The 287,592-nt window shown below is 41.2% G+C and overlaps 13 protein-coding genes and 2 long non-coding RNA genes across 22 annotated transcripts; 9 read left to right on the top strand and 6 right to left on the bottom strand.

The window, feature by feature from the left end:
- Positions 1 to 10,516: 10,516 nt before the first annotated feature.
- On the top strand, positions 10,517 to 21,329 carry LOC100711536 (regulator of G-protein signaling 20). The gene is made up of 5 exons (XM_003439239.5): positions 10,517 to 11,148; positions 12,153 to 12,313; positions 17,076 to 17,159; positions 17,251 to 17,485; positions 19,326 to 21,329. Exons 2-5 carry the CDS (start codon positions 12,156 to 12,158, stop codon positions 19,518 to 19,520), a joined length of 672 nt encoding a protein of 223 aa, XP_003439287.1. The 5' UTR covers positions 10,517 to 11,148; positions 12,153 to 12,155; the 3' UTR covers positions 19,521 to 21,329.
- Positions 21,330 to 21,332: 3 nt separating this feature from the next.
- Positions 21,333 to 25,288, bottom strand: lypla1 (lysophospholipase 1). Its single transcript, XM_003439240.5, has 9 exons — positions 24,926 to 25,288; positions 24,775 to 24,806; positions 24,602 to 24,667; positions 24,376 to 24,423; positions 24,214 to 24,284; positions 24,055 to 24,128; positions 22,242 to 22,343; positions 21,724 to 21,900; positions 21,333 to 21,619 (listed from the first exon to the last, which is right to left on the bottom strand). Exons 1-9 carry the CDS (start codon positions 24,992 to 24,994, stop codon positions 21,560 to 21,562), a joined length of 699 nt encoding a protein of 232 aa, XP_003439288.1. The 5' UTR covers positions 24,995 to 25,288; the 3' UTR covers positions 21,333 to 21,559.
- Positions 25,289 to 26,940: 1,652 nt separating this feature from the next.
- Positions 26,941 to 29,733, top strand: mrpl15 (mitochondrial ribosomal protein L15). The gene is made up of 5 exons (XM_003439241.5): positions 26,941 to 27,123; positions 27,267 to 27,424; positions 28,233 to 28,398; positions 29,050 to 29,173; positions 29,279 to 29,733. The coding sequence occupies exons 1-5, from the start codon at positions 27,019 to 27,021 to the stop codon at positions 29,614 to 29,616; spliced, it is 891 nt and encodes a 296-aa protein (XP_003439289.1). The 5' UTR covers positions 26,941 to 27,018; the 3' UTR covers positions 29,617 to 29,733.
- A 123-nt stretch (positions 29,734 to 29,856) lies between these two features.
- On the top strand, positions 29,857 to 36,832 carry sox32 (SRY-box transcription factor 32). Its single transcript, XM_003439361.5, has 3 exons — positions 29,857 to 29,893; positions 35,666 to 36,007; positions 36,156 to 36,832. The coding sequence occupies exons 2-3, from the start codon at positions 35,701 to 35,703 to the stop codon at positions 36,830 to 36,832; spliced, it is 984 nt and encodes a 327-aa protein (XP_003439409.1). The 5' UTR covers positions 29,857 to 29,893; positions 35,666 to 35,700.
- A 1,410-nt stretch (positions 36,833 to 38,242) lies between these two features.
- On the bottom strand, positions 38,243 to 41,754 carry LOC106098872 (uncharacterized). Its single transcript, XR_003221567.1, has 3 exons — positions 41,416 to 41,754; positions 41,071 to 41,341; positions 38,243 to 40,609 (listed from the first exon to the last, which is right to left on the bottom strand). It is a non-coding gene; the product is annotated as an uncharacterized LOC106098872 (long non-coding RNA).
- A 20,377-nt stretch (positions 41,755 to 62,131) lies between these two features.
- sox17 (SRY-box transcription factor 17) lies at positions 62,132 to 64,224 on the top strand. Its single transcript, XM_003439242.5, has 2 exons — positions 62,132 to 62,669; positions 62,994 to 64,224. The coding sequence occupies exons 1-2, from the start codon at positions 62,372 to 62,374 to the stop codon at positions 63,887 to 63,889; spliced, it is 1,194 nt and encodes a 397-aa protein (XP_003439290.1). The 5' UTR covers positions 62,132 to 62,371; the 3' UTR covers positions 63,890 to 64,224.
- Positions 64,225 to 80,834: 16,610 nt separating this feature from the next.
- Positions 80,835 to 84,378, top strand: LOC100698816 (oxygen-regulated protein 1). The gene is made up of 3 exons (XM_013276577.2): positions 80,835 to 80,894; positions 83,049 to 83,703; positions 84,106 to 84,378. Exons 2-3 carry the CDS (start codon positions 83,059 to 83,061, stop codon positions 84,280 to 84,282), a joined length of 822 nt encoding a protein of 273 aa, XP_013132031.2. The 5' UTR covers positions 80,835 to 80,894; positions 83,049 to 83,058; the 3' UTR covers positions 84,283 to 84,378.
- Positions 84,379 to 93,477: 9,099 nt separating this feature from the next.
- Positions 93,478 to 108,997, bottom strand: LOC100699090 (uncharacterized). 3 transcript variants are annotated; one of them, XM_003439363.5, is made up of 11 exons: positions 108,878 to 108,997; positions 100,673 to 108,249; positions 100,305 to 100,420; positions 100,159 to 100,225; positions 98,929 to 98,986; positions 98,728 to 98,836; positions 98,432 to 98,563; positions 97,784 to 97,873; positions 95,540 to 95,683; positions 95,067 to 95,251; positions 93,478 to 94,959 (listed from the first exon to the last, which is right to left on the bottom strand). In XM_003439363.5, the coding sequence occupies exons 2-11, from the start codon at positions 108,246 to 108,248 to the stop codon at positions 94,791 to 94,793; spliced, it is 8,646 nt and encodes a 2,881-aa protein (XP_003439411.1). In that variant the 5' UTR covers position 108,249; positions 108,878 to 108,997; the 3' UTR covers positions 93,478 to 94,790. The 3 variants fall into 3 exon arrangements, with proteins under 3 accessions (XP_003439411.1, XP_005449030.1, XP_005449031.1); XM_005448973.4 differs by having other exon boundaries at positions 100,305 to 108,249; XM_005448974.4 differs by lacking the exon at positions 108,878 to 108,997 and adding an exon at positions 108,440 to 108,749 and having other exon boundaries at positions 100,305 to 108,249.
- A 1,639-nt stretch (positions 108,998 to 110,636) lies between these two features.
- vps41 (VPS41 subunit of HOPS complex) lies at positions 110,637 to 133,108 on the bottom strand. Its single transcript, XM_003439364.5, has 28 exons — positions 132,917 to 133,108; positions 132,592 to 132,630; positions 126,968 to 127,075; positions 125,427 to 125,504; positions 122,354 to 122,428; positions 121,293 to 121,355; positions 121,138 to 121,203; positions 119,457 to 119,576; positions 119,225 to 119,371; positions 119,071 to 119,137; positions 117,793 to 117,890; positions 116,343 to 116,472; positions 116,092 to 116,207; positions 115,872 to 115,990; positions 115,429 to 115,510; positions 115,206 to 115,298; positions 114,995 to 115,122; positions 114,485 to 114,629; positions 114,345 to 114,386; positions 114,205 to 114,255; positions 113,983 to 114,120; positions 113,850 to 113,904; positions 113,629 to 113,769; positions 113,393 to 113,529; positions 111,346 to 111,445; positions 111,213 to 111,257; positions 111,040 to 111,119; positions 110,637 to 110,928 (listed from the first exon to the last, which is right to left on the bottom strand). The coding sequence occupies exons 1-28, from the start codon at positions 132,935 to 132,937 to the stop codon at positions 110,848 to 110,850; spliced, it is 2,565 nt and encodes an 854-aa protein (XP_003439412.1). The 5' UTR covers positions 132,938 to 133,108; the 3' UTR covers positions 110,637 to 110,847.
- Positions 133,109 to 133,134: 26 nt separating this feature from the next.
- pou6f2 (POU class 6 homeobox 2) lies at positions 133,135 to 211,930 on the top strand. 3 transcript variants are annotated; one of them, XM_025910126.1, is made up of 11 exons: positions 133,135 to 133,232; positions 135,040 to 135,137; positions 140,699 to 140,886; positions 157,580 to 157,677; positions 162,863 to 163,082; positions 179,400 to 179,743; positions 192,543 to 192,680; positions 197,551 to 197,760; positions 199,524 to 199,677; positions 203,860 to 204,028; positions 208,446 to 211,930. In XM_025910126.1, the coding sequence occupies exons 1-11, from the start codon at positions 133,185 to 133,187 to the stop codon at positions 208,951 to 208,953; spliced, it is 2,175 nt and encodes a 724-aa protein (XP_025765911.1). In that variant the 5' UTR covers positions 133,135 to 133,184; the 3' UTR covers positions 208,954 to 211,930. The 3 variants fall into 3 exon arrangements, with proteins under 3 accessions (XP_025765911.1, XP_025765912.1, XP_025765913.1); XM_025910127.1 differs by lacking the exons at positions 133,135 to 133,232; positions 135,040 to 135,137 and adding an exon at positions 139,720 to 139,872; XM_025910128.1 differs by lacking the exons at positions 133,135 to 133,232; positions 135,040 to 135,137; positions 140,699 to 140,886 and having other exon boundaries at positions 157,581 to 157,677; positions 162,693 to 163,082.
- A 15,629-nt stretch (positions 211,931 to 227,559) lies between these two features.
- otulina (OTU deubiquitinase with linear linkage specificity a) lies at positions 227,560 to 230,125 on the top strand. Its single transcript, XM_003439243.5, has 3 exons — positions 227,560 to 227,780; positions 227,915 to 228,036; positions 229,552 to 230,125. Exons 1-3 carry the CDS (start codon positions 227,667 to 227,669, stop codon positions 229,952 to 229,954), a joined length of 639 nt encoding a protein of 212 aa, XP_003439291.1. The 5' UTR covers positions 227,560 to 227,666; the 3' UTR covers positions 229,955 to 230,125.
- A 1,007-nt stretch (positions 230,126 to 231,132) lies between these two features.
- On the top strand, positions 231,133 to 251,631 carry LOC100699893 (uncharacterized). Of its 2 annotated transcripts, none has more exons than XM_005448986.3 (10): positions 231,133 to 231,479; positions 235,076 to 235,642; positions 238,813 to 239,031; positions 239,268 to 239,576; positions 239,977 to 240,056; positions 240,189 to 240,295; positions 240,411 to 240,554; positions 244,095 to 244,226; positions 248,699 to 248,968; positions 249,432 to 251,631. In XM_005448986.3, exons 2-10 carry the CDS (start codon positions 235,092 to 235,094, stop codon positions 249,639 to 249,641), a joined length of 2,022 nt encoding a protein of 673 aa, XP_005449043.1. In that variant the 5' UTR covers positions 231,133 to 231,479; positions 235,076 to 235,091; the 3' UTR covers positions 249,642 to 251,631. The 2 variants fall into 2 exon arrangements, with proteins under 2 accessions (XP_005449043.1, XP_013132178.1); XM_013276724.3 differs by lacking the exon at positions 231,133 to 231,479 and adding an exon at positions 234,210 to 234,394.
- Positions 233,921 to 238,928, bottom strand: LOC109203558 (uncharacterized). 2 transcript variants are annotated; one of them, XR_002063310.2, is made up of 2 exons: positions 238,790 to 238,928; positions 233,921 to 234,372 (listed from the first exon to the last, which is right to left on the bottom strand). It is a non-coding gene; the product is annotated as an uncharacterized LOC109203558 (long non-coding RNA). The 2 variants fall into 2 exon arrangements; XR_003221543.1 differs by having other exon boundaries at positions 234,073 to 234,403.
- Positions 251,632 to 253,681: 2,050 nt separating the features above from the next.
- On the bottom strand, positions 253,682 to 266,468 carry ankha (ANKH inorganic pyrophosphate transport regulator a). The gene is made up of 12 exons (XM_019363062.2): positions 265,807 to 266,468; positions 264,555 to 264,771; positions 264,225 to 264,343; positions 263,994 to 264,077; positions 263,739 to 263,909; positions 263,508 to 263,642; positions 262,821 to 262,913; positions 262,642 to 262,734; positions 257,166 to 257,295; positions 256,930 to 257,053; positions 256,642 to 256,741; positions 253,682 to 254,582 (listed from the first exon to the last, which is right to left on the bottom strand). Exons 1-12 carry the CDS (start codon positions 265,900 to 265,902, stop codon positions 254,454 to 254,456), a joined length of 1,491 nt encoding a protein of 496 aa, XP_019218607.1. The 5' UTR covers positions 265,903 to 266,468; the 3' UTR covers positions 253,682 to 254,453.
- A 15,672-nt stretch (positions 266,469 to 282,140) lies between these two features.
- On the top strand, positions 282,141 to 285,829 carry myca (MYC proto-oncogene, bHLH transcription factor a). 2 transcript variants are annotated; one of them, XM_003439244.5, is made up of 3 exons: positions 282,141 to 282,278; positions 283,695 to 284,403; positions 284,767 to 285,829. In XM_003439244.5, the coding sequence occupies exons 2-3, from the start codon at positions 283,728 to 283,730 to the stop codon at positions 285,390 to 285,392; spliced, it is 1,302 nt and encodes a 433-aa protein (XP_003439292.1). In that variant the 5' UTR covers positions 282,141 to 282,278; positions 283,695 to 283,727; the 3' UTR covers positions 285,393 to 285,829. The 2 variants fall into 2 exon arrangements, with proteins under 2 accessions (XP_003439292.1, XP_005449040.1); XM_005448983.4 differs by lacking the exon at positions 282,141 to 282,278 and adding an exon at positions 282,977 to 283,311.
- Positions 285,830 to 287,592: the final 1,763 nt, after the last annotated feature.

Here is a 287,592-nt window from a genome sequence, read left to right as displayed (position 1 = left end):
GATTTAGGGAAGGCAATGCATGACTGAGAGGGTTTTCAAGTAAAGAAATTTTGATTCAACTAAAGGAAGTGTAATAAATGATGTGTTTTTGCAACAGGTGGAGGAGGTAGCAGAGGCTGATTGGCCCAAAGAAGGCAAGCAACAAGATGACTGGACAGTATTAAGATTGTGGGTGATGTAAGGAACAAGAAACAGCCTAACACCCAGGAAAGCAGGCAGATGAGTGATTATAGATCTTCCTTATTGAACTTACACACAAACGTAATTTGTCTGTTACGTGTAGAAACAGTGTTGACTCATCCCTTAAATCAGGTGACTGAATGACTCATAGATGAATGTTAAGTGACTTAAAAACTTGGTCTGGATCTTTGGAAGAAAAATATAAATGGTAAAGGTACTGGTTCTGTTGCTTTTCTGATCTACTTGAGCATTCAAAGCCCTTTATGTAAATACCACATTCACCCGTTCACACCCATTCATTCAAGCACTGTTTTCTGCACCTATCTATCTAACAGTCTCACAAATTCATACACTGATGAATGCAATGGAGAGCGACTTGAAGTGTAGTATCTTGCCTAAAAACACGTAGGCATGCAGACTGGACACTGGAGCAGCCAGGGATCCAACCACCAATCTCCTGGTTGGTAGATGACCTGCTCTGCCCCCTGAGCTACAGCCATCCCAAAATAAAGAAATAAGCGGTGGCTCAAGACTTTTCCACAGCATTGTATTGAAGTAAATAAATATATATAAAAAGAAATATTTTTTAAAAATTCTGTTCATTTCCATATTCATGTTCATCTCGTTTCTTTGTCAAAGCCACAGGGGTCCACAGTGGAGATGGGCAAAAGAGCCACAGGTTCAAGACCCCTGAGGCAGACAATCATTTGCACCACCACACCTTCCCAACATTTGAACGTAGTGTCCAATATTGCCACAGCATGTGTATGGCAGCACCAAAGCAGCTCCGAGATGCCAGTGACTGTGACAAACCAGCATATTTGACAAGCTGGGAGAGAGAACAGCTGGCTTTTAGTGGAGAAGACGAGGCTTAAAGAGGCACGGACTAAAAAGGCTTTTTTCAGACGGATGATGAACCGAGGGGCTTTTTTGCCATGAATAAAATTACAAAGCTCTTGTGGAGTCCTGGAATATAAATAAAGGGTAGAATTGAGCATAATGAGCCCCCCCTTAAGTTAACAACTGCTGCCAGGTTTTTTTTTGGTACCTACTGATTTCCTCTTGCATTTTATGTAGATTGTGTAGAAGTGCCTTGCAATTCTAGGCAAAAAGCTTTCAGGGAATCATTTCTGTGACCCGAAATGCACAAAAAATGAACATAGTCAAATTTTACATTAGAAAGTTTAAAGTCTTGCCTGAAAAACTTCACTTTAGTATTGCATCACTGCTTTCATTTGCAATGACTTTCAGGGGGTAAAGCCAATCATCCTGCTGCATCAGAAATAAGAGTCATACTTGACATGTTTCTGGAGCCTGTTTTAAATGTACAGTACTATATGTAATACATCTATATCGTACTGTGTATATATATTTTTTTTCATGAGAACAAATACGATGGATCCTCGACAAATCCTACCAACCAAAAGGGTGGAAGCCGAGTCGCTGACTTTATTTTTTTCTATGTCAGTGCAGCATTATATCAGCAAGCCATCACTTTCTCAGTCCAATTATTTTGGAGGAACATATTCCATTTCTCCCGACCTTCATTTTAACTGAGAGGGATCCCTAATTAGTTGCCATATTTTTCAAGTCGCTGTCCGCAGCAGATGAGGTGAGCCTTGTAATAGAGTAATAGCTGTGGCAGAACATTAAACCTTAACAGGCTTCCAGAAAGATGTTAAAAACAGTCCGAGTCCACCTGACTGCCTGACTTTGAAGAAAACACCAAGATGTATGGTGTCACTACAGTCCTCTGCACAAGATGTGTGAGCACCGGGAGACAGAGAGGAGGAGGAGAAGGATGGGGGGTGGAGAGGAAGGAGGAGGTACACACTCAGTTTATAATGGAAGCCAGATTAGAAATCAAAGAATGATGCAGTGAATCATTTTAGTTTGCAGAGAAAAAATACACAAAAACACACCAAGGAATCAGCACCAAACGCAAAAGGGGGTGGGGGGGGGGTCTGCTGTTGCCTTTTCATGTGTTTGCCTTCCTCCACCTTCTGCTGGAAACTGTTCCTCTTTGGCAGCGAATGAGGCGTGAATATGAAGTACCTTGGTACTTGTCACTCCATTACCTGCTCTCTGTGCTTCTCATTACAACTCCTTCCCCTGGGAATGCATTCTCACTACAGGGCGAGTGTATTCAAAAGCTTTATGTTATGCTAGGTGTTCCTGTTGTTCTTTGCCTATGAGTGTATATGTAAGCAACAAGCACTTTTAAGGGAAAAAAGAAGCACAAAACAGAGCATTTACAACTATATTATATTATGTATATTTAACACTGTGGCTGTATTGTGTCATTAGAGGACTAAGGAAAGTGTATTTGTTGGTTTAAGTGCTCAAAAATGTCGAATTCTGTTTGTAATTGTAACTAGATTTGCAAGAAGCAGTGGCAAAAATACAAATGCAATGGTGTGAAAAAGTGTTTCCCCCTAAACCTAATAACTGGTTGGGCCACCCTTATCAGCAACAGATGCAATCAAGTGTTTGCAATGACTGGCAGTGAGAAATTTCGAACCACTCATCTTTGCAGAATTGTTGTAATTCAGCCGCATTGGAGGGTTTTCGAGCATGAACCACCTTTTTAAGGTCATGCTGCAGCATCTCAATCAGATTCAAGTCAGGAGTTTGACTGAACTACTCCAAAGTCTTCAAGAATCTGTATACTGGGACATTTATACTGGTTTTATTCAAACTGTGAAGCACTTCGTCACTGTATGTTTTAAAAAGTAAAGTCAGAGTAGCCTTGTGCTGCACAAGTTGAACAACAGGGTATAACGAGTGAAGTGTCTTATTGAAATTAGAGTTTTTTCTAATTAAAACAAGAAGAAAATCTCTTTTTCATTCGGCACCTTTATTGTTAATAACAAGGCAGTTTCCCTGATTTATATGTGATCATCGTATTTTAACCAGTGGACATTTCCACCAGCCCAGAACTGGTTCTATTCTGGTTTAACAGCTGAAATCTTGTTTCATGGAGAGTCACTCTACTGTAGCTCTGAGAGGTCAAATGCACTGCACCTTAAGAAATCACCAGCAAATAGAAAAATGCTGCAAAATTAATGGAAGCCAAATAAAACATAGCAGAAATGGAAAAACAATGCAAAAGTAAAATGAAAAAATTATTGTCACGTTACTGGACGCGAGAAAATGACAAAACAGCGACAGAAGTGACAAAGTAACTGTAAATGGCTCATAACAAGTATTATATAATTCATGAAATTAAAACTCACATGCATCTTCTTCTTCTTCACAACACGAGTTAATCTGCCGCTTCCTTTAAATGTGTCTCAGTGCAATCATTCGTTTTGGTTTCTGTCACTGCTGTTCCATCACCTTGTTGTTTCCCCAAAAAACATTGTGTTTTGTGAGATTTTCATATTTCTATTTCCACTGTGCTTTATTCCACTTTCTGTTGTGTTTTGCATGCTTTCGCAGCGTTTTTCTATTTCCTGGTATTGTCTTAAGTTGTAGTGTGTTTGACCTCTCAGGGCCACCGTACAGTACAAAGCTTTGACAGAAGTTACTTAAAAGGAAAGAACAAGACATTTTAAGTATCTGCAATATCAGTTCAAACTAAAGGATATATACCAGAAACTTGCAGTCAAACGATACAAACTACCACCTTGCTTGGTTTTCAGTGTTTGCTGTAAAAACAAAAGTCTCTTATCACGTCAGCACGATGGCTCTGCTACAGCTTGGTGGTAATGAGGTGACACCCTGGTTCACTAACTCCAGAAAAGAAAACTTTTTTCTTTAAGTCTCAACTCTGATAGTAAGCCAGTCCTTATCTCTGAACATCAGTGTCCAGCATCACTAATGCCGGCTAACAGAGCAAATCCCTGCAGCCAAGGTTTCAAAATCTTCTGCAAAGCCTTCACAGAAGAGTGGAGGCTTTTAGAGGAGCAGATCTATGCCCGTGGCTTTAATGCGAGATTTTTATAACTCTCATTTGTGTTTAGTTTTAGTATTCACATATACTTGTCACCACAGTGCTATAGGTGTCATCAGATGTGTCAAAACAAGTCAAGCAAGTCATAATGTCACACAGATACAGGAGGAATATAGCACAGTCTTCCACACGGGGATCTGGAAGGTGGATGAAGCATTAATCAGCATGCCTGCACTGTCAGTAAACATACATTTTTAATTCAGGTCCTGAATAAAAAATAAAAGTGTTACGCTCTACTGCAAGCCCTCCAAAGGTAATATTCATCATTATGATTCCACCTCCCTGCTGCAAAGAGTCATATAGCGGATGTTCATTGTGAGCATCTGTCACAGGGTATTGCTTTCCGCAACAACAAAGAAAATGACAGCGGCAACCAAAACTTTAAATATCTACGAAGGGCTCGGAGGGAAAACAAATTAAGACACTTCTGAAGTTTTCATTTCATCGAAATGAAAGTGTCTGCCGACTGATGACGCCCCTCCTTTAAGCTGTATGCAGTCGGAGGTCTTCTGCTCCCTCTGTTCTTCTGATCCCTATAGTTGCCTGTGGCTGGTTAACATTGTGGCAAACCAATTTCCTCCAGTAAGAACAGTTTGCCGGAAACCAGCTGCAGTTCTCTGACAGAGGGAAATGTGTTTCTATAAATGCACTGAAGTTCAAAGAAGAGAGGAAAAACTTTCACTCATCTATTAGTGGACTATTTTGTACACTAAAGACCAGATTTATAATGCAGCAGATGTGATGTTAGCCTTGATGTGAATGGTCAGTTTTTAATGTCCCCAAGTGGCCAAAACATCAGTGTCGTCGTATCTTATCCGGCTCACAGTTCAGCACAATTCACAGGTTACTGTAACATGTGAAGTACTGAGAAGTCAAGGAGCTCACAAGCAGTCACACCCTTAAATGAAAGTGTTTGAGAGATATGATGTAATATGAGTAGTGACCTTGGCCGTAAAAGACATAAAAATCTGCTAAAACATCACCATATCATGGCATTGACAATAGTTATTGATGTCAGTGTAAGGCTCAAGGCACACAGGCCTAGAGACTGGTTAGCGCCCAACCGGTAACCACCAGTCACTGTGGACAAATTAATACTGTGAGCGGTTGTTAAATGTTGCTGGCAGTTCCTGTAAAATTGATTGCTCGAGCCCCAGTTACACAAACCTAGAGATCTCGAGATGTTTAAACATGTCGGTTTCAACTGTAAAAAGGTGCAACTTTTACTTTAAAGTCTGATGTTCTTCATTTGCAGTTTGCACTCTTTCAAGTTTCACTATGATTTGTTGGATAGTTAACAAGTGTCAGTCAGTATCTTCCACGCAATCTGTGGGTGACTCTGGCAATGTGGTGGCAACCAAAGACAGTAAGACAGCCACAAAAGATCTCACTTGTACTCAGGTGTACTTTGCAGTACTTCAGTTTAGTATTTCTTGTATTTTTCTTTATTCTATGTCACTATAACACCACACAAAATATTTGGCAATGTTAGTCCTTGGTTACTTATAGTTTAATAATACAAATATTAACAATCAATCCATTCGTTTTCTTCTAATTATCCATGTCAGGGTCACAGGGATGCTGGAGCTGTCACAGAGTGAGAGGTGGAGTAACCGATAGCAGCCTGTCCTAGAACTAATGCAGACGCAGAAATTCACACCCATGACCAATTTAAAATCACCAACTAACTTAGCATGTGCATCTTTGGACTGTGGAAGGAAGCTGGAGCACCCGGAGGAAGCCCACATGGGGCCTGAAGAACATGCAAACTACACACAAAGGCCCCTGCTGGCTGGTGGATTCAAACCCAGGAACCTCCTTGCTGTGAGGAAACGGCGCTAACCGGCATTTCCCTATGTTGCCGAAAGGATTAAATACATGTTTATTATAGATTAAGATGGGGCATTCCTGATCCCAGGGGGAAAATTAATGCGCGATAAAGTTAATCAAATTTGCTCAACCTTTAGCAGCTGCAACATTAAAGTTATATATGAGATAATCCACAAGTAATTCCCATCCAGTAATATATGAGCAAGGCTTTCACGTGTTACTAAGTACTCTGCTTCTGCATTTCTACTTTCACTTAAAGTCCCAGGATTAAGCCACATCCCTCAGCTGTGTGGATGTGATTCACCCGAGGACACATTCAGGTATATCCTCCAAAAGAACATACTGTGCAGCAGTGCCCTGCAGGGGCCTTCGGGATATTTCTGGCTCCCACTCACTCAGATATGCAACAGCCCAACATGGCCAGTCAAGCTGCAGAGCTGATAATAAAAAAAAGGAAGTGGAGTCATTATAGTGGAAACTTCTGCAACTCTGAGATAAAGTCTGGCGAGGAGTTCGCAGTGTGTAACTCTATTTTAAATCACTGAGCAAAAAATGAGTGAAAAACAATTACTTTTGAGCCTCAACTCATTTAAAGATTTTTTACTCACTGCCAAAGAAGGAGTAATGACTTTTAATGAAGATGGTGAAATGAGAGACATAATAACCGGAGCGAGTGTAGCTGCACATTTCGTGCGTTCCACTCTGCTGGAAACTGCCTCGACAGACAGCTGGGTGGGTGATTTACTGAATGTCTTTTGGAAGGCTGGATCATTTTGTACAGGGCTACAAGCTTTGAGACTGATACCATACTGAATTGAAAATGATACCCATATCGGAGAGCCCTATTGGCTGTCAGGGTACGGGCGCTTGCATCCATGTGATAAGATTAAAAGATTCACACATGTGCTTATAACTGCATGTTCCAGCTGTAGATCACAGTAACAGTTATCTCACCGGAGAGCTGGCGGCATTAAAGAGGCAATTCCTCTTAAAGATTACTAGAGCGACGAGATGTTTGATTTATTGCGAACCTTAGAGGGAGAGACTTTGTGTGTGTTGAATATGTTTTATAGCTGCGTCACACATACAAAGTGGAAAGGCATGGGCATTCCCCCTCTGCTGTCAGCCAACCAGCTAGCATATTTCCACTGCTGCATATGCCAGTTCAGCTGAAGTGCATAATCTCATTTCACAAAATATGCAGCACAGTGAAAAAATCAACATATTCAGGGTGATTAGTTTTCCTCCCCTATGTGTGTATGGAAGGCGCACGAGGTCGCACATTGGTCAGAAAAATTGAGAAGCCTCAAAGTTAGCATCTTAGCTGTTGTCATGTTGTCTTTTGTGGTTTGGGGCTTTTTTAGGGCAGCACAAGTGATTGTATTTCTGATTATAGATTTTAGTATTAAATTATCAGGTAACGCTTGCAAGCTTGGTTAGCAAACTGCAACCCTATACGCAAAGACAAGACAAAGAATAAGATTTCACCCACTAAAACTGGTGCAACGTTTTCTTGGACTAACTCATATAGTGTAACTGTATTTCTCCAAAGGGTTTCTCACAATAATAAGAAGTCCAGTTTAGTGAACTGAATTACCTGAGGTGAGGCCTACCAGACAGTTTGTGTAAAACTTTACTGTTTATCAGATTGGCCACATCCTTAACTTTAAGCCTCGATTTGGTTTAAATGGGTGAGTTATAAGCAAAAATAACCCCCATGTAGTTGTGCCTACTTGTACCAGGGCATAAACATGGTTGACTCTCATCTACAGTCAGGTATTTTAACATGGCAATCTATGGAAATTGACTGCCAGCCTCAAGTGGCCATTCAGGGGACAGCATTTTTTTGCACTTGTGGTTTGGCTTCATTTTTGCAGCCTGCGAGGTCACTGCAGGATGGGACTCTGCTGCAGGAAAACATTCTCTTTTGGTTAGATTATGCAACACTTCAGAATAATACAGCATGAAAAGCTGCTGTCTCCAGAATAGATTTAATCTTTTAAATTGGTGTCCACAAGTTCAAAGACTACAACTGTAGACAACAAAACTGTGTTTTCTATATTACCTTTTGCAGTCTGCAAATAAACACAAAATATTATTTAAGGTTTACTTTGAAATCATTTTTGAACTCTGTATTTAAACCTTTGATTGCAGTGTTGAAGGAGCTACTTAGACCCTTCACATTTATAAACACAGCATTTTATTGCTGTAGGAGTTGGAGCTGATTTTAACTGTATGCAGTTTGGTCATCTCACCCACAACTTGAGGGCAATACTCATACAAATGGTCACCATGAGATGATAAATGTGGCAGGAAACGCTATTTCTGAAGTTTGTATTTACCTGTGAAGCTTTAGCTCCAAAATAGTTAATTGCATGTTTGCTCTGCATGCAATAGATCATGCAAAAGAAGACACAACCCCAGCCTCACATGGTCATAAGCCAGCGTACTACTAGAGTCGGTCCAGACCCTGGATAAATGTGACAGCTGTGTTAAGAAAGACATCCAAACTCCAAAATACCAAATACAGACCCACTCACTAAGGCGACTCCACTGGGAAATAGGGATGAGCTAAAAATACCTTTACAATGTGAACTTTTAGCTTATCTGTTATTTGTTTTTCTTTAAATGATATGTCTTGTAGTGATAATTAATTCAGGTATCTTAGTCCAGATTGGTGATGCTCCGCTTATGAAAAAATTAGTCCCTGCTCTAGAATAAATGTCTCTATTTGCTGAAACTACTGATAAATAACACACATTTACAGTCCTGATTTTTTCCTGCATATTTTCTACATACAGATAAAACCGTACCAAGAAGTCAGACATGGTGGTGGTGGTGTGGTGGTCTGGAGCTGCTTTCAGGATATGGGTGATTTGTTGTAATTAATGGAACCATGAATTCTGCTCTCTACCAGAAACTCTACCTGAAGGCAAAAGTCCAGCCATCATTTTGTGTCACGGTCCCTGGGTCTCATGCCCTTGGTTTAGTGTTTTCTGTTAGTTCATTTTTCCTCAAGAGATTTGAGAAATAATTGATGTTCATGTTCTCTGTTATTTTATACTTCTTTGTTAATGGTGTTATTTTGTATTTTCTTGTGTTAGTTATAGATGACTTCATTTACTAGTTCCCTTTAGCGTTCCCATTCTGTTCTTTCAGTCTTGTGTTTGGTTAGTTTTCTGCAGATGTGCACCTGTTTTCTCTTCCTTCATTACCTTCTGTGTATTTTGTCTCAGTCTCCATGTGTCCTTTGTCAAGTCATCCCTCTAAGCTGGGGGTTTCCTAGTCCCATATTTATATGTTTAATGATTTCTGGAAACCTTGGATTCCCGGGCTTGCTTTGTTTATTACTAACACAGCATAACATGACAGTTTGGCCCCGAAGCTCAAGCACACTTAGGTTATGCAGAAAGGTAATGATCGATTATACGCCAGCAAGTCCACCTCTGAAAGGCTAAAAAAAAACAGAAATGAAGGTTTTAGAGTGTAATTAAGTCCGAGTCCAGACTTAAACCAGATTGAGATGCTTTGGCGTGACCTCAATAAGGTCATTCATGCTCAAAAACCCTCCAATGTGGCTGAATTCAAACAATTCTGCAAAGAAGACTATGACAAAATTCCTCCACGGTGACGTGAAAGACTCGTTGCCAGCTACCAAAAAGGCATAATTGCAGTTCTTGCTGCTGAGCGTGGCAGAACCAGTTATTAGATTTAGGGGGCAATTACTTTTTCACACGGGGCCATGTAGGTTTGGATAACTAAAAAAAATCCTGAATACATGAAATCATCCTTTAAAAGCTGCATTTTGGATTTACTCTGGTTATTTTTGTCTAATTTTCTAATTTGTTTGATAATCTGAAATATTTAAATGTGAGAAATATGCAAAAAAATCAAATACTTTTTACAACACTGTAAAATATGATTTGAGATATTCTATATTCTGTAGCAATTTATAATCATGTCACACTATTAAGCATTAGTGAGGTGATGTCATTTAGAAGTCCACCTATGTTTACCCATCTGTTACTGTAACACCATGTAGACCTATCACTGCAGTACATGGTGTTACAACCCGACTCAGAAGCTGCAACATAAGTATGGAGACTGACGCCAGAGTTTCAAAAGAAATAGGTTTGATTTTAAATGATTTTAAATTACATAGGTTTACATGGATTGACGTACAATAAAAAGTAGGATTCATCTAAAAAACTCCAGCACATTTTCTTAACTGCAGCATTATATTTGACTCTATATTAACTCTCAGCACAACAGCCTATTGCATATTCAGAAAAGACAAATAACTGAGTGGTTACATGAACTGTGTAAAATAAATGATTAATAAAAGCCAGAGGTTTTTAGAGCTAAGAACTGATCTAAAATCCTGGCTTCCACCCAGCATGAGGACAGATGGGTTTATGCAGCCTGCTCTCTACATAAAACAGAATCTTGTCATGGCTGAAGAAGTGCAGGGATTGCTTTTTATAATTCAGATTCAGTTTGGTTAACAGTCACTTAATCAAATTATACTTCTCCTGATTTGCCCTCCATTGGGTTCAGCATCCCCTGGGGGTCTGCTGCCAGGCCCTGGAGTTTTTAAATAGAGCGCCGCTGCCCTCTGGTGGATTCAAGTGGTGCTGACCACACTGGGAGCACACTAGGTGCAGATGCTGATTTGGATCTTCCAGATGTTTGATTAAATTAGTCAGGGCTGTGACGTCTACAGCGTGTTAATATCTGCCACCACTGACTCCAGAATCCAAAAATGAACCCTGCAAAATAAATGCATTACCAACCAGCTTATGAGTGATACAGGCAACGACTTAAGAATATTTCTTCGTAATTTAATTGAATAGAAATTGACCCAGAAACTTTATTGATTATATACCAGGAGGATTTCAGTACCCCCCAAAACAAAACCCCGCATGAATAATAATTAACAAGAATCCCTGTTTATTATCTGTGCCACGCAATAGACTTCCTGCCCCATCTGTCAAGAAGAAGCCATTGCTGTAACAGACAGCGCACATTGTGTTCTGGCAGTTAATGCACGGACGCAGAAAAATCTTTTCACACTTGCAGGAAACGCATGCGCATAGAGGAAACCAACTGGTTTGTGTCAAGCCGAGGCAGACGGACGTGATCGAGCCAAAAATCACCTGTATTCTGGCATTCATGGTGACACAGTGAGTACACATTTATATTTTTGTAACAGTGAGAGCCTCTTAAAAACGACTGAAAGCACGACTGTTTGTGCAGTTTTCTTCTTCTTTTCTTTTTTGGAAAATAAGGCTGGTAGTTACAGGGTCCAGTGAGGCTGAAGCATTCTTATCTGGATGTTCCTCCAGCAACCAGGAATATTAGAATTAATTTCTGGACAATTCGTGCACACTGTCATCCGTGCTAAAATAAAATCATCGATCATTAAACGACCCTAGATATTAGCAGATCTGCTGCTTCTTTTTGCCTCTAAAGGGAGAGAGAATAATGTGAGTAGACGCGAAATTATCAGTATTTCTGATCATAATGATTGCATTATGTTCCTATAAATGGCTGCTTGCTGTAGGGAGACTGTTTTCCTTGTATCGTGTATCCTCCCGAGGATGCGATTGCTGCGGTCCAGGAGTAACGCCTTGTCGCTATCATTACTGCTCATCCCTCACAGACGGAGAGGGGAGATGAGGGAGAGAGAGGAAAGGAGAGGGGGGGCAGGGGTTGTTGCTCATCACATTGGGTTTTGTTACATTCAGCATAATCCAGCAAACCCTTGATAAAAAAAATTCCACTGGCTTCTCGAGCTGTTTGCATTCATATATATATTTATATATTTCATGTCGATTGCTGTTGCATTGTGCAGAAGTTTACCTCTCGCATCCAGATCGTGAAGTGTTCGCGCATTCCGCAAGACACGTTTATTCACCTCAGGTAGTTTCAATTTAGCAAGCACGGATTTCAGCACGAGATTTCCATATCATTTAGGCTTGAGTCGCTTTTTTCCTCCCCTCAATCCTCCTTAGAGCTGCGCGCCGACTGTCAGATCTCTAATCTCTTGCGATTTCTTGGACTGTGATGTTTTGCGTATGATGCTTCCGCTTAATGCGGTAATGATCTTCCATTGAAACCTCTCCTACCACCATCACCACCACCCTGCTTTCCGCGCAGCTCTCTCACTGTGGTCTTCTGCTTTCAGTCCATGGGCTCAGAGCGGGAGGAGATGCGTAAGAGACAGATGCAGGTTCATCAAGAAGCAGCTGCCAGTGTCCTCCAAGCGCGCCACAGAATGGGAAACACCCCCACCAACGCCTCAAATGCCTGCTGCTTCTGCTGGTGCTGCTGCTGTAGCTGTTCCTGGTAAGGAGAAATGCTCCACTGAATCCCACACAGCAGGGCTGGAGCTAGGAAAGATGTGGACCAAGGCACACATATTGAGTGGGGAGTGTGGGGGACATCCACACACAGATTTATACACTGATGACTCTCATTAATTACATTTCCTTAAATTTCACGGGTTCATGAGTTTTGCATGAGTTGCCAGCTGTTGTTATGTGGCTGAGATGATCCAGCAGGACTGATTGGTGTCGGCCGTGGCTAATTTCACAGCTAATAAGACTGTGGGACTTAAGCAAGCAGCGGGCATATGGCATGCGTGTGTACAAGGAGCAAGATGTTAAATGGTGTGGCTACGTACAATTCAGGAAGGAGGGTGTCGTTTGCAGCTGGTTGGGGGCTACATGCAGTGAAAGCAGATAGCAAATGGGAGGCTAGTTACCTTCGTTAGCTAGTGTAGGGCTGGGCATAGGGATGCAAAGTGCTGTTGTTGCTCCTGAGTGAGCTGCTGCTTTGAATACCATTGTCTTCACGCATTATTCTATGTCTCTGCCACAGCTCCACTCAAGTGGACCCAGAGGGACATCTTGTTTTTGAGCAATATTAGTATCTCTGTTTTGCTTTCAGGTCTCCCACTGATCACCAATTGTTATTTTTACTTCCAAAACACGTGTTTAAGGATCCACAAATCACTTTAGTTTCCACAGAAAGGAGTGCGCCACACTCGCAAACTGCTGAACAACCCTGCCCAGTGAACTGCGCTAAAGCGTAGCCAGAACCCACGGTGTTGTATATTATCTACACCTGAGTAAAACTAAAGTAGAAAAAAATCCAATTAGAAATCTAAAACAGAATGCAAGCACAACTATAGCAATGCATAATAGATAAATGCTTACTGGCTTGAGCAATCAGACTAAAAGGACAGTTCTTTTAAAAGCAATGAAATATGCACAGGAAATGAAACCGATCTTAAAAAGAAATAAAAATATGCAGCAGTTTCCTTGAATTTCCTGTTCAAGTTAAAAACAAGAATATGTCAAACGAAAATAAAGCACTCATGCTCTATAATAAGATGGCGAGTATGACAAAATGTTTTACATATAGCCTGTCAAGAGGCATGAGGGAAGGAAGAGGTTCAGCTGATAAGCACCTGATGGAAAAAAAACGCCCAAACGTTAAAGTGTTCTGGTTTCGTGACTTCACTATGCTAATGTTTATAGTTTTTGACAATTCTGTCAAACAGATTTCACAGACTATAATAGCATTTTTGTCATTTATGATAGATTAAACTGAAAAATCAACTGATGTAACACTGAGTTTATTGATTGCTGAGTAAGTGGACCAGGAAAACAACCAATCATCACATTAATCCAGTGTTTTCACAACTCATTTCCCCACAGAGCTGCAGGATTCTCAAAATGCAATTCAGGATCCCTAGAGCTCTGCAACCAATAAGATTCTTGTATTACTAAAATGGGTATATCTACAGATAGGGACAGTACTGTGCAAAGTCTTGAGCCACCCTCATGTCTGTATATTTTCCTCAGAAAATGGAAATCGGGCGCATGTGTTATTGAAATATGTGCAAACATACATGGAAACACAGTATATAAGACAAAAACAGAGTTTGTACAATTTTGATGAGCTTGACAGTTATTATTTGGTATGAACACCTTTATTCTTCAACACAGCCTGAACTATTTAGACAAGCTTCCTTGTAATTTCTTTAAGTAGTCTTAAGAATAGTTCTCCAGGCTTCTTGAAGGACATTCAAAGCTCTTCTTTGGATGTTAGCTGCCTTTTGCTGTGTTTTCTGTAAAGATGACCCCACCCTGCTTCAGTAATGTTGTGGTCCAAGCTACTGGGAGGCCAATCCATGACTCACAGACAACCACTCTATGCTTTTACTGCATTATGAGTGTGTTTGTGATCATTTTAATACTGAAAAATCAAGCCATTGCCATTCAAATGTGATTCAGATGGTATCGCATAGTGGATCAAATCAGATGGTAATTTTCGGCATTCATATTTCCATCAACCTTGATGCCAACACCTCTGGCTGATGTTCTAAACCAGGACTTTTGTGCAGTAGCATGAGCTTAATGTTTTTACTTTTGAAGCTATGGAAATTCTCATATGATTTTGAGTCATCACATCACATGTCTGGTGTATTTTGCTTGAAAAGTTTTAGAATGCAAATAGTGCTGAGCACAAGAGTACAAATGGTAGTGAATGTGTATATTCAGCTTGTTATTAGGAGTATTTTGTCCTCTGTAAGTGGTCCCTGCTCCCAAATGCTTCCAAAAACAGCAAATCATGAAGAAAGTGGTCATTACAAGTTCCCAGAGCAAAAGTTTATGCCGCCAACTGTCTTGGTTTGTCCAAAAAATGATATTTAATTTGCAGAGACATAAACCAGATAACGTTAAATCAAATAAAAATCTAATAGTTTCCGCATTAGTCTGGAATAAAATGAGACGTATGTTGTAGTAACAGCTCAACAACAGATGCACCTCCCTTTTGACTCCAACCTCTCATTCATTTACCAGCAGCACCATCCACACACCATCCCAGAAAAACAGAAACTCAGTGGTCCCGTGACCGACGCCGGCTCTCGTCGGATGGAGGCCTCAGGGGGTTTAAACCTGTTTTGGAATTATCAACTATTTGCTTTTGCTTCCTCTGAGGACAGCCGACCTGTTGTGTGCAGAACATGGTTGCGATGATTCACTCCGCTGGGGATGAGTAATACATTTTTTACTCTACATCTGTATGACTTCAATTTAATTGTTGCGCGGCTTCAAACACCACATTCCCAGGTGGGATGGTTCACAATGGACTCTCACCTGAACCAATTAGCCGACAGCCAGCTGCTACTTCAGGCAGAGGGAACGTTTTAATTCCACGCAGGTGAGACTCACAGGATGAGCTGGACAGTTGACACACTATACTATTTACGCAAACGGTCCCAGTGGATCAGCCTGAACGTGCTGTAAATGTTCTCTCATTTCAAATGAGGAAGAAACTATAGAATGCATAGTGCTCCTGCTGCACTATACTGTAGGAAATCAGTGTTTGCAATAGATTTTTTGACTGCAGATTGCATGAAATTAAAAGTATTTCTGGGTTTTGATATTATCTCAGACTAGTGTCTACATATAGGGTATGTAGACACTAGCCCATTTTTAATGTGTACCATTTGGGATTGGCCTCTTAGTTTTATTTAAGGGAAGTCATGAGGCTAGACTGTATAATATTAGACCAGTGGTTCCTCACGTTTTTGATTGTTTGCTGCTGGAGAAATTTTAAAGTCCATTTATTGCATTTGGGGTATTTCACTTTCCCTGTGAATGTCAAGAGTTAGCAGACTTATAATGCTATATATAAAGGAGTTATATATTGCCATAGAAAACACTGCTCCTGAACGCACACCATAAAAACATGGCCATAACAACCATCACATTGCTTTTAGCCTCTGCATTTTGAGGTTAGTGTATTGGTCACCACCATGGTGGCTTTTTGGGAGCCAGAAGTAACTGTATCTAGACAAGAGGGTGGAGTGTTAAGTGATCAGCTAGTTCTACCAAGCCTGGTTAGCAGGCTCTAGCTATATGTGAAAAAGAAGATTTTCACAGGACTACATAGAGTCCTGTTTTATTTGCTCTTGTGCTTGGGATCGTTGTCCTGTTGGATGAACCAAACTTGGGCCAAGCTAGCTGCTCGACAGATGGCCTCACATTTGACTCTAGAATACTTTTGGTATGCCGGGGAGATTGCGGTCAAACCAATGACTGCACGTTGCATAGAGTCGTGTGAAAAGTCTGGATCTACTAATGAGTCCAAAGTAAAAGGGAAAAAATACTACAGTTTCATTCGGCAAAGATGAAGCACAAACATCTTGGAGGGCTATACCTCACAGCAAGTCATGACGTTAGTCAGATAATCTATTTTTCCAAAAGTACAACCGCAGATCCATACATTGACTCCCGGACAGCTGTGAAGCCGCACAGCTGTGCTGCTAATGCCAGTATCCTGAACAATGAGTTTTACATATTAAAAATACCAGATTATAAACGTTGTTTTTCATGCTCTAAATTTGGGCATTTTAACACTGAAGTCTGTGGGTATTGACTCGATTATGGAGCCAGCCTCAAGTGGCCACTAGAGGAAATGCAGTTTTCGGCTCCAGAGGTTGCTACTTGCATCATCATGTAACATACTTACACAATGTCTGCGTTGAGGCTAGCTGGTACACCTGCAAACAAATTATGAGCAGTCGGCCGTTATTTCTAAATTGTTTAGCCACAAGCAAAATGTTTCAAATGTTCTTTTATTGGCTGTAAGGACAAATACAGTCGTAATGCAGGTCACAGCAACTGAGGAACAAATGCATTACTTTTAATTCTGATGGCAATGTCAGCACACTGCATGGCTAATGTAGCTAAGGATCCCATTAGTTCTGATCATAGGCCCACAGCCCTGAGCTAGATGTGTTTTATGTAATGTTGAGTTTACAGCCTTAAGATCAGTGTGACACAAACACAAACAACAGCTGGTTGTGGGTTATCATGTTTTCATGTCTCCTTAAGGGCCTCCACACGTATTTGGCCATGCATTGAATTATAAATACTGTCTTATAACAAATGGTCACATTAGAAGATTCTTATTTCCAATTTTGAATGTCTAGCTCAAGCTGCAGGGTGAAAAACTGAAAACTGGGTGACAAACTGCTTTAAAAACATTCACGATCAAAGCGTCAAAGCTCTCTGTGTTACTTGTCTTTCAGTTTGACTGTTAGAAACGAAGATGAAACAATACAAAGGTCCACGTTTGAGAGCAGGACGGACAAAACCACTAATTGCGAAGAAAGGTGAGAAAACAGTTCAGCGATACAGAATCTGTGACATTGCTGTGGAAATTCGGTGACATACCAACGCATCCATTATTCTTTTATTTTCCAGCCCGAAGCCTACTCTGGAAGACACTCGCTCCTGGGCGATGTCATTTGAAAAGGTGATGAAAAGTGCAGCCGGGCGAAGCTGCTTCAGGCAGTTCCTGAGAACAGAGTTCAGCGAGGAGAACATGATGTTCTGGCTCGCCTGCGAGGAGCTCAAAAAGGAGACGAACAAGACTGTGGTCGAGGAGAAAGTCCGCCAGATCTATGAGGACTTCATCTCCATCCTTTCCCCTAAAGAGGTGAGTAAATAACACTTGGAATGATAATATCTAAGTTTATCAACAGAAAATCCTAAATGTGTTCTCTAGCTTTGCTCTTCTCAGATATGTTATGATAAATTATCATTTTTAAAATATCAAAACATTTTTCATAATCTGAAAATTAACTTATTGTAAATAAATTTTGTATGAAAGAATAATCAGCTCAGTTTCTTTGTCCCAAGTAGGAACCATATTATCACATATGTTTTACTACAGTTCAAATACTGACACTCAACACGTTCTCACTCCCGAGGCGTAATATTGCAGATTGCTTTTGCTGTTTGGCAGGCAGATTTTATACTGCTTTTTTAGCTTTAAGATCAACTTCACCAAAAGTCTCAAAGGGGCTCTTTTAGGGTGGGTGTAGAGTGTATATAGAGTCAGGGTGTCAAAGTATAACAGCAATGACAACAAGTGGAGTACTATAAATATCATGTTAATGACAGGCTGCAAGAACAGTATTGTTAATAACCCACCAACAGTAAGTGTAGCTACCAGTAACATAAACCAGCCATAAAAAAGGAAAAAAGACTAGCTAGAGACAACTGAACAACATATAAAAGGCATCTGAACTGACAGGTTGAAGTCGCCTTACTAATTTATGGATTATGTCAAAAGAAGGCATGTAAGTAGATATTTTTGAGTCAAAGGTGGTTAAAGCAGTAATTTTACATTTTCAAGGTGGTAGCAGGAAGCCTCGTTGAGATACACTCACTGACTACTTAGTTACATGTAGCTAGTTCCAGGCTGGACTCCTTATGCCTTCAGAACTGCCATCATTCATCATAGCACAGATTCAACAAGGTGCCAGAATCATTCCTCTGAGATTTTGTTCCATAATGACACAACAGCATCAAACAGTTGCTGTATTGTATCAAGATCTGGTCACCTTGGAATCTATTGCCGTGTTCAAAAGACCAGTTTCTGATGATTTGAACACTGTGGTCATGAAGAGATGGGCGTGGTCAGCATCAGTACTCAGGTAGGCTGTGGTTTACACAACGCTCAGTCAGTACTAAGAGACTGAAAGTATGCCAAGAAAATATCCCACACATTATTAAACCAGAAGCCTGAACCGCTGATAGAAGGCAACAGAAAAATCAAAAAATCTAAATCTTTTTTTATCCAGTCTTGGTGAGCCTGTGTGAACTGTAGTATCAGTTTCCTGTTCTTAGCTGACATCAGATCACTCGGTGTGTCTTCAGCTGGTATAGGCCATCTGCTTCAAGATTCAGCATGTTGTTTATTCACTCTTCTGTATATCTTTCTTATAACAAGCAGTTATTTGAGCTACTGTCGCCTTCCTGCCAGCTTGAAGCAGGCTGACCGTTCTCCTCTGAGCTCTGAAAAAGAGAAAATATCTGTGAGCCTCAGTTCTCTGGGTGAAAAAGCCTTGTTGATACCAGACCACTCTGCTTAAACTCTAGAGGTGGTTGTGTGGAGAAATCTCAGTAGATCTGCAGTTTCTAAAATATTCAGACCAGTCCATCTGGCACATTTACTTAAATCACCTTTCTTCTCTATTCTGATGCTCAGTTTTAACTTCAGCAGGTCATCTCGACCACGTCGACATGCCTAAATCTACTGAGTTGGTGCCGTGTGATTGGCTAATAATGCATTTGCAGTAACGAGCAGTTAAACAAGCATCTCAAAGTGTCACGCAGAGTATAGAATCCTTGTGTGGAAGTTGTTTTGTCTTTTTATATGTACATTTTTTTTAATCCATCATCCGTGCTATTGAACACTAGGATGTGCATGACTCTTGTGATTGTTTCAGGTGTAATGCCATCTCATTCTTCTGTCTCCTCGTCCTCTCCAGGTCAGTTTGGATTCACGCGTCCGAGAAGTGATAAACCGCAATATGCTTGAGCCGACCTCGCACACGTTCGACGACGCTCAGCAGCAGATCTACACGCTGATGCAGAGAGACTCGTACCCCCGCTTTATAAACTCATCTGCGTACACAGATCTGCTGAAGAGCCTGGAGGAGTCTCAGTCTCCCTCTGAGCCATAGACTCTCCACTGCCACACAATGCTTTCTAGCGCATGCGTCCCACCCGAAGGAGTTTCGTGTTCATGTTGGAGTCCTGCTATTTAAAGAAAGACAGACGTGAAAATGAACACTACTTATCCAGCTGTAACTGCTGTTTATTTACCCACGATTAGCTTACCAAAACCTTTGGAGCAAACAAGAACAAATGCTCGGTTCAGCATCAGTTACTTGTCTAAAACATATCTATATTTTTATATACTCCCTAGCGCTTGACATTGCACTTTTCTACTACCTTGTTTAATGAGGGAACGCATGTATCTGTGAGCACTGCATTTGTATTTAGGTATATTGTGAGCCTTAATGCATATCCAGTTCTTGTAGAAACTAGTAGTTTTTATTTAATGGTAAAATTAAGAAGAAGGAAAGTGCCTTGGAATAAGATCTTCTACACTAGCACCTTTGGTCTAAAACGAATGGTGCGACAATGACTTCACACGTTGGTGCTTTTAGCTCTTCTCAAAGATCAAAGTTTTTACAACTTGACGAGCTGATACCCAGATATAGATCTTGTCTTTGTGTTTCAATACTGTGATACTAGTCTATATTTAATTTAAGCAAAACAGGGAAAAACAAACTAAATACATGACCATGACCACTGATATATTTGTGTATTTAAAAAGGAATTTGTGTGAAATAACTATATGAGTTCTCACATAAATAAAGCACAATCATATGTTGCTTCTTGTGTCATGAACATTCACAGTGGAGTCTATGCTTTCACCTGATTATGTATTGCACATGTAGTACTGTAGTTTTTGCAGTGTGTTAAGAACAGTTTTCAGAAACAATTTACACTTTAGGACAGCCAATAACATATTGGCTGTCCTACTTAATCAGGTAAGAAGGCTGATGAAATCCCAGGTGCAAATACTGTATCTACAATTATGTAAACCCAAATGCAGGAGAAGAGGAATGAAAGAAAGCAGAAGAGAAACTACATGTGTTTAAATGGGATGGGGGCAGATGGAAAAGTGAAGGGGGATGATTTTAAATGCCTGGGATCAACCATCCAAAGCAATGACAAGTGCACAAGAGAATTGAAAGAGAGTAAAGGCAGGGTGGAACGGGTGGAGATCACAGTTAGGGGTGAAAGATGGCTAGAGATAAGAGTCAAAGGGAAGGTTTATAATATGCTAGTGCTATGATGGTTTGGAGATTGTGGCTCTGATAAAAAGACAGGAGGTCGAGCTAAGATTTTCACTGGGAGTGGCCAGAATGGACAGGAGTAGAAATAAGTATATCGGAGGGAGTTTGGAGACAAAGTCTGAGAGGCAATGCTGAGATGGTTTGGTCATGTGCAGAGGAAGGATAGTGGATATGCTTGACCAAGTATGCTGAATATGGAGCTGCTGGACAGGAGGAAAAGAGGAAGACCCCAGAGAAGATTCATGGATGAGGGGAAAGAGGACATGCAGTGGGTTGGTGTGACAGAGGACGCTGGGATCGGGGGAGATGGAGGCAGATGATTCGCTGTGGTGACCCCTAAAGGGAGGAGCTGAAAAAAGAAGAAATCTGAGAAGCTGGCAGCAATAAATATTTGGCCTTTTAGCTTGGCGATGTGCCTTAATTAATAATTCATCACCAGACAAGAGCTACATTAATGAAAAAGAAAAACATTTAACAACAGGCCATTTATTGTGAGAGAGTAGGTATTAAACCATGAAATGTAGCCCTAGTTGTTATAATACATACAATTCCTGCAAGAAATGGCTCGTCTCAATGAAAAGTAGCTTCACAATCAAGCAACTACTGTTAGTTACTCTACTGTAACACTGAGGGTCGTGTGTGGCTCCAGGTCAGGATGCAGCATCAGTACAGTCATGCCTCTCGCAGGCTGACAGCCCCGTTCTTATCTATGAGTAGCAGCAGGTTTCTTTTTTTTTTCTTTTCTTTTTTTTAATTATCAAGTAAGTCAGTGGTCCTCGAGTCCATGTAGTCTCACTGGAGTCATGCTCAAAGGACTCTGTTGATATTGATCAGGTGAGCGGACACACTCATGTTCATTCGTCGCTGATAGGAGGAAGCTGCTTTTCTATGAATCGCTTGACATCCACCATTTCCTGTAAATACACAAAAAGATGCAAAAAGCATTTCAGATGGAGCCGACACAGAAAGCTCCGCGGTCAAATGTGCCTTTTGGGGTTTTTTAAATTCCCACCCTCACCTCTGGACACGCGCTGTGAGGTAGACCCCGGTATGACTTGAAGGTAATGTTGGCAGGACTGATGAGAGCTTTCATCTTCTCTGCTGTCTGGATGCCGAATGCGTAGGGAACCAGGGGATCGGCATCCCCGTGGCACTGCAGGACATGCATGTCCTTGTTAGCACTGTTGGCAGCCGCCTGAGAATAGAACAGATTAGGATTATTTTTATTATCTGATTATGACTGAATGTGAGCTGGCTGTGGGATATCCCAGTAGTGTAATCCAATTAAAGGAGTAGTTTGTTAAAAAAAGAAATAAAACATTTGAAGCATTACATGTATATATACAGTGCTTACCAAATTTATTAGACATCAACCCAAAGTAAAAAGAAGCACTCATATATGTGCTTATTTTTAACCGGTCCAAAAGAAAATACTTGACAACTTTATGAAGTGTCAATTATCAAAAATTTTAAGAACTACAAATTTCAGGTGTAACTGTCTAAAAGTGTAGGTTGCACCCTCAGAAATGTTTCTACCTGAGGGAAGGATTTGTGGAGAGGAAGCCAGCAGCTGAGAGCGACCACACCGGCAAGTTTCTGTTGAGTCGTCAGAGCCGTGTAGAGAGACAATGCTCCACCCTGGGGAAAAACAAAAACAAAAAACACAGTCGTTCTCACAAAGATACTAAGCCTAACACTAACAGATTACAACTACACATCAACACAACCTCAGCTTGAGGACAGCACTTGATTAATCCACACTTGATTGGTTCAAACAGTCCACTTTTTATAGCAAAACCTAAGTGTGTGTCAGTTTTCATTGGATAAACGTCTGAACAGGATTTTAAATCTATGGGATAATCCACGGGTGGGAACTAACTGCCACATACCCAACTAAATAAAGATTAAACAACTCCCAGTGTAAGTATGACAGCTCCAAGAAAACACAAAAATAAAGTAACTCCTCTGAGTCAGAACATTTGTACACTACAGGCCTCTCTTATTGTTAAAGGTTAAAAATACAAAGAATACGGGTGTAGAGGAAACATGACAAATACACTTCTTCATTAATACACATTTGTCAGTCAAATAAAGTGAATTCACATTTATATACAGGGCTCATTTAGCGGTGTCAAACCATGAGTATGTTTGCATGACTAAAGGCTCTAGTGCTTTTTTGTTCTTTCAAAATAATTTACTTTGAAATAAATTATTTGTATTTTAAGTGCCTAAAGTGCATGAAAACAGCGCCTAGTTGTTTTTTCTGTGCTTTTCTTGCTTAAATTTAAGATGTGCCTGCACACAAAATACATCCATAATTTAAATCAAATAATCTCTCCAGTTATCGTGCTGTTTGATATCAACTGAAAGAAACAGATCAGAGGGTTTCATGTTGCCCAGAAGCAAAAAAAACAGTCCTGCACATAAGCATAAGAACAAATTGTTCAATTTTCAGTTCGTTTTTGTATAGATTAAACAAACAATTATTAAGCTTTAGATACAGTACATCTGTTTAACCCATTTTCAGTCTATGTTTGCTGGCTGCCATTGTATTAACTGCTTACAGCATAATAATAAACTATATAATAAGTGCCTTCTACTATGGCTCCATGGCTGAGTTATGTACACATTCAACTAAAAGGAGACACAAATCCCTTTGGGGTTGCATCAGGAAGGGCATCCGGTGTAAAATATCTGCCAAATCAAACATAAGGAGTGACCCAATATGGCGACCTTGTGAATGAGGGAGCAGCCAAAAGTAGCTTTAATAATTCCTTGATAAGTGCTTACTATAAGTGCTTACGTGGTTTGTATGATTATACTCACCTTCCTCACTGCACATTTGCAGTTGCAAGAAAACATCACCTAGCATCAAGTGTTTTTTCAAGATTAAAGTTGTACGCAGCGACCGGTGCTGTTAGTCCAGGTCGAAGGAGTACATATTTTATTAGAACTGAGTGTAGCTTTTTGTCTGCCTGAATAAATATGACTGAAAAGGAAGTGCTGTTCATATTCTTTTAGTGTTTCTCATGGCTGTGAATTTCTTTCCAACTTAACTTTAAAAATCCGTAAATGTCTTGTCTTTGAAACAAAAAAAATAAATGCACAACCTTTCCAAGTTTTTTCTCATTAATTTGACACATTTCTCTGGTAAATCTGCTGTTTTCTTCCTATAAAATCACCGAACTTTAAAAAAATAATTTTCCATAAGATATTATCATCCCTCACTCAGTTTTTTTTTTTTTTTAACTTTCAGTGGCAGTAATGCGCCATCATAACACTGCCTGTAAATCACACACACAAAAAACAAGGTTATATAACATATCATTCCTGCACATCCCACACTTACCTGCGAAAATCCGCCCAGGATAATCCTGTGAGAAGGTATCCCATTCTTCACTTCTTGGTCTATCAAAGCTTTAACTGAAATGAATTTAAGGAAACCCCTTATGTTTGAATGTGACTGAAGAAAAGGCTTAAAAGGATCAAAATCCTTCTATCAACATACTGTTCTCTGACGCTCTCTTAATTCCAGCCTCGTCTTCATTTGCATTCGCGCTCAGCCCATAGATATCGAACCTGTAGAAAGGGAGCACATACATGTGAGGCTCAACCGACATGCAACAGCCACACTCTCAATTGAAAAATCCTCCTTAACTGCCAGGCTTACCAAGAAGGCATGTTCATCCTCATGTTCAAAGTAACAGGCATGGTGGGACTGTAACCAGTGGAAAAGAGTAACATTATGGCTTGCCCTAACTGCCCTAAATGTGTCAACAGGTTTATACATCTTCACAGCCTTTAATATGGCATTCAAGTCTACATAAGCTTCTTACAGACTTTCTAAAACTTTCCCAAAACCTGCTTTTCCTGTTATAACTGCTCTATATACTTACGCATGTGGACAGATGTATTTCACATGTGGTATCCTGATGCCTGCGAAAGCTTCTGCCCAGCCATGTCTGTCATTTTGGACACAATTAAATCAGTTAAAGCGAAAGGAAAAGTGTCTTGGGTACTAAGGAACACCAATATTACATACAAGAAGTAAACAAATCTCTCTACATACCCAGTGTCGCCAAGGCCATGCAGAAATATAACCTGTCAAAACAAACAACACCTATTCGCACATGCGGGTACAAACTAGGCTCTTTATTGTCTAATAACAGCTGCTTTTTTTCACTAACATGTGAATGACCTGTGTCGCCTTGTTAACTCACCGCTGCGGTGGCTTTACGGGCAGCAGGCACAATGGCAGGTAAGGGCGCTGACATGTTATTGCCGCACATGCAGCGCTGAGGCAGCTGTTATGTCGGGAGAAGTTAGCTGTTCTTAGCTAATAACGGTGCCCCCCCTTTGTTGTCAATCCGTGTCGAGATTTGTCCAACTCTGCCGTTCAATTATAAAACAGCTGAAGGACAAAATACCGACCGACCATGGAGGTCAAAGTATCGCTGCCCCCTGTCCCCGCTGGCAGTCGTGAATTTCTTCTTTGAAGTTGAAATGTGATGTTAAAAACAACCACACCAACACCAACGGCTAGGGTTCTACTCGCTAAAGACAGGCACGCTTCGTAGTCCCGCCCCCTCCGCTTTTTGATTGGATGTCGTTAGCGGCCCGATTACAAATGCACATCAGCCATTGGGTGAGTGAAATGTCGATGAGCGCCTCTTTGAGGGCTGTTAAATCCTCCACACCACACTTCTGTACTTGAATATTACAGACAATGTGACTTGCACAGCTCAAGAAACACAATTCAAAATTTTATAAAAAATAATAATAAAAAAGAAGAACCTTTACATATTTAGCATTCAAATTTTAAACATAAGCCATGCTATACTGTTTATAGCATAAGTGGGGAGATTGCTTTGTTACGATAAGTTAAACAAATGTATAGCAAAATAGCTTAAATAAGTAGACCAGTGCATATATAGAATATATTATATATATTTTATATCTAAGGAGGAAGCAAAGGCTATGAAGAGGATCAAGAGTGTAAAAGCAGCTGGTCAAGATTATATATCTGTGGAGGTATGGAGACGTCCAAGAGAGAGGACAGTGGATGTTTTTTTTTACCAGATTGTTAAACGTGATCTTGGAGAGTGAGGAAATGCCTGATGAATGGAGAATTGTATTGGTACAGACTTCCAAGAACAATGATGATCTGCAGAGCTGTGGTAACTAGATTGTTCCAGAAAACATCTAAAAGAGCCAATACTGATCTGAAAAAAATGTTTTTTGAGCGATGAAACCGAGGTGAATTTGTACCAGGATGATCACAACCCAAAGTGTACCACATTATCTGTCAAGCATGGTGGAGGCAGTGTTATGGTATGGATGGATGCCAACGGAAATGGATCACTAGTGTTTATTGATGATGTAACTGCTGATAGAACCAGCAGGATGAATTATGAAGTGTACAAATACTCTCTTCGCAGATTCAGCCAAATGCCGCAAAAGTGATTACTGATAACCCAAAGCAAACTACAAAGGCAACTCAAGAGTTTTTGTTTCATTTAGGTTTGGTTTGTAAGCAAAGAATACTCTTCGATAGTCAAGACAGTCAACTGATCTCAACCCAACAGAGCATGCTTTTTGGTTATGAAATGGAAAAACTGGATGCAGAAACATCCACAAACAAGCAGCAACTGAAAGTGGCTGAAGTAAAGGTCAAGCAGAGGGTCGCAAAGGAGAAAAGACAGCATTTGGTGACGTTGATGAGTTCCAGACTTCAGGCAATCATTGATTGCAAAGGATTTTTATCTAAGTATTAAAATTAATATGCTACTTTCAGCTGATCCCTTATTCACGTGGTCTTACCACAGCAGGTAGCTTTACATGTTTTGACTTGGAGGATTTTTTTTCACACTGGATGCTATTCCTGATGCAACCCCAAGGTAATTTTTGCCTCCTCCCCAGGTCATTTTTCACTTGTTAGTCGTTGCACATACTGATTGTTTGATTTAAAATCCACAGTGGTGGTGTGCAGAGGCAAAACTACAAAAAAGTCGTAAAAAATAATAATGGTGTAATAATGTTGAATATTAGTAATAATTCTAGCAACGTTTGGCTTTTGCTTGGGACATTTTCAAGATATGTTAATTAATGTTATCGTGAGCCAGACCATTTTGGCTGTTTTCTAAATAATAAAAATTGCATATTGACACAGATTATTTTGGAAAACAGGAGCGCCAAACCCCTTTCTTTTATTTTGAAACGTAACAGCGTCGACGAGAAATACTTCCGCTGCCCTCTTTGTCACGTGACCTCTATGTCCTTGGTTTGCTAGCTTTGACATGTGAGCGTCCGAAAGATGTCTTTCCCTAAGAAACCAGGCGGTAAAGCACTAGATGTTTTGCAGAACCTCCCGCGGATAACCTTAGCGAACCTACGGCCTGAACCAGGAGCCCGGCAAACGGTAAGTTTTAATCTCTCGTAAATTTTGTAGCTATCTGTGGCTAACGCAGCTAGTGTGTGCTAAAGTAATCCAGCGGAGATAGTTGTTCTCATGAAGTTATGTGCAAGCTAGAGGAGATGGTCCTAAATGTTCCTGTGTCGCAGGACAAACGCCGGGGCAGAGGGCAGCATGGTGGCAACAGGAGTGGCAGAGGACACAAAGGAGAGCGGCAGAGAGGGAACCGACCTCGGCTGGGCTTCGAGGGGGGGCAGACCCCCTTTTACCTGGCCATACCAAAATACGGATTCAATGAAGGGCACAGGTAAAAACGTCAAATGGCTTCTATCTGTGAAGCTAACCGATGAATGCTTGCTTGAGTAAGAGGTACGCCGAATTTGCATAAATGACAGATGCACTTGGTTGCCACCAAGCTCGGATCAGAAAACATAAAGCTTTATTTATAACCTGTTTTAGCTGTCAGTCAGTACACCTTATCTACACAGCACTACCTACACTGATCTCTTAATACCAGCATTAGAGTCATGCTGTGTAGCTGGACTGGCATTTGTGAGTGCACACCTGGAGTGACAGGTCTGCCACTGGAACCTTGTTCTGTTCATAGATGGGAGCACAGACTCCACTGAAGAACATCAGGCCCTCATGCCACATTCATGGAGTCTGACAGCCAGAAATGTGCCTGAGCACCCTGCAGGAGGTCCTTTTGTAGAGTATGGGCAATGCTGCTCCTCTCCTTCTTGCACAAAAGATCAAATACTGCCCCATGTAATGTCCCATCCCCTTGTATGTCCTCCACAATTTTGAAGGGAGGAGATTGTGGTGGGTGGCAGAGGAAACCTTGCGATGGCACTTGCATATCTGTCATCTTGGAAGAGCTGGACTACCTGTGCAGCCTGAATGCACTGCAGTTACCATCTCATGCTGCCAGTAGCAGTAAACAAAAGTCAGTCATGAGATGCACCTCGAATGAATTCACAGTGGTTTCCGCTTCCTGACTGGACAGATATATATCCCTGAAGTTTAACTCAGTTTGTGTTAGGCTGCTATGATCGAGCGTTCCCTTCATTTTGCTGAGCAGTGGATATTGATTTGTACTTCTTCTTCCTCCTCAGTCGCCGTCCGCAGTACCACCCTCTGACGTTAAAACGGCTGCAGTACCTGATCGACCTGGGAAGAGTGGACCCGACTCAGCCTATAGACCTGACCCAGCTCGTCAACGCCAGAGGAGTCACAATCCAGCCCCTGAAGCGCGACTATGGAGTCCAGCTTGTTGACGAGGTTTTTGATCTGTTCATCTGTTTCATAGAGATCAAATTAGGCAAAATTAGGCAGCTTGATTTCTCATCACAGCTGATTTTAAAATCATTTAACAATCGTCTGAGGACAAACAGCTACTTCCTGGCGTATTTAGTGTCATCACAGAAACAAGATTTAAGAGATGTGATTATTGAGGTCAAATAAATTATGAATGCAATGCTACAAACACCAGAGGATCTCCTTTCCATGGAAATTGAAAGTAAAAGGTTTCTTAATGGATAACCTGTTCATTTCCTTTATCTGTTTTATGAGCAGAACATCTTAAATATGTACGAGGAAAACACACAAATGTATTTTCTCTGTCATCAGTAGAGCCTGTGAGCTGAAGACTTTATGCATAGCTGCTGCAAGACAAAGAAAACAATTTGAACAGCTTATAGTTTGACCAGCAAAGGTTTTATTCTGTAAGAATGGCTTTAAAATCACTGTGAAGTTATCTAATTGGTTAGAACTGAAGAATTTCAGTACACATACCAGTAGGTGGCACCACATGACAGTGATGTCACTGTGACAGTAACAGATTAAGATGCTGGTCTTGACTCCTCAGTATTTTTATTTAGTTATTATTTTTAGCCAGTTCGGACTAAAGCTCATGTTTTTGTCCTGTTCCAGGGTGCTGACATTTTTGCTGCAAAAATCAACATTGAGGTTCAGAGAGCGACTGAAGGAGCCATAGCTGCTATTGAAAGGAACGGAGGGGTCATCACAACCAGTTTCTACGATCCCATAAGTCTTGGTAACTCATTAATGACTGATCTTATCCACTTGCCCAAGTTGATGTATTTTTTTTTTTTTTTTTTTTAAGATAAAAAGCCTGAAAATGTGCTCTCACTTTTTGCAGATATCCTCATCAAGCCCGTCCCGTTTTTTGTCCGTGGGCAGCCGATTCCAAAGCGAATGTTGCCCGGGGAGGATATGCTCCCTTATTACACAAGTGCTGACAACCGGGGTTACTTGGCAGACCCGGACAAAATCCAGCAGGCCCGGCTAGCACTGGCACAGAAGTATGGTTACATTCTGCCAGATATTTCAAAGGATGAACTGTATCACATGCTGGCCATGAGGAAGGATATACGACAGATCTTCTTTGGCCTTTCTCCAGGCTGGGTTGTTAACATGCCCGAGAAGAAGATCCTGAAACCAACTGATGAAAAACTGCTGAAATATTACAGATCGTAGGTGTTAGGAGAAAAATACTGTTTATGTATAGGGAGCTGGGGGTGTTGAAAGCGTTTTCATTTTGTATGGAAAACTGTAGTCTGTGTGTTGCCATTAAACTTTATGTTGAAAAATACATTTTTCACTGTATTGCCTTTTATTAATACAGTTAAATTTAGTCGATTTTATGCCACAAACAGTATGATGAGTACTACTCGGTGACTAACATCTGACGGCCTCGTGTCCAAGCACAACTGTGGCCCGTGCTGCATGATGGAAGGAACGTGAACTGTAACAGGTGAGGGGGAAATAAGGAAAATAAGATAACTCAAAGAATGAAAACAGGAAACAGATGCCTGGTGATGTGTGTTACTTGTGAAATGGGTTGCCTAGGCCCTAGAAGGGGAGTTTGAAATTAGTCACAGGCAGCTGTATCCTGGTGTGGACGTTCAAAAGATCCCTCCCCCTCCCCCCATTTTGGAACACAATCACAGGCAAAAAACATACATACAACCTTGCCTCTGTATGCTTTGGAGACATGAAAGCCAAATCAAGACATCATTCATATCTAATAAAACTCAATGCATCCTGATGAGATTTTTATTTTGCCCCCTGTTCGCACTCTATAAATTAAGCCTGTGCCAATCTCACTGGTTGCGGCTTCATCGCATCTCTCGTGAGCTCACTATTACGCTCGTGTTTATTTTTTTGGAGTTGAAATGGCACACTCCCTATAAATAACTTGGTATTTTGCACAGATATTGTCTTGAGGGAGGCTGCCATAGAATTTGTGCTGTTATAAAAACACTTTATCAAAGGAAGCATATGCCTGTGCGTGTGTGCACCACCACGAGCTTTGTGTTTGTCTTAAACCCACCCCCCACCCCCACTGCCACCTTAGTAAATGCAGGCAGATCTCAATTATGCAAGAATAGTAAAAAGGAGTGATGCAAAGTTTTCGTTAAGCAGTTAAAAAAAAGATCATTTTTAAGGTGAGCTTCAGTTAAATAGTAAATTTTCACCCCGCGAGCCAAAGGTTTCACTTTGATGACTTTCCTTGTGGTTCCCTGAGTGTTTTCCTGAATCCTCAAGTATCCAATACGGCCGGTGGATACATACACAGCCGGCCCTGCCAGGAAAACCTGCCCAAATCCTTAAAGCATAATACTTTAAATAAATCACGCCACAGGAAAGAAACAGCACAATCATTGTTTATGGCAGAACTACAGCTCTTATCTTCAAAGCAGCAGATCCTTTTGAATTTGTATCAGGTCTCAGACGAGCAACAGAGAGAAAAGGAGCGAGCTAAACAATTTTTTTTTTGTTATGTGCAAAGAGGCACAAACATCAGCCCTGTGAGCATGTGGCTGCCTGAAGGTTTGCACAGAAGAATGACAAAGTGGAATCAAGTATTTTCCTCAATCAGCTGGCTAAAAAGATTTGTTTCAGACTGGCGCTTTGTCTCTGGTTTCTGCTCCAAATAATCTAATGTCTGAGTCTAACCAGTTCACACTGTTTAATTAAACATTCAGACATTGTTGTCGGTGCTGAGCACGGCACATCGATTTGATTATCTGCTGCCTTGAATGAGCCGTTTAAGACAGACGCTGTGCATGGCTGTGTCTCGCAAGTCTCAGGCCAGTTTCAGATAATAATCAGGGCTAATTACAGTTAAATGCACGACGACTCCTCTGTGTGCCAGGCACAGGTGTGAGGCGGAGGTCTGGGATCAAGTTTGGTTTCCAACTGTGGGACACAGTACATCCAACATCCAGAGCTCAGCTCTCTGGAAAGTAAAAGATGTCAACTCAGTTGTGCAGATTAGGCTCTTATCAGTGTAGGATACAATTCCTAATTTACAAAGAATGGAGCTGCTTCTGCAGCGAGATCGTAGCTTCGCCTCATTAGCCAGTCTCAGTCTGAGCAGCTCTGAATGACAGACAAATGAAATGAAGTTAGAAAGCAGTTTAAGGAGGAAGGAGCTAGACAGAGGAATTGGAGGCTGTGATTTAATACTGTGAACACAAGAGCACTGTTTAATTTACTCATCAGTGATTTTTGCTTACATTAATTAGTCACTTAGTGCACAAAATAAAATAAGATCCAAAAATGCCACACACACACACACACACACACACACACAAGTCAACTGACAAGCAGAAGGCCTTTAAAAAGGCTTCCTCTAAAACATTAAATAATTTCCTCCTTCACACTTTTTACAAGACAGTTTGTCCCATAAAAAATTATATTACTGGATTTTTATTCATGCTATTTGTGCTTTTGCTGTACTCTCAGTTACACGGTGAAGTGCATGTCCTCTTCCATTAAAATCTTCACATTTCCAGATGCTGAAATGGCACTTTTTCTCCCTTTTTTGGCACACTTGGGCGATAAAGTCTGCAGTTGCTACTTAGTAGTGCAGAAGTGCTTGTACTTCCGTGGCCTCGCCTGGACACTCTGAACCAAACGGGCTCCTGAGTTTGTCTGAGCTCTGCTTGTTATCTCTGCTCAGAGGTGGGGGCATCATTGTGCTCTGTTAATGAGGCCACATTAAGCCTGTCTACACCAGGGGGCATGTAATCCTCTCAGCTGGCTTGACGTTGGGCCGGCCGGGCAGGGCGCTGTTTACACGGGGAGTGTGGAGGCTGACGCTCGGGACCCTGCAGGCCTCATCTGCTGTTGAATTTGCTCAAACATGCGATTGAGAAGTGAACCTGGAGGCGGGGGAACCAGACCACTGCATAGAATGGTGTCTGAGACTTGACAGAGTATATCTCAAGCTGGCCTGCTGTGCCCATACAATACTTCAACAATGCAATACAGCCTCTCGCCGTGAAGATCACGGTCACCTGAGACAACACTATCATATCCTCTTCACACCTTCCAGCTATGAAACAATGCAGCTCTTTATGAATGAGGCACTGTAAGGAAAGTCAATGGGATGACAGTGAAGCCGAGGCAGAATACAGTGCTGCAGTGTCAGAGGTCAAGACACGGGCCTCCTGCATTGCACCTCTGTGGCTTTGATCAGATTTCTCCTTTGGACAGAAGCCTGAAGAAAGCGTCTCCATGTCAGCAAACTTAAATGACTTTATATCCATAGTACAAGAAGAGCATGGGTGTTGGGGCACCATCAAAGCAGAAAACCACAAAAACAAAACCAAATGGGTGCATGCTCCACACCTAGTAAATATCCAGCCAAGGCATCATCCAGCGTTTCCAAGATCCTGCTGACCTGTCCCTTCACAAGGTAGCCCTCTGGTATTCCTACAGGTCCTGACTGCACAGCTCTACCTGTGCCAGCCTGGTCATCACTGATCCAAAGTGGAGAAGGAGAGGAGTGGCCCATATATGAGTTCTGTCCAATACAATGGCACATTGTGATCAGAAAGCCACAGAGAACAATCCCTATTCAGAAAGCATAGTGCCCATTCAGTGGCAGCTCTCTGCTTGTTTGGCTATGAAACAATGCACTGATAACCTACTGTCACCTCATAGATTAGGATTCATTAATAAGGTCAAACATAAAGGACTTTTAACACGTTTTCAAACATTGTTCAGCAAAAGAAAGCCCTGCTGGTTTGGAGTGGGTTATACAATAAAAGGAATATAGAATGTGTTCACCTTAAACTCTCACACACACACTCGTTTTCGTATCTTAGTGAGGTCATCTCACTGACATAATGCTTTCCCTAGCCGCTTACCCTAACCCTAAACATGAAACATGAATGCATAATCCTAACCCTCAGCCTAAACCTAACCATAACCTAATTGTAACCCTGACACTAAAACCCCATTTTGAGCCTCAAGAAATGCCTTCAAACTCGTGGGGACGAGCACTTTGTCCCCATAAGTAACTGTTGGACCCCACAAGTATAGTAGCATGTCTTAACATCCACACACACACACACAGAGGTTGTCTAATATTTAGCCCTCTCAGTTCGCGCTGATAGTCAGCCGAAACTAACATTATTGTATTCACGCTGCGCCATTCAAGGTAATTGATTAAATCCATTAGCGCAATTCACAGCGCGTTGGAGCATGCGTCCCGCTCTACCCCGCGGATGTGGATTCAACCCTGACAAGCTGTGAAACAAGGACACCCCCACCGCCCCCACCACTGACGAGTAATTTGACTTTAAATCTGACATATAACCTCCACATTTGTCTTGGTTTTTTAAAGTTGTTTTTTTTATTGGTTTCTCTACCAAAGCTACATACCAGCTTCTCAGTTTCGAGTTTTATATTTGGTCGCCAATAGTGGGAACACTGTTTAAACAACTCACCTTAATCACGTCTCTTATTGAGTTTGCCTGCATGACACATTATTGATTTTCTTAAAGACTCCATTTCACCTGATTAACTGCGACGCTAAAACAAAGTCCAAAACAAAAGCAAAGAAAAAAATTCCTATCACGGGCTCATTTCGAGGCTCACTGTAAAGCCCTTTAAAGTGGGGACTTGTGTTTTCTCCAATATGTGTATTCTAGCAGAACTCGCCTTAAGATCAGTGCAAACCCTTGTGTATTAACCCTCTGTACTTTAAACAGCACCGCAGAACATTTACACTTTAAAGTTGCGCGTAAGTGACTCTGCTGAAGAGATAATGCAGAGCAGGTGCAGGTCTCACGGATGCACAGTATATTGCAGACTCAAAGTTGCAACTGTCTGCCTAATGCACCTATTGTTTGTCTAATGTATGCCGCCAGTTGCAAGGACAGACATTCATGGAAACCGTACAGGGGAAGCCAGCACCTGTAATGGCATGCAATTGCATTACAGCGGGAGCGCGAGCCTCCCGGGTTTCTGGGCTGGTCATTTCTATTCATTTAAAGTCACTTTTATCCCAATGTGCTTGTAAACGACTGCTGTTATCACTATAATGTCATTGCGTGGACTTAATTGGTGACTTTTTCCTTTTTTGTGTGTTATTGTAAAGACACTGCAGTCCTGACAGTTTGTCTTCGTATACAAACTGTATAAAATGTGAAGGAAAGCCTTAATATTCGCAGCAAACTAAATAAAATCTGTAAGTGTGTGTACTGGCATTAAAGTAGGATAAAACTTTGTGAAGAAGGTGGCACAGACAGTTTAAGCTGGAATTGGAGAGCGATGCGCCAACTGCAGTTTCTGTGCGTCTGAATGTCTGAGGATTTCAATCCACTTTTTTCGGGGAGCCAGTCAGCCTTATCCACTATTTATTTCATCTTTTCGCTGAGACTGATAAGGTCAGGCTATTTCTCCTTCTTGATGTCCCACATAATGGCTCATCATGCGTCTTTGTGTGGGCCTATCAACGCTTTTGTCTATGTGCGTGTTCGCAAACATTTGCGAGCAGTAATCGCGTTATAAACGCGCCGTGATCACGTTTCTTTCAGTCGTGTAAAATGAACTTTGATAAAGACAGTGGATGGCCGATAAGAGCTGAAAGACACAGTGTAATTAGTAACCAGCCTTGCCTGATGAGAACTTTTGATGTGGGCTCATCAACTCCTTCCCTGGCCCCCAGGCACTGTTGATCAAAAGGCGTCATTTGGTTTTACTAACGCGTGTTTAATAGGTGGGTCAGAGGGAAAAAACAACGAGGCTTGTGTGTGTGTGTGTGTGTGTGTGTGTGTGTGTGTGTGTGTGTGTGTGTGTGTGTTTTGTCCAGTTAAAGAGCGCAAAGCTCATGGGTTTTTAACAAGCCTAAAGCACGTTTTAGATTATGTAGAAGATATAAGTGTGTCACATTTTCACCTCACAAACATAAATCCTGTCCCATTGCAGAACCCCTCTTGTTCCATCTACACATGGAAAAAGACACAAATCTTATCACGTTGACTTTGAATTTATTCCGTTTAATTTCGGGGGGTGAAACTTTATTTTTCTAATTAGATATATATATAAAAAAACAACAACTGCGGGGTTTAGACAGACTCTACACGGACCCCAATCTGCAGTTTCGTAAAATCGTTGATTGGGTCGCCAGGTCACAGACCTGAGAACACACCTGGAATTCACACCTTAAATCCACTCCTCCTGGCCTCCCATTGGAGGAGGACCCACATATATCACTCTTCATCATCAGGAGGATGACAGCCGGCAACAGAGCCATCTGCAAACATGTACTTCGGTCAGGACCCCGCAGATTTCCAGTTCTGCACGAACACCTCCGTTTTCAAAAGCGAAGAGTTGCCAATCGCGGACGGAGACCAGATGAACCAGGTGTGTTCCCCGAGTTCAGGGCCTTCCAGCCCGCTGTCGGTGAACTCGGACTCCAGCTGCACCAGCCCCGAACCCAAATCTGCTGCGGCACAGCAGAGGGTCAGGAGGCCCCTGAACGCCTTCATTATCTGGACCAAAGAGGAGCGCCGGCGGCTGGCACAGCTCAACCCAGACCTGGAAAACACCGACCTGAGCAAAATACTAGGTAAGATAATAATCTGTGTCTTTTGTTTTTTAAGTAACACAAACTGTTTCAGATATGGCCTCAAACTGGGATTTTATTTTATTAGTCAACGGTCAGTTTTATCAAGCTAGTCAATGTATAGAGCTCTTACTGCTGTGTTATTCTGCAGGGAAAACCTGGAAAGCCATGTCCTTGGCTGAAAAACGTCCCTACATGCAGGAGGCTGAGCGTCTAAGAGTGCAGCACACCATTGACTATCCTAACTACAAGTACAGGCCCCGCAGGAGGAAGCAGCTGAAGAAAAGCCCCAAGACTCCAGAAGCATCTCCACCTTCATTATGCAGCTCAGGCTTCCGACCCCCCTACAACCTCACCTACCTGCTCCAGAATCACCAGCAGCCTTTCCAAAATGCACACGCCTTCCCAAACTCCTCAGCAAACTACACCCCTTGTCACAGCAGCTGTGCAAACACCCCTGACTTCCCAGATCAAGCAAAAGAAGCCACAGCCCCAAATAATCCTGTCTTTTACTCAAACCCTCCTGCGTACGCTGCAGAGGCTCAAGTGTATTTTGACACTCAGCAGGGCCACATGCAGGAAGGTTTCTCCAGTCCCGCAGCTCCCATTGGGAATCAGAGGGAGTTCAGGGTCTATGGAGGCCCCCAGTGCCTTCCTGGGCCACCCCTGGAGTTCTACTTAGAACGGGTTAAGGCAGACATGCTGTGCGATCTGGATCGCAGCGAGTTTGAACAGTACCTGGGTCCAAGCCCCCAGAGGCCCGAGTCAGTGGATCCCAGCAGCTACCAAGAGCAAAGCAGCCACATAGCCAGACGCTTGCTCTCATGAAACAGCTCAGAATGGCATATTTATTTAAATTATTTCAGTGTATTCCAATTATAATACCAGATAGCATCTGGTGTCATAAGTATATATGTTACATATGTTTTTTTGTCACGTTCTGTTCGTAGATTTTGAGCGTGTCGTCCTTCCATGTTATGTCATTACTGTTAAAAATATAATGCAAATAATAAGTAACAAATTAATTTTTATGATCATGTTCTTGTTGAAAACGGTGATAGAAAACTATGATTATCTTTACATTAAATTAAACTTTTTAAAATAATCAATGTCAGTAACTTGAGGAATGAATCCTGCAGATTTTGTTAAAATGCATGCTGATAAATAAACTTTGTGCTTTTGGCATTTTTTTAATGTCTTTATTTTATTAAATAAACACAAACATTTTTGGCTTGTACGTATTCTCCACTGAGCTTCTTTTAATGAAACTCAAATGGTTCAATGATATTATTATTTGGTCGAGGTTGTAAAGTGGCCACAGTGTTGTTCTGCAATCTTGCAACTTTTTACTGTGAGTTTTCCTCTTTATAATTCTTAATCAGCATTTAAAGGTAAATTAAATGATTAATAATTGATTATAAAGCACATGTAAGCCTTAGTCACAGCAGGAACTGGTGTATGAGCGGATAACAAACTATTTTAAATATGTGTAACATTAAACTGTGTCAGAGCTATACTGCTCAGCCTCTGGCAGGCTGTTGACACACTGTTTTATCTCTCTCCACATGTCTTTCATGGCTGAGCGAGGGAAGTAGGGTGGGCGGCGGGGCCATAAACTTCCCAACTTCCTGTTTCATTTTAAAACATTTCACAAAGGCTCTAAAAATATGCCCCAAAAATCGACATATCTCCAAACTCATACGACTTTGGCTGCCAAATGTTTACCCATTTAGGAAAATGTTTACTTCCCGTCCCATATTTTGTGTGTCAGAGCCTCGAGGTTGAACTCTGTGCTGGATGAATGTGAGGGGACAGAGGCCTGAAGTCAACAAAAAAACAAAAAAACCTTGTCCGAGACCAGAAGATTGAAACCTGAAAGATGTATTGTAAAATATTTATTTGTGGCCGGATCTCCAGAAACTAAAAGCAGGACAAACAGTGTGTTTGTGATCTGCTAATGCTGAGTTCAGGTTTACGTTTTTGTTTATTATAAAGTTTTACGTGAGCTGCCTCGGGACTCCAGACATAAGTTGGTGGTTTTGTTATAATCTGGTATATTAACATGTCCTGTCCCTGTTTAATAAAAGGAAAAATATATATAATTCACTACATTAGAATATTTAGTAAAGCTATAGAACTGTAACTATATTTTAATTATGTAAAGTGTAATATGAAGCTACTTTAGTAGGATTTTAACTTTTACTTAAGTGAAAGAACTTCAATAAGGAGAGATTTTTAAAGCAACTGAAAATGATTTATTGATGCACACAATTGAATTTGAAGCATTTGGCGGTCAGACGCCGATGGCCCATCACAGCAGAACGTGATCCCAGTGGTGACAGGGATCAGGGCAGGACCCCCAGAGTCTAGACAATGGTGGTGGAGATGAAGATGGAGGCTTAAATGGAGACTGAGTGATGAGGGAGAGGCAGAGATGGGGAGGAGGTGGGTTGCATGAAGGCGTCTGCAGAGAGAATGACAGATGTGTAGTGAGATTTAATGTACGGGGAGTGAAGGCTGATTGCTTTGAAGAAGAAAGATGATTGGACCATACCAGTGATGTCACAATCAGCTTGACAGCGTGGGAAAGTGGAAGTGATGTAAAGTTAGATTAGACTTATGCATAAGGTTCATCTGTACACATGTTACTACTTAGTACTTCTTTTCAGTGTTTCAAAACAATTATCCAACCAAAAATTATGTTTAAACTCTCGTGCTGCAGCGCTTTCACATAATAAACATGTAATAGGCCACGAGGCGTCACGTGAGCCTGGTTTGGAGGGAAGAGGGATGAAAATGTGTGGTTGCAGCCGTGGTTCCTCATTAATCTTACTACCTGGTCACTGTAGTTGTTAGACTATTGGATCACTGTCAAAACTTATTATAAGACTTTGACAGATTCTCAAGTGTTAATCATCTTCATTTGACAGGTAACTACTGACTTTGAAGACATTGAAGACATTTATTTATACGTGAAAATAGTCAACTTTTGCAAAATATTGTTGCAAAAATAATATAAAGGTATTTATTTATTTTCTGCTGCCTGTAAAGTTCATGGTTGCAGAACAGACTGGAGCCTCTTCCAGCTGTGAGAGGAGTGAGACACGTGAAACATGCTGGATGGACTCCCAGTTTATTTATGAAATGCTCCTAGACTCCACTAAACTGTAAAGCAAATATATTCTTACCTGCTCCTTGAAAATGTCCTGGCTCTGAAACCTGTAATGTATATTAGGAATTTTTTGCAGCAAAAAGCTACAACATAGTACCAAAGGTGGCCCTAACAGGATAAGTACAACCAATACTTCCTTACTTAAAATCTGCTTGGCTAAAAGGGATCTGCATAAGGAAACATCATGAGTCAGTGAAAAGGACAAGAAATCTTAAAAGAGTTGGAAGGAAATGGACGAGCACGGAGGTCGAGGGAAGGACGACCCGTCCTGGAGGAGAGAGCAGAAGAGCTGATTAGGAAAATGAAGATCTAGTGCTAGAGTCCACCCGCCACCTGAATGAGAGGAAGAAATCTGACGTCAGTTCAACTCCCATGACAATATTACAAAACAACACGGCAAGGCGAAATGCAGAAAAACACGGTAGCGCACAAACATTCGGTGCAAGAAAGGGACATTAATGCAACAATAAAATCTACCCTCAGCCCCTATTTTCCCTCTTAAGTTAACTTGAACTCGGAGCTGGTGGTGCAGCTTGTTTTTCTCAAACTTTGGCCCCTCAGCAACAATTAATGAGCAGTTGCAGGAACTTCCTGAAGGAAAAACAACTGGATGATATCAGTGTTTCAGGTGAAAATATCATCAACAATAAACAGCGGTGGAAATGTCAGATGGGCAATTCAGATATCTTTGTTAGTTTTATGAAACTTCAATATTTACAGGCCTCCGTTTTATCAGGTTTCTGGTTTATTAGAGTCAAAGTATTTTTTTTAAAATCATCTTTAAACCTGAATTAAAGTGAGATCATTAACTACTCCTAGCTTCAATTCTCACATGTGACTTTTTTTACCAAGGCAATGACCGCAACAAATATGTGAAGTGTTCACAGATTACAAGAGTCTCAGGTCTGAATTTCTGGACCATCTGCAAAATATTTTATGTCATCTTCTTCCCCGGTTATTTTTGCATCTGGATCGCACCGGTAGGCTTACAGAAGCGTGCTGGGAGTTTACCACCGCTGAAGAATGTGAGGAATCTCGAAATGTCAAACATGCTGTAATTCAGCAAAAGCATTCCTTGACCATAAAATAGTATCCATGCCAGAGATTAAATATGTAATCTCTGCATGTTCAATATTGACACAGAAATAGCTGGGGTTTATATTAAAGCTAAAAAGAGATTTGTGTTCATGAACGCGTGGAATTCTTGAGATTTTGTGAGCTATAATTAGCTTTTTTCTCGTCTCACCTTCTACTCGGAGGTCGTCAATAGTTTCCTGCCCTCGGTGCAGTTTGGATTAAGTTGAGGCTGCTTTCTGCAGATAATGCTCATCCGAGTATTATCCTGCAGGGACGTCTGCTCTGTGCGGAGCAGAGTGAGGAAACTCAAACAGGAAGAGCCGTGAAGTGAGACACTCAACAGTTTTTTTTAAATCCTAAAGAAATAATAAAGGCTTCATCATTTCCCCCCTCTGCAACTGCAACAACATGTACTCCAATAACATGAAATTTTAGGCAGTAGAGAAGAGTTTCCAGCTCAATTAAATGTGTTTGTCTGTTCACTTCATTATGATCCAGTCTAATGAAGCCTAACTGGGCCTATCAGATTACAATAACCTCATCAGACCAGTCCAGATAGAAGGGATTTTCACCAGCATGTCTAACAGGTTTGCATCCTCAGTAGTTGTGCTCACAGGCAGGACCAAGACCCAGGTCACCTTCAAGTAGACCAGCACACGAGCAAGATTTACTGCAGACCGGAAGCTGAATTCAAGAATAAAACAACAATGCTACACCTCTAACTATGCCCCTGACAACAGACAAACAACAGAGAGAACATGTTTAAATTCTGTCTACATAAAACCAAAACTATCCTCATGAGAGGATATATACTCACCTCCCAGCTTGGTTGGAAGCCCTTTTTCCTGTTCTACCGCAATATGCATTGAGATCTGGTGACTTTGGAGGCTATTTGAGTACGCTGAACTCACTGTCATGTTCAAGAATGAGATCATTTGAGCTTTGTGACATGATATTTTATCCTGCAGGAGGCAGCCGTCAGAAGATGGGTACACATTTGTCCAGTTCACTCCTGTCCAGTTTTGGAGAGCCCATGCAGATTTTGGAGTGTCTTATTCTTCGCTGACAGGAGTGGCACTCAGTGTGGTCTTCGGCAGCAAGTTGAAATGTGTTATAAACCCATACCTTAATTTTAACAAGTAGATATTTGAGTTACTGTTACCTTCGTATCAATTCAAAGTAGTCTGGCCACTTTCTTCTGACATCTGGCATCAAAAAGGCATTTTCACCCAGAGAACTTCTGCTCACTGGATATTTTTTGGATCTTTCTCTTTAAACCTTCGAAATGGTTGTGTGTGAAAACCCCAGTAGATCAGCAGTTTCTGAAATACCACCATGCCACATTCAAAGTGTCTTCATTCATTTTTCTTCCCCATTCTTATGGCCTGTTTCATCTCCAGCAGGTCGTCTTGACCGTGTCTATATGACTGAATTTACAGTTTCTCCCTTGTCTGCCTTTGACTCCCTTGACTGATCTGATATTTGCATTAACAAGCAGTTGAACAGGTGTGCCTAATGAAGGGGCTGATGAGTACAAGAAGTAAGTCAGAAGATACCTTTCTGCAGAAAGCTATCTTCTGAAAGCTATCTTCCAGCCAAGATTCAGACAGCTGACTGGAAAGGCTCAAGCAGACTGAGAAGGGAGCTGCTGGGTGTGGCACTGTAACCTGCTGTGCAGATACAATACACTTAGCAAAGAAACTAACACGTGTCAACAACACTCAGAGGATGATTAACACAATCCTCAAACTGACCAGAAGCACGTGTGTTTATTTGTGTGTGGATTAATTTTATATTTCTGTTAAGATGTAACACCTCAGATGTGCATCTACTGTTTCTTTCAACTTAAAAACATATCAGATAATGTCATCAGAATGCCATGTACGTCATATATATCATTTATTTTTTCATGAGGAAACAGCGTCACACCTTCTTCCTCAGTGTCTCCTGATGCTCCATGACTCAGTGTGCAAATATGTCCAGAAGCTTGGTTGCAAAATACACGTGCATGTTTGTGTGCGATGAGAGCGAGATGTTTCTAGACACCAATTAAATGACGCAGAGCTGCCTAATGTCATGCTTTTAATTTTTCTTTTCCTATGCACATTTCGTTTTTTGCATTTCCTGTTATTTAATACTGCCCCGTTTTTTTCTCTGGAATAACAACAGAGCTGTGAGGAAGAATTACTCTACTTATATTTCCCCTTTTTTTTAAGCTCATTTACATTTCGCACGACACCTAAGTCCATAAACCTTACTGCTACTACACCAGTCAAACTTCCACAGACCATATATGTAGTTTAGGAGTATGACTGTAACAGGCTTATTGCTGAAACATTACAGTTTTTGTTTTAAACATGAACATGATGACTAAATGTGCATTATCAAGGCTGAAGTTTAAAGCTGCACATGTCTGCATCCCCTCCTGGAAATGAGCCATTGGAAAATAACATCATTGTTCTTGAGCTATAATTACAGTGCAGACTTTGCTAGCTAGACAAATGTAATATCAGAACGTTAACTGGTTGGATTTATTATTTGCGTTATTGTTTGTTTAATCATAAAGGAAGTAAAAAAGCATTAATTTTTTTTCATGAGAAGACTTTTATTAGCATTATCCTGCAGAGGTTTTAGCCTTGGAAGTAAAGATTGTTTACTTGTGCACTGTTAGAAGCCAGTTAGCTGAACATGCTAGGTTGGGGCAGATAAACAGACTTTTCCATTATTTACACTTTTATTGTTGTTTGTTTATTTTATTTCGCTGATATAGTCATGTCACGTTTTAGTTGTTTTAAGTGTGACATGTTAAATGTGTAGAAAAATCCCGGTTTGTTCACTTATAGATGCTGACTCATGATTAGCATAATAGATACTAGTGTAGCATTGATCATGTTGTAGTAAAGTAAGATGGCAAATGCTTATGTTTGTGTTTTATGGACAAAAACGCTGCAGGGGGTTGTTGTTTCACATTTACATGTGTTTTGTTTGCAAGCTGTTTTGCACCTGTGTAGTATTTCCACACACTGATAATGCTGTGTTGAACCCACTTTAAATCCACCACCTCTGTGCACTTCCTCCACCTCTCTCCAGCTTGTCAAAGGGAACCTGTAAGTTTGTGTTGAGGTGGCGTCTTTTACACCTCCGCTGATTGACTTAGCAGGGTCTAAATCCTAACAGCTCACCAGGCCCCTCAGCAGGTCGCGGACTGTGTGCACGAGGCAAGTTGGTGGCACCTGACAGCAAAGCATTGTGTGCTAAGCTGCTGCTGTAAAACCGCTTTGGTTATAATGCACTGATATCGCAGTTACAGTGGAGGGAAAGCCTCATTGTCTTCATGGCAAGAACCCCCACAAAGGGTCACAAGGCATAGCCGAGAGGTCACGATTAGCATGGCAGGAAAGCAAAACATAAACAGTCATTGTAAAAAGAAAGTGCAGTCTCAGTTCTACAGTTTTACATATCAGGACATAATTTTTAAAAAGTCTTTACCGGCACATTAAAAAAAACTAACCCAAAATGCTGAAGAAGTGAAAAACTAAGAACAGCTCATGATTTAATAGCTTGCAGAACCACCTTTAGTAGCAATAACACGTAGGAATGATTTTCTTCATTGGTCTCTCACATCTACGTGGATGAATTTTAACCCACTTTTCGTTGCAACATTGCTTCAGTTCATTGAAGTTAAAGTAGTCATCATTGTGCTGTTCTGTGACCCAGATTCAGCCACTTGACTCTAGAAATCTTTGGTATTCACAGGAGTTTGTGGTGGACTCGATGACAGCAAGGTTCCCAGGTCTTGTTATGGCAAAACAAGCCCTAACCAACACCCTCCACCACCGGGTTTGACAGTTGCTATGAGGTGTTTGTGCTGATATGCTGTGTTTGGTTTTCTCAAAATGTGGTTCTGTGGCTTATGATCAAACATTTCAACTTTTGCTTGTCCAAAGCACTTCCATAAATCACTATTTGTAACCCTTCCCAGATTGATGGGTAGCAACAATTAGTTTTCCAAGATCAGTGCTGGTGTCTTTCCTCCTTGTCATTGTGTTAACACACACCTGAATGCTCCAGACCTGCAAGTGCATCTTAATATCAGCACCTGGCTGCTACACACCCTCTTAAACCAGTAAGGTTGTAATTAGTTTTCAAACACTGCTTATGAATTTTGGTTTTATTGTGTTAAATAAATAACGACAGGGTATAAAATGTCATGTTGTTGTTCATCTGAAGTCATATTTACCTTATTTTAAAAACTGCTAGTGCTAGCTCACTATGTCAAGGTATGTAAAAGCTTAGACGTGACTGAGGGTGTACACTCTCTTTTCAACATGACTGTAGAGTTGCTTAGCTTTTGTCTTTTGGTAATCTGGTCAGAAACAAAAGGCATGAATCTGGGCTGCAAAATCTGTGTTAATGCTAGTAAATGCAACATTTTCTGCTTTGAATACAACTTTGCTCAACTAATCTGACCACGTAGGTGTCCGAATAACTGCAAAGTGTGGAAAGTTTTCTTTGCAAATATTAGCAGGAAAAAGCTGATTCAACACCCAGAGGCTGGTGAGATAAAGATAAGTCTGAAACAAAATACGTACAAGACAAGCCCAGCATGTCAGAAAAGTGGTCTTGATTCGGGCTTCGGCTCTGGCAGGTAACTCCGAGTAAACAGTTTTCGATTTGATTGGCAGGTTATTGTTGAGTCTGTGGGGGTGCTGGGAAGGCCGAGCCTTCTCTCAGGACGTAGCCTCACTTCCCTCGCTCAGAGGCGCTCAGGAGGAGAGCAGCACGCCTTTTAACTTTTTTTTATTTGTGCTGTGTTTGTAAAGGCCACATTCCCTGTGCTGGGCTGTGACTTGTGTTATTCTTCCTGTGCTGTTTGCCCTACTCTCAGCTGGAAGGACAGGAAAACCTGATCTGGAAAACTACTTCATGTATGTCATCGGTGATTACAGGACGGCAGCATCCGCCTGTGCCTGGTACTGGCAGCCTCATGCCCAGGTCTTCGGGACCGGGTCAGGCCTGAATAATACCGTCCCATGGGGACGATACTGCACAACCTTCCTTGCTCAAGGCCTCACTTCTCCTTTCATGCAAGGAACTCTATGTGACCATGCAGCCCTGTTGGTGCTCTTCCTGTGGAGAAACTGGAAAGGAAGCTCCACCAGGCCGCCTGAGGTGGCAAGAAACCTCTCCAACTTTCAATTTCTTGCTTTTTTCCATTTAGTTAAAGCAAACAGTTACACGAGATAACACACTCTGCTCAAGCACAAACTAAGTCATGCATTTATAACCTGACTTTGTCAGAACATTTAACTTCTAAGTAGCAGATAATTCAGGTGCAAATGGCAGTTATGCAAGCAACTAAAACTTAAAAATTACAATTTATCATAAAAGCTGATGACTGCAACTAAAAGCAAAGACTGGTTGCTTTTACCCCGTTATGCATCATAGCTATCACCATGTGTGCTAATGCTAGCTACCGTGGTTAGCAAAGTGAACCACACGTGCTACTTCAGTGGTATAAAAGCCTACAATAATACTCATTAACTCACTCAAATGAACTGAACCACAGAATTTTCTTGAAAGTGTTAGCACTGTTAGCACAACAAACTGTACAAAAAGCCACCAACTTTGCAAACAGCATTAAGAGGTTCCTCTTAGAGACTCACATCAGTCAAAGTTACCATTCCTCTGTCAAATGTCAAAGGAATGACTGTTGAAGAAAAAAATAGCCTTCATATAACGAAGAGCTAATAGAGCTCAAACCATTTTTTAAAAATGCACTGTTAAAAAAATTAATTCCTACCAGAGAAAATATAAAAGTTTCTAAAAGGTCTTCTTTGCTTATTTTATCCTTCTAGCACGCACTGCCCACACATACAAGAGTGTTTGCTGTCAGATTGGGGCAGTGTCAAAACTGGTGTGTGGATCAATGAGTCAGCTGCAGACAAAAGTGAAGTGAACATAAAACCCCCTGTCGTTCACTGCCTGACCGTGAAACTGCCAAAAAGTCATTAGTCAGCACGCAAGTGGAAAATACTTCTGCTAATTCTTTGTCTTGAGACATAGCACGTCCAAAATTTATAAAATACATTACATTTTTTATTCTAAATGACCCAAAACTCAACAGCAAAGTGTTTACAGAGGTCAGAGGAGAAAGTTTCATATAGATTTCTACAGCACCACAAGTCTTTTTGCACCCACAGTTATTTCCATCTGGAAAGCTTTCAGACAGACTAGTTCCTACTATCACATTGAGAATGTTAACATTGGAGTCAATGGAGTTTGACCCCCTTTGGAGACAGCCTCGAGTGGACACTAGAATGGAGGTTAACACTTGATTAAACCAAGTGAAATTTATGTGATATTTTTTAGGGTTAACCGTAAAACCTAACCCCCTAACCTAACCACTAAAACCAGAGTGGATTGCATGATAGCTGATAAAATACAATAAAACATATAACACTCGCTTAAAAAAGCATCAGACGTCAACACCGACCTCAAAGCTGTACTTAGTAGCATTGCTTTAGTCAACATTACTTATGTTGCATGAAAAACAACAATAGGATAATGATTTTAGTTCGTATTACTTTTCACATGAGATCAGGTGGTGTTTCCTTTGATGTTGCAGGGTAAAAAAAAGGAAAAGCACCTTTAGATCAGCCTTATTTCTGGCATGAGACACATATTCTAACGTCTGATCCCCTTTTCATTGCTTCCTCTTTCCTCCGCTGCCGCTTTCCCAGGCAGAGGACCCAGAAGAGCAATGCAGGGGGGATCAGGAATGACAAGGCAGTCCGGCCTCCCATTGTACGTGAGCGTTTACTCAGCATGGGAGAGCAAGGACAGTGAGCCTACAGGAATACAATAGCCTCATATTTATTTACTGCTTAGTGGCAGCCTGGGAGACCCCTCCCTACCCCCACAAGTTGCTGATAGCAACTTTACAGTAATAGACCACTAATAAATACATCAGAGGGCAAGTAGAGGCTAGACTCTCTGGCTCTGCCCTGAATGTGGAAGAATTCAGAGTTATAAAATACAGAGTTGTGAAGAAAACTGAGGCATATTTGTCATTGAATTATCTTCTCATTGAGTAAATTGTGACTCAAAAAAAGCACGCGTCTGCCTTTGTAATTTTGGAAGGATGATGTTGTTGTCGCCTACACCGCCTTTGTGTGCTTTTCAGTGCTGAAATTATGGTAATATAGTCTTAACTTGATTAACCAGTTTATCGTTTGAGGAAAAGACAAAAGGCCTCTGCATGTGCACTTTACTGCAATAGATAGAGCGATACATAGATAGATGTCTTGTATGTATTTAGTAATGTGCATTTGAAAAAAAGAAGAAAGATTAAAAGGGTTTAAGCTCAAACTAACCTGAAGTGTAATGCATGTGAGTTCCAGCAGAGGGCTCCCCTCTGTTGTGCTGACCTTCCCTATAGGACTCAACAAACCAAATGTAAAACAGAGAAGCAGAGCTGCTGGTCTCAGAGGAAAAAAGGCTTTTTACTTAAATGTATTTTCCATGAAAACTCTGCATAGAGAAGCAGTAATTGTGCTGATGTGAATCATCCATCATCTTTGGACCAAAGGTGAAAAATCAAAGATCGCATTCAGCCGAGCTGCTGTTTTCAAACACAGCCTGACAGATGCTTGACCCTCGCTTACATTTGTCTCTTCCCGTGTTTTAACCTGACTGAAAAATGCCTGTAAATTGACCAAACCGGCTTCCACTATCTGACCTACATGACCGAGACCCGAGCCTAAAAAAAAATTAATTTTCTGAGAGGCATTATGAGAGTGTGATTTATTGGTTGCCTTGTGGGTGTAATTGTGAGAGCAGAGCTGATGCTGAGTGGCTTTGATGCCACGTCCGCTCCCCTCCTCCAATCCCTTAGTTTCAGAGATTAACTCAGTCACTGGATTAAAATCTCAAAATAGAGAAATCCTTTTTAGATGAACAGGTTGATTAAAAATGAGAAAAGATGAGCGCGTGGTTGACCTGAACGGCTGATATTCTCACTTGGGAGTTCTCAAATTAAAGCTTAGTAGGTTTGCTGATTTAAAACCCAAACGTTTCAAGACGCGTCGTTTTTACTTGCATGTGAAATCCTGTTTGACCTGAAGGCAAATTAAAGGTTTTCTCTTTACCTTTAGGTTAGCCTTATTTATCTCTCACTCAGAGCTGATAATGAATGTGCAAAGTTCTGTGGTATCACAACTTTTACTCAAAATAACTGTTTAACCTTTTGAGAAATACACTAGTGAGCTTTCTTTCTAAGAGTAAAATGAACACAAAGCTTAGCACAAAGGCCAGAAACAAGCAGAAAATTCTTGTCTCTGTCCAAAAGTAGCAAAATGCACCTACGAGCACGTCTAAAGCTCTCGAACAGTGAAAACCATATTTAAAAAAATAGAAGTGAAAGATGAAGTCACGCATTGCTTTGTGAAATCCTGTTTTAATGATATGGCCTTTGAAATTTCACTTTTTCTGGTGCTACAGTGCTGTCTTGAAGTCTTGAACCACCACTTATGTCTTTACATTTTGCAAGGAAAATGGGAAATAATTGCAATTTATTAAAACATGTGCAAACATGCATGGAAATACAGTATAACAGGCAAAAGCAGTGTTTGTACAATTCTAATGAGCTTGAAAGTCAATATTTGGTATGACCACCTTTATTCTTCAACACAGTCTGAACTCTCTTAGTCAGCTTTCTTGCCAACCCATGGTTAATCCAGGTATGCTTTTACTGCAGGGTCAGTTTGTTTGGGATCATTGTCATGCTGAAAAATGACGCCGCTGTCTATCAGGTGATATTGCATAGCAGATCAAAATCTAACAATTTTGACAAAATCTGCAACACTGCTGGCTTAAATGCAGCAGTAAACCATGACAGAGCCTCCACCGTGTTCTACAGACGGCTGTGCAGACTCATGTTGTGCCTCTCTCCTGACCTCCTTCTTGCATTTTAATGGTGGTTTAAAACTAACAAAAATTCAAATTTGGATTCATCACGCCATAACCTGCTGCAGCTGATTTTCAGTCCAGTTCTTGTGTAATTTGGCATACCTCAGCCTTTTCTTCCTGTTTCCTTTTCTTAAGAATGGGCTTCTTGACAGCCACCCTTCCACTGTAGGGTGTAGAGAAATCCACCAAAGTGCCAGATGCGTCTCACGTGGCCGGTCTTTTCTGAATTTTTTTTTCCTATTTCTCCAGAGCATGACATTCAGATACTGTTCATATGCTGTAGATAGTTTTTATGCCTACCACCTTTTTCCTTCCTTTGTCCTCTTCTTGTCCAGTTTCCACAATTTTCTTAACACCACACTTGACACCATTCTGAGATATGTCAAGTGTTTGACTCTCAGCTGTTTGAGAATCACCTTGTTTGTGCAAAAATACAGTTTTATGCCTGTCAAACTGGGTTATCTTTGGCATTTTTCATAGAGTCGACTAAAGAAATTGTTCTTTGCTAAGCTGTGTTAAAATGAAATGAGAAAAAAAGAGTGATTACAGTAAAAGGACATGTTCATGCTGCACATATTTTGAAGCATGATCATGCATATAATACAAACTGCATGCCTGCTCAAGCACATTTCAGTTTCAGAAACACTTGAGAGCTTTGATTTGAGGAAAAGCTGCGGTATAACATTGTATGTTTTCATATTGCTGGGTCTGGTGCTAACAGACAAAAGCCTGATGCTTGATATCGTCATCATTGTGTGGCCTGTTTGATTGCGGGAAGCAGGTGTATGTTAGCGTGGCCTTTCAGACCAAATTTAGTCATCCACTCACTTCCCCCTGGACCCCAGGTTCCCTTTGCATTTCCCAGCAGAGCACAGCTCTCTCCCCGACCTCTCTGTGTGCATGAAACAGTGCAGAGAAAATACACCACATAGCACTGTTTCTTTTTCTTTCTTTACTTTTTTTCCCCTGCTCTGCTCTCCTTTCCTACATCTCTCATTGCCCTCATCCTCCATCTCCACAGCTCCCCTCTCTCCTTCCAGACCTAAGCTCTCTTCCTTCCTGCCCTCTCACAGCTTCCTGCTCCGACTCTTATCACTCCAGAAAACGTGACACAGTCTCAGCCCAGTCAAACCAACGCTAACCTCTGTAATCCCCCTTTTTCCTTGGCCATCACTGCCTTAAATGGAAGTGATCCAGCCCTGGTGGGGACTAGCTGCTTACAAGGGGGTGATAGGATGTCACAGAGGCCCCTTTCACCCACCTGGGCCAAATCTGTTAATGGACTTAATTACTCTAAACAATATAGCCCCTATTTCACAGCCTACAGAGGAACAATAAATCTGAAGTGGCCAGGCGTGTTTTTATTTATGTATTTATTTATCTGAGAGGAAGCCGTGGGCATGCAGGGACATTATCAACTCATTCTCCTCCAAGGGGTTTTCCTCTGAGCTGAGGAAATTCTCCGCTTTGATTTACTTTGAGACAAAATCTGGGACGTGGAAGTCAGGGACAGAAGATCTTCCAAGGCCATGAAGTCCACTTTTGGTGGGAAAAATATGAAAAAACATATCTGAGATGACGCGTATTTAAATTTGTTTCAAAAACAACATTAATTCGTAGCATTCATCAAAGTAAAGATTGCACCAACCAACCCATGTATCAGACTAGGTTTGGTATATTTCCTCTGCATGTAATCTCAGATTCAATCAGTGCCTATCCAGGTTTATAAGAGCATCTTGAGTAACCTTATGTGAATTGCTGCATTTGTTGTTATTCTGTGACACTGCTGCCAGATAGGGGCCTGCTAAGGCATGATAGAGTCCTTGTTATTGTAAGGCCACAAGGTCATCTGATAAGCTGATATGCTGCACAGCCTGCGACGATAACACATGTTTTGGATGGTATCAGGCCAAAAGAGCTGAACCTGCTGCTGCACAGAATGCAACAATAACTGCAAAGTTCAAAGTCCACTTCACGAGTACTGATCAGAATATGTGGATGCAATTTTTCAACTGCAAATAGAGTCCTCTTGGGTCTCCATTGTTCCACGCGCTGCAGAGTGTAAGCGCAGGTAGCAGGCTTTTGTTCGAATGCAGTCAGTGATGATATCAGGAGGGACTTTCCCCGAGTTTCCTGATGCGACTTTTTCCCAGGTTATCCAATCGAAATATTCACAGGGAGGCTAATCGGCTGACATGCAATGCTAAAATGTGCTTTTGCTTTTTTTATGTAACTGCATCTACCACATAGCATCACTGTTAACCTTATGGCAAGTCTTAGCTTACAGATGACGCACATCGGGGCGGTAAATATGACGCTGGTGCATGCAACCGGTTAGCTTAGCTATGCAACTATAAACAAGTGGAACCACCTAGCCTGATGCTGTATAAAGGTAGTAAAATGCATAGTGTGTTTATGTGATGTTTACTTCGCCCACACCAAACCACAACAAGCTGTGGTTTTAAGTTGACTGGCTGCTGGCTGTGCATGTTACAAATCAATGTGAAGTGTTCACAGGTTGATCTTCAGTAGGCTACGTAACCCACTGCAAAACCTGGCATTGTGCACACTATCATGTTAAGTTACTGACCTTTAGAGGTCCTAACAGGTGGGTTGTGTTACCTTTGGACCAACCTAGGGTAGCTGTTTTCTGCCATCAGATGCTGCCAGGGGTTTCATACTCTGCACAAGTCTAACCTGTTTACCAATTTAGGGTGGAAAGTGAAGTTTTCAAAGGCTCGCCCAACTGGATGAGTGAACTGGATAGTCAAGGCCAACGTCCACTCCTGTGTTTCCTTCAAATGTTTAAATAAGAGATTAAGAACCTCTGACTCATAGGTTCAAAGTCTAAGATTAAAATGTAGAAAACAGTTTTAGCATCAACTGTTTTTTGGGTTGTTTTTTTTTTTTACTTGAGAATAACTCTGGTTTAAGGACACGTCTGAAATTGTAGGGTTTAGGATAATCCTCTGGTTTGGCTGTAAATCCAGTTAGAATTGAGTTTAAGCATTTATATCAAGTGGTTAGAGTTAGGATAATCCAGTGGATCATGTTTGGGTCTAATTTTGAGTGAATTTTGCTTAAAGATGACATTTAATTTAAGTGTTTGGCACAAAGATGGCTTGTTCTTTGAAATCATTGGTCAAGAGTAGAACAGTTCACTTGGGGTGGGGTTAAAGTCAGATTTTGAGAGTCATTTTAAACTCCAGGTTGTCAGGTTTAGCTATTAAAACAGAACTTTAGGTTCAGGTTAACTTTCACCCTTTTTATGTAATTAGGCATAACCAAATTAAAAAGCTAAGAAAGGCTGTTATCTTTTATTTAAAAGATAACATCTTGTAATTTCTGAAAACACTGTTTGTTTAGTGTGTGGCTAAAACTTAACTTAACCTCAAATGGGTCAGAGGGCAAACTGGGGCTGCAGCTCCTCTTTGGTGCCTTATAACCTCAGTGAGCAGATATTGATGATCCAGACCATTGTGTGTAAATGAACAGAGGAGATAATCTTGATCAGGTGATTTCAGACTCTGAGAGCTTTAGTCAAACACCGGAGCTCCTTGAAGTTAAAGATAGGCCAGATATGTGAGATAATGAGTTGGTAAAGTGATCTCATGACGTAGTTTTCACAGTGACAGTGCGTGGGTAAAACAGACAGGTTTCACTGTGAAGATGATTTTCTTGGAACATGTTAATATCAGCCCTCTCGATAAGGAACATTTTAAAAAAGGTGAAGGCAAAGTTTTCACACCTGAGGCTGATTTTTATTCCACTGACACCCATCCATCTGCCTCGTGATTGTTAATTAGGAAGACAGGGCATTAATTTGACAGGAGAATTGAGCTTGAGAAGAGGGGGTGGGTGGGTACGCTTTCAACCCGAAGAAACAATTTCACAGAAAATATGTGTGAATCCGATTAAAAGCTGGGCAGACTCTTCCTCTCAGTGACACTTGTTTCTATACAGCGTTAGTGTAAAGGGAACAACGCAGGGAGGAAGCACTCACACACACAGTGCATTTCCTCCATAAAACCACAGCTGTGCAAAAACAACACGAGGCGCATTCCTCGGCCATTTCTGTCGCTTTTGCACAATAAAGCACGACAAGGTCTGCATATTATTGTAGCTTCTGGTATATCTGAAGTAAAGCTGATTGGGAGCTCATTTCTGTGCATAAAATCTGCATCATCGGCCGTTCAGAGACAGCATGGTTACATCAGTAACGGACATTTAAAGATCAAAGCTGATGTGGGAAAGCAGTTTCAAGGAGCTCTCAACCGCGGTCCATTAAAGGAGAAGTTGCAAAGTCTGTGAGGAAGTTCCAGGCATGACTTTTGGAGTATTTGTTCTGTAATCTCCAGAAATGTCATTATTATTTCACAGCAAGAGACACACTATGAAAAGTCCCCCATTAAAAAAAAAAAGTCTTATGATTTTGTTTCCACCGCAGCTCATGATTTTCTCTTATCTTCTGTTTCTGAAGTTCCCTGCGTACCTCTATTGATCCAGATTCCTACTGGCTGCGATGCCACTGATCACACATGCTATTATTGATTGACTCTGGCCACACTGGACCAACATGGCATCCTGTTAGCACCTCGGGGGTATCAGCATTGTTGTTCCGCGGTGACGCTTTAGCGCCTCAACAAGGCAAAGGCCACACATGAAAGGATCGGGAGTGTTTGAGCGACCGAGGAATCAATTCACACTCTGATTGTCATGTACAAAGGCCTCACTGTCTCCTTTCTTCCCTCATTTTCAAAATCTGGAGAGTCTAGAGAGTCTGATCAGTAATTAACTCATCAGCTTTCATTATAAAGACGCTGATTTCAGACTTTCGATGATATTCTGATTTAGATTTATCGGAGAATGAAAGAGCAGCGTCTTCAAACTGCATCGTCGCGTCTCTGCAAAACAGATTAGATGAATTGAGGGACTTCTACTGGCGGTGGGGTCAAATGCAGGTCAAGTTGCGGGGAATAGTATTTATGTGGCTGGTGGCTGTCAGCAAAACAATAATGTGGCTTGAACATAATCTATCATTTGTTTTTTCACCAATAGTTATAAAGCAGTTCCTTATTTTGCCACACAAAGACTACAGTCAGTGTGGGGCTTATGTAAGTGTTGAAAATGAGAAACAGCTCTTTGGGTGTTTGGGTATTGTTGGCACAGAAATGGACTAGTTATTGTGTCAGAGCATTTCTAGATTAATTCAATTAATCAGGAAAAATTCTTTATTATACAGCTAAACTTCTTTTTGTCGTGCGGTTCAAGTTTTTTAATAAGCGGACGAAAAATAAAGGTTATTTCAAGCACACGATCATGTGCCAAGGACAAAAAGAAAAGACAGACCCAAAATAGACGAATCTTATCAGTTTGGGAATGGTCATAGCACCAGTGGAAACAATGCAGTGGCAAGATGGGAGCTGAGCTTGACCCTAATAATGCGACTGGTCTGTCAAGAAAACCTGGAGAACAGGAAGCCCGCCGTACCCCCTGTCTTCTTGGATAAAGTCATAAAAATGATAAACACTGGTTTCAATTAGACTCGGTCGGGACAATGAGCTGCACCGCTGGTAGGGAGGATTTGGGCTGGGCCAGTAAAAGTGAAGAGATGAAAGCGTCCGCTCTCCCGTGTGGCTGACCCAGCTTTTTCGTCTCAGTGAGGAAACCTGGGTTTTCCCTTTCCCCTCTTGCTAATTGTAATTCATCCATCAATCATGACATTTTATTAATAGATTTTTCTGGGATAACAAAGTGGGAATGCAGTACTTTAAAAATAAGGAAACGTCACCCGGAGAGCAAAAGGTGGCTTGAAGTTAAATGTATGTAAGTACAATAAACTGCTCGCTATGGCATGCTTAAGTGTCTTGTTTTAATAGAAAATATGGGGAGAACTTTATAATAATCAGCTCACCGGGTTAATGATGTGTCGATCCTCGGATAAAAGTGTTTCTTCAACAGCTTCAAAAGCTGTTCAGTTACAGCTTTTATATTTGTACTGTTCACGTGTTGGAAACCAGTTAGATCGGCTTGTGAAACGTCATGCTGTGCACTACAGCAATGAATCACTGTGGCTTCCTAAGATGTGGGCATGGAGATTCATCTTAGCATCATGACATCATGGCTGAGGTCATCACTGACAGAAAACAAGAGGATTTTCTCTCGCAATGTCAATGGTTTGTGCTATGTTTAAGGAGTTCTCTTTCTGCCATATGATGAATGGATCCAACATGTATTTGTTTCAAGTGATGGATGGATGAACCACGATTAAAACACTATAAATGAACTACAAGTATTTCTAGAGGCAGTTCAACAAGATGTTTTGATTCCTAGGAAGAAGATCAGGGAAGCTGGTTAAAAGAGCAATAATTAAGGAAACGTCGTTGGTAAATTGTAAGAAAATTGACTGTAGTTCAGCTTAGCTTCTGTTTGAAAAGACAAGCAAGTTCAGAAGCACCTTTAACCTGTTGTTTATCTAATAGCTAGCAGAGGATGACTCATGTGGTTACAGAAATATTTTTAAGAAGCCAACAGGAAACTGAGTCTTCGGCTTCTTTTATCTGTGTCTTTGGTAAACATTTTCCTGGTGCATTTATAGTCTAAAGTCCTTTGAAACAACGCATGATGTTTATTTTGTCAAATTACAGTTTAGACAGAAGATAAACCGTCCACTTCGTGATTGACAAGTCACTCCATTATGACTGTGCAGTGTCCCTCAGTCCCTTGCTTGTCAAATTGCCAACATGAAACCCATTGATATAAAGTTCATCAGCCTTGATGCTAAAGGATATCCAGTGAGTTAAAGTGATGCACGGGTCCGCGTGTGGTAAGAGTTACAGTATTTTTCCCTTTTCTTTACTTGTAAAGGTACCACGTAGAAACGTGAATTTTACCACTTTTGCCAGGGTGATGCATTCACTTACTTGTCTTCCCAAGTTTGCAGCCCCTCCTTCAAAGACTCATACAATATCCTTGATATTACAGCGTTGTATTGCTGCATCCTCTAAGTGGCCTGAGTGAAACTTCAGCTCTATGGATGTTCTCAGGAAAGAGACTTTGATTATTTTACTTGTTGCTTCCGCTTTATTGTTGGCTGACCCCTGGCAGTGCGCAAACCCAGAGGTCACCTCAACTTGTGGCGAACAGTTTCCAAACATCCTCGTGTTAGCATGACTAAAGGCATATTTAAGATTTGTCTTGGACGCAGACTTCAGTTTTGTAAAACATACAGAGAATGAGGGCGAGACGAGAAGATAAGGCGGATGTGCTCATCTCCAAACTGAGCAGCAGAGACAAACAAGAAATAGTTTTATCATTAGAGCATCTTCATGAGGCAGGAGGTGGGTGGAGGCAGGGTGGTGAAGATATCAAAATGTCCCCTTTTCTAAACGTGGAATGAACTGGCCAATAAACACAAAAAGGGGCTGAGTAGATTCCCACCTGATTCCCAGCAGATCCCTGACAGATTAACGCCTCCAGAACAATGAGACGAGAGTGTAGACGGCTTCCTCTGTGTCCCCCCTCTTGTCTGGGGCAGACAACATCCCTGCGCTACCCTTTCAGTGTGGTTAGAGTGTGTGCTCACGGGCAAGGAAACTTTCCCAGCAATCCCCAGAGGGAGGGGGAAGACTATACCACCAATAACACACAAAACATCTGTGTGTGCATGTGACAGAGACGCAACATTTAAGACAACGTGATCATTTTCTCTCCCTCTCTCTCTTTTTTTGCGTCATTTGCCATAATTTCAAGTCCCCAATTTCTGTAACCAACAGAGTCTTGCTTAGCGGATTCTGGAAAAAACATGAACCAACACAGACTCTCACATCCTTCATGTGCGCATAATTTAACCACCATAGCCTGTGGATGATCTCTCATATCTACTATCTCACATGCGGGGTGATTTTCAGGCTACTACAGAGCAACCAGCAACACAGCACGAGCTTTGAATAAGTGGAACTGCGCTTTTTATTGACACAGTCCCACGTCTGGTCCTCAGCAGGCTTCTGTAGTTTGACAGGTGACAAGAGGAAGGACTAAAGTTGAAATGTTCCAGCTTCAGGAAAAAGTGTGATTTCTATTTACAGAATCAATCTCTGACAAGACTTTTGTCTCCACCTTTCTCCCTCACACACCTGTTATGTACTCGCTTCCTTAACCCCCACACTCCCTCTTTAGCTAAAGAGCTCTCCCCCCCCATCCTGAAACACCTCCCGCACCCCCGAGCAGGTGTTGGAGGAAGTCATAGCCTAATCACACAATCTAAACAGTCGCTATCCCGCGGCTGATAACAACAGATGTCTGTACACTAGTGAAGAGGTCCAAAGCTGAATGGCTTCCAATTTATTTTCTATCTTTAACAAAGCTTCAATAACCAGACACTAAACATTTACAGCCCGAAAGTGTGATACACGATCGAAACCAACTCTAATTTAATTATTATTTATTTCCTGTTACAGGATCTATTACATTGTTTAATGACTGGACATTTAAATTAGAACCACACTTTTAAAGCCAGTCCACAATAATGAAAATAATTTGTTGTTTTGTTGGTGGAGACTAAACTCCTGAGTGTAAAAGACTGCTTTTCCCCTGAAACTCACACTTTATTACATTCCAATAGAGTAATGCAGAATTCCTGAAACCAAAAAAAATCTAAAAAATTAAAATAAAGAATATAAACAGATTAGAAGCATCGACTGTATATAAAAGATGGACATACCCACCTACACTAACAAACTGGTTAGTGAAGTAATTTCTATGATTTCATGAATATTTCTTTCTCGTTTGCGACACTGTATACTCATATGGTAGTACTCACATTAAACATACCCTCCATTATCATCTATTTTAGATGGGATTCTACCCCTAACCATAATTACAACCTCAACATCATGTGGTGATTAATAAGACTTGAAACCAGTGGTTGAAACCATAAACACATCAGGACAGTGTTTACTGGTGCCCGATTTTTTTCTTTCTTTTGTCTCACCCAACTTAGCCATTAAGCTCAACCTACATCCACATGGGTATTTTATAAAATGGGGATTTTCTGCTTTCATTTTGAAAAATATCTTTGTCTAAATGAAAACACAAAACATCATGTTAACTACATCCCTAACAACATAAAAAAGTCAACACTGTTTTGTGCAGTTAGGTCAAAATGTATATAAAACGCTATGTCTACCAAAATAGCTGTGTACGTGTGAACAGGGAATCGGGCCCAGAAGCTACAGCCATCTTTTCTATACAGTCTGTGATAAAATACAAACTTCACAAGCAGCATGTCAGTTTTTTGTTTTTTTTAAGAGAGCACATTCATTATGATAACTTCCATTCATCCGTCCATTGTCTTCCACTCATAAGTGTTGCAGTGGACTGGACCCTATCCCAGGCACCATAGGGCGAGAGGCGGTGTACACCCTGGACAGGTGGCCAGTGTGACACAGGGTCAATTATGGTAACTTTACAAAAGATAATGATTCCTCCTTCATACATTCATCCAACACTCTGCACATGGATGGATGGCTTTAAATCTCCCATTTCAGGGATTTTTTTAAATTACATTATATTCTTATAAACTTTTAGGTGTAAGCTATGAGTTGTGAATACCTCCACTCCCCAGGCAACAAGACAGCCTCCCAGCTTTACAAACCAGCTCGAGTTTCACACTCTAAGTACAAAATAGGTATCCAATAATCCCGTCTCTTCTTTGCTAATTTAAGTATTATAGCATGCTGCTAATACATATGCTAAACATACAGCTGTGGTGACTCTGAAACAGACCCTAAGAAACAGCTCCACACAGGGGGTATACAGGTAAGGTGGAGAAGATCATCTGTATTTTGAGGTCAGACTTAATATATGGTACACTCTGGAGATGTGTGACGTGTGAGACTAGCATGTGTCTTAAAGTAAAACGACTACATATCTGATTCAAGAGAGTTTGCATAATGATCTGAATTGCCCAGTAAAGCTGCCCTCTATGTAACTATCTATCTCTATAATTATCTAAGTGGTAATGTTGTTTTATATGTCCTTTTTTTACAGCTTGTTGCCTTTATTTGCCCAAAAATGTTTTTAAAAAAAATTAATGCAAGTTTAAGTTTACATATACAACAATGAGGGACAAACCCTATATATGTCTATGTTCTTAGGCATCATAAATGAATGATTTAATTGTATTCATCCTACTAGTGGCATAGGTACTGTTTTGTCTTTCTGTATAAACTTTTTTCTTGGCAGACATTTTTCAAATTTGAAGAGCTTAAAGTAGTGAATGTTTGGCACAATTTGTGCAATATGTGTGTTAAGCAGGTTTCAAAACCATTGTCAATCAGTTGATGTAGTTTTCCAGTCTACTCACCCATTTATGGCCATATTCTTTATAAGGATAGGGCAGAATATCTAGAACACTTGCTGCTAATTACCAGAGCATTGTTTAAACTTTGTGGCCTGTGCAGCTCCAGTGGCTCAGGGGATCAGCGTGGAGTGCTAACATATATATACCTTCCGTTCCTGTGATTTAAACTAACACTCCTGCCTCGCCGCTCAGCACAAAGGAGCCAGCAAACACATTGTGCAATTCCCAAGAAAGCCACCCACAGACATTTATACAGCAAGACTGGCGACCAGCAGCTCAACTGCGTTTCAGAACTCACTTGGAAGGCGGACAGTTTGTGCTGCTACGCCAAGGACAGGAAGTGCTTGCAGAGGGACAGGAAGTGCTCACCGCTGCAGTAGCCGAGGCTGGAACTGAGATAATGCCATTGTGTAAGCAAGCCAAGTGACCTCTCCCTGAGCGCAGAGTCCAGAGGCTGGCGTCGAGAGCCCTGGCCCCCACCCAGCCCCAGACTCCCCAGGCACGGGGTGGGGGACTTGGTGGAGGGACTGGGGGAGGAATGGAAGGAGGGGGGGGTATGAGGCGTGTCACCTCCACATTCCCCCCCACCATCCCAACACCGACAACACCACCTCCCCTCCTCTGGGTTGACTCTGAACCTCACCTTGTAGAGGAAATGTGGCTACGACTCCAGACTTTATGACTTCTCCCATCAAAAGCCAGGATTTTTCACTCCCACACAGAGAGAGAGGCCGTCAGGACACACTCATACCCCACGCCCATATCAACACACGCATTCACAGGCAACCACCACACACACACACTGGGTCCCTCTTTCTCCTTTCTCTTAGGAACGGAGGGGGAAAACCCTATCAGGTCATCAGCGGTAAAATAGACGATGACAGTATTATAGTCCAGATCCTGTCCCTTGCAGCTCTCAGCTGGACCTCCATCCAAAACACCCTCCCACTAACCCCTAGAGGGTCACCCAGCATGCTCTGGAGTACTACTGGTGTCTGCTCGGGGCATGAAAAGGTTGCATAAGCATCTGTCATATTTCTGTCAGCCCCTTTTGACATGTCAGAGAGGCCATAGACCACAACAAGATGGGAATGGTCCGAGAAAAGACGGAGCTGACAGTTTGGGGTCTGCTGGCTCTGATAAGAAATCCTGCAGCCTGGGGGTGATGTTTGGATTTCTGACCACAAACATGGGGCTTCATTCTCTGTGAGATAAACACACCATGTCTGGATATTTCAGGTGCAACAGGTTGCTTTAACCTTTGCCTCTGCACCATTACCCAGGTCTGAGTTGGCTGCACCAAAAAACAACAAAAAGAACATTCTTGCACAATTCAATAGCGTTTGTCTGTGTGTGTGTGTGTGTGTGTGTGTGTGTGTGTCCGTGCATGTCAAGCGAGTTTATAAAGTTTATATTTGACTACTGGCTGATGTCATCTCCATATCCGAAGAGAAGCTTGCCAAAGGTTTAACCTCCAGCTCAGTATGAGACTTCAAGTCACAAGGAAAGGGCAAATATAGAAAGCAAAAATATTCTTTGCATAGTAAAATCAGGTTTATCTTTAATTTTAAAACTCATACAAAGAATAATAGAGAGCAAAATGACAGGAATGAGCACCTAATGAGGTGAAAGTAATTATTAGACGTGATATTTGAGATATTGCAGATTAAAAGTTCCTTGCGATGTTGAAAAGGGTGCAGTATAATAGCTGGGAATAAAATTAAAAAGCCCTTTAATAAGGCTGCCAAGCAAGCACGTTCTGAATTGGCTAAGGGATGTGATTAAGAGAGTTTTGAGCCCTCAGTTTAATCAATCAGCTGTTTGCTGACATCGAAGCCCAGACCCTCGTGTCTACAGCAGGAGAAACTCTTGACTTTTTGAGCATCGGGGTGCTGAGAGAGAAGCTGGCAGCGCTCCAGTATCACAACACTCTGTGGTTTTAATATGTTTATTTCACCCCCCACCTCCCTCTCTTGTTGATTTCACTCTCAGAAGAGTCGAATCTTCAATGGGCGCCTTTTGTCCAGCGCGTCTTATTATGCTGCTCTCAAAGAAAGTTTCCATCGAGACAGCCGTGCGTAAAAGTTGCTAATGAGGGAGCCATTAAGTCCATTAGATTGCAAGAGCCTCTAACGCAGTTTGCGAGCCAATACACAGACTGGTGATGAGGTGTCTGACGCGAGAGCGAGGTGAGAATAACAACGCGACCGGCGCGCGTGGCTCTGCTTCTCCGTTTATTCTGGATTTAAAAGTTTTTTTTGTTTAGTTTCAAGTCTTTTTAATCCAAACGCATAAATCCAAATGCAAAGTCTGACAATGTTGCACTAATGCCCGGATACGTGTTTAAACTTACTGCAGAATTCAACATCTAGCTGCACATGACTTTCTGCACCTATTTGAAATACCGCTGCTTCCCCCCTCCTCCCCCTTTGAAGGATGTCACCACTCCAAACAAGGGTCGTGGGCGTGCTCTGAACTTTTTTACACCTTTGTAGTAGTGGGCACTCCCTCCACACGGCGATTGGCTGCTTCTGCGTTTATAGCGCACTGACATTCACGCTCACTGCTGAGTAGTCGGTATCTTTCGGTCCATGCGGCTTGTAAGAGACGCTAATGGATGTGACTAATTATTTTTCATTCCACTCTGAAAGCAAGGCGCATTCGATTTTTCTTTGATTCGATTTTTTGTTTAAAAAACGTATTATTAAGAATTTATTACTTGTCGTGTGTTGTCGCCTCTGCGAGCTGTCCGGTGGCTCTCTCCAATCCTCCCAGCTGGACAGAGATGAGTAGTCCCGATGCGGGTTACGCCAGCGACGATCAGACCCAGGGAAGGTGTACGCTGTCAGTCATGATGCCTGGAATGGGACACTGCCAGTGGGCCGACCCTCTCAGTCCTCTTGGGGACACAAAAGTGAAAAACGAGCCGTGCGCGTCCAGCTCCGGCAGCCAGAATCGCGGGAAAAGCGAACCTCGGATCCGACGGCCCATGAATGCGTTTATGGTCTGGGCAAAGGATGAGCGCAAGAGACTGGCGCAGCAAAACCCGGACCTGCACAACGCAGAGCTGAGCAAAATGCTGGGTAAGGACGTTCATACTTTTTTTAACAACTGTATTTGTCACATCTGTGCAGTCACGCTATTATTTTCCACTGATTTTCAGTCTTTACGTGATTGCATTTTTACTGTTATGTCACTTTTATTCTCAGATAACTGTAAATAGTCCTTTCCCAGCAGATGACGTGATGTTTTTAAAAGTTAGTCTTGTCTGAGTTGGCTGTAGGTGTAACCTCAAAAACCTGTCCCAGTCCCCTAAAATGGCAACAGGCTATTTTTGTGTGCATCACCGGACTGCACACGGTATCTGCTGACATATCACTGATGTGTACTCTCTTCTTGACCTGCAGGGAAATCATGGAAATCGCTTCCTATAACAGAAAAGCAGCCTTTTGTGGAAGAGGCAGAGCGGCTGCGGGTCCAGCACATGCAGGACCACCCCAACTACAAGTACCGGCCCCGGCGGCGGAAGCAGGTGAAGAGGATTAAGAGGCTGGACTCGGGCTTTCTGGTCCACGGCGTGTCAGATCACACGGCCTCATCGATGCCCGGGGAGAGCAGGGTGTGTGTGGATAGCCTTGGCATTGGCTACCATGAGCACGGCTTCCAGGTTCCTCCACAGCCGCTCAGTCACTACCGTGATGCTCAGGCTCTTGGAGGCCCCTCTTATGAAACCTACAGCCTGCCCACGCCTGACACCTCTCCCCTGGACGCTGTGGAGTCAGAGTCCATGTTCTTTCCTCCACATTCACAAGAGGATTGTCACATGATGCCTGCATACTCTTACCAGTCACAAGCCGCAGAATTTCAGCCCCAGGACCCCCTCTCCAACCACCACAGCAACGCCATCGTGCACCGACACCCAGCCTCGGCTCAAGAGCAGCCCCCTCAGCTCCCCCCTTCGTACATGGGGTGCCCCAACCCTTTAGCCATGTATTACACTCACCACTGCAATCCCAGTCACACCAAACGGCACCCCGGTGGAGCAGGACAGCTCTCCCCACCTCCTGACGCTCACCCTCACTCAGCAGACAGCGTGGAGCAGATGCACCACTCTGACCTGATAGGTGAGGTAGACCGCAGCGAGTTCGAGCAGTATTTGAGTTCCTCTTCAGCGCGTGCGGACATGACAGGCTTGCCGTACGGGTCACACGAGGCAGGCATGCAAGGACCTGAAAGCCTCATATCATCGGTGCTGTCAGACGCCAGCACAGCTGTGTATTACTGTAGCTACAACAACTCCTAACCTCCTGCCCGGCCTGTTACCCTGCTACAAGGACACATGCTCTGACCTCAAATCTCTGTAGCTAAATCTGAACAAAAAATGTTTGTTTTTTTTCAACTACTGAAGCAGGAGGTTTAGGAGATTTTAAACCCAGCTTTGTACTGTAGAAGAACAGTTAATAAAGCCATTGAAGATTTTAGTAGGAACACTGGCTTGAACTTTTCTCTTCCTCTCTCGCAGGGATATGAAGTCATTTTGTGATGATAAATATTGTACAGTCACTATTTTAAAGTTTATGTATATACTGAATGTTTTTTTTATACTTTTGCACTTTTGAGAAATAAATGTTTGCAAGTAGTCTTGTCCTCTCGCGTATTATTTTGTCTATATTCTTAAATTCATAATGACATCTGATGAAGTGCATCGGATTTCACATTTTAACTTTATGTTGGGGTATGTTTTATTTCATAAATATGTCAATATTTAGTTATTTAAAAAAATATTATAGCACAAATTTAACACAAATTTTATGTGGCCCAGCCTTATTCCTTATTATGTGGTTGTTTGTTTTTCCGACTTCCACACGGAGCTGAATGCGTTCCCAGCAGAAACAGTTGCTCACCTGGAAGCAGGGCAGCGGAGGGCTGCGACCCGGCTTCCTGGCCCGGACACAGTGGAGGCAATCTCAGTGCCTGCGTTACACATGGCGCCTTGTTTTCGCAGCGTGGGAGAGCAGTTTATGCTCCGGATATCCTGTCTGTAAATGATTTAGTCTTTTCTGATTAATGGTAGGGGCCATTAAAATTCAGTGTGGATAACTACACGTCTTTTGAACAATGGTGACCATTTATTTTGGCGTGTTTAACAACAGAGCATTAGGTATACGCTTCCATATCCATCCTCCAGCTATGCTTAATAACATGGCAGTGACATCAGGCGTTATTTCTGTGGGTATACCGAACGGCGATGATATATTTATCCACTAATGCCCGTCTGTCGCTTTGACATGAATCAAACTTATCGGGCTAAAATCTTTAAGAGATCAACCCAGACCTTGAGGGTAATTCGATGTATTTATAACACAGCAAGAGTCCCATTTTATAAATAGAGGTTTTCCCTATTTTAAAAGGAAGAGGTCCTTCTCTCGGGGGTCAATCACCCTGACCTCACGAGCCATTTTTAGCACTTCAGAGGAAACATGGTCCTGAGGTGTGTATATATATTCGTACACTTTGTTCCCTCCGAATGTTTTAAGTATTCTCTTATGCAGAAACAGATGTTGGGCTCAGGGTAAATACTGACGCTCTTCCCACAGTTCGCTACGTGTTTTGCTTTCCCTTCTGTCACCCAAAACCGACGTATCTACCTCCAGGCCGTGCAGGAGAATCCAGCGTAATGGCTCTGAATGTGTTTAAATTCAGTCCGCAGCTGAGTGGCAGGTTTATCCTCCCTGTCGTTACCACTAATAGGTGCATAACAACAGGCTCAGGCCACGATCCCCGAGGCATCAGCACAGTGGGTGGGGGTCACCTGCGCGGACTTAGGGAGAGGCAGACCCCCACGTCAACCGTGATATTATCTCATTACGATAATTGACCCGGGCTAATTGACGAGGAAGAGCTCAACAAGGAAATCTGACAATTCAGACAGATGTGGGAGGTGTCGGGTAAAATTATGTACATGTTGGACATATGATGGAAACTTTTAATCGGTTATTTGGTTGATTTCTTTTGTTTATATTTTGTTTTAATTTATAAGTGAATCAAATTCACTTAAAAACAGCTTGAAAAACAATCAACTTTTTATATTTAAAAAAAACAATATTTATAAAAATGTAAAATCTCTCAGCAGTAAACTGTAGATGTTGTATATTTATTTCTGGTCTTATGTTTTTTGTTTTGTTGGTTTTATTGGATGTGACACAGGTGGTGATTGGTATCCTGAGAAGCGCTGTATAAATACATGTAATTACTTACTAATGTGAAAGAATTAATTATTATTTGCTTTTGTATTTAACAAGCTGGATACAGTTTATGGTGTTAAGAGGCCATTCAGTACAAATTTATTTATATAGCCCCAAATCACAACAACAGTCACCCAAGGCACTTTATATTGTGAGGTAGACCCCACAATAACACAAATACACAAATTTCTATATGTGATATTTTACACTTTACAACTGGTTGTTTTCATATTGTCCCACATATAAGAAAGAAGAGCATCAATTTAATGTTTTTCAGCCTATTTATAGCAGTGATGTTTGTATCAAGCAGCAGCACCGAAATGTTTTCAGGTAAAAGCAAGAAATTCTGTCAGAGCAAAGAGAGCACAGCTCAAAGCTCAGGAAATCAGGGCTTTCATGATGTTCCCACTGCAGCAGTAGTGTGCACATGTGTGCGTGTGTGTGTGTGAGGTTTTTTGTGTATCCATGTGTCCTGGGGCTTCGCTGCCAGGCAGTGCGCAGGGAGCCACTCAGAGATTACAGCAGCACGACGGGCTGCATTAACACAGCAGCACTTAATCATGGCACTGCCCTAATCTCATCTCAGGTAGCTGCCTTTCACAAACACACAGACAAATACAGCCTCGTGTAGCCGCAAAGGAGACAGCTGCAGTTTGATTCAACAAACCGGCACCGTCGGCTGTATTTGACCTCCGAGAGGTTTTAGCAGATATTATTATGTCACCACAGCAGTGCGTGAATATGCTGAATAAACAGCAAACGCACAGCTCACCTGAGGAGCTGGCTCCAGGTGCAAGCACTTATCCCTAATTGAGTTCTCGCTCTTAACTTTACGCCATTCAGTAACAAGGAGAGCAAATAAAAGGCCATGTCACGAGAATGGCCCGAATAACATTTTACTATAAAGTTATTTTAACAAGGTTGGCAACGCCTTATTAATAGTGAGAAATAATCCATTCATTGTATTTATTTTAAAACACAATTTCACTGCAGCTTGGTTTGACTTTTTTCAGCAGCTTATATGATAGAACAGAATAGAATAAAATAGAATAGAATAGAATACCTTTTATTGCAACTATGCAAATGTACAATGAGATTTATGCAAATAGGCTGCAGAAGACTTGGACTCTCTGATATTTTACCAGCATTTGCAGCATAAGCATTGCCCAAGGAGACTTTTCCCAACCTGCCAAATTGGTTTTAATTAAGACCTTACAAACCACCTGAAATAAATAAGTATTTGATCTTGATTTGACTGTTGTAATAGTTTTAATTCAAGTGTCAATCATCCCAAATGCTGCGACTCGGTGCTTAACAAATACAAGGAAGACTCCATATCCCCCATGTTGGTTTTTTTACACTGGCTACCAGTCAGTTTTAGAATTGATTTTAAGATTTCATTGTTTGCTTTAAGGGCATTGCATAGGTTGGCACCTCCTTACCTCTCTGATCTCTTAACTTTGTACACTCCCACTAGATCCCTGAAGTCTGCTGAGCAAAAAAACATAAAGGAGAGCAGGCCTTTAGGTACACCTGAACTGTGGAACAAACTACCTCTTCACATCAGCTTTTAACCCAGGCACGACTTTACGTGTGTGGTTTTACTGAAGTTTTCTCATTTTGTGCTTTCATTTTTAAAATCTCTCTCATTGTTTTGTATGAAATTATTGTTTTAGCTGTACAACACCAACAACAATAGATGCTGCTTTTTAAAAAAAATGCTTGTAAACAATAAAGAAATCAAGTAATTAAAGTTATTATATTCAAGTTGTGTACTAAAATACAGAAAAAAATGACACTGTGGCTCAAAAAAACGTGAGGATCTGCTGTGTTTCGCTGACATTTTTCAATGTTGGTCCAACAAAACAAGGAATTTGATGACATCTATTTGTGCTACAGCTCACAACGGTACAGTTTCACTATTTCCTGGCATTTTCTATTCGAAGCAGTTAATCGGTCAATTGTAAAAAGACTGATCAGCAATGAAAATGACTCACAAATAAAATCAAATATGCATATGACACATGGTTAGATTCCAGCATGGTTTTACATCTGTAACTGACTTTGAAATGGGTTCAGTTTCAACACAAGTGTGACGCAGCAACGCACATAAATCAAAACTCTGTGTGCAACCTATTGAAAGTGAGGGTTTCAGAGAGAGCGACAGATAGGGGCTGCAAACTGATTAAGTCATTGATAGTAGATTGCAAATACAGCATGCGAGACAGCTGCAGGAGAGGGTGTGTCCTTTGTCTAAAGCAGGGCTGGTTGTTCATAATCCCAGGCATATGCTATCCCTCTCAGGCCTGATCGCTTTTATGGTCTCTGCCTGTCACACCATCGTCCAGTTGTGTTCCCACTATATATAGTTTCACAGATATAGTCAATCTCCACTCAATGCTGTGACCTAAAAAGCTTTCTTTTTTTCCTCTATTGATGACAAAGTCAGATGTAAGCAATTTCTTTGTGTATTAATTAGTTGAACAGTCATTCTGTTATGTCAAAATAATTACTGACTTGAAGTCTTTTTAATTGCATGGTTGCAAGACAATTAAAACTTCATTTGCATGATTTTTGCTTTGTGCAAAAAAAAGCTGGACATTTAGAGAAATGAAAACAATCACAAAATTGCCACAAAAAAACTAAATATGATGCATAACACATTCATTCATTTTACATTACGTACATTATGTAATTTGAAACAACAACAACAGGCCAATAGAAGGAGTATAATAATATTTACAAGACATGAAGATGCTGCATGCAGGTATAAAAGTATTGGTGTAGAGTGTTCAACCTAGCTTCAAAGCAGAGGTGGCCTACATACGTAAGGTGTTTTGTTTCGTTTCTTAAAAAGGTGTTTCAAAAGAGAGTAAAAAATATGCAGAAATGATAAAGTGTTGCAGCAGAAATAAGTAAGATAAGGCCAACAGAAGCTAGGTCTGATAGTGCTGATTATAAAATTGTGGTTTGGTGCCAGAGAACATTTTTCAAACTGGCTAGCACATTTGTTTCACAGTCAGGAATTGACTCAGGGAGCTGAATCAACTCCAGGCCTCTCCTGATCAGCTCAGCACTCACTGTTCTTTTGTTTGAATCCCCTTGTGGCATTCAGGACAATTTTTAGCTCGTGTCCAGGCGGGTAGTGAGTATAAGATGACTACATCAGCAGTCAGTTTCCTCTCGGCTGTGTGTTTTTCTTTGGGAGGCTAAAAGGTGTTGGCAGAGTGTTCAGCCACACTTTGCTCTCTTTAAGTTTTGTGTCCTCTTGTTACAGGATTCCCTGCTGGCTCCCTTCTTGAGAAACAAGTAAGGAAAGTGAGCAATGATGAACAAAGAACATTGTGTAATGGGATTAGTCATTAATGAGTAACTTCATTTTGATGCCAGTGTTGAGAAGTGAATGTAAAATCGAAATAATGTGGAAAAATTACAACGTGAATTTAAAATACACTTTAAAAGCAAAGTGAAAAGTTGAAAGGGCAAAAATGTATGAAATGTAGATAAAATACATGGATATCCTAAAATATCATCATGGAAAAGCTAAACAGTGTCAGTCTTATTTATACAGTACAGTTCATTAAATGTAAACTCAATGTGCTTACCATAAAAGATTAAAACATAAAAAAAAACTGTGTAGCTCTTCGAGAGCTTGAAGCTTTGAAAACAATAAAATAAAATACAAGTTAACTGACATATGGAAACTTACACTTCTTGGCCATTCGTTTTTGCTTAAAACCCCAGATAAAATCATAAAGTTATGTAGCTGAAATGTACTCAGTAAACAATTGACTGAAATAGTTTGCTTAATTTAAGTGGTTTAATAGCTAAAGGTATTTAATAGACAAATACTAACAAATTAGATAATTGTTTGGTTAGCTTAATTAGCTAGCTAAAACTACCGTGTTTATGGTAAAACTGATTAAAAAAAACATTTAATGTAAATGCTAGCTTATAGCAATTAATAAGTGACAGAAACAATTAGCAAAAGGTAATCATAAAGTACAACATTTAATTAAATATAATTAAAAGCAGCAGGCTACGTAAATGCAAATTAATAGATCAGGAAAAGCAACCGAAAAATGAGGAATAAATGTTTGAAACAGAATCTAAAAACTGCTGAAATAAATAATAATTTCTGAAATAAAAACCTGAAAAAAATACAAAATTTTCAGTTGCAGATGAAATAGCAAACCTAACAGCAGAAATACTTACTTAAATATAAGAAATTAGCCCTTAGCTAAAAGCAACAGAAATTGTTTAAAAATAACTTAGCTAAGGATTAATAATAGTTTAAGCAGATAGCTAAAAGAAAATGAAGAAGTAAATAAGTAAATAAAGAAGTAGAAAAACTGATGAAATAGGTTAAGTAACTGATTCATAGTTAAAAACCAATAGAAGCTAGGTAATGCTTTGTGAGTATGAAAAGACACTTGAGTAAAAATTGAGTAAACAGCTAAAAGAAACTGAAATAAACAGTGACATGATTCTTTCAGCTCCTACAACAAACTGATTTAATAACATCCAAAATACTGCAGCTCAACATAAACGTGGGCCATTGTCTCTAGCTGTTTTTTTTTTCTTTCTTTCTTTCAATCATTGAATCTTCAGAGAGCACCTGTCCCCACTTCCTCGTTCCGATGACTTCTGTTTGCTCCATCCATGAAAGATTGGCTGGGAACATCCTCTATCCGAGAGGAAACCATGCTCTGTGAAATTCACACCACTGGACCCATTTTGGGAATCACCGGTAGGACTTCCTAAAAAATAAAAATACATAAAAATATAGTCTAAATAAAGGGAGGAGAGGGCAAAGTGTCATGACCCAGTTCACCTGCCTTTGTTGTCTCATTGTTTTTGTGTGTGAACGAGTGTGTCTTTGTGTGTATGTGTTTGCATGTCTGAGCGGCTGAAACTGGGGGGGGGTCGTACAATTTATGAGCGTTTTTGTTGTTTCTGCATTCATCTTAGATTTTACCCACATTCAAGTCAACTTTACCTTCCTAGAAAACTGAAACTTGAGCTCAGTATCTCTTTTAATCAGTTGATTCAGTTTGATAAGTGATTACAGGACAGTTTTAATGCTAACATCTCGATATGATTTAAAAATACTACATTCAGAATACGGCAGCCTGCTAAATTAAGTAATTATTTTGATGGCTTTCCAATCGTTTTCATTATAAAGACCTAACGTCTCGAGTGAGGCCTCGGGAAAATTCAGGAAAAAAGTTTTGATATCATATTTTGAGATAAACATTTTAATAAACTGCAGCACAACATCGTCTAGACATTGTTTGGTGTTTTTCTTTCAATAACACTGTCGGTCTGAAGGTTGTCTCTTACACAGGAAGCGTATTTGCACTAGTGTTATTGGATTATGAACTTCAAACAAACATCAAACACATTTCCACTGAAATAGCAAACAGCCCACTTCCAGTTCCTCAGGAGCTCATTCCTCCACCTGAAGGCCCTGTCTCCTCCACGGCAGGCCCCATCTGTCAGTGACAATGTGCTGCGTTCATATATTTGAACATATTTTGGTATTTAAAATCTTTTTAAAAATTCAGCAGGTTTTTAATATTTGTATGCTGTTAGAGAGTGGTTGGCGTTTTCTGGAGGCTGTAAAGAAGCCATCTGTGTTGTTGGTTGTAGCCACCAGGGGTCAGCTGAGTGCTGGGCTACGTGAAGCTCACTGTTCAGCCTTTACCAAGTGTGTGTCTGCAAAACACATACTCTAACAATAACGTGGCAACTTCAATATCTAAGCACAAAAACATCTAAGATAACATTATATGATTAAAGTTTAATATTAATGTTGTGATGTAATTAGGCAGGTATAACACTGTATGTATGTAAACTAAAAATAAATGTAAAGCACATTGGCATATTGATTAAAATACTATATAAAGATGCTGTATATATAGTGGGGAAAAATAGTTTTTTATATACTATATAACAAAATACTTCAAAACACTTCTCTTGCATTTATACTGATTGTTACTAAACAAATATGTAATATTTAAAAAACCACCATTCCTTCAAAGGACATTTACCCATGTAGGGTCTGAGTGATGGTATTGGTCCAAGACCTCCCATAAGTGTGTAACTGGTGATAGTACATACCAAAGCATATGATTCACATAACTTTTTAATATCCATCAAAACACTCAGTGACCCTTTGTGACTCATGTAAGCGGTCATCCTGGAATAAACCACTCCTATCCGGATAGAAGTGCTTCATAGGATAAAGGTGATCACAATTTCCAAAGCTCCTAACGCTAGGGCTAAATAATGCCGGGCTTTCTCTTTAAATGTATCTGATGTACTTTAAACAATAAGTTTAACTGCACAGTGTATCTGATCAAAAATGTTGTAACTCTTGAAAAAATCATACATCTGGTGATTTCTCTGTTAACATTGTTGTAAATGCAGAGTATTGTAAAGCAGGGGTCTCAACTCGTGGCATGGGGGCCACTTGTGGCCCACGTCGCCCCTACTTGGCCCGTGTATTGACGTGAATAAATATAATGCAGTTACTTTTTTTGTTAGGAAGGATTTGTTTGTTGTTGAGTGCAATGTTAAAATAAGTTCTTTAAAAAGCAAAAAATCATTTAATATAAAGGCAACGTGAGCAGAGAGCACAAACATGTTGAGGGATTGGCTGTGTTGGTTAAGTCAGAGAGTTATTTGTAAAGAAAACAATTTTCACTAGCAGTCAAAAACTAATGTGTACTCTTATGTCTACATTTTATTTTGTTAAATATGAGCAAAATTATAGCAGAAGTGCTGCCACGTATCTGGCCTGAAAGAGAGAGCAGCAAATTGTTAATTTGGTAGTTCAATGAAAGGCTTCAGTTAGCTAAGAGTAAGTTTGCAGTTTTGCCTTGTCATACAATATTTTAAATTTTCAAAAACCAAACAAAACACTAAATTTTTGGACATATTTGTGGGTGTGTTCTTATTTGTTTGTTTTTGTACTACTTAAAGGCTAAAGTGGCCCTCACATGAGATGACAGTGCCAGCAGCGGTCCACAGCACATTTAAGTTTGAGACCCCTATTGTAAAGTAAAAGGCTGAAAATTTAGCCAGTCAGTGTGAGATTACCGCAGAGTGCGTGGGAAAAAGCATAGTGTGTGGTTAGTCGGGAGCACGTGAGCCTGCAGTGGATGCAGGTGAGGTGGGATAGCCGGGTAATCCCAGACAGAAGCCCTGCTGTGATGATGCACGGCCTGGTATTTTAAGCTCCAGCTCTGCTTTTGCTTTCAGCATTTCTTGCAACACACAATTGAAATAACTTGTTATTTTAACACCACGAGTCAAAATAAACATGACAACAAAAATTATAATTACGTAACTATGATATCTAGCATGCACGCGATTACACGCTAAAATGTTTTGCTGCACATAAATTTTAAGTTACAGCAAATATTAAAATTTATGAAGACATAAAGGTTACTTGAATGTTTTGATTGTAAAGTAATTTTTAATATACAGATAATATGCTGATTTTTAAAAGATTTTTTTATGCATGCTAAACAAACATAAATAATATATTCATAAAAATACATTATTTTAAATTCTTTAAAACACACAGCCCAAGGACCAGAACCTGGACTCCATCTCAGCCTACCCACCCACCCCATATTTTAAATGACTCCCAGAAAATTAAAAAAGGCAGCATGATGTTAGACAAATGGCTTTAGTGAGTCTGCATATCCTGGAAATTTGCAATATACAATGCTGTGAGAAAATGATTTCTTCGTTTTCTGCATATTTGTCCATCTTTGATGTTTCAGATCTTATGTGAAAAAGTAATTGCCCAACCATGAATCAAGAAATCACTTAACAGACCCTGTCTGACAAAGTGAAGCAGGCTAAAAGATTCAAAAAGCAACACATCGTGGCATTTAACGACTCATCCAGGAGGTCCCAAAAGACCTCAGAACAGCATCTAAAGACCTGCAGGCCTCTCTTTGCTTCAGTTAAGGTCAGAGTTCATGATTTGACAATCAGAAAGAGACTGGGGGGGAAATGGCATCAAGGAGAAAACCTCAAAACTCATCTCACATTTACCAGAAAACATCTGGATGATCCGCAAGACTTTTGGGAAAATATTCTGTGAACTGATGAGAGAAAAACACATTTTTTTGGAAGGTTTGAGTCCCGTTACATCTGGTGTGAAACTAACAGAGCATCTCATAAAAAGAACATCAAGCCAACAGTCAGACATGGTGGTGGTAGTGTAATGGTCCGGGACTACTTTGCTGCTTCAGGAATTCTGCTTACTCACAGAAAATGCTGAAGAAGAAGTTCAGGACCCGAAGCTCAAGCACACTTTGGTTATGCAGCAGAACAATGATCCAGAACATACCAGCAAGTCCACCTCTCAATCACACACACACACACACACACACACACACACACACACACACACACACGCACAAATGTAACAAAAAAATAAGGTTTCAGTGTGGCCCAGTCAAAGTCTGGACTTAAATCAGACTGGGATGCTTTGGCACAACCTTAAACATGCTGTTCATGCTGGAAAACCCTCCAGTGTGGCTGAATTACGCGCAAAATTCCCCCACAGTGAAGTAAAAAACAGGGCCAGATAAATTTGGACAGCTTTCATCCTTTAACAAATAAAATCACCATTTCAAAACTGCATTTTGTATTTAATTATTTATTCAGTTAGCTGGTCAGTTTGACTGTCTGAAATGCATGATGAGGACATTTGATAAAATCTTCACATTGTATTGTTACATTAAATGCAATGTTGTCTGTTTCCTGTGTTCTGAAAGTACAGATTTAACGACTTGCACTATAAAATTATTCTGCATTAAATATAAAACATTTTATTTTCTGATCATACTAGAATCAGTAATTATTTGGAATTAAGTTTGGTCTGATTAATCATTATTCATCTTTTTTTGTTACAGAGGTCATAATTAGCTTTTTATAGCAACTCAGATACATGCAGCGATGTACGTGTGTGTGTGTTTGTGCATGTACACATGTCCAGGCTGCTTCTATTTACTATCTGATGACATACTGTGCTGGCCACGCCATGTTTTGTACAGCTAAAAGGAGGAATTAATAGGGATCCCTGACTGCATAAATGGCATCACACTCTTTATTTAGTGCTACAAACAGCTCGGGCCATCTGGATGTGCTGGTCTGAGCAAATAGTTGATGGAAATGTGGAGCAAAGCCTTTTGAATATTGCATAATTTCTATATCTGACATCATCATTTCCTGGTTTTGTCCTGTTTCCTTGAGCATTGGGGAGATTGTAAAAATCAGATGGGGGGCTGCGGCTGTAAACATGTGGACAAGCAGAGGATTGTTGTAGAGTGTATTGTTCCAAGTTTCAAACTGCAGTGATAACCGTTTAGAGTTTCCTCTGGCAACTGTTATCTGCCTATTTGTTGTGTGAAAATGTCTGCTGCACTTCCAGATAAAAAAGGCCACTGATCATTAAAAAGAAAATCTGTTAGCTCAGATTTATGTGTTTAGATTGACTAAACTCCACAATGAGACAGAGCATTTTAAACTAGCCTGACTGTCAGAGAGGACGAACCGATGGCACGCCTTGTTCTTTTGGAAATTCTGACTATAAGAACAAGCCTGTAATTTCTTTCAGTTCACCATTCAGCAGCTGAAATGAAAAGAGAAGTTGAGTTTCACGCTCAAGCAGAAGTACAGTGTGTGATTTAAATATGAGTTAACCAAATTCTGCTCAACAGCTGCTTATTTACAAGTATTCAGGGTGAAAGGACCCACAACAACCACAACAAAGAAAAGGGAAACTGTCAACAGCAATGCAGAACAATCCAACTGTATAGAGGAAGATGGGCCAACTTAAGTTGCTTAGATTTAAAGATATACAGATGAAATAATGTTTCCAATTAGTGCCCAATTCTTGCTTTCATACAAGAGCTTAAGAGAGAAAAACTTCATGAAAATAAAAATATTAAAATAATTGCTGTCTCCTTTAAAAAGAAAAGCTCGCTAAGTCAAAGCAAGAGCTAATCTCAAGAAACAATGAGTGCATGAAAAAGTATTTTGGGTCATTTTTCTCTCACACGCACACAATAGACACGATGTGGGCTGAAATTGATTGAGGCGGTAACCTGTTTGTGAACCCTGAACATCAGGAGCACTGATCTTTAACAGCCCACAGAGACAAGTCAAACAGTGGGCGACTTGGATTCACCACATCCTTTTGTTGTCAGGTTCAGAGAAAGTCAAGGCCAACTCAATAAGTCTTTATCTTGGCTTTAGTGTGTGTGTGTGGGTTAAAGTGTGTGTAAGCCATGCATAAAAGAGTAGAAATAATGACTACGTGCACATTCCTGTGTATATGCCCGCTGGTAATAATGTGCATAAGTGCGCGTGTGTCTATTGTAGGCGTGCAGTACATGTGCCGCTCGCAGCGTCTGGAAACTCCATTTGAGTGGCGGTCAGGATGCCAGTGTCTCAAACAGGGAGGCCGCCTGTCTCGCCCTCTCCACTCAGCCCTGCCGCTCAGTGACTGACCCTTAATCAGAGGAAGGTTGTCCGATGCGAGCACAGACGGATAAATCACTCCTCACCCTGGGCTGCTATCTGGGTCGTGTGTAGCCAGGGTGTCCCGTCAGCGGACTGGCCCTCAGCCCGGGCCCTCCAAAGCTAATAGCCATGCGGCACTGAGCCCTTTGGTGAGGAGGACCCTGCCTGCCACTGTCCTCTGGGGAATAATAGTCCACATTCTGTGCATATCAGTGTTTATATTTCTGTTGAAAGGCTTGGATGCTGATATAGTGTAGCCTCACAATCTGGGGACATTGCAAAGACACTGTCCACTGAACATTTTCTTATCCACCATTGTATATTGTCTTTATTTCCTTATACAATACTTTTTCCCTTCACAGTGGCTCCCTCCTTGTAATACTGGAAAGAAACTTTGTTTATATAGTTATATTTACACTCTGCTGTTCAGATGAAAGATAAAGTCTGAGCTATTTATGTGCTGAACCAGTTCACGTGAATTTCCCCATTCAAGTTTCCTTTTAATGTGCACTGGACACTTCATTAGGTACAACTGTTTCTATTATGAAAATCTCTAATCAGCTGATCAATAAGGAATAGGGAAGAAAGGTGATTTAGGTGACTTTGAATGTGAAATGGTTGTTGGTGCCAGACAGGCTGGTCTGAGTATTTCAGAAACTGCTGATCTACTGGGATTTTCTCGCACCACCAGCTTTAGGGTTTACAGAGAATTGGTTGAAAACCCGAAAATATCCAGTGAGCGGCAGTTCTCTGGATGAAAATGTCTTGTTGATGTCAGAGATCAGAGGGAATGGTTAGACTGCTTTGAGCTCGCAGGGAGGCAACGGTAACTCAGATAGCCACTTGTTACAACCAAGCATGCAGAAGGGCATCTTTGAACATCGAGCACATCGAACCTTGAAGCAGCAGAAGACCTCACCACTCCTGTCAGCTATTAACAGGAAACGTTTTCTGGTCTGATGTATCGTGATTTCTACTGCGTCATGTGGATGGTCCGAATTTGGTGTAAACAGCAGGGTACATCCTGCCTTTTGTCAATGGTTTAGGCTGCTGGTGGTGATATAATGGTATGGGAGATATTTCTTGGCACACTTTGGGGTCCTTAATACCAGCCAAGCATCATTTAAATGCCAGAGCCTACCTGAATACTGTTGCTGATCGTGTCCGTCCCTTTATCTCAACAGTGCACCCATCCTCTGATGGGTGCTTCCAGCTGGATAACACAAAGCTCAAATCATCTCAAACTGGTTTCTTGAACATGTCAGTGAGTTCACTACAAAGATGTACCTAATATAGTGTCCAGTGAGCTATAAGGTTAATGCTAATCCAAAGAGCTAATCCCCTAGTTTAACAGTTAACAAGATAGGCTGTTGCATAGCACCAGTACACGCCCATATCAGCCTTATTGACTGTCATTGGCCTTTTGAATAATAAGATGAGGTTTATATGACAGATAAAGATGCTTTGCATTAAATCAGTTTTCCGCTGGCCATGATTTCAAAACCACAGTGATGAAAAACTGGAAGATATAACAAGACAAAGATTTCTGCTTTCTTGTCACAATAAAAGGAAGGTAGAATTATGATGAACTGTAATATAAAACTGCACATTTTCAGTTAATAGAAACAACATGTGCTTTTGATTTCTTACAGAAAAGCAGTCTGCAATATGTTAAAAAAAAAAAATGCGTAGTTACCAGTAGACAGGTTTTTGTTTGTTTTTATAATTAAAGGGGATGCTGTTGAAAGGAAAGACAAAGATTCCAGCCATGAAATTACTGTGAACACCCTGCAAGCTTTTTACTGTAATTACCAAGAATGTTGGTGAGTTTGAGTACAACCTAATTGAATAATGGTGATATCAGTGAACGAGGGGGGGTGCGGAGTGATTTACCGTACCAAAGAGTGTGCTTATCTCTCCCTCTGTCCTATGCAGGAAACACTGGGATGTCACCAGGCAGATTAAAAGCTTGGCACAGCTGATAGGGAGTGCTCAAAATGGACGGGGTGGGGACCTCTGACTGCTGTGCGAGGGGTTTCGGAGGGGTCGGGACGGGCGGTGGTGTGACCTTACGAGTCCTGTTTGGCACGGATTCATTCAAAATCTGGGAATTCCACTGGAAGCTAGGAGGGGAAAATAGATATAACATCATGCGGCTTGAATGGAATTTTGAATAGTAAGCACATTTTTCTGTAAACGTGTGCCAAGCCACATTTTTTTAGTTAAACCAATTGACGCCAAGAGGAGGAAAATGGAATTCATCAACTTTATCACACATGTTTAAAACTTCTGTAGGAATAGCGCGCCCGCATGGATGCAAGAAAAGTTAAAAGAGGTCATAGTTGCGGGTTCGGTTGCACGACTTTAAATTGGAGCGAATGTTTCTGGTCAGAGTGCAGCTGTATCATTGTTAATTGAATTTCTGACAGCTGCAATGCCGGCAGGAGTTCCACAACTTACAAAGGCTAAACAGAGAGCAGCGCATTTTATTTTAAGTCATAACACAAAGCCCAAATGTGGCTCAACATCAGAGGAAAACTATTATTATTTTCTGTGTAGTAGGACCTGATGGAGGCTGGCAGAGGCTCTTGAATTGAGTCAATATAGGCAGACTGAAGAGAGGTGTTTGATGGAAACACGGGGAGACAGATCTGGAGGAACAGCTGCACGAGAGACGCTGGGCCAAATATAGAAAGGGGACAAGGGCCAAAACATATCCCACATTTTTTCCCATTAACAGCATAGGTTTGAATCTAACTTGGCGCCAATTAGTTGCAGTATAGGCGCACGGGCTTTAAATATAGAACATGGCAAAGGGTGGCAATACACCCGGAACGCAGAGACAGATGTCTTCGTCGTGGCGGCCTGTGATTTCACGTGAAGGAAAAACAACAGTATTCATGTCACCAGCTGGTTTGTTCTGACTCTGTGACGTGGAAGGTTATGTGACAAATGGAGCTTCAGAGAGCTGTTGCTATTACCTGCCACGCTCTGTTAAGTGCAGAGCTTCGGCTCAAGACTATTTTCAGTCCGATTCGTGTGTGTTTGGCGGGATCCGCGCTGCTCTATCAGTGTAACCAGACGGTTTTTAACCCTCGCTCTCCGTTTCAGCCTATGATTGTCTCTTATCTCTCTGCAGTGGAGGGCTGGAATGAGGGGCATGCAGGCTTCGGGCCTACCTGTTTACGCTGAGGGCTTCCTCCATTGTTCGCCCCCTGCTTCCTTTGAAGGATTTTTCACATTTTTGTGCTCGTTGTTGTTTTGGGAACAGGTCATGGGCTGAGATCATGGGAGCCTCCTGTGGCATTCCTGAATCCCTGTCTGGTCGGGGCTTGGCAGGAATACTTTCCTACAGCACATATCGTGTGTTTCGTACACACCTGAGATATTTTTACAGCAGTAAAATAAACAGTGCGACAGAGTGTCATCACTTTATCCTTTTGTACTGAGCTGAAACCCGATAACTTTTGTGTATTCCTTTGATTCCTTCACTTCAGCCCCAGGTTTACTGTGGAATTAAGTCATCCTTGCACACTAATCCCTTTCACTACAGAAATAGATTCAGTTCAGCCCATTTTTGGTAACTGTTATGCAACTCGTGATCGTTCATGGTTAAGGATATTCGTGACTGGCTAATGCCTGCAGTAATACCTTTTAACCTGATCTACAACTGGAGTCCATTACCCTTCTAAACCTAATTGTATTTCTGGAACAAACACTATTTTTGTTTAGTAAAGTCCTAAAAGTCTGCAAGTGTTTGTCATTGTACTTTTATGTGTCATGTACTGCATTTGTTCTGCTCAGAGAGGCTCAAACCAAACACAAAACTAATCTCTATTATAAATTATAAAGCAGTCATGTGTTTTCTTAAGGAAAAAAGGTGCATGTTTACCCATTTCATTAAAAACAAGTGATCATCTCTGTGGGTCCTGAGAATGGAGAGTCCCTTAATCCTTATTACTTAAAGAGGTCTTCAATGAGATTACAACCCTGCACAAATATTGCAAGTGGACATCAGTGGACCATCTGTTGCCACTTGTGAAGAAAACCAAACATTTTAACCTGTGTAACCTCATAATTCAACTTCAAATATGAGTACAAATACTCTGAATGTTGAAATGTTTCAATTTGTGGTGAAACCAAATTTTTTCAGATTTTCTTCTGCCGCTGGCAAACTTTTCCCAGGTGAAAATCCACGTGCATGACGTGTAATTACATTTCAACTTAAAACACATCGTTAATAAACCTGAGATCTTTTTGACTACTTCTTTAACCTGCTGTGACACCCCAACATGTTTCTCTGTGACACACCTCTCAGGAGAGGATTTTCGAGCGCCGCACCTGCAGCGCAGATTAACTCTGAGCAAAGATTAAGCAAATTAACTATGATGGTGTCTCCCGAAATACACGGTTACTGTGCAGTCAGTTGAACAGCAGTCACAATGTAGAGCACGGAATAACATTTCATGGATCCTCTTAAAAACATTTGGGACTTTTGTGATGCCAAAGAAGGTGAGTTCCCACTGAAATAATACAATTGTGCATTTGTTTTTACTTACTGAGCTATTGTTTAACCTATTTACTTACTCAGGTGTACTGTGTTTATACTTGTAGTGTTTGCAACACCATGTAGTCATAAAAATCCTAACAGATTATGTACCGATAGCATTTATATACTTTGTCCTGAAAATGCTTTTTAAAAAATCTATTTATAGTCTGCTTCTACTAACTTTACTATCAATAATAAATCAACATTAAATGGCTTAAATGGCACAGCAAATTTTTAAAAAGGAAACTTGAACATTACATGTGACTGTGGCATGTTTACGTATATGCTCAAAGTAAAACTGGTAAGAGGGAATTATTTATGAAATATTTCTGTGTCACTTATGCGCCGCTAAGCCAGGTAATCAGAAGCAGACGCCACGCAACTGGCTGGTTTCCCAAAAGTTAGATCATGTTACCTGATGGCAGCAGTTGAGCAAAGTAAACAACATATGCTCGGAAGACGTCATTCAGCTGTTTGCCTCGAACATGGCGTGAAGTTGTTTGTGTCTTTGCAAAAATCCCACGAGGTACAGTCATCTTTACTACAAATTCATGAAGCGGCTTTATAAAATACACCTCGAACGCAGGATACGTGTATTTAAGATGCAGAGAAGAAAAAAGTCAAGTAGCTGTTCACAAAGCACGAGAAAAACTCTCTAAATGGAAAAAAAAGCATTTGATTGTCAACGAACAATAGTTCCCAAAATTAGAGGAAGAAAAATTATTAATATACTTAAATGTTAATTTAATGTACATCTGATATAAATAACTGGAAATGGTTAATTAGATGAAAAGGAAAAAGACAAATGAAGTTGATTCGCAAAGAAGACCGAGTGTTGTTTGTTTGCCCGAAGATGCTTTTGACACATCAGCAGGAAACTACGGTGGGGCCTCACTCCCAGTGTCTCACATTTGGATGTGTTCAGGACGTATTGGAGTCATGGGTACTTAATGGTGTCATTTTTTTAATGTGGGAGGAGAAAATGTGTATTCACTAACTGGTTGTGAGTTGTAGACAGAGTTGATGGCAGTAAGTGTGAAATCAATTCATGAAACCCTTTTTTCACATAGGCTTAGAGAACACTCAGTGTCCCTCCAGTAATCACTGGCTACGAAACCAGTTGGCAAGTGGTTGCTGTCATGAAACTGGTTGCAAAGAGTCATAATCTGATTGCTCCCCCGTAGTTTGCTTGGAAGTTGCAAACTTGTCTGCAAACACTTACCATTTACTCTCCGAGCAGTGTATGGAGTGCAAAACAAACCAGAAATGGAGATCTGTTGATTTCAAAAGATGTTTACTTCAATGAAAAGGCACAGCTTTTAATTTGAAGGTGAACATTGTGTTGCACCTTTTTAAGTTTTACTGCAGCTCAGAGATTAATGGTGAGTGTTTGCGGACAAGTCAGTGTCTTCCATTCAAACTGCCAGCAACTGGGACAATTTTTTACCAACCACTCACTGAATACATATTTTTGTCTAGCGACCATAGATTGTCAGGGGGTCACTGTGGGTCTTGAGGTCTGTGCGACTGAGGTATAACCTAACCAAGTAGTTCTGGTCCCAAAACCTAAAGAAACAGCAAGCACAAAAAAAGAAACTAACAAAACAAGTGAAAATGAATTAAGACCAGCATCCTGTTGGCTGGCAGTTATATCCCCGCAGCCCCTCCTGCTTTCATATATCGACATTGTTGCTCTTTTAACCTTTGTTCTCAATATCCACAATGACCATGGCAAGTGTGTCACAGCACCAAATGAATACCTTGTGTCTATCTCAGAAACAGCAGCAGTGCAGTGTTTGACACCACAGAAACCACTTTAAAGAGTCCAATGGATGGACAACAGATGAATTGAAATTCAACATACATGGACTTTATATAGAAACTTTGAGCGGAGAGAGCCAAGGGAAGAATTCCAGTCACACTCTGCCAACTTCAAAATCTAAGGTGTTTCATATTTTCATATTTCATGTGTAGTAAATTTGGGCTGCTTCTGACCAATAACTCAACATTAGAGGAGCTTTTTGCACCAAAAGGCAACAATCAAGTCGAACACAACAGTAAGGGAAAATCCGTTGTTCTTGCTAAACTTCTGTTCCTCTCTTTCTCTCCTCTCACAGCCAATCAGCGATGATGAATGAGGCAGGACTTCGGAACGCCCTCCCTGACCAGTCATCGGGGAGTGGGCAAACTTTCGGCACCTCACGCCACCCAAGCGTCATTGACCCTATCTTATCAAAGCGGGTCTGTTTCTACAAGAGCGGAGATCCTCAGTTCAATGGTTTGCGCCTTGTCATCAACAACCGCACCTTTAAGACCTTTGATGCACTTTTAGACAGTCTCTCCAAGAAGGTGCCCCTGCCATTTGGGGTGAGGAACATCACCACTCCTCGGGGGATTCATGCAGTCAAATCTTTGGATGAACTTAAGGATGGGAAATCATACATTTGCTCCGATAGCCGTAAGGTAAAGCCCATCAATCTGGCGCTGGCCAGGAAGAAGCTGCCACCCTGGTACCACGCCAGACCAGTTAGCTCTCGTCGTCGGACTATTCAGCAGGGTCGGTTTTTCCCAGGTCAGAGTATCCACAAACAGGAGCCAGTGCTTATTCGCACACCCAAGAGCCTACTGGTTTTCCGCAATGGGGACCCCTCTGTAAGACACACTGTGGTGCTTCACAAGAAGACTTCTCCAAGTTACGAGGCTATCCTGGAATATATCTCAGAGCTCATGCAGTTCCATGTGGTGAAATTACACACTCCTGATGGCAGACGTGTGAGTGTTCTCCTTTTTCACATAGAAAAAGGATTTAAGAATTAATGAATATTCACAAAACATTTCCTCTAATTGGAAACAAATTAGTATCATTGTTGATTAGATTACACTTCCCATAAGAGACTGATTTAACCTTGGCATAAAATACCTGTCGCATGAGGAGAGAAAGTGTTAAGCTTCTTTGGCCACTCACCCTAATACCCAGAAAGGCCTTCTGGGATACTGCACTGTAAGGCTTTAGGTCAAGGATCTAATACAATCAGAACTTGTGGGTGATGCACAAATAATAATGAGTAAATAATACTTTTTTCTAGTTATGCATGCAATTTGCCAGTATTTAACATGTTATTAAAATCAAGATTATTTGAAAGGACTGACTTCTTTGTCTGCTGTCTGCTGCAGGTTGACGGTGTTCCAGGCTTGATATTGTGCTCTGGAACTGTGGTAGCTGTGGGCAGGGAGCCATTCAGGCCTGCAGACTACAGTGCACAGAAATCTCCATCTCCAACATGGCGGCGTACCAAGCAAATGAGTCTCAAGAGGCAAAAGGCTTTGAATCGTAAGTTTATATTCAAATAAACATTTTTTTAAATTTTTTAAAGGTTTTTAAGACTAAATTATTGTATTTACATGAGGAGAATACATTGCAGGCACAATTCGAAGAGTAGCGTCAGTTCAGCAGACCTCTTTTCGTATGACACAATCGGTGCGCCTGGAGTAATCTACCTGGCCTCTTGGGATAAAGCTTGGAGAAGTGCTGAGGCAACGCTATGTACATAATACTGTAGATGACCTACATACACAGTCACCGGGTTGGCTGGCTAGTCTGCTTGATGAGCAGCACTCATATCATCTTTCTAACTTTCCTTTTGCTCTTTCTCTTCTCCCTTCATGCTTCTCGGGTGTCCTCTCCTCTTCAATCCTTGGATATTTCGACTCTTTTTTTTCGCCTGACTCCTTGAAAAGGTAAAAAGAAGTCAAGGAATTTTTCCTCGTCATCTGAGAGGTACATCGTTCATCAGATTCACAACACCATCGCAGAGAGTTCCTGTGATACACGCAGCAACCCCACAAACTCTGTTGAGTTGGAGTCAAATCGCATCCTGGAGTCTGTAGCAGAGACAGATGGCAATGAAGCTGAAGGGCAGGACTACATGCTGCCCAGCGACGACAATATTGAGAAGTCCTTCCAGGTGAATCAGGACGGCAGCATGACGGTGGAGATGAAGGTGAGGTTGACAATTAAGGAAGAGGAAGCCATCCACTGGACCACCACCCTGACACGCTCAAGCGTAACCAGCCAGCTTAATGCGAGCTCTTTACCGGAGACTGAGGCAGAGCTGGACATCTGCTCGCCTAAATCAAACTCACTGGATTTACAGAGTCTTGCTGCCACTGTCGACACAATCAACAAGGACAAAACTCAAGACAACAATGACGATGATCCACCATCGCTCGGTAATGGAGCTTTAAGTGAGAGCGGGAAGGAAGAGGAGATCGTCAAAAACCACTCAGATGCATTGTCCTCTGGGAGAGCTCCCACACCAGGATACAAGCAAATTAGCAAAAAGCAAGCCTCTGTGGAGAGTATCAAATCAGTAACAGAAGATGGGATTCAGCAAGGAACTATTGGCTCTTATTCCTACAGTGAGCAGACAGGAAACGGAACAATGACAGAGCAGTATTGCATGGTCAAGCAGAGCAGCACTAGACCAGTGCCCAAACCAAGAAGACTCAGCTCTGTTGATGTCAACAGTAAAAATGTTTCTGGATTTAAATCTGCAGAAATGAGTGAGATCGTGCAGAGTGAATCCAGCGGAGAGGAGGTGACTGAGACAGTCATACACATATATGAACAGCAGACATGCCAGGACAATTTCCTTGCAAATGTTTGTGCACACACTACTACGACTGTTGGAAGGCCACCTACTTCAGAAACAGGGCAGATGTCATCGAATAATGAATTTGAATCAGAACTCTGCAGACCGTCAACTGCATCCGAGTCCATTAGTATCTGGAAGACTGAAAGTATGTCAGTAAAGTTGCAGAACAATGGTGTAGTGCGAGGAAAAAATAGACAGCAGCAGTTCCAAAAACCCAGAAAAAGCCAAACAAAGACCCATCAAAAAGACGCCAGCATGGATAAGAGGGCATCCTCAAAGCCCAAGGTGGTTCGGAGGCCCGCAACACCACGAAAAAGACAAAAACAGAAAACTGCAGAAGCAACGGAAGCACATAAAAAAGTAAAAGCTTTCTCCAGTGCCGGATACATTAGGAGGATTTATGGAAACAAAATGAAGTCATCGAAAACGCTGAAAAACCTTAAAAAGAGAACAGCACAAAACAGGGACAGAGGTGTTACAGCAAAGAGCTCGGAAGTGTCAGATGAGACAACAAGAAGCACGGTCAAAGACTCACATGTGCAATCAGTGTTAAACAAATCCATAGAGAGAGTTTCTTTTGATACAAGTCAGATGAATGTTTCTCCCAATGAGGTCAGCCAGACACGGGGAATACTGACACGGCAGACATCGATGCATATGGAGAAAAGGAGCAAAAACGAGCCCTATGATATTAATGGAAGCGTGTTGCCTGCTTTTAACACCTCCAGCGCTGTTACAAATGAATATGTAGAAAGCTGGCTGCAGAAAGCCCACCTCAACCAACCGTCTCACCTGCGTGAGGAACGTCAAAACCTGGAAGCAGAAAATGGCAAGTGTAAAGAGCCTAAAAATAAGCATGACCTGATCGATGTGGCAGAAGATGTAAAGTGTTCGGAAATACAAATGTGTCAAACTTCAGAACCTCCACCAGAGAGTTCACTGGCAACATCTGTCAAACTTAGAGTCCAATCTTTTGAAAACAAATCGAGTCCACCCGTCGAGAAAGCTACAGCCAGGCAGCAAATTGTTCATCATTCTCCAAGCACAAAAAACACAGGAAACGAGAAGAACCAATCCCAAAAAGAAGAAATAAACCGTCCTGTGCCACCAAGTGATAAGATCTCAACAGAAACACTGTTAGACAGTGAAGTGGAAAATAAATCAAGCTCGGTCAGGATCTCGTTCCAAAAAGCAACGCCGCTTAATACGCTTTCAATGGAACTACCACTGCCACCTCCTCCTGCTGAAAGCACAGAGCTATCAAACACTGAATACTGCATGAAAGAAGCATCGTCAGTGAACAGCAGCCCATTATACAGGCTCTCATCAGTGAGCAGTGAAGGGACAGATAATAATCCATTACCCATCAGTCCTACGTCTGACAAGGCCGTATCATTTACAGACGACACAACAGCATCGCTCTCAAGAACACCCTCTATTAAAAGGGCCCCTTTGGTCAGTAATCTGTCTCTTGAAAGGAAAATGTCAGTGAGAAAGGCTTCTGTTGATAAATATGCTTTAAACAGTGAGGCCACTCCAGAGAAGACCACATCATTTACTCAGAACAACACTGTGGGAGGTGATGACATCTGTTCAACACCATCACAGCGACCAATCGAAGCCCAACTAGAAGCGGGACACTGGTCAGGTCTGACGAGCTGCTCGTCGTGTGGTACTTCTGTGTCCCCACCTAGTTTAACATCTGATGAGAGGCTGTCATCCCCCAGTATCTCATCAAATGATGCATCAGTGCCAAGTAATACCCCATTTAAAGTGAGAGATATGAGTAAAGAAACTCAAAAGGAGACGTCAACACCTAATATCCTGGTGAAAAAACCAAAAGCAAAAACCAGCCCATCTCCAGAGAGGAAGTTCCAAAACCGCCCTGTGGATAAAACTCTGTCTCCAAACATCAGACTGCAAAAACATGCAGCTTCAGATGGTAGCCCCTCCACTGAGAGAAAGCAGACTAATAAACCAAAACTGCAAAAGAGACTCTCTCCATATTCCCAGTCTCTGGACATGGTGTCGCCGCCTGTCAAACACAAGTCAGGTAGAAAGTTGCTCTCCAAAGACCTCTCCTCTGACAACCCATCAGAGCAAACAACTATGAGACAAACGAAAACATCAATGCTAAGAAAAACTCACCAGATACCACAGTTACTAAATTCAAAAGGTGAACCGGATAAAATCCTGACCTCTGTCACTTTCATGCCACTGGAAGCTGACCAGTGCATTGAAAAGAAAGAGACAGAAGGTGAAGCAGCAGATCAAGAGAACCCTATGACAAACATGCAAATAATAAAGCCATTCAACACTGCAAACCAGCCAAGCATGAAACCAGTCCTTGAAAAGATTTGCTACTCAATCAAGTCAATAAGACAGATGACTCAAAACAAACGTCCATCCTGTCTGGAAAAGTCCAACAGCTTGCCTGACTTCTCCTCCCACGTAGCGTCTACGTTTGGCTCCTCATCTAAAGCTCTTCTCGCTTTCTTGGCTGTCATGACCCTCCAGGAAGGGCTTACAAACGTGAATAGGAATGAGCTGAACGCAAACAGTGTCAGCTGTGCGGAGGCGTTAAAAATGATCGATTCGCTCAGAGAAATTGCCAGAATCGAGGATTCCCACAGATTACAGACGAGTTTGTCAAATTTGCAAAAAACGGCCTCAAAGCAGCTCCTGCAGAGCTGGAAGGGCTTTCAGGAACTCAGTGACAGATGCAAAAGCCGCAGCTCAACGCCAAATGGATCAGAGGCAGAACTCCTAACTGGAGAGAACCCCGAACAAGAGCGTGTCGCTGAAGAAAACATTATTGACGAGATCATGGATAACCTCGATGTACCGGAGAAGCTGAAGGAGGAACTGGCTTCTCTTTCATTAAGTCCAAAAAGTGAGTCTGACATTACAGAGTCGTCACCTAAAGATAGCAGTAAAGAAATTGCTGATCATTTCTTCAAAGACAAAGCTGCCACTGTTTTGGATTCCACACCAGATGATAAAGTGGACGTGGATGTAAGGTCCATCATTAAAAAATTTAGAGATGTTAAGCAGACGCAACAATCTGGAGCAGACAAATCTCACCTGATGGCAGAGGAAGCAAAGGACAAACCGACAATCCCAGCCACTAAAGACAATGATCCTCCAGCTAACCCTACTGTTACTGAAGAAAAGTGGCTCCACAGTAAAGCATCAATTCTACAAGAGAACGAGGAGGACTTGCAGTCACATCGGGACACATCAAGGGAGAAAATCATCAAAGGAGAAGTCGGGAGTAAGAAAAATTTCAAGGACTCAGGTGCAGATGATGAAGGGCAGAAAAAGAACTCAAGTGCCAGTAAAGAATTAGCAGAAAGAGGGAGTTGTAAGCAAAGTGTGATCAGTTCAGATGCAGGTGAGCTGAAGAGCTCAGGGGACGAGTCGGAAACTTCATGTGAGGAGATCAAACGCGAGAGTATCGAGGGTGAAGACCTGTCCAAACCTGACAGTCCCTCTGAGGATGAAGATAGCAAGCTACCAAGCCCCAGCTATTACGTGGAACTAAATGTAAGAGAGGAGAAAAGCATAACCAGCCTAGACAGGGAAAATCGGACAAAGGTCACGTGTACCGAGAGGAGCAAAGGTGACTCGTCTGCCCCTGTGTGTCAGCCCAGCTCTGAGAAGGAACACCCGAGCCAAACATACAGCATGGGACTGACTGATGAAAGCACCGGAAACTCAGACATGGACGAGCCATCTTCAGAGGAAGAGCAGCCAGAGGTTGATAGCAAGAAGCTGCAGGTTATTGTTGAAGAAAGCATGTCCGGCACTGAGGAAGAGCCGGAGGACATGGAGGAGAAACAGCTTTGTGAACTTCCAGATGATCGCGAGCAAAAGAAAAGAGCCTCATCGTCTTTAACAGCTTTGATTGAAGAGCCAAATGAAGACAAGGTTAGCTCAGAAGATGAGGACCCTTACATTGAGGAGACATATATTTATGACAGGACAAACAGTGAGAGCACGCATAGCAATTTAATAGAAAATCAGATTTCGGAAAAACAGAGTTTAACACGTTATAGGTTTAATGCAGACGATGATAGCGGGAACGATCACAACAGCTTTGAAGAGCACGCAGATGAAGAAGAGCCGAAGGTCCAAGAGGAACAAATCACCAGCTCAATTGAAGAGTTAAGTTACTATGAAAAAGAGTCCAGCTCAGAGGAGGAAAAAGCTCATCTGGACAGATATAAAGGAGAAACCGTAACCGACCAAGCAGCTCCTGCACTGGCAACACAGTCTGAAGGCACTACCTCTGAAAAGTCTGTGGAGAAGGTCCAGTCTGAAGAAATGATTTCCCAGTCAGTTGCAGAGAGAGTAATTCTTCTAGAAAAACGAGTTGCTGATGCAGAGAAAAGAAAAAGCACAACAAAAAGTTCTGCAGTCAGATTTTACTCGCAAAAAGAGGCCCTTCAGGACTCAGACGACGAGGATTTACCCTGTGAATCACCCACATCTCAGGTGACTCTCTGCACCCGATCGGCTCCCCAGTCGTCGTTATCCTTCAGCTATGACTCCAGTGGCGTTATAACCACCGAGCCCGAAGGTAGCAGGGTCAGATCCATCAGGGAGATGTTCTTAGCCAGGAGCGCCACCAACATCCAGCAAACTCGTTTCCCAATTCCTCACACATCAGAGCTGGCTGAGCTAAGAGCCGAGACCTCTGTCAGTGGTGGATATCAATCTCAGACGTCAAGCGAACTGTCGAGCGGGGAAGATGATTCGGCGCGGAAATCCATCACTAAAGGCTTCGTGAGGAGGACGATCGAAAGGCTTTATGGCAAGAAGGACACCAACACTGATGAGGAAGCAAGTGAAAGGCCCCCATCTGAGCCAAAGCAGGAGAAAAATGGACAGTCGGGCGTTCTCGCTTCCTTCCACACAGCCCGATCCAAAGCAATGTCTGAGCTCTCCTACTTCTACTCCACAAACGCCCTCGACACCTTAAGTGAAGCGACGAGATGCATCGCTTTTAATGCACAGGTCGGGCCCGGCGACAGCATTCCCATTGATAACGGACGCTGGCTGCTTAGAGACAACACCCTCATCCGAAAGTCTGTTTCAGATCCAATTGGAATCAACAAATCTTTTACAAACACTCCTGAAGGCAAAGGAGCGTTTGAGGACACAGAGGAGAAAAGTCCCTATTCTCTGTTCGCTACAAAACCTGAACCAGAAGAAGACAAGACCAAACTGCTTTCCAGGAAGTGCACCTACTTCTCTTTGCCCCACGGCAGCGAGTCGGACATATGTCAGGACGAGCTGAGCACGGCAAGCAAAAGCAGCGCAAATGGCGACAGCATCACAGAGGAAAAGGACAGCTCAGAAGACACCAAGACGTGGGCCGAGAGGAACGGCATGCTGCCCGGCCTGACTGACTTTAAGATGATGGACAACAAAGTGCACCCAGTGATGGAGCCTCCGACTGAAGGCGACGTTGTAGTGGTGGTGCAGCCTGGAGAAGGTCAGGGTGCCGTTAATAGAAGGCTCCCGGAGCAGGACATATTAGATGTACTATACAATTTTTGTGGACAGCATTGTCCTTTACTGTAACAGGGGCAGCTTTTTTTCACATAATCACAGAATATGGACGATATAAGTGTTCATTATCAGGCCACAGTGAGAAATATTTTCTTTGGTGCCTACTTTTTTGTTGTTGCCATAGCTTTGGCATAATACACTATCATATGTCAAGTCTTTTGAGCCAATGCCAAGTGTGTAACAATGCGTCGCAGATGCGCAAGCTAGCGGATTAACCCTTTTCAACCCTCGCATTTGCCCGTGTGTAACAAGACCTTGTGCTACGACTTGTCTTTTTATATTGCTAGTTCAGTACACAGAAAAAACAGTTTGACACATCAAGTGTATATTTGCCATTTTACACTCCAGAGCAGCTCTTCTTGCCCTATAGGTTGCCTGTCAAAACAAGCACTCAGAGCATTACTGTAATCTCGTTTTAAAACTCTAAACAGTTTAAGTCCCAAGCAGATGTCAGGCAACCCCACAGAGTGAACAGGTCAGTTTGTGGCCTGGAACTCGAATTCTGTACTATATATATTGTATCAGTTGACTACAGTGTAAATAGGACCTTTCTTGGTTTTCGCTTAGTATCCATAGCTTAATGCATATTTGCAATAACCTGGTTTTTTATCACTAGGACAAACTGTGTTATGGTTTACGATGTGGCAGCTGTGATGTTTCTGTCTTTTAAAATTGACATTTAAGAATTAAAAGTATGTTTCCAAATGTTGGCCTTCTATTTTCACTTCTTTTAGGCTAAAATCAGTCCAGATTATTTTTATAGATCCTGGGTGATTAATTTCTTGGAGATGAGCCTTTTTTGGTGAGTAAAAGTCCGAAGGCCGAGGTGGGCGTCGTGTTAAAGACACCTCAAGAAGCTCAGCTCGCTTGTTTTCTCTTGCTGATTAGCATCAGCAGATCTCTGAAGAGGAGCGGAGACCTCTGTTTTCTCACTCTGTTTGAGGAAGCATTTGTGTTGTTCTAAGGCTGTTTTGTTTCTCAGAAGTTGCCATCGAGCTAGCCCGTGTTGTGACAGGAGCGTCTAGGAATGCGCTAAGAGGGGAGTGTTTACATGTGCAACTACAAAGAGAAAACACGGCAGCCAGACATTTCCCACAATTTGAGAGGATTTAAGACTATCTTTTCTGCTGAAGTCGATTTTTACATCAAAGCAAAGAAGAGTAAAAATCCTTCGACTATCACCGAACACAGATGCACCAGGACGATGATCACTAGATGGCATCACTCATCAAAAAAACAGGGTCATGGGCAATTAAAGCAGACCTAGTATGCTGATTTACAGCTACATATATCTATTTTCAATCTTAGTATAGTAGCTTTGCATGATTCACCATTGAAAATAATCCTTGTTTATCTTATACTAAGCTCAGATCACTGTCTGTACCTCCGTAAACTTTATGTTTGAACCGCAAGGTTGTGGGGCTTCTATGCCTGAGATGGCCACATTAGGGACATCCACTCTCGCTGACATCGCTGAGAGTGAAGAGTCAGAAAAAACGGTCTAAAACTGAGTGATTGCGACATGAAGCCTAAACTGTTGGTTCAAAGCGAGTATTTGCACATACAATCAACTTGAACATGCTGTTCAACTGTTTGTTAAGCTAAATGTCTGTCAGAGGTCAGAGGAGAATGGCCAGACCACTTTGAGCTGACAGGAAGGAAACAATAACTCAAACATTTATTACAAGCAAGGTATGCAGAAGAGCATCTCAGAAGGACTACAGCGGCAGAAGACCACACTCTGGAAACTGACTAAACAAACAGTCTAACCAAAATCAGAAAAAAGGTTTCTGGTCTTAGGAGTTTTCATTAGGATCAGAATTTGACATAAAAAAAAAAAAACATGGATCCATCCCGCCTTCCAGCAACATTTCAGGCTGCTGACGGTGTGAGGATGTGGGGGATATTTTCTTGGCATACTTTGGGCCTTTTAATAGCAACTGGGCATCATCGTTTCACCACAGAATTGCTGCTGACCATCTCCATTTGATCACAGTGTTCCCATCTTCTCATGGCTGCTTCCATGTCACAAAATTCAAATGGTCTCAAACATATTCTTTGAACACGACTCTTAATCAAGAGATTGCTGAATTAAAATGAACCAAAATCTCTGAGGAATGTCGTTGATTCGATGCCACAAAGAATTACGGCAAACGACTAGATGTACCCAATAAAATGGCCAGCGAGTGTATACTGACCTCGTTATTTGAAACTCTTTTAATATCAGAAGCCACGACTATAACAGCATTTACATGACAGAAAATGGGGAAAAATCCATACAAGGTCAAAAGCAGCTAATCAGAAACACCAAAAATGTTTTACATTTTATCTTTTATTTAAATAAATATTTACATAACAGCTTCGTATAAATCAAATGTCTTTTTCTTACACAACCACATCGTTCTAAAATTGACCGCTTTAACAAGGAGGAAGAAGAAAATAAGAGGTGGATTACGATGATACTGTTAATCTGAAGAGAGGCGGGTTAATCTAAACCCCTCATGTTGATCACTGAGCAAATATCCCTGTTTTCAATCATAAAGGCTGAACCTGGTTGATATTTACCTTCACTCAAACACCATTTAACACGTGACACTTAAGAACTTGCCCATCTTTCATTATAAATCTTGTTATACTATGCATAAATCTACATGATAATTTGATATACATTTTAATTCATTGTTACTAAGGAATAGGAAGATGATAATCTACACTATCGGAATAAAAAAACAAAGCCAGATGCTACTTAAGAGGAACATGTGGCTAAAAAAGTAAAGAAAATAAATCAACAACTTAAGTCACACATGATTCATTCAGGCACAAACAAAGCAAAAGACAGCCTTGGTGAAATTTAAAGACACCACTCATACAGTTTAGGCTATAACGCCCCTAAATGGTGTACAGTATATGGCTCGGCTTGAGGAAAAAAAAAAAGGGGGGGGGGGAGTCAGGTAAGGTGATCTCAGAAGATCAGAGCACACAAATAATGCCCAAGCTACAGTTCTAACCCACATCTCTCTAATCAAGGTGTTGAAATGGTTTCTGAAATACTACAATAAAAACATGACAGTGAAATCAAAGTGTAGGAAACACAGCTTAACCCCTCAAAAGAAATTGTGCAGTTGTGCCCTTCAGGGATTATCGACGTCGCTTGAACACATCTGGAGACGACGGCAGCTTAACACACTCCACTACAGGACACGGGTGTAAAAAATGGCAAAAACCGACAGAGGAACAAACTCGCAAATAACCGTTTGTTTAATGCAGCAGGTTGATGGTTACGCTTCACGAGGATTCAAAAGATAAAACGATAAAATGCTCTTTGTTTTCTATTGCTGTCAGATCATGCATGTAAACTATTCTCCTAATAAAACCAATTGTTTACTTAAAAATGTATAAAGAAAATACTCTTTTTCTTCAAAATACTATGCGGGGAAGGATTAAAGGGTGAAATATCATGTTTCAACAACACCTCGTTGTTTTCATCCTGAGATTTGAACCAATGTGTAACCCCTCCGAGGAGGTTTTTCTTTTTAAAACACATGTGAAGATTCAGTGTTTGGTGAGGATGTCCCACTGGTCGGTGAGCGTCTCAGATGAAGCCATCGTTACGGTATCCGAAGACCGTCATACTGCTTGGGTTTTGGGTTGGTGCGAGCGTGTTCCGCTCACAAAGTTATAAACCAAAAACTGGGAAGTGCCGAAATAATGCGTGGCGAAGAGTTTCCCATCGGGAGTGGGGTCGGAGAAGGCGATCTCATCTTTGCTCAGGTATGAACCGTATATGAAATTATTCCTGTGCAGAAAAAACAAACAAATACGAGTTGCATTAATTTGACTTTGATTGTGTGTGTGTGAGAGATGATGACGATGAAATGACTGGCGGTTTGCAGCCGTACTGACCGGAGGCACTCGAGCATGCGCGAGGCGATGCCCTGACGTCTCATCATGCTGACCACCCAGATGCGGCTGATGCCGCAGATGGCCGGCTCTGGCGTTGTGGAGCAGCACCAAGCTCTCTGACGTTCAAACATCAACTTCTCTCCCTCCGAACCCTCTGGCATGGGCTCTTCAATCACCCTGTACCCCTGTGAGCATGCACAATCATCAGTAAACGGCACAGAACAAACGGACACTTAGTGATAGCAGCGGTCGAACATGTGTTTATTGTATTATATCCATTTTGTTCCGTCTAAATGCTCAGATACCTTAAAACTGTTACACAAGGAAGAAAGAAAGAAAGATTAGAAACACCAAAAGCAATATTTTAGTTCAGATTTTTAAGGTATTTTAAACATCTGTATCAGCCAAGAATTTCATTTATTCCAATTTTTACATGATGATCATTCACAAATGTGCTCATCGTCATCTCTTACCTCTTGTATGTGCTCAGCTATGAGACACCCAGCCACTTTCTTGTCATTAGAGATAAAGAGGAAGGTTTTGGTCTTTGAGGGACACTTGGTCTCCACCTGCTGGAAGCCGAGGTCATTGTCCACCATCTCCCGGATCTCCTCAACCTGAGGAACAGATTATTGTACATCCAAGAATCAGTATGCTAATGCAGGGATGATAAATATTGGAGCATATCTAAGGATACAGTCCAGGTGAGACTTCAGCACTTATTTTTTCAAAGGCTGGGCAGACGTGGAGTTTTGGTGTCAGATTTACAAATGCAAGCTGAAAAACTGAGATACACTGTTTTAAATTTCAGGAAAATATAACGAGCTAATCCAGATCCAGGCATCCTTGTGATGCAGGCTTTTTCAGCCTTGGCAGAGGTTATGCAGTCTGTCTGCTCACATTTCAGCTGTTTAAACTCTTTAAATTTTTAAGTGCACAGGGGTGAATTCTCTGCTCAGACTCAGACAAACGCAGCAAAGTTGGCTGCTTACTTCACACAGAGACCCCCAAACATGACTGAGTATTTTAGTTGCTGAAGACAAAAACTGAGGGATGAAAGACCCTACAACAGTAAATAGCTTCAGTAAAAGATTTGAGTTTCAGACCTTAGGCCCGAGCCACACAGGCCTAGAGACTGGTAAGTGATTCCCAGGTAACCGTTCGTTGCTAGGGGAAAAAATTACCCAATCAGTTAGCAAGTGGTTGCAGACCATTGCTGAATGAAATAAGTCTCATCAAAACAGCTCCTAGGAAATTACTGCAGCTGCCTACAGCTTGTGTGGAAGACACCGACTTGTTTGCAAACACTTGCCAAAAACTCACCAAACTGTAGTGAAAAGAGAACATCCACCTTCAAAGCAAAGCCTTCACCTTTTAAAATATATTGGTTGCGGCAATGAATCACGACTTTTACTTTGAAGGGGAACATTCTCTGTTTCTGGTTTGCGTCCCACTTTCTCAAGTTTAACTTCAGCTTAGTGCTCAGTTAGCCACTTGCAGGCAAGTCAACATCTTCCTGTGTGATACTGCAAACCTTGGTACTGATCCAATACTAAGTAAATACAGAGCCAATACTAGCGATACTTATGTATCAAATCTAACAAATCTAAGGAAGGAAGAAGACTTGTGAGTTGAATCATCACTAATTTATAAATTCTGAACAGATTTTAACGGCCACTAAATTGCTGTGATTTTTACTTTCCAAAGTACAATCCACTTAGTAATACACACCTTTCAGTTTTCCATGCATTTTGAAACAGTTTGGTGTTTTTTTTAAGAGATGTACAATTTAAATGCCTCTAACTTCTGTTGTTTAAATGTGCTATAGGCTATAAATAAAATTTTCATAGTGCATGCTTGAGGTATATGTTTTTTCCATTTCCCCCAAAAATAATTTAACGCAATTCAGTGTGACACATACTGAACTACTGAAACAAAATATCGATCATATCGTGCTAGTATCAGTCCGATACCAATACCAGTGTTGGGATCGACACTATCAATATTTGGATTTATCTGCCTGTGGCGGGGCATGGCCTGCGATGCTGTGCAGGGAAGGCGGACACACCTGCATGGCATTCGCAATCATGCCCCGGCAACTTACATATGGTACTGGGTCCTGCATTGTGATTGTTGTTGGTTGTGTTGAGCTGGCAGCGGGAGAGCTGCAGCTCTGTGTGTGTTGTGAGCAGCAACCGTGAAAGTCGTAATAAAGAATGCTGCAAAGCATAAATATGTCACCGGGTCTGCTGTGGTCATTCACACTGCCCACCTAGTGACCACAGGAATCTTCTAGCAAGCAAAGCAATTGCAAGATCTTTGGTGCAGTACCCTCTTTGCAACACAAAGCAACCACTTGGCAACATGTCAGAGAATACACATTTTTCCCTGGTGGAAAAATAACTGGAGGAGGAGGGTCACCCACCTATTGCTAGGCCTGTGTGACTGCTACCTTAGACAGTCACTCCCTGCAAAGGATTCTCAAAGGAGTATTTTATTTAAAGTTATTTATACTTATAGTTCTGTTACATTTGAGGATGCTGTTGGAATTCCTGTAATTTAACTGCATGCTGGCTGTTTCATGTTAACTCTGTGGCAGTAAAAGACAGAGCCAAAAAATATACAAACTGGGGACTTCTTGTTTTGGGGACCTAACTATCAATCTAGACATTTAAACCCTGAACAGTCCACGCTAGCAAACGCTGGTGTAAACGTACCTTCTTCAGAGCATATTTGGGATCATCTGGCAGGACGAGAATGATCTTTCCATCTGGAAACTCGGACAAAATCCTCTCCTTTTTCCATCCCTGACAAAACAAAAGAAAGAAAAAAAGAATAGAAAGTATTTAATTATGTCTTCTAAATGTCCTAAGTAGGTATTAATTCATTTTCTATACGCAGTCACTCCCTATGCTGCGCAATTTTGGCAAATAGGCGCAAAACATTCCAGGTAATAAATCTTCTTATAAGCCGACAGAATCATTTGACGTAACCCAAATAAAATTACATTTTCAATTTAACTTTATTTACTGTCTCTTCTGCCATCAGAAAAGTCAGTGAGAATAAATCACACTTGAACTGAATAAACAAAGAGCTGTGCTGACCTACTTTTCTAGAGGTGGGAAGTTAGAAAAATGTCCAACGGGCAATCCTAAGGAGGAGTCTCATCAAATACCTGCAGTCTTGCTTACTGTAGTGCAGCATAGAGTGGAAGAGGAGGGTCAAGACTCCCTTTATCAGGAAGCCTGTTTTCCCTGCACTGCATTGTTTCTTTTTTGTAAGCCTAGATGCATAAACGTGTGGGCCTTTATTGCCCTGATCTAGGGAGTCAGTTTAACAGGCATAGGCATGTGACTTTCTCTCACCACATATTTGACGGCGCTGATGAACTGGTTGTGAAACAGCAAATGCTGAGATTCATCTTCAGGGTTGGCAGCAGAGTAGAGCATCCCACACACACTGCAGGCCACTGCTCCAAAATGCTTCTGTCCTGCATCCTGCGAGAGCAAAGCAAAACAATAAGCTCACTCTCAAGAATTCAATTTCACTTAGTTTTCCAGAGTGACAGAACACAGAAAGAACCCAACTTATGATGCATGTTTTCCATTGCAACAGCGCAGGATTTAAAATGAGGTAAGAGGAAACTATCTCGTTCACTCACAATAACTGTTTGGGTGCCATCTTTGTCAGCCTCCTTTAGCTTCTTGACTTCTTTTTGCAGGCAAGCTTCAGAGAGAGGAGCCCCGCCATCCTGCGGCTTCACGGCTTTGCTGTGATACAAAAAACACATCGGGTTACTGAAGGTTTCAACCGCTAAGAGGGGGAAAAAAACACGTTAAACAACTTTAGAGAAGCTTCTTACTCTTGACAAGGCTTTCCTGATGTCTGCTCTGCTGCCTTCAAGCTTTCTGCTTTACTCTCTAGAGAAAGATCAACGTATAAAAGAAAGGATTTTACACAGCAACATAATTATACACACATTTAAGAAGGTTGTTGACAAAATGCAACAAAAACTAACTTAAAATATAAATTCCTAACTTACTTAAACAACATATTGAGAGTAATATAAATAAATAAATAACAAGTAGCACTGCTCCTGGAAAAGTTAATGCTTTGAAACATTAGTCAAAGATCCCAGACTGGACTCGTATGACAACATGTGCTGCACTCACGGTTAACTGATGAAAGAAGCTGAAATCTGAGGTGGACAGATAGTTTTATTACCGGCTGAGCCTCTCCCTTTAAAGGAACGTGACCTTGTGGGTAACCTGTGCCTAACACAGGTTCAGTGTTTGGAGATGTGAGTGACCCTAATGTGTGAGACATAACACTATCAACACAAAGCTGCAGACGCAACTAAGTGCACGCTGACAGGGGTGCTTAACTTAATGTAATCAGTATTTGGAGGCCTGAATTTTAGCCTAACAGCTATCCAAACACTGCATGTCGTGTTTGCTGTCCTATAAGCAGGCAGATAACAACCATGTTTATGCAGCAGTGTCGTCCTGCCAGGAAGAATAAGCTAGTTAAAGATGAGAAATGTGAATTTCATCTTTTTTTTAACATTTCTATGCATTTATCTTGATTAAAGTGAAGTAAAAAAACAAGCTAAAAGAGCAGGATTTAAAATGTGCTGCCTCGCTCATTTTTTTGATAAATTATCCTAGTCTATGGCCTAATTCAAATCTGACTGACAAAAATCAAACATTTTTTATAATAAAAAACTGTGAATCATACACCAGCAGGGCACTACCATAGCTGAAAATACCATCCACAACACATACAAACTGACTCCCTGGATGCTGGATCCAGACTATTTGGAGGCATTTCTAGAAAGCAAGATGATGCCTCCCAGTTTTTCTTTTTTTCAGTTTCACACGTATTTGTGAAGCTTACGTTTTCTATTTTTCCTCAAAATGATAAAGAGTCTGAATCTGAATTAACTCCTGAATTAATCACGTCTACGTTGGGACACTTGTCCATGACTTTTTGAGTAATCCCGCTAGTAGACATTGGCACAGACAGGTAGACAATCTGGACAAGCTGATGGAGGTAAATCTGAGTCAGGATTGCAATTAATATACACAGATACCTGTAATCTTGTCAGACACTTTGGTGCTCTCGTCAGGTGGAGCTGATGAAAGTGGATGAGCTGCATTCTGTGTATGAAAGAAATAAGGTAAGTAACATGTACAGCGCCTGTGACACTGATCATAGAATAATTTATTTCTGGCTTACCTTGCACTTGCCATTTTCTTTACATGCGGGATCTGTGGGTCTCTGAGGCACTGAAGTTGCACCAGCCTTAGAGGCAGCAGGCTTCGTCCCAGATGTGGCTGCAACAGCAGGCCGAGCTGCAGGTGAAGCAGATGGTTTTAGCTGTGTTAGATTTGAATCGGCGCCTGCGGTCTTCAGCTGAGGTGAAACAACTTTAGACTGAGTTGCAGTCGGGATTGGAGACTTTAATGGAGCATTAGCTGAAGAAGCAGGTTTGGATGAAGCTGCAGTCGCAGCTGTGACCTTAGACTGCGCTGCTGGTGCAACAGCTGGTTTTAACTGTGCGAGCTTTAACTGAGCTGGAGCTGCAACAGAGGGCTTTGACTGACCTGAGATCTGCCCAGCAGGCTTGGTCTGAGCTTTGAGTTTTGCCTGGTTGGCAAGTTGCGCTGTGAGCGTGGGCTTTGATACCAGAGTGGGTTTAGGCTGAGGCGAAGGGTTTGACTGGAGGCCGGGTGGTGTCGGCTGTGCAGGTTTCGGCTTCGCTGGTAATGGGTCATCATCAAGCTCAAAATCGTCAGGAGAATACTTCGGCCTGGGTCTGTACGGCTTGTACTCAACTTCCACTTTCAGTTTCTGAGCATTAAGTCCGTTGGGCATGGGAGGCGGTATTGCTGGGAGGGTTCTCTTGGTTCCTGATCTTGTGACTTTTGGGGCGGGCTCTGGAGTAGCTGCTGCTTTAGAAGCCTGAGCCTTGCTTTGCCGTGTAGTTCTACGGTTTTCAGTATTAGGAGGCTCCGTTTTAGAGGCTTCAGGTTTGGCAGTTTCAGTTTTAGGGGTTTCAATTTTAGGAGTTTCAGTTTTTGTTGGTTGTTTTTTGGAGGTTTCAGCTTTAGCAGGTTCAGTTTTAGATGGTTCAGTTTCAGCTGGCTCAGCCTTAGGCTCATCCTTGGGAGCTTCCGCCTTCGGTGTAGCAGGTTTGCTAGATGCAGAAGGACTGAGTTGGGAGGTTTGGGAGGTTGCTGGACTGGCTGCAGGTTGAGGAGGTGTGGTAATAGGGCTCACTGGAAAAAGAGAGGCAGCAGAAAAAGGTGCCTGCCAATCCATGTCTGAGAACATCTGATTTGCTTGGTCAGACTTTAGTTTCTTCACACGTGCCCATGACATTTTCTCTCTCTGCAGTTCGACCTGTCTGAGTCTTTGATATCGAGTCAGCTTCTTTTTCTCGTGGACTTTCAGTGGCACTGAAATCTGCGTGATGAAGAAACGTCTCTTTGGAGGCTCGGTGGAAGGCTGAGTTTCGGCTGAATCAGCCGTTGAGGGCTGGGCTGGGGGTGCCTCAGTAGCAGGGGTCACCGAAGGAGGGGCGCATCCCTCTGGTCCAGCAGGAGTTGCGACATTAACCGTGTTGGCATCTTGCGTGTTAACAGGCGGGCGTTCCTTTTTGCTGGCTTCACTCTTGGCTGCTGCTGCTGCCGCTTGTTTTTCTTCTTCTATCCTCTTCAGCAGCATGCTGTCTGTGGCAATGTCCTCTGCGATCTCCTGACACAGGGCTAAGAGATTCAGCTGCTGTCTGTTTGCACTTCTCTTAGCTGCCGCAGCCTTCTGCTCAGCCAGAGCTGCGAGGCGAGCTTTGGTTCTCGCTTGCGTGTTCATTTCTTGTTTCTTGGGTTTTTCTGGCTCTTGAGCTCTCTTTTCCTCTTTGGTCTTTTCAGCTGTGCTGTTTTGCTTCATGTCAGGCCCACTAGTGTCACCCATGTTCTTCTCATTCACCTTTTCCTCAGGCTTCTTAGGCGGGCCTGCCTTGGCTGTTTCTTGTGGCTTTCCTGCTACTGCAATGTCACTGTCTTCATCATTCTCTCCCTCCACCACTATAATCTCATGTCCAATCTCGATGTCTTCTAGAATCTGCACTTCTTGTATGTCCAGGTTATCTTGAGCATCCTCTATCACCACTACATTAATGTCTTCAATCACGCTTTGGGGTTCGGAGTCATGGGAGGTATTCATGTCCACCATGTGAGATGATTGGTGGCCAGAAGGTTGAATAACCTGAACGTCTTCCTCCACAGGTGAAATGTTTGTCTCCTGCTCTGCTACCTCACCTGAACTAGCCGCCGCTTCAGTAAACACAGTTTGCTCAGAACCATTTAAAATCCTCTCACTCTCCGCCTTCTCCTCCATCGACTCACTTTCTGGATTCACCTGCTCTGAAAGAGAGGCCGCCAGACCTGATTCGGTTGCAGCTTGAGTGACGATATCAAAGTGAATTTCACTCTGTGGGACTGTCTCTAAAATCACATATTCCTCAGATGCACCATCTGGTACCTCAAATTCAGTGGAGGCTGTAGTCGTTGTTGGTGGAGTTGTTGTTGTTGTTACCGTGACACCCGCAGCCTCCTGAACGCCAGCATCGTGCTGCACCTGCTCAGAAAACTCAGTGGCTCTGACGCACTCTGAAATGCCATTTCCTTCACTTTTTTCTGCAGCATCTCCTGACCCTCCATCTGCCACACTCATGGCACTGCTAGAGCTGATCGGTGCAACTTCTTTCACATCCACAGTAGCGTTACTCTGCTCCAACTGTGCTGGTTGCGTTTGTACTTCCATTTCAACCCCTGCTTGGCTGTCTGGGACGCAAATTTCCTCCTTAGCAGCTTCACTTTCCAGCTGCATGGCACTAATTTCTCTGTTGTCTTCATTACTGGAAAAGTTTGTTTCCATCTGTTGAGCCTCTGTGCATTGTATGTCTAATATAGAAACGGCATCGTGCTTCTCTGCTGCCGCTGCAGACACATCACGATCATCATTACTCTCTGGGCTACTAATGGGCTCGTACACTATCTGGTTTTCATGGGGCCCGACCGCTGACTGATTAACCATCTCAATCTGCTCCTCAGAAGGTTGAATTACGACATTGTTGTTGTCGGTTTGCCCACAAACAAAAAGCATTACTTCGCTGCTATCCACTCCTTCTCCTTCGATGTTACCAACAGACCCGTCAGCCTTGACCTCATTAAACGTTTGGCTCACCGTTTCCTCTTCTAACACTGAAGCTTCCCGTTCTGTTGATTCACTTGTTACATCCACGTCAGCAGGAGGCCCTCTCTGTATGTCATTCTCCAAATCAGCAACAGGAAGAGGTTTCTGAATTTCTAATAAGGCCGTAGTGTCTTCATTCATTTCCTCAGTAACATTGCTTTGCTGTTTTGCTGGATAAGGACTCCCTTCTGCAGTGGTTTCTAAAATGTTAACACATTCAGAAGCAGGCTCTTCTTCATTTCCAGTCTCACAGCGTGCAGACATGACATCTTCCTGAACATCACTGACCTCCTGATTTCCATCATTTTGTACTTCAACGTCAGATCTTTCTTCTCCTGATTCTGTTGTCTGCACTTCCATTTCTCCTTGATTCTCAACAGCGCTTAAACTTTCCTCGTTAACCTCGACATCCTTTTCCTCGCACTCTGTCCCGGTCAAATCTTTTTCCACTTCTGTGTCTGTAGTGAGTTCGCTGACCTCTTGACCTCTCTGATTTTGTTTATTTGTCAGATAAGTAATCTTCTCTGGTGCTTCTGCTGTCTGTGTTTCCATTTCTGCTGGACTCTCAGTAACACTGACACATTCAGCATCGACCTTGCCATCATTTTCTTCAGTATTAATGAAATCTTTTCCTGCCTCAGTGTCAGTATTGAGCTCAGTGATCTCCCGATCTTTCTGACTTTGTGTTTCTGACACATTCTTTAGATCAGGAACCACCTCCGGTGTTTCTGTTGTCTGCACTTCCACTTTTCTTTGACTCTCAGCAGCAATGACACAGTCAGCCTTAACCTTATCATCCTCCTCTTCACTCAGAGCATTAATAAAGTCTTTCTCTACTGTAGTGTTTATAGTCAGTTCACTGACCTCCTGACCTTTCTGGCTTTGGTTATTTGTTGGCTCAGATGTCTCCTTTGGTGCTTCTGTTGTCTCCATTTCCATTTCCACCTGACTCTCAGCAGCAGTGACACAATGTGCTTTGTCGGAGTAATTTGTGGGATTCCTTAATCCTTTGTAGACTTCTTTAGATATGTCTCCCGTAGGCTCAGTGGCTTCATGTATCTCCTGGCTGTGTGCTGAAATAGAAATATCTGCTATTAATGTATCCTGCTTTTTGTTTTCATTCTCTGCACCAGTCACAGGCTCTGTATGTACGTCTGTGCTCCGTTCACAGACATCCTTGCTCGTCTGATTTTGGATTTCTGCTGCAGGTAAGCTAGAAATCTCCTCTGATGCAGCTGCAGACTCCATGTCGACTTCATTTAGGCTGTTCTCACTTTGTATTTCCACTGAAATCTCTTGTGTCGATTTAGCCTGCTCTTCCATTTCGGTTTCTCTCTCTGGGACAGCGACAGGCTGTGTATATGAATCTTCTCTGTGTTCACTGACATCCTGACTCTTCTGCTTATGTGTTTCCGCTGCAGGTGGGTTGCAAAGCTCTTCTGATGGTGTTGTGGTCTCCATCTCCACTTCAGATAGACTTTTGCCGCTTTGTACTTCCACTGAAATCTCTGCCTCTGATATCGACGGAGCCTGTTTTTCCATTTCATTTTCATTCTCCGAGACACTAATGGGCTGCATCAGTATGTCTGTGTTATGTTCAATGACATCCTGGCTCTTTATTTCCAATGCAGGTATGTTAGCAACCTCCTCTGGTGTTTTCTGCTCCGCATCCACTTCATTTTGACTTTGCACCAGCTGGATTTCCACTGAGGTGGATTCTTTAGGGGAGTCTGGTGTTGATGTCACTGACTGTATATGTACATCTGTGCTATATTCTGTGATAACCTTGCTTATCTGACTTTGGATTTCCACTGCAGGTATCTTAGACACCTCCTCTGAAGCTGCAGCAGACTCCATACCCACTTCACTCTGAATTTTCTCACTTTGTGCTTCCACTGAAGGGACCACTTCGGAAATCTCTGGTGTGGTTTTAGCCTTTTCTTCTTTTTTGTTTTCATTTTCTGCAACAGTCACAGAGTCGATCTGCATGCCTGCACCATCTTCACAGACATCCTGACTCGTCTGTGTTTCGGTTTCCACTGCAGATGTGTCAGAAACCTCCTCTGATGTTGTTGCAGTCTCCATCTCCACTTCATTTTGACTTTTTTCACTCTGTAATCCCACCGTAGAGGCATGTCCGGTAAATTCTATTGGTGATTTAGGCTGATCTTCTGTTTTGTTTTCATTCTTAGTGACAGTCACAGACTTTGTATAAACTGCGTCTGTAATATGTGCACCAACATCCTGATTCTCTTGGTTTTGTGTTTGCGCTGCAGGTATGGTAGAAACCTCCTCTGATGTTGCTGCAGACTCCATCTCCACTACTTCCGGACTTTTCTCACTGTGCACTTCCACTGAAGGAGCTGCTTCAGAAAACTCTGGAGTTAGTGTCGCACATTTAAAGTTCACATCGTCTTCATTCTGCACAGTTTGCAAATTTTCAATCATTGGGTCTTCTTTAATCTCTTTAGGGATGTCGTCTGTATTGCATTCATTGATTTCATGATTTTTCTGACTTTGTATTCCTGCTCCAGGTGCAATTTCAGAACTCGTCCCTAATGTGGTCTGTAGCTCCACTTCTGTTTGACTGCTCTGCATTTCCACTGAAGCGGATGGATATGAAACCTCCATCGTTAATTTTGTCTGCATTTCCACAGATTGCACATTTTCAACAATTTGATCCTTGTGTAATTCAGCTGTGGTAGATTCACTGTCCACCTGGCTCATCTGATGCGTTTGCTCAGTGTTACAGATCTCCACTGATGTGGTTTCAGGCTCTACATCGTCTGGTGTTTCCATTCGTTTTTCTACAGCAACAACACATTCAGCTTCTTCACTGCTCTCATAGTTTGCAGTCCTCAGATCTTCCTGAACTTTGTCACTCGTAGCTTCGCCGTCTGGCCTCTCATGGTTTTGTACTTCCACTTTAGCTTCTGGATTACTAACCTCCAAAGCTGATAAGCTCTGTGTTTGTATTTTCTCTTGGCTCTCAGGCCCATCAGCACATTCAAAGGTTTTAATGTTGTCAGATTTATCATTCATATCATGAACCTCTGTGGATTCGGCTGTGGTAGCGTTGCAGATTTCCTGGGTTTTAAGAATTTGCACTTCTGTATTAGAAACTTCTGAAATCACTATGTTCTGTGTTTCTATTTTATTTTCAGTCTCAGCTCCACCACTACATCCAAAGCTCACAGTATGTTTGTCTTCCATAATTCTACAGTTTTCTCCCACATGATCCTCGTGAAAGTTTGTAGATATGTCTGCGATAGGTTCAGGAGCATCCTGTTTTTCCTGTCTTTGTGTTTCCACTACAGAAATCTCCTCTGATGCTGCTGCAGTCTGTATATCCATGTTGATCTGGCTGCTTGCTGCAGTGACACAAAGCGTGCTCGTGTCTCCTTCTGTGCTCTCAGAATCTTCTTTAACTCCATCATCAGGCTTTTCTGCAGTGTTGTCAAAAAGTCTGTCGTTCTCCTGATTTTGCAGATCTACGCTAGGTGCTATCTGACTGTCTGGAACTGTGAAACATTCGGAAATCACTTCTCTTTGAACAGCCTCGCAATCAGGAGTCAATATTTCAGTGCAGCTGTCAGTTATCACAGAGTCGTGGCTCAGTTGTCTCTCAACCAAACCTCCAGGAAAAGAGACGACCTGAGTCGACTGGAAGTCAGCTCCTTTTCCGTCGCTTTCTTGAAGCTCTTCCTCAGACCTTATGACCATCGTTTCCACGTCAACACATGTGTCGGTAACTGCATCTGGCACGTCGTCCTGCGTGTCTACAAGATTTGATTCCCCTTCGGAAGTAGCTAGAGCTCTGACAATAATGTCTGCTTGAGTCTCATTCTCTGGAATACCACTTTCCACAAGCCACTGTTCTGATGCAGAGTTTGATTCATTACTATGGCCTGCAGATACTCTGGCAGATTCAGTTGTTCCCTCAGCTGTACACTGAATACTCAATTTATTCTCTCCAGAAACAAACTGTGTGGTTTCATTTGTTTTAGTTTCAGTTCTCAGACTTTCTGACATGCAAGACTGTTTTTCATCTTTACACTTTGGATCCACCTCTCCAGCAGCCGAACTTAGTGTTTCCATTGATGATGGTAGTGTTTTATTATCTAAATCCTTTTGAACGAACTCTTCCTCATCCTTCTTTTCAGCCTCGGATATGAGACGGTCTGAAATGTCTCTTGATGATGCTGGTGTTTCATTATCTACATCCTGTGGTGCAATAGCTGATATTTCTGGTCTCTCTTGCTCAGTAAAAGATTCTGCAGATTCTTTTTTAATGTTCTCATTTGCCTCATCTGTAGTTTGAAGACATGGTGAATCTGTGAATATACCATAATTGTGGTCCATCTGTATGAGGTCCTTAGGTGGAGAAGATAAACCTTGACTCGTATCCTCGGACACAGAAGGCGACTCTTCCGTCTTTCGCTTGGCTTTGACTCGATTTGAGTATTTTCTGATGCAGCGGGCCTTGTCTTCATCATCCCTTTCTCTAAAGAAGTCAGCCTTACTACCATCACTACTCAACTCATCAGAGTCCGTGGAGGCAGTTCGCTTCAGGGAGGTTTTGGAGTTCGCTCGCGGTGAGGGAGCTTCTCCACAGGAGGCACTTGTGGCTTTCTGGAGCTTGGCTTTTTTCACAGGTGGGTCAGGGGACGTTTTGCTGGAATCCTTCGAAGGCGAGCTCTGTTTGGGGGACTTGGCTAGTTTATGTCCCCCTTCCGGTGAAGCACACAGTTTTTTCTTAGTCCGTGGGGCTGCTGTCTTTTCTTTCATATTTCCTGTGTTGTTATGTGATTGATTATTGGCGGCTGGTACAGTTTTGGATGGCGCAGCCTCTCCATCCTCATCCAACTTCCTTATCTTGGGCTGTGAGTCTGGAGGGGCCGATCCTCTCTTTGAGGCCGGCATTCTGCAAAATATTTCACAAAAACATGATAAAGCTGAGGTGAGGACTTACAAGGAAAATAATCCTGTAGCTACAAAGTAATTCACATTTTTTTTCCAGCATCATGGAGTTTCTCAGTAAAATGGGAACACCTCCTTTCTTGGAAATGATAAGCAATGATAAGGTAATTATAAGCAAATCCATCAACTATTACCTATTTCTTCCACAAGCAACAAGGCTGGCTAACGTTTGACATAAACAGTGATAAATCGCAAACTAGGAGGCTAACGAGTCACACAATGTACGATCTACTTTCACGCACTAATTCCCCATCTACGCGCCTTATTTCACTAACTGTCTGGCAGCCAGCAGGTTTTACTGTCACTCGGAGTTCATCAGACACTCAGAAATGGTCAGTTAGCTAGCTGAGCGTGGCTAGCGTGCTAGCTGGAAGTCCACAGTGATGGAAGCTAACAGCTAGCACGCTAGCAGCAGCAGCAGCCAACTCGCAACAAATGAGCGAACCGAGCCTCGCTGCTCCAAATCAGCCTAAAGAACGGCGGGACACACCGAGCACAGCCCCCACACTGTAGTCCTCACGATACTAAAGTCAACAAACAGGTAAAGCACGGCATTAGTCCATGAAACTCACTTTGATGTTTTCTTTTTCAACAACAGCTGTTTTTTTCTTTTTTTTCCTGTGAATAAAAATTAACTGTTCTTCCGGAGGGAAACGGCGGATGTGACGTACCAGCGCTCATTGCGCCCGCAAAATCGAGATTTGTAGTTTTTGAAGGCGAAAATTTAATTCAATTCAGTCACAGCTTTTAAACTGTTTCTAATGATACTGATAATTACAATCTAATTATTTATTTATTTTTACCGAGCGAACACAAAACATAAATAATGACTCAAGGGCACACATATATATCTACATATATATATTTATACCTTTTACACTGATTTGAAACTGTATTTTTGTGTTTTGATAGATTGCTTTCTATGGACTGAATGGGCGAGCATAATGGGAGAGCAGATAATGATGCTTGTTCAGAAATTCTTTTAATGAATGATGATTTAAAAAATCTCTACTGTAGCATACAATTTCTTAAAATACTTATTTAATTCTAATGATCATTTACACGAGACTGGATACTAAGGAAGGAGAAAAGGACTTGTATCGATTAGAAAGGATGTGCAGCAGGTTAGTGTGATTAAGGACAGAAATGGAAATGTACAAACATATGAAGAAAGTGTGCTGAGAAGTCGGAAGCATTACTTTGAGGAGCTAATGAAGGAAGAAAATCAGAGAGAGAGAAGGATGGCTTGAGGATAGTTTGTGAATCAGGAAGTGCAGAAGATTAGTAGGAAGGAAGTTAGGACAGCTGAGAGGATGAAAAGTGGAAAGGCAGTTGGTCCAGATGACAAACCTGTGGCGGTATCAAGATGTCTGGGAGATAGGCCGGTGCATTTTTAATTTCGTTTTTTAATGCAATCGTGGAAAGTGAGATGACACCTCAGAACACCTTTAGTGTGCTGGTGCTGGTTTTCAAGAACAAAAGTGAAGTGCTGAAGTTTGCTGAAGTTTATGAGCTGAGTTCAGCGAGACAGTGGTGAGGTGTGCAGTAGGAGTGACAGATCGGTTCAAGATGCAGGTGGGATTACATCAGGGATCTGCTCTGAGCTCCTTCTGGTTTGCAATCGCGATGAACAGGCTGACAGATGAAATCAGGGGGTAGTATCTGTGGACAATATTGTGATGTGTAGTGAGAGTAGGGAGCAGGTGGATTAGAGGCTGGAGAGGTGGAAGTATGCTGTGGAGAGAAGAGTGTGGTTTTCTTTAAATATTTAATATTGGAACAAAAAAACCCATCAAAAACCTTTAAAAAAACATAACCTGAAAGTGCAGCTGTCATTTCATAAAAATATCCATCCAAAAAAGGTAACAACCAGATATCACAAATGATTCAGTGTATTCAGGCTGTCAGGCCTCGAGTAGTTTTAAATGTCTGCGCTCCAATTAATCAAGTAGATTGCATTACAGAAGTCTGAATCTCTGCTGGAACTGCAAATGTTTTCCACCACTGAAAGTACAGTAAATGAAATAAAAACTGTCAGCCTTTTTTCTCATTGAGTTTATTTATTGGCACTTTGATAACATTTTAAACTCTACTTTTCAATTCAACTCTATTTATATAGTGCCAAATCACAACAGCACTCAGCTCAAGGCTTTTTAGCAAGCACTTGGTGACAGTGGGAAGGAAAAACTCCCTGTTAACAGGAAGAAACGTCCTGCAGAATCAGGCTCAGGGAGGGGCAGCCATCTTCTACCTTTGAATACATTTTTACCCAATTAGCTTGAAGTGGATTTTAACGAAGATGTGTATAATTATCAGACACAAACCACAAACTGCTTTAATTCCATTTTAATTTTCATACACGTTATCACACACACATTAGAAGCAAGCAGTCATTAGACATAAATGTACAGAGACAGTCAAACATAAATATTTATGATTTTTGCAAGTTTAGAGTAGAGTGACTGAAGGGAAGTAATATTTATTGACCAATGCGCTGAGTTGACATGAGAGTTCAGTAATAAGACTCTAAGTACACCATTCATTACTTTTTCATCTCAAGTATTCCGCTTCCCGGCCCTCGTCTCTTCGCACTGCAGATGTTACAAAACTGCAACCCAGGAATCTGAGACAGGAAAGAGGGAAAAGTTACAGGAAGTTATATTTGAGCTTCTCAGATAAAATACCCCAGCACCAATGTGTAAAGAGTGACACAGCATATAGAGATGTCACTTACTGTTCCTGAAGATGGCAAACACTCCTTATGAAACATGTGCCTGCAGTGGAACACCACCACGTTGAAGGTTTTGGCCATGTCTGAAACACACGTTGCAAAAATTGGCAAAGAAGAGTTTTCAAATGCAATACAACATTAAAAACAGATGAATACACCTACATTACATGACTCACCTGAGGGTAAAATTGAAGTATGACATGACTCACAAATGTTCTCCTCTGAAAAGAAAACCAGCAACATTCTTAAGAGTCCAGTTTAATATAGCTAATCTCAAAAGGAGCTGCACGAACACCAAAGCGCACCCACCATCAACCCTGACGCCTCTCATCTGTGTTCGATGCATCTTCTGGAGCAGGGAGAGGGAGTCGGCCACCAGGATCTTTTTGCAGCCTTCCCTTAAAAGAATCTTGGAAACAAGAAATCAAACGAGCTGTCAACAAACAGGATGAGAGGTACAGAAATCGGCGAATTAAGCAATTTAAAACCACCCTCCAATGAGGTCAAATTAAATTCTAACAGTATAGTCATATGAAAAAGAAAATACATCTTTACTGAATTAAGAGGGTGAGAGAGCAGCCAGGTGCTGCTAATCAAACTCACTTGATTAACTGATCATCAGTGAGTGTGAGCATATCTATAAAAGCAGAAGTTTGAGCAGTTTGCCCGTCTGGAGCATTCAGGTGTGTTAATGCTTAATGTAAGTTAATGCCAAGGAGGAAAGACATCAACAATCATGACCTTAAAGTTCAGTGTGGGAAGGTTTATAAACCAATTTCCAAACTATTTGAGATTCATCATTCTACTGTGAGTGGAAAACATTCAACACAGCTGCTAATCTCCCCAGGACTGGATGTCCCAGCAAATTCACTCCACAGAGCAAGAGAAACAGCAAAAAACCCAATAGCTACATCTTAGACTCTACAGGCCTCTGTTAGCGTGTTAAATGTTCATAAACGTATGTTTGGACTGGATGCCAGGAGAAAACCTCTTCTCTCTAAATAGAACATGACAGCATAGCTTAGGCTTGCAAATGTGGATCTGAACAAAGGCTTCTGGAGCAAAGTCCTTTGGACAAACAAGACCAAATTGGAGATGTTTGGTCATAATGCACAGCACCGTGTTTTGGCAAAAAAAACCAAATGCAACATATCAACATGAAACCGTCACACCAGTTGTCAAGCATGGTGGTGGAGAGGTGATGATTTGTGTTTGTTTTGCAACCACATGGGCACCTTGCAGTCATTGTTTGTCCATGAACTCATCTGTAAACCAAAGTATTCCAGAGTCAAATGTGAGGCCAACTGTCTGACAGCTGAAGCTCAACTGAAACTGGGTCATGCAACACGACAATGATCCCAAGCACAGCAGCAAATCTACAAGAGAATGGCTGAAAAAGAAAAGGATCAAAGTGTTGCATTGGCCCACTCAAAGCCCAGACCTCAAGCTGACTGAAATGCTGCAGTGAGACCCTAAAAGAGCTCCGCATAAACAAATGCCCACAAACTTTAATGAACTGAACAGCGCTATAAAGAAGAGTGGGTCAAAATGCAAGCGCAATGATGTGAGAGACTGGTAAAGTTAAACAGAAAACAATTACTTCAACATATTGATGTTAAACATGGTTCTACAGGCTGTACTTATTCACGGGACTGCAGTCAGTCAGTTTATTAAAACCTCCAATGACTACGCCTGCACCTTAACTCAAACATATTTAAAATGTCTCTCTGGTTTTATATCTCTTTATACTCGGTACATGTCCCTTGAACTTAGAACCAACTATATTATTGAAAAGGACTGTGTTTTAAGCTTTAAATGATCAATAGGATCTTAAATCAGGATTGCCCTACCAAGGGGTCTAATCCGGACTAGATGCAGTGAGGAGGACATACTGTAGTTTGCACCAAGAAGCACTGTGATGTGAGTTGTTAAGAATGGATTGCATTCTTTTCAGAACTACTTTCAGCTTTCCATATCACACCAACGTAAGATGGTTAAGCCAAAGAGTTGTGGCAATGTGGTTTTTTGAGAAAGCAGACTGACAAAATGTGGACAAACAGAAGAACTGTTGAAATTTCCTTCATTTATTTCTTAAGATATTAAAGCATATGTCCTTCATCCTATAAACGGCGCAGTAAATTTGAAAATTTTCAAAATAAAACTGCACTTGTTTAGACTAAAAAAGGAAAATATAGTTTGGTCTGTTTTTCTGTTTGCTATTTTTCAATGGTTTGACTGGTCTCACCCACTTGAAATATAACTGGGCTGTATGTGACCCATGGGCTGAAGGGTATGGAAATTATTTCTGGTTTCTTAAAGATAAATTTCACGTTAATCTTCGGGACGCATGTCTGACCTGTAGATTGTAGTCATGAAGGATTTTCACGAGGGAATCTCTGAGGTTTGGGATCTCCATGCCTTCCTTTATGCGTCGGATGAGCAGAATAGGATCAACATGAGTGCCGATATTATTGAGGAGACCGGTGATGAATGCTGGAGTAAATAAAGTAAAAAGCAAGAGATAACTCAAGTTCAGATTTATTGATGCACAGGTTTACCATGGCTGACTCGATAGGAGATTTGGTGACATACGTGGTTTGTCAATAGAGTAAGAGATGAGATCATCCCACAGCTCTGCGTCATCCTGGTCTTTAGCAAACTCTATGGCTTTGTCAACATCTGCCAGCTCCTCCATGATCATCTGCAAGGCTCGTCTACAGTTTCCCATCCTGCCTGAGAGAAACATGTCTGATTAGGTTCTTCCTTATCTTTTCAAATGAGAGTACCAATCTTAATCCTTAATCAACACTTACTGAGCAAGAAAACTGTCTCCTCCACAAAGTTTCTCTGCTGGCAAATCTCAAGAGCCTAAGGAGGCCAACAAAATGACTTATGTTACCCAACTTCACTTCTAAAGACGTGAATTTATGATTGGATGACATATACCTTTTCAAGAGGGCAGTGGGTGCTATCTCTCAGGAAAGGTAGGAGATTTGGCCGGTCATATTCGGCATACAGGCCTATCTGTCTCTCATGGTACTTTTGGCCTTTGTGGTGGTCCCGTTTGAACAGTTTGTGGAGGTACTGTGGGCAAAAGGCTGGTCAAACTCCCTGCGTTATAACATCTGTGTTCAATTCAGTAACCTAAGGTGCTCAAACATAACTCACCACGTGCAGAAGTTCAGGCCTGTCAGCTAGTTCTTCCACCACCTTGTCTATCTGTTGGAGTCAAAACATAATCAGTCACTTAGAATTATTTGTTTAAATCAGGAAGATAAAGAAGATTCAAAGAATTCAGAGGTACTTACTGATATCTTGTCTTCATTATCGAGAAGCATGTCAACAGCTTTCTGACAACATGAAGTCATATAATTTAAATGGTTTAAATGTATAAGAACAACATTATAAGTAACAATAAAGGGGACCTCAGTCAGTGATGACTTTTTACCTCTTTGTCAAAGTCCATGAGGAGTACGATCTTGTCCTCAATGGAAGAGAAAAGGTCGTGTTTGTGGATGAGCTGGTAAACATCTTTGTGCCTCAGTCTCAGGTAGATTTCTAAGGCTCTGTCGTATCGCTGGTCGTAGGTGTACCTGAAACAGCATTGAACACCAGCTACTCACAACAAATTTAACATGATATTCAAAATCCCCATATACCAGTATCATTTCCTAAATGTTGCCAATATAAACAAAGGCAGTTGGAGTTTAAGCAAAGTGTTAAATATAAAAGACATTTTTTAAAATTTGACCTTGAAGAAGAGGTCAGAGGTCCAAAGTAAGGTGATATTTACAATCCCCATATATCATTCCATATACTATATGTTATTAATACAAACGATGGCAGTAAGAAATATAGACTTCCACGCCGAAGGTAAAAATAATGCAATCTTTTATTTAATTAATTTCACTCGTACATGCTCAAGTGGTGAAGTAATGTTCAAGTTAAGACCACTCACAACTCAGCCAGCGTGGTGAGCAGCGTGCTGTTGGTGGGATCCCTCTTCAGGTGATCGGTGACAGCCTGAACGATGGCCATGTTATTATAAAGATCTCCCGGCCATTCCCGGATCAGGGTGGCAAAACCCTTTACAGACAAAAAAGCAGCACACTATCAGCCGTCGTACGTTCATCATGCCAAGACTGCAAACGGGTGGGGGTGTAACCTACCTCATAGTCAGTTTTCAGGAATTCATGAAGGATCATTTCATAAATGGCTGGTCTGAGACGCAGATCTCCTCTTGGCAAATACTGACTGATGGCCTAAAACATGACAGAAGCGGCACCACATACAGCATAAGAGACATAACTTTCCACAGGGCAAGCGTCGCACTTCATTGCAACTTTATAACTACTTTAGTGGTGCCTTCAAGGCACAGCCGTTAAAACCTACCTTGAGCTGTCCAATGGTCTTGAACCTGTACACTTCATTCTCCCACAGTTCCATGTTTTTCCCAAGGACCTTTTGACACTTTCTGAATAAAAGTAAATAAATAAATACATTTAAATTAAAAAAAACACTTAAATCATTCAAATGATAAAAAGAATATTGTGCTTTTTACATTTGGCCCTTTGAAGAGAAAGCATAAGTGGTCCAATTATATGAATAAAGATACACCATTTTAGTATGTAATACTTCAAGCTCTAAGTCAAAGGTCAAGGTCACACAAATTAGGAAAAAGCTTTAGTTTCTATGGGATCATCTCCAAATTTGAAAGCAATATATTAGTCACTGATGGACTTAAGCACTTTCTTTGTTTGAGCTCTTTAAAACATTATCTTGTTCTTTACATATCTCATGCAAACACTGCTCATCTGCAAACATGCGGGACTTACCTCGCAGCACTGTCATAGTCTCCCGTGTCCACTAAGTGGTTGATGTAGTCCATCCCAATCTTCTGAACGTCGTGCCTCTTAATGTTTTTGAAGCTAATCTCCGCGGCCATCAGCGCCTCCTGATGTCATGGTTAAAAGCGCAGTAACAGGACACAAAATCAAACTCTGACCTTGCAGCCGTTAACCTTTAGCAACCCTCATGAAATTCAACAACACAAACCTCGTATTTCTTCTTTTGGACCAGCCAATCAATATGGTCGTCCTGGTCTCGCTCCTTTGCCACAACGATGTCTTTGGGACTGATGATATAGAAGAGTGACTCTCCCTCTGAATGCTCTGTTGATGAAAATACATTTATTCCTCTGCGTACTCCCACATTACAGCTGACATTTGATAATCGATGCATAATGAAATCAGGCTGCAGTAAAAGGCAGCGTGACATTTCTCTGGGAGCAGATTTTATAGTCTCACCGAGGCGGTAGTCTCTGCACTCGTTGTCCTGGAAGTTGCGCACCGTCAGCGCGTCTGAAGAGATCTCCTCACAGCTCTCGGGGAGAGGCTGGATGATGTCGAGGCGAGGCCGCGCACATAACTCCTCATCCTGCGAACATAGGTAATGATTTTATATCCGACTTAGGTTTTTGGACAACTACACATTTGTTGTGCACACTTTTGCAGACTTTCAGCTTTAATTAATAGTTTAACAAAAAGTTTAGCATTAACTGATTAGAAGTTAACTTTTTAGACGCCATTTTTATACAAAGCCCTCCATTTTCATACAATCAATAGTAATTGTAAAAAAACGGTAACATAATTTGAAAAATTAGGATTGTTTTTAACACCTGGGTGAAAATGCTTTGTAGTCAAAGACTACAAAAAAAGCAAAGCTGCTTTTGCAGTTTGCTTTGGGCCGCTGTCCATTTGCAATATGAAGTTCTCTCCAATCAGTTTTGCAGCATTTGAGTAAATCTGAGTACAGAGTGTTGTCCTGTACACCTCACAATTCATCCTGCTACTTCTATCAGCAGTCACATTATCAATAAACACCAGTGACCTGGTTCCAGTGGCAGCCATACATGCCTGTGCCACAACACTGCCTCCACCATGTTGGACAGATGATCTGGTATGCTTCAGATCAGGGCTTGTTTCTCTATCCATCATTCTGGTTAAAGTTCATCTTAATTTCATCCGTCCAATTTTTTTTTTATGACTCTTTCAGGTATTTTCCAGCAAAGTCTAACCTGGCCTTCTTCTTGAGTGTAACCAGTGGTTTGCACCTTGTGTAAATGCACTATATTTACATTCATGAAGACGTCTCTTGATTGTAGACCATGACAACGACACATCTATTGCTTCAAGAGTGTTTTTGACATGGTTGCATGTTGCAAAGTTCTTTTTCATAACCATAGAAATAACTTATCATCAACTTTAGTTGTCTTCTTTGGTCTCTCAGCCTTTTGGTGCTGCTCAGCCGGACAGTGGATTCCTTCTTTTTAAGAATGAACCAGATTGTTAATTTAGTTAATTAAGGTTTTTGCTTCTTAGCCTAATGATGACCACTTACTCTGACACATCTTTGGACTTCATATTGAGAATTCCACTAAAAAGATACCACATAAAAGTTCAAAACTTGGATTTAACTACAGATCCTTTATCTGCTTAATTTCTCATGGAGTGACGAGAGGTACAGGCCTCACCTGGCAATGAAACTCCCTGTCACTCTGAAAATTAGGTACTATGAATAAAACAGTAATACAACCTTTCTGGAAAACCCACTGAATTAAAGCTGAAAGTATGCACTTCCATCTTGACTGTTGCATTTACAATCCAGTGTCATGACAGACAGACGCAAAGATGCACAAAAAAATGTCTAACAACTTACTGACTTTCTTGTATGTTAAAAAAAATATATTATTGTTACCATTTGATCAGAGTTTTCCTTCACAAAGAACAGGGTGACCAGCTGATCTGCCAGCGGTGCCAGCCCACAGATGAAAAACTCGGTCTCAAAAGCAGAAACTAAAAGAAACAAAAGATCATCTCTTCAACAATCCACATGTAAAGAAAGTGAGTGAAAAACAATTAAGTACAAGGTGAAATATTTCATCCCTTTAATGTCTCGGATTATTGTGTAGTTATACGTAAGTGTCCTTCTGTTTTCATACATCGATTGAACTTAAAAGGATACGTGCATAACGCAACCTTTAGCTTTACAACTACTAAAGTAAGCAACTATTAAACTTTTTTGTTTCTCAGTTAAAGATTTTAGAAAGCAGAAAAAGGAGAGATGAAATGCATTTATTTCATTTCATTGTTTTTGGATCTTAACAGCACGCACAGACTGAACCCGAGCCCCATTTCAATTTATCTAAAGCCGTCTGAACAACAGGAACCTTTCTTCTTGCAGCACTGCCTTCTTCTGCGGTTGATGTGGTAGAAATTTCCCATAATATCAGATTTACATCTATATTTTGTGCCCCGATCAGCCCCAAGCTTTAAAACCAAGCCACTCCCGAAAAGTTTTTGCAGTGTGAGCCTTTGTCTTGCCAGAGGAGCATGAACTGCAATTTAAGTTTTCAGGCCTTGGGAAACAACGTCATTCACATTCCCTGAATTTTTACAATCATCACTATATAAACTGAGACAAAAAGCCCCACAGAAGTACCTAATATTCCATTTTCAATTCAATTAAGTTTAATTTATATAACACCAATTCACTGCAGTCATCTCAAGGCGCTTAACATTACCAAGGACGCCAAGAGAAGGCTCTTTAATTCAGCATTTGGGCCATGTTAATAAAAAAAATTGATTTACAAAGAGATGACAAAAGAACCGAGAAGATAAAACTGAAGAGAGGCTGCTGCCATCGGAGAGAAGTATTGCCATGAGAGAGTGTTCTTGGTCTGCAACAACGTTCAGCCGAGAGGTATGTGTTAAAGTACGATGCACATAAATGCCAGAAGTTTTCCTCAGAAGAACAATCAATAATATAGGATTAACTAGGATGATCAATATCGTAACCACACGATTTCAATGATATGTCACATTACAGCTAAATTACGGGGCACAGAGGACGTGTGCAATCTCTAACTTATGCAAAAATATTACTCAGTGCACAGATTTCATTAACTCTGTGACTCAGAGTGTGCACATTTTTCAGTGGTCTCATATGTGGAAGACGAAATGGGGTGCTCTGTACCTATTTCCACATAGCGGCTGGGCAGGTCTCTCATTTCAGTTGGATTTCGCTCTTTCACAGCACAAATCTGAAGAGAAATAAGAAGATTAGACTGAAGGCACGCCACAGCCGGCGCCTGTGATTAATATTAACACGAGCAGGAAACAAAGCAAACCTTAATGGAAGAACCCCAGCCGACAATGAGAGTGGTGTTGTCCTTCCAGCACAGGCTGCACGGGTACATGTCGGGCCTCAAACTCACATTATCCCTCAACACATTGGTGATCCTCTGCTTTGTGCTGATGTCATATATTTTTACTCCCTGAAGGTAAACAAGCAGCATTTTTACATACGAAGCCGTGCATACAGAAGGACCGGGGTTTGTTTAACTGTCGCAGAGATCTCACCACATTGTTGGCCCATGCAATCAGGTTAGCTCTCCATTTGATATTAGTGATTGTTCCCTCGCCCTCATGTAGAACCGAAGTCTTCCAGCGATTCAGCCAGTTTCTCTCATACAGAAGGAGCTTTAAGGGGGAAAAAAAGTAAGGACATTTAATTCAAGGGTGCAATATTACACCCCAGCCTACAGAGGGCAGTAGATGAACAGTATTATACTGGAACAAGCGGTTAGGAAGCTATGTCTGATAAAATCATGAAGTAAAGCCCTATTTTCCTCCACATGTGCAGACTTAATTCCACTTTGGAGCATTTAAGCACATAGAAAATAAAGATGGATGGCTCAACGTGAGTCAACCTGAGGGAGAAGCTTCACCAGCTCCACTGGTGGACAAAAACATTAAACATCCACATGGCCGAGATCATTTGTGAGGATGGTGTTGAAAATGTGTCGCTGATTTAATACATCCTTCTCATCATAACATGGATACACGGCATTAACTGAAGGCGCCGTGGATAACAGTGTAAGATACACGAATAAGTAAGTTCATTACTTTTTGCGTGCACCGTCTTTACTCTTGTGCCGTCTCGATAAAGCTATGAAAGCTCCGAGAGAGCTTTGAGTGATGTGCGTGGCTTGTGTGTTTTTAATCACAATGCAATGTGGCATTGACGGCCCTGAGAGCTATTTCATGAATTAAAGCTTAAGTTAAGTTTTCAGGCCTTGTACCGCACCTTCTGTGGAGGACAAAGTCGTTCACATTCCCTGCATTGTTGCGGTTCTCACTATATAAAGTGATACAAAAAGCCCCCCAAAAGTGCATATTATTACCAAGGCGGCCGAGAGAAATTTGTATAGGCTCTTTAATTCAACATTTGGGCTATGTTAATAAACAGTTTGCTCGACAAAGAGATGATATGACAAAAGAACTGGGGAAACAAAATTGAATTTCCTTTGACAGGATGTGGCTCCTGTTGAGGGGTATTGATTTTCATCACAGGCAACTTGTGGAGGCCTTCACAACTTGGAACTGAGAGAAATCAGCGCCAATTGAAAGAAAATGGCAAAGTAACACTAACAATGGAGTTTTGTGGTAAAAGTTTTTCCTCGCCCCTGTTGTATAAATGTCAGCACACTTTATTTATAGGTGGTTTGTGCAATGGCGCCACATCGGTGCAGCTTGTAGTAGTGTAAAAGGCGAGCGCTAGTAGGGTAGCTGGTTTTACCTCAAAGATGAAGAAAAGAAACAGAAAATGACAAATCTAATGTCTAATATGCTTTTCACCTTCCGCGATGACATACCCAGCGGAGGCAACTTCCAGAGAGAGATCACCGTATGCGCCCGGAAATCCTAAGACTATGTACCCTCTTGATAATGACATCTATTTGCTGTGCTTGTGAAGCATTGCCTTTCAAACACTGTTGAGCGAACAGCACTTTGTGAAAATGGGCAGCTCTCCCGAGAGCACTCCAGCGAAAAGACAGAAAAGTAAGAGCCTTTCACACCAGACAAAGGCCTGCGCGTCGCCCTCAGCCGAGCCAAAGCGAGACGGTGTGCAGGATTCGGTTTCACCCGGACACAATCAGGACGCATTATTGCGGCAGGAAATGTCTTGAAAATGGCGGTTTAAAAAAAAAAAAAACTGCGTGTAACAAGCGCACGAGTAAAAAGTACTACTCAAACCTACCTTGTTGCCCCCGGTGACAAACTGCTTATAGTTGGATCTGGTGAACTGAGGGTGTAATGCGACCACCTGTGAAGAACGTTTAACAGTTTAGAAAAGCGAAATCTCTTCATTCTCTTTTCCATCCTGTAACACTGCAAGTCTGCAGAAAAACTTACTTTGATGGGACAGTCAAAGTTCTCGTGGAAGCCCTCTCTTGTGTAGAGGCCGAATACTTGAACCTGGAACAGAGACGGTGCAGCAGAACAGCAAGCAAAGGTGAATAACTCAAAATTTCTCCTTTAATTGCTGCCTCTGCAACTATCTGAGGCCAGCGGGGGGAAGTGTGGTCAGAAAAGACTTTTGATTAGCTCCCTACTTCTCCGCTGGGTCACCAATTAGTGGGGCCAGTTGATTCTTCGAACCCTGCAGGGTTTACAGCAGAAATCCTAATCGTGGACTGACCACAGCCTCAGTTGGCTACAGTAGCCTTTAATGTACCATTAGAGTACATGACGCCCACTTTTCCTCTACCTGAAGCCCCCCCCCACCACCAAAAAAAGATGGGGAAATAATATAAAACTCTGACGCTATCTCATCTCTTGAACCGCAGCAGTGGTTAAGGATTAAGTTAGATTTCAAAGGATTATCAGCCAGCTGAATTGGTGAGGGCAAACAATTGCTATAGCATTGATTTTAATTGTCTGCTCCACTTTTTTTGCGCGACAAGATCTTGTTTTTGCCACCAGAGTGCTGGAAGCAGGGGGAGGGCGATATCAGAGAGCATATCTTGACTGCAAAATCCATGAAGGATGGTGGTAATGATGAGAAGAGACAAGATAACAGCAAGGTGGAGAACATGGAGAGGGTATCCATAGATGGGCTGATGACTGACTGACAGCTCAACGGATCTGAGTGCAATCCTTCCCTCCCACCCCTCCCCACTCTTCAAAATTGTTACAAGCTTTTTATAAATTCCCGCATCATGAAAAAAATATGGGGCTTATGTGTAGATATGGAGAAGATAAAACTCCAGGTTAATGCACCGAGTGCGGAAGAAGTGCCGTCTAAAAATTCGCCGCTAGTTCCAAATCATTATGATAAAGTTTCAGGCTGATAAGGCGAGTTTATATGAATCAGAGGATGAATTATGAAAGATGAGAAGCACTGATTGGTGATTTCATTTTTTGCTGTAGGCCCAGAGATCAGTAGCCAGCGGTGATGAGTGGAGAGATCTCACCTTCCCATCCTCGGAGCAGATGCCCACATGCTCTCCACTTTCATCCAGACTGATCTGGTTGATCTTCACTGAACTCTGCGGAGACACAATATCACGGCATCGTTTTTTTAAAGAGGTGGGCGAGTATCATAGTGGATGGCCAAATGTTGCTAGCTGACATTTTACCCCAACTAAGTGAAATGCCAGGAAAAAGAAAAAAAGGCAATGGATGCATGGTCCCATATGTGTCAATGCATAGAGAGTGCATTAATACTGAAAATGTTAGGGGTCCCTCTGCTGCGGATGCTTTTAAGTTTAGGGCTCTTAAGATAAAAGGATCAACTAAATGGCATAAATTACAGCAAATGTTACTTTAAAAACGTCCCCAAAGTGAAGACGGTGCCTCGGTGTAGACTCGAAGAGGAAAGAAGTTGTTTTGCTTATCATAGATTTCCAATTTTTCCAAAGCAGTTGCTTCAGCTATTTGGTAATCATATTAAATCCAACAGCTAGAGCACAGCTGTGTCTCTCCTGTTCTGTGAAACAACCTCCCTGTTCCGAGTTATGATTTTTTTTTAAAACTGGCAGTAAGTTTCTCTGGTAAGTAGCACTTGAATCAACATGCTCAGCAGGCGCACGACATTTGAAAACACGAGTGCAGGTACAGTAATGTAAACCCACTCCTCCCTGCCTACCAAATCAGCCCTGATTACTGAGTTTTTGGTTTTTGTTTTGTCTGGGGTTTTTTTTGGTTTTGTTTTTTTGACTTGTAAATTAAATTATTGTTCAGAGTTCATTCCCTCCAGATCAGTGGAAGTAATGTAGTAAAATAGTAGGAGTAAATTAGAGAGAGGCAAGCTCATTTCTGGGTGTGAAATCTTCCTTCAGGGTACTACGTGAAATCTCAAAATATCTCCTTTTGCTTCCACATGGGATCTAAACTGTATTACTTTGTCTGCAGGGCCCGAGTTAACACTGTTGACTGTTAGGTATTTTTTTCAGGAATATAAAAGTTTCATCAGCCAGGAGGAGAATTGCATTTTTACAATGAGAAAAAAAAAAAAAACCTCTTTGGGTATCTGATCAGCCGGTTGTGGTTTTCGACTCAGTGTTTAGCTTTACCATGAAATTATGATTCCATACATACTCCACTTAGACCTTCAATGATTTAACAGCAGTATCAGTCTTGACCACAGCACTGTCTGTCTCACTACTAAAGCTTTCTGTGTCATTCATATAACAAAATACAGTTTCTGAAGACAGCAGAACTAAAAACAATGGCTAAAAATGGGGTTGCAAAAACCTATGTTATCCAGCCGTCAGCTTCCTCGAGCTATGACCTCAGTAAACACTTTCATGATGAGTTTGTGGTCTAATTTGTCAGTCTCCTATCTTATTTATTAGCTAATGATGTTCTTCTGTAAACTCTGGCTCCTCTCAGGGTCAAAAATGATAACAAAGCAGAACGCGCTTATTTTGTTATTAAGTGTGCAGGGTACTCGATTACTCTGGAACATCCATGTTTCTTACGTGCTTTAAAAAGCTAAAGGAAAATTTATAGCGCTGCTTTGAATTACTAGTGGTGATGTCTCTGCATTACACATTGATGTGTGCTGGTGTGCATGACTCATGGCTAAAACGGAGCTGAGCATGTTGGAGCTAATACATCTTAAACAGCAGATACCTGAAATGTTGGAGCTGCAACAGGTTAGGAAATGCATGAAGGACTCAAGACTTTAGTCTAAACACATACTCTCAGAGCTCGTAATAAAACAACTGTCTACGCTAGCAGGAAACTAGCTATTTTATTAGCATAATGAGCAAGCTAGACACAACAACAATCTACTAAATTTTGTTTCCCACAGGTATTATCCTTGTGCTAATCAAAATACTGTGTTTATACTAGATATTAGTACCAAACAGACCAATTACAAATGTTGAGGTCTGCATCACTGCAACTTGTAGTCAGATTTCTGACAATGTGCAGGTCAAGCTATATGCAATCTTGTTTCCACTAATCAAAAAACACTTTTTCCATGCAGAAGTCAAAGCTTTGTATTATTGTCACAAATGAGGTTTTTTTCAATTAACTAATTCAAACTTCTGATGAAATAAGCTTAAAATTGAGATAATAACCTGAAATTTTAACTTGGCTCAGCCTGGCAAAACATTTTTTTTTCATTACCAAAAGCAGGTTTTCGTATGCTACTGTGTAGGGCAGCGGTCCCCAACCTTTTTTGCCTCACGGACCGGCCTTTAAGGTGTCACGGATAAATCCAACAAAATAGTACCGGTACCGAAAAAAAGAAGATTTATTCATAACACACGTGAAAAGACCCAGGAAAACCGAGTTAACAATAAAAACGATAACAAAATAACGCTGAAAACCGATAAAAACCCTGAAAACCATACATTTCACACCCGAGCCTCAACTCTCGCGGCCCGGTACCAAACGACTCACGGACCGGTACTGGTCCGAGGCCCGGGGATTGGGGACCACTGGTGTAGGGTATGAAGTGATGCTGTAGCCTGGCTTTAAATTTAATGCAGTACTGTACATCCAGTATAAAAATGGCGATGGCCAAAATGCTCAGTTTGAAGTTTCAAAAATCAGACTTTACCAACCAAAAGGTGACGTCAAAGTGACTTTGCCCATCTTTAATATACAGGCTATGGCTCTTGCCCTCTGACATGTTTTTTCTTTAACTTTATTTTAATATGTTTGTTTTTTGGCTCTTTTCTTTATTTCATGTGTTTAATATGTCTTGGAGTAAAAGTAGAATTGAATTCCAAGTACAGCAGATGAGTATCACTTTGATTTTGCAGGTATTTAGTTACACAAGAAAGTAAATTCAGATTTCGAACTGATGACATCACTGGATGAAAGGTTAAAGTTACGGAAATCTCAGCGTTATTAAAACTTTTCCTCTCGGGACCATGACTGCCAACTGATAAACATGTCAGAACAACAATATAATGTAGTTAGTAACATAAACAGCGGACTCTCATTGCATCCACTGAGCTAACAAGGCTAAAAAGTGTTTTTCATGCAAGTAATTGGTTAACGTAACCCAAAGCATTTTAATGTACTCACAATTTCAAACTTCTGAGTAATATTTCCTTGGATGTCCAACAGGAAGACCTTTCCAAAATGAGTACCTAAGGCGAGAAACTGAAAGGAGACAAATGTAATGTAAATTAAACCAGAAGACACCTGAAATCAATTCCAGATTTTCCAGAAAAAAAAAGTCTTGTGTTTATGACGGCTGTGGGAGAGGATAAAAAAATATTTCCTGGATCTGCAGTGGCATGGGCAAAGTGGGGATTGGGTGGGCTTGGAGGCAAAACTGTGAAATTGCAGGGGGTGGAAAAGCCCTATTTATTAAAGCAGACAGTGTGAAATGGCATTTTTTTCCCCTTCAAATTAAAATGCTTAAGCATAATAAATGCACTGTACATCTGACTTCTTCCCATGCAACCCAATCACCTCCCTGCCCAGCACAAGGCTATTATTTCTACTGAGCAGCAACTGGTTTCCGTGTTTTGTGCTTCGGCAGAAGCGCACATGTGCATATGTATGTGTGCGTGCGAGTGTGTACACGAGTCCACTGGGACAAAAAAATTATAGAAACCGGGGGCTTTGGCATTAGATTAAGTGTGTGTTCTTCCACCCCAGCCCCTGCTCCATGCCCTCCTCCTAATCCCCCTCCCTTCTAGACCAGCATGTGGATGTGCGGCGAGGCCAGCATGCTTCAGTGCAGTCTATAATGAAATGCTTATATTTACAGGCACAGCTGAGCATGTCAGACAGAGCCCCTGCAATCTCCCCAAATAAAATAACCAAAAATAAATAAATAAAGGGTTCAACCTTGTGAGGCGGAGCGACTTTTAAAGGGATTTATCAGAATGGAATTGTTCAAATGAAATTCCGATTCAGACACTTAAAATATGAGGCAACATAAGGCAGTATGTGCTGTCGGTGGCTTTTAGGGTTGTGGGAGTTTGCCACAGAAGAGGAGGGTGGTGGTGGTGGTGGTGGTGTGACCACACAGGTAGCTGGATGGCAAAAAGTACACAAGCATAGAAATCCCAAGAAAGACAAGTCAGATCAAATTTAAATTTTCAGCAAAGCAGTCCCTCTCTCTCTGTGGCACAGTTGCTGTTTTTAGGTTAAAAGAAGAAAAAAAGGGGGAACTGAATTCTCAAAGTACAAATAAATACACGAACATCAATAGTGGTTAATAAAACATCAGGTGAGGAGACATAACTGGATATGACTTTTGCTCTGCTCAGGCGTGCAAGTGTGCCGCTGGTGCCACGATGATTAACCATCTCGCCGAGAGTGGCCCTCTTAAAAAACAAAGGGAGACGAGGAGCAAAAAATATGTAAGAGTGGGAATAAAAAGAGGAGAAGACAATGGTGCCTGATGCCTTCTGATTCACCTCCCTGAGAGGGAAAAGCAGGGGAAGGTGAGAAAATAATGGGTCTGCCTTTATAGATTCAACAGAAGGGAAGAAATCCAACTTTGAAGCTGACATCTCTCAAATGTGTACCTAAACAATGTGAAATGTCTGCGTGAGATGGGTGAACCTGACACGGAAATGCCCCTGCGGGTGGTGGATCATAACCTCTACCTTGTCATGGACGGTCATACAGCTGGCTGCATCGTTCTGGAGAATTTCTGTCATCCCGTTGGAGAGCCTCTCATACTTCAGCTTGGGCTCCTCCTCGCTGTCCTCCTCCTGGTGAAGAAAGCAGTCTCTTAATAATATTTTCCAACTGTTATTCTTGTTCCCTAAAATCCCCCAAATCATCACTGCAGTGAACAGAAATATGCAAAATCTTCACCTAACCTGATGTTGTAAATCAAAATCAGATTTTTATGAAACACGTTCTACAAAATATGACAAAACTTCCTATTTATCCAACGCTACATCTTTAAAGGTGCCTTATTTAGTTTTTGACCACTAGGGGCTCTATGGAGCAACGTTTTTACACGCGAGTCCCTGATTTGCATCTTTTTTTTATGCGAGCACACAAAAGGGTATAAAAAGATGTGCACCACAATACCAACAGACAAAAAGACCATTTTACACCAGTTTTATCCTTTTTGACAGAAAACAAATGCAGTGATGTGTGAACTAAGATAACAGAGAAGGAGAAACACATCATTACTCTAGAAGACAAATTGAGCTTGTTTTTAACGAGAAACAGTGAATGTCACTGTTACAAAAACAATCAAACCAAAAACAGTTAAATACTTGTTTTGGTTATTGTGATATGACTAATGTAAGCAAAATCACTTAAAGGTCAGTGAATTTACCTGTGCTTCTCAGAAGATACAAATAAAATAAAATAGATATCGTAGTTTGTGTATATACAAAGGCTGCAAATCACCTGCCAACACAATTTGAAATGACTTTTTATAAAGCAGTTTATGTTTAAGTAAATGGAATAATAATTTTGTTTTTATTTTCACCACGGCATTGAGAATCATTAAACACATTTTGTATTGGAACTACTCACTTTCTAGTATTGTGACATCCCTGCTTAATGTTTTTCTAAACTGATCAGAATTGGAGTTTATCACTTATCACACTTGTCATAATGCAGTACTAACAGCCGATCAACAAATTGCTGCAAATTATTAGTTTTTGCATGAATTCCTAAAAGCTGAATGAGACGATGAGAACATGGAAACATATTCATCTTCATTCAATTTGAAAATAATAAAATATTCATTTAAAATAGAGATGCTCTGATATTCTTGCCCACACATCATTATCTCATTATAAACATCTTATTATCATTATATGCCATTTCAAGGCTTGCTGACAGTATGGCAAATCAACAAATAGGGTTATATTAACCTAACCCTTCAAAGACACTGAGATAAAGAGTTGAATGATGTTTTTTTATTTATTATAAAAAGCATTTCCTTTAATTCCTTTTCCCCTGGTGCAATTGGAGGAATAAATAACAATAAAATGACACAAACAGCCATAATTTCTATTGTAGACCAATCAGGTTTTTCTACTTTGAATTATTATTCTGTTCATCAAAAGTGAGAAAACAGTTAAAAAAAATATTACAACACTATTACAACAGCTATTTAAATCACTGAATTACATTATACTTAATGATGAAATGATGAATAAGATCCTCACATTTGAGAACCTAAAAGCAGACAAAATTGCCAAATGTTTGGCAGTTTTGCTTTAACCTATCTAATTTAATTCATTGCTATTTATCCATTTCTAATATGCAGGTAATGCACAAATTTACTGTATAAACACAACTGGGGTTCCTTACAGCAGCATTTATTGCAGCTTTCAGTCTCCAATAACTGTGATTAATCCATTTTTGAAGCCTGTGTACATGAACATATGTGTATAGCGGGATCTATGCACAAAGACAAAATTTCCATCACCTTGCATGAAATGCTTGATAAAACAATAAAAGCAACATCTTTTCATGACACTGTTCATCCCCAGTGAAATACATGAATTTATAGTCTTTTCATAAAGCAAACTTAAGGTATTATACTGTGTTACACTTTCCAGCCTGAGTCAACATTTGCGGCCAGTCACAGCCTGAATATTACTCATAATTCAGTTTATAACCAATGCTGCACAGTCTGTGGCTGCCCAGAGGGTGCATCAACTCAAAACATTGTCTGCCATTATGTGCTACTGGGTTGGAGGTGGGGGACAATAGCGTGGAAAAAATGTTATTTTCAAAAACAATCCTTTCCCACTCAACAACGCCATATCTAGGCTATTTCCTGTGTATTCTGGTTGTGAGATTTCTGATGCGAGGGCATTTGTCACGGGTTTCAAAGGCGTATCAAACAACAAAGGCAAACTTCATCCCCACAGAGAAACTACCCATTTTAAAACTTTTGCCATCTCTTGTAAGTTGCTCTTTGTTTTGTCAACTACTCAGCTGGCCTTGATGTTGTAACCATTTTTGCCATTTTCTTTTAGTATTGGCTGTTAAAATAGAGCATGAAGGGAAACATTCAGCTTTAAATATACTGCACAGCGAGGACCACACTAGTTGGAGAAACGAAGGCGTGTACCCTGTATTATTAAGACAAACAACAAATCATCAAGTGTCATAAACACAGTTTACACACAGGTGGCAAAGTAAGGGAAAGATCAACACATAGTACATATAAAAATTATATTAATCACATGCTGCAGCCTTTAAAGTCAACTCAACACAGCTAAACAACACAGCAGGCCATACACAGTGCTCTCCAGCTAGATTATAAAACCACCTCACTGAGTATTTCTGCTTCTAGGCCTTGTGCTTGATCATAAATTATGATAGAGAAGACGCACTGTTACAGGTTTTTTGTTATCATTTTTTGTATGTTAACAACAATAAAAGATATTAACAATAATCAACTGGGTATATTAAAAGATTACGTAACATATCGCTCACTTCCTCACATTTCTTATTGCGAGGACTGACCTTTAAAACATCACAAATTCAATCCGATATTACAGAAAACAGCCACATGCATTATTAACACGGCTGGTTATTAGGTTCACACTGATCCACTGAATGATTCAGTTTATTTAAAATAATGCAAATAATATTCAAACCAAAGTCACTCATTTGCTGTCCATAAAAGTTTGTTTTGTTTCTTTCCGGTTGATTAAGAAGGGAAAAAATATCACTAAAAGAAGTTTTTTTCTTCTTTTCAGGACAAGGTGCTTATGACACACTGTTACACAGTAATAACAGTTTTACAACTGCCATATATCAACTATCAATTTACAATTAAAAATATGATCTCTGATGGATTATGGCATTCAGAAACGTAGCATTTAGACACAAACTACTGAGCTATACATGTCACACCTGGGCATGTACAGGATAAAATACACAAAGTTAACATTATCATATACCCTAGTTAAGGAAACCTTGTATGTTTCAGTGCTTGCAACAAAATCAGGAGTCTGGTAATCATTTTTTTTCCCATCATTATATTTGCTTGTTTCAGTCCACTTGGTTTGAATTAAAGCCATTTCTTTACAGCTCTGAAACCAATGTTTTCTAACTTTGCTTTGTCCATTTTTTTGCAGGACTGTTCTTGTTTTCAAATAACTGGAGATCATACCTTTATCCTGATCATAGCATTAGTGGCAGCTTTATACTTCCCAGGATCCCAAATTCAGTAATAGACTTGTCAAATTCATACACCATCATTTCCTGTCGGTCTTGCAACCTGCAGTATATTAACAGTGGCTGTCTTGATGCTGTTATCAACAGCTATATTTAACTTAATTGCATTTATGAATTTCAATCCTAGCACGCATGGTGGTGGCACTCACACCAAACTCCTGATTTGCATGGGTCATGTTCAAAGACCTACGTTTATGAAACCAGCATATAACATGCTATAAAAACTTTGCTTAAACTGTTTTCCCAGCTGACATCAGCTTGGTCCTTAGTCCATAAAATTAAAGTGTGTCCATAATGCTGTTTAACAAATTAGCTTTTAGATTTTGGTACTCAAAGTGAACTTCTAGTGTTGAGGTTAAATTATAGAAAATTGCTAAAATGAATTTAATTAATTTGCTTTTTCTTTTCCAAACAGTAGCACAAAGACATCATAAATTATTGACACTTGAGAGTGTGAACGATTATGTTGTTCCCATTAATTCTGGAATTAAAAGACCGCAGTCTAGGCTTACAGATGCGTTGCTTCTGCCTGATTCTGTTCAGTCACTACATGGTGCAGAGATCCTGATTTATTGTGTGCTGTTTACACTGTCTGTGCAATATGTGATGACTGAATAAAACTAAACTAAGCTAAGCTAAAATATGCATTAAACCATTTCATTTGCTTCTAAAGGAGTGGCAGAATCATGTAGAGCACTTAGAGCCTTATAGTGGTCCAGCAAGTTGCTAAAAATACAATGCATGATGTCTTTTCTTCCATTTATTACCCTTCATTCTCTACCTTTTATGTGCTTTTCGGGACCACAAAAGTACATTTTTTGACAGGCTTTTATGGAACTCACCCTTTCGTTTGTCAGCTGCTGGGGTTTCTTTTGATTTGTAACCATTTTTGCCATATTCTCCATCTACTGACAGCTGAGCTAAATGAGACTCCTCGTGTCATCATCTAGCTTAATGTTCAAGGTTCAAGCAAGACTCGCCCATTTGTCTGCTTTTAAGGGGAACGCTGTAGCTGTTAAATCTAACCATGTTAGTTTGTTTGAGGCAGAAAGAGGGGGAAATTGGTGCAATCAGTCGACTAATATGTCGCTTAAATCTATCGTTTTAAGGGTTTGATCCGCTGAGCATACTAAAAAGCACTTACAAATCAGGCTTATTATTGTATTATGTTATTACAAATCAGACTAATCTAACCAAATCATGACGTTGATGAAGAGAATGCCTGTGACTTTCCAGAGCCACTGCTCAGACAAATTGTTACCCTGCTCATCTCTTCTGTTAGTAGAGTGTAGAGCAAACAGCCCCTCGCTGCCTTCATCTAGCGAGGCTGCTGTCAAGCTGGTAACAACAGCAGCCAGCTACAGTATATTGCAATATTGTAAGCAAATAATCACCTGTTTGCAGCAGCCACTCAGAGGAGACTTGCAATCCCACAGTCCAGTGAGTGTTTGTCCATGACTACTGAACACATGGTGCACAGACAGACCACTATTTACAAGTCTGGTTTATTTTCTTGAGAAAAAAAAAAGTAGCTTGAGAAAGGTGCAGGTGTCCAAAATGCAGCATATATCTTATATATGATTCCATCCTCTGCTACCTATGAAGAAAAATTCTCCTTCCTGTCAGCGTGATGTGTAATGTTATATTTTATTCAGCCCATGTGAGATCCTCCGAAGCACAGGTGTACTGTAACATGCCAGAGTTCAGTCATAATATTGATGGATCTGGAAAGCTATATGTAATTCATGAGTGTTTGACACCTCTCAGAACCTGACAAAGATCCTTTAGGGATCAAGCTGTGCTGATAAAGGCTATGTTATGTATTACAGCCCCTTCAGTAGGCAGAGATTTCAAAAAGCATCCAAACCTGACGGAAATATGAACACTTCTGTCACTGACAGTATATTATTGGTGATGCATGTCTACACTGACATACTGGTGCAACTGCATGACACATTCAAGTCCATTTTTTCCTGTTATTATTTTCTAAATATATATCAAAATTTCTTAATATAAATTCATCTTAGATGATCTAAAATGATGAGGTATTTTTGATTCTTACCTCAGACTCATCTGTGGTTTCCTCACTTGGATGACTGACCTAAAAGCAGAAAAATGTTGGGTTGCTTTTAAAAATATATTAATGTTAAAGCATGGTTTCAAAGGCCATGGCTATTTATTTAGACATTAAATACATACCAAACAACTGCAAAGCTAAATTAGCACCTAAAATGTTAGCTTTCCAAGCTAGAGAATGGCTTGATGAGAAGCTAAATCAAATGAAACCACAGCTGACAGCTCTCACAGCCACACTTTGAATGCATTTTTGATGCAAGTGCGTTTAAAACAGAAACATTTAGCTAGCTAGCGTTAGCATTTGAGCTTACCTGCTCCTCCACTTCCGCCATTGTGATATTATTTAGCGATATATCCAAAGGTAACAGCTATAATACTTTAACAAATATTTTAAAAAATATCCGTTAAATCTCCGATAAAGGTTTGTTTCATCTCAGAAACACCCGATTTTGCGTGACAGCAAAGTGATATTTGTTGTCGAAACCTGCTTCCAGTCATGAGCTAAATCACATGACTTCAATTCGAGTATCAAGGCGTTATGGGTAATGAAGTCATTCAGATAGAGAAACGACAACGCGGATGCTCAGACAGAATAAAAGGAGACGATTACTTGAAAAACGATGCCAGGTGACAGTTTATAATGTGTTTTTCGTGGTTTTCGTGGCAAATACTTGTAGCAAGTTTTACTCGGTTTTAACAATCCAAGTGTCTCTTTTCTTAAGTGTCAGACGGAAAACTTGTGAAGAAAATGTCTTTTTTTCAGTTGAAGCTAACAGTCTTGAAACTGCAGCCAAATAACCCGCAGTAAAGCTAGGTATAACCATAAAGCACATCTTCACTGACAACATTAATAGACCAACCTTAAAAATTTGAACGGTCGCCAGATACAATAAATTAACCTGGACTAAAAGTCCTCCAAACTGTCCCCAAGGGGATGATAAAAAGGCTGATTTCTGCTGTCATTAAAAGGTATTCAAATAAGTGGCTAAAAGGAGCCAACTAAATCCACCCCCTTGTATACAGCTGAGTATTTTAATTTGTTGTATTTTATATTAATTGTCTGTAACATATCAGTGGCAAATACTGTAGTTTTTCCCTAGAGGAGAAATTTATATCATTTATAGTAAATATTAAAAATAGTTCAAAACGGTTCCAAACAGCATAAACATGCTACTTTTGCTTAAAGTCCATCAATACTATTACTTATAATTAAGTAGTTTTTACAAAAGTAATGGCTCTGAAGTAATCATGAGTATTATTACAAGAATTATTAGGCAACAGTATTTACTGTACACATTGTCCCCTTTTATATTGATTATTTACTGCCACTAGCCAGATATACAGTAGAATGTGAGGTAAAATACACAAAATTTTCTTCAAATAATTGAGCACTAATTGAATCTATAATCTCAAAATGATAACTTACAGGACTTTAAATTCATTCACAATCTCTCTTTGTCTTAATTGAGACAATTTGAATAAAACGGGACAGACAATCCTCTTTCCAGTACATTTGGAGCTATCACTAACTGAAATGATTAAGACTATTCGATTTAAATATGTGCAGATTTTTCTGAACGTGGTGGCTAAATTAACCCTTCAGCTATTGTTTGAGTCCCCTGGTTTCAGAAGAATATTAAATTATATTTTTGATACTTTAAATTTTACTGCCAAGACTGTATTGAAGATTCAAGACACTTTATTATCATTAAGCAAACATAATGAAATCAGGTAATACTTGCTCAGATGGTGAAAAAACCTTAGATAAAATAAATGTACTGACATAATATAAATATAAAATACAATATTTACTGACAAGCATTAAAGAGTAAAAAGTATTGGGACTTAATATTGCACGGTTGGACTGAACATGAGTTATTTATTTACAGGCTGTGCATCTGTCTGTGTAATGTATATGCCTGAGGGTTGTAATTGTGTGAAGCTGAGCAGTAAAAAAAAGTGCACTTTACATGAGTTATTTTACATATTATAAAATGTACACAGTGAGGTATGTCCCGAGTTATGGGATGTGGAATTGGGTAGTGGAATATTGCACATGAGGGTTGTACATAATTACTGTCACATGGTGTTTAGCAGTGTTACAGCTGTAGGAAAGAAGCTAAATATGTATTTGGATGCATCTTTACTCTTGATGGTAAAGAATATGAATACTTTGTCCACTTGGTAATAAGCAGTAATGGCATCCAGATTGTGCATTATTATGATGAGAAATAGCAGCTAAAAGTATTTATTGTGCCCCTTTTTGAGGTAAAATCTGTGGTAGATTAATATAAAATTAAAAGTACAGTACTTTTCTGAGGTTGTCTCCTATGCCTGCCTTAATAAAGGAAATCCCTGTGCATTCACTAATAAAGCAAACACAGTCAGCAAGACTTCCAGTAATAATTAGGCTATTTGTTTTATATATTTGCAGACTTCTCTGAACATGGTGGCTTCGGATATTGGTCGACTCGCCTGGTCCTCCGTCACTCTGCTGACAGCTGCTTGCCTGAGTCCAGATGAATGCCAAAGGTATGATTTGCCTCTTCTTTATTGAGATTGTCTCACACCCCTGTCTTGCCTCATCCATCCTCAGGAGAATCCTAATGCACTGATACCAAGGGGGAATAATTTTTTTTTTCTTTACAATCTGCTTAGCAATGATTTATTGATTGCGGCTTCCACCCTCACAGAGAATTACCGATCCTTTTTGGGAAATCAGATTTTCACACCTTTCATGAGTGTGTATGTGGCGCAGGTCTCCAGAGACAGTGTGAGGGGAAACTGACTTTGAGGAGCAGCAGTGTGTGAATCTCTGCGGTGTCGCTCCTCTGCTGCTGCCAGTGGTACGCCCAACGGATGGCCCTGTGATTCTCTGCTTCTCTCTCCATCTCTCTCTCTATAGTTTTGCATTATTTATCGCTCGATAAATACAGTATCCAAGCTTGATTTGTTTTCATTCCCTTTCAAACCTCCAAAACATATGCTTTGCCCGCTCTCCCATCATAAACATGCAAGAGCCCCGTCTAAAGTTTAAGCACCTCATGGACAAAAAAGGAAAATAATAAAAACAACCCTCGCCCTCATAGGAGGAGTCAGATTAGTGCACCGAAAGCTTTGATGCTCCAGAATGTCAGCTCGGTGGATCGATCCAGCAGAAAACACACACACACACACACACACCTGACCAATCAGAGGCGTCTATCTGTTGTGGACCTGCTGGGCACCGTGGTTTACAAGCTTCAAAGAGCTCCTTTTAATACACTGCTTTGATAGCCCTCAGCCTTCACTGACCCGCCGACCGTCCGCTGGGGAGCGTTTTAGCTTTAGTGGAGGAGAGAGGGATAACTGTTGATCATATTAACGAGCGTGAAAAGAAAAATCATCTCAAGTCTCGGATATTTACACCCCTGACCCCACGAGTCCCAATAACAGTCTGTTAGATCAGCTGCAGATAAAATAATACAAATTGGCTGCATTTTTCCAAGAGTAATTTAACACTATTAACAGCACTTGTTGAGATTTAGATGCACAAAGGCATGAAGTGGAAGCATAGACAGAAGAACAGTTTGGTTAATAACCCTAAGGGGGAGACAAATCATCACCTAACAAACCACATTACACATCTCCGTATGCTCGGTCATCACAGCGCATCCACATATTCATAAAATATATAATGATTGCTTCAAAAAGTGTTGATACATTATTTCTATGTAGACATATGTTTCATTTAAGGTGGAAAATAAAATGATTTACAAAATGTTAAAGAAACCTTATTTTAATCTTAAAGCAAATGAATAATTGCTGATATCAGGTGTTATTAATCTCAGCGTATGTGTCTGTTTGCATTACACAGGTCATTTCAGGTCCCAAAAAAATCAGATAATTAAAGTATTTACGTGCCTTTTAGGTCAGTCATAGCAGCAAATGAAGCTGTTGTGTGTGATTTCTCAGAGAACGGAGAACATTTGTCACCTCGGAAAGTCATGTTAACTGACAGAGCGAGCTGATGGTTTGACGTTACATTAATGTTTAAGGACAAAGAAAGCATGAAAGAGAATTTTGTCTTTCGGGTAGATTATAAACCTCATTCTGTCGTGCGTTTTTCAGAGCAGGCTGGTGTGCTGCAGCCTGTCCCAGGTTGAAATCACCCTACATATGTCTCCAGTATGTTGGAGATCATTTGAAGCTATTGAACTGTGCTTTAATTCCACACCTAATACTTACTCTAAACATGTTTTAACCTCTTGAATATTCTTCGTAATGCTGCTCAATAAACTGTTTTATAATTTGTTAAGTAGTGTGTGCCCATTGTTCAAACATAATATTTAGATTTTATACTTTTCTGGTTCGACTAATCCCAAATAACTAGGAGAAATTAAAAATGCATCCCAAACAAGAGCTTGGGTCTCAGGAGGTTAAATATTTATATATGTACAAAATTAACCATAGTTGTTAAAGATTCAGCAGACTGTGTGGTTCTTTTGCACTTTTCTTCCACAATGCAACTTTAAAAAAAACAAAGGAGCTTCAGAAGATTACAGAATATTTCATTATTTAATTTCAGTCTCACTTCATAAGGCTGGTTTTGTGAGAGAAAAGTTTGTTTTGGGACATATGGCTGCCACTAATGATCATTTTCATTATCAGTTTATCTCTAATATCTCTAAATTATTTCCTTTAATATTAAAATAATCATTAATTGCAAGGAAATACTGAGTGGTCCCACAGTGGGGTATATTACACGTTCACCTAATAAGTGAAAGAGACCCAGTTTGATCCCAGGAGGAGACACAAACCTCTTTGGGGTTGTGACAGGAAGAGCATCCGGCGTAAAAAGGAGCTACCTGCTGTGGTGACCTCTAGCTTTTTGAATACATGCACATGTTGAACATTTGAAATGTCTCACAATCTGTGTATAGCAAACAAAAGGATAAAATTCTTACATTTAAAAAGTCTGATCAGCAAATTTTTGCTGAACTAATCAAACTAGAACAGCTGCTTTTCAAATGGACTTTCTACCTTTGTTTATGTCGTTACATAGTAACTATGTAACATCTTTTTGTTCAGTTTTAATTTTACACTATTTCTGTTTCTGAAACATCTTCATTTGTTGCTTTTTCCCCCTGTTGATAAGAAAGTAATGCGGTTTTGGAGTCACATATAATTTGGTATACTTTAAAACTACCAGAGATCATTTATTAATATAAAATGATACCATGACAGTTACACAGGGTGTTATTTATTTATCTTTTCTTTCTTCGTGAACCAGGAGTGTTCACCTTGAGTGTTCGATAACATGCTGAAGCCCGCCACCCAGTGACCTCTCACACTGGAACGGCACTGGTAAAACCACCAGCTCTAAGCTTGGATATCTGATGACACTCGGGACGCTCTGCTAACCACCGATTCTCCAACCACTGTGGGCTTTTGGTGAGCGTGAGGCGAAGAGCGGGGCATCAAGTGCTTTTTCTTGTTTCTGCGACCTGTTCCCGAGCCGAGGCCAGACTGGGTGAGGAGACAAACCTTCTCCAGTCTCTCCATGTCTGCTCTTGCCATCAGTAGCTCACGTTATTGCTAATCACAGGTCTCAGGGCTACGTTTAATAATGAAGCTAATCAGTTACATCCTTAGAAGCAGCAATGCAATTTCTGATGTCAACTTTTTAAATATCCCTTTTTTATTATGTATTATTATAACAAGATTAGCGTTATCTCATTACTCCCTCAGCTTAAACGAGTTAAAAACATGTACTTTGGTTGGAGTGACTGCAATAAAGCAAAGCTGGCTGTTTTGAAGTAATTAACAGCTGTGTAAGATGGTGAGAGATGTGTTGCCCCCTTATCCTGGAGCCTCAGAGGCCAGGGGAAGATTAGAGCTCTGATCTCATTCCCAGCACTTGTTTGGAGTCTGTCAGGAAGAGAAATGCCAGCATTAGAGAGGTAGCGCCACACTCCTGATATGATGAAATAAGGAGAAAAGGGGAAAGGGAAAAAGATGGAGGGATGGACAGAAAGGACCCTGCCCTTCTCTGAAGTGTCAGTAGCTTGTTTATTCTATTTTTCATCGTAGCTGCTGGGGCAAAGATTCCCATTTTTCCTTTTATTTTTTTCCCCCCCACCTCCTAACAAAAACCACTGCTCTCATTTTTTATAGGTCTTGCAAACTCTCATGCCCCAGTGAAAATTACATTGTGAAACGGTAGAAATTTCAGGGCTGCCTGTGCTCTCTGCTGTCCCTCTGAGCTTTCAAACAGTCAACAGACTGTGAAGAATAAATAATAAAAAACTATTGATTATTTTGATGACTGCAAGATTCAATTAGGTATTAATTTTGCCCTCCAGTGGACCTATCAAGCAACTCAAAGGAGAGGAGCTAGGAGGTGGAGGTTGGAGGGGGGGGTTGGACCCACATGCATGCAGAGTGCGGCCAAGCTCAGACAGAGGGGAAAATGTGTTTACCTCGGCGGGCCGAGAGGTGCATTGATGCGCAGTGTCCCACATTTAAGTGCTGCACAAATGAAGCCCTGATGACTAGTGACATTGTTACCGGGGATATGAGTATTGACCAGTCGGCTCACGTTTTTTTAACGACAGCCTAAACTACCCCTATTGATTAACATTTTCATAGATTATCATGTGTCATATCAAAGAGGGCAGATTCTCGTGATGAGCACATTAAAAAGGCCCCTCTGGGTAGGAATTCATTGACCACCCTAATAGACGTTGTGGGGGTTGCTGATGGGTGCAGGGGGCGAGATAAGGCTCACCCTTCTTTTATTTTCCTTTTCTGCGCCTGTATGAGCCGCATGGTCACCTGTCCTTTGCTCAGATGTATTTAGGTTGTACTCGATTCATAAATAAGAAAGAAGGCCGTAGTCCTGCTGCTCCGTGTCTGTGCCTCAGAGCCTGAGGTGGGATGAACGCTGTCTGAGGAGCTTTCCAGTGCGAAGACACAAGGAGGAAGAGACAGAGAGGGAGGGAGAGTGTGTGTGTGTGTGTGAACAACAGAGGGAGAGAGAGGGAGGGAGGGAGGAGGTGACATCTCCAGGGTTTGTCTTAGGAAGCTACCTCAGGCTTGAACCTGTGGTGGCCATTCAAATGCAGGAAGATTGAGGAGGCTGCTTCTGGTTCAGTAGAAAGCATGCAATAGCCAGTCCCTGCGCTGTGGTGGTTTTAGCAGGTTTTAGCTGCTGCTTTGACTCTTTTCAACATTTGGACTTTCCTTAAACACTTTTTCCCATCTTTTCTGCTGGAGCTTTGTCTTGGTAAGAGAAGTTTTTCCTTTTTAAGAAAGTCTTCTGTAAAATTAAAAAAAAAAAAAAAAAACTTAAATAGGCGCAAGTGCTGCCGTTAAATTATGTATTTTTAGCACACTGTGTATTTTCCTCAGTTTAGGCTAATACTTTAATCGCGTCACGCTGATGCTTCTCATTCTTGTTTTGAAGTGCTGACAAAAGAAAAAGAAAAGATAATAATTGGGATAAAATTTGGGAACATCGGCGACTTCATCTCTTGTTTAGATCAGGCCTTAAGTTCACGTTGTCCCACTCTGCTGCACGGTGTCACCCTTAATCTCATCTGCTGTCGCAAACTATGTGAAAATTGATATAATCAGCGGTGTGTACTGTCGCTCATATGTTCCTTTTAGATGTAGAATTAGATTTATTTCATTTATTTATCAGCGCACAGCCCATGGACCTCTTTGTAGACTGCTGTCAGCTTAGTGTTTGCTGAAGATGAGGCACATGTCAGGTAGTAATGAGCCCTTGGAGATGGATGTATCACCGTTTTAGGACTGCAGGGTATAATGGCAAAGCCACGCGATCCGTAACAGTTCTTCACCAGGCAGCAGCCAGCAGTATCAGCGGGGTAGCACCAGCCTCAGATAAAAGAGAGAGCTGGAGAGGGAGGGAGCAGGAGAGAGAGGGAGAGTGATGAGTGAGCCATAGAAAGGAGAAGCTGGGTAGAGAGAGAGTGAGTAGAGGCATAGAGAAGGAGCCGGTGAGGGTGAGACCACGAAGCACATCTAACCAGGGGCATTTTCTCTTTTTTTCCCCCCCTCTCCTCCCTGTTTCCCACCTGGGCTTTCAGCTCCCTCCAGGATCCGATGATTACAGGGCAGCTGAGCAAGCCGCTGCTCTCCCTGCGCAGCGACATGAGCGCGGCAGAACTCCGGGCGGACGACAAAGCGGCCACCCCAGACAGCGATCTGAACGACGAGCCCCTGCTCCTGCCCTCCGAGGCCACGGACAGAGAGGGCACTCCCAACAAGCTTTACGGTAAGTCAACTTACACCTCACGTCCGTCCGTTCTCCTCCACAAAGCTGCTGGATGAGGTCTGAGTGAGAACTGGTACAAGCAGAGGGCTTCCAGTGCTGGGACAGGTGTCAGCAGTGGCAAACTAAGTGCAGCAACGAGCAAGTGCTTAGATTTGTTAATGGTTAAATTAGTGTTAATAGAATTCATTCACCTATAGACTTCAGAAAAGCAGAAAATGTGCACAAGTATTTAAGCTGCGGTATATTTTTATTTTATTGCAGTGTTAGTCCTGAATAAGTTATGATTGGAGGGAAAAAATATTTAATATTATTGTGTATTTTGTGAAAGCAGTGTTTTATGGGTCTCTTCTATTATAAAATCAATTAAAAAGTTGATCTCATCTGCAATGACTAATTTTCTCCAGTTAGAATATTTTTTGCTTCCACTCCAACTTCACATCTCTGAGATTGTCTGATAATATAATGCAGTTAATCCTTAATCTAAATGGAGAAACTCTTGATTATTTATAATTTAAACAATGATTAATTTTATGCAATTGATCCTAATTATAACATGCATTCTTCCAAAAATTATTGTATTAATTCTCAGCACATCACATATAAAATTAAAGCTTCTGCATAATTGCTGAGACTTCTATTTTTTTTTTAATGCTGCTTGTTTTTAGTCTAGAAGTTGGGAATTGTGTTCAAAATTAGACAATTTCTCAGTCAGCATGCTCATTATTTCTGCAGTTATCTCATTAATTGAGTGTTGACACTGTTTGGGCTGTGTTTAGATAAGTGTGTGCTTTTTTTTTAACTCAATCACTGAGCCTCGTTATAAATCAATAAGCATAATGACAGAAATAATCATTTTAGCTAGTTTTCTAATTATAATTTGTAATGAAAAATGAAAATTAGCTCTAAACTTTTGTTTTTCATCATTGCTTTTATTATCTGAATATTTGAAGATCTATTATTATTTTTTTTGTCACACAGAGACAAATTGAGATTACAGAATTCAATGGGAATTATGTACTTTCATCCATATTTGCGAGTTTTATCCATCTTCACATATTAAATTATTATATTATAGAGTTTATTTATTCTGCTTGGTTCTTTTTTTGCAAAAGACATTTTAAAATGTTCTAGAAACACATCTGAAGGATTTACAAAGCTGATTATCTCATCATCTTAGTATTTAACCTTTTTTTATCCTATTTTAATATTAGTTTATTATTTTCTTTCTTTTTCCTTTTTTTGATGTGGAAGAAAGCAAGTGACAAAATTCTCCTCTAATGGCTTCAGATGTTGGCACTGAATATTTATCCAAACTTCTCCTCAGCTTTTGATGGTCTGGAAGTTAGGCTGTCTCTGTATTTGTGGAAGTGTGTTTGTGTGTGAGTGATTTTGATATGTAATTGCTTTTTCTGATGCAGTAAACAGTGCAACTTTTTTTTCTTTACCTGGATTTAATAAGAGGTCTTAATATGTTGAATGTGTGTGTCTCTATCTGTGTGTGTGTGTGTGTTGGAGGGGGGTGTGGAAGAAAGTATAGCAGCATGCCTATCGAGTGATGTGGCCAAATATTTGTGAATGAAACAAAATATGAATTTGGAGGAGGGCGAGTCAAATTTTACTCTCAGACCCAATCTGAGAGAGTTCGGTTGTCTTTTAAATCCTTATTTCAAGAATAACCCGAGGCTAGTCTTCTAAACAAGGACTGCGTTCTGCAGGATTTGTCTCAAAAGTGTTGCAATTTGGTTTAATAAGCATCAAGTTTCTCCTTCTTTCTTCCTTTCTGATCAGTTCTGTCTGAGTCTTCTCACTGCTTTTTATTTGTCTTTTTCTCTCACGTGTATACACTAAAATATAATCAGATGCTTTGCTAGTTTTTTTTTAATATATTTATTTGATGCTATTAATTTGCTTTGTTAATGGAGCAAATGCTTAGAAAAAACATGCATGGATCCAGTAATTCCTGGAGCACTGCTTGATGTTTGCTGACGGTCTGTCATCATCGGACATGTGTCTAGTCAGAGCCGCTCTTCTTTAACTTGTGAATTTCGGGAGACGTTTCCTCTCTGCCCGGTGGCAGAGCCCTGGGCTGTGCCAGCAGCAGGTTCAGTTTGGGAACCGCTGCCCACACGACCTGTCAGGGAATGGCGAGGAGAAGTGGCGTAGTCGTGTCCTCTGCTGTGAGGGAGAAAGTGGAAAGAGTGGGGGTGGGGGTAGGGGTGAGGGGTTGGAGAGGAAGAAGAGAATCAGCATCTTTCTTTCTTGAAACGCTTCAGGACTGAAAAGGAAAGGCATGGTGTGGTGGTAATTTATGCTTCTGCAAATGTAGTTTTTTGGTATTTTTTAGTTTTAAAGTAGTTCTTTTTTGGTATTTGCCAAAAAGATTCATAAGATTAAGATTCATAGCAACATCTTGGAAGTTTCTCCCAAGTCATCTGAGCGTAACACACGTGCCCAGAAAGGTTTAAAAAAACTAGACCGTTTAACTTAATTCCTTAAAAGGTGACAAATTTGACCACTTTTGAGTGGATGAATAGTTTAAAGAGAGAAAGATCTTCACCAGTAATTAATAACTACAGCTTTTGTTTCTTTGTTGGATTTTTTTTTTCTTTAACTATCGTTATGAGCTACATTTGCTTATACCCGTGTTTGCAGGGAGCTCTCGTGGCTGCAGAGAGATTGTATTAAGTTTCCAATTCACTATTCTATCATGATTATAAATGCTCCAACCTTGAGACAGGCCTTTAAACTCAGCCTTATATTTTTCACTGGTTTTCTTTATGTGTTTCAACTCTGTGTGGCGAGGAAGCGAGATAATGGCATACTTTCATTCCTCACATTCACAAGAAAAAAATACGACTTTGTTCTGTTTTACGCCTCTTATTTTGAAAAAATCCCTGACAGAATTGCTCCAGTTTTTTGATTGACAGACGCGCACGTGCACGAATAGACGACGCACTAATAGTTTCAAGGGAATGTAAATCATGTTGAGACTTCATTTGTTCCCATGTAATTTAACAGAGTCTTTCGATTCATGATTGAAACAGTTTGAAATATAGTTAAAAACTCCAAGTTGTACAAGATGGTTTTTTGTTTGTTTGGGGGGTTTTTTGGAGGGGGGGGGGTTAAAAGACTGTTGATAGCAAACAGCTTTTGCATCTCTGAGTATCAATATTAATGAGCGTCTGCACTGAGATGTGGTTACATGTGCCATTTATGTGTTGTTATATTTCTGAAGACTACAAAAAGCTAACTTTTCGTTCCCGTAGGGCTCGTGTATGACTTTTGCATTGTAGCCTTAATAGTGTTTAAAAGAGTTTGTGCCAGAAGAAGTCGGGGGGAGACAATGACAGTAGCGGTCATGTTTGTCTACAGTAAATTGTCCATCTTCTACACCCACCACATGCTTACTGCAGTTGTGAAAGGGTCGTTCTCCTCCTAAAAGCTTGCCTGTGCAAATAGTCTTCCACTTCAGGTAACAGGGGCTACGAGGCACCACAAACATCCTGCTGCCTTGTATTTATTCCAAGTAGAAGTGGACATTAGGTGGGAAAGCTGTGGTTAGTAGGGCAAGCAATCTTTTTTTTTTTTTTTTTCCCGAGGACGAGATGGTGTTGGATGCGTACAGTTTCTGTCTTCTCTTCTCAAGCAAATCTCCCCCTTTCAGACATCAACAGACAAGATAATAAGACACTCAGAGCACAATTCGGTATTATATTCAGCAACCAAAGGCTCATCTCTTGTCAGTTTGCATTTACTCTCCCAAGGATGTGACGCTTCTATCATCATGCTGTCAAAGAGAGCCAGGCTGGAACGACAGGAGCACTCATTTCATACACTTACTGTCTACATGAAATGGTCTGCACTTATACGGATTCTGGCAAAATGGTGGAACATTTTCACAAAGGTCACCTAGAGGCACGCCCCCCTCCCCAAAAGAACAAAATGAATCTTCATTGATTCCCAGCGCTGGAGGTCATTCGGAACAGAAAGTCCAACTCGAACGGTACGTCTGCTGTAACGCACCAGCGTGCTTTTGGGTGTTTTCGTTCCCATCTATAATCAGATTGGACTCTGGATTACTGATGCTAATTTCATTTGGACTAAAGTCCAACCACTAGTGAACTTTTGAAAAATGTGATTTTCATAGAAACATGTCTTTAGATGTATATTGAGAAAGGAAAATTATAGTATACTTCACAAACTAGTTAGACAGTGGCATCGTTGGATAACTAGAACCAGCATATCTGTGATAAATCACTTGGGCTTTATTCTGTACAGCTTAACAGTTATACTCAAAAACATCAACAAAAACAAAACAGTCTCAGTTAACTAAAAGAGGTCTAATCTGCTCAATTAAAAACACTGGCCATCATAACTGAGGGTAACCTTCTTATGTTAAAAAAGACTTTAAGGAGGTCAGTGTGAAGCAGCCCATAGTCAGCAAAAGGATGATTTAGGAATAATCCCAAACTAGAGTAGGGAATTCACATCCAACTTGGTTATGGTTGCAGCTGTTGCTGCTACTTGCAGACACAGGAAACACAGGAAGTTGTTACTTTGTCTTATAAAACATACTGAACGGTGCATTTTCTGATATGTTCACTTTTAAAGTAAAAAGGAAGAACATCGTAATTTCTCCTTGAGATGTTTTCCCATTCTAGTCGCTGAGCTGTAATTTGGACGCCTATTTCCAAAAATAACGTTTACACTTTAAAAAAAATGAAGCCACACTCACAGCTTCTTTGACAAGGCGTCAAGTCAGGTAGGAGGCAAATCTGAGTAAACATTTAGTAAATGCAATGAAATTAAATTAAGCATGAAAATATTTTAAAAAGGGTGTTTTTCTTCCAGAACACCTTTTTTCTGCATTTTGTTCATTCCTCGTGTTTGGAAAGATAATGAATTAATCCTGGAAACCTACTGATGACGCACTTTTCTTATGAAGGTAAAATCAGACCATTAAGACGGTAATCAGATGACCTTAAGACTAAAGCTTATTTACAGCATCACAGGTAAACATATTCATTTGATGTAATTTCATTTTAACTACTTTTTAAAGAATTTTAATGTATCTGTTATCTCCAAGAAACTCCAAGAAAGCATCTCACAGTTCTCTGATTCATGTTTTCCATCCATAGAGCCCCTCAGACAAATCTAATTTGAATCCAGGAAAGAAATCATATCCACTGATTATTGATTTGTGTCATTACAGATGTTGTAGTACTCCTATTTTAATCACATTTTGCAAGCCAAAGGTTTCATCAGCTTTTCTCTTTAACCTTTTCATGATGTCAGCTTCACATATTTTGAGTTTGACGGGATTTTGCCCCAAATTCATAATTTTGCTTGATTGTTGAATGCTTGTAATTGTCACTGAAATTGAAGTTGGCATTTTGAAATGTATTTTTAGGTCCTTTTGATGGAAAAGTGTTTCTCAGTGTAGTGGACATATGAAAATATAACAATTAAAACGAATAATTAGCAAGCAGAGGTGAATCCTCTTCAAGAATTCCTGGAAAACAACCCAGAACTGGATTTTTAGATTGCACCTTATTTCTCTGAATGCTTCCATACTTGGTGCTGGATATATTTTGCAGCTATGAGACAAAAAAACTGTGTTGTGTAAAAAAATCTCTTTCATGCACACATATAATCACACAAAGGGGCGTGCACAACCGCACCGCTCGAGGCACGGGTTCTTATTATTTTTGTGTAATCAGCTTAGCGAGCGGGATGCATGGTGGGATAGGCAGCTTGCCGATGCAAAGAGCCTCGTAACGTTGTGTGGTGAGGTTAAGTAATAAAGTGGCGCAAACCCGGCGTTGAATGGGCCACGCTGAGTAAATAAGAGTGGATAAAGGAGGCCGACAGGGAACAAGTCTCTCCCCGGGAGGTGGATCTCATTATGGGGATTTCAGCTGTCTGCGCAAACTTGAAAACAAGCTTAATGCATGCCTGTAAAGCAGGTGTAATACATTTGCTAATGTGCCCGCAGAGCCCGTGGCTAGCACAACACAATCAGTGCATGGCGAGGAGGACAGGGAGGGAGGATGAGCACAAGGCGGACTTCTTGTTTTTGCTACGAGCAGCAGCAAAGGTCATCACGTTTCTGATGCTTGTTTATGCAGAAATGACTTTGAGCAAAATGTAGAACTTCAAAATATCTGCCAGTTTAATTCTCCCCCATTCTTTGTTGGCTTAAAGTTGAGAAGATTGACTAGATTACAAGATCTATAGGTGGGCATCTGGGGAGAAAATAAATTGAATTTGAGTATGCATTTATTTTAGTTATGCACTTTCTTTAAGTTGGGAAATAATTTTTTTTTTTAAAAACAAACCATGCATGTGTAGCATCCACTCCATAACCAATATCTCTAAGCCTTTCATGTAGAGCTAACAAAGAGGCATCACATCTCCTGGCACGGACACGGTTTGTGTTGTTGAGATGTAATTGAAGCTGCAAGGGTCACATTTTCGGAATAGAAATTACAGTCTTGTCTTTGACTTGTGTGGCGTGAACTAGAGATGCATCCCAGAGCCCCTGTGTCCTTCACAAGCCTTTATTATTTATAACGCTCGCTCTTTGAGCAATGACCAGTACTAATGCATAACCTTCTGTCCTTCTGGCTGATTCGCTTCCTTTGAAACCAAAGATTGAGGCAGGAGAAGTGGGTGTATGGTGGATGAGGCAGGGGTGTGGGCGGGCGAAGGGGGAGAGCTAGTATAGGGCAGTGGAGATCCAGGCTATCGAGAAGTTATTATGTTTTTTTTCCTTTATATCTGAGGATGAGGAATAACACTGTGATGCCTCTTTCCTCCAGAACAGAGTTATGGACTTCAAAGCAATACTATTTCCTGACGTCCCTCCTTCCACTATTTGTCTGCTCCACCAGAATAATGTGCTGGGAGTGGTGGGCTGGGGTGGGGTGCCTTTTAGCTGTATGATTATTTGCTTGTTTCCACCTGTACCCACCAGCTCTGTAAATATGGCCACAACAGGGCAATACAGTAAGAACTAATACTTTGGCCAGATAAACTCATTTCTAGATAAACTCCGTTTAGCTCAGGTTCAGTGGAGGTAAGATATACTTTTGTGCAGCCCGTATCACCTGATGTTATCCTGTGGTGATTGAGCCTGTGCTGCAGCGCTGCTGTGATCCATTGTTATTATACCTCTATGACAGAAGAAACGGGTGAGGAGTGGGGGAGGAGGGGAGGAGGAGAGAAGGCATTGAGGGGCAAGGGGTAGAAAGTGGGACATAGGCAGCATTAGCGCCAGATAGCCTGGGGGGCCGAGGCTGATGTGTCAGGCATGACATGTGGGTGTCTAACCCCCCACACGTGCACACACAACTCATACACACCACGCTGGATTGGGCTCGCACCCCACCGGCTACTTCTAGATGTCCTGCAGTTTACCAGATGCAGGTTTAAAAACACAAAAGCCTCCTCTTAACCCGATCGTAGCGTAAAGATACAAGTTTGAAGCTCTTTAAGTGGGATGCATCAAAGTTTTTGTTATTTAACTTTTTAAAAATTGCTCCTAAATGTCAAGATGTGAGCTGTAACACAAGCTAAGATCTCCGTACTGCTGTTATTAAACAGACGTCCATCGATTAAAAGATTCCGATTAAAGCTCTTTAAAGCAGAGAAAAGTCGCATTGTCATAATTGGACTATATTTTGCTTTTTTTTTCTAAGATGAATGATTTAATTAATTAACAGCTAGAATATTTGCTTCACTCTAACTGTCAAAAAGACTGCTTCACTTCCATTTAGAGCTAAAAATGCTGGACCTTCATGCAAATTCAATCTGCACTCAGTTTACTTTAAAGTCAAAGACAAGGCCGCAGCTAAAGGTTGTTTCCAGGGGCTAATTTATTGGTCTAAAATCATCAGGAAATAGTAAAAAAGGAGTCATCACAGAAATTTACGTTTAAATGTCTTGTTTTGTTCAACCAGTGACTTAAAATCCAGATTTTTTCGTTTCAAATGATAAAAAACATAGAGAAGCTGAAATAGCAATAGACAGCTGAAGCCTCTATTTATCTATTGCAATTTTTTGCCCTAAAATGTTTTAAGCTTCTCTTTAAAGAGCTGTAGGTTTACTATGTGAGTTTGTCTGTAGAAACAAAGTAGAGTGGTATGATACTGAGTGCAAGGAAGGCCTTTTTTCATCACTGGCTTGCAGGCTGCAGGCGGGAGAATCCTATTTACAGCAAATATCATTTAAGTAATTTAAGAGGAGGAGCAATAGTGAAGCAGGCATCTCCTAAAAGGCTTACAGCTCTCTAAGACTAGTCTTCATCGCAGCGTCCCTCCTTTACTGATGGCTTTAAAAGGATGAAGAATAATTTAGATTGTTATTTGCCTCTTTCAACCCTGAGCTAATCAGGTTGACATTGCTTTGGGAATGAGGAGGACGCTCCATAACAGATGTGCTCATGTGCAAAGTGTCCCAAGTCCCCTGTGAGGATGCAACACAAAAGCCCTCTTTTCCCCTTCTTTTTCTTCTCCTCCTCCTCCTCCTCTTCCCTTCTCCTGCTTCCTCTCTTCATCACACCATCTCTCCTTCTTGACCTTTGAAATGGGCATTGCCTCTTCTCACCAATTTACCTCCCTCTGGTCCCTCTTGTGCTTGTGCCGCTTCCATCCCCACTCCAGCATCAAGGGAGAGACAGGTAAGAGCCGGAGCAGAGCACTCTCATGTCAGAGAGCCTTTTGGTGAAGACCTGTGGCCATGAGTGAGAGCTTAAGTGTTGGAGCACACGACCCTCGCTGCTTTAAGCATTGTTTGCATGCATATTCCTCACCCGTTCATCACAAACTGCAGGCTTTCTTCTACAAACTGAAGTGCACTGTTTTCTGTTGTTTTCATACATAACCTGTCGCCTTTTTTGCGTCCACTTCCTCTTTGTCTGTCCTTTGAGATCTTCCTCATCTGCTTCTGGCTTAAACATGGCCTCAGAACAAGTCGCAGAATTGCTGAGGTGTAAAATCCTTTCTGTTTGGCACCACCTCCGACGTAATTCCCTAACTCCATAATTCCACTTTGTGCCAGAATAACGAATGAGGTAGATTTTTTTTCTCCCCTGTAAGGTCTCCGCCCTTGCGCGATGAGGAATCAGGCTTTAATGCGGGAGGCCCGGAGAGATTGCCGTGGCCTCTTCTCCCTCTTGCCCCTTGCTGCGCTCTTAATTAAGGAAATGACAGCTCTCCTAGCAGCAGCAGTAGCCATAATGTAGCTAATAGTGTTACCGGCAGACACTCAAAAGTCAGTCCCTGGTGATTTTCTATCCCCAGAAACACTATTGACCTATCCCTTGCAGCTTCTCCACCCCAGCCTCTAAACAGAGTATTACTTCCCTGCAGGTCCAGAGGGAGCCATCTGACTAAGAGCACCTGGAGTTATTGGCAGCAGATTATGCCCTGTGTTATTGTTGAGGGCTTTGGTGGGAGTAATGAAACACTGAGCTAAATCACTGGTGATTTTGGCTCTCTTGCATTCTACAAGGAGTTAAGTAAATCACTATAAAGCTCACACTGCATATTACAGGCTGCTCTCTTCTATAAAGCACTGTGCCTTGGGTGTAACATTACTTTTTAGACTTTATTCCACGCTGCTTGAGATAGAAAAATGAAAGTGAAATGGTCTGTCTCTCTCGGCTCTCAGCGCAATGCCACATCAACTTTCCAAGTGGTATTAACAAAATCAATGGTCAAACAATCTGGGACAATTGGTTGTGTATTGATGGAATTAAACCTTGTGTATGATGTGGCTTGTTGTCTATCCGCGCTCATCCTTTACGCTCCGACAGCCCGCATATCGCCGTCCAACATAAATGCTCCAAGTCCACAGCGCAACACACTTTTGATGATGAAAACCGCGTTATAGTGTCGCGTGTTGTCGCAGCGCCGCAGCAGCTCCACTCTGCAAACAATTAAGGACGTAATTAACTTTTAATCTTCACTCTTTTTTTTTTCGTTTTTTTAAAATGTGAAATTATTTTCCGTGGATTAGATTTCAGTGGAAAAATGATTGACAACATCTTAATAGCAAACACACGCACTCAGCCAGACATTTTCAAAAGGACCATTATAAAAATGGGGGCTGGCTATTCATTCTGAAGAGCCTGAATCGTTACCGGGCCTCTCGCACATTTGACAACTTACATAATGCATTTCCACTAAAATAGCTTAAGTGTTAAAGCTTCTTTTATGGGCAAAAATTGATTCATAAATGCACTGAGGCGAAAGCTAACGTGAACACAAAGCTTTCAATAACACCCACTTTATACAGACTGTCAATGTATGAAGCGGTTGCATTAGACAAGGTGGCGTGCTGATTGCTTTATGAAATCCAGGCTAATTGTTTTGTGGTGCAGTCCTTGGGGCTCGCTGCATTAAGACAGGCCGAATGAAGTCAAATAAATATAGCTCTTTGCCCCCCCGCCACCCTCCCTCCCTCAGCACCCACGTAGCCCTGAGAGGCCTTCTGCCTTGTGTGGCATTGAAAGTCGCTCTCCAGTGGCCACTTTGGTGATCAATGAGAGAGAATTTATATAGTGGTGGATATTGGCAATATTTCCATGGCATAACTCACATCCAGCTGCACTCAGTGCTCTGTAAGAAACATAATTATTCCGCTTACATTTTTTTAAAAGAGCGAATTTGCTCTGATGTTCCCGTCATGTCACCGTCAGAAAGAGTTTGAATTTAATAAAGACTGCTTCGTGTAAGCAGTCAAGGCCACGAAGCCATGCATGTATGTACATTTGCGGGCTAAAGGGTGCTTTTGTTCCTCCAGCTGAAGCTGTATTTTAAGGGCACTTTGCGCTGTTACAACGGCAATTAAAGCTGCTTAGGAATTCATAAAGTAAAAAAAGAGATGTTCCCTGAATGTCCTAGATAAATGTAAAGCTATGCTGAATGCACGATGCTTGTTCTTTCATCCGTTTGGCCTCTTCTTTCATCTCTCCTCACATCAATACATCCATTCATTCCATTTTATCCATTGTGTGACCTGTGTATAATCACAGCATCAAAGGCGTTTCTTTTCAGTAAAGGTTTGATCGAGATATACTCTATTTTTCCTCCTCTGTATGCAGCATTAGTCTCCATCTGGAAATACATTTAAGAATCATTCACGTTGGACAAGAAGATTTCTTTTATTTATTTATTTGTTTTAGGGAAAGAAAAGCCAAATGTGTACGTGAGATTTTAGTAATAAAAAAGAATTGAAGATTGACTCCCTGGGTATTTCTTCTGTCAGCTATTTAATTTAGTTAAAGAAATTACACAAATCCTTTGGGGGGAGATGTGCATGTGTATTTATTTATTATCGATTTCTTCCCCTGCGATAAACATGTTAACGTTACAGATATTTGCAAGGGGGATGAAGCTTTCTAAGTTATTGTGAAATGATGCAATGAAAGGCATCAACGAATCGTTATTCATTAAGTCTCCCGCACTGTTTATCAGATAGAATCCATTATTCACAACCAGTATCTTAACTACAGTCATCAGCCCCACTCTCTGGAGCTTATAGGTGATTTTATAAAGTGTTGTTCTTTCATTATTAGATGAATATCCTCATTTAGCTAATTGACTTTGTTATGATGGTAATTGGATAATTCACTGGTGGAGAAGTTGCTCAGTAGCACTACTGGGTGTGTTATTGTTATCACAGCGTGGCAGCTGCATTTAGAGAATTGCTTTGAGATGCTTGGAAAGTTTGAGTTGCAGTAAATGAAAATAAGGCCGTTTCAAGTCTGGAGGAAGGAAAATTGCTTTCATTTGATAAGGTTCAAACTGAGAATTAACTGCTTGGAGACAATATGGCTAATGACATCCAGTGCAACAATTTATGGTCCTGTAATATCTATTCTCTGCTTTTCCAAATAAATAACAGCAGATTATGACGGCTTTTGTGGTATCTCTGCTTTTTATTGACTGTAATACAGCCACAAAGTATTTCCTGTATGTTCAGACTGATCTTAATTCCAGATACTGAGTGCGCAGGGTGGGGCCGGGCACGGCATGATCTGTAATGGGTGAAATAATTGGTGAAAAGAGACTGGCTTGTCAAAAAAGCCACTGCGTCGCGAGGTTGATAAGCGAGAGGATGTGGACCTTTATCGGGAAGCAGGGCCAGCCAGCCAGAGGTAGAAACCAGCTAGAAAAGCAGGCTCCCCCTTGGGCTTTCACATCAACCATCAAATGCTTGAGGTTCATTTGTTGGGTCATGCCATTCACCAATTATTTGGATTTTATGCAAAGATGAAATGATTTTAGTTGGCGGAGGAGAGTTTTAAAATGTACTGCATAAATATACTTGACAGGCAATAAGATCTTGCTGGCAAGGCTATTGAATAGTACGTTTTGTATGAGGCTTTTATAAAAGGACTAGAAACCACTGCATGCCCAGTATATTTAACAAAAAAAGAAAGCCCATGAATAAAAAGACACAATGCATCAGGGATTTATTCTTTATTTAAAAGCTGTGATATTTCATTTAAGAAAATCAATTTTTTGAGTGGAAATGTGATTTTTTTTTTTTCTAATTCATTGCCGACATTGTGCAGTTTAGCAAGGTTTTGTGGCCTTCAAATGCATTTCCACATGATTGGTTTGATTTCATCTACCATTATATTCAGGGGAAGACTTGTTTTATGAGGAATAAAGTGCATTTAAAGAGATGTGTTAACTTTTTGTGAGGCCTTTTGTATCTTACATTCAAAACGTGTTCGGGTTTATTAAATTCCACATGGCATGTAACCTCTTTTTGTGTGCATCTGCATTTTTGAAATAAGTAAGTCAGTTTTATTGTGCCTGTAAATTTACTTGGTAACTATGAGTAATAGAAGTATGAAAACCTTTCAATTTTAAAGCTCATCCAAAAAACAGGAACATTTACTAAGTATTGAGAGACTACAAAATAAGTCTCTTTCTTTCTTTCCACCACAAGTTGTCCAGTCCCACAATAGCACTGCAACATATTCAACACATAATTCAGCTTTCAGATGTTGGTTAAATAATGCAGACACGCAGCTCTTAAGTCTGTTTAAGGATCAGCAGAATAGCAAGACTCATTCACTTTTCTCATAACAAACAACAGCTGCTAGCAGGGCAATATCAGAATATCAGATTTTCTCTTGTAGCCAAAAGACTGCATGATAACAACATTTTCCTCAGATGAGTCACCTTTAATGTTGTTTATTGTCTATTTTCTTTCATTTCTGCAAGTGACTCATACTCATAATACGTTGTTAACATCAAATCAGCATTTCATTTTCTAATATCATGGTTATCGTCACTTCTGGTATAACGCAAGCCCCCTGACTGATGCCTGTCCAGAAAAATATGACACTTTTTTGGACAAATTGACAAAGTGTCTACGACCCTCAAAGTTAAACGGTCTCTTTTGGGGTGGAGATGCAAGATTTATATTGTCTAGCCAATAAAAAGAGGCAAAGCTGGAAGTGACAGATTTGAAAATGTTTAGATTTTCTTTGGAAGAGGATTAGATGATCAGGTTAAGCGTTTTGGAGACAAAGTTAGGGATAGAGCATTCATGGATGTAGGGAAGGAGGACATGCTGGGGGTTGGTGTAACCGAAGGCGATGCTTGGGATATAGAGAGATATGGAGGCAGATCATCCACTGTGGAAAGGGAGCAGCCAAATGAAGAAGAAGAAGATCCAATGAGATGTCAAGATGAAGAAAAATATCATTTTCCCAGGAAACTTGAAGCAGGTGGTCAGTGTTTGGCTTGTAAGGCTCTAAATGACCCTCAAACCAGCCAGCTAGCAAAACTTAGTTGCTTGGGAAGCATGGCAGCGGTCTCTCATGGTACCACGGCTGCTGGCTAGGTCCAGGATTTGTTCAAAAAACAGCAGTTTGCCCGCAACATTGCTGCTCAGATGTCGATGTGCTCAGACTAGCTTAAAGGTAATATGTCAACTGTGTGAGCACAAAAACTTCTCAGTTTCTGAAATGAGTCCCTGAGACCAGTCGGGTACCACACAGCAACAAAATGTTTGTGAAATTTAAAGCTTCCTTTGTTGGGTAGTTGGTATTGGGAAGGGTCATTGTCCAACCTTTAACTGAGACTTTGCTTTTCTAACCTTACCACAATTTATATTTACATAATTGTCAGTTTAGCCATCATCTATTGACAGATAAAGTAACACAATGGTAACTGATTAAAGCAGTCCAGTATTTACATACTTGTATCTGAGGCACTCAAATACCTCATTCTTTTTTGCCCTCGTAAATATGAAGCAGTAGGTCTGAGTAAAATGCAATTGAAATATATAAAATCAAAAGTTTATTTATTCAAAAGATTATTCTTTAAGAAAAATATACTTGTATAGTCTGAATGTATATTAATCAAGTACATTTAATTTGACCGATTAATTTAATTTGTTATATTCTACTTATGTAACAGATTTCCATGGAAGATTCCATATTTTGGAAAAATAAAGTACTGCTTATACAAAGTAAATACTTTCTTCATGCTCAGCATTTAATTGCAAGAACAAGACTGGATTTTATTATGAATTAGCTACAAAACTTAAAATGCATAGCGTTAGCGAGCACTTACACTTAAGTTCATCCAAAAAGAAAACATCAAACATAACATCAATATTATGTTTTTTTGTATTTCTCCACTGTGGACGATCTGAAATATTGCAGGAAGTGACACAGCCACAGTGCAACAAAGGCCAATTATTGCCAGACGTCTTTATTAAAAAAAAATGACACCATCTTTGACATAATATGACATATTTGTGACTAAAAATAAGCAGCTGTCAGTTCACGGCGAAGCTTTTTCAGGCCTTTATTTAGAAAAATCAGACTTGAAAAGAAATGAGCCATTTCACCTCATTGAGATAGGGTAGGGTAGGTACAGTTGTTCAGATCTAATGAGGAACCTAAGCAGACATCAGTTTTGACTCAAACATTGCTGAACCCTAACTGATGCATGATAGCATGAGGCATCAAGTTTGTCCCAAAGGTGTCTGCTTCAACTCAAAAAGATGAGCAGAAAAAAATAAATGAATACAGAAATCTCTCAGGTGAAATCCGCAGAGCTGATTTAGCTTTGGCAGAAAAAGGAAGTTCTCACATACGCTCCAACTCTTAGTAAGTCGCAAAATAAGAAAATTCATGACATGGTTTTCATGACCTTTAGACTAAATACATTTATAAGGCACTTTTAATTAAAAAAAAAAATCATGTATTAATTAACAGCACGCATGGTACTCAGAGGAAGCGCGCACATTTCCCATAGTTTGTAGAAATTACTAAACTAAACTTTGTCAAAGGAGACAAAAAATGTCCTTTACATAAAAATCAATCAGAGCTGAAAAGGAAAGGACAGGATGTCACGCTGATGACATTTTTTTTCTTCAAAATATTATACAATGTAAAAGAAAAAAAGAAAAATCCTCTAAAAACGATCACTTGATAAAGATGTCTCCAAATAGAACTCGCAAATACCTCGGATAAGTGCTTGAAGGTCAGTCAGAGGCAGCTTTGTTCACTCAGGTTAAGGTTAATATTATAAAACGTGCCATCAATAAGATTAATCTATGAGTAGATATCTACTGTATTGACAGGAAGACTGTAAGAAAGTGAGGGACCTTGTTTGTAATAGTTTTGCAAGATTACATTTCTGCAGCGCTACGCGTTCACTTTAACCAACTTATTCAAAACACATTAATCCTCTGAACCATGAAACTGCTTCTTTTCAACTCTCATATTTGAAGTCTTCTCATGAAAATCAATAGAAGGTTACTGTGTGTTGGGCCTTGTTTATCAGGTGTTTGTCAGCTTTGATGTTGTTTTTAAGAGTGTGTAATTGTAAAATCCACACTTCTTGCTGCACTTTAGCCTGATTTTTCCTGTAGGGTCTTTTTTTTTTCTTTTTAAATCGCCGGAATCGGAAGCTAAATATTTAGGATCATTTAAGATTTTTCAAGAAGTGCGATTAAGTCTTTGTCTCAATAAAAAGGTGTCACATGATCTCCATATCATTGGGGTCAAAGGGTGAGGGTCAAATCAGCCTTTTGGACCTTTTAGAGCAGTCCACACTCAGAGGACTGCTGGGAGATTCTCTCAGATAGGGATTGCTTTGATAACCAATCATCGGTGCCCTTTATTTTCCCTGCAGCCATCAGCAAGCTTATTATCATGTCCCTGTCTGCTTCGCTCCACTCTGCCCTCATAGCAAACAGGTCTAATTGTGTCTCATAGCTGCAGGCCCAGAGCAGGGGGGGTGTGGTGGGTTTAGATGAGTGATACTCAGTGATGTAAATGGCTGAATAATATGGCCCCTGCATTTGTGGTGGAGCTCTATCTCTCAGCGGTAATCTAGGCCATCGGGGACCCGCCAGTATGCATCATCCCCCATCAATGAGCCTCTCCGCTGGTTGGTAATTTATTCAGTGCTACAGCGGTTATTGATAAAGCACTTAAATACAAATTCCACCCACCCCTCCTTTCCCCAGCTGCCCTCCTCTGTTCTGTACGAGACTCTGTGTTGTAACATCGCAGTGTGCCGTGTGCCGTGCATTTATCTACTTATCCAGCCTGCCTCGATCTCAGGTGGATTTCATTTTTGTTTGTTTGTTTTGTTCCCTTTTTCTTTGGACTCTGCTACATGGCTCTCTCTGCCTGTTGCTCTTTCAGGAGCTCGTGACGGATCGGTTCAGTCTGACGCCAGCAGCAGTCCCTCCGAGCAGAGTCAGCTGGGCCAGACTCACCCAGCATACCCAATGGGTCCACAGGTGAGTGAGAAGATACACAAAAATCTGAACACAGGCTTGATGAAAGCCTTTATTATCTTAAAAGTTAGAGACATTTACACGGTGCAAGCTGGGATACTCAGCTAAATAAGTTGGATTGCTCATAAAGCTGACAGACTGTAGGTAGGATTTAATTAAAGGAAAACTAATAAGATATTAGACAAATAAAAGTAAAGGCATTTGCACTTTTCTGGCACTTGGTGAAGTAGTATCAGGAAATACGCTGACAAAAAAAAAGGTAAACGAGGCTCTTCAAATGCACAAAGAACATATTTAACCCCCCTGAGAACCTTCCTTCAAATATTAATTGTTCTTGAAATCATCCAGTTTAATTAAATAATCCAGACACAATGCTTTAAAAAAAGAGAGATCTTTAGGTATTGTTTGCTAAGAATTAAACGCTCAAATGTCTCCCCCATCTTGACTGTTTCATTAGTTTTCACTGACTGACTGCACTTTAATTAAATATTATAAAGAATTAGGCATGAAGCATATGTATGGTACCTTAGATACCTTACAGAAGTACAGAAAAAAAACTCCCCATTTCTTCTAGTTAGAAGCTGAAGGCTTTATTTTTGCTATATTAAAGTTTTACTGTTTTTGCTATCGCGGTTTCGCCAAATTTCCAACCAGTTCTATACATTTTCACTCATTTTTTTGCCGGTGGTGCTGATGTCAGAGGAGGAGGAGGAGGAGGAGCCCCTGCAAGAAATTCATGAACAGTTTGAAAGATGAAGCCTAAAACTTCTGCTACATAATGCTGTGTGCTGTTCATTTCTCAAACCTGTTCTCAAAATGAGCCAGCTCAGTGGATAAGAGATAACTCTACGTCCTTGACAGCTTTATTTAGACTCAGAGTCTCTAAAAATGGTCCTTTCTTAAATTAATTGATCTATTTTCTTTGTATTTTTAGTAAGCGGGACGATTTCCGTGGCCAATAATGTCTTTCTATCTATTTTATAAGGCACGCTTTTATTTTCTTAAGCATACCAACTTTCATCAGAGTCACAGGTCTTCTAGTTATGTGTACTCAGATTACACACCCAGATTGAGTTTTATTATCTCAGAGCACGTGGTGACTAAAACACGCCTGAGCTGAATCCTCTGAATTCTTTTCAGCAAAATTGTGAAATTGTGAAGTATTTAATCAGCACACATCATCTTCAAATGTTATTGAGTTGTGGCACTAATGAGCTGACAATACAGGGCCTGTCAAAACAACGTTGGGAGCAAAGAGCCTGAGCCTGCAGCCTTGTTAATAGCTCAATCAGGCATTGTCCTATTTGATTGGATTTATTGGCCTGGTGGCTCTGCGATGTTTAATGAACATCTATCTCATTAGCGTTGCTCAATGTCACCGCTCAACACACATGCACACTCGCAGAGTGTCAGGTTTCCTCCGCCCGCTTTAATAAGGCCATTCTCCCTGCACTCAGTGTTAGTCAATGACAGTCAGTCCTCATCAGGAGAGACAAAAGAGGAAACATGAGACGTTGGGAGAGCAATTCAGGTCTGTTGGGAAGGTTTGCAGGGTGAGGAATCTCGAGTGAAGGAGTCAGTCTGCCGTAAGTGGCGATAAAAAATGTGCTTAATTAAAAGCGCTGTTCTGATAACATACCCTCGCTGGTCAAATGTGCTGTTTTACTATTAGATAAGAAATAAACAGAAGAATAAACAGGAGAAAGAAAGCTTCTCAAGCAGGCAGCAGTTACAGTCTGAGCCTCAGCAGGCGGCTCTCAACAGTCACCATCTAATATATTAATGCTGTCAGTACAGTCTCTGTGAAGCTAACACTTTTCAGAAACAAAGGCGCTCCGCATGCCATACCCAATTCTCTTGTTCCAGGATCAATATGTTTTGATAGATTCTCGCTCCAGAGCCGGATATTGTTCGAACAACCATTATCCGATGGTAGTTTACCCAACATGAATCTACCTTCCTTCTGTTTCCCACTCGCAGTTAGGATGACAAAAGTCTGCTATCTGGGTGATTATGGGCAATTTCTCAGTGCCAGAGCTGCCAAGCAGATAGAAGGGCCTATTCTCCCCTGATGGGCAGAGAGGCTGGGTACCACATCGAGTCCTGAGTGGGGCTGCTTCCCCTTCCAGAGCCGAACACACACACCCAGTCCGTGCGCCTGTGCGGCCCCTGGGAGACCACTTCTCAACACTCAGCTGTCAGGTCTGCCAAGCACTGTACAGCAGCTTTCCAGCAGCACCTATGGAGAGGACGAGTGAGAGGATCAGGTGAAAAGGCAGAGGGTGAACTGCCTGTAAAATCCGGATAAGCGATGCAGGGGATTCGCTCGCTGCATGGCTGCAAAGCTGAGCTAATTATGTTCTCGCTAACTTCTTTCTCATCTCAGATTTTGACGTGCACATATGCAGCCCTCGCACGGCAGATGAAGATCATAATCAGGCTTAAACTGGCGCAACAAACAGCCTAAACACCCAGAGCTCACTCGTGCTTTAAAGAATCTCCACAGTGCTTTCTCTTCAGCGCTGCCTGCGTGCCTAACAGCTGTCTGCTTCTCCAGAGCTGCCAGTAATGATAAATAAATCAGGGCTACATCTGATAATTGCAGAATTGTCTTTTAATGTTATTCCCTTCCATGTGAGGCTGTCTTTACTGTCAAGCCTGGCAATCTCATTTTGTTTGATTCAGAGATGAAATGTTCAAAGAGCGTCTTTGATTATGCGCCGCTTCGATTTGAGATTAAATTTAGTTAAAAAACTGAGATTAAACATGTGTCACTTGCAGCTAACAAACGCGTCGCCTTTGTTAGTGTCCTTTGAGGATTCTTTGAGCTCCCGAATTATTAATTCATTTTTTAAAGTTAATGGCAAATGTCATTTCGAATGCTGTCAGAAGCGTCAGTTTGTCATATGCTATGCACTGTTGCTGCGTATCAAAGCAAATGTTGAGAAAGAGGAATCCTTTACAGCGTGCGTGTGAAAACTCCTGCCAGCAGCGTTCACCTCTACAAGCTTTTCTCTTTTTTTTTTTATCCTTTTAACAGCTCAGAAACACAAACTGGTGTTCATTTGTCTCTTAGTGCGGATATTTTAGCCATGCTTTTTGGCTTTAAACCGACGTGACCTTGTACCTCTTAAACTGCGATCACATGTACGTCGGAGTGGGAGCGGGCGTTCTGCACCACACAAGGTTATCACAGTGACACGCCTGTCACCTACGAGCACCAGGCTCGAGAGCAGGGTGGGCCCGCTTCACACCAGTCAGCCCGTTCTGCATCCTGTGCAAGCTGCAGACACACCATGCAAAACGCAAGCAGATAGCTGACAATTGGAGTTAAAGCTTTGTGAACTTAAGTCGCACCACAGCGCGCCCAGGCTCACCTACTAATGTCCAAAGCAGCCTGCTTTGTTGGGGACACAACACAAAGTGACAACGCGCTTTTATTATTTGACTCCCAAACAACTCAAATTCCACGTTTAAATGTCTTCAGTCCAATTTTAATCAGTGCTTAATGAGAATAAATGCAAATTAATATGTCATTTTGTGTGTATTCGTGGAGCCATGGCACAAACCTTCCTACTTTGGGCTCAAAACTCTCGACGAAAAACGTGTAGGTGTATTTTTCCCAGCCCCACTTCCTCGGAAAATACATTTGAAGAGAGCTTCAAGTGTGCAAAATATCTCAGAGCGATACTTGTGATAACTTATCTTTTCCTCTATGGGTATGACTGCAGCGATTCCACTTTAACTAATATGAATGAATGGATACATGAAGAGACGAGAGTGATGTGTTATATCCCTCATCAAAAGGGCAAAGTACTGCTACGTTATAAAAAAAAGACTGTGTATTTCAAGCACATTATTCCGTGGTACCAGGGATTTGTTCAGTGGGATGAAACATGAATCACTGCATTTCTGTGAAAGGAAAAAATTCACAGCTCTTTCACAAAGATGGGGTTTGATTTCTGTCAGTACCAACAGCAGTGTGTTTTGACTGTCAGTCTGTGACACAGCAAAGCAGCACAGCTTTCAGCTGCAAAACAGCTGCATTCATCAAAACACACTGATTGGTTATGAAGTCAAGGAACATCTGCTGTACTTGTCTCCATTAAGCATGTCAGGATTTTAAAATAGCGCGTATGTTCATCACTTAATATGCAGAGTCTTTATTTTCTGGGAAATAGGTGCAGTAATTTATTGAAACACATTCAAATATACATGGAAATGTAATATATAAGGTAAAAGCAGAGTCTAACAGGCTTAAAACTGCATATTTGGTGTGATCAACACAATCTGAACTCTCTTAGGCAAATGTTATTGTAATTTCTAAATAGTCTTCAGGAGTAGTTCTTCAGGCTTCAAAGCTCTGCTTTGGATGTTAGCTCCAGTTTGTTCTCTTTAAAGATGATCCCACACTGCTTCAATAACATTAAAGTCCGAGCTCTGGGGAGGCCGATCCATGACTCTTTGGGGTCATTGTCGTGCTGAAAAATGAATCTGTTGCCAATCAGATGCTTTCCAGATAGTACTGGAAGGTAAATCAAAATCAGATGATACTTTTTGTTGTTCATAATTCTATCAGTTTAGAGAAGATCTCCAACACCACTGCAGCCCCAAACCATGACAGAGCCTCCACCATGTTTTACTGATAGCTATAGACACTCAGTTGTGCTTTTCTCCTGACATCCTTTCATTGATTTCAAAGGATGACATGAAAATCTGACACCTTGGAAGCAACATTTAAAGAAACAAGGGCCTCAAGACTTTAGCACAGTACTTTGTCTTAACAATATATTTAACCATATCACACTAAATGTTTTACTGTTTGCTTTATGAAATCATTTTGGCATTAGTAATTTCTAAAGTGGGTCTAAATAAAACTATAGCTTAAAGTTGCAACTTTAATCAAAATACTGAATTTATAATATTCATGCAGACTTTCATTGGTGTGTGTGTGTCTGTCTGTGTGTGTGTGTGTGTGTGTGTGTGTGTGTGTGTGTAAAATCTGAAATAATTGAAAGTATTAAGATCATAAACACATTCTATTTTGCACACACATAGAAATATATAGAGTGATGTATTAAACCTTACTTTTATCACATTTTAAAAAAAAGCATCTGCGATTATCTGACCTGTGATGTTATGCGTGTGTGTGTGTGTGTGTGTTTTTTTTTATGTGTGCCCTCTTCAGTCTCTCCTGGTGGCGCAGCAACTGGCTAACACAGTAGGTGGCGTGATGTCCGGGGCGGCGCCAGGCATGAACCAGCCCATCCTCATTCCCTTCAATGCAGGCGGGCACCTGGGCGGGCAGCAGGGCCTGGTTCTCTCCCTGCCCACCGCCAACATCCAGAGCCTGGTGGCTGCTGCTGCTGCGGGGGGCATCATGACGCTCCCCCTCCAGAACCTGCAAGGTGAGAAAAAGGGAGCTGTAGACAAGAAGCTGCAGAAAAATGACCCAGCTACTCTCAGGAATTGTTATTGCCTCGTATTCGTGTAGAGCAGACGATTCGGGAATTATTAGTAATACATAAAACAAGTAAGAGTTTGGTGCGCATTCATTTTAAGCCACTGAACAATGTTTTTTCCCCAACAAAATGCTTTAGAGGTCTTGACCAGGTAAGAGTCCTTGAGGGGTTTAGATCCCAAAAAGCAGCTATCCTCGACTTGCCCAGAGGAACAACCATATTAATTACAGGTCAGCGTTTTGCAGTGCAGCACAGAAGCACTTTATGCCTCTTTCCTGTGCATAAGAGTGCACTGTACTTCACTTTTTTATCTCTTTTCCACCTCATCTGTCCATCCACATGGCTGTACTTATCCTTGCCTTTTAAACTTTAATGCCCAAGTGTTCTCTTTTGATCATAGTTGTAAATGGTTTTCATTTTAATGTTTAAAACATTGTCTCTTTTATACCATTAGATTGAGGGATGGGGAAACCGTCAGTCATAAATCTTAGATGAGAGAGCCGCACTAATGTAAAAAGATGCCAGGCTACATGTAAAGCAGTGTGTTTTTAGGAGGGAGATTACAATAATGCCAGTGCAGCACAAAGTGCAGGGAAGTCTCCCTTCATGTGGGGAAATGGATGGACAGATGCCCTGAGTGAGGAAATGTGGAGGTAGAAGCCTAATGGACACAAACATGCATAAATAACAGCAGCCATCGCTGTGGGCAGAGCTTTTAATAAACCCGCATCTATCCAGCGAGCCCTTCAATGTATCCGTCAGTAGTGGACGATAATGGGCCCAGCAGGCCCGTCTGACTCACACTTCAACAGATCTTCCTCGTGGCGCGTGAGGGACAACCCGGAGGCTTCAGCGATCCGATGAACTGATCGACAAACACATTGTCAGGGTGTCAGAACACCAAAACAAACACCTCTCAGTCATCCATATTGTCCACTGCCAAACAAACCAACAAAGAGTCTGAGCCCAATGTCCTGATAAAATTCTACAGCCATCAGAGACACAGAGAGAGAGAGAGGGGGAAAAAAAACTGTTGTGGAGAAATGCCTCTGTGGCAGATCTTTTTTTAAGCGTGCAGACTGACAGACTGCCTGTTCGCACGTCCTCTTATCTGAAGGGGATTCATTGAAGGGACCTCCGTGGAGAGAAAGTGACACAAGTCACGAGTGAAGCTAAATGTCTTGACTGTGTCCGGGCCCCTCTGGCCACGCTGCGCTCCTCCACTCTCCCCTGTCTGAGTTCATCACAGCTCCGCTGAATGAGGCCTGCTGGCACAGCACCTCTGTCAGACAACTGCAGCTCTGGCCTCTGCCCCCGTGTCCCCCTCGCTCCCCCTCCCAGACCCTCCAGGCCTGATTAATCACACATATAATACGATGCCGCACCGTCGCCAGGGAGCAGTCGGCTCATTTCACGACTTTGGGAGCGAGTGTAGTTTACAGCGTTCACGCTGCTCGCTAATTAGTGTCAGATCAGACAGAAGACAACAGTGAGGCACAGTAATGAGACTCTGGGAGGAGCCCAGCCAATGGCTGTATTTAAATGTAATGAGGCAGCTAATGACCAACTAATAAGGCTGTTTGTCTTGTGGAGTGGGCGGTTTAGGACAGAGGATATTAGATACATTAAATCTCTGTACATTGTCAGGATGTCATGTTTCACTAGCTATATTAGATGAAATTAAGGATTTCAGTGCATGCACTTTTTGCATTTTTATATTAACCTTTAATGAGGGAAATGAAGTAAAAAGAGAAACAGTAACCGCAGCGTTTTTGATCAGGCTAATCAAAGCTGGCTCTGTGAGAATAAATGTTGACAGAAGGGAACCGGCTGGACTTGTGCTAGCTTTAGGAGGGCAGCTCTCTCAGACTGTGATGAATAACTATCACTGTAATGGGGTTGTGCTATAAAGTTGGAGCAGTTGCTTAAATAAAACTGAGCAGCATCTTGTGGCAGACTCAGTAAACACAAGCACCAGTGTAACTGGTTATTTGTCAGAATGATTTATGCCTGCAAACATGCAGTAAAAACAAATCCCCAATGAAACTAAACAAGGGAGAAAGTTATCTTTTGTGACAGAGTGCACACAATTCTAGCTGACTTCACAGAGGCAAAAACTAGGTTGGGTCATGCTAGAGGTCTGTAAATATGACGGCTGATAGGAATAAAAATAAAAAAAATCATACATGATTTTCACAATTTCAGATCTAAGTATGCACGACTGATGCAGACATCTGCAGATTTCTGGTCTTGAATATGATGCTACCTTTCTGCTGCATTTTTAATAGGCCTTTACTTCATAACAAGCAAAGCATGATTACCATACTTGTAAAACTAGTTGTTTCAAAGCTCTATACATGTAATGCTCATTGGGAGGAAGCAGAACAAAGTCTCATCTGTCTACTCCTCTCCTCTACGACTCACTCAAAGGTAATGCAAGAAGCTAGTTTACCGGAGCGCTTTCATATTAATAAGCATATCCCATCTTATTTGCTCTCAGCAGAAAGCCAGGGAGCACATCACATCAGAGAGCCGAGTTCTAATGGTGAGGTGAGAGCATTGTTCCTCTGTACTCGTCCGCAGGAAACACAAAACAGCACTCAAGCTTCCTGATAAAGGTCGGCATCCCACTCACCTGCAGTAATGAGACCCCGTGTCAGTGCCAATCAAAGGCATGTCTGCCGTTTTGATGAAAACGCTCAGCGGTGTCGTTCGCAGGTTGTGGGTTTTGCCGTGATACAAATTAGGGAAATCACTCTGCTCATTACACCACCAAAGGGTGGGCTCCTGGGGGGGAAGAGCCAAATGTTTCCACACTAGTTAGACATGTCAGACTGCATCTCTTCTGCCTCAGCTGACTGCTGCTCCTTTAAGAGGTTAGCTCACCGGGCCGGGCCGCTGACTACCTCTGCCTCCTCTGTCCTCTGTGGGAATGCCTCCGTGTCCCTTTAGCCATTACATTAGCAGAGCCGGAGAGTTTCAGATATTCTTTTTGGGCTTGTTACAAACACAGCAGCCGCTCATTGTGCGGCTGTTTTTCTCTTGTGTGTGTTTCAAATCATTTTGGGGGTGGGAGAAGAGAAAAGAAACGAGCCGCTGCTGTTTGTGGGCACATTCAGCCAGTAGAAGAGTGCATTAGGAAGCGCCACGCGCAAGCGGTCCACACTTCCTCACCCGCATCTGCCATCTTAACACAATAGAGGCCAAACCCATCCCTTCTCCCTTATCACTGTTTAATTTGAAGTGTTCTCGAGCAGTATGTATTCCACGTCGTCCTTTAATGATTTAACTTTGCTGTGGTTGTAAGATGACTCGCAGGGGAGAGAGCCGCATTAAATAAATAACAGTGATAAAATGTAGACCTCATACATTTCAAAGCTAATGCAACTAGCGGTGCAATAGGAGCAGCTGCACACAGTCCTGGAGCGGTAATTTGATTGATTTGTTGTGACAGCAGCCAAATAATTGAGAGTGAGAGGTGCTGCTGGAGATGAAGCGCAGGCAGAGGCAGGTTCGCCAGCCAGTCCCAGCAGATATGGCACCCGAGTTCTCATCTCTGCCATTGATATCTGCCAGTGGTTTATTGTTTGTCTTCAATAAGAAGCTCGGAAACGTGCCGGGTTAGTGCCTTCGTGACAGTTTGGCGACAGAAAGGAGAAAAGAGGGGGAAAAAAATCGCCAATCAGAACAAACAGGAGAGCATTAAGAGGGTTAGGATCAACCACACGGGTTTGATGCACATATAAACACACACTCTCTCTCTCCCATGAGGCTCATTTATACTCTGATGTCTGTTTTCAAGCTGAGATGTAAGTAAATTTCACCTCCTGCTGCTTCACTTGTTGCAGCCATGCTAATCATTTGTTCTGTATTCAAGTTACATATTTTCCATAATTGCTTAAAAAAACAACGATCCTCTGTGTTTCTTGAACATACAGTATGATTTTTTTTTATGTATGCATCCCCAGACATTTCTGTGTTTTGTGTCTGGTAAGAAACCGTTGTTTTGCACGTGTGTGTGTGTGTGTCTGTTAACCTTCCGGCTCTTGGCTCGTTTTTTGTTTCTATGGATGGTGGCAGTGTCACTCTGGTTCAGCCATGCCACAGGACAGCACGCTGCCAGAGCCCGAAATAGAAAGAAAGGAAAGAAAAAAGGGGGAGGCTTGGAGAGGAGGGGAGAGGGGAGGGGATGAGTCTTTATGGCGGTGTGGAGGAGGACAATAATATTGTTAATCAGATGTGGCTGTGTCTGCTCCTCCACAGCAAACCCTGACATCTGCCCTCACTGGTAAACACTGAGGGAGGCTTTTTGCAAAACCACCTGCCATAAACACACAGTCTACAAGGCGGTCGCTCACCATCGCACAGTGTCCGTCTGCGCTGTGTGTGCAGGCAGTGTGATGCATTCATTTTAATGGATTTTACTCAGGGTGGCTATAAAGCGGCGTGGATTAGGAGAGGATCGGTTTCCGAATTAGGAGGCGGAATTTCTAGATGGCAAATTCTGAAATTAGCTTCCAGTTATGTGAATAATCAAAAACACGTGGAGCAATCCGGCTATTCGCTATTCCCCGAGCTCCGGAGCTAAAAGAGATTACCCACTAGCTGCTGTAATTAAGTTTCTAAACGTGAAACAGCCACACTGCTGGCTTCATTTAGCCAAATTAACCATTTTTGAATAAAATCTCAATTATCTTATCCTAACACTCTCAATTAAATCATCTTACACCATGATAGCTGCACGTGTTGATTAATATTCCAAACAATTATGCACAATCAATAGAGTTCATCTGTTATAATCGTTCCCGTCGAGTGGACCAGTTAAATGAGGGAATATTGAATGGGGTATAAATTACAATACATTGTTTTCGTGGCATTTCAGCACTTGTAAAGTCTTTCCAGTAAATGCCTTGACCACTCGGCCCCAGAGTTGTTTTGTGGAAATTACATCTCACTTTTAGCCTCCCTCCTCTGACCACACCGCTTCCGAAAGATTTGCTAAAGGTCTGCCATATTGCTGAGGCGCAATTCAGGAGCTTTCAGCAACAATCTGTAGTCAAGCATTTTAAATGAAAATTGATTTGTGATTTACATGGTCAGTGAGGGGAAAATGAACTTATGAAATGTTGTAAATGAAATATTAGACAAGGTGCAGTGGGAGAGAGCAGACAGAGATGGTAATCTTGTGGAACTGGAAGTCCTGCCTGGCAGAACTGGGTGACATTTTACATTTATCTGTGTTCTGCATGAGTTGTAATGTTAATGGTAATTTTATGGGACTGAACTGGAATGAAAATGGTGTTATCACCGATTGCTTCAAATGTGGAATTGTGTAAAGCAGCACAGCGGCATCCTTTATTTCCCATTCCCCAATAATGTGAGTTATTGCGTGATGTGTCCTCTGAGGTTGAACGTGTGTGTTCAGCCTGCTTTTTATCAGTCAGGGCGCCTTATATCACATACCTGTGCCACCGGATGAAGCACGCACGCTGCTGTGTTTTGATATTAGTAGAAAGGGCACAAATGTTTCTCCCAGATTTATTCAGCAGGTCTATTCTGCTTTTTCTTAATGATTTCCGGAGGTGTTTGTGTTGTCACTGTTATGTTTTATACCTATCTGCATAATTGACTCACACTAAGTACATATGCACATAACATTATAATATAAAGTAAAATGTTATCAAAACAGATCTATAATGGACTTAATAATACTAGCAAATCAATGTAGCATTACGCTCTGATCAATACTCCTTACACTGGGCCCAGACGTTTTAATTTTGTTCAATAACTTGTGCAGTGAACGTTTCCTGTTCCCACTCTGACCGTGTACAACATGTATGGATTTTCATAGAGCTCGCTCTTTCGTGTTTGAAAGAGAAAAGAAGCAAAAAACCTGAGAGAAGAACAAACAAAGTGATCCTGCAGCAGCAGCGGCGGCGGCGGCGGCAGTAGAGGAGCTGTGGGAGTCTGGATCACACAGAGGTCAATTTTAAACACAGCTCTCCGGTTCCCCGTGTGTGAAACCAAAGAGTCCGTGGTGACATTTGTCAGCAGATGGTGTGGAACCAAACCCCTCACCAGCTAAAAGCTATCTGTGGTTACTAATTGCTGACCAGGGCCTAATTACCTTAATTAATGGCTGAGGTATCTTGGGGCCAGATTTGTGGGGGCTTTTATCAGTATCAATGCAGCTTAAAAGGTCCCGCAGGAGGCCTGAGGAGTGCGCAAGTCCCGCGGGTGCTATTCCTGGACTAACTGCAGACACATCACAGATGGATCCCGTGGCATTAGTACAGGACGGCATGTTTGGAGAGAGGTATCTGATACTTACAGATCATAAGAAGGACTCACTAAGTACATGTGAGGGTATAGGGGGGAGGAAAAAAAGGCTTTTCTTGCATTTTTTTCCTCTTTTTCCTCTGGACATTTTTTCCTACTCTTCTCTGTCATACACAAGGCTGTTTCCTGAATTACACTGCCGTAATTCACAATGAGAAAGTAGACTTAGCACCTTTTGCCACAGACCGTGGGGGGTTTTGTTCAGTGAGCTCTCACTGTGAAATTAGCCCTGGTACTTTCATTTTCCAGCTGCAGTGAAATGGTTAAAAGACACAGATCAGCCAGTATGGAAATAGAACTGATTCAACAAAATCTGCTGCTGCTGCTTCCCATTGCTTTGCTCTTCACCCATCCAGGAAAAAAAGAAGAAGAAGAAATAAAAAAAAGGAAAACCCTCCCCTCTTTTCTCTTCAGCCACCCCCCTCCCCTCTTTTTCTCCTTACTATCCCCTCCGCCTCTCCCTTCCCCCAACCCCGTCAGGCACCTTGTCCGCATCCGAAGAAGGCTTGTAAGTTTCGGGTGCATACATTTCTTTTGATGATATATTGTCCTGGTGCGGAATTTCATTTACTGCCGCTGCCCTTTGCTGAACCTGTTGCTAGTCAGTGAGCACGATAAGCGTATAAGTAGCATGCTACTTCATTCATCATACATCGTTCTGGGCTCTCAAATATCTCATATGCGATTCAGGAAGAAACTACTAAACCGGCACAAAGGATCCCACCAGGATCAGCTGTGGTTCCATTAAATGCTGTGTGCAAAAATAAAGCACACTGGGCCGCTTGTTATCGTTGCGTCTACAAAACATTAGCCTTCATTTTGTGGTGTACACATTGTTTATGTAGCAAGGAAAAGAAAAAAAAGGGGGGGGGGGGGGGGTGTATCTCAAGTGCTCAGTGCTCATGTAGTACATAATTCCATTCACATTGCATTTTGAATGCATGCATTTTGAAATCTGTTTTTTCCCTCAGTCATAGTGGCTGCTCTGTGTTGTATTAAACAGCATTAATAATCACAAGAGGCTCAGTGTCACTCAGAAGTCTCCACATCACTAAGGCAGACAGTGTTGTGCTGCTGGGCATGTTGTGCTGTGTGAAAGTGCTTACACGCTCCCTCAGACAACCAAAGGGAATAATTAAAGACAGAAGATGGAGGCAGAAGAATGGAAAGCAAATCCCATTGTTTGGGGTTATTTCATCCCACTGAATTTCTTTTTCTCACTTTCTTTTTGCTCTCTTCTCACATTCCTCCCCAAATGCACTGTGGGTATGTGGCACGTTATCAAAAGCATATGTAAGCGAAGCAGCGCAGAACAAAAGCCCTGTGATGTCCTCCTCATACCCACATTGTCTTTTGATTATTCTACAATCATTTTTATATCTGTGTAAGTTGGGAAGGAAGGGAAGGCTTAATAACCCCATAATATACAATACTGTAGCTGCTCAGAAGCCACAATGCAAGATGTGCTCGAGATGATTTGGAAACAATCCTGCTTAGTCCTCTTTTTAATCTAATGGAGTAATTCTTCAACCCCTCAGTATTCAAGTTGTTACCAAAATAATCCACAATGAAATTCAAATTTAAGGTGAACTAGACTATTAGGGCGACTCTACTCCACTCCATTTCTAGAGCAGTAAATGCAGCCCCTCAATCTCTTTCAGCTTTTACTGTCAGTCAGAGAGCACTCAGTCATCTCCGTGCATCAGGCCCGCAATATTGATTTTTCCACCCACTGAAACAGCCGCATGAACATAAATTTTGCATGAGGCTTTTACTCGCGGCCTCCGCTTTGGTCTGACGACACATGATGGGACCATGAACACGCTGTAATAACCCGGTCTGTCCTGCCAGGCAGACAGGCTCTTTTCAGGAAGGGGGAGCGTGGGTGGGGGGGCTCAACACCTTCTGGACTTTGAAGGACAAAAGCAGGAGACCCCATACTGGGTTTCACTGCATTACATACTGTTTATGTGGAGTGTGTTTGAATGGAGCCTGAAAATATCTCAGAATGTGAAGGTTTGGTCATAAATGAAGCCGTTATAGTTGCTTTAGACAAAATAAAGTATTTCTTTTATGTATTTAATGAGATTTTAATGAGACAACTATAAGAAATGTTTGAAACTAGGATTAGTGCAGAAAGTTTGCCACTTAATTTAAGAAACTTTCAAGCAAAGCGAGATAAACTAATTAGTCGCTTTGGTTTAATCTTTAAAAACCCTCACCTGTAAGATCACTGCACAAAAATGAAAAAATAAAAATCTTAAGGATTGAAATCAGAGGGAAAGTAAATTCGGTCTCACTCTTTTTGCTTAGGACCTCCTGGAACTTTGTCGGGACCCCCCCCCAGAGGTTCCCGGACCACACTTTGGAAATCAATAACAAAGCGTAAGCAACACCAAAAGGGCAACGTTATCGAGCACACAGGGATTTTCTTGTATGTGTAACAACTCCATGGAGAGGATTTGATTCTTTGAAATGCTTCCCCCAGAGTGAGAATCCTGCAACACTGCTTGATATTGCCTTGCATCACAAAGTGAAAGCATTATCTCTGGATCCCTACAAGCGATGTGGTTTACTCTCCAAAATCCTGTAACTGCGACTCCGCTCAAATCTTAACTACCTATATTTTTTTTCTCTCTCGTTCTCTCTCTTTCTTTTTGTAGTCGCTGAGTTCCTCCTGCAGCTGAAATGCTGATATTGCCTGCTGTGGCTCTCTGAGTAATGTTTTTATTCAGTAGTTCTCGAGCTCCTTTAACGTTTCATTTTCCACGTGTTCATTCCAACCATTGCCAACGCAGGTATCTATTCTCCATCCCCTTAACGTGATTACCAGCTGTATGCACTCGCCGGTGAAGGAATGTAACACAAATATGCTGCAAGCTGTAAAAAAAAGAAGCTCTGAGTGAGAACGTGTTTGTTTTTCTAAGCCTTTTTCTTTCTAACTCTAGCTTAACTTTTATTTCAGGGATTTAAGCACAAATATGAGATGCTTCACTTGATTATTTCCATTTTTTGCCGAAATACCAAACTACATTGTTGCGTTTCATGGCCTTTAAAACTAAATGGGCCACTCAATGATTTGTAATTTCTTCACTCAAGAAAAGAGACGTTATTAAAGCCAGCTGGTTGCTGCACGGAAAAATCGTAGTTTTTTCTGAAATAAAAACCTTCACTTTAGCAGCAACATGTACAAACGCACTGAACAACTGACAAGCAGTTTGCAGCAAATAGATAAAACTAAATAGAAGCAAGCCTGAACAGGTGGGTCTAAAGTTTATTACTAAAGGTATCAGCGGTGTCCACAGATCTCAGGTCCAATGGAAGGGAGTTCCTCAATCGGGGGGCCACAAACCCAAAAGCACCGTCACCTTTTGTCTTTAAGTTGGATCTAGGTACAGCCAACAAGTATTGATCAGCAGGCATTAGAGATCTAGGCAACAACAAAGAATTAATATATAAAACTTTAATTAGCATTGTTATCATAGTCTCCAGTGTATGAGGTGTAAACAGACTGCTTTTAACCATAAAAATAACCCTTACACAGCAAATTACTGTGAGTAAACTATACGCCTTTACTATACACAGAAATCACAGGGGAAAGTTTCTCCTTTATTATTACTTTTACTTAAGGTAGATTTGCTAATAAGTATTTCATACTTTTACTTTTTAATACAGTATTAGTATTAGAGTTTTCAGTACTGATGCCTTTATTTGAAAGTCTAAATCAAGGGTATCAAACATAAAGTCCAGGGGCCAGAATTGGCCTGGCTAAGACTCTAATTCGGCCCACTGGATGTGCTTTAGAACAAGTGAAGGAAGGTACTGAATTAATTTTTGAAGTTTTAACTGTATTTTCATAAGTTTTACAGCTTTTCCCACTAATAAAGACCTTTCCAACAGCCGTTCATACTAAACCAAAGCAATTAAGTGACTGATAAACAATTCAGTGACATAAAAATTCATGTTTTCACTATTTACTATATACATTTTATATTTTTACAATGGGACTACAATGGGGGAAAAGAAATAGGAGGTTTTATGGGTAATGAACTCTTCCTGTAATTTTACATGTGAATTTCTAACAATTCAAGTCCAAAGAGTCATGCTGACAGATTTCTTTCTTTACTACAGCAGCATTTCTTGATCATGTAGAGAAACTGAGACACACTGCTGAAATTGCACTGCTAAACTAAACATTTACCTAAACTTCTGTACACTGACACAAAGGGGAGTTTTGCTGGTTCGGCACATTTAAGATCAGAGTTTATGGCCTGCAGTGTCTTAAAAAACTTATTTTAAACCAACCATTGTGTTAATAAATTTTAAGGTGAATGATTGTAATGAGTCTGTGCTACTTATTAAAAAAGGAAGCAATGATCCTCAGGAATGATCCATTATTCCTTTATTCATAAATAGTAAATGTAAGTCTAATTTCTACTTGATTCAGTGATGCAGGTCCTTATATTAAAGCTCAAGTCAGAGTAAAACAGTTGACGCAATTTTATAACATATCGTGTTTCATGCAAGCAGTGGTCCATTGTCAGAAAATTAGATAGATGTAGGTGAATTTAAATGTTAGTATGATAGTTATGATAAGTGGATTGTTTTAAGCAAGTCAGATTTTCATTTCGAACTCAGTAGGCACCAAATGAATGCTTTATGAAACGTAAGAAAGTATTTCCAGACTCTGATGAAGCTATAAAATATTCTAGCATGTATACTAAATTCAGGAAGTTTAAGATAACTGACCTCTATTGTTTGCTTTTCTCATCAGTATGGCCTTTAGGAAACAAAAATAAATGTTTCCTGTGCTAAACTGTGTCCATTTTTTACACAAATTCATACCTTTTGTCATTTATCAGGTTAATACTAAATGCTCTACCTCTGATGCCACTTTCTTTCTTTCTTTTCATCTTTCTGTGTTTTAATAAATCACTTTTGAATTAAAAAAAAGACAGACAGAATGACCAGTAATAGAAATAATTACCTTGACGCGTAATCAGTGTTATGAAAGTGAACTAAAAGTTAACATTTCACCAAGGAAATGAGCACAGAAACAGTGATGTTATCCCCTTCATCAGTGTGCGAGCGCGCCGATCTAATCCACAGAGTAAAAAATGACCTTCCCTTGACCACCTTCATAATTACCAGATCTCATAGAGTCTAAATCTCCTTACCTCCAGTGGAGTAATTATCAGTGTGACTCACTGAAAAGGCAATTGAGACAGTGGTTTATGGACTCCCATAGAGGAACGTGAGGCAGAGCAGTAATGGGGAGCTTGTTTGTCCCCCCCTCACCTCTCTCGTCGGAGAATGACAGCCGTGTTTAGAGACGAGAGCAGTTCCTAAAAATACAGGGTGGGTCACATAGGACAATTTCATCAACCTGGAAAGACTCCTCTGTAGCTTCTGATTAGCTCTTAATTTACTGCACTCGTCTCCTAAGTGAGGCTAAAGACATCCAGATAGCACAGCAGCAGTTAGATGAAGAACTTTTTCTTGGCTTTAAAGGAAGAGATGCATATGAAAGCCAGTGTGCATGCATGAATACACAAAAGGTACCATTAGATTTTATTCAGTCCTAAAACTCAGTACATTCTGTCCAAGCTTTGTGAACTATCGTTTCCTTTTTGACGGCAAGAAATCCTGAATTCCTCCAACATGAGATGATCGTCTCCGACTCCTTCTGTCCGTACTTTATGCAACACAGATCACGTGCGGTTTGATAGAATGAATGATAGTCAAAGTCCCTTTGTGTAGACGTGATTGCTATGACCCTGCAATCACTCTTCATGCTGGCCTTGCCCGGGTCTTTTCTAAGCGCTATAACATGACAACCACCTATTTTTTGCTTTTCAGAAAGGCTAAATGCATCAACAGATGTTTTCATATTTCATTTAACTCGAAAAATGCACTGTGGAAGTTAGGATGACACGATACCAACAGGTAGCCAGACTCATTTACATATGCACAAACAAGCACACAGGCAAAAGGTGTATAAGGCAACTCAAGGGAAATAGTTACAAAGGCAGGTGTTGTACATCGGGAGGAAAACAAGGAGCTTGAATCAGCCCCAGAGAGAAAAGTGCTGTAATAGGTGGGTTGGCAGTGACTACTGAGATAGCACTGGTAATGAGAGAGCAGACTGCCCGCCCTCCCACCCCACTACTCAACCGCACAGGAAACAAAAATAGCATTTTGTCTGACGAACGAGCCGGCTTTGACCTAGCCTTTCGACCTCTGACAATCAGTCTCGCTTCGTCCTCCACTACTTCACAAGCCTGGGCCAGGACAGTCAGAGATAACAGTTGATTTCTACTTTGGCACTAAAGCAAAAAAAAAAAAAAGAAGAAGCTCTGAAAGAGAGATAGCAGACAGTTTCTCAAAGCGCTGAGGTTGAAGGCCTGAGACTTCTCAGCGCTGGTGTCTCGGAGTCCCAAATGATTGTCGTTAAAAGTTTAAAATTGAGTTTCGCTTGCATCTGATCATAGCGCCGCATGATCTGGCTCATTCCTCATTAGAAACATTAACATAGGCAAGTTGTGACAACACTGAAAGTGAGACCCTTGCTCTTCCACCCCTCAGGCGCGATGACTAAGTGGGAGCGCTGACTGCATCGCAGCAGACGAGAACTAGTGAATATGAAACACAACAAAGAGACAGTGGGAGATATAATGAGCTCTATAGGATCCCGGCACCCTTTTGCCCTCTCTCCATCACAAGTGAAGCTCCCGCTCTCATCCTCGGCCCTGTGTCTGCTGGAGGAAGGAGCACAAACAATTAGCTGAGACAAGCTGTTTGGATTATGTGCTCAACCAAAGCAATCAGACAGCTGTGGTTAAAAGAATGAGCTTCAAAATGCCAGTTGCCCAGTTAGAGAGGAAGGGAGGGTCAGTGGTCCTGACAGTCTTAACAAGATGACAGAATTTATAAAGCACTGCTGTTAAAGAATATAGTTACCTGCAGTGTAGCCCTTATAATAAGGCCACATGGGGCTTCTTCCATATTCCCTCTGTATTTGTTTTCTTCTGCTTCATATTCTTTTGTTGTGCCTCTTGTTCCTTGGCGTAATGGTTGGCGCTGGAGGAAATTCTTCAATCGTCTTTGATCTTCGCCTGGTTTCGATAATTTTTTGACAGAAATCTCATTTTGCCCCCCTTTTGTTTTCTTCGTCTTTGTTCCCTTTTATTCCATCTTTAAATGGGGCTCAACATTTTGTCGTTGTGAAGTTGCAAAGGAAAAGAGCCGGTCCTGTCAGGGGCTCAGCGCTTGCTAGACAACTTGCCCCAACATTTCAAGTGCGAATTGGACTCTTGCCGTTTGCACAGATGATATATAATTCATGGTGGGGGTGTGAGAGAGGTGTCAATGTGTCAGGAGGTAGAAGAAATGTAAAAGTGTGCTGTTTACTGGCCGAGAGATGCCGGCTCTCTTTGGCTGGGCTTCTGCAGAGTGAGGAAAGAGGAGGATGATCTGATCTTCATCAAATGTTCATCTGTGCCTGTCCTGGAGACGAAGTGACCACGCTAATCAAAGACTTGTCTGCCCTGATGTTTTATTCATCTTTTATGAGACAAGCATACTTAAATAATTTAAGTGCATTGATTCGGTGTGTGTACAAGCTTGTCTACGATGTGTTCACAATTGCTGGGCCGTATTATCAATAGATGTTCACAAGTCATTTTTCTGAACCAGTGTTTGTTATCAGGGCCTTTGTGTTATAAACACTGTAAATATTTAGCTTAGCTTAGTTCAGTGTTGTATGTTAATATAGTATAAATACATTATCTGCTACACTTTATATGTAATTCAGAATGATATCACAGTTTACACCCTAGTTTGTGGATTTTTAGTTTTAAAGTAAGAACATTTGACTTAAAAGAGGCAAACGTAGTTAATTTAGTTATTAATAGAAGTTTAATTTAATTATTTGTTTAGTCTTTACTTTCCTAATTCTAAAAACAGGAAGTGTATTTTTCACAAAGCCTGTTAATTTAGCTTGTTTAGACAGCATATGCTTTACTCAGCATAATTACCTTGCTTTTTAGTACATGAGATTTTAAAGACCGATACCGATATTTGGTGATTTAAAAATCCGATATTTTTTTCTTTCAGACACACAACGCAGAATTATGTGCAGTAATTTATTAGTGTAGTCTAAGATAACGACACTGCAGTTTAAAAACTAATTTTGCTGTTACAACAACTCACGGATTGTTCGTTTACCACCGCCCGATAGTTCTTGAATCAACTGATTGTTGTGGTTGTTGCAACCCAGAGACATATTGTAGAGTGCCCTTTGGTGGGCAAACTATGCAACATCAACAGTTATAGCATGATTGAAGGGTGTTTTTCCTCTTCACTTTTTACATTTTCATTTTTTTGGATGTTTTAAGCACTTTGAGGTGACTGTTGTTGGGATTTGTAAATAAAACTGAATTGAATGGAATTGAAATGCTAATACTGAAAGATCAGAGTCTACTTTCCATCCAAAGAAGTTGTAGATTTTAAAATTATTTTTTGACTTTTTTTAAGAACTGAAGCGGCTCTATAGTGCAGTGGTTTACACTTTTGCCTAACAAGCAAATGAGGCTGAATTCAATTTTGGGAGGAGAAACAAACTCTTTTGTGGGTTGTGTTAAGAAGGGCAAATCAACCATGCAGAGCTACCTGCTATGGTCACCCTCTTCTGAATAAGTGAGCAGCTTAAAGTAACTTTACCTGTGGAAACAATTACATAGGGCAGAAATGTCTTTTTATTGTGCACTACACTGTAAAAAGCTAGATGAAATATCTCCATACAGATCAGTCCTGTCTCCACTAAACCCAAATTATCTTTTACAGCACAGAAACAGTCAAATGCTGATTTCACTCTTTTCTTTTCTGTCTAAGGCTGTGTAGCATCACCGAGCAGTCCACAGCAAAAACACACATAAACAGTCTGCTGGAAGTCAAGTGTAGCAATGATATGTTCTGATATGTAAAGTTGAGATTTGTTGTTTTTAAGCGGTTTAACTGTCAACATTTTAGGACATACACAGGTTTTAAAAAGTCTCTTCTATCCATCACATCTGTGTGTAAACTCAGTTTGTCCTTTCTTCTGTTTAGGGTGTGAAGGTCAGCTTAGATGTTGTTGTTTTTAGCCCATTTCGCACATATGGTGTTACGGTTGATTCCTTTAGTAGAAATCATTCGTTGTCTGTGTTGTGCTGTGGCTTTCGTCTGACATTCAAACATAAAGTGTGTGTTTGTGTGTGTGAAATGACAGAAGATCCACCAAGTTGTGTATTTGGGTGTTTGGAGTGAACTGCACAGCGTTCACACCAACATGTTTTTACATTTGTTTTATGTCAGGTGTGCTCTCTGGGTACTTGGTAGTATCTGCATGTCTGATATAGCTGCAGCTTGAGTGTTAACTGATTTTTTTTTTAAACAGCATAAAAATTTATAAGCATTTAAATGTTGGAATTAAGTTCTAATGGCACGCTATTATTGGATCCAATTAGTTAATGGGTTTATTTCTGAACTCTTCCAGAGAAGATGGATGTCTCTTTCTTATGAGATTTTGAGCCATTAAACCAAAGATTCTTTCTTTCTCCGAGTGACAATGACGACTTTTGGCTCCGGAGAGCAATTATATCAGTCAGGCTTGATAGCTTTGTCCTCCAACTAGCTAAATTGAATTCAGTGACTCCATCATGCAAGCTAAAAACCCAGGAGGACCTTGTTGTGGCTCCATGCAATTTACATCTGTCTTTCACTGTTTACCCTATGCATCCCACACTCTATGTGTGCATGTGATTCTGTCTTTGGTGTGAAAATATTCTTCAGATAATGAAGGCCTCTTGTTTCTGTGCTGAAACACTTCTGCGGCGTGTGGCTCAGACACTAGGAAGAATCAAACTCCTGTCCTTTCATCAACAGCTACCTCATCACTGAACTCCCAGCTCCAGCACCTGCAGCAGCTCCAACAGATGCAGCAGCACCACCACCAGCAGCAGCAACAACAGCAGCAGCAACAGCAACATCAGCAGCAGCAACAGCAGCACCACCATCACCAACAGTCTCACTCCCATAACCAGAACCAGCTGCCATCCCAGCATCACATGACCCCACCTAGCCAGCAGCAGCAGCAGACCTCCGTCCCGTCTCCAGGCTCCACCTGCTCCTCCACCTCCGGGCAGCCGCAGCAGTCCCCGCCGCACCGACCCAACCAGTCTCCGGCCCGCAGCCTCCCGTCGCCCGTCACTCCACCCATGCCTTTGCCCGTGAGTCCACAAACTAACATGTATTTGTAGAAAACCACAGGTTCAGCTTCTCCTCTCTCTAAAACAACTGCTAATTCAGCACACTCCATTTGGATTTTTGGCTGGAGGTTGCTGGAAAATTGATTGCTAAGCCCCAGATACGTGAAAAATGTCTACTCCCTGGCGAGTTGATGAGTGGTTGGTGGAGGCCACTTGGTGTCACTAGGCAAAATCGGATCGGTCTCAAAGACATATGCTGTGTCAAGGACATAGGCAAGTGGTTGGTGTCGTTGGATTAAATAAATCGCAAAGAAGGTGCAGCAGCAAAATCCTCCTTGTGGTTGCTTTGGTCGCTAGCAGATTCACATGTAAGATGGTGACTTGTCTGCAAAGTCTCTCTAACAAACTGGAAATGGAAAACCACTTAAACTAGCATGTTATAAGCTTTTACTTTGAAGGGGAAGTTGGCAAGCTGGCATCTTCCTTGCAAACTACATCAATCTTCTAGTAACCAAAACAATCATAAGGAGGTTTTTGGTGCCGCACCTTCTTTGAGATCTATTTATTCCAGCGACAGCAACCACTCGCCAACCATTCAGGGAATATACATTTTTCCTTGTCTCTACAGGTTGCCAGGGGGTTGCCAACTGGTATGACTGAGGGTAGATCTAAAGTGGATTTGGCACTTCTGATTGGTTTAATCCAACCTGTTCACCTACATCATTACTCTTATATTTACTTGGATTGAGGTTTCATTTTTGGGCTTTATTAGTTCTGTTTTGGTTTAGAATGTAAATATTTAAAGGCTATTTTAAATTACATCAGAACAGTCAGAGTTAAAACTTATTTACTATCATGTCACTGCCGTTGCCCATTAATTTGTTCTTTTTATTAATACAGATTATCTACGTCAACCATAGTAACAATAGCTCTGCTCATTGATCTTGCTGTAAGGCCAGGGAGTGTTTCTTTTTAAAAAGAAAAGTGCTTCATGAGCTGACACGTGCATGTGAATCGCATCATTGCGGCCTTTACCAGCAGCTGTATACTCGGCGCTCGATTGTTTGTCTGCAGATGATCTTTATCAAGTGGTGTCCATGTGGACCTATTAGAATATGCATGTTTTTATTGAAGCCTTGACGCACTTGAGCACATCCAACCTCACAGCCAGGCGAGACGCATTAATCGTATCCTGCTGCTGCAGATCGAGGAGGGATTCTGAGGTTATCTATCCTTAGGCTTTCCAGTCGTAATCAGTCCCTTAATCTTTGCTGCTCTTCCCACTCAACCTCCTTTTTAGTCACTTTGTCTGTCCATCCATCTCTGCCCTTCTGTCCGTCTGCCTGTCACTGTGTGACGATAATAACCTATTTTATATCCCTGTGGTTTCATTTCTGGTGGAGACTGGCCAGGGTCGCCTTTCTGTCCCTGGTCACATTCATCAGCGTCAGACCCTTATTGGGTTGTGGTGCAAGCTTCTTTATGGCCAGGATGAGTTGGGCTATTTGTTTCCCCTCGCAGCCCTCTCCGGCCCTGTCACGGCCTAGTGAGACTCAGCAGGAAAAACAGCCTCTGGATTTAATGGGCTCCAAAGGCTGGCCGCTACATCGCACCAAACAGGCTGTCCGGTCTGACTGTGGATACAAGAGCTCCTGACCAACATACAGATCCACACATTAAGCCTGCATCAGACAGTGTGTAAACACCTTAAGTAACAGATACTCTTTTAAGCTTTAATTTGCTAGGAAACCACCACTTGGTTAAATTTCCAAGAATCTGAACAAGAGCAGCAGAACCATTGTTATCTTGAAACAAGCTCACTGCGTGTCTGAGTTCCCGAGCTTTATCGAGGTGGTGTTTCTGTAGAGGAAGCAGGGTTGCTGATTACGATGGCTGAGGACAGACCTTCTTTGAGGGGGCCAGAGGGGCCACATCAGGTATCATTAAGATATTGCCTCATCAAATAGGATTATAGTGTGTGTGTGTGTGTGTGTGTGTGTAGAAGAAGAAGCAAAATGGCCATAAAAGGTTTAGTTTCTCTGGGTCATTGCTGGGATTTTCAAGGAGTGGGTTACACAGGGAGGGGCTCTCTGAAGGACAGGCCGCGGCCTCAGCACCCTCTCATGGCTGCAATAGGATTTAAACAGCAGCTCCGCCTCCCTCCGCCGCTTGGGTCAGTGATTGGATTTTCAGTCCCACGTCTCTGTTTCATTTATAGAAGTTTTTAAATTCAAAGCAACTCCCTGAGTGGAGACTTTCTCGTGCGCACGTGAGCACCGTCACCCCGATCGTGCTTTTGTATGTTTTAATGAACAGCACAGAAGGGCATTTCTGGTGTTTCTGTGTTTTACCCAGAGGAACCAGTGTGTGCAGTAAAGTGGAGTCATAATTACCATAATACAATGAGCATTTTGCAGATAACACCCCTATTTCCTACCGTCATTATTCAAACAAGTAGAATCACTCAGCCATTCAACTATTTGCAGAAAAGACTGCGCAGCACCGCAGAGAGACAAACACTCATTATGTTCCAATTAATGTCCCATTGTAATTCTCTTCTCATGGGAGGTGTGTGATATTCTTTGTAAACTCACAGAGAAGAAATCCTAAGCCTTCATTACATCCCTGGTGTTTTTGAGGGTTTGGCATTTTTTAATTTGTGAGTCAAATTTCATTAATTAGCTCATTAATACTGGTATTAGACTACAAATCGTACGGCAGCAGACCGAACCCCCTCGAGTCGGTGTTTTAAACTTATATTAGTGAAGCTAATGTGGTTAAATGAAGGGAGAATTTACCTTCCTACACCTTTCACACTCGCTATCTGCAGCTCCCCAACATGCAGAGTGCAGTCAGAGGCAGCCTGGAGCTGCCTGAAATAGCCACCACAGTGATGACAAATAGACAGAGGAAGATTATGAAATTTGCTTAAGTGCGTTAATGGGCTGATTGTGGGAGCCCGCTGGATTTTGCTGGAAGTTGATTGATTAGAGCTGCGGGTTTTCTCCACGCCCGGAGAGCTCAGGGATTTGACGGGGTAAAGGCGCGCCAAGTCTGTTACACCGGAATTGATCTTAATTAGATCTGAAAGACCTGCCACAGCAGAATGGTCGCGGCGATTAAAATGAAAAACAGGAGAAATTACTGATCAAATTAATCATAATGTCGGGCTACAGCTGTAGGTCTGGTGTAATTTGCCACTCCAGTGAGTTACATCAGCCCAGGCAGGGGAAAGGAGAGGCAGTACATACTGATCCATGGCAGCGGGAAGCTTAGGCCAGCCTATCAAATGTCTTATTCCAGTTCGTCTGCCCGGACCCTCCTGACCCTGCTGCGCCATCCAGCGGAGGCCCGGCATCCGTCTCTTTGTGCCTCTAATCTAATTAGTTGCTTTTTATTGCCCCTTTTTTTTTCTTCTACATTATGTCTTCCTCCATCCAGAAACTGCACCCTCTACAGTGCTGCTGTTCTTGTCATGGCTGTCTTGTCACCGGCGTGTTGTGTGTTCACTAATAGCTTCTGACCTTGGTCCAGTGTCTGGCTGGCTGGTTTTCGGGGGCCTGGCGGAGGTGGAGGCGTCCTGTCTTCCTCCTCCGTCAGACTCCCGCCGTCTGTCTCTCTCCCCTTCGTAGTCGTCTCCTTGATCGCTGTCAGAGCCCCACACTGGGCCTGTCCACTCTCCATCCACACACTCATAGGGGTAATTACAGCCTAGGGGCCTGCCTCCTATCCCTGTGCTCCACAATTTACCACCAAAGCGTCCACAGACATCTCTCTTCTTCCCCACTGCACCCCGACATCACAAGACTGCAGGGCCTCAACCCACAAGTGCTGCAATTACCTGAGTCTCTCCTCAATCCTTTTCTCTCTCCCTCTCCTCTCTCTCTCCCCCCCTCCACGCTCTCCTCTCCACCCCTTTGGCTCCCTCACTATTCCCTGGCAATCAGCCTTCATTAGAAGCCTCTGGTGAAAACCCATCGTCACCAAGGTCAGCCGCTGCCAACCACAACGGCCTTTCAGAGGCCTGGCTGTCTGCACTCTCCATCTTTCCTCACCTCCTTGCCATCCTCCCATTCCTCCTCCTCCTCCTTTTCCTCCCCATTCCTGCTCACTCCACCATCCTCCTCAAATCTCGGGCCCATCACTGCTGCTTTTGTCTCCAGCTGAGGCCCCTTCAGACACTCATGTCACTGTTTTCCGCTGCAGTGCACTTTTACTTATGTCAACCACTGTTAAAATCACCACTGTCCAATTTGCTCCAAATGTCTCCCTTTTTTTTGGGGGGGGGGCATTTTTCCCATTATATTATCATGTGTATTAAATGAGTCTTGCACATCGATTAATTGATTTTCCAGATCAGCTCCGTGCTCATTGAATTTAGCAAAGAGGGAGCCGCCGTCATTCTGCAGGATATTAAATCAAAATTAAAATGACATGCTTAAATGTGGGCCCAGTGGCGCACGCTGGGCAGCGTTTACGTTAACAGGGAAAAGTCTATTCTCGCTCTTAAATGATGAAATAAAAAGAATTACAAAAACACATTATTTGAAATTATTTCTTCCAGTAAAAAGTCTTTTGAGTGTCTTTTTGCTGCCAGTTTTGGCGAGAAAGGTCAAATTAAAGGAAATGACAATTAAAAAGACCAGTTTAAAAATATTTATGCATGAGAATAAAAGTTGGGGGTTCTTCTCTTTTAATTTTACTTTCATGTAAAAGCTTTAAAGTGTCCTCACGTCCTGGCATTATCCGCAATAACACCTGTTTTAAATCCCCAGATTTCAAATAAAACTTTTAAATATATACTCGCGGTATATGATGGCAGGCTGTGTGTTTAAATGGCTGCTGGTAGCTGCGTGGTTTTAGAGCATGAGCGGGCCCTCAGCTCTCCAGCAGCTCAGCCTAGCCTCTTATTAATGCACAGGAGATCCGGCTCTTAAGAAGGCAGAAAATTGCCTTACATAACAAGCGCTCCACAATTTAGAAATACAAATGTGCACTGTTGACTGAAGCAGAAAATAAGACTGTTGCCCATCAACAGCACCACATTTCATATGAATAATTATAAAGCATGGGAGCTAGATGAGGAAAACAACCTGACCATGACAGCTCTACTACTTTTATTTACTTCAAATGAGGGATTAGGCAGGGAGAAAATCTAGAGACTTAAGGAGCGACGATGAGCCTTGAATTTCTAAATAAGGCGAAAGTTAAATTTATCATATTTCACAAGGATCCTCTGGAAAACTGTGAGGGCACTTTCACTTTTAAAACTGCACCCACATTGCACCTTGCACTTACTTTTTGGCTTTTCTGGTTTTGTTGAGTTTTCAGAGCTCGCCAAGTTGATATTTCCGTCACTTTTTCTTTTTTTTTCTTTTTTAAAATCTGCAATCCTTCTAAGCCTGGCCCCATTACTCTCGAGGTGGGCAGAGGGCTTGCAGCTCAGACACCCAGCAGAAAGGCACAGGTCCCTGATCAGCCCACATGGACACTGGGGGCAACACGCATTAGACGCCCACAGGGGAGCCCTCAGATGGAGCACCGAGCTAGGGCTCACCTAACAGTGGAAAAGGAATAGGGTTTCTTTAATTATGAGGCAGGGCTGTGACATTGAGTTCCCCCCTTTCTCCTCCAGCAGCCTCCCAGACACCGTCTAAGTGCTCCGCTCCGCTGAGGAGGCCAGTCCCCCCGCGGGGCGCGATTCCACTGCCTGTAATTTCTGATGCCCATTAGTGACCGCAAACAGAGCACCGGGCTCACACGAGGAATACAGCTGCGCGGCTCTGCCACGCTGTAAAAAGGCCCTTTTAATGCAATGTTATTGCATTATACCCTCCTCATAGAGCAAGTCAAAAGTCCCATTTGTGGTCTCTGCAGAATATTATCAGAAATTCTTCTCTGCAGTGTTTCCAGTCGTAGTAAGCCGAGGCTGGATTTGGTGTATATTTTTGTAATATGAAGTGGGCTGTGTGGGTTTAAATTCCTCTCATTTGCACCTGCACTCTATGAGGAGCTTTTTTGCATTTTCTCCCAACCCCAACCCCCACCTCTTCTGTCTACCTGCCCTTTTTCATTATTAGCGGGAATGTACAATTGATGGGTTTTGTAAATAGACTCAACTGGAATCCAAGAAAAGTGCACTTCCTTGAGTCAACTCCTCAAAGGTGGGGGGAAGCCTTTTGAAGTCGAAACTGAGATAATCAATACAAATACGGCGGCATATTTCATCAATTCACTTCTCCACTTATGCTGATTTAGCTCATGCCAACAACTCTGTATTTATTTCTTTTTTTTCTTTTTTGGGGGGAGGGATGCGGGGGGCAGCAAAGGAGACATGGACGGAGGGGAGGGAGGGAGGGTGGTGGATTTATTGATCAAGGGTGACCACATCTTAGCCACAGAGCCCCTCTCTCGTGATTAATCTTAGGGCTCAGAGTTGGCCAATGACACATGACAGGCCTCCTCCTCAAACTCCTCCATTTCTCTTCATTACTGGCCGTATTTTTGGACACCACAGTGGAGAGTAATCATTTACCTTTATTGTGTTTATAAAGCTGCGGCATGGATGACCCTTCCTATATTGAATTGAGGACATCAAAAGATCACTGGACATTGATTAGGAAGATATTAAAGTCATTCAAATGCTATATTTATATGTCAAACAACAGCAGAGTGAAAAGAGATGCCATTTCCACCTAAACGAAAAGCAATGGGATGTAATCAGTCCAGTGGAAATAAAACTCAAGAATCAAGAAATATGGTTTATTAAACATTGAATATTTGAGGTAATGCTCATCTAAAGGCTGAGAAGAGTCTTTGTTGATTCTCCACAGTCGGATCGTCTAATGATTTGATTTTTCATTTTCTCCCGTGGCCAGGTACCCACTTTAAGAAATCATAGCCGGAGCAGTAGTATATTTTCCCGCAACGCTGGTTGCCGCTGTGATTTCCAGCCCAGCGCTAGTATGGTACAGAAATAACTGCACCAAATATGTCACATCATGAGCTGAAATGGTCAGCACTTTCCTGTAGATACTTAATCACCAAGTAGTTTCAAATTTAATACATCTGGAAACAGCTAAATATTATAGATCATTCTCCAGGAAGAGGAATAGTGTTGGAGGACTGTAGTATAACTTATATTTTTACTCTCCGAGTGTCCCCTAACCAGTGGAAATATACTGCTGTGGTGATTAATGACAAGGAACCCGCTCTGAACCGCCGTGCCTCACAATTATCAACAAATGGGCTGGAGCAGATTTTATGTAATGATTAAAGCTGCTGTTAATTTCACATGAAGGTAATGAGCGGGGAGATTGACGGCCACTGTCCGACACTCCATCATCCCTTTATAGTTAGTTTAAACGTTTTCACGACTCTTTTCCTCCCTCATTTGCATTTCGCCTCATTAGATATGGCCATTTCTGAGACTGCCCGCGATATCCATTTCCTGGAGTTAATGCATTTTATTTGATCAGCCAAACCGCCTCAGTTAACTAGCTGTCATTCTGGTCTTCCATATGACATCACTCCATTAGCACCCACCGTGCCACCTCGGCCACCTCCACGTCCACACCCGCTGCCACCACCATCCCTACGCTGCCTTAAGCAATTACAATGGCCGACTGTCACCGGATGCAGCGTTATTGTATTTTGCTGGGTGTTATCTGCCCCAGTTGTTCTATCTGTCTTTCACGTTCCAATATTTCTCCTCAAAAATGGCTCTTTTTGGGGTTTATTTTTCACAACGGCTGGAGCTGAGGCCCAGTGGTGAGCAATATTTGGCGCTGGGAGGGCTCAGAGTGCACGACCACGGTGCGAGGCCCCCGCCAACCAAGGGACTAGAGGTGTTTTGGAGGGCCTAATGGCATTTTGATGTTCATAAGCACAGCGGATGTGAGGAAGGGGAGGCAGGGAGGTGGGGGAGAGGCTTTTTTTGGGGGAGGAGGGGAGTCAGCAGAGGACTGTCAGCGGAAGACTTGCAGAGTCCTGACAGACACAGAACGTGTTTTCTCATGTCACAGCTGATTACATTCACTCTGGAGTGGGAAAAGAGCAGGGAGGAGACAGAGATGTGGGGCCAGGACGGACGAGGGAAGCTTCCATGTTGTTCCAGATAAAGGACATTCTCCTCATACAGAAACAATAGTGGTATTGACTGATGATTTACCCTGCTGGGTCCACTTTGATTCAGCTGTGGCTGGATGATTGAGGGTAAAACTTTCCGATATTTTTGTAGATGCTTGTTTCTACCTGTAAAAAGTTTGTATGTAACCACTTTCAGCATCAGGTCACTTCTTATATTCTCTTTGAAATTTCCCTGTTAGGTTAAACGCATGTTTGATTCTTTTCTTGACTCACAGATGAGCAGAAAATACGCTTCGCACAAATCCCCGAGCCCGAGCGTAGACAAATCTCCCCCCCCCCCTTGCTTGCACCTCCACCACTTGTCCATTTATCTTTGCTCTTTTTTTGTCTAGTGCCGCCCCGAAAAGGAAAAAAAAAAAAAAAGCAATTAAGTTTAAAACGGCCACATGAAAAGAGCAAAAACCAAGAATAAACTCCAGTGGCTTCGTGTCAGACGATTTTAGTTTCCAGGGGTCTCTCCACGGTTTGCGGGGACACTATTTTTCCCTCTATTCCTGAGATTACACGGGTTGCTGCACCAGGTGACCCTCATGGTCAAACAAGGCGACGGAGAGCCTGGCGGAGTTTAAAGACTCCCCCCTTCATACCGAAAAAGATGCATTTTTAACAATTTGCAGGATTTTTTTTCCCCCTGCCAGACACATTTATTTTGTGTGTGTTTATCCCCGTGTATCCTTGCAAGTTTGCCTATATTAAACCAGGAGAGCGAAGCAGCTGCAGAGGGCTAAAGGTGACAAAATGTTGTCACATGATATAATGGAGGCTTTGAATTTGCTGGCCTGAATTTTACCCTAAAGCTGTTAGTTGTTTTTTTAAATAAACACACCGACGTGAGCTTATTTCAACACTTGCGTTAAACCGGAGCATCCCGATCTGCCAAAAATCTTCTCAGACGCCCTTTTTCGTAGCGAATGAAAAGAATAAACCACAATGGTTAACATGCAGGCTCTACAAACTGGATGATCACTGTTTATCTCTTCCAACACATGCAATCAGTACAAATGCTAGGCCAGCTCTGTCATTTTGTGCCTCCCGCCGAGTTGTTGAGAAGAGTCACCGTGGCGGAAAATCACCTGTTTAGGTGTTGAACACCGCCTCGCCTCTCCTTATTCCTTGCTCTCCTTCCAACTGCTATCCATATTATCCCGTGCCAGAGACGCGGCAATAAAGCCTGCTCTCTTTTCACCTAGATTTACCCGAATAACATAGCATCTGAAAGGCCTATCATCGAATGAGGCTCAATGATAATATTTCAGATAAATCTGAAAGCTTCTCCAACAACCCATCACTCACACAATGACGCCGAGCGCAGCAGATTTTCAGGCAGACTCTGGGCGTGCTCGCCTGAGCAGATCACATTATCTGTGTGTTGATCTGTAGCCTCTGTTTAACTCTGTTTAACTGACCGTGTTGGCTCTTCTCTGTGTCCCCATTCACAATCGCAACGCCCTCAGTGCTGTGTTTTCACCCACACGGCTCAAAGAACTCTCAAGTCAGCATTTTACATTCACAGCCTGCCTCACCTGAGCTACCACAGCGGCCGGAGCAGCTTTCATTTCTTCTTCAGGTAGACGAGGGGAGGAGATTGTCTGCCTCTCAGTTTCTCAGTCTCACTACAAGTCGCTTCATACTTGTGGTATTTTTCAGGATTAGCAGTTTTTAGGCTTTACTGAGGATGATAATGTGGGCGATAATGCTGCTTTGCGTGTGTTCTGTGTGAAAGACAAAGCTGGTCAAATATATATGCACTGTGATCTCCATTTCTTTTATTTTTTGTTTGTTTGTTTTTGAAAAGACATTTTAAAAGTCAAGAAAGCACTACTGGGAGCAGCATGCTAGAGGAGGATGTGGAGCTGTTTTAGCTTTCATGTGTCACCGACTTTTCAAAACATTCTCGACTGATTCTCAAAGTTTTTCCACAACAATCATCAATTCACATTCGCCTTTGAGCGTATACGAAGTCAGCGGTGATGACTCCTTTTTATCCGTCTTCCAGGAAAGCATTACTGCTGTTATTTTTTCATCACAATAAAGCTACTTTTGCTACGAATCTCTCTACAATTTTTGATTTTGTATAATGATAGTAATAAAGGTAAAAGTATAATCAAAGGTTTTCCAGACACAAAATTGGGCTCCATACGGCACAATTGGTCCACACATAGTTAGTAGGACAGAGAGTCTGTCTTACTTTACTTAACAGAAGAATTTTCCTGTTATTTTTTTGCCTATATAATTAATAAAATTTCATCTTATCCTATCGAGACTCTTCATCCTCTTATGGGGACATTACATTTTGGCTTTTCTGCCTCTTATACTTGCTTCTAATCAATAAATACAGTTTTTAAACAATGGTGACTGCACTGTGCTATGCTGTAAAATAAACCCACTGTTCCCATCTGAGGACAGTGTCTGTTTAAATTTGATGCTCAGTTTTTATCTTTATAAGGTCCAACTAATGCCAAATAGCTAGAGGAAATTATAAATGCACCCCAAACAAGAGCTCAGGGCTCAGGAGGATAAGTTTGAGTAAATTAAACCCCACTTAAAAGTTGCATCTGGAAAGCCAAAACCTGTTTAGTGGGAGCCAAAGTTTTCTGTACATAGAAAAAAAAATCCATGTGTAATATAACCACTTACACTTTTATCAGGATATGCCATTTGTCAGTACAGTCACCGTTATAAATCAGGTTTTTCCTGGGTTATATAGGAGCCTCTGGGGGGCTACTTTGTACCTAAGCACAATCGGTGTGTATGCAGCAAAGGCAGTGAGTCTGTGTTACTCGAAAGAAAACTGTGTTTCCCTGTTATTTGTGACTGTCTGACAAAATGAAACCCAATTAACAAAACTGGTTAAATAACAATAATGTTGGTTTTATTGATTCTAAAAATAAAAATTAAAACATTTTTGCACGAAAAATCCTTTAAATATATGTCACTTATAAGTAGTCACGTATAAAACCTAATTAATTGCTTACACTGCCAAATGCTTACAGCCCCTTGAGATTAATAATCTGCACATGAAATTTAAATTATAATTTATCAGTGTTTAGCAAGGATGTGGGTCAAAGGGCAGTTCAGTAAAAGCAAATGCATCTTTTAGAGAAAATATAAGAGTAAAGTCTTACTTTCTTGTTTTTTATCTTCTAATGGGGACATAATGGAGATTCAAACATACTAAAAATGACACATTGTGTAAGAAATACTGGCTGCCATATGATAAGTACATGCATCTCCCATTGTTGCGTCTTAGTTTAATAAATCTGTACATTGATGCTCTTTAATGTACCAGCACTGTAAACTCAGATAATCCTGCCTGTAGTCGATGTGCTGTAGCTGTGCTGCTTATGTTAGTCTTTATTTCAGCTTGAATTCTCTTATGCTACATATATACAGCTAAAAGTAGGCGCGCAGTTTTTCAGCGTTTTGAGATGTTCAGATATCCAAAGGACAACTGCTGGACACATAAAAGACAATCTTGCGATTATCGAGGAAAAACTGGATGACTTTCAGACGAGAGGAGGCAATATCAATCACGGCCAATTTGAGGCCACCAACATGAAATATGATTTCATAAGACAAATGCAGTGTCATTCTTAATGTGCTTAACCTTTACTGTCAATGAAAAAGTATCGATCGCTCGGTGGCATTTTTTCATCATTTGATTTCGAAAAGTGTAATAATATATATATGGTGGTGGGGTAAGGTAAAAGATGAATGGCGACTGGGTGATCTAAGATGAACAGAGCTGAATTCGCTGCAGAGAAAGTGTGGAAAAGTTGATGTTTCTGGGGAGACTTTTTGTCGCAGCATGCTGTATTTTAAATCTTGTAAATAAACCCTGCTTTTAATTTAAACATGTACCCGACCAGCATTAGCAGCGGGGAGCGGGCATCCTGCTTCTTAAGCAGTGTTTCTATTATTTCTCTATTCTGTTGAGTAATTGGGAGGTCTCCTATCTCTTCTTGGTCTTTGATCTACTTACTCAACCTAATAAGACTTTGCTCTGCTGCACTACAACCAAATCAGCAGTGCATTTTCAGCCCCCTAATAAGTGGTTAGCTTGATTTATATGGGTAATCTCAGCAATGTGGCAGAGCTCTACAACCTCTCCCTGATGCACCGAGCCTCTTTTCACAACCACAGGCCAGACCAGATGAGTCCATTACAGCGAGGGCAAAGACGGTCATTTTAACCCTCCTCTGCTTCAGCTGTAACAGTGAGTCAGAGGATTTCTGAGTCGAAGCATATTGAAGCGGTTTTACGATACAGTGATGCATGGCCACGCCGCCTGGCTCTATTGTGAGAGCGGGAAACTGTTGGGTCATTGCTGCGGGTGGAAAGACTCGGCTCGGCCCGTGGGGAGCCCCGGGGGCCAGAGAAAGCACTTAGAGTGGTAAAATGGCCACTTATTCACAGCCGCCCTCCTGTTTTCGCTGCTCCTCCCTACCCTCGAGCCTCCCACTGGGTCCAGGAGCACAGACCTCTGGGAACTATATGATGGACTGTGTAGCCCTCACTGCTGGACTATTCAGACCTCACTGCAGTTGGCCTATTCTGGCCCCACAAACAATAAACAAAAGTGTGAAGCCTGTAAACCTGCATCTGTAGGAATCTTTATTGTTCTGTAAACATCTGCACTGGTGGCATCAAACAATGTCTTCGCCCTCTCCAGATGAATCCTCTGGCCAGCCAGGCGGCGGTAGCGGCAGCAGCAGCCATGGGATCCATCGCCGGCTCACAGGTGTTTGGCAACGCCCTGTCAAACCTGCAAGGGGCCACCGGGCAGCTGGTCACCAATGCACAAGGACAGGTGAGTGCAACGAGCTTAAATATAGGGCTGAATAAAAACTCCAGAGAGCTCTAGAAGATGCTGGGAGTTCATCTTTCACATATAAAAAAGTGCAGCTCAGAATAAACTGTCTGATCTTTCCATGCAGACTTCTAGTAGCTATTCTTAAAGTTGTTTGTCTACAATCCAGTAGCCGCCCCACATCATGTTAAGCATTTTGGAAATAAACAAAGCCCTTCCTTCTTTTATCCTCACGCGCAGCAAAACGCTGACCTTGTCATATTCACAGGGTGGCTGCAGAATTGTTCCATCAGTAGCCAGAGGCTTGAACGATGATGCTTGTCATTGCAGGGCCTTATCTAATGAATCATCTTATCTCAGGTGCACACAGCACATATTAAAGGAAGACTGTATGGACCGCGTGCCCTTTCGTGCCACACAGTGTTATTTACTTTAACCCCTGTTTCATCGCTGTTTCACACTTTTACTGTATGCTGATGTTGAAGCATTTCTTAGCACAAAAACATGCTGGATTTTAAAATTAACCGACCGCAGGAGCATTTCTGAGCCACCAGTTCGACCGCGCTTCACTGCGTATAGTAAAGTGTGTCCGAACTCTTGATGCTAAACGTTGCTAATGAGACAGTATGGACTTCCCTGGCTCACAAGGTGCCTGGAGCACTGGGAACAGATCACTGTGGATATGGACTTGACGGGATGCTCTGTGCTTTTGTAGTGTCTTGGTGGCTGACACTCCCTGACATAATCAGGTCACAGAGACGGTCAAAGCCTTAGGCTACATCCTTTGCTCCCCACCTCATTATTCCGCAGCATTATTCAGACGGAGGGCTCTGAAACATGCACTGCCCTATCAGAAGGTCCTGCCCCTCCTTCCCCCCAACCACAGAAGATATTATACAGGCTAATGCATACCTCAAACAAGGCTGGAGGTCCAACAAACTCACACAGCGGCTTTATTTTGTTTTTACTAGAGAGCAGCTGTTATCTTTAAGATATGTCTTAAACTGAATTTAGGGACAAGTTATGTGTCATATCTGTAATACATGAGTAAAAAGTTACCTTTCCTTAAATTTAAAACGTGCTATAGTCTCTTAATTCCTCTGCCAACTCTTCCAAAAGACCTTTTCATAAGCAAGCGGTCTGAAAACCTTGAGAGGTGTCAGACCTGGTGGACGTTTGGAGTTCAGTATGTTTTTAAATCTTAATTATATTGGCCCAAGCTTTTTTTTATTCTCCAAGGGAAATCAATGAGGCTCTTTTATCCTGACTGCCTCTGCAACAGTGATTAACAGCTGCGGATAAAAGGCACAATTATTAAGTCACTGTCACTCCTCAGATCTTTTTTTTTTAAACAAATCTCTGGCCGTTTTGTGAACCTCTTCTCTTCGGTGCAAATTCTTTTCTCGCTGTTTTAAAATGCGGTTAAAACTGCATTGAGCACTGGGGACATTAAGGGCTGTTTCCTGACTTAAATCCTTGGAACGACCCTGGTATGGTTGGGACAGGTTCCTTGGCTTTGTGCATGAACATCTTCCCTCATATTCTCTCCCAGCATCTTCTACCTTCTGCGTCATGTGCTGACGCAACTGGTAAGAGTTGCACCTGCTGTTAACCTGCAAAGCAAGTTAAAACAGGTGAAGCTGAGCCACAATACCATATAGAGTTAATTGTATATGAATACAGGAAATAAAGATAGAATAGAGACAGATAGGAAACAGGAAATATCTCCTGTACAGTGCACCATTATTAGTCTGCTGTTTGAAGCTTTAATTTGCTGTGAGTGCTAGCTTTCTTTAGACTTGTATGTTGACACAAGTCCAAACTTCCCAAACATTTTCCTTCCCGAGTTTCAATTCACTGCATGAACAGTGGTGGAGAGAAAATGGGCAGAGATATTGCCTGGCCACCATGGCTAAAGACACAGATTGCCCTGGCCGGAGAGATGAGATGGCATTTCTGCGGAAACAAGAGCAGCATAATCTTAATGAGTTCTGCTGGGTGGATAGAAGCACGTTTCTCACATGTCATTCCACGAACTGGAAAGGGAAGCAAACATGGGAAGCCAAATAAAGGCGAGAAAACGGAAAGACATGCGAGGAGAGGGAGTTAGCAGTGAATGAGAGGAGTACCTGAAGGCTGCTTATTTATGAAATGGTTGTGTGATGAAAGAAACCGACAGCTGGACATTTTAAAATAGGAAATGATTTTATTTATCCATGAAATTCAGGCTAGCTGTAGAGTAAGAGAATTCCCTTCTGGTTGCTTCAGGGGACTGCAGGTTTGGAAGTACACAGTCGGAAAACATGAGCAGAGCAACTAAATATATTGTCGTAATAACTTTAGTAATTGCTAAAAACACTCAAACACAGGACTTTAATTATGCTGTTGACTAGATAAATTAGTTTGTCACATGAAAACATTTTCTAGCTTCACTACTAGAGTAGCTTTTGGTGAAACATAGTTCAGCTCCCTCCCCCTGCTCTTTAAGCCGCCTTTCTTCTGATTGGCTGTCCCTTACAAACAGAAGATTTGAAGAGCTGGTGGGTGGGGCTTCTATGCTCACTGCCAGAGATATTCACTCATTCATTAACATGTGTGTAGAAGTATGTTTTTGGAAAAATGTACCTTTTCATTTGTGAAACGTGCACCATTCAGTTTTGTTCACACCCTTTTACTTATGCTTGCTACCTGCAGTCTGCACGATGCCATCCCCACATTTTGTTATATATGGAAAAAGTGAAGTGAAGTTGTTCCAATAACCAAGCCTGCACCGCTAAGGCAAAAAAGCAGGAGAACTGAAGAAACTAAAACAACTGTGTCTGAGGAGAAAGCCAGAAAAGGTGCATCTTTTCCAGGTGTTTCCTGAGGAGTGATAATGGTTAGAAGGAAAAAAATTGTTTTGACTGACAGAGATCACTCATACATAAACTGACCTTGTTTGGGACTCATGTTTTTTAAGGTAAACAAGGAAAAAGAGAGGCTCATTTTGCTCTACTATAACAAAGTGTCTCTTGCATTACGGTTAAATGATGGCCTTTGACCAAAGCGTTCTGCTCAACACTCACTGCTAAAAGATTAATTGTGGTCATAAAAAAATCATTGAGGTTCAGTGCTCAGAAATGAAAAATAAATAGGATTAGTTGATTCAGGACTTCCCATAAGCTTATACAACAAAGCCCTCCCTCCTGACCATAAGTTAACACCGAGGTACTTCACTACACTGTCACATCCCTGCCCTGCCCTTCCAGCCTGAGTGAAGAGTTGTGACAGCGCCACGAAACATCTGCCTGAGATATGCATATGGTGAAGGATGGCATAGCGGGACGGGGATGAGAGCTAAGCTGTCAGTCGCCTGCTCTTTTATTATGCTTATAGAACAACCACTTAGTCCAATGACGATGAATAATTGAGCGGAACAAGTTCCCTGCCACGGTGGCATGCAAAGCGGGATCAGTGGGACTCAGGAGACACAAGCGTCAGGCAGGGCAATAAAATATGCTAAGTGGCAGAAGAGCATTACAGGGGAATTTGTAAAGCCGGCGCGGAGAGAGAGATAAATTATCTCTCCCCTAATGCGAAGCAACGTAAGCAAATGAGCCGTGGCAGGGATGAATTACAGATTGTCGGCCCACCTTTCTCTCACTGATCCCTCCCTATTATGTCAAAGAGACGGGGGTAGGGAGAAGGGGGAGGTGGACCGTGCGCTAAAACACATTAGCGGTGGTGGAAACAGGACCTAGGGACCAGAGAAGCCTGCGCCTCTGCTTTGCTCTGGGCTGAGGTGCAGAAGCTCGGACTGAAATATAAACATAAAAAGAAAATGTCCAAGACAGTGCAATTTTAGCAAAAGTAGCTCTTTGCCCAGTTGCCAAATAACAGAATTTAGAATGATGGGCGTCTCATCCGTGTTGAGCTGCTCTCTGGTGTAATGAGGCTTGGTGGAGGAGGACTGCCAGCGGGGGGGCCAGGGCGACTGCTGCTCAGGAGCTGCCCAGAACCAGTCCCCAGATGACATTAACCTTCATCATGGTGAAGAGGCGCTAAGTCCCCCCTAAAGCGCCACTCTTGGCCACACTCTGGCAGCTCTGAGAGCTAAAACGTTGCAGTGACACTCTGCCGCCCCCTTTGATCTGCCCTTCCTGATTACAGCCACAGAGGAGAGGAGAGCAGGGGATGGAGGGAGGGAGGAGGAGGGGTGAAGTACCCCTGGGACCCTGAGAGTTGAATTAGAGACACGGGGTCCTGTCTCACTCTCTGCTGCTCCTCTTCTCTCCTCTTATTGTTTCTTTTCTTACTTGTTCTCTCCACTTCTTCCTGCCTGGCCTGGTGTGTGTGTGAGTGGGTGAAATGGGGGTCTCTGTCTCTCAGCAGCCTCACTGCTTCTCACCAGAGACAGACAAAGACACTTAAGCACAAACACACACACACACAGAAGCACACACACACACTCACAATCATCCCGGTCTTGGCCTGGTGATGGATAATACACTCAGTGGTGTGCACCATCACACACACAGGTATTCAGCACTGACCTTTGCAGTGCGCTCCCAGCAGTCTGCTTTGGCTTCACTTGCTCTAGGCTGTAAAACCACCTCAGTGACAGATGATCAGTGGACACTTCTGCATGTTTTTTCCTCCCCGAATCACAAACAGACCAGCTCAAAAGCAGAGCGCTCTCATTAACCTCATAACATGCAGATATGACCGGCTTAAACTTCATTTCCAATCAGAAACACATAAAAAAAGCCTAAAGACTCACAGCAGTAGATATCATTACAACTGATACCTCCAGTAGCGTTTAGCCTCTCCGCTCTTTCTGCTTTTTAAAACCACCCAGCTGATTTTGTCTCCTCTCTTACCCCCTTTGTAGATAATTGGAACAATCCCACTGATGCCCAACTCTGCAGGGCCCTCCAGCCAATCAGGGGGTGGCAACCCAGCACTGCAGGTACAGCCAATTACACCTCAGCTTCTGACCAACGCTCAAGGCCAGATCATCGCCACAGTGATCGGCAATCAGATCCTGCCTGTCATCAACACCCAGGGAATCACGCTGTCACCAATCAAGCCTGGACAGCAGGTAACATATATGCTCATGTACAAACACACTCTCACGCACACACACGTATAAAAAGGAGGAAGGCTTGCAGAGCAGCTTATTACATTCTTAAACTCGTACTCCTCAAGTGATCACGAGCTGTTTTTTAAAAACTGTCGAATGAGCAACACCTAGTGGAGTCAAACTAGAGTTAGCCTGTTTATTCATGAAAGCAAAAGCCAAGGCAGCTCTGTTTTATGATAAACACCTCATATTTTTCCTGCTTCAACACTCATAATGCTCATTTGCATCACTCCACTTGGAAAATTGTAGCTCCTGGTACAATTTTCACAATGCATGCATGTCTGTGTATGTGTGTGTGTGTGTGCTTGTCAGCCAACCTTTCAGCTTCAGTCTCAGCGAGACTGCTAAACCCCTGCAGAGCCCAACATAAGAAAAAAAAAAACACCACTTTTCATCACCCCACTTAAAACTGAAACACTCCTCACTCTGTTTTCCACCTGCTTTCCGTTTCACTCACCCCCCTCCTCCTGCCTCAGTCACACTCTCCATCCTTACGATTTGTCCTTTCTGACCTGAACATGAAATATTTTGTTTTATTTAAAGAGAGGCGCACAAAAAACCCGAGCTCTGTTTTTCCTTTTTTTTGAGTTCACACTGTAAGTAGGAACACTCGAGCAAACACCTCCTCCCATTTTCGGCGAACGCGTGCGGCACCAGATGCATTCACGCCGACAGTGAAAAAGTTATTGACTTGATAATGATGATGTCAGGGCTGAATTATAGGGTAAAAGTTCACATTGAAGGCCTCTACAGTGCAGGATGGATGAACTCTTAGCGGGCGGACACCTAATTGTGGGTCCCTCCCCCCGAGAACGGCAGATCATACTCTTGAATGAATTAATGCATTTGTAATAATGTTTATGCTTTTGTCTCCACTTCAAAGCCCCGCATGTACACATTGTTCCGCGGGCATAATTTACGGTTGTCAGAGCCTGCAGTCTCGAATATTTCCAGTGAAGCTAGATAATTCTCTGAGCCTGTCAACAGTCCTGACAGTGTGTGCATCGCTGTTGACACCCCCCACCATCCAAACAAACACATGCCACAGAGAAAATAATTAATAGCACAGAAGGAGAAGGAGAAGCCTGCCCAGTTTATGGCGGAGACAGCTTTTAAGAGTGGAGACGCACCATCTTGATCTTGTAAAAGCAATTCAAATGTGCATAAAACATGAAAATACACTGTTTCTTTTCTTTTTTTACCATCAGAGCACGTAGCCTGCAGATCATGAATTATGTTTGATATGGGGACTGCTGTGTCCACATGTTTTTATTTCGGATTCAGGCTGCCATTATTAGCATCAAGATGACGAGCAGAAGAAGATTCTTAATTGTTTTTCTGCAGATAGGCGATTATAAAGCTCACAGAGACAGTGGAGTGCCTGAGCTGAACAAGCTTCCTTTTAGACCCTCGCTGCCAAATACAGTGGTAAACTACTGCTCTAGTCTATTGAGCAGACTATTGGCACTATAGTCTGCTCTGTCAGTACAAATACTGCAGGCAGTAATCATCAGGTACAAGGTAAATCTAATTATATTCACCTTCTAAGTGGCTAATTTAATAGCTGCTGATTAATTGATTAGATTTGATATTGTGGCCCAATCACCATAATGACATGATTACTGTAAATTCTGATTATTGTGACGATGTGCACAGAGAGTAAAGCATGCTGTCAGTGTATCGTGTCAGCTCTCTCTCTCTCTCTCTGTGTTTGTGTCCAGCTGCCTCAGGCTCAGCAGGGTCAGACAGGCCCCGCATCATCTCAGCCCAACCTGCTCCACATGCCCCACAGACAGAGTCCTCTCCACCAGGCCTCTTCTTCCTCCTCCACCTCCTCCTCTTCCTCGGCTCTCAGCGTGGGGCAGCTGGTCAGCAGTAAGTGTCCAACACAGCTCAGAGAAACACGGCGCTTTATAATGTGATTTATAACGAGAGGAATTACACAACTAGCGGAATGTAGCCATGGAAATATTTTTCTCTCATTCAATACAGTCGAGGTGGAAGGTTGTCGATCGCTGAAAGAGCAATGTGTTGTCATTATCCCCGGTGTTTCAGTCCACATAACACTGCAGATTTCTCCAGTTCTCAGAGATGTTTTTATTTCAAGTTGAGGCATGCTATTATTTTCTTAAAGAATAAAAGTAACAACATTCCGTGTGGTAGTTCACATCTCAGCACTTTGTGACTTCCCTGCCATTTCTGTGGAAGTAAAACCCAACCATATTGATTAAAAGTGACTTTAAAAACAGCTACAGTTAACCAAAACTAAATTAAAATACTAACTAAACATTAGAACAAATGTACATACACAAAATATCTTGTGTTAGCCTTTTTATCAACACAGGGACCAGCGGCCCTTTCTGAGACTTCTACAAAGGTCTATATCAAATGCTTTGTGTGGTTGCATTACATTATTGCATCGTTCTATACCTACAATCTTTGTTTATTATATGTTTATTTAACTTCTTTTGCTCAATATAAGGCAATTTAAAGGAAATAAAAGTAGAAATAATATATTTAGATGTCAACAGAAATTAGTAAAACTGAGAGAAGATAAGGATGTCACAATGATAAAATGAAATAAAGAAAAAAATGCCTTCCCCCAAATACTACCTTAATGAAGTCAACATCTAAGCGAAGGCAAGAACTAAAAAACAACCTTAAAATGCATAAATATGATTAAAAACAGGGAATAGTGCCATTATTGAACTATATATAAAAAAGTTAACCATAAGAGTTTGACTATGCTCTGAACTTGCAGTTTAACAAATACCAACCATAACGTACTGTAATACACAAAATCTCTGTCTGCAAACCGAGCAGCCTGATGTGGTAAACAGGTACATCTGAAGGTTCTCATCTATACTATACATCAATACTATGGCAGTACATTGCCTAGCAACACAGCCTATGAACTACCTAACAACAGGCTAACATTACTCATTTTTAGCATTTATGCACATAAATACCTTATAAAAACATTGTAGGTTTTTCATTTTATGACAGTAAAATCAAAAAGAACTACCTAACAATAGGCTAAAAACACAGGGCAAACAAAACCATGAAATGGGCGTGTACCAGTCGCAATAACACAAAACACTACAGCTACTGAAAACTGATCTAAAGCAGCATTTTTAAACAATCAAAACCAAACCAAAACAAGGAAATCCAACACAGAAACCAAAATTGAGAACCAAATTTAAAGCTGTGGATTAAAACATTTGGTGTTCTAGTTGGAATTTAAAGCAGCTGGATTTATGTAAGAATAACCAATAATAAAAAGATTTAACGATCAGAAGTTAACATAAGCTGACACAAACTCAAACTTGGAAACTGTTGCAATCTAATATGAACAGAATAAATACATATAATAGAAAACGTCTTGAAGTGCACAGACATCGCTATGGTTAGCTTTGAGTAAAGCCTTTTTTCTACATAACAAATAGTCCCTTTCAAATAAATAGAATCACTGAAAGAGATGTTACATTTAAATTTTTTTTTCCAATACTGCAGCATCAATGACAGAAATCTCAGAAACAAATATATTAAAACCAGAGAAAATGAAAACAAAATCTGCATTGCTGCATTAACTACATGTTTCTCCTTTTTTTCTAATTCTAATAAACAAACCTTTAGCATCTCTACTTCATATCTTCATTACTCTCAGTGTAGACAGCTTTTGACTGATCCCTGCCTGCTAGGATTGTTTTATTTTTTCCTTTACTGTCATTTCTTTGGTTTATTAGACAATCCAAACTGGCGTCTGTTATGTAAAATGAGCATAAGTTTCATTCTGCCAGCGCGTGGGCTTTGGCAGGGCCTTATAAATCACTGGTCCACAGCCTGTCAGCGTGCAGCTATTGCCTTTAAAAACTCTGTTTTATTCAGATAAATTTCATTTGTCAGAGTCGATTCTCTTAAGCTCCATGTAAACTCATTTCAAAGGCAGCTACAATGCCACTGAATCTAATTTAAAAAAAAGTCGCCATTGATCAACTTGTTGTGGACTTTGTGTTTAGTTTATGTTTACTTGCAGCTCGGAAAATATCTTATGAGCACAAAAATCATAGCGGGCCACTTGTGTGGTAAATGAAATTAATGTTTTATGCTGAGTGCGAGCCATATCACTTCCTCTCAATATCACTTACAGCATTCATAGGCAAAGCAAAATCCCGTGACAGAATCAGAGCGACAGAAGATGAAATGCTATTGCATTCGCTGGCCAAAAACAAAGTGCCAGCAACAGATTGAAAACCTCTGGATTTCTGTTAATAGAACAACTAACGCCAGCAATATTTTTTATTGAGTTTGTTTTAATTTTTTTCATTTGGAGTGGAGGAGGACAGCTAAGCTACTGAAGCAGAAAAAAGTGCTCTCCTTAATATAATCTGGAAGAGTGTTAGGATGCATATATTGCGATCAGACAGCTATTTGGAGGAGAAGGGATCATCGATCTTCTTCCAAATCCTAATTTGAAGTAAACATTATTGGGTTTTGTGAAAAAGAAACAGTTAATCAGAGTACTATAAAGCAGATACTGTAGATTCATTATCATAAGCAACAACAATAACATTGTTTTTACATCATATCCAAACAGCTGCTTCCAGAACAAAGATGCTTAAATAGCCTAAACCTTTATGCGATTGCAGAGGCCCGTGGGATCAAATCACGTGTTCGGATAAATATGATGTCTGATCATCAGGTTTGCCTGGTGTCCGCACTTTCACTTTTCTGAGTCATGTTTTCCAAAAATTGGGTTAGGGTTTCCTGTCCAAATTTCTACACTACAAACTTCGTCATCACTTATTAGCACTTCAAGTAAAAATAAAAGCATCAAAGAAGTATTTTTCTGCTAAACTGAAAGACAAACACTGGCACATAATAGCACGAGTCTAGCCTGTAATTTATGGAGGCAGCATTTTCTTCCTAATTTTCCTTTCAAGCAGATAAATTGATTGTTTTACTCGTTTTTGTCCTGTCGTAATTATTAAGAGTAAAAAGTGTATTACTGTTGTAAAGAAAAGTCAGCCTCCTTTTCTTTGTTTCAGTGCTTTTAAAATTGAACCTTTTGTCCACTAATCTGTCTGTTTTTGTGAGGCCTCTCATTACTGTGAGGTAAATGAGAAGGTCTTTAATTTTAAATCGTGTTTGGGTAAAGAAAAATATGGATCCGGCTGCCGCTAGTCTTTCAAACCGCTACGCAAATTGACTCCAGTGGGAATGATGGGAGGACGCTCATCACTGTGAAGATGATGGGAAGCTGCGAGTCCTCCGTGTGTTCACACGTATGGAGCACGGCGCATACGCTACACGTCACTTATGAGGCACAGCGAGATGGCAGGCCCATAGATTTTTGCTTAAATACGCTTGGAGGATTCCTTTAATAATTCATTGATAATGACCAAGATGAATAATTCAGAGGCACAAACTTTGCTTTAGTAAGCAGGATGCCAGGGCACCTGACATTGATGTACAACGTGAAATCACTTTTTATTAGCGGGGAAATTCTTCAGTGAAGTTTTCTAATGTGGAGCTTCACAAACAGCCTCTCTTTGTGTAAAAGCTGGGTGTCGTTTGTGAGCGAGGCTCGCCGCTGCTTTGTAGGCTTGAACTGTGTTGACTTGGGGGTCAGATGGGTGAAATAATTTCTTTATACATTCTTTAATGTTTTTCTGAGAAAGCCAGCTTCAGAATATATGTGTATTCATACAGAGAGCTATAGTAGCACAGCACCTATCTGTCTTTCCTTTGAATTAACAAGCCATGTGTCGTCTGTTTTTTGTCCATATGCTTTTATATGTGAGATTAAAGATTTACACTTGCCAAAGCCAAAGCCACAACACGCCTGTATTCAAACCTCAGATGAGTTTATTCTTCAAAACATCTCTCAGATATGTGTAGAGAGAAATAATAAGTTCTGACCCAGAGCAGGACTATTTTTTTTTAAAGTTGTTTAGAGGCATCATGATCGCATATGGCTGGATGTTTGCTTCATTCACTCTGAAAAATAAGGTGAGCAGAGGGCTAATAAAATGAGATGTGTGTGTTGTATTGTAGACCCGCAGACCGCCCCCAGCGAGGTGGACGGGGTCAACCTAGAGGAGATTCGTGAATTCGCCAAAGCATTCAAGATCCGCCGGCTGTCCCTGGGCCTGACACAGACTCAGGTGGGCCAGGCGCTCAGCGCAGCCGAGGGGCCGGCTTACAGCCAGTCTGCCATCTGCAGGTAAGGACAAACGCAGGGGGAAAAAATAAAAACAACTCAACTATTAATGTCTACCTGTATTTCTAATCAGTGAAAGCAGTGCAGCCTCAATGAGCTGTCGGGTGCTCTCATCCGTGTTTTAACAGGCATCGTTAACATATTAAAATACATAATTGGCTGACAAACGAAGCTCTCATGTCTCTACTTACACTCTTTCCCCTGACATGACAGCTGGCCGTCACTTATGCAAAATACATACACAAGTATTACACGGAGCACTTAAAGCATTTAATAATTACTAAGGCCCGGTGCTGTTCGCTCTGGCTGAACATGAGGGAGCTTGACGGCGATGATGTATTAATAAGACTGCCGTGTCTTACTGCTTCCACCAGGACAGTTTAGTCATAAATGGGACATTATACATTCATGAGACTATCAGACAATCAGTGTTTCGTTCCTCCTGTTGTTCCACTTGACTAACGTTTTGCATGCAGATACCAAATGAGCCACGTTTCCCTTTCGAGACAGAATAATTGGGCCACATGGTGTCCAAATATTGCTTTTAGAAGAGAACTAAACTGTGTAAAATAGAAAACAGTAGTATTTTAAGTGTCCAGATTATATATGGAAGTTAACACTAAATGGGTTTTGTTTTCCTCAAATCTAATCTTCTCCTGTTTTGCATCCATCTCTTTCAGTAAAAGTCCCTAATCTTGTTTCTGTATTAAATTTAATGTCCCTTCAAAGTGCATGTGCATTTGCTGATGACCTGTACTGTTTATGTGACACGGCACTGCCACGCACCTTTAAAAATTTCATCACATCAACATCAAACAGCCGATAAAATGTGAAACACTACAGGAGCGGGGGGTTCTTATGAGGCCCGCACTAATGTTTAAAGTCGTCAAATCACACATGAAATATTTACAGCCAGACATAATTCAAATATTTATAACACACATTAAAAGCCATTAGCTTCAAAAATAAACACTCTGTGGGCTATTATTCATGCCGTTAAGACAATTTTTTTGTTGTTTGCATGACACTGGACATGATGTCCTGATGTTTTAAGTAGTGGGGCTAACTTCACATGCTTTAGTTTAGTTAACATCAACATAGACATGAAGTTTGAGGAGGAAACGGGACGTCACAGTAGCTCTGGGGCTGCGGCTCCCAACGTAGACAGTGAACAGACACTGACAGATGCTTCCATCTTGTCTGCTTTCATTGCTCACAATGTTTCCAGGCACTTTATTAGTTTATCTAAACAGGCACAGGCTTTACATGAGGGTAACATCAAGCCAGGGATGTGCCTGAGTGGCCCCTTTTGGGAAAATACGCTAAATGAAAACTTAAAGTAAATAAAATCGCTATCTTTTGTTTTTATTACAGGGTTTAAGATGGATATTTTGCTGAGCTCAGGTTTAAAATATTAGATGGTTTAAACATATTTTTTATCCCGATATGAACAAACATTTAATAAAAATAACAAGCTTAGGAAAGAAGAACACCAGTCATATATATAGTTTTATATGGCTCATATGATCGCTATAAACTAAATTCTGATTTCCGTGTTGGTTCAACAAAAGTAGCCAAACATTTTTACATCAACATAATACAGCCGTGCACAAACTTACCTTAACAACAACACAATCTAAATCAATCTAAACATGAGCCGTGTTAATCTTTGAATAATGATGATGGTAACTGACAAGATACATCATTTTGCAACAGTTTTGCATTTAGAGTTTAAAAGGAAACAAGAACACAAAGTCTGGACTTGTAATAAACCTGACATAAAAATGAGAGTAGAGTGAGGCGAGCCTGATTGTATGTATGTCCCACTCAGATAGCTCTCTTTGGGTATTGAATGTAAACCCTGCAGCAAACTGAAACTCAGTCCAAACATACAGCATGTCTAAGCAGAGCTCCTTAGGTACTTTTAAGAAGAGCCACAGAGGCTCGCTCCCTCGTGCTGATGCACTAGAGGAGGGGAGTGCATACCCCAGCTGAGCAGCTCTCAACTCATTTTAGTATCCGCAGTTCCTGTTGATCCATGAAATGTCCTGTCTCTGGTGACTCTTCATATTTACTAATGTATTCCCCTCAGTATGGAGCCCTCCTCTTTTTCCTGTGTTTAGGAGGAGGACGGGGTTATAAATAATACCGCCTGTCGACAAAGAGAAATGCACCAACGAGGTGTAGAAACAGAGAAAGTTCATGCATGCATGGGCATCTCGGCCTCTGTTTCCCTCGCTATTAAAAACCGTCTCTTTCTGCATTGTTTGCTCCACAGAGAGCAGTGCTTCAGTGTAGCTTTCTTTCAGAGTTATTTCACTGAAAAACATTTGAAGCCAACACTTTCTGTCCCTATTTATCCAATAATGTTTGGAAATGATGCCTTTAAGAGTTGATGTTGTTAGTACTAAATCATCTGTAGACCTTATTTATTGAGTATATAGTTAAATTTAAGGTTAACTATAAACATAACCACAGCATCTCTGGTTTGAGACTAAATTTTGGTATGTTTCATCTTGCTACCTAAATTTTTGCTGCTTACTGTAATTTGCTATCAAATAAAAGCAAAAATCCTGAGTTAATCCAGAGAATGCTCAAATCACCAGTGCTCATGAAAAGAAAAATGGAAAGAGGTAAAAAAAAAAAAAAAAGTCAAAGATTTGTATTATCCCGCACCAGAGAAATGAAAATATTGAAGTCAAACATCCTGATTTTCTCCTTAAATAAAAACTGCTGATACTGGACTACTGTAAATGGACATTTATTAAGAAACATGTTAAAAGTGTCGTGTCCGTGACTTTCTTTCTTGTCAAAATGAGAAATAGCCAGAAAACAGCAATGCAACTTTGATGCTACGGTTATCCTTTATAGGTTTTTAGACTAAAAAATATTTGAAAACAACAATTACATCCCTGTTATGTTCCCATAATATTTGGGAATAAGGCCTTTAAGAGTAACTGTTATTAGAACCGAATCATTTGTAGAGTGTGTCGTTAACTTTCATTTTTGAAAAACAGCGTCTCTGGATTGAGACCGATTGTTATGTCTCATCTCCCTACCTAAATTTCTGCCACTTTCCATAACCTGCTATTAAAAAAAATATGACATAATCTGGAGAAATAAATGGAAATTACCATGCTAATATCACTAATATAACTGCTCATGCCGGTGTACTGTAATTGGACACATGTTGGAAACTTATTAAAAGTGCAACATCTGCCGTTTCTTCTCATGTTTTTTTGACAGAATGACAAATAGCCAGAAAACATTGTCACTTCAGCTTTGTTGATCAAGTTCTTATGTCCAAATGAGATCTTTGGCAAATATTAGCTGCTGTGGTTTCTTTTATTAGTGACAGTAGTGACAGTTTCTGTTTTGTAATCATTACAAAGTTGATCGTACGAATATGTATTCGTACGATCAACTTTGTAATGATTACAAAACAGAAACTGTTGTAAGGCTCCCAAAGTCCACAGTCATGGAAGTACCTATTAATAGTGTCTTTAATTAATAGGCAAATGTGCTGTTAGTTTAATAACAGATTTTCCAAACTCTGTCATGTCTTTCATATCGAATACCTACCTCAAACTGCACTGTTGTTATTCAGCTCCATACAGGAAAAAAAGCAGTGAACGCACTGATATTTGGGCTGTTGCCATTCAAACTCCTGAACAAAATGACATGATTTGAAGCTTTTGAATTATAAATTGTTGTTCTTCCATTCTTAGTAAACCTCAACTAATTCAGACTTCATATCATGTCCAAACTGCACCCGACAGTCGCTGAGCTGCCAGCTAGCATTGCTTTTTAAAACTCTGCCTTCCTCTCGTCTTACTCCCTGTGACTTGAGAAATGCAGACTCTATTTGACGGCCGAATTATGAGTAAAGTTGCAGGGACTTGTAAATGTATTCTTATTAAATATAAAATGAGAGGTTGTTAGAAGATGAAAGAAAGGTAAAAAATGTATTAAATGTACATTTTGATGAATAATTCAAGCTCTTTTTGTAAATAAATGATGGTGCCATATTTAACTGCATGCATAAGTGGATTTTTGGGGGGAAGGTGGGGTGAGCAGAAGAATTTGGATAGTTGGGGTTTTTTGTGATTTTGGTTCATGAGAAATTTTAAAAGAGCAAATATTTCGATTGCTAGCCATTGGCGATATCTCCTTGTTCCACTATTGCCAGTTTGGGACAGAGAACCAGAGCCTCGTCCAGAAAATTAACACATCACTGGCAAAGCATCGCCTCGAGCTGCTGCAGCTCAGGTGTGTCCAGGTGCAGGATGCAGAGTTTGTTCACCTGGATGTTAGTCTCAGTCCCTGTGGCATTCTGGTTGAGGAGACTTAAAGGCAGGCAGCTTATCCCTTGTTCTGGCAGGGCACCTAAGTAAGATTGTTTTTTCTCAATTCTCCCCAGACACACCATCCTGAGAAGCCACTTTTTCCTACCACAGGAAGCCCAAGAGAACACTATAGGTAACAGTCTTACAGGCAAACTGAACCCTGGCCTTTTATATCCTGCCAGGTTTGAGAAGTTGGACATCACCCCTAAAAGCGCCCAGAAGATTAAGCCCGTTCTGGAGCGCTGGATGGCCGAGGCTGAAGCCCGCCACCGATCCGGCATGCAGAACCTGACTGAGTTTATCGGCAGCGAACCTTCGAAAAAACGCAAGCGGAGGACCTCTTTCACCCCACAGGCGCTCGAGATCCTCAACAGCCACTTTGAGAAGAACACGCACCCCTCCGGACAGGAAATGACGGAAATAGCGGAGAAACTGAACTATGACAGGGAGGTGGTGCGTGTCTGGTTCTGCAACAAGAGGCAAGCCTTGAAAAACACAATAAAGCGTTTGAAACAGCCCGACCTCGGCGCTGCTGCACCAATGGACCCTCTCACTGATTCTCTAGAGGAGCTCCCGAAATGAACGAGCTCTCTGACCAAACAGTGGAGTGGAAAAGTGGCAGCCATTAAAAACAACAAAGGGTGGATGAACTCCTCTCGAAATGAGAACTGACAAAATGTTGCCCAAGTCACCCGGATGGACAGTCATGAGTTTGCAAACAAAAAACTATGTGTTGTCAGTGTGATTACCACAGTTATGTAAATTACCTTGGCGAAACCAAAAACATGAAAAAAGAGATTAATATCTGAGAATTATGTAAAAAACATACGGTGTGCTGTTTCAAAGAGTTTTTAGATTCTGGCCTTACAGACCAGACTGTCGCCCAAATTTTGGTTCCCACCAGGAGGGATTTAGTAGAGAGATCATACCAAATCGAAACACTATTTACCAAAGTCTGTTGCATCTGAATAATTTTGTAATGTAAATGTGCTCTAAATTTTTACATTTGTACTGGCAGAATCTAAGCTATATCTGTGAGGTTGAGTATACATTTTATCTTTGTCTCGCTTACTTTTTTCTTCATTGTTTGTATGTAAATATTTAAAAAAGGGAAAAAAAGAAAAATGCTGTCTTCAAATTGAAATCACGCTGATTAAAAAAAAATCTCTTTTTGGACATAAAAAAAATTAACCTTTGCTGTTAAACAATTGCATAATAATGTTGTTTGCCTCCAACTTGTGTTTCATCTGCAAATATTTTCAGTCACAGTGTAACTTTGTACAACTTTTACAGGTATTTATTAATAAGTTAATGAGATGGATTCACAGGATGGACAAAAGAAACTAAGAAACTATGGACTGTCACATGATAACTATGACGATGATGATGATGATGAGGGGTTTCGGTGTCTGTCAAGTCTACTGCAGCTTTGTTTCGAGCTACTGTGTCATTCTATTGCCAAAGCCTGATAGCCAAAGAACACACACAACTTCAGCTCAAGGACTGGGGGAAGATTTTACCTTTTTATTTATCTGTTCCCACGACTTTCTCTCCCCTTTTTCTAAAGTGTTTTATTCTGTGGGTCAAGTTGAACGAAACAACAACAAAAAAAAAGTCAAAACTGTCATGTCAAACAGCTCCAAAAAGTGTCTGCCGTGATGAAAATGTATTTTCTTTTTGAGCCGATTTGCTACTGCATGCTTCAAATCGCACCACATGATAAGATAGTGTATATGAATTTCACCAGAAAGGCCAAAATTAACATTAAAAATATGAATTTTCATAATTATTTTACATGAAACGTGCCCATAAATGAACCAAACATGTGGTTGAAGCATTTTTGTTGCCACTGACCAAACATCAGTGTGTTCTTTTGCAAAGATAAATTGCTCTTTTTCCACTGTATTTTGCTTTCCTTTCAACTAAGTCAATGTCATGCTCATAAAATCAAAAAAGAAAAAAAATACACCATCCTTTATCTTACACCTTTTAATTTAAGAGGTTAACTTGAAGTGTTCAATTTCAGTCCACTGATTTTTTGAGTAATTCACACTCCATTCCTGCGCGCGCTTACTTTGTCAGAAACGTCAATAATCCAGGAAAAAAGAAAAGAGAAAGAAAACCCTCTTAAACCGTCACTGCAAATATTTGACTCCTGCAAAAACCCTCATATGAAAAAATAGGTGAATGCTGAGAATAAGTGTCACATGTCAGAGTGAGTGAACTTAATTTGAAGTGAGGTGAAATTTGATGCAATTTATTCAGAATCATGTGTCTGCTCGATATATGTCCTTTCATGTCACATTGGTTATCTCAGTTTTTCACTCCTTTTTGTGAACTGCCAGGTTCTTCTACGCTGCCTGGAAAACACACCCACTGTAAATGGTAGAAAAACACTTGAAAAAGCTTTACATGTCTGTGTTTTTAAAGAAATCACTGAGGTTGTCTTGGAAAGGCAGAAAAGGCAATCGCAAACTGTGGAGAATTTCACTAAATTTTCATCTGCACATCCACAGCAGCTCCTGCTGTACTTCTTTTCACAGATGTTTGTTTTGTTTTTCTTTTCAATGCATTCACACTTACAGATTTTGTGCATTTTTACTTTGCTTCTAGAAGAAGAAGAAAAAACACTTAACTTCAGGCAAACCTTTGGCCAAGAAATAAACCTCTGCACAGATGTTAGAAAGCAGCAGTGGATCCGTTGTGACGCTTAACAATAAAAGCTGTAACCAAAACCAAAAACAAAAAATAAAGGACGACACAGAAAGGAGTCATGCCTTTGCTCAACTTTTCAATGCTGGACCAAAGCTCTATAGCTCTATATGCACATTGTACAGAGAAATAGATTCATGATGTTGACAATCTTTAAAATCTGAGAAGAAAAGGATTAAAGAGTAGAATTGTACATTAGTTCATCCAAGGTTTACCTCAGTACTGTTCTTGTGAGAATCATAAAAATGCCATACAAGCATCCGCAGGTCAGTAGAAAAGATGAAAAAGATGACAACTCTGCACTGTGTGTGTCCATGTTCACCTTCAATGGGAAGGAGAGGCTTGTGGGTTTTCTTTTTATTACGTGACACATGATTGTTTTATTTTTGTGAAGTGGTCTCCTGAGCCACATGTGAGTCATCCCTTTTATATTGTTGTAGTATTATTTCTTTTTTTTTGTGCCATACGTTCACCTCTCAGTTTCCACAGCTCTGTAGACCTACATAGAGGGAAAAGGAGATTACAGTAATGTTGCTCTTAGCTCAATTAGGATTATTTGTTTACCACCCTTAAATACATTTGTGAAATTTTACTAACACAGACAAACTGGCTTGAAATTTTGTTCATAGTCAAAGAACTAGAAACCAAAGCTGAAGAGCCTGCAGAGGTTGATTTATTTTATTTTAGTTTTTATATATAGACTGAAAACTGTAATCTATAGAGCAATATCTGTTTGGTCAGTTAAGCAGCACTTTGTGTATTTCTAAAAAACAAAAATTAAAAAAAAAAAGAAGCTTCAAGTCTGTCACATTGATTTGTACCATAATTAGTAATAAACAATTGTTTGACATGACTTTTGTGTTTGTGTGTTATGATAGAATCTGTCATTTAAGGTCAGAACACAGTATCAACAGAACGATGGGAACCCGTGATTGTTTTAGCTAATATAGATATGCTTTAAAAATGTATCATTTCTATGAAACGACGTCCAAAATAGCCACTAGAAATATGATTGGCAGGAACTGACATTGCTAATGTGCTCAATTAATTCATAAAAATGTATTCGTGCCACACTCTAACTTATCTACATCACATTTTGACCAAAGTCGTTAGTTAGAGAAAACTCATCTGTTGAGATAATGATGCTCGCTCTGTTTGCACACAAAGCACAGATGCTAACAGATCTCAGAGCAGTGAAAGTAGAGCTAGTGGCAGTTTGCCTAGCATGCTGGTCTCTCATCAGTTTCCAATCAAATACGAGAGGTTTATCCACAATGCATATGTGCAAACAAGCCTCTCAGCTTGAATAGCTCAAGCCTTTTTTAACAGGACTCAGACACTAACCTAAGATTTCTGTTGTTCGATGTCAAGCAGAGTCAATCCTGCTTCCAGAGACCACAGGCAACAGCAGCCACAAGATGACAGGAAAACACCCAATAAGCACTATAACAGAACAATGTTTGAGAACAAAGGAGAGAGAACATGTTCACAGTGGTAAAATTGTCTACTTTTAGATTTCACTAGGCAAGCGCCTTGCTTGCCCCAATGGAAATTGCACTGATGTTTCTAAAATGCGCCATTCTGACTAGAGAAATGTTTTCAATTTCACAAAACAGCTATCCGACACACAATTATGTGCAAACCCTGCCTGTAATAAATCTGTAGTAGGACAGAAGGCTGAGCATGAGCCTGAAAATTATGCTCAGGGGGGTTTTTTATGGGAATTTTCTTTTGTATACATACTGTAATTTCCTGTCACCACCTGTTTTGTTCTTGGTCTCCCCCTGTGCCATACCATTAAAAAAACACCCTGGAAGTCCCCCTGGATATTTTTTTTTATGATGTAGAAAAAAAAAGTTCACCTAACTTGACGGTAACTAGCTTAGTAATGCTGATTATGCCAGCTCTAAATAATGCATTATATTTAAATTGGCTGGGGGTATTAAAATAGAAATAGGACAGAAGATTTTTTTCATTATAAATTTAAATGTATAATATTGAAGTTTAATGCATTATTTAGTTCAGTCTAGGCAAGTAAGTGTTTTATTACACATTACTACAAAACATACCACTTTATTTAAAAGCACTTTAAAAACCAACAACAAGACTGTTCAAAGAGCTGTACAATGAAACCAAACATTAAGGACAAACACAGGCCAAGATATAAGATATGGGAACGCAAAGAAGTTAAATAAAAGAGTACATAAAAACTGAATTAAATTCACAGTCAGGACTGGGTCAAAAGTGAGGAAGTAATTTTTTTTATAACTTTATTTAATACACTATTATATCTACATGGCAGAAACTCAGTTCATTTAGGCATGTAAAACTGTAAATAAGACCTGCTGAAGTTCACACTGTGTATCAGAAATGTTCAGGGGATGAAAGGTGATTTAAGCGACTTGGTTGTTGGTGCTGGCCGCTCTGACTATTTCAGAAACTGCTGATCTACTTCCCACACCACCATCTCAGGGTTTAAAGAGGATGGTATAAGAGAAAATATCCAGTGAGCGTAGGTTCTCTGGGCAAAAACGTTTCATTGACATCACAGGTCAATTTCAGTTTCACAACCTTAAAACAGCTGCTAAATTATCTGCAGTGGGGGGGGGGGGGGGCTGGAGCCTATCCCAGCTACCATAGGGCGAGAGGCAGGGTACTCCCTGAACAGGTCGCCAGTCTGTCGCAGGGCTAACACAGAGAGAAAGACAACCATTTGCACTCACATTCACACCTACGGGCATTTTAGAATCACCAGCTAACCTAACCCCACTTACTGCATGTCTTTTGGACTGTACCAGGAGAAAACCCACGCAAAGACATGCAAAGTCCACATAAAACAGCTCAGGCCTGATAGTGGAATTAAATTCAGGACCTTCTTGCTGCGAGGCAACAGTATTAACCACCGTGCCACTGTGCTGCTCTGCTGCTAAATTAAAAATTCCAGCTAACCTCCAGCTAACGGCAACTAGCATAGGCGAGTAGCAGTTATAAGCCACATTAGCTTATGTCTCTAGAGCAATTTATGCAGTTTAGATTGATTTTTGCCTATTTATTTCCCTGTTGGTAAACCTGTTTGTTATTGTACCTCTTTTAATTGAAATTAGGTCATTATGGAGAAAAAACATAACAAGCTAGCAGAGGGTAGTAACATCAGCGACCATCTTGGCTTTGTAACTACAGTTTGCTCTAATTTTACACAAAATATTTAAACGATACTAATCATTGACAGTAAATACTCTGAATAAATGTAATCATGTTGAAACAAATTTTTTTTGTTACACTACATTTTCTCCTGAATACCGTTGAGCTCGTATTTTGTGTTTCAGGGTGCAAGGTCCTGTCGAGCTCAAAGTTTTGAGCAACATACAAATATTTTTTTAAAAAACATGATTCTCTGATTCTCCTTTCATCTTTTCAGAGTCGGAGTTATTGAGAGTGCCAAATAAAATCAAACTTGTCCTGACTCTCTCTTTGGGAGGTCATGGTCAAGTGCATCTTGAATCACCCCGAACAAACTTCCACATCAGAGGTGATGTAGAGTTATTTGACCCATTTGACCTATTGTTAATGGAAGGGTGGATGAATGGATGTAACTGGCCATTTAAAGTGTTTTGATGAGAGAAGATGCTGTAAAAAAAGAGTTGTGTATTTTAATACTTACCTCTTTATTTACATTTGCTTGGGGTCACCAGAGAAGAATACGTGTCAGGTTTGCTTCTCATCAAAGCTTCATGTGTTCGCCTCACCAAATAACAACAAGACAAGTGTAAAGAAGGAGAAATATATAAATAAACAGGGAGAAAGCCTTTTGAAACTAAACTCAAAAGTTTGATACAGCTTCCCTGTCCATGATGCCTTTGAAAAATGGGCAGGCTGCTGAAAAGAAAGTAGTAAATAAATAAATAATAATAATAAAAAGCACAGACAACATAAATTATTAACATTAGACTGAAAACTGATGTTCAAGATGCTTTTTCGTCTTCCTTTCAGCCTTCTCTCTCACTCCCTCTCCGCCCTTCATTTCAAAACGCTGGATGTATTTTTGAGTAGCGATGGCTGAGGTGTACGCAGCTCGAGCGAGTTATTTGATATTCTTTTGTTTTCCATCCGCGCCATTTTCATTGTCTTTGCCATTAACAATGTAATTGTGCAGATGCAGCTCCTGACCCATATCTGTTTTCTTGAGCTGTTTGTATTCTGCTGCTGATAAAAGTTTACTTTCCATCCTCTCTCTGCAGCAGCACCGCACGGCTTTTGATTGAAGTCTAACGGCTCAGTTAAAAGGAGCTCTCATCATATATTATGGAGTAAATGTCGAGCTTTTTATCAGTCATGAATCAGTCGTGAATAGGGTATGAATGTGTCACGCTGACAAGTTTTGTTCTTATTTGTGCACAATTTTTAAGTTTTAACCACTTAAATCTTGTTGAATCAAGAACGCTGAATCCTATTGCTAAAGCCTGTCTGTTGTTGATGCTCTTCATACTTTTTGTAAAGGGAATCAAACTATGTTGAGACATCATAAACATTTGAAAGTGTTTTTTTATTAGCTGATCAAAGGAATGTATACAAAGGAATCTCCTCACACTCACAAAACTGCTCAAAAAATGATATGAATGTACTTAGAGAACCTTTATTAATGCTCTTTCAGTTTCAGCTTAGGATACTGTATGTCAGAATAAGACAAAACAGAAGATAAAAGTACAAAGAAAACAGCAAAATCAAAGGTTAAAATGTACAAAGCTGATCATCTTCATAAAACAACCTCTTCTTCTACACTTGCCAGCCACTTTTACCTTTTGCAACTGCTCATTTACGTAAATATTTAATCAGCCAGTCACATGGCAGCAGTTAAATGCATTTAGGCATGTGGACATGATCAAGATAACTTGCTAAATTTCAAACTGAGCAGAAAGGGAAGGAAAGGTCATTTAAGTGCTTTTGAACGTGATGTGCTCCAGTGAAAATATCCAGTGAGTTGCATCTCTCTGGATAAAGATGCCTTGTTGGTGTCAGAGGAGAAGAGGTCAAACTGCTTCAAGCTGATAGGTTGGTAAGTCAAATAACCACTCGTTATAACCAGAGTAACAAATAGTTATTTGAGTTTGTTTCAAAAGTAACAAGTGGCATCTGGTGTGGTCTTCTGCAGCAGCAGCAGAACACCACACCAGATGCTACTCTAAGAACAGGAAACTGAGGTTACAATTCATTTTGGCTCGCCAGACTGGAGAGTAACACATTGGAAAATCTTTCCTGGTCTGATGAGTCTTGATTTCTGCTGCCACATTCAGATGGTAGAGTCAGAATTTAGTCTAAATATGAAAGCATGGATGCATCCTGCTTTATATCATCGGTGTAGGGGATATTTTCTTAGCACCAACTAAGCATTTTTAAAACTCTACAGCGCCATGGATGTGAAGCCAACCTATCTGCAGCAACTGTGTGATGCTCTAATGTCAATATGGACCAAAATCTCTGACAAATGTTATCCAGCATCTTGTTGAATCTAAACAAGGTTTAGAAATTAAGACAGATCTTAAAATAGGGGCCTGACCAGGCACTAGGAAGGTGAAAAATAAAGAAAAACAAAGTAGGTTTGGTGCCTCTGGTGACTGAGTGTGCAATAAAGCTGAAACAGTTAGTCCAAAAACTGATTAATAAATTATTGTAAAATCATTTTATACATTTTTAAAAAAACAAAAACTCCCATAATCTAACCTTTTTCCAGCTTCCTTTGTCATATTTATAAATAAAACTAAATAACTTTAGATTTTAGAAATAGACCAAAGACCTAACTGATTACATGGATTAGTAATGTCTTCATTAAAATTATATTAAAATGATACTTAAAAATTAAATTTGAACATACTTACTTTAGTGTGGGTCAAGCTTCTGACATCTTTTATATTCTAAACTTTCCAAACTTAAGAGTTGACAAATATAATTCAGTGTTGTATTTATGTTTTTTCCCAACAAACACTTCTGAGCGTTTAGCATTTTATAGTAGATTGAGTTATAAGCGAACTCCTCTGAGTATCTAATGAAGGATATTAAGCATAATAAGTGAAAATGCTTTTGCAGTGTTTCACAAACTCACTCTTGTATGCCCAAATTCATAAGCCAAAAAAAAGTTCACACTCTCCAATTTTTAGCATTTGTTAACAATAAAAAAAATCATCTAAGTTGTGTTTTTTGGTAAAATATCATTTCGTTTTCCCTTCATGTTTTACCCCCCCGGTCATCCACGCCCCACCAGTGGGGCCCCTGCACCCCACAGTTTGAGAACCACTGGCTTAGAGAAATACACAGTAAAACAAAAGGAAGACTCAACACGTATTTTGAAGAAAACTCTTGGAAAACCTACATTTGATTCTTTTCTTCTTTCTTTGCTAAGATCTAAGTGCAGAAAACAGTAGTCAGAGGCCTTTGTGGTGTGTGATGTTTCTAGTAAAGACAGTCGCCCAGTAAAGACGAGTTTTGATCTCTGAATCTTTGTGAATTATTGTTTTTTATATATAAATATATATATTTATTTCTGAACCTGCAGAAGCTAGCAGGAGCAGCTGAGGTCTCCTTAAGAAGAATTTAAAGTAAAACTGTAAGTCCTGTTTTTGTATCTCAGTGTTTTGGGGGAGGTTTTTTTGTCTTCTGAGCAGATTCAAAGTGAAGACTCTTGACTGTCTGACTGGTTGAAATAAAACATTCCTGTTCAACCTGCAGCCACCTGAAATTGTCCTGAATGGGGAGAGGGAGCAGAAATATAATGACATGTCGGCGCTCCAAATGGATTATGTTTCAATATCAGTCAGGACACAGAAACAGAAAGGTGGAGGGAGAGAGTGCATGTGTTGGATGCAGATGGTTTTAAATTGCTGCCTTTGTTTTCCATCAGGCATGATGCATTCACTTTCCTTATCTTTCAGACAATGCGCGGTGGGCTGATGTTCTGGGTAAATGAACTGTCTGTATATCCCTCACCCTCCGCTCCTCCGCCTTCTTGTTTTCACTTCCTCCTCGGGGTTGAGATGTTGGTACACTGACTGTGAAGCCCGAGCTGCTCAGGCGTCTCCCACTTTGCTGCTCTGCACACCCAGATGCCTCTGGGGGTGCAATTACCAATCCTCACATGCAATCGAGGTTGGCCATGCATATGATCCCTTTTGCTTTCACTCTTGTTTCTGTTTTGTTTTTTTTTCCCCTGCCCTTTTTTTCAGCGTTATTAGCAATGACACAATGCGAGGTATTTGCAGGTAGAGGAGTTAATAGCCTGGTCTTTACAGAGACACCTGTCTGACTTCAGCAGCTGATTGCATCGGCCCATTTAACTTTCTTGCAGCCCGGGTTTTGAATGCATGTCTTTAGGCCGTGATGTCTCTGTTTTAGAGCGGGAGTGTGTTTGCAAAGTACCACGAGCAAACCTGGGGAGAAGCTGCAGCTGCGCGCCTGCTCACTCTGCTTCCCACCTGCTTCACACAAACACGATCTATAAAGAAAATGGTCAATAACGCTTCGATGAATAGTTCACATCCAGCTCTTTAATACAAGCTTTTAGCTGTAAAAATACAAATACTGAATGCATGACTTCTGAACAGAGTAAACAAGCCAAACACTTGGATATTTGGCAAAAATAAAATAAAACCTTTATGTGTAATATAGCTGAAGGCCCCATCACTAACTGATTTTTGTTCCTGATTAAATACATGATGTTACTTTGACCTTGCATTATATTTTATTATACCTTTACAAACATTTGTGAAAAAATAGGTCGGTGTAAAGAGCTCTCAATTCAAGTGTGGAGCTGTAACAGGATGCTGCTCTTGGAACAAGTCAGTTTGTGAAATTTCTTCCCTTCAGCTGTAAGTGGTGTTATTATTAAATGGAAGTGTTTAGGAACCACAGCAAATGGACACGAAACTGCAGATCACATAAAGTTACACAGTGGGATATGAGAGTGCTGAGGTGCATAGTGCATAAAGTTTTTGTGCATTAACATCAGCACAATAACTGTGTGCAGGGAGCTTCATGGCGTGGGCTTCCATGGTCGGGCAGCTCCTGTAGGTGTAACAAGTAGGTGAGGCAGCACTTTTGAACATATAGTAATACATTCAACAGTATACAACAAAAAGAAAGTGGACTTACACCAATCAGGCACAACATTATGAAGCGAGTAGGATATATTAGGGAGCAAGTGAACAATTTGTCCTCTAAGCTGATGTGTTAGAAACAGGAAAATGGGCCAGCGTAAGGATTTGAGTAAGTTTCACAAGAACCAAAAACGTGATGGCTAGACGACCAAGTCAGAGCAACTCCACTGCAGCTCCTGTGGGGCGTTCACTGTCTGCAGTGGTCAGTATCGATGAAAAGTGGTCCAAGAAGGAAAAGTGATAAACCAGAGACAAGGCCATAGGAAGCTGAAGCTCAGTGGTGCAAGTGGGGAGCGAAGGATGGCCCGTGCGTTCCGACCCTACAAGTTGTTCTGATAGAAAGGTGTCAGAATACACAGTGCATCAAAGTTTTTTGTGCATGAGGATGTACAGCTGGAGACCAGTCAAGAGCGCCCATGCTGACCACTGTGCAGCTGTGCACCAACAATGGGCATGTGAGCAATAGAATTGGACCAGGGGGTAATAATAATAATAATAATAATAATAATGATGGATTGCATTTATATAGCGCTTTTCTAGACACTCAAAGAGCTTTACAATTCCACTATTCATTCACTGTCACATTCACACACTGGTGGAGGCAAACCACAGTTGTAGCCACAGCTGCCCTGGGGCAGGCTGACAGAAGTGAGGCTACCATATCGCGCCATCGGCCCCTCTGGCCAACACCAGTAGGCAGTAGGGTGAAGTGTCTTGCCCAAGGACACAACAACCAGGACAGACAGAGCTGGGGATCGAACCGGCAACCTTCTGGTTACAAGATGAGCTTCCCAATCCCCTGAACCACGGTTGCAAATCAGTGCTGTCTGGGGTGTTCACGGTCTGCAGTGGTCAGTATCGATGAAAAGTGGTCCTAGAAGGAAAAGTGATGAACCAGAGACAAGGTCATGGGAAGCTAAAGCTCAGTGGTGCAAGTGGAGAGCGAAGGATGGCCTGTCCGGTCCGATCCAACAAGTTGTTCTGATAGACAGGTGCCAGAATAGACAGTGCAACCCAACACAATATTAGGCAGGTGGTCAAAATGGTATGCCTGATTGGTGTAATCCTCCAGACTGTAAACAAATATATCTATTTTTTTTTGTTTGAAAAGTGAAGTTAATGTGTCAGCAGGCAATCAAAAGAAGTTTGATTGTTGAGAAGGTGTACTCACTCTGCCTATGACTTCAGTAAACACTAGATTCACGTCCTTCTGAACATAACATGTTATGTTACCACCAGAGTCCAAAAAAACAATAAAAACAATAAAGTAGGGTATGCTTTAGGATGGGACTACAAAAAAAAAGAAAAGGTGAGTCTAAGGCTTCATAACATGACTTCACTAACTGGCGGATGATGTCACAGTGGCCATGTCCATCTTTCGTATACAGACTATAGCTCACGTGCTTTGTTCCAAAAATTTCACTCGTAATTTTTAAGTTTTATGACACAGGTGATGTCTTTGAAAATGCTGTTTACACTGAATCTGGTAGCATTCATCCAGAAGTTGCTCCCATAAGTAGTAAGATAGACATTAAAGTGGACAAGTAATACTTCTTCTGAGCAGGTTTAATTGTGTAATAAGTCAAAATCAAATGAAATACAGCAATTTCAGTTTGTGACAAAATGTTTTATCAGTATATCTTTTATCTCAGTGGGTCAGGATTATATATATATATACTGTATGTAAATAAAACACTTAACTCGTCACCTTAATTATGTCTGTACAGTCTCTTAGAGCAGAAGCCATAGCAACGCTGAGGGCATGCATCCTTTGTCCTCTGACAGATGCCTTGTCAACTCAGGGGAAAAAATAGTTTATTTCTCTAAACATCAGATTTTCTCCAGAAAAAGTCACGACTATGCTAACCGGATCTTTCTTTTATTTAAAATGGATAAACTGGAATTTAATCCAAATCAAGATGGTTTCCTTTTTTCCTTTTTTTAATGGAAAAAAAATCACCAGATGTATGAGCACAAGCTCTTGCCTTTGCTTTCCATACTGAAAAAGAAAAACATCTGTATACTGGAAACACTGGTGATTTGGATAACACGTATACCATATTTATGCATAAAGAGTTTGGGGGCTCGTCGTATCCATTTAGCACCAGGAAAAGTGCTGCAAACTTGTGCCCTAATCTCGTGACCAAACAGAAACGCCGCTCCATATGTTGTTTGAAATGGACGATCATGAGTTACAGGCGGCAGATTAAAAAGTGAAACAGTTTCCCTTCTGTCAGGTAGTTTGTAAGCAGCGCGTGAAAAAGCCCCTCTGGCAAAGTGCAACTCTTCTGCGCATGGGTCATCGCAGCTTTAAGAGCTAGAGGAAAATAACCGGCCCTGCCCTCCATCATCCTCTCATCCCACTGACCTCTACATAGGGTATAGTATACTTACAGCACACACAGAGGGGGAGAGGGAGAGAAAAGAGAATGATTGCATATCTGAAGGCATCAAGAGAGCGGATATGGATGGGAGAGGAGTGTGACATGGTCGGACACGTCTTTGCTTTCTTATTAGTGAAGGCCTGCGCGGACACTTTGGGCCTTTTTTATGGGGCCATGATGAAACCCCTCTTCATGCATCTGCAGAAAATGGCCAGGGGAAATCACAGATGAGAATCACTCAAAGACAGGCAGATGTCAACAGGCCCATAATGATAGCTGATGGCCCCAGAACACTCTCCCTTCTTCGCCTCTCAGCCTCACCTGCCCAAGTTGCACTATCCTAGAAAACATAATTAGAGGTAAAACAGAGAGACGGAAGCTTTAGCTCTCTGTTTTCTGTAACCAGTGCTCTTTGTTTTATACATCAGGGAGTCCTTTTTTTTCTCCCCCATTCCCAATCTCTCTTTCACTTCGTGGAGAAAAAGGAGGAGGAGGAGGAGGAGAGCTCCCTCTGTGAGACGCCAAGGTGCTCCCAGTCCATTGTGCTGCTGGCTGTCAGGTTAAATTAGGGAGTACAGGCTCCGTGAGTGTAAAAAAATCAATACTTGATGGAAGATTGCTCCCCGGAAAATCTGTTTTGATTCCAGGATTAATTCTTGACCAAAGGCTCCTGCAAAATGACATGCCATTAGCCTGAAAATGAACACATTCTGCAGTGGAAATTGGATGGAAATGTGTCAGGTGATTGCCCCGGCTGGTTGTTTTGACTCTTTGAGCGAGGGGGACTGAAGGTGTGGCTGCCGCGAATGAGGCCTCCGGGCCGACTCCATTTCCAGAACAGAGACAACTCCACCGTGGCCTCAGAGTATTCTCAAGGCCATTGTTGTCCACGGCTGCAAATGCACTCCACCAAGGTGAAATGCATTTACCCGCTGTCCACTCTCTCCTGTGTTTTCCTTAAAGCGTGGCATGAAGAATGAGAAAATCTGAAAATAAAACAAGGAGCTTGTTTTATTTTTCCCCCATTTCTCCCACTCTCTCTTCTCAACAGTGGGAAAAAGGGAGGTGAGATGCATTATGGATGAGTGAATAATGTGTTTGTCATGACAGATGACATTTCCTTCTTTGAAAACTTAAACAGGAAGCTGTAAAGATGCACCGGACTGTGATTCGAGCAGTGGCGTCTAAGCGGTTTCTGGCACTCTAAAATTATGTTTTATTGTGAAATACACAAGATTAATTTATTTTGCATTTATATTCTTCCATATTTTGCTAATCAGCTGGTTTTTAAATTAAAAAGAAAAGAAAAGGTGGGATCGATCCAAATAATGATAGTATCAATACCAATGCTGATATTGGTATTAGATCGATACTAACATGATCGATGTCAGTATCAATCATGTTAGATCAATACTTTGTTTCTGTCCTTGAGGATCTTTTTTAATAAAAATAAACCTTAAATAGACACTATGAAAAATGTTTTGTGTTGAATGTCAGGTCTATTTTATTTATAGTATGTAACACATTTATATTTACAGTTTTAAAAAGCATGGATGGCTGAAAGGTGTGTTTGTGTTAAATAATTATTGTGAAAAATTAACATCACAGGAAATTAGTGGTCAATCAAATGTGTTCACAATTTGCAAATGAATGATAAATCATTTGATAAATCATAACACACTGGTCTGGGCCTACATAAGCTGCCTTCCTTAGTCAAAAGTGTCAATATTGGTACTGGTATCTGCAATATTGCTCTTTATGCCAAGATTTACAGCTATGCACAGCACTAATAAAAGGTCCTTTACAACAAGTCCTGAAGAGCTACATGGAAAATTACATTATTGCTTATTTTTCCTTCTTTGTGTTGTTCTGGTGTTTATATAATCTTGCTATATGCTACATATAAACATATGCCACACCCAAGCCTCATTTTGACTTATTATTTGATTTAATTGGGATGCTGTAAGAATTTTCACTAATCGCTGCCTCTCCAAATAATCCTCTCAACAGTGCATAATTACAAACACTAAAGAAATGCCCAAACCCGTATTTTTAATCCTTCCATTTTATCTTAAAAACCTTGCAATCAAACATGATGATGGTTTACATACTCAAGTATGTATAAGTATGTTGCAATTATTAAGTAATAAAACAAAACAAGCAGTACTGACAGATGAAGCATCCTCTGTGTAATTATGATGATAAAAAAAAACAGATAAAAATATAAAAAGAATTAGAGGATGAGAATAAAGCAAACAGGTCGCAGGAAACCTTCTGAGCTGGACCACAGTGATGATGGTGATGATGATGGCGTTGATGTAGTGCCAGTGTGGACCACACTCAGTTTTAAAGTAGGTCTTCAGCGCCCTCTGCAGGCTCAAACTGTCAGTGCCTGCTGGGTAAAATCACTAGGTGGCAGTGCGCACTCCAGGATGTCATTTTACACATCAATACCACCGAGGAAGAGTGTTCTTTAAAGGGAAATTCCACCCTTAAAATAAGACCTTCTTGAATTGACTTTTGGTTCATGTGTATGCGTACAAACCATCACAGACAGGCTGTCAGTGAAACAGAAGCTCAGATTGTTTCTTTGCACAAATTGTCTCCTTCAAGTAAAACAAAGATGTAACTATGCAGAGCGTGAATGTGAGATCAGAATAATTCACCTTATATGTAACTTGGCTTGGGATAGGCTGCTGACCTATCCAGGGTGCGGATAGCTGTATTTTATTAATTTTTTTTAACATTTATTTATTATTGGTTTTTATTGTCTTCGATTTTGTGTTTTTCTTTTAATTTTTTTCTACTTTTAGTTCTTAATTTTAAGATCACACCCAGTTCAAACAATTTACTTTAACTTTTTACTTAATGTCACAATCACTTGTCACTTTCTGACATGAAATTTTAATGCAGGATGGATAAATAAATGTTTTCTTATCAATACAAACTCAAAGACTTGTATAAAATCATCCTGGTTGCATGGTTCATTATGCTTTTATACTCTTCTTTTTAAAAATTTATTGTTTTCTTGTGCTGTTTTTTTCTTGTTTTTGTTTTTTTCCTACCGCAGCCCCTGAATTTGGACACACATTGGCCCTTGAACTAAAATTACTTCGGCACTCCCAGAAGAGGTGGGTGGATTAATCCAGATATCGATAGCGTCGATATCGACACTGGTATTGGTATTAGATTAGTGTGATAGGATTGATGCTTTGTTTCTATCCTCTAAGCTTACTATGTAGCTCATTGAATTACATTAAAGTATTTCTTTTGGAAAAAAAAATATATACCTCAAAACACAGTATGAAAAATGTCTGAACCTTTCTATATTGATTTTCATGTTTATTTTGTTTATAGCCTATAATACATAATCTATACAAGCTGAACCTTCAGAGACGGGTACATTTACAGTCCAGGTGTCCAAATAACACAGTTTCAAAATACACAAAAATCTAAAAAGTGTGTTTTGCTATGTTAAGTACGTACTGTGGAAAGTAAAAATCACAATGATTTAGCGGTCATTAAAAATATGATGATTATCTCATAAATCATGACCAGGGTTTTAATAGTTTTGCAATTTTCATTAGTTTTTATTTTTATTTAGTTTTGACTTCAGATTTTCAATTTTATATTAGTTTTAATTAGTTTTTACCAATTGTTTGCTAGTTTAGTTTAGTTTTTATTTTTTTGAAAATCCTTAGTTTCAGTTTAGTTTTGATTAGTTTCAGTTATAGTTTTAGTTGTGTTTGCAATAATTAAGTGTAACAAAATCCCAGTTTCATCATATCAGTCATTCTCTTCTGCTTATCCTTGGGTATGTTGTTATTCCAGCTACCATACCCTGCACCCTGGACAGGTCGCCTGTCTGTTGCAGGGCTAACACGCAGAGACAGACAACTCACGTTCCCACCTATGGGTTCTTTAAATAAATAAATAAAGGCAGATGAACAACCATTGATACCAGGCAACTATAAAACGTATATCTTGGCCCCAATGAGACTATTAACTCTTGCAGCACCGGGTGTTAAGGCAATTGACTCACACAGTTATGTAGATATCCCAGTCCTGTTGTCTCGGGGTGCATCACGCTGCCTTGCCTGGTGTTAGCTTCTGTTTCTGGGAATGAGGGTTGGGCGTGCTCCCTTACCTTCTCCAGGTAAGCTAGGTTAGCCTTCTTGTGTGAGCTTTTCAAGTGCACTTTAAGGTTTGTGGGATTTTTTTCCCTTTAGAAATGTCCCTCATAATTTGTCTCGTTCCACTACAAGACACTTGCTTTATCCAAAACACAGTCATATTCAAAGTAATCCCAAATTGGACTCGTGGACGGAGCGGCAACACAGACGACCCGACTGAGGTACTTGCCACCTGCAGGCATAATAAGGCACAGCAAGAACATAACCTGGAAAATACACTTCATTCTCACCCTAGACCAGGGGTCTGCAACCTTTTCCACCCAAAGAGCCACTTGGACCCGGTTTCCACACAAAAGAAAACACTGGGAGCCGCAAATACTTTTTGACATCTAAAATGAAGATAACACTGTATATATTGTTTTCTACCTTTGTCTGAAGAACTAAGGTGTGCTGCTTATGAAATCCATGAAGTGCTACAGAGAAAATTACATTTTATTTATGTAATCAACACATTTTGAACTCTTAAAGAAATATAACAAAAGCAAAGACACCCAGCTGAACTAAAATGATCCATGTAGCAAACAAAAACTGTTGTGAGCCGCCTCCCTTATATCTCCTTTGGGCTTTTGGAGCCTTGACCTGACTATTAAAAAATAATTGGTAAAAAAAGCTCTATGCTGCTGAAAAATGAAAAATAGATATTTGCAAAATTCTGCCTAAATATGTATTTTACCTTGTTAATGCGTGCGGCGGGGGCGTGGTCTGCAGCGCCGCTGCAGGGGAGGCGGACGCACCTGAGCGGCACCCGCAATCACGCCTCGCCGCCTTAAAGTCTGTGCTCTCTCTGCTGTTGTTGTTGTTGTTGGTGGTGGTGGTGTGTGTCGGGCTGTGAGCTGCGAAGCTACAGCCGGCTGTATGCGTACAGCAGCCGTGTGTGAAAAGTGGTCAATAAAGAGATGCTGAAAAGCGCGTTCATGCAAACATCGTCGGGTCTGCCGTGATGTGTTTACAATGGGACTTCTGCTCCTGAACCTCTGCTCACAGCGTCTGCTAATCGGTGCTGTGCGAAGTCAGTTTACGCAGGACTATAAGCTGTCATCTGTCGTCTGTGAGGCGTGAGCAGTGTTTGTCTTTAACATAGTTCACGGTGGAGCTGCTGACATAATGTGGATCCGAATATCCATAACTGGCCTACCTGGGGTTGAAAGTCTCGATAAATGCACGGTGTTTCGGCGGGAATACCGGCTTCCGCGAGTGTGACGCTTATATTGAGCGAGGAAAAAATAATAGAATATAATTTTATATTTATATTTCAATATCACAATAATCTTCCAATTTAGAACTACAAGTTTAAAAGAACTAACATAAATAAAATACACTTCAGCGAAATACTTCTAATTTATTTTCCCAAACCACGCGGAGCCGCACTATAAGGACTAAAGAGCCGCGGGTTGCCGACCCCTGCCCTAGACTAACGTATGACACATACACATCAACGAAAACTAAACACATTTTCTCTATAAATTCAGTTAATTTTAGTTAGTTTTGTGAACGGTCATTTCAGTTTTAGTTAGTTTTCCTTTTATTGCAAAGTCTCGTTTTTATTTTTATTTCCGTTAACGAAAATGTTTTTTATTCGTTATTTCGTTAGTTTTCGTTAACGATAATAACCTTGATCATGACACACTGCTCTCCCCTACATAAGCCGCTTTTATAGATTAAAAATATCGGTATCGGCATTGGTATCGGTAGCACTGCCGTTGAATTGAATGACTAACGACTTTTTGCACTCCAGGCCAGAGGGTGGCGCGCACGTGCATACAGTTTCCTACCGAGGATAAAAAGTGCTAGCCGCAGAAGAAGAAGCAGGAGATAGCTTAGATGCTAGTGCGTTTGAAACGTGTTTTTGCTTTTAAATCGTCATGTCCTGGGTTAAAGCTCTGCCTGTGAGCGGAGAAGATGTCTTCGACGACAGTGCGGACGAGCTTAGTTTACAGAGTAAGGAGTGGACCTCCAACATGAAGAAGCGACTGAGGGTAAAGTTAGCTCACATCAAAATCGGATCCTGAAATGTTCACTCACACCGGCTCTGCGTGCTAAACTTCCTCTGTGTGTGTTTGTGATGTGGTGTGCTGTCCTTCTGTGTTTAACTCGCTCATGTTTTCTCCAGGACGGGTATGTGGACGGAGTTGATACCGGTGAGGAGGCCTCGCTTCAGGTGGGATTCAACCTGGGCTTCAAGGAGGGAGCAGCTCAGACTGTGGCTGTGGGACGACTCAGAGGAATCGTCAGGTAAACCATCAATAACATCATACATCTGCCCCGCATGTGACTTGTCACGTGATATTGTTTTCCTTACAATAACATGATAACATCTAATAAGATGTCACATATTAAAGTGACATCATTTTAAAGGGGTTATACACATTTCTATTTAAAATTTCATGATATACATGGTTTGGGCACCTTGATTGCACATGTATCTCATCCAGGCATTGTCTTCTTCTTATCCAAAGTTGAGTTGCAGTGAGAGTAGGCGAAGCAGGGTATCCCAGACCTCCTAGCTCCCAGCCACAATTTCCATATCCTCCTGGGGGATTGATTCCAAGGCATTGCTAGGTCAGACAGATATGTAATCTGTCCAGCCCAGTTTATTCTGGGTCTATCCTGGAGTCTGCAGACTTTTTTCTTTAAAAAAAAAAAAAAAATCTGTTGCCTTATTTTATAACTCGTGGAAACCGTAGTTTAAAGTTTCATTAACTGAATTGCCCCATACACGGTGGCTTGAAGTTGTGATCATATGTCACTGTCAGACCACTTACTGGTGACCTACTGAAGTCAAGTATCAGTATCAGTGGCTGTGTTTACATGGAACAGACTAATCGTATCATTGTCCACACACAATTAAAAAGGATTTTTTAAAAATAATTGGGTGGTTTACACACCTGATCAAAAGATAAAGACCATACCTCCAGGTTCTCTTCCACCATCTCCCTCCTCTCATTACAGAGACTCCTGCCTGACCTCATCTGTCAGTCCATCCACCAGTATTGCACAAATAAACATTAAATTAAAATGATAAAAATTGGCAGAGACTGGCTTGATGATCTCACGAAAATATGAAAAGAAGATCCAAATCCAGGGACTCAATTCATGAAATCTGTGGAGGGAATTTTCACCCTAAACTCACTGTCACGTTCAAGAAAAAAAGAGTTGAGGTGATTTGAGGTTTGTGGCATGGTGTGTTATCCTGCTGGGTAAACACAACAATTTAAATGTTGCTGGTATTAAGAGGCCCAAAGTGTGCCAAGAAAATGACCCACGCTGTTACACCAGCAGCAGCCTGAACACTTGATAAAAGGTGGGCTTGACTCAAATAGGATGTGTTTAAAGTAGCCAATAAGGCACCAACAGGAATGGGCTCTGCCTATAATCATGTAGTTTAGAGTCAGTCATTGTCCCTGCCAATAGAAACTGTCCCATGAGAAATTTTTACAGAGTGACATTTAAGTTTTCCCTCCTCAGTTTCTAAAAAATCACAAGATTGTAATAAATAAAAGTTGTAAAAAAACAAAAACGTACAATATAGGTGCTCAATGAAGGATAAACAATCAAATATAACAGACAGCATCTACAGTGAAATCTCAGTAATTGAGAAGTCCTCGTTAATGCCACATGGAAATTCTCTCAGAGGTTTCAGCCTTATTCTTGCACAGAAACATCCTGAGTCTCTTTTGTACCGACTGTCATTGAAGTGTCCTTTGTGTGCCGTTGAATGTGACTCTGTTGTTTCTTTGTGTCTCGCAGCGCTATATGGTGCTGGTGCCAGATCCAGCATCCGGAAAAGCCCGTCCCATCCTCGGTGACTGACCTTCTGCACAGGGTCACGCAGCATGAGGACAAAATAGCGAACGGTATCAGGAATGCTCTGGAGAATCCTCCACCCAGTGTGAGCGACATCTCCGAGAGCATGGAGGACCTGGAGGTGGAACGGGCAGACCGGGGCTGCTGTGAGGAGCGCTGTGAAGAGTCGGACTGCTGCAGGAAGGGAGAGACAATGGACTTGGACTTTCCTCACAGGCCACAAAGGATCTGCTCGGGGTCCACTGAGGAGCTTCACCTCCTCCTGCAGTGCTGCGTTGACGTGGTGTCAGAACTGGGAATGCCACAGGAGATCATCGGCCACATAGAGGAACTGAGGAAGCTGTAGTGACTGAAAGGCTTCGAGTGATGACTGAAACTGTGACGCTAAACAGGCTTGGTGTAAAGCTCTTTCTCACAAAAAAACATGAAGATGTATATAATGTTTTATATACTTATGGATTTTTATATTTTATTTAAGATATTTTAAAGTGTTTGGAAATAAAATGAAATTTCCTGCTGCATGTTTGGATCATTGCCTCTAAAATGAGAATAGTCTGTAGAACTAAGTTTTTAGGAAATAATTCAGTTAACTTTCAATATCCCAGAATGTCTTAGCAAATTAAATGACAGAGATAGAGCCATCAGTATTGACCTCCATGTTTGTTGTTAGGTAGGGGTGTCAAACATATGGCTCCAGGGCCAGAAATGGCCTGCCAAAGTCCAGCCAGTTCTGAAAGAAGTCAAGATTGTGGCCTTTTTCCTGTATTTTTATGATTTGACAGCCTTCTTACTGACAAAGACGTCACCCATGACCTGCCTAGCAATCAAAGTAACAGACAAACCATGAAATTAATAGAAAATCTATTGTGTTTTCACTGTTTTCAGGTTGTTTTCTTTGAATTAACTGGATAGAGTGCAGCTAATGAGCTGCCAGTGCCTGTTCTGTAGTTTGATGCGTTTATTTCTTGCAGTGTAATGCAGTAATGTAGAGCTGAAGGTTTTTATTTTACTAAGACACCATTTCTTCATTGTGCGGTAAAAACTGAGAGACATTGTTAAAATCATTGCACTGTTTTTTTTAATACATCTCATGGAATAAAAGTAATGCATATAAAAGTAATATATATATGTATGAGTTAAAGGTTTTTGTCTTATAAAACGTTTTCAAACAATTTCAAACAACAGACTGAAGTGAAATTAAAATTAATTAAAAACAAAAAGCCAATAGGAAATAAACATAAAAACTAATAAGATATAAACCATAGCAACTCTGGTCCTGAGAGCTGTCGGCGATGCCTTTAATTGCATCTTGCCTCTGTAGTTCGAAAGCCTAACCTTATCAAATCGGCTTTGAAATAAAAGCAGCAAGTACTCACATTTAAACACGGTGAATGGTAAATGTTTGGCCTTTTTGCTTGAAAGACTTAAAGCGTTAATTTTCTGTCAAACTTTTTAATGAGTGAAGACTAAAAAACGATTTGCACAAGTGTTCCGAAATTCCTACTTTCACCTGAATGCATCAAAAAAGAACTCTCGGCTCACACGAGCATGACGTCATGCGCTCGGACCAAGCCGTGACCCGCTGCTCCTGCTAAGCTAAGGTGGTTCGTACCAACAGATGGTCCGCGTCAAACGCTCCGAAAACCCGCTTTCCTATGAAATGTGCCGCATTAAGCGATAACGGCGCAGTCGTAGGAAGAGCTACCCACCGCGGCAGCAGCGTTTTCAGTGAGCGCCAGTCACTCTCCGGGAACGCATGCTTGTATTTTAAGTTTACCGCAGCTAGCTGGCTAGCTCGTCAGCTCACCAAAAGTGAAACAGGAACGAGACTGAAAGCTCCAGGAGTTTGACTTCAGCACAACCAAAACAAGGTGTGTTTTCACGACCTGACCTCGTCTTTTATTTGTACCAGCTAAGAAGTGTGCAGCCGTTATTATTAACGTTACTTTGCCGTGTTTGACAGGTGTAGCTCTGTTAATTTAATAAAGTCGTGTGGTTTTAAAAAAAAAAGAGAGAGAAATGCCCTCGCGGCTGGAGTTTTTAGCCATACTGCCACTGCGTTGTTTTACTGTGCTTCATCACAGGCTGCCAAAAGGTGTGTTTTTTGTATGAGGACCACACGTTTCCATACTCTAATGTATTCAGTCTGTAGTCCGAATTATTTTCAGTCGGACTGAATTATATACCGAATGATATTCAATCTCTAGCGAGTATATAGAGAATCCCATATCAATATTTGTGTGTTATTCTTTTATGTTATATGTTATTGATTAGCTTGAAGACATGCCATGACTGTGCACCCCCAGCTGTGGACAGTGGTCTTAGGGGCACACTGTTGGATCACATCACTTCCAAATGATAACAAACATCTATTTCTGCAAGAAAAGAAAGTGTTTACACATACTGGGCATCATGGAGTTATGGTCAGAGGTTTGCATGCCCTCATCATGTGCATAAATGTCACGGTAAATCTGGGCTTTTAATGATTTCTTTTTCTAAGGTGGAATGATTGTGCAAAAAAACAAACAAAAACAAAAACAAGAATTGGGTGCTCAAAAGTATACATTCAGCCTCAAATATATGCATCGACCCCCAGTAATATTTGGTAAACTGTCCCTTAGCAAGTGGCACCTTAAGCAGATGTTTTTGGTGGCCATGAACAAGTGTTTGACTTAATTCTGGCTTGATTTGTGAACGCTCCTCTTGCCAGAATTCGTAGATTTAAATTTACATTTACATTTGTTGGTTTCCTGGCATAGACCTGTTGTAGTCCACAAATTTTCAATAGGATGGAGTTGAGGGATTTGGGAAGCCCATTCAGGAAGTTTAATGTTAGCCTGCTTTTTCTTATCTAAAACCAGTTTTGATGTATGTTTGGGCTCATTGTCCTGCTGGAGCATCCAACTTGTGTCCAAGTTTCACCCATCTAGTTGTTGATCTGAAGTAGAGTTGAAGAATTTGGAGGGAGTTGTCCTACTTCATAATTCCATTCAGTTTGTGCAATTTACCACTGACACGAAAACAGCCCAGAGCGTAATGCTATCACTGCCATGCTTGAGAGCTAAAAGCTTCACTTTTACTCCTCCACACATACCTCTTATCATTGTGGAGAAATACCTCAATCTCTATCTCGCCTGGCCATCAAACATTTATCCAGAAGACATTTGGCTTGTCTATGTGGGCAGTTGCAAATTTCATTCAAGCTTGAAGGTGTCAATTTTGGAGCAGGAGCTTCTTTCTTTCAGTTCATGACAGGCTTAAGCCTTCGTGGTTCCTGAACATCCAAACCAATTTCCCCTCATCCGAGGGAGTCCGTTTGGGTCATCGTCCAGACCTTGGCAAAATGGTGAAACATCTGAATAACTGGTACTTAAGTACAACTGGTTGAAGTGATGATCTTGGAATCTGCGGTTGTTTAGAAATGGCTTCAGTTCCTTGGACTTTCCTGTTGTTCAGCGTATAGGTCAGTTCAATGAGTGCTGTCAAACAAATCCTCTTTGTGATGACAAAGAGAAACTACCGTTTGTAGTCAGTCATGATCATTAACCAGAAGTTAATGGGCCTTGGCCTTGCCAAGTTAAAAGAAAAACAGAAAGAAAATCTCAAATAAATTCAGACTTGTACATCCAATTCTTGTTTGTATTTTTTTTAAGTCATAAGGATCATTAAAGCCAAAAATCATCATGACATTTGTGCTCATGATGAGTGTATTTAAACTTTTTTATGTGACGTACCGATATAGCCACGATTGACCTAATCATATCTGTCAAAAAATTCATCAGTCAGGGGATAATTCTGGGGTCTTTTTCTTGGCTCAGTAGGGGCCTTTAGGAGCACACTCATTGGCTCAGATATAATTACCACAGAGTCTGTTACCTTAGGAAAGAGTGGCTTATTCATTTTCCTAATATTTTTGGTGATTTTATAAACCAAATTAAATTAAACCTCACTTAAAAAAATAAGAGTTGTTGTTTATTTATTTATTTTTATCACAGTCTGGCTGGGTGCCGTCTTTTTTACCTCATTGGGCAACATTTAAGGAGTCTTGAGATTTCCATATAGTTTATGCATGTAAACATGAATACTGTGGGGTAATCATGTTTGGTTATATCTCAGGGTTTTTCCATGTTGGATGTGACCTTTCGGGTCCACCTACAGTAAATACAATAAGTCTTTGTTGCCTTATTTAACAGAAATCTGTGTGTTGTTGTGTTTTTGGATGTTTGAAAAACAAAATATTTATCGTGTTTGAGAAAATGAATCCCCATTGAACATGAAAGCTTTATCCTTCATAATGGACAAAATCTGCATGTACCAAAATTTTGTATTTTATTAAATACGACAAATTGTGTACTTACAGTAACGGGAACTTGTTACATAACAAACTGTAACGTGTTAGATCACAGTCAGTGTGTTGATCACTCATTCTGTGCTTTTAGCTGTCAACACACTTTTTATAGGACATAAACATGGTTTCTCCCTTGCGTTAGCAGCAGCTTATCCCTCCGTCGTCATCATGGAGTCCTGAAATCTTCAGGCTTCGGCGACTCGCCAGGTCGCTTGTGGTTGCTTTGGACCAGAGGCCTCATTCAGCCTACAGCCTGTCCGACCTCCCAGGCTGAGGGAGCAAGCAGATGGGGAACTGGTGCTGTTGTCGCCATGAAAGTCCCTGCGGCAGTTTGGAGGAAAGAAGCGGTTTGCTGACCAGTGACTCGAAGGCCACCCAGTTCACAGGCTGTAAAGCTGTGGCTGGTAATTGCGGTCCTGAAGGAGATGATTGCATGAGGTGAGATGACTGGGAAAACACAGACAGGGAAACTCAAAGTCTGAGTGTGTGAAGGGTGCTGGGTGCTAATAAGACTTGGTGACCTAATCTGGTACAACAGACACACTTTCACAGGATTTCCCAGCAGTGTTTCGTTTCTCAGGTTCCTCCATAAGCAGCAGACCACAAACAATTTTAGAGCTGACTCAGAACACTTTCAGCTGAGACTTTTAAACGTTTGAAGAAAGCTCTGGAGTTTGCGGTAATATTGGATTTAAGCCTCTCAAACACGCAGACAGTACGTGCATGTGTGGTCACAAAAGCACCATTAACTGCTGGAAAATGGGTGAAAACAAAATGACGATTAGATTTTCCCCTGTGGGTTGTGTAGGATGCACCATGTGACCCAATGACAGCATAAAACAGAGTACTGAGATCAGAAACAGGGTGAGGGGGACTTCCAAAGGTCTTAAAGTGTTTGTGGAAGTCAAAACATTTGTCATTTCATGAACTAATGGGTAATCAAAGAGATAATGTTTTGAACAAAGGTTATCTACTTCCTCTCCACCTACAGGGTTGAAGGAATCCTGAAACCTTTCAACAGCGTCTTATCTTTGGTCACAAAACACTGTTTTTCTGGGCATGAAAAGGGTATAGCCGAGGCTCTGTGGCATTGCTAATGAACACTGTGTTGTCACTTAGGGATGAGGAGCGGAATATGAGTCCTGAGACCGGAGAGCAGGAGCCTAATAACACTCAGGAAAATGGACCCTTGAAGAAGGAAGTCATTCAAATAGAGATGCCTCCGCCCTGTAACATGTCTGAAGAAAACGCCACCGGAGTACAAGATACAGAGGAATCTCCTGCTCGCAGTCGTCAACTTGCAATGCAGTGCGCTTTGGGCTCTGCCCAGGAAGAGCACGCCAAAGCAGGTTCTGAGGTTTTAAAAGCACCAGAGATAGAAGAAAAAAACCCCACGCAGGACAAAATCCCAGAGGGCACCTCTCTGACACCTGAGGCGGTCTGCTGTGAAAAAACTCTGCCTTCCGAGGCAAACACAACAGTAGAGCAAACTGCAGTGAGCACAACTCATCATGACGAAGAAGAAAAAGTGACTGTTGAAGCTGCAGCTAAACCATCAGGGGAGTTTTCTGAAAATCACCAAGTGTCATCAGTGCCAAACGTGCTGTTGGCTGCAGCAGCCCCAGCAGCCCAGCTGTCGTCTGTCTCTGTGGGAAAGCAGGAGCCTGAACCTGAGCCTCTGACATGGTGAGTTACATGAAATTAACCTGTCAGCTTAGAATTCAGCTTCCCTTTTAAAATGATTTTAATATTTATTCTGAAGAGCTGGAAGAAAGTTCCAGTGCAGTTCAGTGTCATATGTTGTCTGTATTTCTTTTAGAAGAAAGTATGAACTTCTTAAAGCGCTTCTTTCTCGGTTGTGTGCACATGGTGGTGTGCTCGTTTTACCATGACAGGTTTCCTGCATTAAAATATAACGCCTTACTTAAAAGTACCACAATATCTTAGCACCTGTATAATTTCAAATACTGTAAGACTCCCTCTAACAGCTCAAGTGTCTAAAATTAAAATATTGTGACACAAATGCGACACATTCTTCTACACGTGGCGGTTGTTTATTCAAATTTCGCAATACCAAACATTTATTTTGCTTTTAGTGACACATTGATATGGCAGTGTATTGTATCACTTCCCTTTGCCATACAGGTGTTGATACATTGCTGCCAAATGTAGTTCGTTTTGCTAAAACAGGAAGCTGCTCTAAACGTCTATCAACAACTTGATTTACCGGAGGATCTGCTTTATGACTCTGGGTCCAAGATGACATAGCTCCACCAATGCTGAAAATTCCTCTCATACCAAGCAGACTAGTTTGTATATTCTTGTTTTTAAATTTTAGTTTTAATATGACTTTGAAATCCCACCTCGCAGTGGTGAAATCTTTGGATTGAGATTGGGATCAGTTCCAAAAGTTAATCTCTTCCAAGTTGGGGGGCAAGAAACATCTCTGTTTATATTTTCTTTCAAATACACCAAAAACCTTTTGAGTAATCCTGCAACAGGAAGACAAACTGAACCTCCCCTTTGGAGCTAACGATTGAGGGTAAACTAAGTGACTGTTTTTTATATAGCGCTTTTCTACTTGAGCACTAAGAAAGCAGTTTATACAACATGTCTCATAACCCATTCACGCACATTCACACTCCAGTAGACGTATCAGGATCAACGTGGCCCAAGGATACTTTAGCATGCAGTCCACAAACCTTCCAATTAGTAGGTGACCTGTACTACCACCTGTAAACAGCCACCAAGTGATTAGGAGTTATAGTGAAGAAGAAAGCAGACAAAGTACAAAGATCTTTACTTGAATTAACACACTGTTTAGAGTGAATATTATCATTACATATATTACAGTGAATAAACACATTGTTACCCCCCTTAGCTGTGAAAGGCTGATGGGGTATTGAGATCACCCTGCCAGGGAGGCGGGTGGCTGTGAAGCGTGGACACAAAAGTTTATGAATGCAATAACTGGAGAACGAGGACACATAGTATTTCGAAACTGATACCACAGATGCTACTAAAACCTCAGACGAGTGTGAATCCCGGACATCGGAGTCAGAGGTCAACTTTTCTGATTTTTCAAATTTATGCCATAGGTGCATTTACTAGGAGGCTGAGGGGTAGCACTGACAACCGCTGGTATTTTTTTCTTCTGATGTATTGTTACACATATGTCTTGCAATATATAAAGTAGGGCTGTTCGATATAACAATATATAAAGTATTGTAGAATCACTTGGGGTCAAAGTACTGTGATAGTGTTGTGAGTTACTCTGTGACTCCCACCCCTATTTGCTGCAGTCTTATTTTGGTGGTTTACTCAGTTATAATAATCCAGATGAAAGAGTTTGTCATCTTTAAAAACGGTTTAAAGGCGGGAGACCGTCTTATTGTTTCTAGAGGATTGTAACATTTTTCTAATCACACCTGTGTCTGGTTTGGACAGCTGCTAATTTCTTTTCTTTCTTTTTTTGTCATTTAAGTTTTTATTTGTTTTTATAACAAACAAATGAATAACAAAACTTCAACATAAAGCAGCCAAGTCAGCGCTTACCATACCATTCATGCATCTGATCATCCAGATGTTGCAAGAGAGAAAGCAGTCCCAGGTTTTTTTTTATGAAGTTTTCTGTATTGTTATTTAGCTTGGCCAGCAGGTGTTCATATGACACTTTCTCCAGCATGAATTCCAACCAGTTTTTAATATCTGGAGCAGAAGTGGTGTTCCATAATCTGAAGATTACACTGGCAGCCGTGACCATTCCCACCTGTATTGCTGTACTTTGGTGTTTTAATATTAGGCATTACTGTCTGATTCCCCCAGTAGGCGTAGTCTTGGTGACATGGGTATCACCATGCCCAGCCACTTTCCTATGTGTTATAATTCTATTTTCCAAAATGGGGAAACGTACTTACAGTCCCAGATCGCGTGTATAAAGGTTTCTGGTTCTGCTTGACATTTCCAACATAAATTATTGGTACGTAGACCCATTCTATGAAGGCTAGATGGAATAAAATAAAATCTGTGTTATCTTATAATGCCTCTTTAATGTTTCCTATTATGTGACAGTATCTTTAACCATTCATCATCATCATTAGTAAAGCCAAGCTCCCTCTGCCAGATAATCCTGAGACCCTTACGGAGATCCTTTTGTACGCTATTAAATAATTTGTGAAATGCGGATGCCTTGTGTTTGATACTAAGTAGATCCATACATTTTTGTATTGGGTTAAAAGTATGTATGAAATTATCTTTAACAATGCAATATCTAATTTGTAAGTATTTCCAAAAGTTATCTTCTTTTTTAACATTATATCTAAGCATGAGTTCTGAAAAAAACCAAAACAAAACATCCTGCCTGTATATACATCACCTATATTGTGTGTCCCCTTCATAAGTCACGGTTTCCAGTATACAGTTTATTCCCAACACAGATAAAAGGGTTGAACCATAATGAGGAATACGGCTGTTTAAAATGTGACATGGCACGCATCCCGTGTCTCTTTTATTTCTGTGTATTTGCTTTTTGTCCTAAGTTCACCATCCCTTTAATCATTAACCTCCTTTTTTTTCTTTTTAGATCTGTGGTCGCATTAGGCCATCAAACTGTTGCAGAATCATTGATCAGGGCCGTTTTATGACCATGCTGTTACAGCTCCATAGGCCTTGACTTACTACTTTTGGTTTTTCAAGTATGACATGTGGTGATAAAGGCTTCTATGGATAGCTTTATTGTTGAACATTATTACACATGTACGACTGTTGTGTAATCACATCTTTTACATTTGTGCAAGCAATAGTCTATTTTTTTTTTAATTATTTTTTTTTTACCTTTCTTATTGCTGTCTGTTCAGTGCTGAGACAGAGGATTTAAACAGCAGGGAGCCCAGTCGTGAAGACCCACAAAGCCTTGGTGCCTCCCAGTCGTCTTCTGGATTGGAGCCCTCGGGACTCGACCACAGCGGTGAGGAACAGGACTCCGCCAGCTCAGTGAAGGAGCCAGAAACCACAGCTCCAGCAGACGCCAGAGAGAGGCCAGTGGGTTCAGAGTTTGAGATAACAAAACAAACAAGGTATTTGTTTACGTGAACTCTGGACTTGTGGCGGCAGAGTGGCACTGTGGCCACTAGGGGGCGAACTCTTACCATTGCATCTTCTTAGTCAGCCCTCCTCATACCTGCAGTTTTCCTACAGCTAAATGCGTGCTTTAAATGTATAAATACGACTTAAGTTGCACATTTGCAAGTTTGAGTTTAAGACATGAATGGTAAACTTGGCTTTATACACAAAACATGCATTTTCTTTTCAGCTTGGCGTTAGATGAAGATAAAAGGCCAGATGCTGAGTGTACACCTACAATGTCAGAGGAGGTCGCGTCCTTGGAGAAAACCAAGCAGGAAACAATGTTAGTGCAGGATAATGGTGAAGATCTCCCCAAGGTGAAGGGGAACGATGAAGAGATAAAAGAGGAGAAAGTAGAGGCAGAGAGCGTTCCCACTGAGGCCGAGACTGAACCTGTGAAAGATGCTGAAGGCGAGGAGGTTACAGGAAAAGAGGAGCAGCTGGCAGAGAGCGCAACCAAGAATGTTATGGCTGAGGCCACGGAGAAGGAAGACAGGTCTGTAAAGATCACCTCTGTTCACTTTATAGTCCTGAATTGAATCACAGCATCTTTTGAAAGATAAAGGAGGTAGAACCACTTTTACCCAAGAAACAGATGGGATTATGAGACAAAAATGTAGCAAAATACACACAAATTATATGTGTTTGATATTTATATTCAAGTTTGTTTTGTTCATTTATTTATTTAGTTTTTGAAAATGTCACTGAAAAATGAAATCTCGATTTACACATTTGAGGTGCGAGTATTTTTAGTGAGATTAAGTTGTCCCTGTCCCAGTTGGGATTGACTTAAAATTGCTCAGTATGGAGATCCAGGACCAAGCTTTGGATACACAAAAATAACTTGTTGTTTTTGTGTTTTTTGATTAAAAATAAGTGTTTCTGTTTTATCATAGTGAAGAAGATTTGTACAGAGGCGAAGAGGAGCTGTCTCCGAATAAAAAATCTGGACCACTGCCCGAGCTGGAGACCAAACGTCAGTACATCCTCCGCTTTTATTGCATCAGTCATTTTAAACAAGTGCAGCTTTTGTCTGTCATTTGAAATCTGGACAATAGTCTTTTTGTTCTGCCCATCGTCTCACCTTTCCCTGCTATCCCTCGCTCAGTTTTAAAGGTGGAGGACAGATGCAGTTTGTCACCGGCGGTGAATATTCTGTTGTACAGTGAGAGGGAGTGGAAGGGAAATACTCCTAAAAGCGCTCTCATTAAAAAGGTTGGTGCCTGAAGTTTCTCAGAATAATCATTCCAGGTTAATGCCAGTTATTATTTATTTATTTTTACATTAATGGCTAGGATGTTTCCTCTGATGTCCCCGTGTGTTGGTGCAGGGGTATAAGGAGATGTCCCAGAGCTTTGCAAGCGTAAGAAGAGTCAGGGGGGACAACTACTGTGCCCTCAGAGCCACGCTGTTCCAAGTGTTGTCCCACAGCACCCAGCTGCCCACGTGGCTGCAGAATGAGGACGTCATCATGGTAAATTTTCACTTCAACATCTTTTTATCGCTCAGAGCTCATGCTGAAACCAGCCCCAGCATGGCCAAAAGTTGAAACCACTGCTGTCAGCGACTGCTGTAAGAAATTGCAGCTTCCGCATTTTGTCCACCCACCATCCTCTGTGCAACTGTTCAAACCTGTTTGTGTGAGAGCCGGTTCTCCAAAGGCAACAAAGCAGAACTGACTTTACACTGGCACAGCAGCAGTGGAAAAGAGGCATTAGAAAAGTACCATGTACCGTAAACCTTAGTCACACAGGGGCAGGTTGGCAACTCCATGACAACCATTGGTTGCTAAGGAAAAATTGCTATTCCCTAATGAAAACTAAATGACAATCTGAATTTCAGTCATTTAGCTGTTCCTGGAAGTCACAAGGATTTACCAGGGGATCCCATGTGACTGGGGCTTAAGGTACTATGTTAGTACTGATTACGGTGATAATTGGCTGCTTCGAGATTCAACATGTTGTGCGTTCAGAGATGCGCTTTCACATCTCTTGCTTGTAACGAGTGGTTATTAAGTTACTATTCGGAGGAGTCTGGCCATTCTCCTCTGACATCAACAAAGCATTTAAAAACTGCCTCTCCCCTCTTTTAGATCAGTGTCTGTTAATCCAAGAGATGTTTCTGTGGGAAAATCTCAACAGATCAGCAGCTTCTGAAATACTCCAGAAACTATGCCGCCTTCAAAGTTTGTTAAATCTTCCCCATTCTGATGCCTGATGACTTCAGCAGGTTGTCTTGATCATAGTCTACATGTCTAAGTGCATTGAGTTGCTTTCACGTGATTGGATGATGAGATATTTCTCTTAACAAGCAGCTGTACCTCATGAAATGACAGGTAGGCGTATATAGTTTACCTGCCATGTCACGTACCTGCTAATTAGTGCTTAAAAACTAATAAACCACACAATTTCACTCACAAAGAATAGCAACAGAGTTCTTAGTCATTGAATGGTATTTGCTAGATAACTATCTTAAAAGTCCTCCAGACTGTACCTCGTTGTAGCCACTCCTCTAATAATACATAACTTTAACTGCTGATGAAGTTTAGATTAATTATTTATCAAATTTGCCCCTCATAAAAGTAAAGGGGAAATTGGCTATAGACCAAAACTAGGTCTCCTTATGCTCAATACTGAGCTCGTGATTATGTAAAACGATTGCTCAAAGAAGGGAGAAATTGTGGTTTTATTATTCTTTTAATCTTACGTGGCTTTCCAAGAACTTTGGTTGTAATTTAACTGACAAGCTGAATAAACAAATTTAAGCTCAACTGAGGTAATCCTGCCACAGTCTGAGGAGAAGTGAATATGAACTTTAATCAAGGGGTAAAAGTGCACAAAAGTGTTGAAATGCATAATGAAAGAATTATTACAAAACAGAAAGCATCACAATCATCACAATGATCTATCTCAAATATGTTTTTTTAGTAAATGCTGGAAGCTAAATTATATATTTTAAAATATGTTTATATATTTGAAAAATTTTTTGAATTGAAATTTATTTCAGTCAACAACAACACAACAAATTATAATTTTACATAAAAGTACTCAAATAGTAACCGAAAAAGGAATAGGCTGAAGCCTTGTGGCTTATACTTATCCTATCCCTTACCCCCATAGAAATAATCAAATCCTTAACCAAGAAAATAAATAGCATTGATAAATAAGTTGTATAACAGTTTGAAAAGAAAACAATGATAAATCAAAAAATTTTTCAAACCATCACAAAAAATTTTTAACAAACCAAATTTCTATAACCTTGTGTAATACAAATTTTTAAAATCCTCCTGAAGAATGACAAAGAAAAACACATCTTCAGTTCATCATTAAGTCCATTCCATAATTTAACTCCCAAAACTGACACACATCTATACTTAACATTGGTTCTCACTTTAGGTATTTCAAACTTATAAGACCCCCTCAAATCGTATTTTCCATCTCTTAGTTGAAACATACTTAAAATACAAATTGGAACATTCTTTTTCATCACACGATATATCATTTCTAAAGTTTTAGAATATATAATGTCCATGAATTTTAACATAGATGATCCTACAAAAAACTGGTTGGTGGACTCCCTATATCCAACTTTATTTATTATTCTAATAGCTCTTTTTTGCAATTTAAATATTGAATCCAAATATGTTTTGTAAGTGTTCCCCCAAATTTCTACACAGTAGGTCATATAAGGCAAACAAAGGGAATTATACAATAAATAAAGATAGTTCTTATTCAAAAAATCTTTTGTTTTATAAAGAATAGAAATAGACTTGGATAATTTCCGTTTCACATATTCTATGTGGGGCTTCCAACAAAGTTTATCATCAATAATTACTCCTAAAAATTTTGTCTCATATACTCTTTCAATTTCAACATTATTTAAATTCAATTTTACTTTAATATTACTTTTACTACCTCCAAACAACATAAATTTTGTTTTACTATATATATATATATATATATATATATATATATATATATAAATAAAAAATAATAAAACACCTATGCCTATAAGCACTTCTAAAGCTAGAGCTCAGTTGTATACACCAGGAAGTGGCTTCATTTTTCATCCCTAGGGATTGTATGGGTATCACGTCATACATGACTTGACCATGATGACGTGACTTAACCATCCATCCTACACAGCAGCAGGGTTTTTCCCAACTCAAAATGGGTTTTTGGGGTGTGACTACTCATGCAAGCTTGACTGGTACACATATAGTTAAAGGTATGTTATTTAATAGAAAAAAAGGATACTGTACTCATAAATATACATAGAATTGTGTGTAATTACACCTTCCAACAACTTGATGCGTTCTCATGAACATATAATTAATCAATTAAAAATACATAAAAGTGGGCATCTCCCTTCTGACATCTTCCTTCTTACCCATGGTGTTTTACATTTGTGGCTAGAGACCGGCCACATAAGTATTGTGCCAAAAGCAGAGAAGTCTCAGGCCTTAGTGTGCTTTGGAGGGACATTTATATTTGTTCCTGGATCTTCAGACTCAAGACATGAAGCATCATACATATGTTTTATTGTTAGAGAAGGGGCCCCCTTCAGCAAAGAACTGAAAAACTGAAGGAAAGGGACAAATTTCTATCCTCTTCCTCCTCACTTCAAGCTTCATCTCCTTTTGTTGTTGTTTTTGCCTGTTTTTATTACAAAGGACTTTGTGGTTTTTGACCTGTGAAAGGTGCTGTATAAATAAAGTTTACTTACTTACTTACTTACTAGTAGAATGAATAGTAAGGGTGGAGTATTATCTTAGTTAACAGTTTTCAATTTTCCTGTGACTTGTGTCCATTTTAAAAACAAAGAATGTGTTTTATGCTGACAACATAGTCGCTAACTCCTTGGTCTGAGAAGTCATTTTGGTAATATCCAATTATATACAGCTGTTGGTAGAAAAGAACCAAAAATTTACTGCAGAAGTGATCATCGCCCCGTCAGTGGTTTGGTTCTTGTAAACACTGTTAATGTTACATAATGTAATTGTTTGTGTTTACAGCTGCCGAAACAACTGGAGGCTCAGGATGGGCTGATAAGTCAGTGGACATTTCCTGGAGTGTGCCTGCAGAGAGACGGGACAGGAGATGCCGTCCAGCAGCTTAAAGGCTACATGGAGCTTCTCCGTAACACGGTACTGGCTGCAGACCTTCACAGAAACTCGCACACAGCAAGAAAGTATTTCGAAAACACAACAAGCGTAAACCACAGCGCTATTTTTATGCCATTTGTGGACACTTGAGGGTATTGATATTCACCCATGAAGGGTTGGCTGATTGCTACCATATGTTAAAGGGAGGTAGTTTTCTGAAGGATGCGTGGCTTCTTTTTTCCTGTGTGTCATTAAAGCAGCCTGGTAATGCTCTGAGGGGATTTAGAGGAATAGAAGGAACTGAACTGATAAAAGCACTTTAACAGTCTGAGCCTTGGTGTTGAATTTATACTCAGTCGCTGCCTGGTAGGATGAGGAATTCTGGTGTTTACAGACCTCTGTTGTGTTACGAGATGTAGCTGTAGCTGTGTATCCGACAGTATAATCTGTGGTCTGTCTCGTAGTCTGCGCAGTTTGTGTCATGCACATTTAAGTGTATAGAGGAAAGACGCTCAATACAGCAGCTTTGCAGTAGATAAAAAATGGTGATATCTGATTCTGTAGTGTGTATCATCATAAAGGAAATAACCAACAAAAGATCCTTTTTGACCAGATCAGCCTGGGGACCAACGTCAAGAACAGATCAGTAACTACAAGCGTCATTTTCACACCTTTGAAAATTATAAAGTGGTGTATTTACCCCCAAAAAAAAAAAAAAAATCTCCCTGCAACAACAACCTTGGGGTCGTAATTTTTTGTTGATGCTTCCATCCATACAGTAAAATAATTGGAACTATCAGTGCATCCATATATCTCTATACCATAAGGTTTCAATTTATCGCAAGAATCCATGTGCCAAATAGCATTTGGCCCTTTATTGCTGTGCTGCCATCACCTACGACACTTTGCTCTTCGATGCTCCACACCGTGAGGATCAGTTTCTTTAATAATCTGTTGGATTGACCCGCTGCACCACAAATCCCATTTGAATAGCTCAAAAGTGTCCAGCGTTATCCTTGCATCTGTCCATTGTGCTGTAGTTCTTTACGCACAAATGACATCACCTCATATAAATCGGTGTGTTGTCTTCTGGATAGACCCATTTCCTAACGTCGTTTCTTCAAAGTCTGGATGCTTATGATAATGTGCTGATTCTGAAGTAAAATCATGAGTATTTATTTGGTGCTAAATCCAATATAAAAGTAAAATTTACTTAGGTCATCTAATGTTGGCAAAGCAAACATTATGTGCAAAGAGACGGGTTTGCTTGACCAACCTTTTTCTCTTAAATTTGCCACTTTAATATAGAAACTTTCCTCCTTGCAGGTCCCGCCCTGTATTTTTTTTCTGCCTTCAGTGGCCCTAATATGCCGTCGTAAACAAATGAATGTGTCATTATGCAAATAAATAAAAGTTTTCAGCCAAGATATGTCAAGTGACCGAGTGCGTGCAACACAGTAGTCAATTTACTCATTGACAAAGACTCATTCAGACTGATGGTGGCTACATGCTGGCAATCTGCCTGCATTTATGAATTAGAAAGCACTTATTTGGAAACCTGCAAAAAGACTGTGACAGACTGTGACTGTTTGCACAAAGGTTGCATTCCCTTAAGGTGCAATCGGCTTGTGATCAAAGGTGCTCATGAGTGTGCAACACCCTCAAGCTCTGAGCAACCATTTAGTCACCACAAGTTGCAGTCAGCTACAGAATGTGAAAAAATTTCAATACACTCACCAATCAGAGGCAAGGAGGATGCTTTTTACCCATGTTACTGAGCCGATGGCGTGCTCTGAATTAATATATAGTATTTGATTTTTAACTTAAACTTTAACTGTCCGGTGTTGGATCGCTTTTTGGTTGAGCTGAGGTTTGCTTAGCTAATGGTATCTGCTTGAGATGAGTCCTCTTCTTCATTGTTTCCCCAGAGTTTTTTTAATGTTTTTTGTTTTGTTTTTTTACCAAAAAATATTGACATTTTAGCTTAGTGGATGAGCAAGTGATCATCTGCCACATGACCAGAGTGCAGCAGTGTCTTCGCTGCTCCAATATCCAATAAAGATGAAAATGCCCCAAATTTTTCTGGTCTGTACATGACTTACTCGACCTTCTGAGCCACAGCCACCCTCATACAGAAACCTGAAGGACATACACACACTTTAATAAATGTGAAACTGCAGGGAAAACGTGATGCCTAGTGCAATTTGGAGAAAATTCAAAGATCAGATTGCTTGAAGTCCAACTCCCAGATTAAAACACCACAAGTGACAGACTCATCAGGTGTGTCTGTGTTATCCAGAGATCATCACTAACATGCTGAACATTTGCAATAAGGACCGTTCTCCTTGGCATGTGCAGACAGAAATAGTAACAGTAATTATATGAAGTGGAAAAATGTTGAGTGTAAAGTAATGCATTGTCATAAAGGGCATCAAGCTTTTTTATCCTTAACACTTAACATCCAGGTCCCAGACTATCGTCAGCTTACACTTTGGTGACAAAGTGTGCCTTTGTTCCACTGACTCTCGATGCTTTCTTCTTGCTGGTTATCAGATTGACTGTTGATATTTGACCTGTTGCCTACTGGCAGGTGATGTAATCTCCTTTGTAACAAAACATTCAAACAGCTGTCTCCTGATGGCTTTAGGGCACTAGACATGTTCCCACTATTCTTGTGCAATAAACCCTCTATTGTTGTGTCAGGTTTGGAAATTGTCTTTTTGTGACTAACAATGTACGTCATATGTCTTGGCGATTTCCTGTGGGGGAAAAAAGGGACAGTAAAACGTCAACAAGCACGTCCAACTTAAGTATTTGTATGATACTGTTTGACTGTTGTTCCTTCATTCCACAGTTTCACCCAACTATACTGGCACCATGATTCTCGTTTGCTTTGTTTACAGCTGTACACCGCTGCGTGGTGTTTTATTTAAAAAACAAAAACAAAAAAAATCCTCCCTTAAGCAACAGAACCATTGTCGAAACCCCAAAAGAAAGAAAATGTCCCAATATTCCTGTCAGGAAATCACGACTGGTCCTAGATTTAGTGTTCCATTGATCAGCCATCATGCATGACACCTGTGTTTGTTCTCGAGTCATAATCGTGTTGATATTAGGTTCTGTCTGGCCAAAAATGATTATGTACTATTATGGGAGGTGATAAGAGAAAGAGGAATTTTTGCCTTACAGAAAATTCGTTTAAAATAATAAATGAATAAGACTTACAGTGCTTTTCTACTCTAGCACTTGAAGTCAATTAAATTATGTGTTATTGATCTGGTCAGTGAAGTGGCAGAGGGGGTTGTTAATTAGTTTCAGCTGCTTTAGAGTTCATGAAATTACCAAGAGGCATTACCAGTGGGGCAACAATTAGACAACCCCCAAAACAATTTTTCCCCTCCTCATCTTCTCTTACAGTTTTTTCCACTTGTTTTGCATTTTTCAAGGTGTCACTACTGGTACCCTACAGAGGTTGCACAGTAGTTCTAACTCTTGCAGGATGGCACATCAATACGTGCCATTTCCAGAAGGTTTTTGTGTCTCCCAGCACAGTGTCAAGAGCATGAAGGAGATTCTATGAGACAGACAGTTACTCTAGGAGAGCTGGACAGGGCTGTAGAAGGCCCTTAACCCATCAGCAGGATCTGTTTCTGCATGTTTATGCAAGGACAAATAGGATTTGCCTTGCCAGAGCTACAGCAATGACCTCCAACAGGCCACTCATGTGAGTTTCTGACCACGTGCCTGAAACAGACTTCATGAGGGTGGCATGAGGGCCCAACATCATCTAGTGGGCCCTGAGCTTACTGCCTAGCCCCGTGAAGCACGATTGGCATTGGCCATAGAATACCAGAATTGGCACACTGGCCTGCTGTGCTTTTCACAGATGAGTGCTGGTTCACCCTGAGCACATGTGACAGACGTGAAAGAGTTTGGAGAATCCCAGGCATGCATGCAAACCCATGGGGGCCACACAAATTCCTCAGTACCATTTTAAGCTACAGCAATGAAATTTTGGCAAAACGGACTAGCTTGACACATCATTTTTTCACTTCAGTTTTCGGGGACTCTTTGAATTTAGCGCTCTGTAGCTTGATACTTCTTATTTCCATCAAACAACATGGCATCCTTTTCTTCCTAACACATTACCCAGTCTGTACAAGTGTAGATTTTTTTCCCCATGGACGTTTGATGTGTTTTCAAAGTATTCCTTTAACGTTTTTGAGCAGTGCATTTCCATCTTACACACACTCTCTGATTGGCAGTTTTGAGGTTCAGCATCCTAACCAGCGACACTTCAACTGACTGGAGGATCCAGTTACCCCCAACCTTCCAATTAGCAAACTTATCCCTGTACCTCCTTAACCACAGCTGCCCCATCCCAACAACATGCCCTCATTATCTGAGCTTTAAGTTCCATAACCTGAAATTATGTCTGAAAAAAGCAGTAAATTCTCATGTGTGTAACCAACTGTTTTACTCTTCAGTGGCTGATACACTTTATTTGTCTCCAGTGGCAGGCAGCGGTGGACTGTGCCACCGACGCTGAGCGTCAGCAGCTCTGTGAACAAGTGTTTCAGGGTGGAGAAGACGAGCTCGGTCTGCTGGAGGCTCTCAAGCTGCTGATGCTGAGCAGAGCGGCAGAGCTGCACAGCTGCATGCAGGGCGGTGAAGACGTCCCGCTCTTCTGCTGGCTGCTGTTCGCACGGGACTCCTCCGACTGTCCACGCTCTTTCCTCTCCAACCACCTCAGCCACGTGGGCCTGACCGCAGGTCTCGAGCAGGTGGGAAGCGTGTCTGTTGTTTTTGACAGCTTTATGGTAAAAGGTTGCTGGGAATTTTCTTCCCACTGAGTAAACGTCTGTCGCACTCAGTAACAAAAACAACAATTAAGGCTGAACATCACGAGGTGGGTGTGTTAACATTTTTGTCATGTGAGAGCTGATTAGTAAAACATGCTGGTGCTTGCTCTGTTTTTTGTTTTGTTTTTTTGGCTTGTTTTGAGCGATGGTGGTGCTGCACCATTGGCCTTGGGGCGGAGGTGGTTTTCTGAACTGCTGAGCGTTTTAATTGTTATTTTCACTTTTTGAATAAAAGCTTTTACAAGCTCGGCTTTTATAAAGAGACTCCACCCATAAATGTTTTGTGCTGGAGCAGCTGATTAAACATGGAGCTGTTTGAGAAGTCTGTTGGAGTTCCTCTGTAACCGTGCAATTACCCCCCCTTTGCGTTTTCTCTCTTGGGCAGGTGGAGATGTTCCTGCTGGGCTACGCCCTGCAGTGTACCATTCAAGTTTACAGACTGTACAAGGCAGACACAGAGGAGTTTGTCACCTACTACCCAGACGACCATAGGGACGACTGGGAATCTGTGTGCCTCGTCACAGAGGATGATCGCCACTACAATGTGCCTGTTGTAGAAGCTGCAGAAACACAAAAGGAGCTCCCCTCCAGCTGATTGCCGCTGCATTAAAACCTCCTGCCATACAAACACCCCTCAGGTTGATCAACATGAATAGATTTACCAATTAAAGGTATAGTTTTGGGAAGTGTGCTTATTAAATGACAGCCAGCAGCAGGTTTGCTTAGCTTAGTACAAAGATTGGAAGTAAAGGGTACAAACATACAACCACCAGCACTTTTACTTGTTTTTTTTACTTTAATCCACACAGAAAGCAATGCAAACATCTCTAGTAGATGGTGAAAAAACAAGAGCTTTTCTGTCATTTAATTGGTTATCCATTACTTAATTACTGTGGTGCAGTATGTGTGGCTGTAGAGGCGATCTTAATCAGTAGGAAAAGCAGTAAACCGCACAAAAACACGGTCCAATGTAAGTCCAGGATTTCTTACATTGTCTAAAGATATCCAGTTGGCCAGATTGGAGTCTTTGCCAGGCTGATTCCAGCCCCCGGGACTTGCGTTTTAAATGTGTCAATTAAAAATTTGACATTGTGCAAACATTTTGCATGTATTTTAGGATCTACATGAAACAGTCGATCACATTCCACGTTAATGAAAAGCAGTAGCCTTGCTTTCATCCATGCAAGCACACTCCGGTGCAGAATGTGGTTAAACCCGGCTTCTGCTGCTTGTTTAACCAGCTATTTCAGCAGCTGACTAGCTTATTATTTAAATAACTAGTCGGTATTGTTTGACAAATCTTATGGTCTGCTGTGTAGTAGGGCCCATTCAATAAGTTTTTGCTGCAGTTTTAGTGAGTTACTGCCTGAGTGTTGCGCTGATTACAGAGCGTATCCGTCTATGCACTGCACCCATACAGTTTTGTATGTGGAGCTTTTTGGATAACCTTGCGAGCATTAGCTGACAGACTGACACGTCTGGCCCCAAAAACTAAAGTGCTTAAGGCCATTAAGCAAATGTAACGTCACAGTGGCTGTGTCCATCTTCTATATACAGTCTATGCTTTTGGCAGAGAACGGCTAGCTGTTCCCCCCAGGTTACAGTCCTTATGCTAAGCTAAGTTGGCTGCCTCCTGCTTCACATATCTAACTCAGCAAATAAGCACACGTCCCAAAAATCTTGACCTATTCCTTTAAAACAAAAAAAAAAAACAACACACAACAAAATGCTGATTCAAGACCACGTACAAGATTTGGTTTACATATTCTTGTACACACTGTACTGTATAAACAGTTTTCTATTTGGATATGTGTACATATCGGATATCCTGTGATTATCTCAGATAGACGCAGATTCCTTTGCAGGGTGTCATTTTGGAAGGGAAAAAAAAGCTCAAATTTTCTCAGAAGCCTTTTTTTTTTTAATGTAAAATTTTGAGTGAAGCTGCCAACAGCGCCAAAAAGTTTAGGTGGATGGTATTTACACTGGATGTTGGGCACTTTGAGTATTAATTTATTGTTTTGTTTTTTGAAACAAGTGTGACCGTCTAAATTCATTAAGTGAAGCAGCTGAGTTAGTCAATGAAGGGTTGGACGATTTATCAGGTTCAATACCAGATGACGATCAGAAGATTACTCGCATCCTCTGTGTCAGAGGTGTGATTTGTGACAGTCTGTGAGTGCATGTGTGTTTGACTTTGTGTGTATGTGTGTTAAACTCAATGTGTAACATGCTGCCTTTTAACCAAGCTGTTCTGAAGGGAAGAAATGTGCCAATGTTGCTGCTAACACTGGCAACAGACCCAACCACCAGCCACTGGACTCAGAAAAGGCTTGCTTGGTCCTCCATGTTGCCTTAGAAATAATGCACAGTAAGAATGAATGTTGGATATTGGTGATAAGAGGCCATTTATATGTCCAGAGCAGGTAAAGGTGATTAAAGAAAAGAAAATGTTATGCTATTTGCAGGAATGTTCTTGCACTGTCAAAAGTTTTGGATAGCATTTAAATGAAATTTTTTTTGGGGGGTAGAGTTCTGGATTGAGGTCTGTAGACAAAATAAAACAGTGTAAAAACGTTCTTAAAGTGGATGTTACCTCTTTGTCTTCTGTATACTATTACAATAGTGGATGCTGATTTATAATAGGGCCAGTGTTTAAAAAAATAAGCTCGGCATATGCACAAGTAATTGTTTTCATCCCATTTAAGAGTTTTCTTTTTTCTAATCTTGGCTCTGCATGATGTCAGTGAGGGAGAGGATATCCCTAATATGGTCATCTCACAAGCTCCACCCACAAGTTTGCAAGGGGCAGCCAATTAGAATAAAGTTGTGTTAAACAGGATGAGGATGAGTTTAAAAGTATCTTAAACTGGGTCTTGATGCAGTTCATCCTCTGTTTGAAACAAGCCATCTCTTTAAGGCTTCCCTATTTTAACCCTTGTTTCTCTTTCCTGAACTGGTGTCTGACCTGCTTCCAGAACAAAATGACTGGCTATGCATCAGAAGTCTAGGTATACCTTTGGAAAAACCCGGAAACTACTCTTCTAAACTACAAAGCCACATCTTTTAGATATATACTGAGGTGTCAACACTGGCCATCAAGGGTATTAGGAGGTAGTCAGATGTCTTTATGGGGGAAAGAGTTAAAGCCCACTTTCTTCTGATTGGTTGCCCCTCACCTGGCTTCTGAAATCTGAACCTGGTGCTTGTGAGCACTGCTTCCTTTACTTGCCAGCGTTATTTTATTTTGCTAATATTAAATTGAGATGTGGAAAAGAGCAAAAACAAGTTAGTTTGTAGTCACTTTTGTGAGTACAAAAGTTTTGCAAGTTTGGCCAAATTTGTCAACAGAGCCCACACGATGAGACTTTGAAAGCACAGATTTATGAAAACAGTGTTTGTGTTTTAATATACGTTTTAAACTTATTAAATCTCACCCCTGACACGAATGTCATATAATGAATAAAAAAAATCTAAGCTGAAACAGTCCAAAATCCACTCTAAAGTCAGTTCCCTTTAGTTTCTAAGCCAAAAATTAACAAATAAAACAATACAGCACTATAAAAATTCTGCCATAACCAAACTTATAACCAAGGAATGACATTTTCTCAGATCCATCCACACACGATCAAACCATCTGATGGAGAGTACAACAGGATCTCTATTATGCAGATTTAACAATGGTTACCTGCGTATTGTGGGACAGAACAGTGGGTTTAACTTTTACTCACTGGTTGCATGAAAGTGCTTTTATATTTCTGTTAGCAGGCATTCATGTGGGGACAAAGGCTGAAACGTCAGCTCAGTTTTAAAACTTTTATTGTCTGAAAATACTGACGGCAATCTAGTGAGTGAAACTTTATTCTGCTGTCACGAGTCACCGTCTGGACTCTGGTCACTGAAAATGGAGCTCTGAAGTTTTATTATGCTACTGGAAAAAAAAAAACATTTTCCATCGACAAGTTAAAATTTCAGGTTAAGTATCTCAAAATTTAGACATTTGACTCAGTAAACTGAAAATTTTGCCTGAAAGTTTTTTTTTTTGTGTGTGGCAGAAATGAGCTTCCATACAAAACGGTTTCTCATGAACTCAGTTTGGCTTTCCTAAAGGAATAAACACAAGATTAAAATTTATTTCACAACCAAAATTGAATTTTTAATTAAAACCCTCCAAACTTGCAGAGAAGTGGGAATATTTTACAAAACCAAATTGTGTGACCATATAACATGTAGTTGTTTACACATCTGACAAGTGAAAGGCTGCTGGTTTCATTCCAGCGGGGTTGTATCAGGAGGGACATCTTGTGCAAAACCGTTAATTTAAACATGCGGAGCGACCCTGCTCCCGAGGAAGCGGCACAAAGGTAGCTTTTATATGGAAACCCCCTTTGTAAAACTTTAGCAACACACAGGAGAAGAAAAAAAATTATAATTTTTGAAGTTTTTAAACCCTCATTGATTACTTGTACATATACTGTACTTATTTGAAGCTTGGGCTATCTATACTGTGAGGACCTCCACTGTGTACATGACAGAAATGTATAACAGATCCACTTCAGGGGGAGACAAACAAACATGATTTTGCAGTGGTATCTATTAGACTCAAAGAATGTAAGCCAGTTCCAGGTAAGCATGAAGATTATTAATAAAGCAATTTATTTGCCAAATAAGAATGCCTTTACAGTATATACAATACATATGACAGCCTGAATACCACCAGGAAAATGCTGGGCAAAACAAAAGTAGATTGACTCCCAGACTGCATGGAAAGAGAACAATCATAACTATTTTTTTGGTGTTTTGGTTTGTTTTGAAACACGCAGTGATATATAACGAGGGATTCCTGACCCCCCCCCCCCGGGCAATTAAATATACACGATGCATTACCTATATAAAACAACAATAATCTGTACACCGTTGTATGTAAAATACGATTGCACAACCCAACAAGTCCCACAGTATGTCTATATCTGAATCCAAGCAAGGCCTTGCTGCTTAATCGTCGATTAAAGAACATAAAGAACTCTGTATTTTTTGGCAACTCCACCACCACTCGACAGATGCTTCCATTCTCGCCGCTGAGGAGGAAGAGATCTCCCGTGTCGATTTCCCTTGTTTACCAACACATGAAAATGATTATTACGCCCCGCTGATTATGAGCACTGAAGATCGGAAGACGCTAACGGTATTTACATTGATGGATGAACACGTGGAGGTGCATGGCTTTCTTTACAGTGTGCGCGTTAATGGTGAGGTGGTCGACGTGAAGAAGAAGACCTCAGTTCTGTCGAGGGGACCTCAGAAACCAAAACCATACTCGGGGTCCCCTCTCTCCTCTCCTCCAGCACCGTATGTCCCACATTGAGCTCGGCTTTACCTTCCTCCTCCTCCTCCCCTCCCTCGGATCTCACTCCTGTTCCTCCTCGTCCTCCTCCTGGAGCTCCTCGATGGCATCCATCTGATTCCTGGAGCACACCTCGCTCATGGGGGCCGAGTTCTCACCCTCCACGACCAGCTCGTTGGACATCTCGTTTTTCTGTGGACAAAGCAGACGGGGGAAATGGAAACTAAAAAACATTGCTGTGTTGAGAGTAAAGAGAGCAAAAAAGCCACTGTGAGTCCAGAGGTTACAAAATCCATCCAGCACCACCGCTGAAGTCTCTTAATTAACACCTTACATCTCTGTTTAATCTGGATAACAACCGTGTAAAACAGCAGTTTGCAGGTTTATGTGCCTGATTATTTCTTGGCTGAGCACAATGATTTCACCATGAAGCTGCCTGGCTCAAACACCAGGAGGTCACAGCATTTTAGCCAAGAAACACCATGGCTTTCTGGCTATGATCTCAGCCTGTTATGTTATCCAATTAGATGTTTTTGTGCGGATTAATGAGCTGTAAGGTGTTAATCAGAGCTTTAGCCTTACTTGTAGGCAGATTTAGTTTCCTTTAAACAGGGAAAGACCAACTGTTTCCTTCAAGTCTTCATGCAAAGCCAGGCTGACTACTGATTCATAATGATTCATAAAGACATGCATATATATTCCTTTAAAATAAAAAGCAAAGCTGGAGATTGTTTATTTGCCTAAAATGGATTAAATGGAAGAGACGCCATGTTTTCAGATGCACGTTTTTTTTAATACAACATGAACACGGTGCAGCTTGCTGCTTCAACATGATGCCGGGTGTAACAAGGTTGTTCATCTGAAACCAGCTGCCCTTACAAATGAACATTTTACTGAAATAAACAAAGAAAATGTTATATTTCTGACAATCAGAGAGGTGCAGTCGCAGAACAACAAGTACCAGTTTATTAAAGCTGTACCGTTTTCAATTTTACTTTTTTTTTTTTTTAAAAGACAAACAGAACATTAAAGGTGACACTTTATGATGATGTCAACTCCATATTCTTTTTATTCTTGGATTCTGCTAGAGGAGCTTTGCATAACTTACAGCTCAAAATAATCCTTCATAATAATCATGCTGTGCAGCCCCTTAGTGCGACCTGTCTGCAACAAGTCGTTTTAGCTCCTCCTCCTTTGTGCAAGCTTTCTACTGAGTGGCTGCTCCTTGTAAACAGAAACATTAAACAGTGGCCGGGAGTTCTGTACCTAAAGTGACTGTTTTAGGCCTCGGTCACAAAGGCCTACAAACCGTGACCCTCGGTGACCTTTGTTGCTATGGAAAAAATTCCCTGACAGGTCAAAAAAAAAAAAAAATCACGAAGAATGCTTCTGCACTAAAAACCTCCTCGGACTGCTTTGGTAATGAAACCATTTACCTTCAAAGTAAAAGCTGAGCTTGACCTGCAAGCAGCAAACTTTTATTTTGAAAGCGAACTTTCTGTTTCCAGTTTGTATTGGACTTCAGTTTCAATCTAATTTGTTGCTTTAAAAATAAAAACAAATCACAACAAGGCCCTTTATATTATGAGGTATTACAATTTTCAAAATTAGAGATAAAATCCAAACAAGCAGATGATCCCTTATGACCAATCACTCGTCATCCTGTTAATACTCCGGTTTAACAGGAGGGCAGTGCGTTTGCAGACGTGTTGCCATCTTCCCAACAAACCACGGACCACTCTGGTGTTTTAGTGACCAAAGCAATGACAAGGAGGATATATTTTTTTTGTGCAGCGCCGTCTTTGCCAGGAGCCACTTGCCAACTGGTCTGGGAATACAACCTGTGGTTGCTAACTAATCTCTAGGAGTGCGAGACTGAAGCCTGAGGGATGGCCACTGTCACTGACCTCACAGAGATCAGTCTGAAGCCTGAGCTTGTGGTTCACCAACATGTTATTTCAAACTTTGGCCAAGTTTCATGTGAGCATCCACCAGTAATCCAACAGTAATGAGAGAAAGCTAGGAGAAGCATAGCAGGTCCACTTTAAGCCCATGCACAGGGATAAATAAAAATGCCCGGGCCTTCTCCCTGCATGTAAGCTTTGATGGAAGGATAATGACTAAACAGGAAAATTGTAATTAGTGAGGAACACACCATCTGTTCACAGACCTGTAAAAAGCAAAACAAAACAAAAAAGCAAAAAGAGGTGTGTACTCATGTTTAGAATGACCTCAGTCCAGGTGTTCTCACCTGTTGTCGATAAACATAGCAGGCTGCTATGGCAACCATTGTTGACTCCCCTATGAAACCAGCGAGGAGAGATCCGACCCCGAGTGTGGCCCCGTGAACCCTGAAACACACAAAAAAGGAGCAGATTAAGTTTTTATCACCGTGAATTAAACGTGAACCAGCGCAGACGTGAATTTGCCCATCAGGAGTAAAAGTGAGAAACCGCAGCTAAGTATTGCATAACGGTAATTCTGACTCACAGCGCTGACCTCTGTGAACCTCTCAGTGCTCTCTGAAGTGTCAGCTTACCCCATATAAGGCAGCACAACTAGACTGGTGATGAGGACAATGATGCGCAGAACGGAGCTGGGGGCCAGCACAAAGGTCTTTTTCAGGGTCATGAGCCATCCAGTCAAATGAGCCCGAACCGTCACTGCAAACACACAGAAAACAGAAACACTGCCTCAGTTGTCCGAGCAAAACACCAGTAAAAACCACAGCTGGAAGCAAAAATGAAGCTGAAAGAGAAAAAACGTGCGTCTTACCTGGCAGGGGGAAAAAGGAGAAAATCCTGAGTGGGACCACGCACAGCTTAGCGAAACTATCGTCCACTCCAATTACATCAACCAGGATCTTCTCTGACACATGAGGACTCCAAAACACCACAAAGCAAAGCTGTGCAGGAAACGAACAAAGACTAAATTAATTTATCCCCCGCTATGCCTCATTAGATTTCATTAGTTCATTAGCTCGAGGGGCTTCGGACCGGACGCGGGCCCCTTTGAAGCGCCCACAAAACAAGCGAGCGAGCGAACGCATGACGGACGGCGTTATTGTTCCTAGAAGGTGTTTCCGAAGCACGTGCAACATTACTGTAGCCATCGCAATTACCCTGCGAGCGGAGCATTAATAGTGTTAAACAGGACAGCAAACTGATCTGAACATGAATAATACATCGCTTTGTTTCGAACTGTAAAAACAGTTTCTCTGCACGCCGCACTTGGACTAAGATCAGAGGGGCACTTCTATAAAGAGAGATTAATGAGTGAGGGAGGTATGTTGAGCCTAAAGCCAGGGTATTCAGTGTCACAACACAAGCGCTCTCTTTAATGTTGCAGGTCATCACAGCGGCTAATGCTGTGCACATACCGTGGTCTGGGAACAGGTCGTGTGTGTTCAGTGATTCTTTCAGCTTAAAGCATGCCTTAAAAGGTCATGCAGATTGCAACATGCAACCTGTTGAGCTGAATCCAAGTCACACCAGAAGGATGCTGTACAGTGCTGCAAAATGCACTGCACAGTCAAACGAATTCACATGCAGAAAATAAATCTTTTTATGCTTGGTTCCAGTCTGCTGGCATCTGATGAATGCATGAACGTTTAGACGCATCATTGTAAAGATTTAGAGCTCTGCTGTGCCAGAATGTGTTAGGAACTGAACAGAAATGCATTTGCAAGATAAAAAAAAACAAACAAAAACCATAAAAGGACTTTTCCCTGCACCAGTGTTGCTTTTCTGTTATTTTTTTACCTTCATAGATCTTTAACACCAGCTCCTCTGGTAAATTAATTGTAGCAGGCTGCACTCGGTTGACTGATTTTTGTGCAGATGACGAGAGAAATGGCAAAACAAACAACCCCCCTTTTAGGTGAGCGGGCTCAGAGCCCGAAACAGCCTGTTATCAGCTTTCTGCCTATCACGCCCGTGGTTATCGCTGACCGGGTTTTTAATGTTTTGTCTAAAAAGTCTAGCCTTGTCAAATTTTCTTCATAGTTCACTCCTCTGCAGATGAGGCATTCAAGTTTTGACTAAGTCACAGCCACCTCCATTTGTTACCAACTACAAGTACTCACCATCCTCCAGGGTCAAGAGCTGTTTTTCGGGATTCCTGAAATGTCTCAACTTGGAACAAAACACTGATGATCTGATCATCTGGCAACCAGCATGTAAATAAAATGCAACACTCGATCACCTGGTGTCATATTTAATCATAATGTGCTGAGTCTGCTCTTCCTGCCGTCCTTTAAAAAGGATGGGTGAAGCCTTATGCCTTATGCAAAGCACCCAGACCTTCCAGGAGTCCTCGCTCACCTCTGCTTGCTTCCCTGCTGCTTTGTGTAACTACTTCCTGTCACATGCTGTCATCCTAGCCCTCTCTGAAACCTGAATAAGTGGAGAACAGACTATTAATTCTGCTGGGCATTCCAGCTTCCTCGTACACAAATTTGGCCTTGCTGGGTGAGGTGGTGATCCACACTTTGAAACAGTTGACAAATGGAAAGCAGAACGATATAATCACATACAATAAATATCTCCAGTAGGGCTCAATCCCCACAGAGTTAACCCACTGGTGAAAACTGTCAATTTTTATCCACTTATCTAATTCAGGCTCATGGGAAGGGACTCAAGCCTTCTGACGTGAGGTGCACTCTGGACAGGTCGCCAGATTGTCACAGGCCTAACACACTAGCTTAGAGTGATTTTTCCCATCTTATCACTCTAAACTAGTCTCAACAGATAAATGTAAAATGCAACACCAGCTGAAAAAACACCTGTTACTGCTCTACCCTTCATCGCTCTGTAAACCTGCCTCTACTTCAGCACCCACCGACCCAGATTCTCTCGTCAGGTCTCTCTTATGCCAATCTAATCTGAAAATGAATGATGATTAATCCCGCCGTCACAGAAATGCAGTGAACTCTGGGTTTAAACTCCAGTCCTGTGTGGTGCACTCTGTGGTGGAACCAGAAGTTTCAATATTACATTATTAATACTACATAGCCAGAATGTTAAACATGCAGTGCAGCGGATGGCTGTGAAAACTCAAGAAGAAGGGAGGAGGACTTTTTTCCCCCCTCCAACTTAATGAATAAAAAAAAAAAAAAAAAAAGCTACTCATTGTTACTTCTTTTTACCAAAACTACTGTTTAGTCTTTTTAGGCACTGAAAATTACACCTCCACATTCAGAAGAATTACACGGTAAATGTTGTGAAATTACACCCCAAGTTGCCAACTGGATTATAAAGTCCTAACTTTTTACACACGAAAGGGGCTCAGTCTGGAGGCTTTTAAATTAAAGTTATAAGGCAACAATTTTATAATTTAGTTAGGTTCTGTGGTCAGTGATAATTGCTCTCAGTCAGCAGCATTTGACTCAGCTCACTTATGGCAAAGAACAAGTAAAAAGTCACTTTTCTGTTCACTGGCATGTTGAATGGAGCCTTTCATAGTCAGTCATGATATTTCTCCCTACACACCTTCACAAAAATTTTAAAAATTGTCAAAAGTGTAAGATCAAATCCATTTTCTTGCCCAGTAAAACCACTTCAAATAGTAAAAAGAACCCACACACAACAACACCTGATGTTTCAGCAGTTGCAATCGCTCAAACCTGCCACCAGCTCAGCACCCACCTATCCAGATTCTCCCACTCAGGTCTTTCTCATGTGGGCTAATCTGAAAATGAATGACGACTAATCCCACCATCACTGCAACGCGTTGCGTCCAGTTTATTTAAATCACTGTTTATCTGTGCATCACTTTAAGCCTGTGGCTCTCCATCGTGGTGCTTTTCTTTGATTAATGGCTGTTTGGGTTTGTGTCCCACATTAAAAAAAAATTTAAAAAATAAGAGTGAAGGAGACATAATAAGACACAATGCTCTCCAGTATTTTCAGCATCGCAGGAAGTTTCTGATTTCTGATCCTCTGAACCAAAGTTTGGGTGAGGATTACTTCTTTTGATGATTTCACCTGGAGTCGCCTCACCAGTTATCATTACTTTAGCTAAAAAATTTTGAGGCGAGCAATTTCTCTGGAGCGAGCGAAGCCGCCAATCTCCCCTGACTCAACCGTGGTTTCTCTAAACAAGGCGAGACACCCCAGCAAGGTCTCTTTGCAATAAGATGAAATTATCCGTTACATAAGGTTAGTCATTCCCATCCTCAGATACGCCTTGTCTACCTCCTCCCGTTGTTTTCACTGTGCTGCGTTTCCTGCATACGTAATTAAAACAAGTCCTAGCATGAGGGCTTGTTTTCAACAAAGCACAACAGGCCGTACCTATCTGCCTGTGGTGCTGTGCCGAGCTCACACCCTCACATAGATGTTTACAGCTCTGGGATTCCACATCTGGTGTGCCATTCTTCTCCTCCTCCTCCTCCTTAAAAAAGATCCAACCTTTGCCACAAACTTCCTGTTTTTCTTATTCAAGCCGTTAGGACATCTGACTGAAGAAAAAGCTCATTCTCACTCGTCGCATTAATACCGAACAGAAGGCGAATATGAGCAGGAAGAGCATTCTTGCTGATTTAAAGGCATAACTGTCCAAACATTTAGCAGAGAAACAGAAACAGTGTGCAGCAGCGTGCATAATTACGCAGGAGCACTCATTATGTAGCAGAAAAGCATACCTGCAAGGGGTTTTTGAAATGTGTTAAATGACATGTTTTATGTGAATGCCCATTTTGTGATGCTCTCAAAACTTGGGTGGGACTGGGACAAAAAAATAAATAAATATAGGCCCTTAGCCTCCTCACAAATTCCACCCTAATGTGTCTCCCTGCAACCTGAAACCAAGACAGCACAGCGAAGGAAGAGTACATCTGAGTCATAAAAACTCAATCACTCTGAACCTTAGTGTACATGCCTCTAACCCAAACAGGGTTAGAGGCATGCAAAAGCCATGTTGAACATGTTTCTGCACTGAACCGGTTTTGTTGGTCATGTTTGTCTGACTGACAGCATCTTTAATATGTGATGAGGCAAGATTAAAAGTAGGCAAACAAGGCAGGCGGCTGCCAAGACTTTTTTCCTTCAGGGCAAAAAAAAACCAAACCAAAAAAAACAACAACAAAACCCCCACACCCCCGCAAAGGTTAGTGATTTTTTGCACCTTCACATTCAAGATTAGTCTTTGAAAGACAACATCAGGAAATGCTGCCATACAGATTTGCATGTTTTCCGTGTGTGAAACAGGAATACCTGGCTTGGGCTAGGAGCACAGTCATGATCAGCTAACAGGAGAGGTCAGATCAGCAAACAGCACCTCACACACTGGAACTCAATACAAGCTATCAGTTAGAAATGTGAGGCAACAGGTTTGAGTAATAGTGGGGCTAAATTACAGCAACGCCTGCAGAGCAACTAGGTGCTTTTTTTGTTTCTGGTATTTGAGCTAAAAACAACAACAAAAAAAATACTGTGTGCAAAAATCAGAAGTCGCCTTTCTTTTCTTTATATTTTGAGAGGAAAATGAGAAATAGCTGCAGCGATTAATTGAAACCAATGCAAACATGTGGAAATACAGTATATAAGACAGAAACAGAGTCTGTTCAATTCTAATGAACTCTTGTTAACAGACCTCGGTCTTTTCTGAGACCACTTCTGATGAGGGTGTAGTGAACGACAGATGGATCAACTGGAGGGTCAGATGTAGATCTTGTGTCAGGTCTTTACTAGACGACACTTCCTTTGTCCTTCACTTGTCCAATTTCCTCAAATTTTGGCAGAGCTTTCAGCTTATAGCTGATTGTGAGCGTTCTTGTTGGTGGAAAAAAAATTCTGTCTAACTGTGTCATCTTTGCCATTTTTCATATATTTAACTTAAAGCACCGGAATAAATGAGGTTTCGTGACAGGCTGCTAGTAACAGAATCTAGCATTAGTTGTTTGCTAAGCAGTCCGTTATGTTTAGACACAACGAGTTTATTGAGTTTGGTGCCTTTTCATACTTGAGTGATTTATAGCTAAGTGTCAAGTGGCTTAACATTCCTGTGAAAATGGTCAGGTACAAGGACTGGACTGAAAATGATTTAAAAAGAAAAGAAAATGCAGCCAAAACCCAAACAAACAAACAAACAAACAAACAAACAAACAAACCCTTCAGAAAGCCTGGTGAAATTACAAGTCTGGCTCCTTGGAAGCAAAATACAAAGAAATGAGGGGTGGCTCAAGACTTCTGCACAGTCCCCCCCCCCCCCGAAAGAAAGAAAGAAAGAAAGAAAGAGTGCGAGATCTTACCGTGAGTGACAGTGCCAGACAGCAGAATGTAAACTTCTTAATATGCGACTTGGTGACAAGGCTGCCAGCGTTGAGCTTGTTGCTGGGATTGTTCTACCAGTGAGAGAAGCTCATTAGTGTTATAGACAAAAAGCAAACTTATTTCTACTGTAAACACTAGCAGGGACAGTCTGAGCTACCTTGTCAAAGGCTGGGTACACTGCTCTCAGTTCAGTCAGCCAACCGTAGGGCATGTGGCCTACCGGGTATGTGGCTGTGAGCACGGCAACGGCCTGGAATGACAAAGACACGACAGCTAGAAGTCATCAGCACATCGGCGCTAGTGCTGAAAATACCACCTGCGCCACACACACGGCTAAATTAATGATAGAGGCCTAACAATAGCCGGCACGAGAGGAGCACATGCGTCTCTCACTTTCCCAGCAGCGTTCGTGTTTTGAAAAAGTTTACAACCGGCCTTGAGCTCGTTATTGTGTCCCGAACAACAATGGGCAGCGAACAGTACAGCCATGGAGGAATGTTTTCACTCAGTGTTATGAAGCCCTGAGTTTCACATGTACATGGTGAATCACCCAAACCACTGGCAGCCAGTGTTGTCAATGATTTCCAGTTCATTCTGGTAAACAGCTTTGTATTGTCTCTAGTAGTTGGGGATCTCTGTAAGCCAGAAAGCTCCAGAGGGAGTTTGTTAGCTTTACATCTGCAGTAACTTGAGGGGGGGGGGGGGGGGGGGATTAGACTGCGAAAGTCTCTCTTTACGATCCTGTGAAAGCATCACACAATTAGCATAGAACAGCACCATATGAAGCAGTTTGCAGCAGGTTCGTAATTAAAAGAAATACAATAAACAGGAGTGATACGCTCACCTCTGTGGCATCAGTGGTGCCCTTGAGGTCACGAGACACAAAGAGGTTGACGATGGGTCGACTGATGCGCTGAGTGGCCAGGATGAGGGCGAGAGGCCACCAGAAACTCAGCATCTTTTTGATGGTGGCGTCGCCCTGCAGGGACAGAGAGAGGAGATGGGCTTGAGACTAGTTTTATTATTACAAAACATGCAAGAAAAAAAAAAAAGAAAGAAAAAGATCAGCACATACCCCCACGTCAAGCCCGCTGGAGTCCGGGATGTTGTCGTGGATGTTGCAGTAGTAACCCAGCCCGACGATGCTGAAACGAACCAAAGCACCCATATACAGAGAAAGTATCGGGATGAGTAAGGGCTCCACACATTCCAGGTTACTGTGCAGGAGAATGGCCACGAAGACGATCTGCGGGAGAGGAGAGGGATCACGTAACACGCTCACGGGTGAATTAAAGTTTGATTGAAAGCGAACGCGGGTGTGTCTCGTCACCTGAGCCACGACGTCAGAGATGGATGCAGAGCCGACGATAACGCTGTACTTGTGCTTGAGAAGGATCCCTGCGTGAATCCATGCCTTCAAACAATAAAGAGAGATCAGCCCAAGACACAAAGCGGCATTTTGCCCATTTTTCTGATCGCAGCCGGGCTGCATATTGGTGTGTTGTGGAAAACAGCACAAAGTTGATTAAAACCTGCCTGGTACGTTTAAACCCATGCTTACCATTGCATCCAACAAAGGGAACGCAGCCAGGTACAAGAAAGCCTTCCTTGTCTTGTGCCCCACAGATTCATCCACATGGTGGAGCTTATTAATAATGTAGTATCCTAAATCTGTGTATGCTGCAGGAGAAAAGGGGAAGGGAGCCACAGGTGGGTGAGAAGAGGTTAGTGAGACAATTTCTTCCCACGCTCGATTGTTTTGTGAAAGCTGCAGTAATGAAGTCTTTAGGTCTGGCGCGTACACACACACAAACACCAAAACGTCGCATTTTTAGGATGCGGTTTAAGCACAGCGTGTCATCAGGTGTCCACAAACAACCCTTAAACACACCTATCAAGATATGCAGGATGAATGCGATGGCCCCGGCCGCCACCATGCAGAACACAGCCTTCCTCCGGTCCCGCTTGCTGTTGACAAACACCAAGCCCACATTCTTGAAGTCGCTCATTGGGCCGGTGAAGAACTTCATCAGGGAGTAGGCCAGACCATAGCTGGCCAGCATTTCCACTGCATCCTCTTTGACTGTGGCTATGCCCCTGTTGAGGGCCTGGAAAAGATATGGCATGGAGGGAGGAAGGGAGGGGAGAGGAAGAGGTGAGACAGCACGTGAGGCATGACCAGCCCGCATGAGCGTGACTTGGTCTAACTTTATCTCTAGCCAGACAGCAACACAGCCCTTAACCGTCCTTCAATAAAAAAAAAAAATAAGTAAAACACACAACAAAACAAAGGAATATATGCCTGTCCTTTACAAGCGATCACACACAGTCACCCTGAGAAAACACAACTACAGCTGCTTTCTCTTTTTGCAGGACTCTGTGCTATTTACAGAGCCATTACATAAGCTTAATCCTGACATCTACAAGCCTCTATGTGCGTGTGTTTTTAATTCTCACACTATCTGCACAGGCTCTCTGGGGTAAAAAGCAGCCATGAGATCAGTCATTTGGCTAAGAAAGAAGGAAATGTCCAAACAGGAAATATGACAAAGGAAAATGCTGGGTGCGTTTTAAACCGTTCTCTATCATCTGCAAGTGGATCAGATTTACTGATAAATGACAGGAAAGGAGCGTGCTGTTAATAACACTGACAGCTCAGTGCGTTTCACGGCAGCAATGGCGACATTGTTTTTTTTCCAGAATAAAAAAAAAGGAAGAAGGAAAAAAAAACATAAGGCCCTTCGTGTGAGTGTGAGACCCGCCTCTTTTGCTAAATAATGTACATAAACCTAATGGATGTCTCGACAGTCACATGCACGGTACCCCTCACGGCTAAGCTAGCCGCAGTTGAAGCCCCAAACCAGCCGTTTTTTCCGGGCTAAAGGAGACTCGAAATGATTGGTGTCAGCTCGGGGAAGCGGTGTCGGTGTTTTCTGGAGCCATTTTTTTTTTTTTTAAAGGCAAAATAAATAAATAAATAAATAAAAGATGCTAGTTGACACACCGAAGCACTCTCCCCCTCACAGCGGCGGAGTAATAAAACGGCCGTTAGCCGCCGCTAGCGAAGCCAAAGCTGCGGTGCCGTAAGTCTTCCTACCCCCTCCCCTCCCGTAACCTGAAAACAAGCCAGCCGGAGCCGTTACCTGTTCTCCGAGGTCGATGGCAACATTGGTGATAGCCAAAGGCACCAAAAAGCGGATGAGAGGCCAGTAAGGGCTGAGAGATGGAAACTCCACCATAGTACAAGCCGGGATGACAGAGCGAGGAGCATCTGCCTCGGTCTTGATTGATGAGGAGGAAAAAGCAGAAGATTAGCGGCGAGGAGAGGCAGTCGGAGCACCTGTGTTTCTGCCGTTGGAGGGGGGGTTAAGTGGGGCAGCGACGGCGGGAGGAGCCGGGGCGCTCCGGTAGCGGCTGCGCTTCACGAGGCTGTGGTGCTGCTGAGAGGATCCGAAGGTCAATGGAAATCTCACACCGGCGCATCTTCCTCGCAAATCATCATCATCGAGGGGGTGGAGAGGAGAGGGGGGACGAGAGGTGACATCAAACAGCTGGTAATTTAAGTAAAAAAAAAAAAGGAGGGGAGTGGGACGAACCGAGGTGGAGATTCGGATTTTAAAAAAAAGAAGAAGAAGACGCGATAATCCGGAGCAGCCCGGCTGGATTATGAGTTTCCGACGGCGTCGTGTTTGATTTCACTGCGCCTGTGCTGGGGCAGTCCGACTGCTTTTCGACCCTCCCAGAGGCTGGAACCCACTGCTGCCCGCACGTGGGCCTGGCATCCCGGCCGTGACGTCACCGCCAAGTATAAATCTGGCTTTTTATGACGGCAGGGTAGGTGGTTGGGAAGAGATGAATAATCAGTTCACCACCGTAAAAGAAAGTAAATCTAACTGGACCCTGGAGGGCAATCACATAGTAAAACAATCATATACACCTACGCATGTCAGGGGGCTGGTCTCATAAATGCTTCTATGTTGCACATTAAACTTGCTTTGAAGACACTTGGGCTTACGCAGCATAAACGGGTAAACTTACAAAGACATACACTGCCACCTGCTGGACAAAGACATTTTAATGTGCGACTGGATGAACAGGGGTGTACCAACAGCATTCTCATGGGGTGCCACTGGCCCACTGTGCAATATATGGGATGATAATATTAATCGAATATGATGCTTGCAAACATAGTCAACATTTGATTCAACTGAATGCACAATCCAGTAACTAATTAGCAACTTGTTATTTGTATGACCTGTTGTAGTGTCTAAATATGATTCAAAATGAATAATCACATATAAATTCAATATAATACACTCACTTTCAGAGTGGACCCTTTAGTTATCAAACCAGAGTCCAAGCTTGATCATGTTCAGCAGAATTTTCCAGACAAGTTAAAGAACAACTTTTGACAAAACTGATAAGAGGGGAAACATTCCTCTAAACCAGGGTGAAACTTAAGGCTCAGGGACCAGAATAGACTCAGCTAATAGTCCAATCCAGCCCACTGGATCGCTCTGGAAAATGTGAAAAAGAAGAAGAACCCGTCTCGAATGCCGGTGGTACTGTACCAAAGTCATTAATTGATTGATTCTTTGAATCAACAAAAACTTTATATATTCTCTGCTCAGTCTGAGCAATGAACTTTAAATTAAAAAAATCTCTCACTGCAGGATTAAAGCAATAAAAATACGAATGAATCAATATTTTTTATCCAATAAAATACTGCATATGGTTCTGTGTGATGAATACCTTAACACACACACGCACACACACACACACACACACACACACACTCACTCTCTCTCGCTATATATATATATATATATATATATATATATATATATATAGCGAGAGAGAGAGAGAGAGAATTTAAAATAATATCCCACTCACCCTGCGGGGCGGTCTTTATTCTTCAAGTTCGGCTCCTCTACCTGAGGCCTGGGAGCTGGTCAGATCCTACGACTGCACTTTTTTGGACAGAGATCTCCGATGTGTTCCTGGGATCTGCTGGAGCCAGTTCTCAGGGGCGTCTTGCCTGGTGCAGGAATGTCTTAAAGACATAAAGACCTGGATGGCCGCTAACTTTCTGCTCCTTAATTCAGATAAAACTGAGGTTATTGTATTCGGCCCTGAAAATCTTAGAAATATGGTATCTAACCAAATTCTTACTCTGGATGGCATTACCTTGGCTTCCAGTAACACTGTGAGGAACCTTGGAGTGATTTTTGACCAGCATATGTCCTTCAATGCAGATATTAAACAAATATGTAGGACTGCCTTCTTCCATTTATGCAACATCTCTAAAATTTGAAATATCCTGTCTCAGAGTGATGCTGAAAAACTAGTTCATGCATTTATTACTTCCAGGCTGGACTACTGTAATTCATTATTATCAGGAAGTCCTAAAAACTCCCTGAAAAGCCTTCAGTTAATCCAAAATGCTGCAGCAAGAGTCCTGACAGGGACTAGAAAGAGAGAGCATATTTCTCCTGTATTGGCTTCCCTTCATTGGCTTCCTGTTAAATCCAGAATTGAATTCAAAATCCTGCTCCTCACATACAAGGTCTTAAATAATCAGGCCCCATCTTATCTCAATGACCTTGTAGTACCATATCACCCTATTAGAGCACTTCGCTCTCACACTGCAGGCTTACTTGTTGTTCCTAGAGTATTTAAAAGTAGAATGGGAGGAAGAGCCTTCAGTTTTCAGGCCCCTCTTCTGTGGACTCAGCTTCCAGTTTGGATTCGGGAGACAGACACTATCTCTACTTTTAAGATTAGGCTTAAAACTTTCCTTTTTGCTAAAGCATATAGTTAGGGCTGGACCAGGTGACCCTGAATCCTCCCTTAGTAATGCTGCAATAGACGTAGGCTGCCGGGGGATTCCCATGATGCATTGAGTTTTTCCTTTCCAGTCACCTTTCTCACTCACTATGTGTTAATAGACCTCTCTGCATTGAATCATATCTGTTATTAATCTCTGTCTCTCTTCCACATCATGTCTTCTATCTTGTCTTCCTTCTCTCAACCCAACCGGTCGCAGCAGATGGCCCCGCCCCTCCCTGAGCCTGGTTCTGCTGGAGGTTTCTTCCTGTTAAAAGGGAGTTTTTCCTTCCCACTGTCGCCAAAGTGCTTGCTTATAGGGGGTCATATGATTGTTGGGTTGAATTGAATTGAATTGAATTGAATTATGTGATAGACCTCAGCCTCTATGGATCTTGTGCTCAGAGCTTGCTCCTATGCTGCCATGATTAGTGCCTCTGTGCTGTCTTTCAGTCCAGCTTTGTTCAGCCACTGGTTGGATTTCTGGATGGCAGCCACTTACTCTATCGGCCGGTGGTACATACCGTGCAGGTGCCTGTCCTTCCGTCATGGTTCATCTCATTGTTCCTCTTCTTTCTCAGGTTTCTGCTGCCTGAGGTATTCTCTAAACAGGCGGTCTGTTGTGGCCATCTTCCTGATGTACTCAAGTATGTTCGGGTGTTCATCTCATCCTGGACGGTTGTTTTGACACTCACTAATCCTTGGCCACCTTACCTCCGCTAAGCTTACAGTCTCAGGGAGGTGGACTTGGGGTGTAACCCTGCATGCATGGTCAGGAGCTTCCTTGTCTTGATGTCAGTGGCTTCTATCTCCTCGTTTGGCCAGGTTATTATCCCAGCAGGGCATCTAATCACCGACAGGGCTTGTTCTTCCCATTCAGCTGACTCTTCAGGAGGCTTTGGTGGTTCACACAGATATGTGATCTTTCTTCTTAAACCTAATCCAATAGTGAGAGGTGCTATGATGTACGGTTTGGTGACAGTGACAAAAACACAGGGCAGACAGTCTCTGCAATCACTTTAAAAGTAAAGGCTCCTGATAAGGGGGAGGCATTTCATTTTATCATATTAATATATTACTCCATATTAAGCTGTCAAATGTGGTTACTTTTTATTTACATGCAGCGTCTTAGTATTAATTATTAATATTAACATTAACAGAGTATTAATATTAACAGAGTCAGCTTCACTATAATCAGTCCTTTAATTAACTGAGAAAACCTGTGATAAGGACATATACAGTTAAATGGAACAGGCCTGTGTGATGTGATGCTTTTTTTTCAGCATGGAAACAGAACCAAACCTTGAGGTCACCTCACTAGCTTTGGTTTAAGGCAGGGGTCCCCAATCTCAGTCCACGAGGGCCAGTGTCCCTGCAGGTTTTAGATGTGTCCTTGATCCATCACAGCTGATTTAAATGGATAAATTACCTTCTCAACATGTCTTGAAGTTCTCCAGAGGCCTGGTAATGAGCTAATCATGTGATTCAGGTGTGTTGACCCAGGGTGAGATCTAAAACCTGCAGGCACACCGGCCCTCGTGGACTGAGATTGAGGACCCCTGGTTTAAGGTTTTCAATCATAGTTAATTAGACTTGCTCTCATTGTCTTTGCAAATTCCTCCGTTTTCTTGCTTACTTTGTTTAACCTGTAATGTCAAGACTCGTGACTGAAGCCCTGCCTGAGTAATCCTCAGTCAAAGAACACAAAAGTTGTTTGTGCCTTTGATTGGTGCCTGAGGGAGGCTCTGCGGTGGTTCTAAGAGTTGACACAGCCATTTACAAGCAGACATGCCATTCCCATGCAGCCGTAACTAGAGTCAGATGTTTGCTCATATCTGCAAGTGCACTTTGTATTTGGATTATGTCATTACGTCCAGTTCTGTCCACGTGATTCTTCATGATGGTAAAACAAATCTGTGGCTTTTTTTTTTATAAAACAGTAAAGAAATGTATTCCCAACTTTGTACTCTGACTCAATAAGTGGGTGGGATAACAAAGGACAGAGTGGTCACCAGGTAAGTCTGAGAATGTGTTTGAGTGTTACTTTGTGAATGCTGCAACCAGGCCTGGACTGAGACAAAAAAATCGGCCCAGGCATTTTTGGTCCAGGTGGCCCACCATGATCAGTCAAAAAGAAAAAACAATATTAACTAGCTAGCAACAACACCCTTTTGTGACTACCAGGGCTTTATATTAGCTGTTCCTGGTATTACTGTTAACAGCGCAGCAGCTAAGACGATGATTCATTTGACACATTATGCTGAATCTATTTCTAGTTTCTTGTTCTATTTCTCTCTCAGCGTTTCAGCTCCACATTTTCACTTTTGTTTGTCCACCTTTATCAACCACTTCTCCCACACTAAACTCTGCTCAACAAGGTGCATGACCGCACAGGGATAGTGGGGGAGGGGCTGGTCAAGTTAAGAGATTTGACTGGGCAACCATACTCTGATTAATAACTCTATAGTACTGTGATAAACTCTAGGTGCAGCAATTTATTGAACCGTGCAAACACACATGGAAGTACAGTATGTAAGATAAGAAAAACAGAGTTTTTACCATTTTAAGGTGCGTGAAAGTCAATATTTTGTTTGTCCACCTTTATTCTCCAACACAGCCTGAACTCTCTTAGTCAAGCTTTCTTGTCATTTCTTTAAGTAGGCTTCAGGAATAGTTCTCCAGGCTTCTTGAAGGGCATACAAAGCTCTTCTTTTTGGATGTTTGCTGCCTTTTATTCTGTTCTCTGTCAACATGATCCCACACTGCTTCAATAATGTCGAGGTCCAGGCTCTGCAGAGGTCAATCAGTGACTGATAGTGTCTCATTGTATGTTTTTCTATCTTGGTATGCTTTCACTGTATTGGCAGTGTATTTTGGATTAGCAGCTGTTGTCAACCAGCTGTTTGCCAGATGGTTTTGCATGGTGGTTCAAAATCTGATGGCACTTTCTTGCTTTCATAATTCTTGGTGTTGGATCAGATCTCCAAACCATGACAGAGCCTCTACTGTGTTTTACAGATGGCCGTAGACACTCGCCGTTTGACCTTTTTTACTTTAATTGAGTCATTGCTCTTCCATTGAGACCATTTGTGATGAGGCTTTGGTGAACAGTAGAATAATCAAATAAAGGGCCAGATACTAATTTCTAAAAGACATAACTTTCATATACTGTCTTTCATTAGGCCTGCCACCTTTTCGCTTGTCCTCCATTTGTTTAGTTTCCTCAAACTTTTTAAGGACCCACTGCATTACATGCGGAGATATGCCAAGTTTTTACTTATATCTTTTGGGGAATCACCATCTTGGTGCACAAATACTAACTTATTCCTGTCAAACTGTGTTTTCTTTTTCATTTTTTCCATATATTCAACTAAAGAAATTGGAAGAAACTGTGTGTTTTGTGACAGGCTGTTAGTAACAAAGTGCCCAAAGAGACAATGCATACATACACAATAAATAGGTTCTTTCCTAAGTTGCCTGTTATGTGTTGACACAATACTGGTTCATCTCTTGAGTTAGGTGGTTCTTTTTATGCTTGAATGATTCATAGGACTGTGTGCAGTGGTTTTACAAACAAGAAAAACACTCCTGTGAAACTGGCCGAGTACAAGGGCTGAAAATGAGTGAAAAAGCAACCATTGTCCGAAGAAAACCTTTGAAGGATCTTCAGAAAGCTGGAGAACTAAAAGTCTGGCTCACTGAAAATGAACTATAAATAAATAATGGGTGACTCAAGACTTTTGCACACTACTGTGTATGAAAATACTGGACCTGGTTTCATTTAGTTCAGGCTGTGGTTTGTTGCTGAACAATTTGGTGACTTTTGATGTGATCTCTGATATAGACATGAAGACAGTCCTTTGACATTTATGTGCCTCCTGCGACATTAATTCTGTTGCTTGGTAGCTCAGGTGTACATATAAGGGTGATAAAGTTTATTTATATAGCACTTGTCAAAACAAACATTATAAAAAGCTTTATACCCAGTTGTGGTGCATTGAATCGATGTGTCTGGTTTTTAACCTCCTAATGAGCTTAGATCAGTTAGGAAGAGGAGTAAATGAATGGACGATGGATGGTAAAGTTAAAGTTCGCCCTCTAGTGGCCACATTTGGAGCAGACGAACAGTTCTGAATACTGACTTGACTAAAATTGTTTAAGTCTTGGTCCCAAACTCAACTTATTCTATTGTTTCGCATATATTAGTTTAATAACTTTTATTATTTATTATTATTATCTTTTATTTTAGTCTTTATATCTTATTTTGAATTTGCTAAACTCTCTATAAGTGGGTTTAAACTACCTTATTGTACCTTGTTATTTCCTAGTAATTTGCTAGGAAAATATGCAATGGGTGCAGCGATTCGCTATGGCCACCTATATTATTCAACACAGCCTGAACTCACTTAGATAAGCTTTCTTGTCATTTCATTAAGTAGTCTTCAGGAATAGTTCTCCAGGTTTCTTGAAGGACATTCAAAGCTCTTCTTTGGATGCTTGCTGCCTTTTATTCTGTTCTCCCTCAAAGTGATCCCACACTGATTCATCAGTGTTGAGGTTTGGGCTCTGGGGAGGCCAGTCCATGACTGATAGTGTTCAACTATCTGTTCGGGATTATTGTCATGCTGGAAAATGAAGCCACTGCCAATCAGATGCTTTCCAGATGGTGGATCCAAATTTGATTATATTTTTCTGCTTTCATATTTCCATCAATTTTGACAATTTTTTCATGTAAAATTGTCCCCTTGTCTATGCTAATGCTGACCTGGCTGAATGGAAAGATCCATAGTATCGTATTTTGTCTCCATATAATCTTTTGATGCAAGATATACTTAACTACATGAGCTATCTTGTGCATGTGATGTTCTGATTATGATTCTGTAACTGTGGCAGGTCTCTGTAAATGACTCTGTGCTTGTTATTCTTTATTAAAAGTTACACAGACTGGTGTTGCTCTCTTTTGTTAAAACTTAAAGACACATGAGCGCAAATGTTGTTGTTGTTTTTAGAATAGTTTTTCAACTAATAGCTTTTCGGGAATCACCTTGTTGGTGAAGAAATACTTTAGTGCCTAAAGATTCAATTTGAAACTTTGAAACAAGAAAAACATTGCTCAGAAAATGTCCGGTACAAGGACTGGACTGAAAATGAGTGAAAAAGGAGCCAATGTCGAAAAAAAAAAGAGGGCCTGGAGAACTATTTCTCACGACCACCTTAAAAAAAAAAAAATAACAAGAAAGTCCGGCTTCATAGCAGCAAAATATAATGAGGTTTAGAGGGGTGGCTCAAGACTTTTACACAGTACTGAATACAGCATGAAAAATGTAGCTTCAAATCTACGATAAAGTCTAAGCGAGGCAATGGAAACCCGAGCTTCATCCAACTTCACCAAAATATTTAAATTTAGTATGAAAAAATGAAAATGCTGTTGAATGTACAGCAGGCATTAACGTCACTGCATGTTAGTCATGCACTGAAATACACAGAGGGGAACTACATGTTTGACAAAGATAACTGAGAAATGGGCAAACAGTGTCAGCTCTCTCAATCACTCACAGACACAACCTACTGGAAAATAAAGGTTCATCACTCACCTCTCTCTTCCTCCTCCCCTGTGTTTACATGCCTTTAATCTTTCTTGCAGTTCATCACCTTCTGACTTTTTGTGTGCATGTGAAAACTAAACCAAACAAGCAAAATTTGATAGCTGGGATCTTTATCACACCTTTATTCACCACCCACATGAACAACAACTTCACCTCCTTCCAGAGAAGAAGTTAAAGCTCCATAGGAGGAATTTTGTCAAGCTAGCAGACCCAGTTTTCACTAAAGGTTGCGCATTCATTGAAATGCAGAAATGACCCATTGTCATGTATGCTGCATCCACCTTGCCTAGAGGTAAAAAAGCCATAAAGTGCAAAGAGCAGGGAAGCTTGCATTATTCAGACCTTTATAGCTGTAGAAAATGTCATGCTTTTATAAATCCTATCACATAACAAAGCTAAAGCTGCTGCAATGACTTGCAAGAATGTTACTGAGGTGCAACTTGCACAATGTGGTTTCAGGCGCCATCTGATTGCGCCAGTCTTGTTCATCAGACAAGAGAGTGAGCAGTCATGAATGCTCACTAGTGTTTCACTCACTATAATTAAAGAACGCTGCACTCTGGCAGCAGTTTTGATTTTAGATTATTTAGCAGGAGTCTAAGGAGCTTGGAAAGAAAGCAACTGGACTTCTTTAAGTTTTGTGTAGTTGCCTCACCCCAAGAGGCTTCCTCAGTTCTAAAACCAAAAGGTTGAGAGTCCCAGATATTTAACCTCTAGTGGGAGCCAACATGTAGAGAAAGGCGTGGGTCATTACCGCCAGAGGTTTCTAGTGAAACCACTGTGATACCTTGCCTCATCCTGTCAGGTGACCTCAATGTACGTGGAGGGTGGAGGCGCCTGAGAAGGGACTCTTCACCTTTTGGTTTTAGAACTGAAGAAGCCTCTTCGATGAGAGGCGTTAACTAACTAACGGAGATTTGCTGCGTTAATGCGGTTATGGCGGTAATGTCTTTTTAACGAGGTTAATGCTGACAGCACTATTTTAATTATATAACACCAAATCCCAACAACAATCGCCTCAAAGGTGCTTTATATTGTAAGGTAAAGGGTGTACAATAACACAGAGAAAACCCCAACAATCACATGTCCCCCTACGATCAAGCACTTTGGTGACAGTGGGAAGGAAAAACTCCCTTTTAACAGGAAGAAACCTTCAGCAGAACCAGGATGTATAAAAATCCCTCAGATAAACACACTGACATCCTACATGGTGGTATGATTTATGTATTATTTATTTGCTTCTCGGTTACTTTGTATTCATCTGTTGTCTGGGTTTGTTTTGAAAATGTCCATGTGAGGAATGATGGCTCACCTACCTGCACAACAAATCAACCTTCTGGTTACAAATAAGTTAGCCTGAAGTCAGGAGTTTGGGTCATCATTTTTTCCAGTGCAAAAGAAAGAAACAATAAATAAGCCACAAAAACACTGTGGTTTAGCTCTTGCAGGCTACGTCAATAACCATCCGCTGTCACTGTTAATAATTGATGACACAATTAGCTCTCTAGCTGTCTGACACATCTGCTGTCAACTCATTGTTGACTGCTTGGCTGGCAACCTGCTCTCACCAGCTAAGCTGCACGGATATCGATTTCCCGCCTCGTTCTGAATCATCATGCTGAATGGCAGCCCGGCTGCATGAGAAGAGAAACGCGCTGGATTTATCAGCGCGTCTGCTGTTGGGTTTCTCCAGTTATTTGTGTCAGCCCGTCTCTTTTTAAATCTCTTAGTGCAGTTTTATGCGTAGCGCCGATCAGACTCCATCGGTGTTTCACATCTGTGGATTTTCCTTTGTGTAGAATACAGCATTTTTGGTTTCCTGCAAAGTGACGATGACTTTTCTGTATTACACTACGTCACACAACCCCAAGATATAAAACATATAAAAGAGGAAACAGAACTGCTGTTAGATCCACATTGTGGACATTTTATACTCTGTCTTCACAGCCAATGTTAAACACACCAAGTATTCAGTGACCTTAAATTGTACGTAGGTGTGAATGGCTTTCTGTGTTAGCTCTGCAGTAGACTGATGGCCTGCCTGGAATAAGCTCCAGTCTGTGTGATCCCAAATTGGATAAGTGGAAGAAGATGGATGGATAATGAACAAGTTGCATTCATTAACTTTTACAACCATTTATTGTTCCAGCATTTTGAACTGAGCTAGCTGTATTAAAAATTTTATTGATTTTCATCATGAATCATGTAAGCAAAACTGTAAAATGTAGGCAAGTGAAGTGAAGTCCAGATGAAGGTTTATACTAAAGGAAATGCTCCAAGTTTCCACCAAAGCTTAAACTCCACAAGCAGATGTCAGCATCGCCCCCTCTGCTGCATGCGCTGCACGTGAGAGTGAGCAGATCAGAAATGAGGTAAGCCCAGAAGAGCAGGATGTGGGTCAAAAGAAGGACACCAGTTCTCACGATTAATTCAACAGTTAGAGTAAATGAGGTGTCTGTGGCTAACGCCTGAGCTGCAGACACCTCCACTTATTATACTAGACTGTATATCTAATAGACCCAGGGCTCCCCAGCTTTATAAACAGACTGAAATATTTGCTGAAAGACTCACAGACTCGTAAACATCGATGCCTGTTTTTTGTTGTTCGAGGTTTATGGGCGTGCGGATGTTCTGTCATTTACTTTCCATGTGTTATTTTTGTGATCTTTTGCATGTAACCTCCCAAGGGACTGTAGGTGCAAGTTAGCTTTACGCTAACTCTGATACAATGGATAAAATAAAACCAGATAGATGAATAAATAAATAACCTGGCCACTGGAAGAATTGAAGAAGCACATTTTTTCACTCTGTGTACATAAAAGAGAAATCATTAAATAAGAGAAATCTCTGGGAGGGCAGCATCGGACTGAATAAATTCATCAGGGAGGCTGGCTCTGTGATTGGCTGCACACCGGGCACTTCTGGAGATGTGGTGGAGACGAGGTTACTGAACAAACTGTCATCCATCATGGATAATCCTGACCAAACTCTGTCCCACTTACCGGACAGGTCACCAGAAAGCACCTTGTCTAACAGATACGAGGACAGATAGAGGAAAGCTCTCATACCTCATGCAGTAACTCTATAATGCGACACAGAATCATCTTGTATGTCAGCCCTGCACTCTCCCAACATGTGAACACGCATTATGATACCTTACTGCACTGTCCACCACTGTTTTATAGAGAGCCACTTAATGCCAACTAATGCTATTCTATTTTTTGTTATATTTATTAAACTATTAAGATTTTTAAGATCAGGTAACGCCGTCTAAGGTCGTACCTTTAAAACCCGTGGGGATTGGGTTTGTGGACATCTCTTCCACGGTCTCCACACTGTAAAGACACCAGTGACTCTTGTAAAAAGCAGCTGAAGACATTTTTATAGACAAGCGTTAAATTAAATTGTTGTTTAAGTAGCATTCTGCTTTACACTGTTGTGATATCTTTTATTTGTTGTTTTATTGGGGAGAACTTTGTGATTTTTTTCTAAAGGAATACAACTTCTGTGTTGTTGCAGTGTATTTCCTGGCTTAAGGCGACCTCTATAAATTCTGCTTGATGTTTGCTCACAGATTCACAGATGTTTGTCTGATTTACTAGTAAACACAATTCAGTATCTAAAGGCAGTGATTCCCCTGATATTAGCCATTATATTGCAGAGATGATACCCCAAGAAGCCCACGTTTATACAAAGACAGGTACAGTGTACAAAAGAACCAATATTTATTCCGAACCTAAAGTGCATACCTGAGAATTTAGGTTTGGATTTATGTAATATCTGTGAAGTGAGGTAACAAACTATCACAGGATAAATCTGACCAGAGATTTTCATCAATTGCTATGTTCAAATCTGACTCCCATTTCACTCTAGATTTAAAAACCCCAATAATAATACATTATTGATTTGTTGATTTTCAAATAAATCAAAAACCAGACAGACACAGAGAGACACGCAAGCATTTAGGCCCACATCCACACCTATGGCCAGTCACCATGATGTGCATGTGTTTGGTCTGTGGGAGCAAGCTGGAGACAAACCGTGCAGGCACAGGGAGGATGATAATAATTAAAGAGCAATGTTATGGCTTGATTTCCTTAAGTTTAGTTTCTTTGAAACGTAGAAAAACTGAGATGCATTATTGTCCTTAAGCCACTTAAAGTTATAGTCACCAGTTTGACCAGTTTAGTCCACTTAAGCTCAAAATGGGCTGATGTTGTTTACATCACATCTATTTTTTATGGTGACATTACAATAACTTATTAGTTTTTTATACTAAAAATAAGCAGATTTCTTAGTATTAAAGTAATAGTAGATGGTTAAGGCTACAAAATAGACTCTCCAGACTCAAATTAACATAACCACCTCACTTTCAAAAAACTAGGGCTTGACCTGTGCGGACCTTCCATCCTCAAATTCAGACTCTTTTTGGGGAAAAGCGATTTTTATATATCAACCTTTTACAGCTGGAGATGATGAAGTAGTTTATCAGTTTCTATGTTTTTCTCTGTATACTTTGATGGAGTTTATAAATGAGTTACTGCTAGCTTAATTCACACGGTGTCAATAAAACCCCTTGGTCAGGGGCGGATCTAGAAGGGTGGCATGGGGTGGCATGTGCCACCCTAAAATGATCTCTTGCCACCCCAAGTGTCACCCTAGTTTTGCATATGACAGTGTTGTTTATTAAAATAAGATACCATTAACACTTTGAGTGCAGTTGCAGTTAACAGTGAATATAAATTCTACAAATGAATTTATTGCATAGTGTTCCCCCCCTCCACCATTAACAAATGGTTCAGCCCATAGCAGGACTGGCTTTTTTCTTGTTTTCAGCAGCAAGCCATGCCTATGATTGTGCCAGAGCACATTTCGAACGACACCGCCCCATTTTGTGTAGCTTTCTGGATTTTGTACTTATTGGGCTACATAGTTATTTATTATACAGGCTATAGAGTACATAAAATCAAAATTCACATGTTTTATGTGGATTTTATGTGAAACTAACATGTTTAATTATGTGGGCTACAGAAAATAATTAAGTTATAGACTATATTTATATGAAAAGCATGTATACTTACAGCATTTGAATCATTTTAACCATATGTAACCACCTGCATATGTGTTTGGAAAAAAAAGGCTTTGATTTTGCCACAACATTTGATTTCTCTGCCATCCTCATAAAATTTCTCTAGATCCGCCCCTGCCCTTGGTCATGTTACTGTTGGTAGGATTTTGATGTGATATGAATGAGAAAGCATTAAGCGGCATTGCTGTAAGCGTAGCATTTATTGGTATAATAAACAAGAACCATCAGGCATTGTTTTTGTACTTAAAGTAGCAGAGTGGTAGTATGACTGCAAATGACTTGAAGTGCTGGAGTAAGCTATAGGTAAGAATAATTTCCCTTAGGCAGACAACCTTTTTTGGTTATTTGAAACACGCAACGCTTGTGTTGCAGGTTCTTGCCAGTTGTGCTAGTTTGAAGGGATTCAGGTGTAGCTCAGAAGGTAGAGCAGGTCATCTACTAATGGGAAGGATGGTGGTTGGTGGTTTTGTGTGAATGTTAGACATGCAGTAGTTAAGCATAGAAGAAAGTTGCATAGACAGAATTGAGGTAGAGCAGAAAAACGCTATTTGAGAATCGGTCTATTTACCATTTTAGTTATGTGTCTGATTTAAGAGCTTAATATTTAAACCTGATATTCAGGTTTAGAAAAGGATATTAAAAAGAATGATATAAGGTGAATTTAAACATTTTCAGTTGAACATAACCTTCTACATAATCATCATTTGTGTTTAAGCTGAACTTAATCATGTCAGCTTAAAGCAATGTGACTACCTGCTTTGGCTTTTTTTTTATATACTGAACACACTGCTGTGCTCCTAGGAGGAAAACCTGTGCCAGATGTTTGAGTCTATTTATCAGTTTATCAAAGCCAAACTAGATTGGATTCTCTGCCCTCGCTGTCTAGATCCTCTGCAGGTTATTCCATGTCAATCAGAGTCCATGGAGGAAGTTTACCAGAAAGAAAACACACACACGCACACACACACACAATCAAAACCTCTCCTGAGCTTTCAGTTATCACAGGAAACCATTCCAGCCGCTCTCAAAGCTTCCCTCTGTGTCTCCATGCAGGCGCTCTCAAACACGGTAACACAAGAAACATCCGGAGCCGATAAACGCCACGACCATAACGCCTGAACCTGGTGGTTATGATCGCTATCCTCCACAAGCATCCCACAGCGGGGAAAGGAGAGGCGTGAGAGAACGGGTGAAGGAATGAGTACGAAGGGAAGGACGGAGGGTGTAGTTTCAACTTGGGGATTTTCTTTGCTTTCCCCCTCCTCTTGTCTCCTTTTTCTTTACTTATGTGGTTTCTTTTGCATTATTTAATGAAAAAGGAAAAAGTATACTTGTGTAAGTGATGCTGCGGGGTTATCTGCGCGATTCATTTAAATGTAAGGCCTCACAGTGACACAGCGTCCGTGGCGATGTGTTTAATTAGTTAAGTGTAACTGAGATCAAAATGAAAGGCTCAGAATTCAGTCCAGACGTTTCAGCTCCACGGCCTGATTAAAAAAAAACTGAAAATAATTTGTAATGAAGGGGAAAAAGCTGCAGTGATGATGTCACTAAACACATAATCACAGATCGTTTTCATTAAAGAGGCCTTTTATGTTATAATCAACAGGACTGTGTTATATAAGAAGCGTTTAAAAAAGAGTAAATGGGCCGTTTCCAGCAGTAACACACTCAGAGCTGCTGTCCTGGATTGATGAAAGTATGTTTTTAAAAACTGCAAATTGCACCGTTTAATTCAATTTAATGAGATCTCCATTAACTGGGTCACATGAGCATCAAGAGCTGCGACCTTGGAGTTTTTAGAGTTATCATTTAAAGCAGGGGTGTCAAATATAAGGCCTGGGGACCGGAATCAGCCCAGCAGAGACTCCAATCCGGCCCATTGGACGGTTTTGGAAAATGTGATGGAAGACGTTATGATGAGACTTTTTACTGCATTTTCATAACTTTTACAGCTTTTTCACTTCCATTCACTACATCAGACTAATAGATAAACAAAACAAAAAAAAACACATAGAAAAGTTCCTGTAAATGTCTTTTTTTTAATTTTTTTTACAGAAACATGACTTAATTCCAACGACTACAACAACTTTTTTTGTAAATTTGCACATTTATTTATTCACACTGACAGATTTCTTTCATTTACTGTAGCAGCATTTCTTCATCATGTATAAAAGGGGAGACATACTACGCTTCATTTTTTTGTAATAAAAAAGAAACAGAGAAGTGCAGTAAATGTGTAGGTAATCACATCTACTGCAAGACGTTAGCTGTTTCAGCCCAGTTTAAATCAAAGCAAAATGCAACAGTGTTTTAAAATTATTGTATTTTCAAGCACAAAACACCTTCACCGTTTATGCTTTTGTCGTTTCCTATAATTGCTGCTTGTGTGCACAGCCTCGTGTTTTAAAATGCTTGTTAATATCTGTCATGCGGGATGAAATCCACACTCTGCTTGAGTCTAACTCATTGCTTTAGAGATTTGTTTAGCAGGATGTCTGACAATACTAAGAGAGAAAGAGGGGGAAAAGCCCACTGAGCATTTTAAACCAATTAACTTCGTCACAACGGCAGGAGCTGGTGTTGCCATTAAATATCAAATTGCAACTGACTTCGCCAAACTCAATGCATTGCTAATTAAATGTGCCATTTACTGCTTCTCCACGACTCTATTTTTTTAATGAAGTGACCCACTAACCCCAATAAAGATCTGCACCAACCCACTGAATTGGGCTATTTTGTCCCTGACCCTTTTATAGTTTAACTCACGCGACCCTGTTTTTTTTCCCTTTCAATTAATTAAAAAAAAAAAAATCTTAGTTCACGCATGATTGCAGGATTTGTGAGGTTTGTGGTCACCTGTCTCAATCTGTAACCCTCCACCCACCTAGCTGCTGTCAGCTCCTGCAACGCTTTAAACAGCAGAGGGCGCTCTAAGTCCGTTAATCGCCATCCACAGCTCCTGTTACAGCAGGATAGATCCATCCATCTGATTCCTTTAATTGCTTCCTTCCTCTAGTTAATTGGTGCCAATCTGTCCAAACTCAGCGCTGCATCACGCAGTCCGCAGGATTTGTATTGGACTTTTTCCTCTGTGAGTCTGTGTGCGTGCGTGTGGGTTTGTATTAACTCGAACTCCAAGATTTTAATTCTTTACCGTGTCCTTGTTGTAATCAGCTGTTTGAACCGGTTCAGAGCTGTCAGTCTCTGCAGCTCTTGCTGCACCTGCAAGAGCTGTCTTCAGCTGCTTTGGTTTATTGAGAAACCAAAAAGCACAAACTAAGCAAAAGTACGCGGTACTTGCCGCATTTTTACACATCTTTTGCACATTTACAGTTAAAAAAGCATTCCTGCTGTTATGTATTGTTTTTTGTTTTGTTTTGTTAACAACATAATATAGTGTAAAGCCGTAATCCGAATCTGCGGACTGATTATTTAGGGATTGCCGTGTGTGCGCCGTGACGCTCAGTGTTTGCGTGTATTTCTGGCGCAGTAGTAGTAAAATAACTCAGCCCAATTATCTGCCACTACTACATGCATTAGTATTTTCTCCATGCAGTCAATGAAAGCACTACTCTACTCCACTCTGACCCCTCCCACTTGCAAAAAAATAGACCCATCTCAGAGAAAGAGGGCAGAAAATATGCAAAGATGCATCCACGGTGTACTTTGGACGCACGCGATTCTTACGTGACGCAAACGGCTGAATAATTGCGCTGATGGGCAGAGGCTGATATCGGGGGTGTGCTGTGTGTTGTGTTGTAGTGGGTTTAGAGTTTCACTGAAACGCCCGGCGGATGGATACAGAAGAGAGAGTGCGAGATGCGGCTCAGTTTATCGAGCTGTGCTCAACTCTCAGCTGCGATTCTGACGGTGCTGATGACAGAGTGCGCGTCGCTCTTGCCGGCTCGCCTCTGCAGCCTTTTAACTTCACATGCATGCTTCACTCGCAGGCTGATAGACAGCCGCCGCACCGCCTCTGTGGAAGGATTTACTGTCACTGCCGCACTGGAATAACTTTGCTGCTCCCTCGTTTTTTAATATTTTCCTCCTCTTTTTCTCTTTTTGCGCCACTCGGCTCTCTTTTTTTTGCTCCCGTCTTTCGCCTACAGTTGAAAATCTGAAAGGTAAGGGTGGGGAGTGGGTTTGTGGAGCTTCGGTATGAGTGTGATGACTGGAACAGTTCAGTGAAAGTGTGATTTATTAAATTTTTTTCCTCACTCCGTCTCTTGCATTATTTAAATTACAATCCCGGTTAAGCACCTGCAGCAGTGGTGCATGCATGCATGCAAGGCGTGCACAGAGAGAGAGAGAGAAAGAGAGGAGAGGGGGGGGGGGGGGGGGGTCGATGTTGTCTTTTTTTTTTTTTTTTTTTTTTTTTTTTTTTTTTTTTTTTTTTTTGGAGGGAGTTGACCATGAAAGCGGTTGCTTACACTCGGTGTTGCGGGCAGGGTCACGCTCTCTGCTCTCTGCTGTGAATCGACTAATCGCTCCGTTCTGTTTTCGCCAGCCTCGCCGTGAGGAGAGACGAACCAAACGCACCATGCCGCGGAATCCAAGTTTGGCGAGTAAGAACTACGACTACGACTACCTGCAGCCCTATTTCTACTACGACGACGAGGAGGAGGATTTCTACCCTCAGCAGTTCCAGCCTCCGGCACCCAGCGAAGACATCTGGAAGAAATTTGAACTGCTGCCGACCCCTCCCCTCTCCCCGAGCCGCCGGCCGTCCCTGTCCAGCCTCGACCTTTCCATCGCGGATCAGCTGGAGATGGTGACCGAGTTCCTCGGGGATGACGTGGTCAACCAGAGCATCATCTGCGACTCCGATTACTCCCAGAACTTCCTCAAGAACATCATCATCCAGGACTGCATGTGGAGCGGCTTTTCCGCCGCCGCCAAGCTGAAGAAGGTGGTGTCCGAGCGGCTCGCCACCCTGCACGCCGCCCGGAAGGAGTCTGCGGTCGGTGACGGCGCAGAGCCCGCCGGCCCCGCGGCTGCCGCCGCCGCTACTGCGGCTCTTCCTGCGTGGAAGCTGAACAGCAGCTACCTGCAAGACCTGAACACGTCTGCGTCGGAGTGCATCGACCCCTCGGTGGTTTTCCCGTATCCCGTAGCCGAGACGCCCAAGCAGAGCGCAGGGACCCCGCCTAGCAAGGATTTGGGACTGGACACGCCGCCCAACAGCAGCGGGAGCAGCAGCAGTTGTAGCGATTCAGGTGAGCTCTTATTCATTTATTTATGTGTGTGTATATTTTGCCTGGGGAGGCACACCCCTCAGTGCAATTAGGGATTTTCTTTCTGTTGGCGGGGACATGCATGACATTATGACTGAAATGCGGCACATTCTTGCTTTTCCTTCACACGAATTGCAGGCAGGAAGGTGGATCCTGCTGCCACTTCCACCCCATGTCATGCAGTAGACTGCTGTGAGATTAGCTGGAGGGAATGGCTGCATGTTAAGCAATCAACTGATGTGGAAGAGAGGGAAAGCCTGAATGGACTGCAGAGATGCTTTTAGAGGAGGATTACAACCCCGGTGTGGCAGCAGAGTGTGTGACTGTGTTTTTGCTCTCTTGCAGAGGAAGAGGATGAAGGCGATGATGATGATGAGGAGGAGGAGGAGGAGGAAGAGGACGAACAGGAGGAAGAGGAGTATATCGACGTGGTCACTGTGGAAAAGAGGCAGGTGGTGAAACGGTGCGACTCCAGCCCGCTGGAGACCAGGCACCCCAGCCCACTCGTGCTGAAGAGGTGCCACGTCTCCACCCACCAGCATAATTACGCCGCCCATCCATCCATGAGGCACGAGCAGCCTGCTGTCAAGAGGCTGAAGCTGGAGAGCAGCGGTGGAGGTGCCAGCAGCCACAGCCACAGCAGGGTCCTCAAACAGATCAGCAGCAACCGCAAGTGTTCCAGCCCGCGAACGTCGGACACGGAGGACTACGACAAGAGAAGGACTCATAACGTGCTGGAGCGCCAAAGGAGGAACGAGCTGAAGCTGAGCTTCTTCGCTCTGCGGGACGAGATCCCCGAGGTGGCCAACAACGAGAAGGCGGCCAAGGTGGTGATCCTGAAGAAGGCCACGGAGTGCATCTATAGCATGCAGTCGGACGAACAGAAACTCCTCTCTCTGAAAGAGCAGCTGAGGAGGAGAAGCGAACAGTTAAAGCAGAGACTCGCACACCTGCAGGGTTGCCGTGCTTAAACTTTGAATCATAATATTTTTTTTTTTTCTTAAAATAAAAGTTCAATACTTGGGGGTTGGGGGGGGTTTGGGTGTGTACAGTTGTTGCTGCATGCAGATGCAAAACAGATTAAGTTGTTTTGGAATCTGGTTTGATTACAATGTAAGAAGAAAAAAAACAACTGCCTCATCTGATGAAGATATTTAAAAGTTTTATTTTATTAATAAAATGTTTAAAAATGTGGCTCACACTGTTGGAAGCCTAAACTAAAATATTGATTTTTATGGTTTGTTTTTTTTTGTTTTGTTTTTTTTGTACATAATTAATATTTCCTAAGAAAATGTATTTTTGGATTTCGATTGTCTGGATGTTCAGGCACACTGTTTGTTTGTTTTTTGTTTTTTCATTATGTTCATAGATTCTTTTTCAAATATAAAACAAAAATCTGTTTCTTGAACTTGTCTCTCATTCTTCGCCACCATGATTAGCCACTCAGTCATACCTGAGTAGGGGGCGTCCACATGAATACGTTAGAAAGTGAGTGGTTGGGTAGAAAACTTATCTGAGCGTTATAAAACTTTGAGTCACTCCTCTTCCTCTGACTGACGAAAGGTAAGGGTCAAAACCTAAATATGAGTACATGCTCTTAAATAAAGCAACACCAAGAGTGTAAAAGTCCTGCTGCAGTGAATTTTAAACAAAATCTGCATAAATGGTTTAAAAAAAAAAAAAAAAAACAAACTTTGATTACGTGTTTTGTGCAGAAAAGGGAATTCTTCTTCAGACTTAGAAGAAGCCACCTCAGCTCCTTGATATGAGTCCTAGATGCTTGCGCAAGCGCGCAGAAGGCTGGGAAACTGCATTTCATGCTTAAACGCAAGTATTGTGAAGCTGTCTTTAGATGAGGGCTGGTGCATTAAACGGCACACCTGCGCTCACATTTCTTATAGTAGCACACTAATAAAAGTGTGGCACGGGAACTCAAACGGTCGTTTATACCTTAAAACCACAGATATTTAATATATAGATATAACGTATATTTATATCTTTATATATACATGTAAAATGAACTGTCTGAGTTCGAATAAATGAATAACGTGGTGAAGTTTATCTAGTTAGACCGTGGTAAAACCCCACCTGTTCTACCGTTGTCTCGAGCGGCTTTCCAGACTCGACGTGACGTCACACACGCCGTATCCCGAGCGCTCCCCCCTCCACCTCTGAGCGCGTGGTCCTGGTCGCGAGCACATGGAAGTGAGGTTTGAGATTTGTGTCTGAGAGACGCGCGAGCGACTGTCGGGAAAACGGAATATAAAGTGAATTAAAGAAGCAGCCCGAGCAGCCCGGTAAGAGCTCCCCGCGCCCTCCGTCCATCTCTGCTTTTATATATTAAATATTTATGTTATTTTTTGAATTTAGGTGTGATAATAGAAGAAAGTAAATGCCATTCATGGTTCAGCCTGTCTTGTGAAAACTTAATTTAAAGGCGAACGGGATTTCTGGAGGTTTTAATTTGCTGTTAATGGGAAAAAACAAAAAACTATTGTTCTCTGGACAAGTGTTATTTTCGTCTGGTTTCTCTATTGTCTGACCAACTCCTGCAGTTTTGGGGCTGTGGGCTGTTTGAAGCACGTGTTCTGTGAGTCTATTGTTGTTTCAGGTGACCACACTGATCACATGCTTTGTTTACCTTGTTTGCTTGAGCTCACGTTTTGTACTTGTGAGCCTTTATTCTCCATGGAGTGCTTGCTTCCTGCGTGGCTTTATGTTTGCTGTCAGTTTGATGGTACAGTTGTTATGAAGGATCATCATGAAGGACAACAAAAGGCGTCTGTGATTGCTTCATGTATATAGGCGTGGGGGTCCTGGATTTAGGGGCTGTTTTGTGCATCAAGTGGAGAAGTTTCTCAGCCGTATTGTTTATGTTCCTGTTTGTGACTGCACATAAAGGCAGTTTTAGGCTGTGATGGTGGAGCAGCATGTATGAGGCATGAGGTGCAGCCACGATGAGACATGAGGAGGACCACAAAGGATGGGATTAGTGTGGATTCATTGTGTGGGCTTTCCCGAGTGGGCAGGGCTGTGTGTTGGAGTGTTGAAGACCTCATGCACCCACCCTGCTGATGTCCAGAGAAACATTACATCCCTGTTAGAATAAAGGTGCTCGTATAATTTCTGTGTGTTATGCTTTGGGAATCGGCGCCTAGTAGCGTGGTTTTG

This window comes from Oreochromis niloticus, linkage group LG9 (genome assembly GCF_001858045.2).
Source record: "Oreochromis niloticus isolate F11D_XX linkage group LG9, O_niloticus_UMD_NMBU, whole genome shotgun sequence".
Lineage (NCBI taxonomy): Eukaryota > Metazoa > Chordata > Actinopteri > Cichliformes > Cichlidae > Oreochromis > Oreochromis niloticus.
Note: the sequence above shows the minus strand (reverse complement) of the source record. Positions and strands in the feature narration are given on the sequence as shown.

Coding starts and splice junctions, on each gene's coding strand:
- LOC100699893 (XM_013276724.3), top strand. CDS start 234,243: ATGGGGAACTGGTGCTGTTGTCGCCATGAAAGTCCCTGCGGCAGTTTG. Junction 234,395..235,075: donor GAAGGAGATGATTGCATGAG/GTGAGATGACTG, acceptor GTTGTCACTTAG/GGATGAGGAGCGGAATATGA. Junction 235,643..238,812: donor GAACCTGAGCCTCTGACATG/GTGAGTTACATG, acceptor CTGTCTGTTCAG/TGCTGAGACAGAGGATTTAA.
- otulina (XM_003439243.5), top strand. CDS start 227,667: ATGTCCTGGGTTAAAGCTCTGCCTGTGAGCGGAGAAGATGTCTTCGAC. Junction 227,781..227,914: donor ACATGAAGAAGCGACTGAGG/GTAAAGTTAGCT, acceptor TGTTTTCTCCAG/GACGGGTATGTGGACGGAGT. Junction 228,037..229,551: donor CGACTCAGAGGAATCGTCAG/GTAAACCATCAA, acceptor TGTGTCTCGCAG/CGCTATATGGTGCTGGTGCC.
- pou6f2 (XM_025910126.1), top strand. CDS start 133,185: ATGCTCAGACAGAATAAAAGGAGACGATTACTTGAAAAACGATGCCAG. Junction 133,233..135,039: donor TACTTGAAAAACGATGCCAG/GTGACAGTTTAT, acceptor ATATATTTGCAG/ACTTCTCTGAACATGGTGGC. Junction 179,744..192,542: donor CTCCACCCATGCCTTTGCCC/GTGAGTCCACAA, acceptor CGCCCTCTCCAG/ATGAATCCTCTGGCCAGCCA.
- mrpl15 (XM_003439241.5), top strand. CDS start 27,019: ATGTCTTTCCCTAAGAAACCAGGCGGTAAAGCACTAGATGTTTTGCAG. Junction 27,124..27,266: donor AACCAGGAGCCCGGCAAACG/GTAAGTTTTAAT, acceptor CCTGTGTCGCAG/GACAAACGCCGGGGCAGAGG. Junction 28,399..29,049: donor GAGTCCAGCTTGTTGACGAG/GTTTTTGATCTG, acceptor GTCCTGTTCCAG/GGTGCTGACATTTTTGCTGC.
- LOC100699090 (XM_005448973.4), bottom strand. CDS start 108,248: ATGCCGGCCTCAAAGAGAGGATCGGCCCCTCCAGACTCACAGCCCAAG. Junction 95,252..95,539: donor TAGCTGAGCACATACAAGAG/GTAAGAGATGAC, acceptor GCATGCTCACAG/GGGTACAGGGTGATTGAAGA. Junction 94,960..95,066: donor CGCATGCTCGAGTGCCTCCG/GTCAGTACGGCT, acceptor TTTTCTGCACAG/GAATAATTTCATATACGGTT.
- lypla1 (XM_003439240.5), bottom strand. CDS start 24,994: ATGTGCGGCAATAACATGTCAGCGCCCTTACCTGCCATTGTGCCTGCT. Junction 24,807..24,925: donor CCCGTAAAGCCACCGCAGCG/GTGAGTTAACAA, acceptor TTGTTTTGACAG/GTTATATTTCTGCATGGCCT. Junction 21,620..21,723: donor CTCACAGCGCGTGTCCAGAG/GTGAGGGTGGGA, acceptor GTGTATTTACAG/GAAATGGTGGATGTCAAGCG.
- sox32 (XM_003439361.5), top strand. CDS start 35,701: ATGTACTTCGGTCAGGACCCCGCAGATTTCCAGTTCTGCACGAACACC. Junction 36,008..36,155: donor CGACCTGAGCAAAATACTAG/GTAAGATAATAA, acceptor GTTATTCTGCAG/GGAAAACCTGGAAAGCCATG.
- vps41 (XM_003439364.5), bottom strand. CDS start 132,937: ATGGCGGAAGTGGAGGAGCAG. Junction 113,770..113,849: donor GGAGACAGTTTTCTTGCTCA/GTAAGTGTTGAT, acceptor TGTTTCTCTCAG/GCAGGATGGGAAACTGTAGA. Junction 113,530..113,628: donor TTACTCTATTGACAAACCAC/GTATGTCACCAA, acceptor TATTTACTCCAG/CATTCATCACCGGTCTCCTC.
- LOC100698816 (XM_013276577.2), top strand. CDS start 83,059: ATGATGAATGAGGCAGGACTTCGGAACGCCCTCCCTGACCAGTCATCG. Junction 83,704..84,105: donor ACACTCCTGATGGCAGACGT/GTGAGTGTTCTC, acceptor TGTCTGCTGCAG/GTTGACGGTGTTCCAGGCTT.
- ankha (XM_019363062.2), bottom strand. CDS start 265,902: ATGGTGGAGTTTCCATCTCTCAGCCCTTACTGGCCTCTCATCCGCTTT. Junction 264,772..265,806: donor CCATCGACCTCGGAGAACAG/GTAACGGCTCCG, acceptor TATCTTTTCCAG/GCCCTCAACAGGGGCATAGC. Junction 263,910..263,993: donor TCTCTGACGTCGTGGCTCAG/GTGACGAGACAC, acceptor CCTCTCCCGCAG/ATCGTCTTCGTGGCCATTCT.
- myca (XM_003439244.5), top strand. CDS start 283,728: ATGCCGCGGAATCCAAGTTTGGCGAGTAAGAACTACGACTACGACTAC. Junction 284,404..284,766: donor CAGCAGTTGTAGCGATTCAG/GTGAGCTCTTAT, acceptor GCTCTCTTGCAG/AGGAAGAGGATGAAGGCGAT.
- sox17 (XM_003439242.5), top strand. CDS start 62,372: ATGAGTAGTCCCGATGCGGGTTACGCCAGCGACGATCAGACCCAGGGA. Junction 62,670..62,993: donor AGAGCTGAGCAAAATGCTGG/GTAAGGACGTTC, acceptor CTTGACCTGCAG/GGAAATCATGGAAATCGCTT.
- LOC100711536 (XM_003439239.5), top strand. CDS start 12,156: ATGGGCTCAGAGCGGGAGGAGATGCGTAAGAGACAGATGCAGGTTCAT. Junction 12,314..17,075: donor TGCTGCTGTAGCTGTTCCTG/GTAAGGAGAAAT, acceptor CTTGTCTTTCAG/TTTGACTGTTAGAAACGAAG. Junction 17,160..17,250: donor ACCACTAATTGCGAAGAAAG/GTGAGAAAACAG, acceptor TTTATTTTCCAG/CCCGAAGCCTACTCTGGAAG.